This window comes from Globicephala melas, chromosome X (assembly GCF_963455315.2).
Source record: "Globicephala melas chromosome X, mGloMel1.2, whole genome shotgun sequence".
Lineage (NCBI taxonomy): Eukaryota > Metazoa > Chordata > Mammalia > Artiodactyla > Delphinidae > Globicephala > Globicephala melas.
In genome coordinates this window covers 4,709,893-4,989,859 of record NC_083335.1, presented here as the reverse complement: position 1 = coordinate 4,989,859, position 279,967 = coordinate 4,709,893, and the positions used below count along the sequence as shown (strand labels likewise).

The following is a 279,967-nucleotide window of genomic DNA, read 5'->3' as shown; positions in this document are numbered from 1 at the left end:
TGGATTAGACCTCATCCTAATGGCCTCATTTCAACCTAAGAACCACTAACTCCAGTCACAGTGACATTCTGAGGTTCTAGGGGATTGGGGCTTCAACATGCAAATTTTGGGGGGACGCAGTTCAGTCCATAACAATAGCCCAGGGAACGTACAAGACATCACAAGGGAAACTAGAAAATACTTTGAAATGAAGAAAACACATACCAAAGGCCCCAGGACTTATGGCACGCGGCCAAAGAGGCACTTGGGACCTAAAGCTGCAAACACCCGTGTTCCAATGGAGGCGACACCTCAGATCAACCGCCTCATCTTGAACGGGGACAAGCGAGAAGACGAGGAAGGCGAGCCCAAGCATTCTGACAACAAATGTTCACGAGAAAAGAAAAACTGCGCTAATCCACGTACGCGGGGATCCCAAGACGTGCACTGGTCGGGAATCCTCACAACATGGGGGAGGGCGCATCCTTCTTACACACTCAGTAACAAGAGCTACAGCCACCGACCACTTCATTTGCACAGGCTTTTTACAAGCAGGTCACATCATGGGGAAACCCTCACCAATGCTTTTGCCTGGTACTATTAGGAGGCCCATTTTACAGATGGAGAAATCGAGGCGTAGGGAGTCTCCATGATTTGATCAGCTTGTCACTAGAAGGACTCTTATTCAAGCTAAGCATCATATGCGTGCAAAGACCCATCCCCGCACTGGCCTGACCTGTCTCCCCAACAGTCAAGGGGGATTCAGCTGTCCTCCACGGGGTCCTACTACCTGACGCCTCAGGCCACATAATGGAGAAAACACAAGGAAGCCAGGCATTAGTGCCCCTGAGAGCCTGACACTGGATTCTGCCCACGTGGCCTCCCCAGCCCCATCAGGTCACCATCTCTCGTGAAAGGGACACGAGGGCCAGGGAGGAGGGTGAGGGTCTAGGACTGAGGGCGTGAGGATGGAGAAGGGTCCCGGACGTGGGGGTCCGAGGCACGGCCCTCTGAAGGCGGCTCCTATGCTCAGGCTTGGGCCCTGCTCTCTCCTTCCACTGCCCACTCTGCTCCCTTCTGTCCCAGCGGCGTGGTGGCCCCACGTTCTCCTGCAGGCTCACTTCCCCGGGCACACTGGCTGTCAGGCAGGCGGCAAGCCTGCATTCAAAGCACGGGGACCGCCGGGCTGGAGGACTCTCCGCATCCCCACGGGGCGTGAGTGTCTGTGCCCTTCAGGGCCCTGCGGATGCCCCTCCTCCTGGATGCTTGCTCACACGTGGCTTTACACCCTGCTGCTGTCTTGTGAATGTCACTTGGCTTCACACCCTGCATCCCGCCACCAACCCAGCCCTATCCCTGTGCCCAGCCCCAGCTCAGGGACCACGGACAGGCACAGGCCCGGGCCCCGCACTTGCTCACAAAGGCCCCTAAAGCAGCAGCCGGCGACATTTGCCACAGAGGAGGGTAGGCGAGAGCCAGGCAGGAGGTCAGCCCTTTGCCAAGGAGGCTGGAGCTCAGAGCAGACTTTAGCTGGGGCTGGGGAATGGGGGCTTCTCGGGAAACAGGGCCACGGCTGAGACAACTCACACCAGCCCCTCAGGGGGCAGGCTCAGCGCACGTAGAGAACGTCAGAGCTTCCCGCTGATGGCCAGCAGCTCCCGTGTGCCCTGCGCCGCCCTGGTCAGGACTGGCTGTGTGCCGGGGTGGTGTGTGCTCGTCCAGAGTCTACTGGGGAGGGCGCTGCTGCCCCCCTGAAAAGTGTCTCCCTGAATGTCCCTGGGGCGCTCTTGGCGTGTCCCGGCCGCTGCTGCGCTGCCTGCCACGGCCGTCCCTGGGCTAGCACTGCCCCCCATCAGTCAGTTCACTGCACGAACAGGCACTAGGAATCCCTGCTTTCCCCCGGGAGTGCTTACCATTTGTGATGACAAAATCCCCTTCTTTTCCGGCAGGAGTGTCTGAGCAGGTTCCATTGGCCCTGAAATTCTCCACCTTTTCCAAGTGCCCACCTGCTATATGGCAGGTGCTTCAAATCCAGGATCCCACGTAATGTTCACGTTGTCGTATGGCGCTCAGCAGGGAGGGCTGCCTCTTTAGCCCCCGGCGCCGTCTGCACCTCCCACTGCAGTGACCTCCCAATCCCATTAGGCCCAGGAGTTGCCTCTTCCTTTCGATGCCAGGTCACAGCCCAAACCTGTGGGTCTCTGATGCCGCCATATTTCTGCACCTGCCTGAACGCGGGGACACTGGCGGACGTTGCTTCTTAGTGGCTAGGACTTATTTCTAGAATTACTCTGATCCCAGACTCTGTCCTTCTCCCCTCTGGAAATTGCTTTCTTTTCATGACATCTCAGAGAATTTGCAGCTCCATAGGAAACGGAATAGAAAACCAGTCAAAATTGCTGTTCTGTGTGTTTTACTCCTGGAGGATATATTATTCAATTTGGATGTGTGTGTGTGTGTGTGTGTGTGTGTGTGTGTGTGTGTGTGTCTGTTGGCATGGAGGGAAGGGTGGTGATTTCCCCAGCTGGGTGCAGCTCACGCAAAGCTCCCAGGATTCCAGTCACACGGCGACTCCTTTCCACTTCGGCAGCCTCTCTTCTTTCAAACCCCCTATTTTCATTCATTTCATCCCACTGAAATCTAGACCTTGCTCACAAGTGGCCAAAGTAAACTCCAGGTGACTAAAATGGTCGTTTCCATACAGTTGGTAATTGGCTCTCCCAGGGCAGGGAGAGGAGGGCCAGCCCCGGGAATACCGAGCAGGGCTTCAAAGAGCAAGACCCTCATTTCTCTGGAAATCCTTGCAGATGGCGGCTATGAAACACCTACCTCTTCACTGTGGCCCACTGCCATGCAACAAGAGCCAGCACCCCTTCCTTTCTGCCCCAGGGCGAGATTTCTCTCGGCTTTATCCACGACCCAGAAGGACATCTCACAGCAATGTCCCATTTCAGACTTTCCCCTGCAACCCAAGACACACCCTCTGCATGTCTGGCTGCTGCCACCACCCAGCTTCATCACCATCACCTCCCACAGAAGGAACCCCCACTTCCCAAAGGCCCGAAGTGCCCTGGCTCGGGGCACTTAACACTCCAGGGCTCGCTCCTGGAGCCCCACCGCCTCGTCCCATGCTGTCTTATTCTGTGGGACTTAGGGGATGTCTCACCACCTTCCTCATGTGACAGTGGCTCCTAGACCATCACTCTAGGTGTGGGTGTGTCCTGCTTTTCCTAGCGTTCCCGCTACTAACACAGGCCCTTCCGGAGAGCAGAGGCTCCGTGGAGGTCTGCGGAATAAACAAGCCAGTGGGCAGGGGGCTTATTGACGCAGATGAACCTTCTCCTACTTTCTTAAAATACCCGTGCAAATCCAACTCAACAGAGATAGTTCGTTTTATTTACAGAATGACAGACAAGACAGGGAAGCAAGAATTGGAACAACAATGACTTTTATTTTTCTATTTCTTCCCCCATCTATATCACTGCTAAGGACTTCCACATTTCCAGAGCAGTTCTGATTCCAATTCCCTGTTATCTTGTACACGGTCACAAAACGAACTGGGAGATTTCCCAACCTCTCTTACAAAACAGCAAAACTCTTGTTCTTGAACTGAATTAGTGCAAATACCTGTAGGATTAACGTCATACACAAAGTTAGACACTGAAGCTTGTTTAGTCTTCTATTCAAAGAACCAACATTTGAAAAATTCCTAAAGAAAACAGACATGGAAGTCCATGTCAACATACACAACAGGAACCCAAAATGCTGCACACCGGCTTCCCCCAACTCGCCCGGCTCTCACTGCTTAGAAGGCTGACCGCTCCCTCTTCAAACTCAGAGTGAAGGAGCAGCCCCCCTTCCTGCCCCACGGGAGAAGCTGCTGGACGTGGGACTGGCTGCTGCACTGGCTCAGGCTCCCTCTTCCTCATCGCTCACACTCCCTGCAGACACGGATGGGAAGAACCTGGGAGCCATGCTATTGCTCCTGAGCAGATGCTGCAGGACCTGACACTCGCTGGCCTCCGCGTAGGCCCGGGGACCCCACAGGAACTCGTAGCGGGCAGGGTCGCTGTGGGGCACCTGCCGGTACTTCAGGTAGCCCGTCTGCACCCACACTTCGGTGAGCAGCTCCCTCCCGCCACAAAACCCCAGGGTGCCTAGCTTTCCCCACACCTCCTCCTCAGGGACGCGGTCACCGAACAGGGTGACCATGGTCAGGACCAGCAGAGGGAGGCTGGCCTCGGGCGTGCGCTGCCAGTCGCTCAGCACTGCATCCCAGGTGAGGCCCAGGGTGGGGACCAGGACGTAGGTGCGCTCGCGGGGGTCCACCACCTTCACGTCCACGCCAAACAGCAGCTGCAGGCACTCGCAAACGAGGCGGAGGACCACGGGGAAGTGGTCCCGATGCTCCCGGACGACCGTACTCAGCATCTCCGCCTCGGAGGTCGGCTCCCCGGTACGAAACTTGAGGAGCAGGAACCCCACCAGGTCAGCCATCAGCGCAACAAGTGCCTCGCGGGACAAGGGCTCGGCATAGGCGGAGAAGGAGGGGGCGCCAGGGGAGGCGGAGGACGAGGGGGATGCGGCCTCCTCCCCCGCAGCCCCCAGCAGCGGCGCCTCCACAGGACCCTGGGCCGGGACTGGGGCCTCAAGGTCGGCCTCAGGCTGGCGGAGCTCACTCATCTCGACCAGGGGCCTGATCACTGGGGTCGGGCCGCCCACGGGAGTGTGGGCAGGGGACCTCGTACCTGGGGTAGAGAGGGGGTGTGAGCGGCCTCGGCGGAGAAAGGCACCCTGGGCAGCCCTGACAAAGGCCACTTACAGGTCTCGTCTCAAGGGCTGCCCTCGGGCCTCACAGGGGCGCTCCTCCCGGGTGGCCTGTCCCCTGCCAACCTGAAGAAGGAAGTGAAGGGGCTCCTCAGGGTGCAGCCAGCACGGCCCCAGGTTCTGGGGCTGACAGGGCGGTGGGGTGACTTGGGTGTTGTGGGGTCCCCTCTGTTCTGGGAGGGGGAGCCCCTGGGTACACACTCAGGGCACGCACCTCCCCTTGGCTCCTGGCGCTGCCTGGGCCTCCTCTGCTCTGTGCCCTGAGGACACGGTCCTCAGACCTGGGCCTTCGCCTCCCGGGTCCTGGAGCCCCTGTAAGAGGAATGGAGGGCGCACCTCTTGTGTACACTGTGGCACAGCTCTGGGCCTCGGTGCTGGTAGGAGGATTGGGCCGGACTCTGTGAGGTCCCCCCAGTTCTGAGTTCTGGGGTGGGTGGTCCCCTCGGGGTCGCTCGTCGTGCTCACTGTTCCCCTTAAGGGCCTGGACCCTCCCCTTTGCAGGCCGGAAGGGAAACTCAGAACAGGACCCCGAATCTGAACAGAAAGCAGTGAGGGGGCCCCACAGGTGGCCGCACCTGCCCAGGGCCTCCCGAGGGTCCTAGGATGGGGAGATGCTGGGTCCTCACCTCCTCCTCACATCCTGCCTGGCCTCCCAGCGCTGACCACAGGGGCAGGTTTCTGTTGAGGCCCCTGTTCCAGGGCTGGGGGTCTGCTCAGTCCTCCCTCGGGGTCCTGGGAGTCCACCCTCTGCGGACCTGAAGGCTCACCCCTCACACCAAACACCTGATCTCCTGAGGACCCCGACCCAGAGGTCAGGAAACATCTCATCTGCTGACCGTGCTCTGGCGCCTCCAAGGCCCCCGTGGAAGGGCAAAGGATCCCTCCCTGTGTTGGGGTCTAACGTCCTCAGTCCTTCCTTCCTCGCGTGCAGGCTGGACTCTGGGCAGGACCTGGGATTGTCCCGTCTGCCAGTGTGAGTCCCTGCTCCTTATACCAGGTCTCCAGTCTCTCTGAGACCCTGACGTCAGGACGTCAGGACAGGCCTACCGTGCTCATCCCACCCCGGGGCCTCCCACGGCCACCTGCAAGGGCGGTGATATGGTGGGTCCCTTTTGTCCTCCCTCAGGGTCCCCTCAGTCCTGCCTAAGGGCCCTAATCTTAGTCCACCAGGGACCTGACATTTTACCCTCTGCCCTCATGAGACCCCGCCCCTTATCCCAGGTCCCCAGCTTCTCTGAGACCCGGATGTCAGGAAGTGCTGCACGTGACGGCCTCCCAGGGCCAACTCAGTTCTGGGATGCAGGCTGCCCTCAGTACTCCCTCAGGGACCTCACCTTGACTCCACACAGGACCTGGGATTCTCCGCAGTGCCCACCAGACACCCCGCCCCTTATACCCCCTCTGCAGCCTCTCTGATACCCCGCCCCGTGCTCCCCCTCTCCAGGGTGTCTGAGACCCGGATGTCAGGAAGTGCTGCACCTGTTCATCCCGCCCTATGGCTGGAAGGGCCAACTCGGTCCTGGGATCCAGGTTCCCCTCAGTCCACACTCAGGGCTCTCACCCTGACTCTACATAAGACCTGGGATTCTCTCCTGTGCCCGCCTAGGATCCCGCCCCTTATACCCCCTTCCCAGCCTCTCTGAGACTCCGCCCCGTACTACCCCTCCCCAGCGTCTCTGAGACCCGGATGTCAGGAAGTGCTGCACGTGCTCATTCTGCCCTATGGCCTCCCAGGGCCAACTCTGTTCTGGGGTCCAGGCTCCCCTCAGTCCTCCCTCAGGGCCCTCACCTTGACTCCACGGAGGACCTGGGATTCTCTCCCGTGCCCAACAGACACCCCGACCCTTATATCCCCTCCCGAGCCTCTCTGAGACCCCGCCCCGTACTCCCCCTCCGCAGAGTCTCTGAGACCCGGATGTCAGGAAGTGTTGTATGTGCTCATTCTGCCCTATGGCCTCCCAGGGCCAACTCTGTTCTGGGGTCCAGGCTCCCCTCAGTCCTGTCTCAGGGCCCTCACCTTGGCTCAACGAAGGACCTGGGATTCACTCCCGTGCTCACCAGACACCCCGACCCTTATACCCCCTCCCTAGCCTCTCTGAGACCCCGCCCCGTACTCCCCTCCCCAGCGTCTCTGAGACCCGGATGTCAGGAAGTGCTGCACGTGCTCATCCCGCCCTTTGGCCTCCCAGGGCCAACTCTGTTCTGGGGTCCAGGCTCCCCTCAGTCCTCCCTCAGGGCCCTCACCTTGACTCCACGGAGGACCTGGGATTCTCTCCCGTGCCCCCCAGACACCCCGACCCTTATTCCCCCTCCCTAGCCTCTCTGAGACCCCGCCCCGTGCTCCCCCTCCCCAGCGTCTCTGAGACCCGGATGTCAGGAAGTGCTGTACGTGCTCATTCTGCCCTATGGCCTCCCAGGGCCAACTCTGTTCTGGGGTCCAGGCTCCCCTCAGTCCTCCCTCAGGCCCTGGGAAGTGATTAGCCCATGAGGGGGGAGCCCTCATGAATGAGATTACCTCCCTTTTAAAAGAGGCCCCAGACGGCTGCCTCATCCTCTTGTGCCATGTGAGAAGATGGCTAGTTGATACAGCTAGACAAGAAACCAGTCCATATAAAGAAGAGCTTTATTACTATTATTTATTACTCAGCCGTACAAAGGAACGAAATTGGGTCATTTGTAGAGCTGTGGATGGATCTAGAGACTGTCATACAGAGTGAAGGAAGTCAGAAAGAGAGAAACAAATATCGTGTATTAATGCACATATGTGGAACCTAGATAAATGGTACAGATGAACCTGTTTGCAGGGCAGAAATAGAGACACAGATGTAGAGCACAAACATATGGGCACCAAGGTGAGAAAATGGTGGGGGCGGGCGGGGGGTGTGATGAATTGGGAGATTGGGATTGACATATGTACGCTAATATGTATAAAATGGGTAACTCATAAGAACCTGCTGTATAAAAAAATACATAAAATAAAATTCAAAACAAACCAAAGAAATAAGAATAGGTTTATGACATTATCAATCACAGTAGAAAACCACCTGTAAAGACAAATGGACGTACTTGCCACAACGGGCTCTGCATCGCCAAGTTCGCTCCCCCAACTCCGCAGCCTCGCAGGAGGCCTTCCTATTGGTGGAAGGCCAATGGGCGTGTCTTTTGCTTCCGGAGGCGCCAAGCCTTGGGACCTCAGGCCCTCAGTGCGCATGGCTACTGCTGCTTCCGTAGCAGAGCGCCTCCTCACGTGCTCTTCTGATCCAACCAGTTTCTCGGTAAAGAGACGTCTAGAACTTTCTCCCTCATCTTCCTGGGGCTTCCGGGAGCACCCGGAAGCCCACGTGGCGTTCGCACAGAGTGCCTGGGACAGTCGGCGGCACAGTTCCTGGCTGCTCTGCTGAGACGAGCTCTTCAGCCCCTCGTGAGCGGGACTCCGGAGCCATCCACAGAGTCAGAGCGAGTCAGGAGACAGGCGGGGGCTTTGCCGGGGGCTGGACTCCGCAGGTACCGGGGGCCCCGGGAAGGAGTGGAGGTCGGGGGAGGGCTACGGGCTGCTCGGTTGGGAGTGGGGGAGCGGCGGCGGAGGGTAGCGGGCTGAAGGGGGGCTGAGGGAAGGGTCCCCCAGTGAGCGGGTCAGAGGGGAGGACCGCTGGCTTCTGGGGTGGCTGGTGGGGGGCGTTCTGGAGTCGGGGTGCAGAGGGTGGGGCTAATGGCTAAGCGTGGGGGGGGCCTGAGCGGAGGGCTTCCTGCTGGTCGGGTGGGGCCGGCCTTGGGGGCCAGAGGAGAGGACGACTGGCTGCGGGGGTGGGGAGGACGGGACGAGACGGGACGGGCCCCACCCCCGGGGCCGAGACGGGAGGGGAGGGCTAACGGCTGCTGCGTGTGGCGGGAGGAAGGCTGAGGCGGGGGTCGATGGGGAGGACTCCCGGGCGCGGGTGCGGTAGGCGTTAGGGGAGCTCCCGGCGGGGCGGGGCGTGGGGGGGGGGGAGGACGCTCGTGGCAGTTAGGGGGCTCCGGCTCCCGGGTGGGCGGGGGCAAGACGGGTGGGCTCTGCGTCTGGGGTACGAGAAGCGAGAGCCCCTGGCGCTGAGTGTGCTCGGGGGAGGACTCCCCGGTGTGGGGAGGTGAGAGAGGCAGTCTGACCTCTACGCATGGCGGGGCGCCCGGCTTCCGGGGCCCAGAGCGGAGCGCCACCAGCTGGTGGGTGGGGGAGGGTGTATGGAGGGGATGTAGTGCGAGGGGTCGGGGAGGAGCCGCCTGGCCACGGGGGCGGGGGGGGGGGGGCGTAAGTGAAGCTGAGAGGGGGAGGCGCTGGGGCTGCTGTGATCTGGTGGAGGCTGTTGGCCATGGCAGATGGATTTGTGGGGGTTCAGGGAGGGGCTCTGGCCCACTGCATTAGGCATCGAGAGCTTCAGGTCGCCTCTGTCCGGGTGGCACAGGAATTGCAGAGGTGGGTGGGCAGGGCAAGACCCTGGCCTCCACACAGAGTACACAGATTCTTTACGAGGGTGCTTTGCACATTCACCCGGACACGCCATACCAGAGTTGTAAAACAGTCTCCATAAATTTAGCAGTATTGCAAGTTTCCATGATAAGTTTTCTCATCACGGGGGAATTTTATTTGATGGTACTAATGATAATATATCTTCAAATATTGGGAAACCCATGGATCAAAGAGAAAAATCACAGGGGGACTTAGAAAATATTTCCAAGTGAATACTAAAAAAGCACAACTTACCAAAATTAGTGGGAGGCAGCAAAAAGCGACAGGAGGAAACTGTATTCCTCTAAATGCTTCTGTTAGAAAAGAGTCAGGACATAAAATCAGTGAGCCAACAGTCCATTGAGAGATGCTAGAAGAAGAAGAGCAAAGGAAACATAAAATGAAGTAATAAGAGAGCTAAGAGAGGAAATCAGTGATAGAAAGCAAATTATGGACACGGTGAACGAAGCCACGCGCTTCTTTCAAAAGAGCAAGGAAACCGAGCAAGTCCTAGAACGATGAATCACGGAAACGTAGAAAGAACGCTGATCCCCAATATGAGGAATGAAAGAGGGCCAACGTTACGGATCAGATGTACATTAACAAAGAGGATATAGGGGAATATTATGGGACATTATGGAAATGTTTATGCTAACAAATTGGAAGACTTGAAAAATTCCTTGGGAAAAAGGCAGCTTCCTAAAACTGAGGCCAGAAATGTAGAAAAGGTGACGAGCCTTCTATCTGTCTTTTTTAAAAAAATTATTTTATTTTACTTTATTATTGTTTCTTGAGTCGTACGCAACAAGTGCTCTTTTGTTATTATTTTTAAATTTTATTTTTACTTTTGGCTGCGTTGGGTCTTTGTTGCTGCGCGCGGGCTTTCTCTAGGTGCAGCGAGCGGGGGCTACTCTTCGTTGCGGTGCGCAGGCCTCTCATTACGGTGGCTTCTCTTGTTGCAGAGCACGGGCTCCAGGCATGTGGGCTTCAGTAGTTGTGTCACGTGGACTCAGTAGTTGTGGCTCGTGGGCTCTAGAGCGCTGGGGTCAGTGGTTGTGGCGCGTGGGGTTAGTTGCTCCGCGGCTTGTGGGATCTTCCCGGACCGGGGATCGAACCTGTGTCCCCTGCACTGGCAGGTGGATTCTTAACCACTGAGCCACCAGGGAAGTCCCTAGCCTTCTATCTTGTAAATAAATGTAATTTATAAAAAAAGTTTCCTAAAGTCAAACAAACCAAACAGGGCAGGGAGGTGCTCCAGGCTGCTGCTGTGAGGGGCACTAGGGTGGGCTGTGTGGCACAAACATGATTCTCTCCTCTTTGCACCCACAGGCCGATTCCCACACTTCAACAGCCTGTGCACACCTGTTTGATCGCTTCCCCCCACCCTCAGGTCCTCGAAGATGGCGATGGCTCTGGCGGTATTGCGGGACTGGTGCAGGTCGATGGGCGTGAATGCTCAGCGATCTCTGCTCATCCTGGGAATCCCAGATGACTGCAAAGACCAGGAATTCCAGGAGGTTGTGCAGGCTGCCCTGCGTTCCCTGGGCAGGTACCGAGTGCTGGGCAAGGTCTACAGAAAGGAGCTGGGGTCGAGTGTTGCCCTGGTCGAGTTTGCTGAGTGTTTAAATCGAAGCTTGCTCCCCCGCCAAATACCAGGCAAGGGAGGGCCCTGGACTGTGGTCTGCCTGCCCCAGGCCCCTGATGCTGATTCACAGGATAGACCCAATTGCCCTGCGCAGCCCCAGGGACAAGCAGTGGTTGGCAGGGCGGGTGAGGCAGGAACTGCAGGTCACTCAGGAACTGCAGGGGAGGAGGAAGCTGCAGGGGAGGCGGGAGTCGCAGGTATGGAGGGAGACACAGGTGAGGAGGAAGCCTTAGGTGAGGAGGGAGCTGAAGGGGAGGAGGGAGCTGCAGGTGAGGAGGGAGCTGAAGGTGAGGCGGGAGCTGCAGGTGAGGAGGGAGCTGAAGGTGAGGCGGGAGCTTCAGGTGAGGAGGGAGCTGAAGGTGAGGAGGGAGCTGCAGGTGAGGAGGGAGCTGAAGGTGAGGAGGGAGGTACAGGTGAGAAGGGAGCTGCAGGTGAGGAGGGAGATGAAGGTGAGGAGGGAGCTGCAGGTGAGAAGGGAGCTGCAGGCGAGGAGGGAGCTGAAGGTGAGGAGGGAGCTGCAGGCGAGGAGGGAGCTGAAGGTGAGGAGGGAGCTGCAGGTGAGGAGGGAGCCTCAGGTGAGGCAGGAGCCGCAGGTGAGGAGGGAGCCTCAGATGAGGCGGGAGCTGCAGGCGAGGAAGGAGCTGCAGGTGAAGCAGGAGATGAAGGTGAAGCAGGAGCTGAGTCAGATGAGGAAGGAGCTGCAAGTGCGGAAGGAACTGAGGGTGAAGCAGGAGCTGAGGGTCAAGCAGGAGCTGAAGGTGAAGCAGGAGCTGAGTCAGATGAGGAAGGAGCTGCAGGTGACGACGGAACCTCAGGTGAGGCAGGAGCTGCAGGTGAGGCAGGAGCTGCAGGTGAGGAAGGAGCTGCAGGTGAAGCAGGAGATGAAGGTGAAGCAGGAGCTGAGTCAGATGAGGAAGGAGCTGCAGGTGAGGAGGGAGCTGAAGGTGAGGAGGGAGCTGAAGGTGAGGAGGGAGCTGCAGGTGAGGAGGGAGCTGCAGGTGCGGAAGGAGCTGAGGGTGAAGCAGGAGCTGAGGGTCAAGCAGGAGCTGAAGGTCAAGCAGGAGCTGAGTCAGATGAGGAAGGAGCTGCAGGTTACAGAAATGTTGCAGGCGTGGCAGGACTTCTGAGTATGGCAGGACCCACGGGCGGGGCAACGGCTGCGCCTGAGGAAGCAGTTGTGACAGCGGCAGGCGCCATGGGTGAGGCAGGGCCCGGGACCCAGCAGTGGAGGCAGGCCTCGCAGCCCGTGCTGGACAGCATGGGCTACCAGGAGCTGGGAACCTTCTCTGGGATGGAAGAGCCGGGCCACGGGGAAGGGTCCTCTGAGAGCTGGCTGGAGCAGGCCAGCCACACGCTGCACCTGTGGCGCCACGTGTCTGAGAGGGAGAGGAGGAGGAGGCTGGTGGAGAGCTTGCGCGGCCCCGCGCTGGACCTCCTGCGCGGCCTCCTGGCGGAAGATCCCGAGCTGGCTGCCCAGGACTGCCTGGCCGCGCTGGTGCAGGTGTTTGGGAACAAGGACCCCCGGGGGAGTGCTCGGCTGAAGTTCGTGACCTGTGCCCAGCGGCCCCAGGAGACTCTCTCTGCGTACGTGATGCGCCTGGAAGGCCTGCTGCAGTCGGCCCTGGAGAAGGGGGCCATCCACCCGGCCATGGCGGACCAGGCGCGCGCCCGGCAGGTGCTGATGCGGGCCCGGCTGAACGACACGCTCCGGGACACGCTGAGGAGGAGGCGGCTGATGAGGAGGCCTCCCGGCTTTGCGGAGATGCTGCGGCTCATCCAGAAGACCGAGGCCTGGGACGCCGACCCGGCTAGCAGGGAGCACTTCCCAGGGCAGGAAGAGGCCCGTGTGGACGTTGGAGTCCTGGCAGCAGCCGCCCAGGCCGCCCCGGCCCATGAGGCCATCACCGCAGGCACCACTGCACATGGCACCAAGGCCTCCCCGGCCGGTGAAGATAGCACCGCCCAGGCCGCCCGTTCCAAGGAAGGGCGCGCCGAGGACCACCCGGCACGTGAGGAGGCCAGTGCGGCAGTTGCCGGCACTGCCCAGGCTGGCGAGGCGGCCCCTGAAGACCATGGTGCCACCAGGGCAGCCCCTGAAGACCATGGTGCCGCCAGGGCAGCCCCTGGCCCTGGGGAGACCAGCAAGGCGTCCACGGCCACTCAGGAAGATGGAAGTGCTGCCGCCCCTGCGGGCCTAGGTCAGGCAGGACCCTCAGATGCCCCCGGGGTCCCCATGCCTGGCCGGATGGGCAGTGCTTCCCCGGTGGCCCCAGGAGGTCCTGGCTGGGAGCCAGAGGGCCTCGCCCAGGCAGGAGGCCAGGAGGCCGAGGAGGGGCTCAAGCCCATCCCAGAAGAGCCGGGAAATGAGGACGGGGCTGCAGAGATGAGCCCCCCGGGGTCCACCTCGGGCCAGTAGGCTCAGCAGGCCCCAGGGCCCCCACGCTTGGAGGCAGGGGGAGGCCAGGCCTGGCAGCCTACTGGCCCCATATTAGGGGCCACTCCAGGTGCCTGGGCCTCCCTCCTGAGAGGGGACCCCTATTCATCATCCCCTGGGGCAGGTTGCTCCCTGTACTGGCAAGCCCAAATGTGTCCCTGTAGGCCCCAGAGGGACCCAGGTGTCAAGGAACCCCCCAGCCCCCGCTCCCCTCCCACCAACACACACACCCTAGCCATCGTCCCCCCGCAGAGCCCTGAGGTGCGCCACGTGCCAGCCAAGGCTCTGGTCTCTGTGGGCCAGTGTCGTGAGCTCAACGTGTGCTTTCTGGGCATAGATTCAGGCCCAGCGCTGCCTGTTGTTGTGGAAATGTGCATGTGTTCTCCTCTGAGCAGTTCCCCCAAGCCCTGCGCGGCGTGGAGACCCCGAGCCCAGTCCCAGGAGCCGGCGGGAAGGACGGGATGGACGAGGTCACAGCCAGCGCCCACCCCAGGACCTGGGATCCCACCTGCGACCTTCGGAAGGAAGACCTTGACCGGGGCTGCAGGAGGTCTGCGGGAGGCCCCCCAGGGCTTGTGTTCTGCTGGGCCACCCCGTTGTTCCTCGGGACTCCACGTCCCCGGCTCGGTGGCGTGCGCCCTGCTGTGGGACTGTCCTGTGCCCGCCGTAGGGCAGGGCCAGGCCCCGGGCATGTGGGCCAGAAATGGAGGGTCTGCCCTGGGGGGAGCGGGCATGGCCGGCGCCCATCTTCCTGGCGAGAGGCCACCCGCGGGGCCCTCAGGAAGGGAGACTGTGGGGAGATGGAGGGCCGCCGGGTGGGGTGTAGCGGAGGCACCTTTTTGAGGACCCTGGGTGGGGCCGGGACCCGTGAGCTCCGGTGGCCGTTAGAAGTTCCTCTGTGTGTTGTTATGCCCTGTGTTCAATGGTTTCAGTCAATGTTTCTCTTTAATAAATTTCCCTGAACGTTTCATCTGAGTCTGGCCTCTGCTGTGGGTAATGGAGGGAAAGGGCTGCTGCGGGTGAGGGCGGGGGTCCAGAGTCCGATTCCTGCTCAGCACCCATGGGACACCTCTCCAGGGAGAGGGTAAGGTAGGCACTTTGCAGACCCAGACATCATGAGGGTTTTTCTTCCAGTTCATAGGTGAATTGTAATGTTTTAGCGCCCTTGACCGTGGGCCGCGTCTCGGGCGATGCTCGTGCTTGAAATCATGGGTGCTGTGCACGGCCCGGAAGGCCAGGGGACACACAGGAGGACTTCTGACCTCGTGGGTCACACGTGGGTCCATGCACGTCTGCCTGGCCCGGGGGCTCCGGGACCAGAAGGCCGTGGCCGGTTTGCACGAGCGCTCGGCCTGTGGCTCTGCACCCGTGCACGAGTGTCTTCGTGCCCCCTGCGATGACGGGCGTGAAGCAGGAGGCTGACATGCTGACGGGCCTGCCCTTTATGATGTCACTTCCTGGCTGGGCTGTGCTGTCACCCCCGAGCAACCGGAGCACTTCTGTGAGGGGCTGAGCGGGAGTGTGAGCCCAGGGTGCTGCCGGCAGCGCTGCACTGTCCCGTTTACGTGGCGGAGGGGCACGCCGCGCTCCGCATGGCTGCGGACGAGAAGGGCCCCGCCGCGGGCAGGGCGCCCGGCTTCGGCGAGGCGCCTCTTCCTCCCGACACAGCGGCTCCGGCCCTCGGCTCAGGGAGCTGCACCCCCCAGTCCCTCGCCCTGGACCAGCCCGTGCCCGCGGGGCACCCCGACCTCAGGCTGCTGCCTGGAGAAGCCGCTTTCCAGGATTTGACGGAAGAGCCTTTGTTGAAAAGGCCTCGCACCGCCTGCGAGGCCGTGTGGGAAGGCAGCCTGCTCTTCCACCCCTTTCCCAGGAAGTTGTGGACGAACGTCCACAGCAGTCGCTTTGCATCCATTGGGTGGAATGAAGACGGGACTTGCATAGGCGTCAACAGGCCGCTGTTTCAAAAGGAGGTTTTGGACAGGGGCGGCCTAGACAAGGTGTTCAAGACAGAACGTGTGGAGAGCTTCATCCGCCAGCTTAACCGCTATGGATTCAGCAAAGTGTACCAGGACATGCACACGTCCCTCTGCGTGACCAACCTGTCCACGAAGGAGCGGCCCGCCCACGTCCTGAGCGAGGTAAGGAGGGCGGGGGACGGCGGGGGAGGAGCCCTCTCCAGGGGCTGAGCCGCTGGGCCCGGGGGTGGGGGGCGGGTGCCAACCCCGGGGCCGCCTGGGACGGCGGCAGGCGTGTCGGGAGAGCTTCCTTTAAAGGTGGTACTTGGGCACCGGCGTGACGGCCGGAGCTGGCAGTGCCACGCGCTGTGTTGGGACGTTGTTATGGGGGGACCCGAAGCGTTCTCAGCACAAGGACGTCACTTCTCTCCTTCCTCCTTTTCCCTTTGGTGTGTCTGTGTGAGGTGATGCGTGTGAACTGGACCCCCTGTGGTGATCATTTCACAGCACACGCGGGCAAGGCGTCATCCTGTACTCCTGACACGTGGGCAGTGCCGCTCGTGCCTGACACGCAGTCACAGCGGGGGACAAGAGGACACTGCTGCAACGCTGGCCCTTCCCGTCCTCCTGCTCGGGGACAGTGGCCCGCCGGGGGGAGGGGGGAGGTCTGTGTGCCCCCTTGACTCCCATAGCTCCAGAGCATCACTTGAGTGGGGGCGCAGGTCCTTTCCTGGGAAGCAGTCAGCGTCCCCGGTCTGGCCCCTGGAGGTGCTGGCCAGGGAGCGATTCGGACACTTCCTTAGAAAGCTACCGAACCTTGTTGCAGTCTCGTACCTGCAAACGCCAAGTCCCCTTTCGTGGGCCTTGTACTCGTCCTAAGGGGCCATTTTCAGTCATTTTCCAAGGGCGAAAGGTGATGGTGAGTGAGCGAGTCTCGGGGATGTCAAAGCTGGGGCACAGCGTCCTGCTGGGACCGGGTCCCGCTTTCTCCAAAGAGGCCCTGGGTCGGCTGGGGGAGGGCGCCCAGGGGCCCAGCCAGGCGGCTGCTGCTTGCGAGCAACTCTTTTGTGACTCGGGGTTTCCTTTTCTCTCTCAACCGCGACCTCAGTTACACTTCTACCACAGTCCCCTGTTTCAGAGAGACTGCCCGCACCTCCTGGTGAGGATGAAGCCGAGAGTGCACACTAAACCAGCATCGGGGCAGGTGGACGGCGAGCCGGCAGCCCCGGGGCACCTCCCGGCGCCCAGCACCGCGGAGCCGCAGGACGGCCTCCCACCGTCTCCTGAGCACATCCAGGGGACCCCGAGCTACCCGCAACTCGACCATGCCTCCGCCCTGGCCGGGACTGACTCTGTCGCTCCGGCCCCTCCTTGGACAGCAGCGGAGCCCCCCGCGCCAGATCCCAACGTGCAGGTTCTGGTCCCTCTAGTCCCTGTCCTGGCAGGGGTGGCCCAGCCAGCCGAGGTCCCCTGGCTCTGCTGCGCCTGGCCTCCCGCCCAGATGAGTCCTCCCTGGCCCGTGCCGGGCCTGGCCGCCGCACCCCCCCAAGTCCTCAGCCTTCCCCACCCCGCGCAGCTCCCGGGGGCCGCGCTGCTGCCTCTTGCGCACCCTGGATGCCTGAAGTGGCCGCCAGGACTGCCGCCTCCCTGACCTTGATCCGTCGGCCGCTGAGCCACTTCTGCCATCGCTGCGTGGGCTCCCGCTCTTTCCTGGAATACCCGACCCCTCCAGGCAGACCCACAGAGGACCCTGACCAGGCAGACCCTGCAGACACAAGGAGGTGGTAACGCGGCCAGAACCTTGCAGGGCAGTAAAGAGCACGGGGACATGAGAGCGATGTTCCACCCAACACGTGTTTGGCGCCTCCGTCCTGGGCGTGGCTGAGCAGTTGAGTCCCCTCAGCAGGAAACAATGACAGGTGACAGCCCACCCCCGGCCCAGTGCGGGCACCTAGCAGACACCTGGAGAAGCCCCTCAGACGCCCTGTGCCCACCCACTAGAAAGACCCCTGAAGGTCTGGACAAGCACAAGGAAGGCCCTGGCACCCGCGGCTTCACAGTTGCGGGGGCATCGTGTCCAGCAGGGTCTCGATTTGACAGATGAGAAGAGCTCAGGCCTCCCCTGGTCAGAGGCCTGAAAAGAGCCCTTACTGTCCTGAGACGCACAGGTGTGGAGGTGACGGTCCCTGGCAGGGGCCTGCGGGTGTTCAGTTTGGGGGTGCTCTCTGGTGTCTGGACAGCAGGATTGAGGTTTGCTTTTCACTGTGGGTCCTGCGTCTGGAGACATTTTCCTGGTTCTCTTTTCCTTGCCTTTCGAGCTAAACACTTCAAGGGCGCCATGCTCCACCACCCTCTGGGCGCTGGGGTGTCGCGCTTATACCGCGAGTCCTTGTGGTCAGCGCCCAGTGATGTGTACAGAGCACTGAAGGCCAGGGCGCACCCCCAGCTCACAGTTGCTGCCTCCACGTGTGGGGGATGGGCCGGGGGACCTGGCCAGGACTCTGTGGCTGTCACAGCGATAGGGCGACATCCCCTCCCAAACACTGCTAAGGAGGGGGCGGGGAGCGGGAATTGCCTGGAGTTCCAGGGGTTAGGACTCTATGCTTTCACTGCGGTGGCCCGGGTTCAATCCCTGGTCGGGGATCTAAGATCCCCCAAGCCTTGTGGGGTGGCCAGAAACACAGAAAAGAAAAAAAAAGGTGGGTTGGGGGAGGAGGGGAAGTAGACCCAAGGTACCAGGAATGATCCAAGCACCAGCAGCCAGAGGAGCCCCGGGTCTGCCCGGGTGAGGGGTGGTCCCATCTGCCGCTCCCGTCTGTCACAATGCAACAGCTAGTGCACGTCAGGGGGGTCTCTTGAGCAGCCCAACAGCAGCGCCCCAAGTGAACGATGCAAAAATGGACAGAGGGGACGGAAGAAACCGGTCTACAGTAGAAGTGGGAGACTTCGGTCCCCCCTGTGATGGATTCAAATGGATCCCCCAGCTCCCACTCCAACCATTAAGTCCACCTGTTGCAGTGCTAATCCCAAGGTGCATATATTTGGAGATAGCACCCTTGGGGAAGTCAGTAAGGTTAAATGAGGTCACAAGGGTGGAACCCCAGTCCGACAAGAGCGGTGTCCTTTGGAAAAGAGGAAGAGACACCAAAGATCTCCCTCCCTCTCTCCCTCCCTCAGCCTCTCTTCCACCCTCCCACCCTCCCTCCCTCTCTCTCTCTCCCCCTACCTTTCTCCCCCTCTCTCTTTCCCTCCCTCGCCCCCCTCCCTTTCTCTCTCTCCCTCCCTCCCTCTCTCCCTTTCACTCTCTCCCTCCCTCCCCCTCTCTCCCTCCCTCCCTCTTTCTCTCTCTCTTTCTCCCTCCTCCCCTTCTATGGTCCTGTCCATCCCTCTCTCTCCCTCCCTCCCTCCTTTCCTCCCTTTGTCTCTGCCCCTTTCTCTCCCTCCCTCCCTCTTTCTCTCTCTCTCCCTCCCTCCCTCTCTCTCCCTTTCACTCTCTCCCTCCCTCCACCTCTCTCCCTCCTCCCTCCCTCTTTCCCTCCCTTTGTCTCTCCCCCTTTCCCTCCCTCCCTCCCTCTTTCTCTCTTGCTCTCTCTCTCTCTCTCTCCCCCTCCCTCCCTCTTTCTCTCTCTCCCTCCCTCCCTCTCTCTCCCTTTCACTCTCTCCCTCCCTCCACCTCTCTCCTACCCTCCCTCCTTCCCTCCCTTTGTCTCTCCCCCTTTCCCTCCCTCCCTCCCTCTTTCTCTCTCGCTCTCCCTCCCTCCCTCCCTACCCCCCCCCAACCTGTTCAGAGAAGCAGCCAAGTGAGGGACCAAGAGAAAACCAGCTGTCTGCGAGCCAGGAGGAGACGCCTTCCCTCACCTGAGACTGCACTTTCCAGCCAGTTGAGGTTGGACTTCTAGCCACCAGGACTGGCACCCAGTACATTTCTGTAGTTTTAGCCACCTCCTCTGTGGGACTTTGCTATGGCAGCTCTAAGCAGACTAACACAGCCTGCTTTCATTATGGGTACAGCGACCAGACAGCACCGCAGTACGGGAATCACAGATTTGAACAGCACTGTACAAAGACTAGGTCTCATGACATGTGTAGACTATTAGCCCCAAGAACAGAGTAGACACGTGCTCGTCAAGCGTACCTAGAACGTTCTCCAGGGTACTCGACGCGTCAGGCCACACAGCATCCCTCAGTAAACTTAAGGGGATACAAACAAAAGGGCTGAAATCATACAAAGTATGTCCTCTGGCCAAAATAGAGTGAAATTAGACCTCAATAACAGAAGGAAATGTGGGAAATCTGCAAAGAGAGGGAAATTGAGCCGTGCGTCCCCAAATAACCGCATTAGTCTGGGACGATGCCAAATCCCACAGCACAGGATGAGGGGCTGAAACAGCAGACACAGATTCTCACGGTGGTTCTGACCAGGAGGCCGAGAGGGAGGGTCCAGCAGGAGTGGCTTGTACTGCGGCCGGTCTCCTTGGTTGCAGGTGGCCGTGCTCTTACCGCCCCTCACGTGGTCACCCTCTGTGCACGCACCCCCAGCTCCTGCCTTCTCTCCTTGCGTGTGCTGATCCGCTCTTCCCTCAAGGGCACCAGCCATCTTGGATTAGACCTCATCCTAATGGCCTCATTTCAACCTAAGAACCACTAACTCCAGTCACAGTGACATTCTGAGGTTCTAGGGGATTGGGGCTTCAACATGCAAATTTTGGGGGGACGCAGTTCAGTCCATAACAATAGCCCAGGGAACGTACAAGACATCACAAGGGAAACTAGAAAATACTTTGAAATGAAGAAAACACATACCAAAGGCCCCAGGACTTATGGCACGCGGCCAAAGAGGCACTTGGGACCTAAAGCTGCAAACACCCGTGTTCCAATGGAGGCGACACCTCAGATCAACCGCCTCATCTTGAACGGGGACAAGCGAGAAGACGAGGAAGGCGAGCCCAAGCATTCTGACAACAAATGTTCACGAGAAAAGAAAAACTGCGCTAATCCACGTACGCGGGGATCCCAAGACGTGCACTGGTCGGGAATCCTCACAACATGGGGGAGGGCGCATCCTTCTTACACACTCAGTAACAAGAGCTACAGCCACCGACCACTTCATTTGCACAGGCTTTTTACAAGCAGGTCACATCATGGGGAAACCCTCACCAATGCTTTTGCCTGGTACTATTAGGAGGCCCATTTTACAGATGGAGAAATCGAGGCGTAGGGAGTCTCCATGATTTGATCAGCTTGTCACTAGAAGGACTCTTATTCAAGCTAAGCATCATATGCGTGCAAAGACCCATCCCCGCACTGGCCTGACCTGTCTCCCCAACAGTCAAGGGGGATTCAGCTGTCCTCCACGGGGTCCTACTACCTGACGCCTCAGGCCACATAATGGAGAAAACACAAGGAAGCCAGGCATTAGTGCCCCTGAGAGCCTGACACTGGATTCTGCCCACGTGGCCTCCCCAGCCCCATCAGGTCACCATCTCTCGTGAAAGGGACACGAGGGCCAGGGAGGAGGGTGAGGGTCTAGGACTGAGGGCGTGAGGATGGAGAAGGGTCCCGGACGTGGGGGTCCGAGGCACGGCCCTCTGAAGGCGGCTCCTATGCTCAGGCTTGGGCCCTGCTCTCTCCTTCCACTGCCCACTCTGCTCCCTTCTGTCCCAGCGGCGTGGTGGCCCCACGTTCTCCTGCAGGCTCACTTCCCCGGGCACACTGGCTGTCAGGCAGGCGGCAAGCCTGCATTCAAAGCACGGGGACCGCCGGGCTGGAGGACTCTCCGCATCCCCACGGGGCGTGAGTGTCTGTGCCCTTCAGGGCCCTGCGGATGCCCCTCCTCCTGGATGCTTGCTCACACGTGGCTTTACACCCTGCTGCTGTCTTGTGAATGTCACTTGGCTTCACACCCTGCATCCCGCCACCAACCCAGCCCTATCCCTGTGCCCAGCCCCAGCTCAGGGACCACGGACAGGCACAGGCCCGGGCCCCGCACTTGCTCACAAAGGCCCCTAAAGCAGCAGCCGGCGACATTTGCCACAGAGGAGGGTAGGCGAGAGCCAGGCAGGAGGTCAGCCCTTTGCCAAGGAGGCTGGAGCTCAGAGCAGACTTTAGCTGGGGCTGGGGAATGGGGGCTTCTCGGGAAACAGGGCCACGGCTGAGACAACTCACACCAGCCCCTCAGGGGGCAGGCTCAGCGCACGTAGAGAACGTCAGAGCTTCCCGCTGATGGCCAGCAGCTCCCGTGTGCCCTGCGCCGCCCTGGTCAGGACTGGCTGTGTGCCGGGGTGGTGTGTGCTCGTCCAGAGTCTACTGGGGAGGGCGCTGCTGCCCCCCTGAAAAGTGTCTCCCTGAATGTCCCTGGGGCGCTCTTGGCGTGTCCCGGCCGCTGCTGCGCTGCCTGCCACGGCCGTCCCTGGGCTAGCACTGCCCCCCATCAGTCAGTTCACTGCACGAACAGGCACTAGGAATCCCTGCTTTCCCCCGGGAGTGCTTACCATTTGTGATGACAAAATCCCCTTCTTTTCCGGCAGGAGTGTCTGAGCAGGTTCCATTGGCCCTGAAATTCTCCACCTTTTCCAAGTGCCCACCTGCTATATGGCAGGTGCTTCAAATCCAGGATCCCACGTAATGTTCACGTTGTCGTATGGCGCTCAGCAGGGAGGGCTGCCTCTTTAGCCCCCGGCGCCGTCTGCACCTCCCACTGCAGTGACCTCCCAATCCCATTAGGCCCAGGAGTTGCCTCTTCCTTTCGATGCCAGGTCACAGCCCAAACCTGTGGGTCTCTGATGCCGCCATATTTCTGCACCTGCCTGAACGCGGGGACACTGGCGGACGTTGCTTCTTAGTGGCTAGGACTTATTTCTAGAATTACTCTGATCCCAGACTCTGTCCTTCTCCCCTCTGGAAATTGCTTTCTTTTCATGACATCTCAGAGAATTTGCAGCTCCATAGGAAACGGAATAGAAAACCAGTCAAAATTGCTGTTCTGTGTGTTTTACTCCTGGAGGATATATTATTCAATTTGGATGTGTGTGTGTGTGTGTGTGTGTGTGTGTGTGTGTGTGTGTGTCTGTTGGCATGGAGGGAAGGGTGGTGATTTCCCCAGCTGGGTGCAGCTCACGCAAAGCTCCCAGGATTCCAGTCACACGGCGACTCCTTTCCACTTCGGCAGCCTCTCTTCTTTCAAACCCCCTATTTTCATTCATTTCATCCCACTGAAATCTAGACCTTGCTCACAAGTGGCCAAAGTAAACTCCAGGTGACTAAAATGGTCGTTTCCATACAGTTGGTAATTGGCTCTCCCAGGGCAGGGAGAGGAGGGCCAGCCCCGGGAATACCGAGCAGGGCTTCAAAGAGCAAGACCCTCATTTCTCTGGAAATCCTTGCAGATGGCGGCTATGAAACACCTACCTCTTCACTGTGGCCCACTGCCATGCAACAAGAGCCAGCACCCCTTCCTTTCTGCCCCAGGGCGAGATTTCTCTCGGCTTTATCCACGACCCAGAAGGACATCTCACAGCAATGTCCCATTTCAGACTTTCCCCTGCAACCCAAGACACACCCTCTGCATGTCTGGCTGCTGCCACCACCCAGCTTCATCACCATCACCTCCCACAGAAGGAACCCCCACTTCCCAAAGGCCCGAAGTGCCCTGGCTCGGGGCACTTAACACTCCAGGGCTCGCTCCTGGAGCCCCACCGCCTCGTCCCATGCTGTCTTATTCTGTGGGACTTAGGGGATGTCTCACCACCTTCCTCATGTGACAGTGGCTCCTAGACCATCACTCTAGGTGTGGGTGTGTCCTGCTTTTCCTAGCGTTCCCGCTACTAACACAGGCCCTTCCGGAGAGCAGAGGCTCCGTGGAGGTCTGCGGAATAAACAAGCCAGTGGGCAGGGGGCTTATTGACGCAGATGAACCTTCTCCTACTTTCTTAAAATACCCGTGCAAATCCAACTCAACAGAGATAGTTCGTTTTATTTACAGAATGACAGACAAGACAGGGAAGCAAGAATTGGAACAACAATGACTTTTATTTTTCTATTTCTTCCCCCATCTATATCACTGCTAAGGACTTCCACATTTCCAGAGCAGTTCTGATTCCAATTCCCTGTTATCTTGTACACGGTCACAAAACGAACTGGGAGATTTCCCAACCTCTCTTACAAAACAGCAAAACTCTTGTTCTTGAACTGAATTAGTGCAAATACCTGTAGGATTAACGTCATACACAAAGTTAGACACTGAAGCTTGTTTAGTCTTCTATTCAAAGAACCAACATTTGAAAAATTCCTAAAGAAAACAGACATGGAAGTCCATGTCAACATACACAACAGGAACCCAAAATGCTGCACACCGGCTTCCCCCAACTCGCCCGGCTCTCACTGCTTAGAAGGCTGACCGCTCCCTCTTCAAACTCAGAGTGAAGGAGCAGCCCCCCTTCCTGCCCCACGGGAGAAGCTGCTGGACGTGGGACTGGCTGCTGCACTGGCTCAGGCTCCCTCTTCCTCATCGCTCACACTCCCTGCAGACACGGATGGGAAGAACCTGGGAGCCATGCTATTGCTCCTGAGCAGATGCTGCAGGACCTGACACTCGCTGGCCTCCGCGTAGGCCCGGGGACCCCACAGGAACTCGTAGCGGGCAGGGTCGCTGTGGGGCACCTGCCGGTACTTCAGGTAGCCCGTCTGCACCCACACTTCGGTGAGCAGCTCCCTCCCGCCACAAAACCCCAGGGTGCCTAGCTTTCCCCACACCTCCTCCTCAGGGACGCGGTCACCGAACAGGGTGACCATGGTCAGGACCAGCAGAGGGAGGCTGGCCTCGGGCGTGCGCTGCCAGTCGCTCAGCACTGCATCCCAGGTGAGGCCCAGGGTGGGGACCAGGACGTAGGTGCGCTCGCGGGGGTCCACCACCTTCACGTCCACGCCAAACAGCAGCTGCAGGCACTCGCAAACGAGGCGGAGGACCACGGGGAAGTGGTCCCGATGCTCCCGGACGACCGTACTCAGCATCTCCGCCTCGGAGGTCGGCTCCCCGGTACGAAACTTGAGGAGCAGGAACCCCACCAGGTCAGCCATCAGCGCAACAAGTGCCTCGCGGGACAAGGGCTCGGCATAGGCGGAGAAGGAGGGGGCGCCAGGGGAGGCGGAGGACGAGGGGGATGCGGCCTCCTCCCCCGCAGCCCCCAGCAGCGGCGCCTCCACAGGACCCTGGGCCGGGACTGGGGCCTCAAGGTCGGCCTCAGGCTGGCGGAGCTCACTCATCTCGACCAGGGGCCTGATCACTGGGGTCGGGCCGCCCACGGGAGTGTGGGCAGGGGACCTCGTACCTGGGGTAGAGAGGGGGTGTGAGCGGCCTCGGCGGAGAAAGGCACCCTGGGCAGCCCTGACAAAGGCCACTTACAGGTCTCGTCTCAAGGGCTGCCCTCGGGCCTCACAGGGGCGCTCCTCCCGGGTGGCCTGTCCCCTGCCAACCTGAAGAAGGAAGTGAAGGGGCTCCTCAGGGTGCAGCCAGCACGGCCCCAGGTTCTGGGGCTGACAGGGCGGTGGGGTGACTTGGGTGTTGTGGGGTCCCCTCTGTTCTGGGAGGGGGAGCCCCTGGGTACACACTCAGGGCACGCACCTCCCCTTGGCTCCTGGCGCTGCCTGGGCCTCCTCTGCTCTGTGCCCTGAGGACACGGTCCTCAGACCTGGGCCTTCGCCTCCCGGGTCCTGGAGCCCCTGTAAGAGGAATGGAGGGCGCACCTCTTGTGTACACTGTGGCACAGCTCTGGGCCTCGGTGCTGGTAGGAGGATTGGGCCGGACTCTGTGAGGTCCCCCCAGTTCTGAGTTCTGGGGTGGGTGGTCCCCTCGGGGTCGCTCGTCGTGCTCACTGTTCCCCTTAAGGGCCTGGACCCTCCCCTTTGCAGGCCGGAAGGGAAACTCAGAACAGGACCCCGAATCTGAACAGAAAGCAGTGAGGGGGCCCCACAGGTGGCCGCACCTGCCCAGGGCCTCCCGAGGGTCCTAGGATGGGGAGATGCTGGGTCCTCACCTCCTCCTCACATCCTGCCTGGCCTCCCAGCGCTGACCACAGGGGCAGGTTTCTGTTGAGGCCCCTGTTCCAGGGCTGGGGGTCTGCTCAGTCCTCCCTCGGGGTCCTGGGAGTCCACCCTCTGCGGACCTGAAGGCTCACCCCTCACACCAAACACCTGATCTCCTGAGGACCCCGACCCAGAGGTCAGGAAACATCTCATCTGCTGACCGTGCTCTGGCGCCTCCAAGGCCCCCGTGGAAGGGCAAAGGATCCCTCCCTGTGTTGGGGTCTAACGTCCTCAGTCCTTCCTTCCTCGCGTGCAGGCTGGACTCTGGGCAGGACCTGGGATTGTCCCGTCTGCCAGTGTGAGTCCCTGCTCCTTATACCAGGTCTCCAGTCTCTCTGAGACCCTGACGTCAGGACGTCAGGACAGGCCTACCGTGCTCATCCCACCCCGGGGCCTCCCACGGCCACCTGCAAGGGCGGTGATATGGTGGGTCCCTTTTGTCCTCCCTCAGGGTCCCCTCAGTCCTGCCTAAGGGCCCTAATCTTAGTCCACCAGGGACCTGACATTTTACCCTCTGCCCTCATGAGACCCCGCCCCTTATCCCAGGTCCCCAGCTTCTCTGAGACCCGGATGTCAGGAAGTGCTGCACGTGACGGCCTCCCAGGGCCAACTCAGTTCTGGGATGCAGGCTGCCCTCAGTACTCCCTCAGGGACCTCACCTTGACTCCACACAGGACCTGGGATTCTCCGCAGTGCCCACCAGACACCCCGCCCCTTATACCCCCTCTGCAGCCTCTCTGATACCCCGCCCCGTGCTCCCCCTCTCCAGGGTGTCTGAGACCCGGATGTCAGGAAGTGCTGCACCTGTTCATCCCGCCCTATGGCTGGAAGGGCCAACTCGGTCCTGGGATCCAGGTTCCCCTCAGTCCACACTCAGGGCTCTCACCCTGACTCTACATAAGACCTGGGATTCTCTCCTGTGCCCGCCTAGGATCCCGCCCCTTATACCCCCTTCCCAGCCTCTCTGAGACTCCGCCCCGTACTACCCCTCCCCAGCGTCTCTGAGACCCGGATGTCAGGAAGTGCTGCACGTGCTCATTCTGCCCTATGGCCTCCCAGGGCCAACTCTGTTCTGGGGTCCAGGCTCCCCTCAGTCCTCCCTCAGGGCCCTCACCTTGACTCCACGGAGGACCTGGGATTCTCTCCCGTGCCCAACAGACACCCCGACCCTTATATCCCCTCCCGAGCCTCTCTGAGACCCCGCCCCGTACTCCCCCTCCGCAGAGTCTCTGAGACCCGGATGTCAGGAAGTGTTGTATGTGCTCATTCTGCCCTATGGCCTCCCAGGGCCAACTCTGTTCTGGGGTCCAGGCTCCCCTCAGTCCTGTCTCAGGGCCCTCACCTTGGCTCAACGAAGGACCTGGGATTCACTCCCGTGCTCACCAGACACCCCGACCCTTATACCCCCTCCCTAGCCTCTCTGAGACCCCGCCCCGTACTCCCCTCCCCAGCGTCTCTGAGACCCGGATGTCAGGAAGTGCTGCACGTGCTCATCCCGCCCTTTGGCCTCCCAGGGCCAACTCTGTTCTGGGGTCCAGGCTCCCCTCAGTCCTCCCTCAGGGCCCTCACCTTGACTCCACGGAGGACCTGGGATTCTCTCCCGTGCCCCCCAGACACCCCGACCCTTATTCCCCCTCCCTAGCCTCTCTGAGACCCCGCCCCGTGCTCCCCCTCCCCAGCGTCTCTGAGACCCGGATGTCAGGAAGTGCTGTACGTGCTCATTCTGCCCTATGGCCTCCCAGGGCCAACTCTGTTCTGGGGTCCAGGCTCCCCTCAGTCCTCCCTCAGGCCCTGGGAAGTGATTAGCCCATGAGGGGGGAGCCCTCATGAATGAGATTACCTCCCTTTTAAAAGAGGCCCCAGACGGCTGCCTCATCCTCTTGTGCCATGTGAGAAGATGGCTAGTTGATACAGCTAGACAAGAAACCAGTCCATATAAAGAAGAGCTTTATTACTATTATTTATTACTCAGCCGTACAAAGGAACGAAATTGGGTCATTTGTAGAGCTGTGGATGGATCTAGAGACTGTCATACAGAGTGAAGGAAGTCAGAAAGAGAGAAACAAATATCGTGTATTAATGCACATATGTGGAACCTAGATAAATGGTACAGATGAACCTGTTTGCAGGGCAGAAATAGAGACACAGATGTAGAGCACAAACATATGGGCACCAAGGTGAGAAAATGGTGGGGGCGGGCGGGGGGTGTGATGAATTGGGAGATTGGGATTGACATATGTACGCTAATATGTATAAAATGGGTAACTCATAAGAACCTGCTGTATAAAAAAATACATAAAATAAAATTCAAAACAAACCAAAGAAATAAGAATAGGTTTATGACATTATCAATCACAGTAGAAAACCACCTGTAAAGACAAATGGACGTACTTGCCACAACGGGCTCTGCATCGCCAAGTTCGCTCCCCCAACTCCGCAGCCTCGCAGGAGGCCTTCCTATTGGTGGAAGGCCAATGGGCGTGTCTTTTGCTTCCGGAGGCGCCAAGCCTTGGGACCTCAGGCCCTCAGTGCGCATGGCTACTGCTGCTTCCGTAGCAGAGCGCCTCCTCACGTGCTCTTCTGATCCAACCAGTTTCTCGGTAAAGAGACGTCTAGAACTTTCTCCCTCATCTTCCTGGGGCTTCCGGGAGCACCCGGAAGCCCACGTGGCGTTCGCACAGAGTGCTTGGGACAGTCGGCGGCACAGTTCCTGGCTGCTCTGCTGAGACGAGCTCTTCAGCCCCTCGTGAGCGGGACTCCGGAGCCATCCACAGAGTCAGAGCGAGTCAGGAGACAGGCGGGGGCTTTGCCGGGGGCTGGACTCCGCAGGTACCGGGGGCCCCGGGAAGGAGTGGAGGTCGGGGGAGGGCTACGGGCTGCTCGGTTGGGAGTGGGGGAGCGGCGGCGGAGGGTAGCGGGCTGAAGGGGGGCTGAGGGAAGGGTCCCCCAGTGAGCGGGTCAGAGGGGAGGACCGCTGGCTTCTGGGGTGGCTGGTGGGGGGCGTTCTGGAGTCGGGGTGCAGAGGGTGGGGCTAATGGCTAAGCGTGGGGGTGGGCCTGAGCGGAGGGCTTCCTGCTGGTCGGGTGGGGCCGGCCTTGGGGGGCCAGAGGAGAGGACGACTGGCTGCGGGGGTGGGGAGGACGGGACGGGACGGGACGGGCCCCACCCCCGGGGCCGAGACGGGAGGGGAGGGCTAACGGCTGCTGCGTGTGGCGGGAGGAAGGCTGAGGCGGGGGTCGATGGGGAGGACTCCCGGGCGCGGGTGCGGTAGGCGTTAGGGGAGCTCCCGGCGGGGCGGGGCGTGGGGGGGGGGGAGGACGCTCGTGGCAGTTAGGGGGCTCCGGCTCCCGGGTGGGCGGGGGCAAGACGGGTGGGCTCTGCGTCTGGGGTACGAGAAGCGAGAGCCCCTGGCGCTGAGTGTGCTCGGGGGAGGACTCCCCGGTGTGGGGAGGTGAGAGAGGCAGTCTGACCTCTACGCATGGCGGGGCGCCCGGCTTCCGGGGCCCAGAGCGGAGCGCCACCAGCTGGTGGGTGGGGGAGGGTGTATGGAGGGGATGTAGTGCGAGGGGTCGGGGAGGAGCCGCCTGGCCACGGGGGCGGGGGGGGGGGGCGTAAGTGAAGCTGAGAGGGGGAGGCGCTGGGGCTGCTGTGATCTGGTGGAGGCTGTTGGCCATGGCAGATGGATTTGTGGGGGTTCAGGGAGGGGCTCTGGCCCACTGCATTAGGCATCGAGAGCTTCAGGTCGCCTCTGTCCGGGTGGCACAGGAATTGCAGAGGTGGGTGGGCAGGGCAAGACCCTGGCCTCCACACAGAGTACACAGATTCTTTACGAGGGTGCTTTGCACATTCACCCGGACACGCCATACCAGAGTTGTAAAACAGTCTCCATAAATTTAGCAGTATTGCAAGTTTCCATGATAAGTTTTCTCATCACGGGGGAATTTTATTTGATGGTACTAATGATAATATATCTTCAAATATTGGGAAACCCATGGATCAAAGAGAAAAATCACAGGGGGACTTAGAAAATATTTCCAAGTGAATACTAAAAAAGCACAACTTACCAAAATTAGTGGGAGGCAGCAAAAAGCGACAGGAGGAAACTGTATTCCTCTAAATGCTTCTGTTAGAAAAGAGTCAGGACATAAAATCAGTGAGCCAACAGTCCATTGAGAGATGCTAGAAGAAGAAGAGCAAAGGAAACATAAAATGAAGTAATAAGAGAGCTAAGAGAGGAAATCAGTGATAGAAAGCAAATTATGGACACGGTGAACGAAGCCATGCGCTTCTTTCAAAAGAGCAAGGAAACCGAGCAAGTCCTAGAACGATGAATCACGGAAACGTAGAAAGAACGCTGATCCCCAATATGAGGAATGAAAGAGGGCCAACGTTACGGATCAGATGTACATTAACAAAGAGGATATAGGGGAATATTATGGGACATTATGGAAATGTTTATGCTAACAAATTGGAAGACTTGAAAAATTCCTTGGGAAAAAGGCAGCTTCCTAAAACTGAGGCCAGAAATGTAGAAAAGGTGACGAGCCTTCTATCTGTCTTTTTTAAAAAAATTATTTTATTTTACTTTATTATTGTTTCTTGAGTCGTACGCAACAAGTGCTCTTTTGTTATTATTTTTAAATTTTATTTTTACTTTTGGCTGCGTTGGGTCTTTGTTGCTGCGCGCGGGCTTTCTCTAGGTGCAGCGAGCGGGGGCTACTCTTCGTTGCGGTGCGCAGGCCTCTCATTACGGTGGCTTCTCTTGTTGCAGAGCACGGGCTCCAGGCATGTGGGCTTCAGTAGTTGTGTCACGTGGACTCAGTAGTTGTGGCTCGTGGGCTCTAGAGCGCTGGGGTCAGTGGTTGTGGCGCGTGGGGTTAGTTGCTCCGCGGCTTGTGGGATCTTCCCGGACCGGGGATCGAACCTGTGTCCCCTGCACTGGCAGGTGGATTCTTAACCACTGAGCCACCAGGGAAGTCCCTAGCCTTCTATCTTGTAAATAAATGTAATTTATAAAAAAAGTTTCCTAAAGTCAAACAAACCAAACAGGGCAGGGAGGTGCTCCAGGCTGCTGCTGTGAGGGGCACTAGGGTGGGCTGTGTGGCACAAACATGATTCTCTCCTCTTTGCACCCACAGGCCGATTCCCACACTTCAACAGCCTGTGCACACCTGTTTGATCGCTTCCCCCCACCCTCAGGTCCTCGAAGATGGCGATGGCTCTGGCGGTATTGCGGGACTGGTGCAGGTCGATGGGCGTGAATGCTCAGCGATCTCTGCTCATCCTGGGAATCCCAGATGACTGCAAAGACCAGGAATTCCAGGAGGTTGTGCAGGCTGCCCTGCGTTCCCTGGGCAGGTACCGAGTGCTGGGCAAGGTCTACAGAAAGGAGCTGGGGTCGAGTGTTGCCCTGGTCGAGTTTGCTGAGTGTTTAAATCTAAGCTTGCTCCCCCGCCAAATACCAGGCAAGGGAGGGCCCTGGACTGTGGTCTGCCTGCCCCAGGCCCCTGATGCTGATTCACAGGATAGACCCAATTGCCCTGCGCAGCCCCAGGGACAAGCAGTGGTTGGCAGGGCGGGTGAGGCAGGAACTGCAGGTCACTCAGGAACTGCAGGGGAGGAGGAAGCTGCAGGGGAGGCGGGAGTCGCAGGTATGGAGGGAGACACAGGTGAGGAGGAAGCCTTAGGTGAGGAGGGAGCTGAAGGGGAGGAGGGAGCTGCAGGTGAGGAGGGAGCTGAAGGTGAGGCGGGAGCTGCAGGTGAGGAGGGAGCTGAAGGTGAGGAGGGAGCTGAAGGTGAGGCGGGAGCTTCAGGTGAGGAGGGAGCTGAAGGTGAGGAGGGAGCTGCAGGTGAGGAGGGAGGTGCAGGTGAGAAGGGAGCTGCAGGTGAGGAGGGAGATGAAGGTGAGGAGGGAGCTGCAGGTGAGAAGGGAGCTGCAGGCGAGGAGGGAGCTGAAGGTGAGGAGGGAGCTGCAGGTGAGGAGGGAGCCTCAGGTGAGGCAGGAGCCGCAGGTGAGGAGGGAGCCTCAGATGAGGCGGGAGCTGCAGGCGAGGAAGGAGCTGCAGGTGAAGCAGGAGATGAAGGTGAAGCAGGAGCTGAGTCAGATGAGGAAGGAGCTGCAAGTGCGGAAGGAACTGAGGGTGAAGCAGGAGCTGAGGGTCAAGCAGGAGCTGAAGGTGAAGCAGGAGCTGAGTCAGATGAGGAAGGAGCTGCAGGTGACGACGGAACCTCAGGTGAGGCAGGAGCTGCAGGTGAGGCAGGAGCTGCAGGTGAGGAAGGAGCTGCAGGTGAAGCAGGAGATGAAGGTGAAGCAGGAGCTGAGTCAGATGAGGAAGGAGCTGCAGGTGAGGAGGGAGCTGAAGGTGAGGAGGGAGCTGAAGGTGAGGAGGGAGCTGCAGGTGAGGAGGGAGCTGCAGGTGCGGAAGGAGCTGAGGGTGAAGCAGGAGCTGAGGGTCAAGCAGGAGCTGAAGGTCAAGCAGGAGCTGAGTCAGATGAGGAAGGAGCTGCAGGTTACAGAAATGTTGCAGGCGTGGCAGGACTTCTGAGTATGGCAGGACCCACGGGCGGGGCAACGGCTGCGCCTGAGGAAGCAGTTGTGACAGCGGCAGGCGCCATGGGTGAGGCAGGGCCCGGGACCCAGCAGTGGAGGCAGGCCTCGCAGCCCGTGCTGGACAGCATGGGCTACCAGGAGCTGGGAACCTTCTCTGGGATGGAAGAGCCGGGCCACGGGGAAGGGTCCTCTGAGAGCTGGCTGGAGCAGGCCAGCCACACGCTGCACCTGTGGCGCCACGTGTCTGAGAGGGAGAGGAGGAGGAGGCTGGTGGAGAGCTTGCGCGGCCCCGCGCTGGACCTCCTGCGCGGCCTCCTGGCGGAAGATCCCGAGCTGGCTGCCCAGGACTGCCTGGCCGCGCTGGTGCAGGTGTTTGGGAACAAGGACCCCCGGGGGAGTGCTCGGCTGAAGTTCGTGACCTGTGCCCAGCGGCCCCAGGAGACTCTCTCTGCGTACGTGATGCGCCTGGAAGGCCTGCTGCAGTCGGCCCTGGAGAAGGGGGCCATCCACCCGGCCATGGCGGACCAGGCGCGCGCCCGGCAGGTGCTGATGCGGGCCCGGCTGAACGACACGCTCCGGGACACGCTGAGGAGGAGGCGGCTGATGAGGAGGCCTCCCGGCTTTGCGGAGATGCTGCGGCTCATCCAGAAGACCGAGGCCTGGGACGCCGACCCGGCTAGCAGGGAGCACTTCCCAGGGCAGGAAGAGGCCCGTGTGGACGTTGGAGTCCTGGCAGCAGCCGCCCAGGCCGCCCCGGCCCATGAGGCCATCACCGCAGGCACCACTGCACATGGCATCAAGGCCTCCCCGGCCGGTGAAGATAGCACCGCCCAGGCCGCCCGTTCCAAGGAAGGGCGCGCCGAGGACCACCCGGCACGTGAGGAGGCCAGTGCGGCAGTTGCCGGCACTGCCCAGGCTGGCGAGGCGGCCCCTGAAGACCATGGTGCCACCAGGGCAGCCCCTGAAGACCATGGTGCCGCCAGGGCAGCCCCTGGCCCTGGGGAGACCAGCAAGGCGTCCACGGCCACTCAGGAAGATGGAAGTGCTGCCGCCCCTGCGGGCCTAGGTCAGGCAGGACCCTCAGATGCCCCCGGGGTCCCCATGCCTGGCCGGATGGGCAGTGCTTCCCCGGTGGCCCCAGGAGGTCCTGGCTGGGAGCCAGAGGGCCTCGCCCAGGCAGGAGGCCAGGAGGCCGAGGAGGGGCTCAAGCCCATCCCAGAAGAGCCGGGAAATGAGGACGGGGCTGCAGAGATGAGCCCCCCGGGGTCCACCTCGGGCCAGTAGGCTCAGCAGGCCCCAGGGCCCCCACGCTTGGAGGCAGGGGGAGGCCAGGCCTGGCAGCCTACTGGCCCCATATTAGGGGCCACTCCAGGTGCCTGGGCCTCCCTCCTGAGAGGGGACCCCTATTCATCATCCCCTGGGGCAGGTTGCTCCCTGTACTGGCAAGCCCAAATGTGTCCCTGTAGGCCCCAGAGGGACCCAGGTGTCAAGGAACCCCCCAGCCCCCGCTCCCCTCCCACCAACACACACACCCTAGCCATCGTGCCCCCGCAGAGCCCTGAGGTGCGCCACGTGCCAGCCAAGGCTCTGGTCTCTGTGGGCCAGTGTCGTGAGCTCAACGTGTGCTTTCTGGGCATAGATTCAGGCCCAGCGCTGCCTGTTGTTGTGGAAATGTGCATGTGTTCTCCTCTGAGCAGTTCCCCCAAGCCCTGCGCGGCGTGGAGACCCCGAGCCCAGTCCCAGGAGCCGGCGGGAAGGACGGGATGGACGAGGTCACAGCCAGCGCCCACCCCAGGACCTGGGAGCCCACCTGCGACCTTCGAAGGAAGACCTTGACCGGGGCTGCAGGAGGTCTGCGGGAGGCCCCCCAGGGCTTGTGTTCTGCTGGGCCACCCCGTTGTTCCTCGGGACTCCACGTCCCCGGCTCGGTGGCGTGCGCCCTGCTGTGGGACTGTCCTGTGCCCGCCGTAGGGCAGGGCCAGGCCCCGGGCATGTGGGCCAGAAATGGAGGGTCTGCCCTGGGGGGAGCGGGCATGGCCGGCGCCCATCTTCCTGGCGAGAGGCCACCCGCGGGGCCCTCAGGAAGGGAGACTGTGGGGAGATGGAGGGCCGCCGGGTGGGGTGTAGCGGAGGCACCTTTTTGAGGACCCTGGGTGGGGCCGGGACCCGTGAGCTCCGGTGGCCGTTAGAAGTTCCTCTGTGTGTTGTTATGCCCTGTGTTCAATGGTTTCAGTCAATGTTTCTCTTTAATAAATTTCCCTGAACGTTTCATCTGAGTCTGGCCTCTGCTGTGGGTAATGGAGGGAAAGGGCTGCTGCGGGTGAGGGCGGGGGTCCAGAGTCCGATTCCTGCTCAGCACCCATGGGACACCTCTCCAGGGAGAGGGTAAGGTAGGCACTTTGCAGACCCAGACATCATGAGGGTTTTTCTTCCAGTTCATAGGTGAATTGTAATGTTTTAGCGCCCTTGACCGTGGGCCGCGTCTCGGGCGATGCTCGTGCTTGAAATCATGGGTGCTGTGCACGGCCCGGAAGGCCAGGGGACACACAGGAGGACTTCTGACCTCGTGGGTCACACGTGGGTCCATGCACGTCTGCCTGGCCCGGGGGCTCCGGGACCAGAAGGCCGTGGCCGGTTTGCACGAGCGCTCGGCCTGTGGCTCTGCACCCGTGCACGAGTGTCTTCGTGCCCCCTGCGATGACGGGCGTGAAGCAGGAGGCTGACATGCTGACGGGCCTGCCCTTTATGATGTCACTTCCTGGCTGGGCTGTGCTGTCACCCCCGAGCAACCGGAGCACTTCTGTGAGGGGCTGAGCGGGAGTGTGAGCCCAGGGTGCTGCCGGCAGCGCTGCACTGTCCCGTTTACGTGGCGGAGGGGCACGCCGCGCTCCGCATGGCTGCGGACGAGAAGGGCCCCGCCGCGGGCAGGGCGCCCGGCTTCGGCGAGGCGCCTCTTCCTCCCGACACAGCGGCTCCGGCCCTCGGCTCAGGGAGCTGCACCCCCCAGTCCCTCGCCCTGGACCAGCCCGTGCCCGCGGGGCACCCCGACCTCAGGCTGCTGCCTGGAGAAGCCGCTTTCCAGGATTTGACGGAAGAGCCTTTGTTGAAAAGGCCTCGCACCGCCTGCGAGGCCGTGTGGGAAGGCAGCCTGCTCTTCCACCCCTTTCCCAGGAAGTTGTGGACGAACGTCCACAGCAGTCGCTTTGCATCCATTGGGTGGAATGAAGACGGGACTTGCATAGGCGTCAACAGGCCGCTGTTTCAAAAGGAGGTTTTGGACAGGGGCGGCCTAGACAAGGTGTTCAAGACAGAACGTGTGGAGAGCTTCATCCGCCAGCTTAACCGCTATGGATTCAGCAAAGTGTACCAGGACATGCACACGTCCCTCTGCGTGACCAACCTGTCCACGAAGGAGCGGCCCGCCCACGTCCTGAGCGAGGTAAGGAGGGCGGGGGACGGCGGGGGAGGAGCCCTCTCCAGGGGCTGAGCCGCTGGGCCCGGGGGTGGGGGGCGGGTGCCAACCCCGGGGCCGCCTGGGACGGCGGCAGGCGTGTCGGGAGAGCTTCCTTTAAAGGTGGTACTTGGGCACCGGCGTGACGGCCGGAGCTGGCAGTGCCACGCGCTGTGTTGGGACGTTGTTATGGGGGGACCCGAAGCGTTCTCAGCACAAGGACGTCACTTCTCTCCTTCCTCCTTTTCCCTTTGGTGTGTCTGTGTGAGGTGATGCGTGTGAACTGGACCCCCTGTGGTGATCATTTCACAGCACACGCGGGCAAGGCGTCATCCTGTACTCCTGACACGTGGGCAGTGCCGCTCGTGCCTGACACGCAGTCACAGCGGGGGACAAGAGGACACTGCTGCAACGCTGGCCCTTCCCGTCCTCCTGCTCGGGGACAGTGGCCCGCCGGGGGGAGGGGGGAGGTCTGTGTGCCCCCTTGACTCCCATAGCTCCAGAGCATCACTTGAGTGGGGGCGCAGGTCCTTTCCTGGGAAGCAGTCAGCGTCCCCGGTCTGGCCCCTGGAGGTGCTGGCCAGGGAGCGATTCGGACACTTCCTTAGAAAGCTACCGAACCTTGTTGCAGTCTCGTACCTGCAAACGCCAAGTCCCCTTTCGTGGGCCTTGTACTCGTCCTAAGGGGCCATTTTCAGTCATTTTCCAAGGGCGAAAGGTGATGGTGAGTGAGCGAGTCTCGGGGATGTCAAAGCTGGGGCACAGCGTCCTGCTGGGACCGGGTCCCGCTTTCTCCAAAGAGGCCCTGGGTCGGCTGGGGGAGGGCGCCCAGGGGCCCAGCCAGGCGGCTGCTGCTTGCGAGCAACTCTTTTGTGACTCGGGGTTTCCTTTTCTCTCTCAACCGCGACCTCAGTTACACTTCTACCACAGTCCCCTGTTTCAGAGAGACTGCCCGCACCTCCTGGTGAGGATGAAGCCGAGAGTGCACACTAAACCAGCATCGGGGCAGGTGGACGGCGAGCCGGCAGCCCCGGGGCACCTCCCGGCGCCCAGCACCGCGGAGCCGCAGGACGGCCTCCCACCGTCTCCTGAGCACATCCAGGGGACCCCGAGCTACCCGCAACTCGACCATGCCTCCGCCCTGGCCGGGACTGACTCTGTCGCTCCGGCCCCTCCTTGGACAGCAGCGGAGCCCCCCGCGCCAGATCCCAACGTGCAGGTTCTGGTCCCTCTAGTCCCTGTCCTGGCAGGGGTGGCCCAGCCAGCCGAGGTCCCCTGGCTCTGCTGCGCCTGGCCTCCCGCCCAGATGAGTCCTCCCTGGCCCGTGCCGGGCCTGGCCGCCGCACCCCCCCAAGTCCTCAGCCTTCCCCACCCCGCGCAGCTCCCGGGGGCCGCGCTGCTGCCTCTTGCGCACCCTGGATGCCTGAAGTGGCCGCCAGGCCTGCCGCCTCCCTGACCTTGATCCGTCGGCCGCTGAGCCACTTCTGCCATCGCTGCGTGGGCTCCCGCTCTTTCCTGGAATACCCGACCCCTCCAGGCAGACCCACAGAGGACCCTGACCAGGCAGACCCTGCAGACACACGGAGGTGGTAACGCGGCCAGAACCTTGCAGGGCAGTAAAGAGCACGGGGACATGAGAGCGATGTTCCACCCAACACGTGTTTGGCGCCTCCGTCCTGGGCGTGGCTGAGCAGTTGAGTCCCCTCAGCAGGAAACAATGACAGGTGACAGCCCACCCCCGGCCCAGTGCGGGCACCTAGCAGACACCTGGAGAAGCCCCTCAGACGCCCTGTGCCCACCCACTAGAAAGACCCCTGAAGGTCTGGACAAGCACAAGGAAGGCCCTGGCACCCGCGGCTTCACAGTTGCGGGGGCATCGTGTCCAGCAGGGTCTTGATTTGACAGATGAGAAGAGCTCAGGCCTCCCCTGGTCAGAGGCCTGAAAAGAGCCCTTACTGTCCTGAGACGCACAGGTGTGGAGGTGACGGTCCCTGGCAGGGGCCTGCGGGTGTTCAGTTTGGGGGTGCTCTCTGGTGTCTGGACAGCAGGATTGAGGTTTGCTTTTCACTGTGGGTCCTGCGTCTGGAGACATTTTCCTGGTTCTCTTTTCCTTGCCTTTCGAGCTAAACACTTCAAGGGCGCCATGCTCCACCACCCTCTGGGCGCTGGGGTGTCGCGCTTATACCGCGAGTCCTTGTGGTCAGCGCCCAGTGATGTGTACAGAGCACTGAAGGCCAGGGCGCACCCCCAGCTTACAGTTGCTGCCTCCACGTGTGGGGGATGGGCCGGGGGACCTGGCCAGGACTCTGTGGCTGTCACAGCGATAGGGCGACATCCCCTCCCAAACACTGCTAAGGAGGGGGCGGGGAGCGGGAATTGCCTGGAGTTCCAGGGGTTAGGACTCTATGCTTTCACTGCGGTGGCCCGGGTTCAATCCCTGGTCGGGGATCTAAGATCCCCCAAGCCTTGTGGGGTGGCCAGAAACACAGAAAAGAAAAAAAAAGGTGGGTTGGGGGAGGAGGGGAAGTAGACCCAAGGTACCAGGAATGATCCAAGCACCAGCAGCCAGAGGAGCCCCGGGTCTGCCCGGGTGAGGGGTGGTCCCATCTGCCGCTCCCGTCTGTCACAATGCAACAGCTAGTGCACGTCAGGGGGGTCTCTTGAGCAGCCCAACAGCAGCGCCCCAAGTGAACGATGCAAAAATGGACAGAGGGGACGGAAGAAACCGGTCTACAGTAGAAGTGGGAGACTTCGGTCCCCCCTGTGATGGATTCAAATGGATCCCCCAGCTCCCACCCCAACCATTAAGTCCACCTGTTGCAGTGCTAATCCCAAGGTGCATATATTTGGAGATAGCACCCTTGGGGAAGTCAGTAAGGTTAAATGAGGTCACAAGGGTGGAACCCCAGTCCGACAAGAGCGGTGTCCTTTGGAAAAGAGGAAGAGACACCAAAGATCTCCCTCCCTCTCTCCCTCCCTCAGCCTCTCTTCCACCCTCCCACCCTCCCTCCCTCTCTCTCTCTCCCCCTACCTTTCTCCCCCTCTCTCTTTCCCTCCCTCGCCCCCCTCCCTTTCTCTCTCTCCCTCCCTCCCTCTCTCCCTTTCACTCTCTCCCTCCCTCCCCCTCTCTCCCTCCCTCCCTCTTTCTCTCTCTCTTTCTCCCTCCTCCCCTTCTATGGTCCTGTCCATCCCTCTCTCTCCCTCCCTCCCTCCTTTCCTCCCTTTGTCTCTGCCCCTTTCTCTCCCTCCCTCCCTCTTTCTCTCTCTCTCCCTCCCTCCCTCTCTCTCCCTTTCACTCTCTCCCTCCCTCCACCTCTCTCCCTCCTCCCTCCCTCCTTCCCTCCCTTTGTCTCTCCCCCTTTCCCTCCCTCCCTCCCTCTTTCTCTCTTGCTCTCTCTCTCTCTCTCTCCCTCCCTCCCTCTTTCTCTCTCTCCCTCCCTCCCTCTCTCTCCCTTTCACTCTCTCCCTCCCTCCACCTCTCTCCCTCCTCCCTCCCTCTTTCCCTCCCTTTGTCTCTCCCCCTTTCCCTCCCTCCCTCCCTCTTTCTCTCTTGCTCTCTCTCTCTCTCTCTCTCTCCCTCCCTCCCTCTCTCTCTCCCTCCCTCCCTCCCTCTCTCTCCCTTTCACTCTCTCCCTCCCTCCACCTCTCTCCTACCCTCCCTCCTTCCCTCCCTTTGTCTCTCCCCCTTTCCCTCCCTCCCTCCCTCGTTCTCTCTCGCTCTCCCTCCCTCCCTACCCCCCCCAACCTGTTCAGAGAAGCAGCCAAGTGAGGGACCAAGAGAAAACCAGCTGTCTGCGAGCCAGGAAGAGACGCCTTCCCTCACCTGAGACTGCACTTTCCAGCCAGTTGAGGTTGGACTTCTAGCCACCAGGACTGGCACCCAGTACATTTCTGTAGTTTTAGCCACCTCCTCTGTGGGACTTTGCTATGGCAGCTCTAAGCAGACTAACACAGCCTGCTTTCATTATGGGTACAGCGACCAGACAGCACCGCAGTAAGGGAATCACAGATTTGAACAGCACTGTACAAAGACTAGGTCTCATGACATGTGTAGACTATTAGCCCCAAGAACAGAGTAGACACGTGCTCGTCAAGCGTACCTAGAACGTTCTCCAGGGTACTCGACGCGTCAGGCCACACAGCATCCCTCAGTAAACTTAAGGGGATACAAACAAAAGGGCTGAAATCATACAAAGTATGTCCTCTGGCCAAAATAGAGTGAAATTAGACCTCAATAACAGAAGGAAATGTGGGAAATCTGCAAAGAGAGGGAAATTGAGCCGTGCGTCCCCAAATAACCGCATTAGTCTGGGACGATGCCAAATCCCACAGCACAGGATGAGGGGCTGAAACAGCAGACACAGATTCTCACGGTGGTTCCGACCAGGAGGCCGAGAGGGAGGGTCCAGCAGGAGTGGCTTGTACTGCGGCCGGTCTCCTTGGTTGCAGGTGGCCGTGCTCTTACCGCCCCTCACGTGGTCACCCTCTGTGCACGCACCCCCAGCCCCTGCCTTCTCTCCTTGCGTGTGCTGATCCGCTCTTCCCTCAAGGGCACCAGCCATCTTGGATTAGACCTCATCCTAATGGCCTCATTTCAACCTAAGAACCACTAACTCCAGTCACAGTGACATTCTGAGGTTCTAGGGGATTGGGGCTTCAACATGCAAATTTTGGGGGGACGCAGTTCAGTCCATAACAATAGCCCAGGGAACGTACAAGACATCACAAGGGAAACTAGAAAATACTTTGAAATGAAGAAAACACATACCAAAGGCCCCAGGACTTATGGCACGCGGCCAAAGAGGCACTTGGGACCTAAAGCTGCAAACACCCGTGTTCCAATGGAGGCGACACCTCAGATCAACCGCCTCATCTTGAACAGGGACAAGCGAGAAGACGAGGAAGGCGAGCCCAAGCATTCTGACAACAAATGTTCACGAGAAAAGAAAAACTGCGCTAATCCACGTACGCGGGGATCCCAAGACGTGCACTGGTCGGGAATCCTCACAACATGGGGGAGGGCGCATCCTTCTTACACACTCAGTAACAAGAGCTACAGCCACCGACCACTTCATTTGCACAGGCTTTTTACAAGCAGGTCACATCATGGGGAAACCCTCACCAATGCTTTTGCCTTGTACTGTTAGGAGGCCCATTTTACAGATGGAGAAATCGAGGCGTAGGGAGTCTCCATGATTTGATCAGCTTGTCACTAGAAGGACTCTTATTCAAGCTAAGCATCATATGCGTGCAAAGACCCATCCCCGCACTGGCCTGACCTGTCTCCCCAACAGTCAAGGGGGATTCAGCTGTCCTCCACGGGGTCCTACTACCTGACGCCTCAGGCCACATAATGGAGAAAACACAAGGAAGCCAGGCATTAGTGCCCCTGAGAGCCTGACACTGGATTCTGCCCACGTGGCCTCCCCAGCCCCATCAGGTCACCATCTCTCGTGAAAGGGACACGAGGGCCAGGGAGGAGGGTGAGGGTCTAGGACTGAGGGCGTGAGGATGGAGAAGGGTCCCGGACGTGGGGGTCCGAGGCACGGCCCTCTGAAGGCGGCTCCTATGCTCAGGCTTGGGCCCTGCTCTCTCCTTCCACTGCCCACTCTGCTCCCTTCTGTCCCAGCGGCGTGGTGGCCCCACGTTCTCCTGCAGGCTCACTTCCCCGGGCACACTGGCTGTCAGGCAGGCGGCAAGCCTGCATTCAAAGCACGGGGACCGCCGGGCTGGAGGACTCTCCGCATCCCCACGGGGCGTGAGTGTCTGTGCCCTTCAGGGCCCTGCGGATGCCCCTCCTCCTGGATGCTTGCTCACACGTGGCTTTACACCCTGCTGCTGTCTTGTGAATGTCACTTGGCTTCACACCCTGCATCCCGCCACCAACCCAGCCCTATCCCTGTGCCCAGCCCCAGCTCAGGGACCACGGACAGGCACAGGCCCGGGCCCCGCACTTGCTCACAAAGGCCCCTAAAGCAGCAGCCGGAGACATTTGCCACAGAGGAGGGTAGGCGAGAGCCAGGCAGGAGGTCAGCCCTTTGCCAAGGAGGCTGGAGCTCAGAGCAGACTTTAGCTGGGGCTGGGGAATGGGGGCTTCTCGGGAAACAGGGCCACGGCTGAGACAACTCACACCAGCCCCTCAGGGGGCAGGCTCAGCGCACGTAGAGAACGTCAGAGCTTCCCGCTGATGGCCAGCAGCTCCCGTGTGCCCTGCGCCGCCCTGGTCAGGACTGGCTGTGTGCCGGGGTGGTGTGTGCTCGTCCAGAGTCTACTGGGGAGGGCGCTGCTGCCCCCCTGAAAAGTGTCTCCCTGAATGTCCCTGGGGCGCTCTTGGCGTGTCCCGGCCGCTGCTGCGCTGCCTGCCACGGCCGTCCCTGGGCTAGCACTGCCCCCCATCAGTCAGTTCACTGCACGAACAGGCACTAGGAATCCCTGCTTTCCCCCGGGAGTGCTTACCATTTGTGATGACAAAATCCCCTTCTTTTCCGGCAGGAGTGTCTGAGCAGGTTCCATTGGCCCTGAAATTCTCCACCTTTTCCAAGTGCCCACCTGCTATATGGCAGGTGCTTCAAATCCAGGATCCCACGTAATGTTCACGTTGTCGTATGGCGCTCAGCAGGGAGGGCTGCCTCTTTAGCCCCCGGCGCCGTCTGCACCTCCCACTGCAGTGACCTCCCAATCCCATTAGGCCCAGGAGTTGCCTCTTCCTTTCGATGCCAGGTCACAGCCCAAACCTGTGGGTCTCTGATGCCGCCGTATTTCTGCACCTGCCTGAACGCGGGGACACTGGCGGACGTTGCTTCTTAGTGGCTAGGACTTATTTCTAGTATTACTCTGATCCCAGACTCTGTCCTTCTCCCCTCTGGAAATTGCTTTCTTTTCATGACATCTCAGAGAATTTGCAGCTCCATAGGAAACGGAATAGAAAACCAGTCAAAATTGCTGTTCTGTGTGTTTTACTCCTGGAGGATATATTATTCAATTTGGATGTGTGTGTGTGTGTGTGTCTGTCGGCATGGAGGGAAGGGTGGTGATTTCCCCAGCTGGGTGCAGCTCACGCAAAGCTCCCAGGATTCCAGTCACACGGCGACTCCTTTCCACTTCGGCAGCCTCTCTTCTTTCAAACCCCCTATTTTCATTCATTTCATCCCACTGAAATCTAGACCTTGCTCACAAGTGGCCAAAGTAAACTCCAGGTGACTAAAATGGTCGTTTCCATACAGTTGGTAATTGGCTCTCCCAGGGCAGGGAGAGGAGGGCCAGCCCCGGGAATACCGAGCAGGGCTTCAAAGAGCAAGACCCTCATTTCTCTGGAAATCCTTGCAGATGGCGGCTATGAAACACCTACCTCTTCACTGTGGCCCACTGCAATGCAACAAGAGCCAGCACCCCTTCCTTTCTGCCCCAGGGCGAGATTTCTCTCGGCTTTATCCACGACCCAGAAGGACATCTCACAGCAATGTCCCATTTCAGACTTTCCCCTGCAACCCAAGACACACCCTCTGCATGTCTGGCTGCTGCCACCACCCAGCTTCATCACCATCACCTCCCACAGAAGGAACCCCCACTTCCCAAAGGCCCGAAGTGCCCTGGCTCGGGGCACTTAACACTCCAGGGCTCGCTCCTGGAGCCCCACCGCCTCGTCCCATGCTGTCTTATTCTGTGGGACTTAGGGGATGTCTCACCACCTTCCTCATGTGACAGTGGCTCCTAGACCATCACTCTAGGTGTGGGTGTGTCCTGCTTTTCCTAGCGTTCCCGCTACTAACACAGGCCCTTCCGGAGAGCAGAGGCTCCGTGGAGGTCTGCGGAATAAACAAGCCAGTGGGCAGGGGGCTTATTGACGCAGATGAACCTTCTCCTACTTTCTTAAAATACCCGTGCAAATCCAACTCAACAGAGATAGTTCGTTTTATTTACAGAATGACAGACAAGACAGGGAAGCAAGAATTGGAACAACAATGACTTTTATTTTTCTATTTCTTCCCCCATCTATATCACTGCTAAGGACTTCCACATTTCCAGAGCAGTTCTGATTCCAATTCCCTGTTATCTTGTACACGGTCACAAAACGAACTGGGAGATTTCCCAACCTCTCTTACAAAACAGCAAAACTCTTGTTCTTGAACTGAATTAGTGCAAATACCTGTAGGATTAACGTCATACACAAAGTTAGACACTGAAGCTTGTTTAGTCTTCTATTCAAAGAACCAACATTTGAAAAATTCCTAAAGAAAACAGACATGGAAGTCCATGTCAACATACACAACAGGAACCCAAAATGCTGCACACCGGCTTCCCCCAACTCGCCCGGCTCTCACTGCTTAGAAGGCTGACCGCTCCCTCTTCAAACTCAGAGTGAAGGAGCAGCCCCCCTTCCTGCCCCACGGGAGAAGCTGCTGGACGTGGGACTGGCTGCTGCACTGGCTCAGGCTCCCTCTTCCTCATCGCTCACACTCCCTGCAGACACGGATGGGAAGAACCTGGGAGCCATGCTATTGCTCCTGAGCAGATGCTGCAGGACCTGACACTCGCTGGCCTCCGCGTAGGCCCGGGGACCCCACAGGAACTCGTAGCGGGCAGGGTCGCTGTGGGGCACCTGCCGGTACTTCAGGTAGCCCGTCTGCACCCACACTTCGGTGAGCAGCTCCCTCCCGCCACAAAACCCCAGGGTGCCTAGCTTTCCCCACACCTCCTCCTCAGGGACGCGGTCACCGAACAGGGTGACCATGGTCAGGACCAGCAGAGGGAGGCTGGCCTCGGGCGTGCGCTGCCAGTCGCTCAGCACTGCATCCCAGGTGAGGCCCAGGGTGGGGACCAGGACGTAGGTGCGCTCGCGGGGGTCCACCACCTTCACGTCCACGCCAAACAGCAGCTGCAGGCACTCGCAAACGAGGCGGAGGACCACGGGGAAGTGGTCCCGATGCTCCCGGACGACCGTACTCAGCATCTCCGCCTCGGAGGTCGGCTCCCCGGTACGAAACTTGAGGAGCAGGAACCCCACCAGGTCAGCCATCAGCGCAACAAGTGCCTCGCGGGACAAGGGCTCGGCATAGGCGGAGAAGGAGGGGGCGCCAGGGGAGGCGGAGGACGAGGGGGATGCGGCCTCCTCCCCCGCAGCCCCCAGCAGCGGCGCCTCCACAGGACCCTGGGCCGGGACTGGGGCCTCAAGGTCGGCCTCAGGCTGGCGGAGCTCACTCATCTCGACCAGGGGCCTGATCACTGGGGTCGGGCCGCCCACGGGAGTGTGGGCAGGGGACCTCGTACCTGGGGTAGAGAGGGGGTGTGAGCGGCCTCGGCGGAGAAAGGCACCCTGGGCAGCCCTGACAAAGGCCACTTACAGGTCTCGTCTCAAGGGCTGCCCTCGGGCCTCACAGGGGCGCTCCTCCCGGGTGGCCTGTCCCCTGCCAACCTGAAGAAGGAAGTGAAGGGGCTCCTCAGGGTGCAGCCAGCACGGCCCCAGGTTCTGGGGCTGACAGGGCGGTGGGGTGACTTGGGTGTTGTGGGGTCCCCTCTGTTCTGGGAGGGGGAGCCCCTGGGTACACACTCAGGGCACGCACCTCCCCTTGGCTCCTGGCGCTGCCTGGGCCTCCTCTGCTCTGTGCCCTGAGGACACGGTCCTCAGACCTGGGCCTTCGCCTCCCGGGTCCTGGAGCCCCTGTAAGAGGAATGGAGGGCGCACCTCTTGTGTACACTGTGGCACAGCTCTGGGCCTCGGTGCTGGTAGGAGGATTGGGCCGGACTCTGTGAGGTCCCCCCAGTTCTGAGTTCTGGGGTGGGTGGTCCCCTCGGGGTCGCTCGTCGTGCTCACTGTTCCCCTTAAGGGCCTGGACCCTCCCCTTTGCAGGCCGGAAGGGAAACTCAGAACAGGACCCCGAATCTGAACAGAAAGCAGTGAGGGGGCCCCACAGGTGGCCGCACCTGCCCAGGGCCTCCCGAGGGTCCTAGGATGGGGAGATGCTGGGTCCTCACCTCCTCCTCACATCCTGCCTGGCCTCCCAGCGCTGACCACAGGGGCAGGTTTCTGTTGAGGCCCCTGTTCCAGGGCTGGGGGTCTGCTCAGTCCTCCCTCGGGGTCCTGGGAGTCCACCCTCTGCGGACCTGAAGGCTCACCCCTCACACCAAACACCTGATCTCCTGAGGACCCCGACCCAGAGGTCAGGAAACATCTCATCTGCTGACCGTGCTCTGGCGCCTCCAAGGCCCCCGTGGAAGGGCAAAGGATCCCTCCCTGTGTTGGGGTCTAACGTCCTCAGTCCTTCCTTCCTCGCGTGCAGGCTGGACTCTGGGCAGGACCTGGGATTGTCCCGTCTGCCAGTGTGAGTCCCTGCTCCTTATACCAGGTCTCCAGTCTCTCTGAGACCCTGACGTCAGGACGTCAGGACAGGCCTACCGTGCTCATCCCACCCCGGGGCCTCCCACGGCCACCTGCAAGGGCGGTGATATGGTGGGTCCCTTTTGTCCTCCCTCAGGGTCCCCTCAGTCCTGCCTAAGGGCCCTAATCTTAGTCCACCAGGGACCTGACATTTTACCCTCTGCCCTCATGAGACCCCGCCCCTTATCCCAGGTCCCCAGCTTCTCTGACACCCGGATGTCAGGAAGTGCTGCACGTGACGGCCTCCCAGGGCCAACTCAGTTCTGGGATGCAGGCTGCCCTCAGTACTCCCTCAGGGACCTCACCTTGACTCCACACAGGACCTGGGATTCTCCGCAGTGCCCACCAGACACCCCGCCCCTTATACCCCCTCTGCAGCCTCTCTGATACCCCGCCCCGTGCTCCCCCTCTCCAGGGTGTCTGAGACCCGGATGTCAGGAAGTGCTGCACCTGTTCATCCCGCCCTATGGCTGGAAGGGCCAACTCGGTCCTGGGATCCAGGTTCCCCTCAGTCCACACTCAGGGCTCTCACCCTGACTCTACATAAGACCTGGGATTCTCTCCTGTGCCCGCCTAGGATCCCGCCTCTTATACCCCCTTCCCAGCCTCTCTGAGACTCCGCCCCGTACTACCCCTCCCCAGCGTCTCTGAGACCCGGATGTCAGGAAGTGCTGTACCTGCTCATTCTGCCCTATGGCCTCCCAGGGCCAACTCTGTTCTGGGGTCCAGGCTCCCCTCAGTCCTCCCTCAGGGCCCTCACCTTGACTCCACGGAGGACCTGGGATTCTCTCCCGTGCCCAACAGACACCCCGACCCTTATATACCCTCCCGAGCCTCTCTGAGACCCCGCCCCGTACTCCCCTCGCCACCGTCTCTGAGACCCGGATGTCAGGAAGTGCTGCACGTGCTCATCCCGCCCTATGGCCTCCCAGGGCCAACTCTGTTCTGGGGTCCAGCTCCCCTCAGTCCTCCCTCAGGGCACTCACCTTGACTCAACGAAGGACCTGGGATTCTCTCCCGTGCCCACGAGACACCCCGACCCTTATACTGCCTCCCCAGCCTCTCTGAGACCCCGCCCCGTACTCCCCTCGCCACCGTCTCTGAGACCCGGATGTCAGGAAGTGTTGTACGTGCTCATTCTGCCCTATGGCCTCCCAGGGCCAACTCTGTTCTGGGGTCCAGGCTCCCCTCAGTCCTGTCTCAGGGCCCTCACCTTGGCTCAACGAAGGACCTGGGATTCACTCCCGTGCTCACCAGACATCCCGACCCTTATACCCCCTCCCTAGCCTCTCTGAGACCCCGCCCCGTACTCCCCTCCCCAGCGTCTCTGAGACCCGGATGTCAGGAAGTGCTGCATGTGCTCATCCCGCCCTTTGGCCTCCCAGGGCCAACTCTGTTCTGGGGTCCAGGCTCCCCTCAGTCCTCCCTCAGGGCCCTCACCTTGACTCCACGGAGGACCTGGGATTCTCTCCCGTGCCCCCCAGACACCCCGACCCTTATTCCCCCTCCCTAGCCTCTCTGAGACCCCGCCCCGTGCTCCCTCTCCCCAGCGTCTCTGAGACCCGGATGTCAGGAAGTGCTGTACGTGCTCATTCTGCCCTATGGCCTCCCAGGGCCAACTCTGTTCTGGGGTCCAGGCTCCCCTCAGTCCTCCCTCAGGCCCTGGGAAGTGATTAGCCCATGAGGGGGGAGCCCTCATGAATGAGATTACCTCCCTTTTAAAAGAGGCCCCAGACGGCTGCCTCATCCTCTTGTGCCATGTGAGAAGATGGCTAGTTGATACAGCTAGACAAGAAACCAGTCCATATAAAGAAGAGCTTTATTACTATTATTTATTACTCAGCCGTACAAAGGAACGAAATTGGGTCATTTGTAGAGCTGTGGATGGATCTAGAGACTGTCATACAGAGTGAAGGAAGTCAGAAAGAGAGAAACAAATATCGTGTATTAATGCACATATGTGGAACCTAGATAAATGGTACAGAAATACCATTACCTGCCCTATTTTGCAGGGCAGAAATAGAGACACAGATGTAGAGCACAAACATATGGGCACCAAGGTGAGAAAATGGTGGGGGCGGGCGGGGGGTGTGATGAATTGGGAGATTGGGATTGACATATGTACGCTAATATGTATAAAATGGGTAACTCATAAGAACCTGCTGTATAAAAAAATACATAAAATAAAATTCAAAACAAACCAAAGAAATAAGAATAGGTTTATGACATTATCAATCACAGTAGAAAACCACCTGTAAAGACAAATGGACGTACTTGCCACAACGGGCTCTGCATCGCCAAGTTCGCTCCCCCAACTCCGCAGCCTCGCAGGAGGCCTTCCTATTGGTGGAAGGCCAATGGGCGTGTCTTTTGCTTCCGGAGGCGCCAAGCCTTGGGACCTCAGGCCCTCAGTGCGCATGGCTACTGCTGCTTCCGTAGCAGAGCGCCTCCTCACGTGCTCTTCTGATCCAACCAGTTTCTCGGTAAAGAGACGTCTAGAACTTTCTCCCTCATCTTCCTGGGGCTTCCGGGAGCACCCGGAAGCCCACGTGGCGTTCGCACAGAGTGCCTGGGACAGTCGGCGGCACAGTTCCTGGCTGCTCTGCTGAGACGAGCTCTTCAGCCCCTCGTGAGCGGGACTCCGGAGCCATCCACAGAGTCAGAGCGAGTCAGGAGACAGGCGGGGGCTTTGCCGGGGGCTGGACTCCGCAGGTACCGGGGGCCCCGGGAAGGAGTGGAGGTCGGGGGAGGGCTACGGGCTGCTCGGTTGGGAGTGGGGGAGCGGCGGCGGAGGGTAGCGGGCTGAAGGGGGGCTGAGGGAAGGGTCCCCCAGTGAGCGGGTCAGAGGGGAGGACCGCTGGCTTCTGGGGTGGCTGGTGGGGGGCGTTCTGGAGTCGGGTTGCAGAGGGTGGGGCTAATGGCTAAGCGTGGGGGTGGGCCTGAGCGGAGGGCTTCCTGCTGGTCGGGTGGGGCCGGCCTTGGGGGGCCAGAGGAGAGGACGACTGGCTGCGGGGGTGGGGAGGACGGGACGGGACGGGACGGGCCCCACCCCCGGGGCCGAGATGGGAGGGGAGGGCTAACGGCTGCTGCGTGTGGCGGGAGGAAGGGGGAGCTACTCCTGGCTGAGGCGGGGGTCGATGGGGAGGACTCCCGGGCGCGGGTGCGGTAGGCGTTAGGGGAGCTCCCGCCGGGGCGGGGCGTGGGGTGGGGGGGGAGGACGCTCGTGGCAGTTAGGGGGCTCCGGCTCCCGGGTGGGCGGGGGCAAGACGGGTGGGCTCTGCGTCTGGGGTACGAGAAGCGAGAGCCCCTGGCGCTGAGTGTGCTCGGGGGAGGACTCCCCGGTGTGGGGAGGTGAGAGAGGCAGTCTGACCTCTACGCATGGCGGGGCGCCCGGCTTCCGGGGCCCAGAGCGGAGCGCCACCAGCTGGTGGGTGGGGGAGGGTGTATGGAGGGGATGCAGTGCGAGGGGTCGGGGAGGAGCCGCCTGGCCACGGGGGCGGGGGGGGGGCGTAAGTGAAGCTGAGAGGGGGAGGCGCTGGGGCTGCTGTGATCTGGTGGAGGCTGTTGGCCATGGCAGATGGATTTGTGGGGGTTCAGGGAGGGGCTCTGGCCCACTGCATTAGGCATCGAGAGCTTCAGGTCGCCTCTGTCCGGGTGGCACAGGAATTGCAGAGGTGGGTGGGCTGGGCAAGGCCCTGGCCTCCACACAGAGTACACAGATTCTTTACGAGGGTGCTTTGCACATTCACCCGGACACGCCATACCAGAGTTGTAAAACAGTCTCCATAAATTTAGCAGTATTGCAAGTTTCCATGATAAGTTTTCTCATCACGGGGGAATTTTATTTGATGGTACTAATGATAATATATCTTCAAATATTGGGAAACCCATGGATCAAAGAGAAAAATCACAAGGGGACTTAGAAAATATTTCCAAGTGAATACTAAAAAAGCACAACTTACCAAAATTAGTGGGAGGCAGCAAAAAGCGACAGGAGGAAACTGTATTCCTCTAAATGCTTCTGTTAGAAAAGAGTCAGGACATAAAATCAGTGAGCCAACAGTCCATTGAGAGATGCTAGAAGAAGAAGAGCAAAGGAAACATAAAATGAAGTAATAAGAGAGCTAAGAGAGGAAATCAGTGATAGAAAGCAAATTATGGACACGGTGAACAAAGCCACGCGCTTCTTTCAAAAGAGCAAGGAAACCGAGCAAGTCCTAGAACGATGAATCACGGAAACGTAGAAAGAACGCTGATCCCCAATATGAGGAATGAAAGAGGGCCAACGTTATGGATCAGATGTACATTAACAAAGAGGATATAGGGGAATATTATGGGACATTATGGAAATGTTTATGCTAACAAATTGGAAGACTTGAAAAATTCCTTGGGAAAAAGGCAGCTTCCTAAAACTGAGGCCAGAAATGTAGAAAAGGTGACGAGCCTTCTATCTGTCTTTTTTAAAAAAATTATTTTATTTTACTTTATTATTGTTTCTTGAGTCGTACGCAACAAGTGCTCTTTTGTTATTATTTTTAAATTTTATTTTTACTTTTGGCTGCGTTGGGTCTTTGTTGCTGCGCGCGGGCTTTCTCTAGGTGCAGCGAGCGGGGGCTACTCTTCGTTGCGGTGCGCAGGCCTCTCATTACGGTGGCTTCTCTTGTTGCAGAGCACGGGCTCCAGGCATGTGGGCTTCAGTAGTTGTGTCACGTGGACTCAGTAGTTGTGGCTCGTGGGCTCTAGAGCGCTGGGGTCAGTGGTTGTGGCGCGTGGGGTTAGTTGCTCCGCGGCTTGTGGGATCTTCCCGGACCGGGGATCGAACCTGTGTCCCCTGCACTGGCAGGTGGATTCTTAACCACTGAGCCACCAGGGAAGTCCCTAGCCTTCTATCTTGTAAATAAATGTAATTTATAAAAAAAGTTTCCTAAAGTCAAACAAACCAAACAGGGCAGGGAGGTGCTCCAGGCTGCTGCTGTGAGGGGCACTAGGGTGGGCTGTGTGGCACAAACATGATTCTCTCCTCTTTGCACCCACAGGCCGATTCCCACACTTCAACAGCCTGTGCACACCTGTTTGATCGCTTCCCCCCACCCTCAGGTCCTCGAAGATGGCGATGGCTCTGGCGGTATTGCGGGACTGGTGCAGGTCGATGGGCGTGAATGCTCAGCGATCTCTGCTCATCCTGGGAATCCCAGATGACTGCAAAGACCAGGAATTCCAGGAGGTTGTGCAGGCTGCCCTGCGTTCCCTGGGCAGGTACCGAGTGCTGGGCAAGGTCTACAGAAAGGAGCTGGGGTCGAGTGTTGCCCTGGTCGAGTTTGCTGAGTGTTTAAATCGAAGCTTGCTCCCCCGCCAAATACCAGGCAAGGGAGGGCCCTGGACTGTGGTCTGCCTGCCCCAGGCCCCTGATGCTGATTCACAGGATAGACCCAATTGCCCTGCGCAGCCCCAGGGACAAGCAGTGGTTGGCAGGGCGGGTGAGGCAGGAACTGCAGGTCACTCAGGAACTGCAGGGGAGGAGGAAGCTGCAGGGGAGGCGGGAGTCGCAGGTATGGAGGGAGACACAGGTGAGGAGGAAGCCTTAGGTGAGGAGGGAGCTGAAGGGGAGGAGGGAGCTGCAGGTGAGGAGGGAGCTGAAGGTGAGGCGGGAGCTGCAGGTGAGGAGGGAGCTGAAGGTGAGGCGGGAGCTTCAGGTGAGGAGGGAGCTGAAGGTGAGGAGGGAGCTGAAGGTGAGGAGGGAGGTACAGGTGAGAAGGGAGCTGCAGGTGAGGAGGGAGATGAAGGTGAGGAGGGAGCTGCAGGTGAGAAGGGAGCTGCAGGCGAGGAGGGAGCTGAAGGTGAGGAGGGAGCTGCAGGCGAGGAGGGAGCTGAAGGTGAGGAGGGAGCTGCAGGTGAGGAGGGAGCCTCAGGTGAGGCAGGAGCCGCAGGTGAGGAGGGAGCCTCAGATGAGGCGGGAGCTGCAGGCGAGGAAGGAGCTGCAGGTGAAGCAGGAGATGAAGGTGAAGCAGGAGCTGAGTCAGATGAGGAAGGAGCTGCAAGTGCGGAAGGAACTGAGGGTGAAGCAGGAGCTGAGGGTCAAGCAGGAGCTGAAGGTGAAGCAGGAGCTGAGTCAGATGAGGAAGGAGCTGCAGGTGACGACGGAACCTCAGGTGAGGCAGGAGCTGCAGGTGAGGCAGGAGCTGCAGGTGAGGAAGGAGCTGCAGGTGAAGCAGGAGATGAAGGTGAAGCAGGAGCTGAGTCAGATGAGGAAGGAGCTGCAGGTGAGGAGGGAGCTGAAGGTGAGGAGGGAGCTGAAGGTGAGGAGGGAGCTGCAGGTGAGGAGGGAGCTGCAGGTGCGGAAGGAGCTGAGGGTGAAGCAGGAGCTGAGGGTCAAGCAGGAGCTGAAGGTCAAGCAGGAGCTGAGTCAGATGAGGAAGGAGCTGCAGGTTACAGAAATGTTGCAGGCGTGGCAGGACTTCTGAGTATGGCAGGACCCACGGGCGGGGCAACGGCTGCGCCTGAGGAAGCAGTTGTGACAGCGGCAGGCGCCATGGGTGAGGCAGGGCCCGGGACCCAGCAGTGGAGGCAGGCCTCGCAGCCCGTGCTGGACAGCATGGGCTACCAGGAGCTGGGAACCTTCTCTGGGATGGAAGAGCCGGGCCACGGGGAAGGGTCCTCTGAGAGCTGGCTGGAGCAGGCCAGCCACACGCTGCACCTGTGGCGCCACGTGTCTGAGAGGGAGAGGAGGAGGAGGCTGGTGGAGAGCTTGCGCGGCCCCGCGCTGGACCTCCTGCGCGGCCTCCTGGCGGAAGATCCCGAGCTGGCTGCCCAGGACTGCCTGGCCGCGCTGGTGCAGGTGTTTGGGAACAAGGACCCCCGGGGGAGTGCTCGGCTGAAGTTCGTGACCTGTGCCCAGCGGCCCCAGGAGACTCTCTCTGCGTACGTGATGCGCCTGGAAGGCCTGCTGCAGTCGGCCCTGGAGAAGGGGGCCATCCACCCGGCCATGGCGGACCAGGCGCGCGCCCGGCAGGTGCTGATGCGGGCCCGGCTGAACGACACGCTCCGGGACACGCTGAGGAGGAGGCGGCTGATGAGGAGGCCTCCCGGCTTTGCGGAGATGCTGCGGCTCATCCAGAAGACCGAGGCCTGGGACGCCGACCCGGCTAGCAGGGAGCACTTCCCAGGGCAGGAAGAGGCCCGTGTGGACGTTGGAGTCCTGGCAGCAGCCGCCCAGGCCGCCCCGGCCCATGAGGCCATCACCGCAGGCACCACTGCACATGGCACCAAGGCCTCCCCGGCCGGTGAAGATAGCACCGCCCAGGCCGCCCGTTCCAAGGAAGGGCGCGCCGAGGACCACCCGGCACGTGAGGAGGCCAGTGCGGCAGTTGCCGGCACTGCCCAGGCTGGCGAGGCGGCCCCTGAAGACCATGGTGCCACCAGGGCAGCCCCTGAAGACCATGGTGCCGCCAGGGCAGCCCCTGGCCCTGGGGAGACCAGCAAGGCGTCCACGGCCACTCAGGAAGATGGAAGTGCTGCCGCCCCTGCGGGCCTAGGTCAGGCAGGACCCTCAGATGCCCCCGGGGTCCCCATGCCTGGCCGGATGGGCAGTGCTTCCCCGGTGGCCCCAGGAGGTCCTGGCTGGGAGCCAGAGGGCCTCGCCCAGGCAGGAGGCCAGGAGGCCGAGGAGGGGCTCAAGCCCATCCCAGAAGAGCCGGGAAATGAGGACGGGGCTGCAGAGATGAGCCCCCCGGGGTCCACCTCGGGCCAGTAGGCTCAGCAGGCCCCAGGGCCCCCACGCTTGGAGGCAGGGGGAGGCCAGGCCTGGCAGCCTACTGGCCCCATATTAGGGGCCACTCCAGGTGCCTGGGCCTCCCTCCTGAGAGGGGACCCCTATTCATCATCCCCTGGGGCAGGTTGCTCCCTGTACTGGCAAGCCCAAATGTGTCCCTGTAGGCCCCAGAGGGACCCAGGTGTCAAGGAACCCCCCAGCCCCCGCTCCCCTCCCACCAACACACACACCCTAGCCATCGTGCCCCCGCAGAGCCCTGAGGTGCGCCACGTGCCAGCCAAGGCTCTGGTCTCTGTGGGCCAGTGTCGTGAGCTCAACGTGTGCTTTCTGGGCATAGATTCAGGCCCAGCGCTGCCTGTTGTTGTGGAAATGTGCATGTGTTCTCCTCTGAGCAGTTCCCCCAACCCCTGCGCGGCGTGGAGACCCCGAGCCCAGTCCCAGGAGCCGGCGGGAAGGACGGGATGGACGAGGTCACAGCCAGCGCCCACCCCAGGACCTGGGAGCCCACCTGCGACCTTCGAAGGAAGACCTTGACCGGGGCTGCAGGAGGTCTGCGGGAGGCCCCCCAGGGCTTGTGTTCTGCTGGGCCACCCCGTTGTTCCTCGGGACTCCACGTCCCCGGCTCGGTGGCGTGCGCCCTGCTGTGGGACTGTCCTGTGCCCGCCGTAGGGCAGGGCCAGGCCCCGGGCATGTGGGCCAGAAATGGAGGGTCTGCCCTGGGGGGAGCGGGCATGGCCGGCGCCCATCTTCCTGGCGAGAGGCCACCCGCGGGGCCCTCAGGAAGGGAGACTGTGGGGAGATGGAGGGCCGCCGGGTGGGGTGTAGCGGAGGCACCTTTTTGAGGACCCTGGGTGGGGCCGGGACCCGTGAGCTCCGGTGGCCGTTAGAAGTTCCTCTGTGTGTTGTTATGCCCTGTGTTCAATGGTTTCAGTCAATGTTTCTCTTTAATAAATTTCCCTGAACGTTTCATCTGAGTCTGGCCTCTGCTGTGGGTAATGGAGGGAAAGGGCTGCTGCGGGTGAGGGCGGGGGTCCAGAGTCCGATTCCTGCTCAGCACCCATGGGACACCTCTCCAGGGAGAGGGTAAGGTAGGCACTTTGCAGACCCAGACATCATGAGGGTTTTTCTTCCAGTTCATAGGTGAATTGTAATGTTTTAGCGCCCTTGACCGTGGGCCGCGTCTCGGGCGATGCTCGTGCTTGAAATCATGGGTGCTGTGCACGGCCCGGAAGGCCAGGGGACACACAGGAGGACTTCTGACCTCGTGGGTCACACGTGGGTCCATGCACGTCTGCCTGGCCCGGGGGCTCCGGGACCAGAAGGCCGTGGCCGGTTTGCACGAGCGCTCGGCCTGTGGCTCTGCACCCGTGCACGAGTGTCTTCGTGCCCCCTGCGATGACGGGCGTGAAGCAGGAGGCTGACATGCTGACGGGCCTGCCCTTTATGATGTCACTTCCTGGCTGGGCTGTGCTGTCACCCCCGAGCAACCGGAGCACTTCTGTGAGGGGCTGAGCGGGAGTGTGAGCCCAGGGTGCTGCCGGCAGCGCTGCACTGTCCCATTTACGTGGCGGAGGGGCACGCCGCGCTCCGCATGGCTGCGGACGAGAAGGGCCCCGCCGCGGGCAGGGCGCCCGGCTTCGGCGAGGCGCCTCTTCCTCCCGACACAGCGGCTCCGGCCCTCGGCTCAGGGAGCTGCACCCCCCAGTCCCTCGCCCTGGACCAGCCCGTGCCCGCGGGGCACCCCGACCTCAGGCTGCTGCCTGGAGAAGCCGCTTTCCAGGATTTGACGGAAGAGCCTTTGTTGAAAAGGCCTCGCACCGCCTGCGAGGCCGTGTGGGAAGGCAGCCTGCTCTTCCACCCCTTTCCCAGGAAGTTGTGGACGAACGTCCACAGCAGTCGCTTTGCATCCATTGGGTGGAATGAAGACGGGACTTGCATAGGCGTCAACAGGCCGCTGTTTCAAAAGGAGGTTTTGGACAGGGGCGGCCTAGACAAGGTGTTCAAGACAGAACGTGTGGAGAGCTTCATCCGCCAGCTTAACCGCTATGGATTCAGCAAAGTGTACCAGGACATGCACACGTCCCTCTGCGTGACCAACCTGTCCACGAAGGAGCGGCCCGCCCACGTCCTGAGCGAGGTAAGGAGGGCGGGGGACGGCGGGGGAGGAGCCCTCTCCAGGGGCTGAGCCGCTGGGCCCGGGGGTGGGGGGCGGGTGCCAACCCCGGGGCCGCCTGGGACGGCGGCAGGCGTGTCGGGAGAGCTTCCTTTAAAGGTGGTACTTGGGCACCGGCGTGACGGCCGGAGCTGGCAGTGCCACGCGCTGTGTTGGGACGTTGTTATGGGGGGACCCGAAGCGTTCTCAGCACAAGGACGTCACTTCTCTCCTTCCTCCTTTTCCCTTTGGTGTGTCTGTGTGAGGTGATGCGTGTGAACTGGACCCCCTGTGGTGATCATTTCACAGCACACGCGGGCAAGGCGTCATCCTGTACTCCTGACACGTGGGCAGTGCCGCTCGTGCCTGACACGCAGTCACAGCGGGGGACAAGAGGACACTGCTGCAACGCTGGCCCTTCCCGTCCTCCTGCTCGGGGACAGTGGCCCGCCGGGGGGAGGGGGGAGGTCTGTGTGCCCCCTTGACTCCCATAGCTCCAGAGCATCACTTGAGTGGGGGCGCAGGTCCTTTCCTGGGAAGCAGTCAGCGTCCCCGGTCTGGCCCCTGGAGGTGCTGGCCAGGGAGCGATTCGGACACTTCCTTAGAAAGCTACCGAACCTTGTTGCAGTCTCGTACCTGCAAACGCCAAGTCCCCTTTCGTGGGCCTTGTACTCGTCCTAAGGGGCCATTTTCAGTCATTTTCCAAGGGCGAAAGGTGATGGTGAGTGAGCGAGTCTCGGGGATGTCAAAGCTGGGGCACAGCGTCCTGCTGGGACCCGGTCCCGCTTTCTCCAAAGAGGCCCTGGGTCGGCTGGGGGAGGGCGCCCAGGGGCCCAGCCAGGCGGCTGCTGCTTGCGAGCAACTCTTTTGTGACTCGGGGTTTCCTTTTCTCTCTCAACCGCGACCTCAGTTACACTTCTACCACAGTCCCCTGTTTCAGAGAGACTGCCCGCACCTCCTGGTGAGGATGAAGCCGAGAGTGCACACTAAACCAGCATCGGGGCAGGTGGACGGTGAGCCGGCAGCCCCGGGGCACCTCCCGGCGCCCAGCGCCGCGGAGCCGCAGGACGGCCTCCCACCGTCTCCTGAGCACATCCAGGGGACCCCGAGCTACCCGCAACTCGACCATGCCTCCGCCCTGGCCGGGACTGACTCTGTCGCTCCGGCCCCTCCTTGGACAGCAGCGGAGCCCCCCGCGCCAGATCCCAACGTGCAGGTTCTGGTCCCTCTAGTCCCTGTCCTGGCAGGGGTGGCCCAGCCAGCCGAGGTCCCCTGGCTCTGCTGCGCCTGGCCTCCCGCCCAGATGAGTCCTCCCTGGCCCGTGCCGGGCCTGGCCGCCGCACCCCCCCAAGTCCTCAGCCTTCCCCACCCCGCGCAGCTCCCGGGGGACGCGCTGCTGCCTCTTGCGCATCCTGGATGCCCGAGGTGGCCGCCAGGCCTGCCGCCTCCCTGACCTTGATCCGTCGGCCGCTGAGCCACTTCTGCCATCGCTGCGTGGGCTCCCGCTCTTTCCTGGAATACCCGACCCCTCCAGGCAGACCCACAGAGGACCCTGACCAGGCAGACCCTGCAGACACACGGAGGTGGTAACGCGGCCAGAACCTTGCAGGGCAGTAAAGAGCACGGGGACATGAGAGCGATGTTCCACCCAACACGTGTTTGGCGCCTCCGTCCTGGGTGTGGCTGAGCAGTTGAGTCCCCTCAGCAGGAAACAATGACAGGTGACAGCCCACCCCCGGCCCAGTGCGGGCACCTAGCAGACACCTGGAGAAGCCCCTCAGACGCCCTGTGCCCACCCACTAGAAAGACCCCTGAAGGTCTGGACAAGCACAAGGAAGGCCCTGGCACCCGCGGCTTCACAGTTGCGGGGGCATCGTGTCCAGCAGGGTCTTGATTTGACAGATGAGAAGAGCTCAGGCCTCCCCTGGTCAGAGGCCTGAAAAGAGCCCTTACTGTCCTGAGACGCACAGGTGTGGAGGTGACGGTCCCTGGCAGGGGCCTGCGGGTGTTCAGTTTGGGGGTGCTCTCTGGTGTCTGGACAGCAGGATTGAGGTTTGCTTTTCACTGTGGGTCCTGCGTCTGGAGACATTTTCCTGGTTCTCTTTTCCTTGCCTTTCGAGCTAAACACTTCAAGGGCGCCATGCTCCACCACCCTCTGGGCGCTGGGGTGTCGCGCTTATACCGCGAGTCCTTGTGGTCAGCGCCCAGTGATGTGTACAGAGCACTGAAGGCCAGGGCGCACCCCCAGCTCACAGTTGCTGCCTCCACGTGTGGGGGATGGGCCGGGGGACCTGGCCAGGACTCTGTGGCTGTCACAGCGATAGGGCGACATCCCCTCCCAAACACTGCTAAGGAGGGGGCGGGGAGCGGGAATTGCCTGGAGTTCCAGGGGTTAGGACTCTATGCTTTCACTGCGGTGGCCCGGGTTCAATCCCTGGTCGGGGATCTAAGATCCCCCAAGCCTTGTGGGGTGGCCAGAAACACAGAAAAGAAAAAAAAAGGTGGGTTGGGGGAGGAGGGGAAGTAGACCCAAGGTACCAGGAATGATCCAAGCACCAGCAGCCAGAGGAGCCCCGGGTCTGCCCGGGTGAGGGGTGGTCCCATCTGCCGCTCCCGTCTGTCACAATGCAACAGCTAGTGCACGTCAGGGGGGTCTCTTGAGCAGCCCAACAGCAGCGCCCCAAGTGAACGATGCAAAAATGGACAGAGGGGACGGAAGAAACCGGTCTACAGTAGAAGTGGGAGACTTCGGTCCCCCCTGTGATGGATTCAAATGGATCCCCCAGCTCCCACCCCAACCATTAAGTCCACCTGTTGCAGTGCTAATCCCAAGGTGCATATATTTGGAGATAGCACCCTTGGGGAAGTCAGTAAGGTTAAATGAGGTCACAAGGGTGGAACCCCAGTCCGACAAGAGCGGTGTCCTTTGGAAAAGAGGAAGAGACACCAAAGATCTCCCTCCCTCTCTCCCTCCCTCAGCCTCTCTTCCACCCTCCCACCCTCCCTCCCTCTCTCTCTCTCCCCCTACCTTTCTCCCCCTCTCTCTTTCCCTCCCTCGCCCCCCTCCCTTTCTCTCTCTCCCTCCCTCCCTCTCTCCCTTTCACTCTCTCCCTCCCTCCCCCTCTCTCCCTCCCTCCCTCTTTCTCTCTCTCTTTCTCCCTCCTCCCCTTCTATGGTCCTGTCCATCCCTCTCTCTCCCTCCCTCCCTCCTTTCCTCCCTTTGTCTCTGCCCCTTTCTCTCCCTCCCTCCCTCTTTCTCTCTCTCTCCCTCCCTCCCTCTCTCTCCCTTTCACTCTCTCCCTCCCTCCACCTCTCTCCCTCCTCCCTCCCTCTTTCCCTCCCTTTGTCTCTCCCCCTTTCCCTCCCTCCCTCCCTCTTTCTCTCTTGCTCTCTCTCTCTCTCTCTCTCTCCCTCCCTCCCTCTCTCTCTCCCTCCCTCCCTCCCTCTCTCTCCCTTTCACTCTCTCCCTCCCTCCACCTCTCTCCTACCCTCCCTCCTTCCCTCCCTTTGTCTCTCCCCCTTTCCCTCCCTCCCTCCCTCGTTCTCTCTCGCTCTCCCTCCCTCCCTACCCCCCCCCAACCTGTTCAGAGAAGCAGCCAAGTGAGGGACCAAGAGAAAACCAGCTGTCTGCGAGCCAGGAAGAGACGCCTTCCCTCACCTGAGACTGCACTTTCCAGCCAGTTGAGGTTGGACTTCTAGCCACCAGGACTGGCACCCAGTACATTTCTGTAGTTTTAGCCACCTCCTCTGTGGGACTTTGCTATGGCAGCTCTAAGCAGACTAACACAGCCTGCTTTCATTATGGGTACAGCGACCAGACAGCACCGCAGTAAGGGAATCACAGATTTGAACAGCACTGTACAAAGACTAGGTCTCATGACATGTGTAGACTATTAGCCCCAAGAACAGAGTAGACACGTGCTCGTCAAGCGTACCTAGAACGTTCTCCAGGGTACTCGACGCGTCAGGCCACACAGCATCCCTCAGTAAACTTAAGGGGATACAAACAAAAGGGCTGAAATCATACAAAGTATGTCCTCTGGCCAAAATAGAGTGAAATTAGACCTCAATAACAGAAGGAAATGTGGGAAATCTGCAAAGAGAGGGAAATTGAGCCGTGCGTCCCCAAATAACCGCATTAGTCTGGGACGATGCCAAATCCCACAGCACAGGATGAGGGGCTGAAACAGCAGACACAGATTCTCACGGTGGTTCCGACCAGGAGGCCGAGAGGGAGGGTCCAGCAGGAGTGGCTTGTACTGCGGCCGGTCTCCTTGGTTGCAGGTGGCCGTGCTCTTACCGCCCCTCACGTGGTCACCCTCTGTGCACGCACCCCCAGCCCCTGCCTTCTCTCCTTGCGTGTGCTGATCCGCTCTTCCCTCAAGGGCACCAGCCATCTTGGATTAGACCTCATCCTAATGGCCTCATTTCAACCTAAGAACCACTAACTCCAGTCACAGTGACATTCTGAGGTTCTAGGGGATTGGGGCTTCAACATGCAAATTTTGGGGGGACGCAGTTCAGTCCATAACAATAGCCCAGGGAACGTACAAGACATCACAAGGGAAACTAGAAAATACTTTGAAATGAAGAAAACACATACCAAAGGCCCCAGGACTTATGGCACGCGGCCAAAGAGGCACTTGGGACCTAAAGCTGCAAACACCCGTGTTCCAATGGAGGCGACACCTCAGATCAACCGCCTCATCTTGAACAGGGACAAGCGAGAAGACGAGGAAGGCGAGCCCAAGCATTCTGACAACAAATGTTCACGAGAAAAGAAAAACTGCGCTAATCCACGTACGCGGGGATCCCAAGACGTGCACTGGTCGGGAATCCTCACAACATGGGGGAGGGCGCATCCTTCTTACACACTCAGTAACAAGAGCTACAGCCACCGACCACTTCATTTGCACAGGCTTTTTACAAGCAGGTCACATCATGGGGAAACCCTCACCAATGCTTTTGCCTTGTACTGTTAGGAGGCCCATTTTACAGATGGAGAAATCGAGGCGTAGGGAGTCTCCATGATTTGATCAGCTTGTCACTAGAAGGACTCTTATTCAAGCTAAGCATCATATGCGTGCAAAGACCCATCCCCGCACTGGCCTGACCTGTCTCCCCAACAGTCAAGGGGGATTCAGCTGTCCTCCACGGGGTCCTACTACCTGACGCCTCAGGCCACATAATGGAGAAAACACAAGGAAGCCAGGCATTAGTGCCCCTGAGAGCCTGACACTGGATTCTGCCCACGTGGCCTCCCCAGCCCCATCAGGTCACCATCTCTCGTGAAAGGGACACGAGGGCCAGGGAGGAGGGTGAGGGTCTAGGACTGAGGGCGTGAGGATGGAGAAGGGTCCCGGACGTGGGGGTCCGAGGCACGGCCCTCTGAAGGCGGCTCCTATGCTCAGGCTTGGGCCCTGCTCTCTCCTTCCACTGCCCACTCTGCTCCCTTCTGTCCCAGCGGCGTGGTGGCCCCACGTTCTCCTGCAGGCTCACTTCCCCGGGCACACTGGCTGTCAGGCAGGCGGCAAGCCTGCATTCAAAGCACGGGGACCGCCGGGCTGGAGGACTCTCCGCATCCCCACGGGGCGTGAGTGTCTGTGCCCTTCAGGGCCCTGCGGATGCCCCTCCTCCTGGATGCTTGCTCACACGTGGCTTTACACCCTGCTGCTGTCTTGTGAATGTCACTTGGCTTCACACCCTGCATCCCGCCACCAACCCAGCCCTATCCCTGTGCCCAGCCCCAGCTCAGGGACCACGGACAGGCACAGGCCCGGGCCCCGCACTTGCTCACAAAGGCCCCTAAAGCAGCAGCCGGAGACATTTGCCACAGAGGAGGGTAGGCGAGAGCCAGGCAGGAGGTCAGCCCTTTGCCAAGGAGGCTGGAGCTCAGAGCAGACTTTAGCTGGGGCTGGGGAATGGGGGCTTCTCGGGAAACAGGGCCACGGCTGAGACAACTCACACCAGCCCCTCAGGGGGCAGGCTCAGCGCACGTAGAGAACGTCAGAGCTTCCCGCTGATGGCCAGCAGCTCCCGTGTGCCCTGCGCCGCCCTGGTCAGGACTGGCTGTGTGCCGGGGTGGTGTGTGCTCGTCCAGAGTCTACTGGGGAGGGCGCTGCTGCCCCCCTGAAAAGTGTCTCCCTGAATGTCCCTGGGGCGCTCTTGGCGTGTCCCGGCCGCTGCTGCGCTGCCTGCCACGGCCGTCCCTGGGCTAGCACTGCCCCCCATCAGTCAGTTCACTGCACGAACAGGCACTAGGAATCCCTGCTTTCCCCCGGGAGTGCTTACCATTTGTGATGACAAAATCCCCTTCTTTTCCGGCAGGAGTGTCTGAGCAGGTTCCATTGGCCCTGAAATTCTCCACCTTTTCCAAGTGCCCACCTGCTATATGGCAGGTGCTTCAAATCCAGGATCCCACGTAATGTTCACGTTGTCGTACGGCGCTCAGCAGGGAGGGCTGCCTCTTTAGCCCCCGGCGCCGTCTGCACCTCCCACTGCAGTGACCTCCCAATCCCATTAGGCCCAGGAGTTGCCTCTTCCTTTCGATGCCAGGTCACAGCCCAAACCTGTGGGTCTCTGATGCCGCCATATTTCTGCACCTGCCTGAACGCGGGGACACTGGCGGACGTTGCTTCTTAGTGGCTAGGACTTATTTCTAGTATTACTCTGATCCCAGACTCTGTCCTTCTCCCCTCTGGAAATTGCTTTCTTTTCATGACATCTCAGAGAATTTGCAGCTCCATAGGAAACGGAATAGAAAACCAGTCAAAATTGCTGTTCTGTGTGTTTTACTCCTGGAGGATATATTATTCAATTTGGATGTGTGTGTGTGTGTGTGTGTGTGTGTGTGTGTGTGTGTGTGTGTCTGTCGGCATGGAGGGAAGGGTGGTGATTTCCCCAGCTGGGTGCAGCTCACGCAAAGCTCCCAGGATTCCAGTCACACGGCGACTCCTTTCCACTTCGGCAGCCTCTCTTCTTTCAAACCCCCTATTTTCATTCATTTCATCCCACTGAAATCTAGACCTTGCTCACAAGTGGCCAAAGTAAACTCCAGGTGACTAAAATGGTCGTTTCCATACAGTTGGTAATTGGCTCTCCCAGGGCAGGGAGAGGAGGGCCAGCCCCGGGAATACCGAGCAGGGCTTCAAAGAGCAAGACCCTCATTTCTCTGGAAATCCTTGCAGATGGCGGCTATGAAACACCTACCTCTTCACTGTGGCCCACTGCAATGCAACAAGAGCCAGCACCCCTTCCTTTCTGCCCCAGGGCGAGATTTCTCTCGGCTTTATCCACGACCCAGAAGGACATCTCACAGCAATGTCCCATTTCAGACTTTCCCCTGCAACCCAAGACACACCCTCTGCATGTCTGGCTGCTGCCACCACCCAGCTTCATCACCATCACCTCCCACAGAAGGAACCCCCACTTCCCAAAGGCCCGAAGTGCCCTGGCTCGGGGCACTTAACACTCCAGGGCTCGCTCCTGGAGCCCCACTGCCTCGTCCCATGCTGTCTTATTCTGTGGGACTTAGGGGATGTCTCACCACCTTCCTCATGTGACAGTGGCTCCTAGACCATCACTCTAGGTGTGGGTGTGTCCTGCTTTTCCTAGCGTTCCCGCTACTAACACAGGCCCTTCCGGAGAGCAGAGGCTCCGTGGAGGTCTGCGGAATAAACAAGCCAGTGGGCAGGGGGCTTATTGACGCAGATGAACCTTCTCCTACTTTCTTAAAATACCCGTGCAAATCCAACTCAACAGAGATAGTTCGTTTTATTTACAGAATGACAGACAAGACAGGGAAGCAAGAATTGGAACAACAATGACTTTTATTTTTCTATTTCTTCCCCCATCTATATCACTGCTAAGGACTTCCACATTTCCAGAGCAGTTCTGATTCCAATTCCCTGTTATCTTGTACACGGTCACAAAACGAACTGGGAGATTTCCCAACCTCTCTTACAAAACAGCAAAACTCTTGTTCTTGAACTGAATTAGTGCAAATACCTGTAGGATTAACGTCATACACAAAGTTAGACACTGAAGCTTGTTTAGTCTTCTATTCAAAGAACCAACATTTGAAAAATTCCTAAAGAAAACAGACATGGAAGTCCATGTCAACATACACAACAGGAACCCAAAATGCTGCACACCGGCTTCCCCCAACTCGCCCGGCTCTCACTGCTTAGAAGGCTGACCGCTCCCTCTTCAAACTCAGAGTGAAGGAGCAGCCCCCCTTCCTGCCCCACGGGAGAAGCTGCTGGACGTGGGACTGGCTGCTGCACTGGCTCAGGCTCCCTCTTCCTCATCGCTCACACTCCCTGCAGACACGGATGGGAAGAACCTGGGAGCCATGCTATTGCTCCTGAGCAGATGCTGCAGGACCTGACACTCGCTGGCCTCCGCGTAGGCCCGGGGACCCCACAGGAACTCGTAGCGGGCAGGGTCGCTGTGGGGCACCTGCCGGTACTTCAGGTAGCCCGTCTGCACCCACACTTCGGTGAGCAGCTCCCTCCCGCCACAAAACCCCAGGGTGCCTAGCTTTCCCCACACCTCCTCCTCAGGGACGCGGTCACCGAACAGGGTGACCATGGTCAGGACCAGCAGAGGGAGGCTGGCCTCGGGCGTGCGCTGCCAGTCGCTCAGCACTGCATCCCAGGTGAGGCCCAGGGTGGGGACCAGGACGTAGGTGCGCTCGCGGGGGTCCACCACCTTCACGTCCACGCCAAACAGCAGCTGCAGGCACTCGCAAACGAGGCGGAGGACCACGGGGAAGTGGTCCCGATGCTCCCGGACGACCGTACTCAGCATCTCCGCCTCGGAGGTCGGCTCCCCGGTACGAAACTTGAGGAGCAGGAACCCCACCAGGTCAGCCATCAGCGCAACAAGTGCCTCGCGGGACAAGGGCTCGGCATAGGCGGAGAAGGAGGGGGCGCCAGGGGAGGCGGAGGACGAGGGGGATGCGGCCTCCTCCCCCGCAGCCCCCAGCAGCGGCGCCTCCACAGGACCCTGGGCCGGGACTGGGGCCTCAAGGTCGGCCTCAGGCTGGCGGAGCTCACTCATCTCGACCAGGGGCCTGATCACTGGGGTCGGGCCGCCCACGGGAGTGTGGGCAGGGGACCTCGTACCTGGGGTAGAGAGGGGGTGTGAGCGGCCTCGGCGGAGAAAGGCACCCTGGGCAGCCCTGACAAAGGCCACTTACAGGTCTCGTCTCAAGGGCTGCCCTCGGGCCTCACAGGGGCGCTCCTCCCGGGTGGCCTGTCCCCTGCCAACCTGAAGAAGGAAGTGAAGGGGCTCCTCAGGGTGCAGCCAGCACGGCCCCAGGTTCTGGGGCTGACAGGGCGGTGGGGTGACTTGGGTGTTGTGGGGTCCCCTCTGTTCTGGGAGGGGGAGCCCCTGGGTACACACTCAGGGCACGCACCTCCCCTTGGCTCCTGGCGCTGCCTGGGCCTCCTCTGCTCTGTGCCCTGAGGACACGGTCCTCAGACCTGGGCCTTCGCCTCCCGGGTCCTGGAGCCCCTGTAAGAGGAATGGAGGGCGCACCTCTTGTGTACACTGTGGCACAGCTCTGGGCCTCGGTGCTGGTAGGAGGATTGGGCCGGACTCTGTGAGGTCCCCCCAGTTCTGAGTTCTGGGGTGGGTGGTCCCCTCGGGGTCGCTCGTCGTGCTCACTGTTCCCCTTAAGGGCCTGGACCCTCCCCTTTGCAGGCCGGAAGGGAAACTCAGAACAGGACCCCGAATCTGAACAGAAAGCAGTGAGGGGGCCCCACAGGTGGCCGCACCTGCCCAGGGCCTCCCGAGGGTCCTAGGATGGGGAGATGCTGGGTCCTCACCTCCTCCTCACATCCTGCCTGGCCTCCCAGCGCTGACCACAGGGGCAGGTTTCTGTTGAGGCCCCTGTTCCAGGGCTGGGGGTCTGCTCAGTCCTCCCTCGGGGTCCTGGGAGTCCACCCTCTGCGGACCTGAAGGCTCACCCCTCACACCAAACACCTGACCTCCTGAGGACCCCGACCCAGAGGTCAGGAAACATCTCATCTGCTGACCGTGCTCTGGCGCCTCCAAGGCCCCCGTGGAAGGGCAAAGGATCCCTCCCTGTGTTGGGGTCTAACGTCCTCAGTCCTTCCTTCCTCGCGTGCAGGCTGGACTCTGGGCAGGACCTGGGATTGTCCCGTCTGCCAGTGTGAGTCCCTGCTCCTTATACCAGGTCTCCAGTCTCTCTGAGACCCTGACGTCAGGACGTCAGGACAGGCCTACCGTGCTCATCCCACCCCGGGGCCTCCCACGGCCACCTGCAAGGGCGGTGATATGGTGGGTCCCTTTTGTCCTCCCTCAGGGTCCCCTCAGTCCTGCCTAAGGGCCCTAATCTTAGTCCACCAGGGACCTGACATTTTACCCTCTGCCCTCATGAGACCCCGCCCCTTATCCCAGGTCCCCAGCTTCTCTGAGACCCGGATGTCAGGAAGTGCTGCACGTGACGGCCTCCCAGGGCCAACTCAGTTCTGGGATGCAGGCTGCCCTCAGTACTCCCTCAGGGACCTCACCTTGACTCCACACAGGACCTGGGATTCTCCGCAGTGCCCACCAGACACCCCGCCCCTTATACCCCCTCTGCAGCCTCTCTGATACCCCGCCCCGTGCTCCCCCTCTCCAGGGTGTCTGAGACCCGGATGTCAGGAAGTGCTGCACCTGTTCATCCCGCCCTATGGCTGGAAGGGCCAACTCGGTCCTGGGATCCAGGTTCCCCTCAGTCCACACTCAGGGCTCTCACCCTGACTCTACATAAGACCTGGGATTCTCTCCTGTGCCCGCCTAGGATCCCGCCCCTTATACCCCCTTCCCAGCCTCTCTGAGACTCCGCCCCGTACTACCCCTCCCCAGCGTCTCTGAGACCCGGATGTCAGGAAGTGCTGTACCTGCTCATTCTGCCCTATGGCCTCCCAGGGCCAACTCTGTTCTGGGGTCCAGGCTCCCCTCAGTCCTCCCTCAGGGCCCTCACCTTGACTCCACGGAGGACCTGGGATTCTCTCCCGTGCCCAACAGACACCCCGACCCTTATACCCCCTCCCTAGCCTCTCTGAGACCCCGCCCCGTACTCCCCTCGCCACCGTCTCTGAGACCCGGATGTCAGGAAGTGCTGCACGTGCTCATCCCGCCCTATGGCCTCCCAGGGCCAACTCTGTTCTGGGGTCCAGGCTCCCCTCAGTCCTGTCTCAGGGCCCTCACCTTGGCTCAACGAAGGACCTGGGATTCACTCCCGTGCTCACCAGACACCCCGACCCTTATACCCCCTCCCTAGCCTCTCTGAGACCCCGCCCCGTACTCCCCTCCCCAGCGTCTCTGAGACCCGGATGTCAGGAAGTGCTGCACGTGCTCATCCCGCCCTTTGGCCTCCCAGGGCCAACTCTGTTCTGGGGTCCAGGCTCCCCTCAGTCCTCCCTCAGGGCCCTCACCTTGACTCCACGGAGGACCTGGGATTCTCTCCCGTGCCCCCCAGACACCCCGACCCTTATTCCCCCTCCCTAGCCTCTCTGAGACCCCGCCCCGTGCTCCCCCTCCCCAGCGTCTCTGAGACCCGGATGTCAGGAAGTGCTGTACGTGCTCATTCTGCCCTATGGCCTCCCAGGGCCAACTCTGTTCTGGGGTCCAGGCTCCCCTCAGTCCTCCCTCAGGCCCTGGGAAGTGATTAGCCCATGAGGGGGGAGCCCTCATGAATGAGATTACCTCCCTTTTAAAAGAGGCCCCAGACGGCTGCCTCATCCTCTTGTGCCATGTGAGAAGATGGCTAGTTGATACAGCTAGACAAGAAACCAGTCCATATAAAGAAGAGCTTTATTACTATTATTTATTACTCAGCCGTACAAAGGAACGAAATTGGGTCATTTGTAGAGCTGTGGATGGATCTAGAGACTGTCATACAGAGTGAAGGAAGTCAGAAAGAGAGAAACAAATATCGTGTATTAATGCACATATGTGGAACCTAGATAAATGGTACAGATGAACCTGTTTGCAGGGCAGAAATAGAGACACAGATGTAGAGCACAAACATATGGGCACCAAGGTGAGAAAATGGTGGGGGCGGGCGGGGGGTGTGATGAATTGGGAGATTGGGATTGACATATGTACGCTAATATGTATAAAATGGGTAACTCATAAGAACCTGCTGTATAAAAAAATACATAAAATAAAATTCAAAACAAACCAAAGAAATAAGAATAGGTTTATGACATTATCAATCACAGTAGAAAACCACCTGTAAAGACAAATGGACGTACTTGCCACAACGGGCTCTGCATCGCCAAGTTCGCTCCCCCAACTCCGCAGCCTCGCAGGAGGCCTTCCTATTGGTGGAAGGCCAATGGGCGTGTCTTTTGCTTCCGGAGGCGCCAAGCCTTGGGACCTCAGGCCCTCAGTGCGCATGGCTACTGCTGCTTCCGTAGCAGAGCGCCTCCTCACGTGCTCTTCTGATCCAACCAGTTTCTCGGTAAAGAGACGTCTAGAACTTTCTCCCTCATCTTCCTGGGGCTTCCGGGAGCACCCGGAAGCCCACGTGGCGTTCGCACAGAGTGCCTGGGACAGTCGGCGGCACAGTTCCTGGCTGCTCTGCTGAGACGAGCTCTTCAGCCCCTCGTGAGCGGGACTCCGGAGCCATCCACAGAGCCAGAGCGAGTCAGGAGACAGGCGGGGGCTTTGCCGGGGGCTGGACTCCGCAGGTACCGGGGGCCCCGGGAAGGAGTGGAGGTCGGGGGAGGGCTACGGGCTGCTCGGTTGGGAGTGGGGGAGCGGCGGCGGAGGGTAGCGGGCTGAAGGGGGGCTGAGGGAAGGGTCCCCCAGTGAGCGGGTCAGAGGGGAGGACCGCTGGCTTCTGGGGTGGCTGGTGGGGGGCGTTCTGGAGTCGGGGTGCAGAGGGTGGGGCTAATGGCTAAGCGTGGGGGGGGCCTGAGCGGAGGGCTTCCTGCTGGTCGGGTGGGGCCGGCCTTGGGGGCCAGAGGAGAGGACGACTGGCTGCGGGGGTGGGGAGGACGGGACGGGACGGGACGGGACGGGCCCCACCCCCGGGGCCGAGACGGGAGGGGAGGGCTAACGGCTGCTGCGTGTGGCGGGAGGAAGGCTGAGGCGGGGGTCGATGGGGAGGACTCCCGGGCGCGGGTGCGGTAGGCGTTAGGGGAGCTCCCGCCGGGGCGGGGCGTGGGGGGGGGGAGGACGCTCGTGGCAGTTAGGGGGCTCCGGCTCCCGGGTGGGCGGGGGCAAGACGGGTGGGCTCTGCGTCTGGGGTACGAGAAGCGAGAGCCCCTGGCGCTGAGTGTGCTCGGGGGAGGACTCCCCGGTGTGGGGAGGTGAGAGAGGCAGTCTGACCTCTACGCATGGCGGGGCGCCCGGCTTCCGGGGCCCAGAGCGGAGCGCCACCAGCTGGTGGGTGGGGGAGGGTGTATGGAGGGGATGCAGTGCGAGGGGTCGGGGAGGAGCCGCCTGGCCACGGGGGCGGGGGGGGGGCGTAAGTGAAGCTGAGAGGGGGAGGCGCTGGGGCTGCTGTGATCTGGTGGAGGCTGTTGGCCATGGCAGATGGATTTGTGGGGGTCCAGGGAGGGGCTCTGGCCCACTGCATTAGGCATCGAGAGCTTCAGGTCGCCTCTGTCCGGGTGGCACAGGAATTGCAGAGGTGGGTGGGCAGGGCAAGACCCTGGCCTCCACACAGAGTACACAGATTCTTTACGAGGGTGCTTTGCACATTCACCCGGACACGCCATACCAGAGTTGTAAAACAGTCTCCATAAATTTAGCAGTATTGCAAGTTTCCATGATAAGTTTTCTCATCACGGGGGAATTTTATTTGATGGTACTAATGATAATATATCTTCAAATATTGGGAAACCCATGGATCAAAGAGAAAAATCACAGGGGGACTTAGAAAATATTTCCAAGTGAATACTAAAAAAGCACAACTTACCAAAATTAGTGGGAGGCAGCAAAAAGCGACAGGAGGAAACTGTATTCCTCTAAATGCTTCTGTTAGAAAAGAGTCAGGACATAAAATCAGTGAGCCAACAGTCCATTGAGAGATGCTAGAAGAAGAAGAGCAAAGGAAACATAAAATGAAGTAATAAGAGAGCTAAGAGAGGAAATCAGTGATAGAAAGCAAATTATGGACACGGTGAACGAAGCCATGCGCTTCTTTCAAAAGAGCAAGGAAACCGAGCAAGTCCTAGAACGATGAATCACGGAAACGTAGAAAGAACGCTGATCCCCAATATGAGGAATGAAAGAGGGCCAACGTTACGGATCAGATGTACATTAACAAAGAGGATATAGGGGAATATTATGGGACATTATGGAAATGTTTATGCTAACAAATTGGAAGACTTGAAAAATTCCTTGGGAAAAAGGCAGCTTCCTAAAACTGAGGCCAGAAATGTAGAAAAGGTGACGAGCCTTCTATCTGTCTTTTTTAAAAAAATTATTTTATTTTACTTTATTATTGTTTCTTGAGTCGTACGCAACAAGTGCTCTTTTGTTATTATTTTTAAATTTTATTTTTACTTTTGGCTGCGTTGGGTCTTTGTTGCTGCGCGCGGGCTTTCTCTAGGTGCAGCGAGCGGGGGCTACTCTTCGTTGCGGTGCGCAGGCCTCTCATTACGGTGGCTTCTCTTGTTGCAGAGCACGGGCTCCAGGCATGTGGGCTTCAGTAGTTGTGTCACGTGGACTCAGTAGTTGTGGCTCGTGGGCTCTAGAGCGCTGGGGTCAGTGGTTGTGGCGCGTGGGGTTAGTTGCTCCGCGGCTTGTGGGATCTTCCCGGACCGGGGATCGAACCTGTGTCCCCTGCACTGGCAGGTGGATTCTTAACCACTGAGCCACCAGGGAAGTCCCTAGCCTTCTATCTTGTAAATAAATGTAATTTATAAAAAAAGTTTCCTAAAGTCAAACAAACCAAACAGGGCAGGGAGGTGCTCCAGGCTGCTGCTGTGAGGGGCACTAGGGTGGGCTGTGTGGCACAAACATGATTCTCTCCTCTTTGCACCCACAGGCCGATTCCCACACTTCAACAGCCTGTGCACACCTGTTTGATCGCTTCCCCCCACCCTCAGGTCCTCGAAGATGGCGATGGCTCTGGCGGTATTGCGGGACTGGTGCAGGTCGATGGGCGTGAATGCTCAGCGATCTCTGCTCATCCTGGGAATCCCAGATGACTGCAAAGACCAGGAATTCCAGGAGGTTGTGCAGGCTGCCCTGCGTTCCCTGGGCAGGTACCGAGTGCTGGGCAAGGTCTACAGAAAGGAGCTGGGGTCGAGTGTTGCCCTGGTCGAGTTTGCTGAGTGTTTAAATCGAAGCTTGCTCCCCCGCCAAATACCAGGCAAGGGAGGGCCCTGGACTGTGGTCTGCCTGCCCCAGGCCCCTGATGCTGATTCACAGGATAGACCCAATTGCCCTGCGCAGCCCCAGGGACAAGCAGTGGTTGGCAGGGCGGGTGAGGCAGGAACTGCAGGTCACTCAGGAACTGCAGGGGAGGAGGAAGCTGCAGGGGAGGCGGGAGTCGCAGGTATGGAGGGAGACACAGGTGAGGAGGAAGCCTTAGGTGAGGAGGGAGCTGAAGGGGAGGAGGGAGCTGAAGGTGAGGAGGGAGCTGAAGGTGAGGCGGGAGCTTCAGGTGAGGAGGGAGCTGAAGGTGAGGAGGGAGCTGCAGGTGAGGAGGGAGCTGAAGGTGAGGCGGGAGCTTCAGGTGAGGAGGGAGCTGAATGTGAGGAGGGAGCTGCAGGTGAGGAGGGAGCTGAAGGTGAGGAGGGAGGTGCAGGTGAGAAGGGAGCTGCAGGTGAGGAGGGAGATGAAGGTGAGGAGGGAGCTGCAGGTGAGAAGGGAGCTGCAGGCGAGGAGGGAGCTGAAGGTGAGGAGGGAGCTGCAGGTGAGGAGGGAGCCTCAGGTGAGGCAGGAGCCGCAGGTGAGGAGGGAGCCTCAGATGAGGCGGGAGCTGCAGGCGAGGAAGGAGCTGCAGGTGAAGCAGGAGATGAAGGTGAAGCAGGAGCTGAGTCAGATGAGGAAGGAGCTGCAAGTGCGGAAGGAACTGAGGGTGAAGCAGGAGCTGAGGGTCAAGCAGGAGCTGAAGGTGAAGCAGGAGCTGAGTCAGATGAGGAAGGAGCTGCAGGTGACGACGGAACCTCAGGTGAGGCAGGAGCTGCAGGTGAGGCAGGAGCTGCAGGTGAGGAAGGAGCTGCAGGTGAAGCAGGAGATGAAGGTGAAGCAGGAGCTGAGTCAGATGAGGAAGGAGCTGCAGGTGAGGAGGGAGCTGAAGGTGAGGAGGGAGCTGAAGGTGAGGAGGGAGCTGCAGGTGAGGAGGGAGCTGCAGGTGCGGAAGGAGCTGAGGGTGAAGCAGGAGCTGAGGGTCAAGCAGGAGCTGAAGGTCAAGCAGGAGCTGAGTCAGATGAGGAAGGAGCTGCAGGTTACAGAAATGTTGCAGGCGTGGCAGGACTTCTGAGTATGGCAGGACCCACGGGCGGGGCAACGGCTGCGCCTGAGGAAGCAGTTGTGACAGCGGCAGGCGCCATGGGTGAGGCAGGGCCCGGGACCCAGCAGTGGAGGCAGGCCTCGCAGCCCGTGCTGGACAGCATGGGCTACCAGGAGCTGGGAACCTTCTCTGGGATGGAAGAGCCGGGCCACGGGGAAGGGTCCTCTGAGAGCTGGCTGGAGCAGGCCAGCCACACGCTGCACCTGTGGCGCCACGTGTCTGAGAGGGAGAGGAGGAGGAGGCTGGTGGAGAGCTTGCGCGGCCCCGCGCTGGACCTCCTGCGCGGCCTCCTGGCGGAAGATCCCGAGCTGGCTGCCCAGGACTGCCTGGCCGCGCTGGTGCAGGTGTTTGGGAACAAGGACCCCCGGGGGAGTGCTCGGCTGAAGTTCGTGACCTGTGCCCAGCGGCCCCAGGAGACTCTCTCTGCGTACGTGATGCGCCTGGAAGGCCTGCTGCAGTCGGCCCTGGAGAAGGGGGCCATCCACCCGGCCATGGCGGACCAGGCGCGCGCCCGGCAGGTGCTGATGCGGGCCCGGCTGAACGACACGCTCCGGGACACGCTGAGGAGGAGGCGGCTGATGAGGAGGCCTCCCGGCTTTGCGGAGATGCTGCGGCTCATCCAGAAGACCGAGGCCTGGGACGCCGACCCGGCTAGCAGGGAGCACTTCCCAGGGCAGGAAGAGGCCCGTGTGGACGTTGGAGTCCTGGCAGCAGCCGCCCAGGCCGCCCCGGCCCATGAGGCCATCACCGCAGGCACCACTGCACATGGCACCAAGGCCTCCCCGGCCGGTGAAGATAGCACCGCCCAGGCCGCCCGTTCCAAGGAAGGGCGCGCCGAGGACCACCCGGCACGTGAGGAGGCCAGTGCGGCAGTTGCCGGCACTGCCCAGGCTGGCGAGGCGGCCCCTGAAGACCATGGTGCCACCAGGGCAGCCCCTGAAGACCATGGTGCCGCCAGGGCAGCCCCTGGCCCTGGGGAGACCAGCAAGGCGTCCACGGCCACTCAGGAAGATGGAAGTGCTGCCGCCCCTGCGGGCCTAGGTCAGGCAGGACCCTCAGATGCCCCCGGGGTCCCCATGCCTGGCCGGATGGGCAGTGCTTCCCCGGTGGCCCCAGGAGGTCCTGGCTGGGAGCCAGAGGGCCTCGCCCAGGCAGGAGGCCAGGAGGCCGAGGAGGGGCTCAAGCCCATCCCAGAAGAGCCGGGAAATGAGGACGGGGCTGCAGAGATGAGCCCCCCGGGGTCCACCTCGGGCCAGTAGGCTCAGCAGGCCCCAGGGCCCCCACGCTTGGAGGCAGGGGGAGGCCAGGCCTGGCAGCCTACTGGCCCCATATTAGGGGCCACTCCAGGTGCCTGGGCCTCCCTCCTGAGAGGGGACCCCTATTCATCATCCCCTGGGGCAGGTTGCTCCCTGTACTGGCAAGCCCAAATGTGTCCCTGTAGGCCCCAGAGGGACCCAGGTGTCAAGGAACCCCCCAGCCCCCGCTCCCCTCCCACCAACACACACACCCTAGCCATCGTGCCCCCGCAGAGCCCTGAGGTGCGCCACGTGCCAGCCAAGGCTCTGGTCTCTGTGGGCCAGTGTCGTGAGCTCAACGTGTGCTTTCTGGGCATAGATTCAGGCCCAGCGCTGCCTGTTGTTGTGGAAATGTGCATGTGTTCTCCTCTGAGCAGTTCCCCCAAGCCCTGCGCGGCGTGGAGACCCCGAGCCCAGTCCCAGGAGCCGGCGGGAAGGACGGGATGGACGAGGTCACAGCCAGCGCCCACCCCAGGACCTGGGATCCCACCTGCGACCTTCGGAAGGAAGACCTTGACCGGGGCTGCAGGAGGTCTGCGGGAGGCCCCCCAGGGCTTGTGTTCTGCTGGGCCACCCCGTTGTTCCTCGGGACTCCACGTCCCCGGCTCGGTGGCGTGCGCCCTGCTGTGGGACTGTCCTGTGCCCGCCGTAGGGCAGGGCCAGGCCCCGGGCATGTGGGCCAGAAATGGAGGGTCTGCCCTGGGGGGAGCGGGCATGGCCGGCGCCCATCTTCCTGGCGAGAGGCCACCCGCGGGGCCCTCAGGAAGGGAGACTGTGGGGAGATGGAGGGCCGCCGGGTGGGGTGTAGCGGAGGCACCTTTTTGAGGACCCTGGGTGGGGCCGGGACCCGTGAGCTCCGGTGGCCGTTAGAAGTTCCTCTGTGTGTTGTTATGCCCTGTGTTCAATGGTTTCAGTCAATGTTTCTCTTTAATAAATTTCCCTGAACGTTTCATCTGAGTCTGGCCTCTGCTGTGGGTAATGGAGGGAAAGGGCTGCTGCGGGTGAGGGCGGGGGTCCAGAGTCCGATTCCTGCTCAGCACCCATGGGACACCTCTCCAGGGAGAGGGTAAGGTAGGCACTTTGCAGACCCAGACATCATGAGGGTTTTTCTTCCAGTTCATAGGTGAATTGTAATGTTTTAGCGCCCTTGACCGTGGGCCGCGTCTCGGGCGATGCTCGTGCTTGAAATCATGGGTGCTGTGCACGGCCCGGAAGGCCAGGGGACACACAGGAGGACTTCTGACCTCGTGGGTCACACGTGGGTCCATGCACGTCTGCCTGGCCCGGGGGCTCCGGGACCAGAAGGCCGTGGCCGGTTTGCACGAGCGCTCGGCCTGTGGCTCTGCACCCGTGCACGAGTGTCTTCGTGCCCCCTGCGATGACGGGCGTGAAGCAGGAGGCTGACATGCTGACGGGCCTGCCCTTTATGATGTCACTTCCTGGCTGGGCTGTGCTGTCACCCCCGAGCAACCGGAGCACTTCTGTGAGGGGCTGAGCGGGAGTGTGAGCCCAGGGTGCTGCCGGCAGCGCTGCACTGTCCCATTTACGTGGCGGAGGGGCACGCCGCGCTCCGCATGGCTGCGGACGAGAAGGGCCCCGCCGCGGGCAGGGCGCCCGGCTTCGGCGAGGCGCCTCTTCCTCCCGACACAGCGGCTCCGGCCCTCGGCTCAGGGAGCTGCACCCCCCAGTCCCTCGCCCTGGACCAGCCCGTGCCCGCGGGGCACCCCGACCTCAGGCTGCTGCCTGGAGAAGCCGCTTTCCAGGATTTGACGGAAGAGCCTTTGTTGAAAAGGCCTCGCACCGCCTGCGAGGCCGTGTGGGAAGGCAGCCTGCTCTTCCACCCCTTTCCCAGGAAGTTGTGGACGAACGTCCACAGCAGTCGCTTTGCATCCATTGGGTGGAATGAAGACGGGACTTGCATAGGCGTCAACAGGCCGCTGTTTCAAAAGGAGGTTTTGGACAGGGGCGGCCTAGACAAGGTGTTCAAGACAGAACGTGTGGAGAGCTTCATCCGCCAGCTTAACCGCTATGGATTCAGCAAAGTGTACCAGGACATGCACACGTCCCTCTGCGTGACCAACCTGTCCACGAAGGAGCGGCCCGCCCACGTCCTGAGCGAGGTAAGGAGGGCGGGGGACGGCGGGGGAGGAGCCCTCTCCAGGGGCTGAGCCGCTGGGCCCGGGGGTGGGGGGCGGGTGCCAACCCCGGGGCCGCCTGGGACGGCGGCAGGCGTGTCGGGAGAGCTTCCTTTAAAGGTGGTACTTGGGCACCGGCGTGACGGCCGGAGCTGGCAGTGCCACGCGCTGTGTTGGGACGTTGTTATGGGGGGACCCGAAGCGTTCTCAGCACAAGGACGTCACTTCTCTCCTTCCTCCTTTTCCCTTTGGTGTGTCTGTGTGAGGTGATGCGTGTGAACTGGACCCCCTGTGGTGATCATTTCACAGCACACGCGGGCAAGGCGTCATCCTGTACTCCTGACACGTGGGCAGTGCCGCTCGTGCCTGACACGCAGTCACAGCGGGGGACAAGAGGACACTGCTGCAACGCTGGCCCTTCCCGTCCTCCTGCTCGGGGACAGTGGCCCGCCGGGGGGAGGGGGGAGGTCTGTGTGCCCCCTTGACTCCCATAGCTCCAGAGCATCACTTGAGTGGGGGCGCAGGTCCTTTCCTGGGAAGCAGTCAGCGTCCCCGGTCTGGCCCCTGGAGGTGCTGGCCAGGGAGCGATTCGGACACTTCCTCAGAAAGCTACCGAACCTTGTTGCAGTCTCGTACCTGCAAACGCCAAGTCCCCTTTCGTGGGCCTTGTACTCGTCCTAAGGGGCCATTTTCAGTCATTTTCCAAGGGCGAAAGGTGATGGTGAGTGAGCGAGTCTCGGGGATGTCAAAGCTGGGGCACAGCGTCCTGCTGGGACCGGGTCCCGCTTTCTCCAAAGAGGCCCTGGGTCGGCTGGGGGAGGGCGCCCAGGGGCCCAGCCAGGCGGCTGCTGCTTGCGAGCAACTCTTTTGTGACTCGGGGTTTCCTTTTCTCTCTCAACCGCGACCTCAGTTACACTTCTACCACAGTCCCCTGTTTCAGAGAGACTGCCCGCACCTCCTGGTGAGGATGAAGCCGAGAGTGCACACTAAACCAGCATCCGGGCAGGTGGACGGCGAGCCGGCAGCCCCGGGGCACCTCCCGGCGCCCAGCACCGCGGAGCCGCAGGACGGCCTCCCACCGTCTCCTGAGCACATCCAGGGGACCCCGAGCTACCCGCAACTCGACCATGCCTCCGCCCTGGCCAGGACTGACTGTGTCGCTCCGGCCCCTCCTTGGACAGCAGCGGAGCCCCCCGCGCCAGATCCCAACGTGCAGGTTCTGGTCCCTCTAGTCCCTGTCCTGGCAGGGGTGGCCCAGCCAGCCGAGGTCCCCTGGCTCTGCTGCGCCTGGCCTCCCGCCCAGATGAGTCCTCCCTGGCCCATGCCGGGCCTGGCCGCCGCACCCCCCCAAGTCCTCAGCCTTCCCCCCCACCGCGCAGCTCCCGGGGGCCGCGCTGCTGCCTCTTGCGCACCCTGGATGCCCGAGGTGGCCGCCAGGCCTGCCGCCTCCCTGACCTTGATCCGTCGGCCGCTGAGCCACTTCTGCCATCGCTGCGTGGGCTCCCGCTCTTTCCTGGAATACCCGACCCCTCCAGGCAGACCCACAGAGGACCCTGACCAGGCAGACCCTGCAGACACACGGAGGTGGTAACGCGGCCAGAACCTTGCAGGGCAGTAAAGAGCACGGGGACATGAGAGCGATGTTCCACCCAACACGTGTTTGGCGCCTCCGTCCTGGGTGTGGCTGAGCAGTTGAGTCCCCTCAGCAGGAAACAATGACAGGTGACAGCCCACCCCCGGCCCAGTGCGGGCACCTAGCAGACACCTGGAGAAGCCCCTCAGACGCCCTGTGCCCACCCACTAGAAAGACCCCTGAAGGTCTGGACAAGCACAAGGAAGGCCCTGGCACCCGCGGCTTCACAGTTGCGGGGGCATCGTGTCCAGCAGGGTCTTGATTTGACAGATGAGAAGAGCTCAGGCCTCCCCTGGTCAGAGGCCTGAAAAGAGCCCTTACTGTCCTGAGACGCACAGGTGTGGAGGTGACGGTCCCTGGCAGGGGCCTGCGGGTGTTCAGTTTGGGGGTGCTCTCTGGTGTCTGGACAGCAGGATTGAGGTTTGCTTTTCACTGTGGGTCCTGCGTCTGGAGACATTTTCCTGGTTCTCTTTTCCTTGCCTTTCGAGCTAAACACTTCAAGGGCGCCATGCTCCACCACCCTCTGGGCGCTGGGGTGTCGCGCTTATACCGCGAGTCCTTGTGGTCAGCGCCCAGTGATGTGTACAGAGCACTGAAGGCCAGGGCGCACCCCCAGCTCACAGTTGCTGCCTCCACGTGTGGGGGATGGGCCGGGGGACCTGGCCAGGACTCTGTGGCTGTCACAGCGATAGGGCGACATCCCCTCCCAAACACTGCTAAGGAGGGGGCGGGGAGCGGGAATTGCCTGGAGTTCCAGGGGTTAGGACTCTATGCTTTCACTGCGGTGGCCCGGGTTCAATCCCTGGTCGGGGATCTAAGATCCCCCAAGCCTTGTGGGGTGGCCAGAAACACAGAAAAGAAAAAAAAAGGTGGGTTGGGGGAGGAGGGGAAGTAGACCCAAGGTACCAGGAATGATCCAAGCACCAGCAGCCAGAGGAGCCCCGGGTCTGCCCGGGTGAGGGGTGGTCCCATCTGCCGCTCCCGTCTGTCACAATGCAACAGCTAGTGCACGTCAGGGGGGTCTCTTGAGCAGCCCAACAGCAGCGCCCCAAGTGAACGATGCAAAAATGGACAGAGGGGACGGAAGAAACCGGTCTACAGTAGAAGTGGGAGACTTCGGTCCCCCCTGTGATGGATTCAAATGGATCCCCCAGCTCCCACCCCAACCATTAAGTCCACCTGTTGCAGTGCTAATCCCAAGGTGCATGTATTTGGAGATAGCACCCTTGGGGAAGTCAGTAAGGTTAAATGAGGTCACAAGGGTGGAACCCCAGTCCGACAAGAGCGGTGTCCTTTGGAAAGGAGGAAGAGACACCAAAGATCTCCCTCCCTCTCTCCCTCCCTCGCCCTCTCTTCCTCCCTCCCATCCTCCCTCTCTCTCTCTCTCTCCCCCTACCTTTCTCCCCCTCTCTCTTTCCCTCCCTCGCCCCCCTCCCTTTCTCTCTCTCCCTCCCTCCCTCTCTCCCTTTCACTCTCTCCCTCCCTCCCCCTCTCTCCCTCCCTCCCTCTTCCTCTCTCTCTTTCTCCCTCCTCCCCTTCTATGGCCCTGTCCATCCCTCTCTCTCCCTCCCTCCCTCCTTTCCTCCCTTTGTCTCTGCCCCTTTCTCTCCCTCCCTCCCTCTTTCTCTCTCTCTCCCTCCCTCCCTCTCTCTCCCTTTCACTCTCTCCTCCCTCCACCTCTCTCCCTCCTCCCTCCCTCCTTCCCTCCCTTTGTCTCTCCCCCTTTCCCTCCCTCCCTCCCTCTTTCTCTCTTGCTCTCTCTCTCTCTCTCTCCCTCCCTCCCTCTTTCTCTCTCTCCCTCCCTCCCTCTCTCTCCCTTTCACTCTCTCCCTCCCTCCACCTCTCTCCTACCCTCCCTCCTTCCCTCCCTTTGTCTCTCCCCCTTTCCCTCCCTCCCTCCCTCTTTCTCTCTCGCTCTCCCTCCCTCCCTCCCTACCCCCCCCCAACCTGTTCAGAGAAGCAGCCAAGTGAGGGACCAAGAGAAAACCAGCTGTCTGCGAGCCAGGAAGAGACGCCTTCCCTCACCTGAGACTGCACTTTCCAGCCAGTTGAGGTTGGACTTCTAGCCACCAGGACTGGCACCCAGTACATTTCTGTAGTTTTAGCCACCTCCTCTGTGGGACTTTGCTATGGCAGCTCTAAGCAGACTAACACAGCCTGCTTTCATTATGGGTACAGCGACCAGACAGCACCGCAGTAAGGGAATCACAGATTTGAACAGCACTGTACAAAGACTAGGTCTCATGACATGTGTAGACTATTAGCCCCAAGAACAGAGTAGACACGTGCTCGTCAAGCGTACCTAGAACGTTCTCCAGGGTACTCCACGCGTCAGGCCACACAGCATCCCTCAGTAAACTTAAGGGGATACAAACAAAAGGGCTGAAATCATACAAAGTATGTCCTCTGGCCAAAATAGAGTGAAATTAGACCTCAATAACAGAAGGAAATGTGGGAAATCTGCAAAGAGAGGGAAATTGAGCCGTGCGTCCTCAAATAACCGCATTAGTCTGGGACGATGCCAAATCCCACAGCACAGGATGAGGGGCTGAAACAGCAGACACAGATTCTCACGGTGGTTCCGACCAGGAGGCCGAGAGGGAGGGTCCAGCAGGGGTGGCTTGTACTGCGGCCGGTCTCCTTGGTTGCAGGTGGCGGTGCTCTTACCGCCCCTCACGTGGTCACCCTCTGTGCACGCACCCCCAGCTCCTGCCTTCTCTCCTTGCGTGTGCTGATCCGCTCTTCCCTCAAGGGCACCAGCCATCTTGGATTAGACCTCATCCTAATGGCCTCATTTCAACCTAAGAACCACTAACTCCAGTCACAGTGACATTCTGAGGTTCTAGGGGATTGGGGCTTCAACATGCAAATTTTGGGGGGACGCAGTTCAGTCCATAACAATAGCCCAGGGAACGTACAAGACATCACAAGGGAAACTAGAAAATACTTTGAAATGAAGAAAACACATACCAAAGGCCCCAGGACTTATGGCACGCGGCCAAAGAGGCACTTGGGACCTAAAGCTGCAAACACCCGTGTTCCAATGGAGGCGACACCTCAGATCAACCGCCTCATCTTGAACGGGGACAAGCGAGAAGACGAGGAAGGCGAGCCCAAGCATTCTGACAACAAATGTTCACGAGAAAAGAAAAACTGCGCTAATCCACGTACGCGGGGATCCCAAGACGTGCACTGGTCGGGAATCCTCACAACATGGGGGAGGGCGCATCCTTCTTACACACTCAGTAACAAGAGCTACAGCCACCGACCACTTCATTTGCACAGGCTTTTTACAAGCAGGTCACATCATGGGGAAACCCTCACCAATGCTTTTGCCTTGTACTGTTAGGAGGCCCATTTTACAGATGGAGAAATCGAGGCGTAGGGAGTCTCCATGATTTGATCAGCTTGTCACTAGAAGGACTCTTATTCAAGCTAAGCATCATATGCGTGCAAAGACCCATCCCCGCACTGGCCTGACCTGTCTCCCCAACAGTCAAGGGGGATTCAGCTGTCCTCCACGGGGTCCTACTACCTGACGCCTCAGGCCACATAATGGAGAAAACACAAGGAAGCCAGGCATTAGTGCCCCTGAGAGCCTGACACTGGATTCTGCCCACGTGGCCTCCCCAGCCCCATCAGGTCACCATCTCTCGTGAAAGGGACACGAGGGCCAGGGAGGAGGGTGAGGGTCTAGGACTGAGGGCGTGAGGATGGAGAAGGGTCCCGGACGTGGGGGTCCGAGGCACGGCCCTCTGAAGGCGGCTCCTATGCTCAGGCTTGGGCCCTGCTCTCTCCTTCCACTGCCCACTCTGCTCCCTTCTGTCCCAGCGGCGTGGTGGCCCCACGTTCTCCTGCAGGCTCACTTCCCCGGGCACACTGGCTGTCAGGCAGGCGGCAAGCCTGCATTCAAAGCACGGGGACCGCCGGGCTGGAGGACTCTCCGCATCCCCACGGGGCGTGAGTGTCTGTGCCCTTCAGGGCCCTGCGGATGCCCCTCCTCCTGGATGCTTGCTCACACGTGGCTTTACACCCTGCTGCTGTCTTGTGAATGGCACTTGGCTTCACACCCTGCATCCCGCCACCAACCCAGCCCTATCCCTGTGCCCAGCCCCAGCTCAGGGACCACGGACAGGCACAGGCCCGGGCCCCGCACTTGCTCACAAAGGCCCCTAAAGCAGCAGCCGGCGACATTTGCCACAGAGGAGGGTAGGCGAGAGCCAGGCAGGAGGTCAGCCCTTTGCCAAGGAGGCTGGAGCTCAGAGCAGACTTTAGCTGGGGCTGGGGAATGGGGGCTTCTCGGGAAACAGGGCCACGGCTGAGACAACTCACACCAGCCCCTCAGGGGGCAGGCTCAGCGCACGTAGAGAACGTCAGAGCTTCCCGCTGATGGTCAGCAGCTCCTGTGTGCCCTGCGCCGCCCTGGTCAGGACTGGCTGTGTGCCGGGGTGGTGTGTGCTCGTCCAGAGTCTACTGGGGAGGGCGCTGCTGCCCCCCTGAAAAGTGTCTCCCTGAATGTACCTGGGGCGCTCTTGGCGTGTCCCGGCCGCTGCTGCGCTGCCTGCCACGGCCGTCCCTGGGCTAGCACTGCCCCCCATCAGTCAGTTCACTGCACGAACAGGCACTAGGAATCCCTGCTTTCCCCCGGGAGTGCTTACCATTTGTGATGACAAAATCCCCTTCTTTTCCGGCAGGAGTGTCTGAGCAGGTTCCATTGGCCCTGAAATTCTCCACCTTTTCCAAGTGCCCACCTGCTATATGGCAGGTGCTTCAAATCCAGGATCCCACGTAATGTTCACGTTGTCGTACGGCGCTCAGCAGGGAGGGCTGCCTCTTTAGCCCCCGGCGCCGTCTGCACCTCCCACTGCAGTGACCTCCCAATCCCATTAGGCCCAGGAGTTGCCTCTTCCTTTCGATGCCAGGTCACAGCCCAAACCTGTGGGTCTCTGATGCCGCCGTATTTCTGCACCTGCCTGAACGCGGGGACACTGGCGGACGTTGCTTCTTAGTGGCTAGGACTTATTTCTAGTATTACTCTGATCCCAGACTCTGTCCTTCTCCCCTCTGGAAATTGCTTTCTTTTCATGACATCTCAGAGAATTTGCAGCTCCATAGGAAACGGAATAGAAAACCAGTCAAAATTGCTGTTCTGTGTGTTTTACTCCTGGAGGATATATTATTCAATTTGGGGGTGTGTGTGTGTGTGTGTGTGTGTGTGTGTGTGTCTGTCGGCATGGAGGGAAGGGTGGTGATTTCCCCAGCTGGGTGCAGCTCACGCAAAGCTCCCAGGATTCCAGTCACATGGCGACTCCTTTCCACTTCGGCAGCCTCTCTTCTTTCAAACCCCCTATTTTCATTCATTTCATCCCACTGAAATCTAGACCTTGCTCACAAGTGGCCAAAGTAAACTCCAGGTGACTAAAATGGTCGTTTCCATACAGTTGGTAATTGGCTCTCCCAGGGCAGGGAGAGGAGGGCCAGCCCCGGGAATACCGAGCAGGGCTTCAAAGAGCAAGACCCTCATTTCTCTGGAAATCCTTGCAGATGGCGGCTATGAAACACCTACCTCTTCACTGTGGCCCACTGCAATGCAACAAGAGCCAGCACCCCTTCCTTTCTGCCCCAGGGCGAGATTTCTCTCGGCTTTATCCACGACCCAGAAGGACATCTCACAGCAATGTCCCATTTCAGACTTTCCCCTGCAACCCAAGACACACCCTCTGCATGTCTGGCTGCTGCCACCACCCAGCTTCATCACCATCACCTCCCACAGAAGGAACCCCCACTTCCCAAAGGCCCGAAGTGCCCTGGCTCGGGGCACTTAACACTCCAGGGCTCGCTCCTGGAGCCCCACCGCCTCGTCCCATGCTGTCTTATTCTGTGGGACTTAGGGGATGTCTCACCACCTTCCTCATGTGACAGTGGCTCCTAGACCATCACTCTAGGTGTGGGTGTGTCCTGCTTTTCCTAGCGTTCCCGCTACTAACACAGGCCCTTCCGGAGAGCAGAGGCTCCGTGGAGGTCTGCGGAATAAACAAGCCAGTGGGCAGGGGGCTTATTGACGCAGATGAACCTTCTCCTACTTTCTTAAAATACCCGTGCAAATCCAACTCAACAGAGATAGTTCGTTTTATTTACAGAATGACAGACAAGACAGGGAAGCAAGAATTGGAACAACAATGACTTTTATTTTTCTATTTCTTCCCCCATCTATATCACTGCTAAGGACTTCCACATTTCCAGAGCAGTTCTGATTCCAATTCCCTGTTATCTTGTACACGGTCACAAAACGAACTGGGAGATTTCCCAACCTCTCTTACAAAACAGCAAAACTCTTGTTCTTGAACTGAATTAGTGCAAATACCTATAGGATTAACGTCATACACAAAGTTAGACACTGAAGCTTGTTTAGTCTTCTATTCAAAGAACCAACATTTGAAAAATTCCTAAAGAAAACAGACATGGAAGTCCATGTCAACATACACAACAGGAACCCAAAATGCTGCACACCGGCTTCCCCCAACTCGCCCGGCTCTCACTGCTTAGAAGGCTGACCGCTCCCTCTTCAAACTCAGAGTGAAGGAGCAGCCCCCCTTCCTGCCCCACGGGAGAAGCTGCTGGACGTGGGACTGGCTGCTGCACTGGCTCAGGCTCCCTCTTCCTCATCGCTCACACTCCCTGCAGACACGGATGGGAAGAACCTGGGAGCCATGCTATTGCTCCTGAGCAGATGCTGCAGGACCTGACACTCGCTGGCCTCCGCGTAGGCCCGGGGACCCCACAGGAACTCGTAGCGGGCAGGGTCGCTGTGGGGCACCTGCCGGTACTTCAGGTAGCCCGTCTGCACCCACACTTCGGTGAGCAGCTCCCTCCCGCCACAAAACCCCAGGGTGCCTAGCTTTCCCCACACCTCCTCCTCAGGGACGCGGTCACCGAACAGGGTGACCATGGTCAGGACCAGCAGAGGGAGGCTGGCCTCGGGCGTGCGCTGCCAGTCGCTCAGCACTGCATCCCAGGTGAGGCCCAGGGTGGGGACCAGGACGTAGGTGCGCTCGCGGGGGTCCACCACCTTCACGTCCACGCCAAACAGCAGCTGCAGGCACTCGCAAACGAGGCGGAGGACCACGGGGAAGTGGTCCCGATGCTCCCGGACGACCGTACTCAGCATCTCCGCCTCGGAGGTCGGCTCCCCGGTACGAAACTTGAGGAGCAGGAACCCCACCAGGTCAGCCATCAGCGCAACAAGTGCCTCGCGGGACAAGGGCTCGGCATAGGCGGAGAAGGAGGGGGCGCCAGGGGAGGCGGAGGACGAGGGGGATGCGGCCTCCTCCCCCGCAGCCCCCAGCAGCGGCGCCTCCACAGGACCCTGGGCCGGGACTGGGGCCTCAAGGTCGGCCTCAGGCTGGCGGAGCTCACTCATCTCGACCAGGGGCCTGATCACTGGGGTCGGGCCGCCCACGGGAGTGTGGGCAGGGGACCTCGTACCTGGGGTAGAGAGGGGGTGTGAGCGGCCTCGGCGGAGAAAGGCACCCTGGGCAGCCCTGACAAAGGCCACTTACAGGTCTCGTCTCAAGGGCTGCCCTCGGGCCTCACAGGGGCGCTCCTCCCGGGTGGCCTGTCCCCTGCCAACCTGAAGAAGGAAGTGAAGGGGCTCCTCAGGGTGCAGCCAGCACGGCCCCAGGTTCTGGGGCTGACAGGGCGGTGGGGTGACTTGGGTGTTGTGGGGTCCCCTCTGTTCTGGGAGGGGGAGCCCCTGGGTACACACTCAGGGCACGCACCTCCCCTTGGCTCCTGGCGCTGCCTGGGCCTCCTCTGCTCTGTGCCCTGAGGACACGGTCCTCAGACCTGGGCCTTCGCCTCCCGGGTCCTGGAGCCCCTGTAAGAGGAATGGAGGGCGCACCTCTTGTGTACACTGTGGCACAGCTCTGGGCCTCGGTGCTGGTAGGAGGATTGGGCCGGACTCTGTGAGGTCCCCCCAGTTCTGAGTTCTGGGGTGGGTGGTCCCCTCGGGGTCGCTCGTCGTGCTCACTGTTCCCCTTAAGGGCCTGGACCCTCCCCTTTGCAGGCCAGAAGGGAAACTCAGAACAGGACCCCGAATCTGAACAGAAAGCAGTGAGGGGGCCCCACAGGTGGCCGCACCTGCCCAGGGCCTCCCGAGGGTCCTAGGATGGGGAGATGCTGGGTCCTCACCTCCTCCTCACATCCTGCCTGGCCTCCCAGCGCTGACCACAGGGGCAGGTTTCTGTTGAGGCCCCTGTTCCAGGGCTGGGGGTCTGCTCAGTCCTCCCTCGGGGTCCTGGGAGTCCACCCTCTGCGGACCTGAAGGCTCACCCCTCACACCAAACACCTGACGTCCTGAGGACCCCGACCCAGAGGTCAGGAAACATCTCATCTGCTGACCGTGCTCTGGCGCCTCCAAGGCCCCCGTGGAAGGGCAAAGGATCCCTCCCTGTGTCGGGATCTAACGTCCTCAGTCCTTCCTTCCTCGCGTGCAGGCTGGACTCTGGGCAGGACCTGGGATTGTCCCGTCTGCCAGTGTGAGTCCCTGCTCCTTATACCAGGTCTCCAGTCTCTCTGAGACCCTGACGTCAGGACGTCAGGACAGGCCTACCGTGCTCATCCCACCCCGGGGCCTCCCACGGCCACCTGCAAGGGCGGTGATCTGGTGGGTCCCTTTTGTCCTCCCTCAGGGTCCCCTCAGTCCTGCCTAAGGGCCCTAACCTTAGTCCACCAGGGACCTGAAATTTTACCCTCTGTGCTCATGAGACCCCATCCCTTATCCCAGGTCCCCAGCTTCTCTGAGACCCGGATGTCAGGAAGTGCTGCACGTGACGGCCTCCCAGGGCCAACTGAGTTCTGGGTTGCAGGCTGCCCTCAGTGCTCCCTCAGGGCCCTCACCTTGACTCCACACAGGACCTGCGATTCTCCGCAGTGCCCAGCAGACACCCCGCCCCTTATACCCCCTCTGCAGCCTCTCTGATACCCCGCCCCGTGCTCCCCCTCTCCAGGGTGTCTGAGACCCGGATGTCAGGAAGTGCTGCACGTGCTCATCCCGCCCTATGGCCTCCCAGGGCCAACTCTGTTCTGGGGTCCAGGCTCCCCTCAGTCCTCCCTCAGGGCACTCACCTTGACTCAACGAAGGACCTGGGATTCTACCCGTGCCCACGAGACACCCCGACCCTTATACTGCCTCCCTAGCCTCTCTGAGACCCCGCCCCGTGCTCCCCCTCCCCAGCGTCTCTGAGACCCGGATGTCAGGAAGTGCTGCACGTGCTCATCCCGTCCTATGGCCTCCCAGGGCCAACTCTGTTTTGGGGTCCAGGCTCCCCTCAGTCCTCCCTCAGGGCCCTCACCTTGACTCCACGGAGGACCTGGGATTCTCTCCCGTGCCCAACAGACACCCCGACCCTTATACCCCCTCCCTAGCCTCTCTGAGACCCCGCCCCGTACTCCCCTCCCCAGCGTCTCTGAGACCCGGATGTCAGGAAGTGCTGCACGTGCTCATTCTGCCCTATGGCCTCCCAGGGCCAACTCTGTTCTGGGGTCCAGGCTCCCCTCAGTCCTCCCTCAGGGCCCTCACCTTGACTCCACGGAGGACCTGGGATTCTCTCCCGTGCCCACCAGACACCCCGACACTTATACCCCCTCCCTAGCCTCTCTGAGACCCCGCCCCGTACTCCCCTCCCCAGCGTCTCTGAGACCCGGATGTCAGGAAGTGCTGCACGTGCTCATCCAGCCCTATGGCCTCCCAGGGCCAACTCTGTTCTGGGGTCCAAGCTCCCGTCAGTCCTCCCTCAGGGCGCTCACCTTGACTCAGCGCAAGACGTGGGATTCTCTTCCGTGCCCACCAGACACCCCGACCCTTATACGCCCTCCCCAGCGTCTCTAAAACCCGGATGTCTGGAAGTGCCACACTTGTTCATCCCGCCGTATGGCCTCCCAGGGCCAACTCTGTTCTGGGGTTCAGGCTCCCCTCAGTCCTCCCTTAGGGCTCTCACCTTGGCTCCACGCAGGACCTGGATTCTCTCCTGTGCCCGCCTGAGACCCCGCCCCTTATACCCGCTCCACAGTCTCTGTCAGACCCTCACCCTTATACCCTTCCCTGCCTTCAGCCCTGGGAGGCCCTGGGGCGGAATGAGCACTTGGCAGCGAGTCCTCACTTATGTATCCGGGTCTCAGAGAGGCTTCGGAACAGGTATAAGCGTCCGCTCTCAGGTGTGCTATGGCTAGAATCCCAGGTCCTGCGTGGAGTCAAGGTGAGGGCCCTGAGGGAGGACTGAGGAAAACGTGGACCCCAGAACAGAGTTGGCCCCTTGAGGTCATAGGACGGGATGAGCACATCAGCACTTCCTGACTTCCGGGTCTCAGAGAAGCTGGGGACCTGGGATAAGGGGTGGGGTCGCATGAGGGCAGAGGGTAAAATGTCAGGTCCCTGGTGGACTAAGGCCCCAGGGCGGGATGAGCATGGTAGGCCTGTCCTGACGTCCTGACGTCAGGGTCTCAGAGAGACTGGAGACCTGGTATAAGGAGCAGGGACTCACACTGGCAGACGGGACAATCCCAGGTCCTGCCCAGAGTCCAGCCTGCACGCGAGGAAGGAAGGACTGAGGACGTTAGACCCCAACACAGGGAGGGATCCTTTGCCCTTCCACGGGGGCCTTGGAGGCGCCAGAGCACGGTCAGCAGATGAGATGTTTCCTGACCTCTGGGTCGGGGTCCTCAGGACGTCAGGTGTTTGGTGTGAGGGGTGAGCCTTCAGGTCCGCAGAGGGTGGACTCCCAGGACCCCGAGGGAGGACTGAGCAGACCCCCAGCCCTGGAACAGGGGCCTCAACAGAAACCTGCCCCTGTGGTCAGCGCTGGGAGGCCAGGCAGGATGTGAGGAGGAGGTGAGGACCCAGCATCTCCCCATCCTAGGACCCTCGGGAGGCCCTGGGCAGGTGCGGCCACCTGTGGGGCCCCCTCACTGCTTTCTGTTCAGATTCGGGGTCCTGTTCTGAGTTTCCCTTCCGGCCTGCAAAGGGGAGGGTCCAGGCCCTTAAGGGGAACAGTGAGCACGACGAGCGACCCCGAGGGGACCACCCACCCCAGAACTCAGAACTGGGGGGACCTCACAGAGTCCGGCCCAATCCTCCTACCAGCACCGAGGCCCAGAGCTGTGCCACAGTGTACACAAGAGGTGCGCCCTCCATTCCTCTTACAGGGGCTCCAGGACCCGGGAGGCGAAGGCCCAGGTCTGAGGACCGTGTCCTCAGGGCACAGAGCAGAGGAGGCCCAGGCAGCGCCAGGAGCCAAGGGGAGGTGCGTGCCCTGAGTGTGTACCCAGGGGCTCCCCCTCCCAGAACAGAGGGGACCCCACAACACCCAAGTCACCCCACCGCCCTGTCAGCCCCAGAACCTGGGGCCGTGCTGGCTGCACCCTGAGGAGCCCCTTCACTTCCTTCTTCAGGTTGGCAGGGGACAGGCCACCCGGGAGGAGCGCCCCTGTGAGGCCCGAGGGCAGCCCTTGAGACGAGACCTGTAAGTGGCCTTTGTCAGGGCTGCCCAGGGTGCCTTTCTCCGCCGAGGCCGCTCACACCCCCTCTCTACCCCAGGTACGAGGTCCCCTGCCCACACTCCCGTGGGCGGCCCGACCCCAGTGATCAGGCCCCTGGTCGAGATGAGTGAGCTCCGCCAGCCTGAGGCCGACCTTGAGGCCCCAGTCCCGGCCCAGGGTCCTGTGGAGGCGCCGCTGCTGGGGGCTGCGGGGGAGGAGGCCGCATCCCCCTCGTCCTCCGCCTCCCCTGGCGCCCCCTCCTTCTCCGCCTATGCCGAGCCCTTGTCCCGCGAGGCACTTGTTGCGCTGATGGCTGACCTGGTGGGGTTCCTGCTCCTCAAGTTTCGTACCGGGGAGCCGACCTCCGAGGCGGAGATGCTGAGTACGGTCGTCCGGGAGCATCGGGACCACTTCCCCGTGGTCTTCCGCCTCGTTTGCGAGTGCCTGCAGCTGCTGTTTGGCGTGGACGTGAAGGTGGTGGACCCCCGCCAGCGCACCTACGTCCTGGTCCCCACCCTGGGCCTCACCTGGGATGCAGTGCTGAGGGCCGGGCAGCGCACGCCCAAGGCCGGCCTCCTGGTGCCGGTCCTGGGCGTGATCACCCTGTTCGGTGACCGCGCCCCTGAGGTGGAGGTGTGGGGAATGCTCGGCAACATGGGGGTGTGTGCCGGGAGGGAGTCCTGCATCTATGGGGAGCCCAGGGAGCTGCTCACTAAAGTGTGGGTGCAGGAGGGCTACCTGGAGTACCGGCAGGTGCCCCACAGCGACCCTGCCCGCTACGAGTTCCTGTGGGGTGCCCGGGCCTACGCGGAGACCAGCAAGTGGCAGGTCCTGGAGCATCTGCTCAGGGTCAGTAGCTTGGATCCCAGGTCCTTCCCATCCCTGTGTGCAGGGGGTGTGAGCGACGAGGAAGAGGGAGCCTGAGCCAGAGCAGCAGCCAGGCTCCTTCCAGGCCCAAGTTCACTGGTAGCAAGTGAGGCTGGTCCTTCACTCTGAGTTTGAAGAGAGAGCGGTCGAGTTTCCAAGTAGTGAGGGCCCCTGCGAGTGGGGGGAACATGGTGTGTAGCATCTTTGGGTTCCTCTTGTGTAAGATGACATGGAATATCATCTGTGTTTTCTTTAGGAGTTTTTTAAATGTTATTCCGTTTAATGGAAGACTAAACAAGCTTCAGTGTCTAACTTTGTGAATGACATTGATTAGAATGTGTTTATAATTACCCAGTTTAAGAACAAGAGTTTTGCTCTTTTGTAAAAGAGACTGGGAAATCTCCCATTTCATTTTGTGACCCTGAAGCAGATAACACGGAATTGGAATCAGAACTGCTCTGGACATGTGAAAGTACTTAGCAGTAATGTAGATGGGGGAAGAATTAGAAAAATAAAAGTAATCGTAGTGAGTTTTTGCTTCTTATCCTGCTTGTCTGTCATTCTGTAAAACTAAGCTATCTCTGTTTAGTTGGATTTGCACGGTGATTTACGAAAGTATGAAAAAACTGATTTGAGTAAGTAAGGCCCCTGCTCTCCGGCTTATTTATTCGGCAGACCTCCACGGAGCCTCTGCTCTCCGGAAGGCCCTGTGTTAGTAGCGGGAACGCTAGGAAAAGCAGGACACACTCACACGTGGAGTGATGGTCTAGGAGCCGCTGTCACATGAGGAAGGTGGTGAGACGTCCCCTAAGTCCCACAGAACAAGTCCACATGGGACGAGGCGGTGGGGCTCCAGGAGCGAGCCCTGGAGTGTTAAGTGCCCCGAGCCAGGGCAGTTTGGGGCTTTGGGAAGCGGGGCTTCCTTCTGTGGGGAGGTGATGGTGATGAAGCTGGGTGGTGGCAGCAGCCAGACCTGCAGGCGGTGTGACTGGGGTTTGGGGGGAAAGTCTGAAATGCGACATTACTGCGAGGTGTCCTTCTGGATCACGGATGAACCCGAGAGAAATCTCATACTCGGGCAGGAAGGAAGGGGTCCCGGCTCTTGTTGCATTGCAGTTGACCATAGTGAAGAAGTAGGTGTTATATATGCAACAGCTGGAGAAACGCGGTCATACTCCCTTGACGTGATGCCCAGAGTCCGTGGACAGGCCCTCTTTTCCCTGTTCTTGGGGGAACCAGAACCCAAGGTGCTAATTAGCTTTAATCATTATCGTGACTGTACTTTGGCAATTGTAATCAAGGACTCGATGTCTGGTGGGGCTGAAATGAAGCAAAGGAACGGTTTGGATGGAAGAGCATCTGGGAGGGATGCAAAGCCTTGTTCCTTGATTCTATTTCCTGGAGCTTCGTGTCGTATCTCGCTGGGAACACCCCTCCGCACCCGAATTTAACACACCCTCTAACTGGGAAAATTTCCTTAGTTTTATTGATGAAACATCTTGTTTGGCTAATTAGCTTTTCCACATCCTATTGAGCTGCATATTCTCTGACACGACCGGGACAAGAAACCGCCCAACCAAATGCCAGAGGAGAGAGGGGAAGGGTCTGAGGCCGAACAACATGAGAGATACCTGCCGACCATCGAAGTTCCAACAGACGCCAGGCCCTGTGAGCTGCCCTACGCAGCTCACACACATCCCCGCAGCCCGAGACAGGGCTCATCACACCCATTCGCTTCACGGGTGAGGAACCTGAGGCCACGGGGCTGGAGAATCTCCCCAGGATCACGTGCTGGTAAGTGACGGCGTGGGGACCAGAGCCCTGGTCTGAATTCCTCTCGAGCCCACGCTGTTCCCACCCACCCCAGCCCGTGGCTGACCTTCTGACTGGCGATTCACTGCTCTTCTCAGTGTCACACGGTGTCTTTCAGTTGACAAAAAGCAGGCCCAAGAAAGGAAGGTGCCAAGGAGAAGCAGAGACAGTGTGGGGCTCGTCTGTGGCTTGTTGAGAGCTGACACCGCCAGGGGCTGGCATTTCTGGCCAGTCCCGGCACCTTCCCGTGTGACGGCGCCCTGTCCCTGCTCCTGCCCTGGGGCCCTCCTGTCCAACGGGAACCTGGCCGGCTGAGCTGCTCATGGCTGAGCCACGGGGAGGGAGGGACTGAGACTGCCTGGGACTGACTGTAAGGCCCCAGTGCCTACTGGGATAAGGCCCCTGCAGGAGCCTCCTCAGATACTGGAGGGAAGTTAACGCTGGCAGACACCCCGAGACCCTGGCGGCAGCGAGGGAGGGGAGCGGCTGGGGGGCCTCTGGGCTGGGGGCATCAGGGCGTGGAAGCCAAGGGCAGGGGCTGGAGGGCGAGGCTGGCAAAGGCAGGCCTTGGACGTCGCCAGGGCTTGTGCCTGCCCAGCTGAAGGGTCCCGAGACCCGGCTGAGGAAGACCCCACGGTGCCACACAAACCCACTGCCGGGGCCCGGCTGGCACCTGGCAGGGAGGGGGACCAGGAAGGAGGCAGTTCCTACGGGACCCAGGGGGCGAGGGAGGGCCCGAGGAGGGGGGCAGCAGGCAAGGCCACACAGGCAGGCTGGGCCCAAGGAGGCCCCAGCCTTTGGGCCCCTTCTGAGGAGCCACCGACGGCCTCCACGACAATTCGCAGCCTCCGAGGTCATGTCCCTACAGGAGGAACTGACCTGAAGAATGCTTTGTAAACCAGTTTAGAAGCATAAAGACCAGGGAGCAGGCCCGAATCTAGGCCCGGGAGCTCCATCCAGGATGCCAGTCCTTAGGCTGAAAGGCACCTCGGGCGATCCTCCTGCACACCCTCTTAGCTCTCCCCTTTCAGAAATAGGGCAGTGGCGCTCACAGAGGGCAGATGACCCTGCTTAGTGGCAGAGCTGGGACAGGGACCTAGGATCCTCGCAGACGGGCCTTTCCAAGGTGCCACTCTGTCCGCTACACAGTGACTATGAAGGACAAAGTCGCCCACAACGGCCAGAGAACGCGCATCACCAAACCCACCGTCCTATCCTCCCACCTGCGGTGAAGACGGACGACTCTCACTCGCATTTCGGCCCGTCCGACACCCAGACCCTCATCTACTTCCAAATGCACGTGGACGGGGGCTTCCCCCGGTCACGTCTAGGTCGGCAAGTAGGAAATTTCCTTGGGACTGAGTCCGTGTCACGCAGGCCCGTTCAAAAGCGTCGAAGCTGAAAGCAAACAAAATCATTCTATGTATCCTCAAGGTAACAGCGGGGACAGGGCCCCGGGGGTGGGGGTGGGGGCAGGGGCGGGCGTGGGGAAGGAGAGCAGGGCTGGCCTGGGAGCGCACCAGTGAAATGCCTGCTTTCAATGGGACAGGCTACACGCCGAAGCCCCAGATCAAGTCCTTCAAAGGGCAAGTACCCACGGAGACCCAAGGTGGACGTGGGAGGCCAGGATCGGGGGGAGCAGAAGCCAAACCACCCCACTGCGGAAAGGAAACAGGGCTTTCGAGGCAGCTTCCAGGGAGGCTGAATCCGACGGTCTGGGAAGGCGATGGGAAAAGGACGCACGCAGGTGTTCCAAAAGTGAGCGCTCTTGGGCCATGAGAAGGGCTTCTACGGGAAGAAATGGACGCTGAAGACAAGCCCTCTGTGATCCGCACAGGGATGGGGTCTGGGGGCAGGCAGAGCCCAAAAGGAGGCTCGATGGCCAGCGGAGGGCACGTGGCTATGCCCTCCCACGCGGCATCGTGGGCAGGGCTGTGTCTGAGGTGCTTGGGGAACACTCGAGTTGAATGTGAGGTCGCGCACAGCCCTACTCTGGGGACAGCTTGACCTGGGAGGCAGGAAATCAGGACCCTTTGTTTGGGCCCATCTGAGCGGGACCGGCCAGCTGGCAGGAACAGCTGCAAGCGACCAGAGCCGGAAGGGGGATGGGGGTGGGGGGGGTGGGCACCGACTCAGGCTAGGCCAACCAGCCCGCTAGGGAGCCCCATCTTCTGGGAGGGACAGTCGCCAGGGGCCCACGTGATCCCTGTGGTCTCAGTGGCAGCCAAGCTACGCCTCGCCAGGGCCTGGCCCTTGAGCACATCGGAAGCCAGCATGAAGGGATGGGAGTGGAGACAGGATCACGTTTCTCAACCCATCCGGGGCCTGGCCCCTTGAAACAAGGTGCCTGGCGGCAGACGGAAGTCTTTCCCGGGAACTTGAACCACACTTTTCGAGGCTTTTAGAAAAAAAGACACTTGGCCAGGGCTCCCTCTCCAGACCGCCTCGGTGACATCACGTGACAATAAAGAAGACTGCGACTTGAGCGGCTGGCTGCCCCACTACCGAGATTCTAGAGTCTTGCGGACAGTATTTACTGGGCATCCCCGCTCTGGTCCAAGGCATTTCTGCCCTGAGAGTTCAGTCATACGGTCTCAGGTGGAGAATGCTCCCAATCCAGACTGGCTCCATGGCTAGTCAGAGCAGCGATGAGCTGTGTACAGCCATGCTGGGCCCATCGGCTGACGCAGAGGCAGCAACGTGGGTCCCCTCTCGTGCGTCCCCGCATCCCAACGTGGATTCACGGGAGAGTTCGGAGAAGCAGGGCGACCAAGCCGAGAGCCCAGATCCCGTCTCCCAAGACAACCCGCCACCACAGGGCGCAGACTACGGTGTGGCCAACCAGAGTATTCTTCAGCTCTCCCTCCCAAGAAAGCTCTGGACGATGGCGGAGGAGCCCGCCTTCACCTCTGTGCGCTGGAATGACAAGGGAGATATGGTGATCGTCGAGGAAGACCTCTTCCAGAGGGAGGTTCTTCACCGCAGAGGCGCAGACAGGATTTTCAACACAGACAGCTTGACGACTTTCATCCGCCAAATGAACCGGCACGGATTCAGCAAAATACGCCTGACCAGCCACTCTCCAGGGAAGAAGAGGCTGATGGTAAAGTAGAAAGCCCTTCCGCTGCCCACGTTCTCTTGTTATTCGAACACCTCCCGGGGAGGCCAGATGGGCCACGTGCTGAACGGGTTTCATTTCCGAGAATAAGTTTCCTCACGTGAGAAGGTAGTTAAGGAAAGATGAGAAAGTAGAGCCTGTGGTATTCAGCCACAGCCCCTTAGAGGGGACCTGCAGGTGCGCCTACAGACCCTCTCGAGAGGCCACGAGATGTCAGGTAGCGACAGTAACACCTCGACCGAGGCTCGCCTCGGGGAGCTCTAGGGAGCGCACACTCCAGGGCGGAATAACCTGCCAGGAACTTAAAGAGACCTTTTCTCCACAGTCAGATAAGACCATTATGAGGGACGGGGGTGGGCGGGGAGGAGTGGGTATTTTCTCCCAGAATGGCTAAAGTGATTCGTTTCATTTCAGATCTTCTGCAACTCCAACTTTCAGAGAGACAAGCCTCTGCTCATCGAGAACATTCAGAGAAAATGCAACCTGGGAGCAACTGATCAGCCCGGGACCAGCGCAACAGCCCCGAAGGGAAAGAAGCCGGTGGCTGCCACTAGACGCTCCCCACAAATCCCTTACAACGATTCCACCACCCAGAAGAAAGCCCCAGGTGCTCAGGGGCCCAGCGCTACCCAGCCTCTCCTGTCCTCTAGCACGTGCTCTACGAGCGGGATGGGCCAGGGGACACCACGCCCCCAGTGAGCAGGGCGGCCTGAGCGGGCAGGGCACTCCCTGGAATGTCACTTCTGTGCCCCCGCTATGGCGCCAGGGAACTGCCCGCCAGCCCCACGGTTTACCCGGCTTATGGCTCGGAGATGTCTCTGTACAACAGCTGTCTCTCCCTCCTGCCGGGGGCCCTTTTAGCTACGTCCCCAAACAAGGTCCCTGAGGTGGACGAGGAGTAGGGGGGCTCCTCAGACTGCAGGCGTGCTCTCCGCCAACAGTGCAAGGACCACTGTGATCCCTGAGCTCGCAGGCCCCTGGGGACACACAAAAAGCCCCATCTCATAACCAAGAACCTACTTTTGTCTCTAATAAAGAAAAGCCAAGGTCCACGGGAGCAAATGAAGAATCGAACGAGAAGTGCGAGTCTTGTGTCCTTTCTAACTGTCCGTACTAGTCACACATCTCAGTGGACGGGCCCGACGAGGCTGGAAACCCACAGCCCCGGCAGGCTTTGGTCCCCGCCGCCCCCTTTCGTTTAGAAGCCGCAGCATTTCCCACGCTCAGCCACGGACGTGGCTCGGGAGCGCTGAGGCCAGCCCAGGACAGGCTGGTCCCTGGGCCTTGCCTGCTAGTCAGGAGGCAGCACAGCCTGGCTCCTGACCTCAGGGGTGTCACCTTCCATTAGTCATGCATCCTGAAGCAGAAGGAGCCTCCTCCTGGGTCCCCCTACGATGCCAGAAGTTTCTGACCCGCAGCTGAGCGTGTGTCCAGCCCACCATCCGGGGGCCTCCCAAAGAGGCCCGCCGGAAAGGAGGGCCATCCCACCCACCAAGGTAGGCGTGCACACTGCCGTCTGCCTCAGAAGAGACGGGCCCTTCCCAGCCGACACCTGGGGGAAAGCCCAGCACCTTCAGAGGTGACAACCCCTAGAAAGCTTGCTGACAAATGGCCCCAAACCCCACAGAGAAGTAAGAGGTTTCCACAAAGCGAGCGCCAGCCCTTTTCACTTTGCCGTCAGAGCTGTATTTAGGAGCCTGTCTTCGGACGTGAAGTGGCCGGGCAGCACGTCTAACACACACGCTTCGTGAGCCAAGGGACGCTTTACAACAGGGCCAGGGTCACCTGCAAGGACAGACCGCGCCCTCTTTCTGGGCCTGCGGTCCTCTCCCGCGTGCACGAGGCCCGCCACCGGCCTTCCCCCATCGTTCGTTCCCCAGACGCGGTCCAAACATCTGGGAGTTCTGACCAGGCCAAAGAGGGGAAAACGCTAACTGGTCCCCTCAAAACACATCTCTCTCAACCACCCAGAACCAGTAGGGCCAAAACGAGTGGCACTGCCATCTTTTCCTAAAGGTCAAAGTCCTCGAGACTCTGTCGCTGAGCCCAGAGCGGCATCGCACGAGGAGAGTCCCAACCCCTGTCCCTGCACCAGGTGGGCACGTCTGCTTCCGTGAACAGCACGGAGCGGGCAGCGCTCCCCGGGGCAGGGCCGATTCAGACCGAACCAGACGTGCACGTCCAGGGCGTGAAGGCGAGTGGACGGTGGCACAATGAGCCGGTCTCTCGGTCACCTTCCTCTCGAGAGCGCAGTCTGGTCAGGCCTCCTGCCCAAAGGGGATCAGGTGCTCGGGGATGTCCACCTGGAAGACGTCCTTCCCGCCTCTCCCGGGGACAGGCTGCAGCAGCCAGCGGGGGTTGGCAAGCGCAGTCAGGTACTTCTGCTGCAGGTTGGGCAGCAGGGCTTGATTCTCCAGCTCCGCAACCTCGTTGGGACCTAAGTTTTCCGGGCACAGCGAAGTGTCCCCAATGTCAACCAGCCCTGTGCACAAAGACACAAGCACACAGATGGAGAACAAGGTGATTCAAAGTCACGACCGCTAGAGACCAAGGCCACGTCATCGAGGGGACCCGGGGTGAACTGGGTCCCTCTGGCCGAGCACTTCGCACCCGCCAACCTCGGTTCAGGGAATTGGGGGCGAGGCCGAGGGAGGGAGGGAGGGAGGGAGGGAGAGCAATGAAAAGGAGAGGCCTGGTCCCCCACGACCCCACCAAGGCCCGACCGCTGCAGGCAGCAGGTACAGGTCAGGAGGGCCCCGGGCCGCCGCTGCGGGGGGCCTACGGGCAATCAGGTCCCTGAGCGATCCACCGGGGGCCAGCGGTTGATGCGGGACCTGCCCCCGCCGGGGGCTTTAGGGGACTTCCTCAGGATGCGGCGGGCAGCGGGGGTGAGGCGGGTGCGTGAAGCCGGGCGGGCAGCCCGAGTCCCCAGGTCCCCCTCACACGCAGCTCTGGCTGCCGTGCTGCCTCCCGCGGGCTCTGCCACGGCGCGCACACGGACACACACGGAGGCGAGCGCCACGGGCAGAGCCGGACCCGCCTCTGCCTCTCAGAGCACAAAGGGGGACTGAGGCCCAGAGTGGCGGGGAGGGGACCTTCCCGGCCCCTCCGAAGGCGAGGTGCCTCAGGAAAACGAACCCTAACCCCACACCGACCGGTTCAAAAGAAAACGAGACGCCAAAGCCCCGGGTGAGACCCTGGGGGGCAGCCCCGGGAGGCGATCGTCACTTGCCGGCTATCACTCCGCGGCCGAACTTCTCCCCGTCCCGCAGCAAGGCCTGGATCTGCGCGGGGCTCATCCCCAGCCTCCCGGCCAGCAGCTCCCTCCAGGCCGCGTCCTCCCAGTCCCTGTGCGCGATGTGGACGGCCAGGGTGCGGTGCCGCTGGCCGCTCAGCACGGGCCGCCACCGCGTCTCCAGGGTCTTCACCCCATTTAAGACGAAACCCGCATAAGGCTGCCGGAAGGACAGGCAGCCGAACTTCATCTCCCAGAGCTCCCAGGGCCTCACGCGCCTGTGGAAACACAGAACCAGAACGGTCAAGCAGCCTGACGTGCCGGCCTCCGAGCTCATGACCCGTGGGCCTGACCTCAGCCCCGTGGGCCCCCCGGGCGCCAGCCCCTTCCATCCGTCTCCGCGCCCGTCAGCTGACAGGGGGTGCCGACCGGGGGGATCCGTCCATCAGATGGAGTCCGCGGGGACCTCACAAGGGAGGCCGGGACAGCGAGAGAGAGGCGTGTGGGCAATTCCACGACAGAGGGCACTGGGCCCCGGGCGGCAGAGAGGAGGGAGGGAGGGCCCCTTGGCTTCACAGCCCAGTGGCCGGGCTCTGGCCCTCTCCCGGCACAGACAGGGACAGTCCTGGGCCTGGCTTCTCCCCTGCCCCCGGCCCCGCAGCTCCCTGGCCCTGCCGCTGCCCATGCTCTGCGGATCCCCCATCTTACGCAGGGCTGCTGAGTGCAAATCCTTGGCAACCAACCTTGGCTCGGCCCTGGGGACGGCCTGGCTCTCACATGGCCCTGCCAGGTGTCTCTTCCCCGCGCGCCTTGGGAGCCACCCTCCTCCCACCCCTTCCCGCACCACCGCTTCCACCCCGGCCCGGAGCCCGAGAAAGGATACGTGACGGCAGGAACTACCGGCACTGGTGCGCGTTCCGTCTCCACGCCAGGACCTGGGACGGGCACCATCCAGGGACCATAGAATTCAATCCTCAAATAACCCGGGAGGTTACCGTCACCCCGCTCTGCAGCTGAGGAGGCGCCGAAGGACAGAGAGACAGCGCATGGTTCCAGGGGACCTGACTCCACGCGCCCCCGTCCTCGCCTGCTTTCCTTGTACCTGGGTGGTGGGGGGAGGGTCCCTGCTCGCTGAGGACAGAGGAGCAGGGGAGCCGCGGGCCTGAAAGTCAGCCGGGTCACGGCACCGCACGGAGCCTCCACTTCCACGTGGCTGTGAGGACGGGGGACAAGGCCGCAAAGGCAGCCAGTCCAGGACCTTCCAGGGCTTTCCTTCCCCGAGCAGAGCGGAGACACATTTCTCTCCAGGGCCCATGAGGCCCCACATGGTCTGGCTCCTCCCCCTGGCTGCCTGCTCTCCTCGCCCCTGGATTCACTCCCTGCAGCCATGAAGGCCTTCCTTCCATCCCTGGAACGTTCCACGTGTGCTCCTACCTCAGAGCCTTTGGAGAGTGGTAGGGGTCACACCGTGCCCCTGAAATTCACGTGCTGGAATCTCAACCCCAAGTTCCTCAGAGTGTCACCCTACCTACAAAGCAAAGGTCTTCACAGGGGTGATCAAGGTCCGATGAGCTCATTAGGGTCGACCCTCCTCTAACAGGACTGATGTCCCCACAAAAAGGGGCCAGTTAGAGACAGACCGGCACACAGGAGAGCCAGCAGAGCCCCGGGAGTGAGGGGGGCGGGATGGGACAGATTCCCTCCACAGCCCCCACAAGAGCCACCACCGGCGGCACCTAGATCTCGGGCTTCTGGCCTCCAGAACCGCAAGGCAATACGTTCTGTAGTTCAAGCCACCCAGACCGTGGGACTCTGACACGACTGCCCGGGCGAGCGATCACAGAGGGTCAGCCCTGTCCTGGACACCTCTCCACGCGGGGGTGGGGGATGACTTCTCCGCTCACAGCACCTCGGGAACACTGCTTCACGTCTGGACGTCTCCCTCTGTCCTATTTTCACCGCCCACACGGTACCCCGTCGTCGGCTGTCCCACAGGTTACTGACTCTTCCCCCGCCGATGGGGACTCCCAGACTGCTTGGCTCTTTCTGCCCCTCTAGACACTCAACACGACCACACACTCGCTAACGGAAGCCCCGGGCCGGAGGAGGCCCGCGTCACACGGCACACATCCCGAGATGCTGACACACGCCAGCAAACGGCCTTCCGCAGAGGCTCCCCCACGTACACTCTGCCAGCCACGGGCGAGGCTGCCGTGCCCTCACGCACTGGCGGGCCCCCGAGCATCATCACCCCGCTTAACCTCTGCCAACCTGATGGGTGACAAAGGGTCGCCCTCCTCACTGCGTTTGGGTTAGTTACGAGGGAGGCTGGCCAGTCCCTGGGGCCTGGCCGTTTCTCCGGCTCCTACTGGGGTGTGTGACTGGATCCCAGGCTCGCCCGCGGTTTCCGCCACTCAGCTTCTCAGCCAGCCCCTTCCTCACGGGCGCCACCAGATCACAACCACGGGACCCGAACCGTGCGGGCGGAATCCCTGGGGAGAGTCCCTCGGGAAGAAGGCGGCTGAGTGCCCGCCTACCTCTCGACGCAGAGGGTGCCTGCTTGGTGGCCAGAGGAGAAAACACTCTTCCACTTGTCTGGGTGTCTTCACCTGCACGAGAACCAGAGGGACAAGGAGAAAAGTCATCAGCCACAAGACAGCAATGCCGGCCAAGGAACCACAACGGTCTTCTTGTCGGCAGGGACCGGAGACCACCAGGACCCAGGAGGGCCCAACCGATGAGAAACACACGTGCCGCCTCCCTCAGGGTTGGTCCTGCTCATCAAGGCAACGGCTCCGTCCCCGCCCGGCTGGGTCGGGGACCCCACGATGCCTCAGCCCGCAGCACAGAAGCCCATCCCACAGGAGTGACGGTGACCTTACAGCCCAGCAGCTCCCGCATCCAACAGGAGAAAACGACACCTCTCCTCACAGTGCCACGCGGGAAGGATCTGGAGAGCCCCACAGTCCGTGACCCTCAATGGACTCCTGGCTGGGCCCCACCGAGAGGGGAGCCGTGGACAAGCAGCTGAGCACCGCAGGGCAGGGAGGTGGGTGGGGTGTGGGGTGGGGTGTGGGTTGTGGGGGGTGGGGTGTGGGTTGTGGGGGCTGGGGGGTGGGGGCGGTGCCCGCGGGAGGCGGGGGGGGGGGCAGGACTGCGGGCGGCTGGTGCGTGTGGACCAGCGCATCGCGGGACACACACGTGGAAGGATGGGGGGCGGGGACGGTGGCAGTGGAGGGGACAGGAAGGTGCAGCCTCGGCCGCCCCGCGCGCGCTCCCCGACGCAGATCCCGGGAAACTCCCGCCCGGAGGTACCGTCCGCGGGCGCGGCGGGTCCTGGCTCCTTGTGGGCGGGGCGAGTCGCGGGCGCGGTGGGACGGCCCGGCTGCGGCCACCGGGAAGGACGGTCGTCCGCCTCGGGGAACCGGGACCGGTGACAGGTAGCCGCGCCCGCAAGCGCTGACGCTCCTTATTTCCGGGGTGAACGCATGCACGTCCACACGTACGCACGCACGCACGCACGCAGGCACGCAGGCACGTAGACACGCACTTACGAACAATCGCGCATTTGCCGCAGGCTCCGGCCGCTAGGAGACACAGTAGGAGCCGCCAGGCCATGCGGCGCGCGGAAGGCCAGGCCGCTCGGAGGTTCGAGACCGGCGGCGTGGAGCGGCACCCAGAGGAGGACCAGGAAGTGGGCGGGGGAGCGGGTCGGAAGAGAAGGGGCGGGGCTGTGGCGAATAGCTGGGGAGGAGCTGGGGGAGGGGCAGGGCGGAGGTGGGAGGAACGGGGGGAGGAGTATTTGGGGCGGAAGTGTGGGAAAGAGCTGGGTGAGGAGGAGCTTCTGGCGAAGGAGGCAGAACTGAGGAGGAGTGGGGCCGAGCTGGGGAAAAAGCCGGGCAGGTGCGGGGCGGGGGCGGAGCTGACCGGGATGGAGCTTGGGCCCCTGGGAACCCGTGGAGGGTGGGTGAGGCCAGCTCAGTGGCGGAGGCCAGGCAGTGCCCTTTTGAGTCCCTTGCCTTAGGCGTCCAGTCCGCGCCGCAACAGTCGGCAAGGGTCAAAGTGGAAGCGACCCAGGGTCCTTAGCGACCGAATCCGAGCCTCAGAATGGACCCCAGGGGACAGGGATGCGGGGTGGGGGGGGGAGGGGGAGGGGGGTCAGAGGGGAGGGGGAGGGGAGGGAGGGGAGAGGGCGGGGCCTCTGGGCTGAGTCTTGCACCTCTGGGCTGAATGCCCAGGCCACCTCCCGTCCAAGCCACCCTGCGACTGCTGGCCGAGTCCTGAGGGACAGTCTTTATCTGGCCTTTTCTGAGGTGAGAAGAAAATTTCTCAGTCGGTTTCCTGTCGCGCCTGGGACCTGGCATGTCCCAAACAAAGCCAAGTTCCCCTTCAGAGCTGTTTCCTGTCCTCTTCCTCCCAGTGGGGGGACGGGGGGGCGGGGCCTCAGCCCACTCAGTGCCGCCCACCTGGCTCTGCTCCTCCTTGCTTTGCTTAGGCAGCCCTCCCTCCCATTTCCTTGGTGACCAAGTCCGGTGTCCCTGCCTCCCAAGTGCCTGATGAGAATAAATGCTCCTCTTTGTGTCCCCACTGCTACTGGCTGACTTCAGGCCTCATGACCTAGGGCCGGTGCTGCTGTCACCTGAGTCTCCCCAGCGGCCGGGACGCCTCCTGTCTGTCCTCCTCCAGTGGGTGCCCCACAGGCCATCGGTTCCGTGTCACACCGCACATCTGTCCTCATCGACCCCGGGCTGAAGACCCTGCCGAGCCCTCTCCTGTTTAAGCCCCAACACCTCCTTGGTGCCCTGGGAGGGCCTTCGGGCGGCCCCAGCTCTCCGTCCTTGTCGCCCAACACCCTGGGTGCCTGTGCTGTCCGTGCACGCTGCGCGCGCGCACGCGCTCTGCGGGTCTCTACACTTCGGCACGTGCGGTTCCCGCTCCTGGAGCCCTGGTTCCTCTTGTCCTGGCGAGCTCCTGTCCTCCTCCCAGGCACAGCTGTAACGTCCCCTTCTCCGCCCGCCGCGAGCGTCAGGAGCTCCCGTCTGGGGTTCTGGCAGCGCCCTGTGCCTTCCTGCTGCCTGCCTTCGCTGGGCTCTTCTTCCCGGGCTGGAGCTGCTCTCCAGGAGTCCCGGGAAGACAAGGACAAGCTCTTACTCGTTCCTGTAAGCCGGGCGCCTGCCACAGCTGCTGCTGAGGGGACGTTGGCTCAACAGAGCACTGCTTTCTCTTCCAGCGAGCTGGCCTCCTCTCTCCTTGCGGAAGCCTGAGGAAACAGGAATGCCGGCCCCGAGGTGAGGAGCAGAGGGTGCCTTCGTGGATGTGAGGCCTCGGGGCTGCGGGGCACCTGAGCGATCAGCAGGTCCAACTCCCTCCGTGCCGGTGTCCCCTCCTCGGCTCGTCGCCCCAGGAGTGGTTGCGAGCTGCGTCCAGACACCCCAGCACCTCGTCGGAGTGGTTTCAAATCATGAGGGAGGGTCCCGGGAATGGTGGGTGGGCTGCTGGCGTTGCTCCCGAATCCCGGTTTTGAAGAACTGGAACTTGCCCAGTGAGCTAGAGGCCCGTGATCGGTGGCTGCTGGTTGGGGGACAGCTGTGACGGCGCTCCGTAAGGACTCCCTTCTCTGACCCTCCCGTGTGTGCTGAGAGGCGGGGAGCCCCAGGTCCCCCGGGGCGGGGGAGGTCCGGGGTAGTGGCTGCCAGGCCAGTTCGCTGCCGGATGGGCGGGCGCAGGAGGAATGGCCTGGCCGTGTTGCAGGTGGGCGTGGGACGGTGTGTGGCTGCCCCCGGGAGAGGGACCCCTCTGCAGCTCAGCCTTGATCTTCAGTACAGCTAAGTCAGCGCCGAGCCTTCAAACCATCTGATTTCTGACTTCCCGGTGACGCTTTCTCCACCTGCTGCTTCCCACACCCTCCAGGAGCAAGGTCCCGGCAGGAACAGGCCTTCTCTCCCTCCTGTCTGCTCACTTGGGGGTCAGCCGGGCCTCCAGCCTGGCCGCTCCCGCCTTCCGCTGCTCGGGCTGCTGCTTCCTCCCAGCCCCTGTGACTGGGCCGCAGCCCACATCCCAGGAGGGAGTCTCCTCCCCAAGCTCCGCTTCCTCCCCCGACACGCTTCTGTCCCCGTGAGGCACCCCATCTTCCTTCTAGGAAGTCCTCGTCGTTTGCGCCACTGCTCTTTGGGGGGCGGTGCCCCCAGGACATCGTCTCCTCTCGGAGCCCAGGGCACCTGCTCTGAGTGCACTTCCCCTTCTGACCCCCGCCCGTGGCACCAGCAGACCTCACTGTCCCTGCGACCCATCTGGGCACTTGCCTCGGCGGCTGCGTCCCCTTCTCGGCCCCGGTGGCCTGGGTGCCTCCAGCCCCCCACCCCAACTGCGTCTTTGAGGCCCGGAGAGGGTTCCAGTTTGCTCCTGCCGCACGTTTGGGGGTACCACCGGTGTGGGACGGGCTCGACCCAAAGTCTCAGTTTCCCTAGTGTCCTCCTTGGTAGGGCTGGTTTCCTCTCTGCAACGCCTTTTGCCCATGTTTCCACTGAGCTGCGTGTCCTTTTTGTGCCGAGTCGTGGGAGCTCCTTTCGGGGTCCGGGTACTAGTCCCGCCCTGGTTGTTTGTGTTTCAGATGCCTCCTCCTGCCCCTTGGGGGCTGGTTTCCTCCTCTCTTTGAAGGGCAGCTTTGGACTCGGCATGCGCCCACACCCTCTCCGACCTGTAAGTGCCCCACACGTCAGGGCGTGTCCCGCCGGCCCACTCCCAGGCCCGCCCCCTGGGGCTGGTGGTCCCCGAGGAGCCAGTGCCCTGGCGTCCAGCGCTCTGCCCGTGAGAAAGGGCTCCTTCTTGACTGGGTAAGTCACTCGGTCAGTGCCTGGCTTTAGTCCCTGCCCTGGACTCACGCAGGGCAAGCCCCGGGGCAGCCGTGCAGCTGCAGGAAGACGGCCGGCCTTGTTTTCTCTGCCCCAGCTCCCGGTTTACCTCCTGCCGCCCCACATCTGGCCTGTTTCTAAGACGTGCTCCCCTGCCCCCTCCTTCCCCTCTGTCCCCTGGGCAGCTCCTGTTGGCCGTGTCCCTCTCCACACGGCCCAGATCGAGGGGTCCAGCCTGAGAACCGCAGGTGTTTCTGACTCTGTCTCAGTGACTGGCGCTGCAGGACCTCGGGAAGAAGCTGCACGCAGGGGACCTGCAGACGTGAGCAGCCACTTGGCCGCCGCTGCTCGGGTCGGTGCCTGCGCAGGGAACGTGGCGCAGCACAGGGGGCCTCCTGTGCGCTTCTGGCGATGCCCCCACTTGCATTCACGTTACAGACGGTTATATCGCCTTTGGCTGGGGGCGGGAGATGCTCGTCTCCAGGTCTGCGGCACTCCTGAGCTCTTGGGTCTACGTGCTCTTCAGCGTCCTCAGTCTCTGGGCAACGACCCGGGCCCCAGGCCCTCCGCAGCTGGAGGGGGCCTTCCCGACATCAGGCCGTGGCCCAGTGAATGGGGCCAGCTTCCTTGTTTGAGAGATTCAGGAGTGGGGCCGGGGTGCGGGGGTGGGAGTCTGGAGCGAGCGTTGCCATCCCGTAACCGTGGTCACAGGGCTTGGATGACAGGACTGCTGTGCTCTGTGCCTGTAGGGCCCGTTCAGCCGCCTCCTGAGTATCCCTGTGCTCTCCGTGGCGACTTTACAAAGGACAGAGAGGATGTGAAGAGTCAGGAGCAAGGGACGCCCATGAGGCATCGCCTGGAGGCAGGAAGGTTCGCGAGCGCACGACTGGGGCGTGTTTCCCCTGCTCTTTCTCTACACGTTTCTCCTTTACTCGCTGGAGTGCGTGCAGGGTTGCCATTGGGCCTTACATCCTCTCACTCCCGTTAAGGGTCATCCCAGGTTCTGAAGGATTCCTCGGCAGACATCTCACTAAGCCCTGCGCCTGGTTCCGGAGGATACTGGATTGCAGCCTCTCCCTGCTGAAGACCAACTGACAAACCCTCGGGAATGGCCCTGCGTACCTGGGACCAGTGACAGCCTCTGCTCAGAAACCCCAGCCCAGGGGTCCTCCTGAAGCGGCCGCAGAGACAGAGTTTATCGCGTCTTCCACATCGGGGTCAAGCTGGGCCCGGTGTCCACCAGCCTCCAGCTGTCTGGTTGTCCCGCTTCCCGGTGTTGGGTCACCCAGCGCGGAGCCCGAGGTCCCTTTGGGAGGGGCTGGGGGGTCATTCCAGTGCCTGCTTGCCGTGGTGCTGCAGCGTCCTTCCCGCTGGGGACCCGCCACGTCCCTGGTCCGCGGTTCCACGTCTGAGAACTGGCTCGGGGGCAGAACCTGGGCGAGGGATCGTGACTTGTTCACTGGGGCGGCTGCCCTCGGCCTCCTGCCGTCCGTCCTTGCTCTTTTGAGTGTCCGTCTTAGACTGTATCTTGGTTGGTTGCCCATCCATCGAGCCCCCGGGAAGCCGTATTGTAGTGACCACCTGCCCCGCTCGGTGGGTCAGGCCTCCTGGTCAGTGGCGGCCATCGTCATAGCCCCTGGTTTCTGGCCGCTCAGTGGCGCCCCACGACCTCTGCTGCGGTCCCTGGGCGGCGGGGGAGGGCAGGGGCTCGTCCCTTTCCTCCCTCACCTGGCCTGGCGCGCCCGGCCTGTGTTGTGAGGTGACTTCGCTCTGCTTGGGGGCCTGGCAGTGGGCTGACCACCTCTCCCCATTTTTCCTGCACTCTCCTGCTTGTAGCGCTTCAGGTCCCACAGCAAATCGGGGCGGCTGGCTACCCTGTCTCCTGGGACGGAGGGCACCTGTGGGGAAGGACACGGGTCATGTTTGCTCCCTCAGGGGTGAGTTGGGGACGCCAGCTCTTTAGGGGGAGGGGTGTGCCGCTGCCTCAGGCTCAGAAGCTCAGAGACATCTGGGGAGCCCCGCTCTTCTGGGGCTTCCTCCCAGTCTCCCTGGTCCTCGTGTCAAGGATGCAGGTTTGCCCAGGTGGGCTTCCGATGCTGGCGGGACGGGCGTGCCTTGGTTGAACATTCAGCGTCTTTGAGGTTCAGCCACTTCTGTCGAATCCTGGGTTGGACGATTGTCCGCTGCCTGAGATGGGGGCTCCTTTGTAAGGTACTGGGGAGACCCTGGGGCCCCCTTTTTTCTCACTTTGCTCTTCACCCTAAGCTGCTCATCCCCTATGGTCGGCAAAGCAAAGAAGTCACCTCCCCCTGTGCCCCCCGCGTTCCGCACGCTTGGATCTTCTCACCTGCCAGGACGTTCCTCTCCCCCTGCCAGCCCAGCGAAAATTCTAGCATGAAAGTTCTAGCAACTGGGCTGTGGCCTTGCGGCCGGGGCTGTCCGCCCGCACACCACCCATCCCCGGGGTGGGGTCCTCATTGCCAGTGAGGCGGGTGATGACAATCCCGTACCAAGACCCCATCTCATCACCTGCTCCTTGGACCACTCCAGGGCCGGCCGGCTCGGGTTGCGTCCCTCGGGAAGCTGATCCCGGGAGAGAGTTAGTGCCAAAGGCTGGCTGGGGACTCACACCCACTAAGGGGACAGGGAGCAAGCAGGGTTGGACAGGGTGTCCCTTCAACCTGCGATGTCGACCTGACAGTTTCTGCCAGCCCGTCGGGGAGCTGCAGAGCACGGACGGGCATTAGAGGTCCCCGCAGTGGGCCCCCGTGGTCAGGCCCTCGCAGCGCCCGAGGCCTTGCGATCCACATCGACTGACCGGGAGAACCAACACCCAGAAGTGGTGCCCGAGGGGTGGCTGCGTGCGCGCACGGGGCGCCAGCTGCCTTTGCCCGGGCAGCACCTTGCTCTGCCCTGCGGCCGGCCTGGTGGGAGGTGCTTTGGCTTCTTGTGCATCAGACGACCGCTGGGTTGGGCAGGGGACGTGCTTCCAGGGCGTTGGCTGACTGGCCATCTGTCAGCGTCATCGGTGTCAGCGCAGCTTGATGGGAGAGGGCAGATCTGGGTACCAGGCGTCAGAAGGCAAAGCCCATTTAAGTCCGCAGACGTCCGTCCTGTGAGAGGGTCCTGGACTGTGCAGGGACACAGGTGTCCACTCGCCCTTGGGTTACTCAGGGCTGGTGGGGGAGGGGCATCTTCCAGGCAGACCTGTAAAGCACAGAGTCTGAACCGAGGCGGAAGGAGGGCAACGTGAAGAGCGGGGAAGCCCTGACTCAGAGCCAGGGGCTGCGGAGGGCTTCAGGGAGGAGGGCCGTCTGGGCTGGGTCTTGAAGTGAGAAGGGTCTCCTTAGCTGGGAGATGGGGGACGGGCCCCCTGGAAGGGCCAGACACGTTCAGGGGACTGAGTCCAGGTGCTTGTGGAGCCAGTTCATGGGAGAGGAAGCTGGGAAACCAGACTGGGTTCAACTCGGAGGCCACCCTAAGGAGTCAGGCCTGTGCGCTGCGTACAGTAGATCAATGCCCTCACTTGCGCTTTTAAAGGCAAACCACTGTTTCTCTCCCTGAGAAGAATTCATCGATTCACTTATTTGGTTAGTCGGTGATCTGACAAACCTCTGTGTGCCTCCCAGGCCAGGCAGCAGTTAGAGAAGAGCGGCACGCGGGTGAGTAAGGTGTCGCTCCGCGTGCAGGTGCTTGTCCTTGCCGATCTGTACACGTGCGCCTTTCTCTGCAGGCGGCCTCCTTTTCCTGGCTTGTGATGAGGTTTCCAATTCTTGTTCCTGACTTCAGAAAGAAGATTAGAGAGACGCCGGTAGGTCTTTATGTTCTGAGGGTTATTGCTTGGGTGGGGGTGCAGGCTTTGGGGCCAGATTCTCCTGGCTCGCACCAGAAGGTTGATTTGCCCCATGTGGCACCCAGAGTTGCCCAGGCTGAGCGGAGTTGCTGCTGCTGATGACCCAGAGAAAGAAGACGTGGTGTGGGTTTGCCCAGAGCAGCTCACCGATGGCCTGAGCTGTGGCAGCCTCCAGTGCCAGGAGGAAGTAGCCATGTGGGCCCCTCGCTTACTGCCTCTGGACCTACTGCATTTGAAGGAGGAGGGCAGGCGGTGAAGACAAGACAATGTGGGAGGGTGGCCTTGGTGTGTTGCATCGCCCAACTAGAATGTTCCCAGAGGATACTCCGAGGAGGCTTTGGGAAAGGGGCCAGCTTTCTGGCTGAAATAACAGGAGGGTTTGACGCTAGTAATGTGCTGCTTGCTCATTGTGCCATCTGCTGGCCAGCTCTTCCAACTTCACCTTTTTTTTGAAGTATAGTTGATTTGCAATGTGTTAGTTTCTGGTGTACAGCAACTATTCTTTTTCAGAATCTTTTCCATTGTGGTTTACTACAAGATAATGAATATAGTTCCCTGTGCTATACGGTAGGACTTCGTTTATATATTTTATACATAGTAGTGTGTATCTGTTAATCCCAAGCTCCTAATTTATCCCTCCCCAAGCTTTTCCCCTTTGGTAACTGTAAGTTTGTTCTCTATGTCTGTGAGTCTGTTTCTGTTTTGTAAATAATTTCATTTGTATCATCTTTTAAGTGATATCTTAGAATATTTGTCTTTCTCTTTTTGACTTACTTCACTTAGTATGATAATCTCTAGGTCCATCCATGTTGCTGCAAATGGTATTATTTCATTATTTTCTCATGGCTGAGTAGTATTCCATTGTGTATATGTACTACATCTTCTTTATCCATCCATCTGTCGATGGACATTTAGGTTGCTTCCATATCTTGGCTATTGTAAATAGTGCTGCAGTGAACATTGGGGTGCATGTATCTTTTCAAAATAGAGTTTTTGTCTTTTACAGATATATACTCAGGAGTGGGATTGCTGGATCATATGGTAGTTCTATTTTTAGTTTTTTGAGGACCCTCCATACTGTTCTCCATAGCGGCTGCAGCAATTTACATTCCTACTAACAGTGCAAGAGGGTTCCCTTTTCTCCACACCCTCTCCAGCGTTTATTGTTTGTAGATTTTTTCATGATGGCCATTCTGACCTTTGTGAGGTGATACCTCATTGTAGTTTTGATTTGCATTTCTCTAATAATTAGCAACATTGAGCATCTTTTCATGTGCCTGTTGGCCATCTGTATGTCTCCTTTGGAGAAATGTCTATTCAGGTCTTCTGGCCATTTTTTGATTGGGTTGTTTGTTTTTTTTGCAACTTCAGTTTTAATTAAAGATGGTCGGTAATGAGAGCTTCCATGGCAGAAAGCTCTATGCAGTGCTTGGGGGGTATGAATGTAAAAACGAGGTGCTGAAACTAATATGTCAGTACGTTGTAAAGTATTTCTTCTCCTATTCCCCCTCTGACCATTTCTGCCTTCTTGATCTTTCTACCTTTCCCAAGGCATAGAGATGTCAGATACATAACAATGTATATTAAAACAGATTCTTAATGCTTGTTACCATGAAGATATAGCAACTGAGTTTGCATTTTCCGTATGTAGGGCTTATGCTGGGAGCCCAGGCATTGGCAAGGGAGCCCATTGTTTGTATCCTCTGGGTCCGTGAGGATGGATTGCCCTTTTTTTGAGTGGATGTGTGTCCATGTAGCTCATAGGCTGGGCCAGTGCATGGGGCACACAGAGGGGCTGCCAGTGTGTGCTCACAATGTGAATGATGCAATCCAGAGCCTGGGCTTTGGGGCCCGGGGACCTGCGTTGGGGTGTCAGCTCTTCTTTTCCTGTGTAGCCTTGGCACTTACTATCTCTGTGCGTCTCTCTCCTCTCCTGAAAACCAGGTGGCGCAAAATGCCACTAATGTCACAGGGCTTTTCCAGGGCACAGCCTTGGACGTCATGTCCTCTTCCACTGGGGCTTGGGGTCTGTCTTTGCTTCTACTTTTGCAGGTTAGAGGTTATTCCGGCAACAATGACTATGAAGATTTTGCTTGATTCCCAGGCTTGGTAAATTTCAGAGTTCTCTAACAGTGTTCAAGGGACTATGATGTGTCTTGGTAAAATTCCCTTATGCTCTTTGGAAGATCTCAGTTGTGCCATGTAGAAAATGAGATGATTGGTCTAGAATAGGGATTCTCCAACCTTTGTGCCCATGGAATATCTTAGTCTGGCTGGGGGTTCAACCTCCCAAAGAGATCAGAGACAGGCTGCTCAGCCGAAGTAAGGCCTGCTCCCCACACCCCTTCTTCTTCCCAATCTCTTCCTGGCCCACTCCTCTTAAAGGCCCATGAAGCATTCCACAGAACCGAGTTTGAAACCCAGTGATCTAGATCTCAAACTTCAGTGTGCTTTCAAATTCCTCGGTGATCTTGTCAAATGTGGCTTCTGATTCAGAAGTTCTGGCGTGGACCTGAGATTCTGCACTTCCTAGCAGATCCCAGCTGATGCCTAAGTTGTTGGTCCATGGATATCATTTTGAAAAGCAAGGCTCTGATCACAGAATGCCTTTGATGTTTCACATCCTTTGATTCTGAGTTCTTTACTTACTGATACTCTGATTATATTACAAATTGAAAATTTGTGTAGAATGAGTGGTTTCCGTTGAGGGCAAAATTCTCAATTATACAGATGTGGAAACTGACCTGGGATGGAGGAGGAGAAGGATGAAGCAGACAGAATGTATTTGTTTCCCAACTTTGAGTGCCGGCAGCCTCTGTAAAATATTTTGTAAAGAGCACCGTGTGGGTTAAGAAGCCGTCGCACTTTGTTGAGAAGAGTTGCACTTTGGTTTGGTTGCAGTCTAGATCATAAGGAAGTCTCATTCTGAGAATTAATGGACACTTGTCTAAGGGAACTTCTGGCAGAAACAAATGACCTGCTTTCAGACCCTGGCCGAGGCCTGTCTCCATGCTCCAGGTCTAAGTGAAGGTTTAGAACTGTGGACAGCTGTCGGTGTGTCTGGCATCCATGTGCTTTCTTGGTAATCTTAATGACGTGGCACGTAGAAAGAAGCCTTCGTGTAAACGGCCTCCATCCCTTCTATCCAGTGCTGTGTTGAGTGCCCCAGGTTCAGTGTTGGTAGAGTGCTCTGTCTTCTGCACTCCTTGCTGGGGCTCCTCCTGTGTGTGTCCAGTAGACCAGCTGCTTTACCAGACTATAGAGCTTTGCTTGTCAGCCTTTGTTTCAATTCAGTAATGTCATGGCTAAGGTGGGGAACCCACTTTAGCAAGGAGACGAAAGCTCAACTGCTAGAGTAGCCAGTGCGTTTAAATGTCACATGTCCTATGTGGAATATGGCAGAAGACCAGAATGTTCTTTGTGGCTTTGCCCAAGCCCTTCATTAAGAAGGATGAAAGCTTTCCCATGGGGGCAGAGGTGGCACGTGCACCGTCTGAGGAAGAGAGGGGAGACTGAACGCCAGGGAGGCTGGATCCCAACACAGAGGTGTTCTTTTTGTGCTCAGTTGGTGAGGTGAACAGTCTAGTAGATGTGTGTTCCAAGGGCTTGTCAAGGATCTTCTTTAGCATCAGGCGGGTGGGAAACAAAGAGGGAGTGTGCCCACCTTCCCCTCCTCCAGAAGCTGACCGTGTGGTGACTCGTCCATCAATAGCTCTGTCAGTGGCCATCGGACACCCTCATTCCTTCCTTCCTTCCTTCCTTGCTCCCCTCACTCTCTGGTGTGTGAGCACCTCCTTGGCGCCAGGCATTGGGTCTACAGAGATGGAGAAGACAGGGAACTTGCTGACAAGCCACAGACAGACAGGTGGAAAGCAGAAGGGGCCTTAAGAAAGGTGCATCTCATAGGTTCTGGAATCTCCGAGGAGGGAGGCATAACTTGTGGCCAGGCATGGTGAGGCTGGGGCTGTGGACTCTTCCCCAGAATATTCAGTTCACCATGGTTACCTCTGGAGGGTCTGTGCCTGAGCCTTCCTCGGACACCTTTTACAAAGCACAAGAACGTCTTTTCCCTGTCACCCCTCTCCCACTCAGTTTCCCACCCCTACCCCCGTTACAAAAGTAGCAGTGAGGAGTAGAGGAGCCGCAGATAGAATCCTCAAGGAGAAGAAGTTTCTGGAAGAACATCCTGTTCTTCTGGTGTTTCCTGAGCTCTCTTAAAGCTGGGGCCTTTGCTCACGTGACACAAGCAGATTTCTAATCCCTCTCCGGCCCCCTGTCACCCCAGCCTCCCCTGTAGCATAACCAGGCTTCCTAAAACACAGCTTTGCCCGGGGCAACCCCTGGCTCCCAGAGCTTGGCTTTCAAATGCCTGCACCTATCTGGCCTCAGCTTGCCATCTGTCAGATGAGGACAATAAAAATAGTCCGCAACTCGTGGGGTGACGATGAGCCCTCAGTGGGCCCGGGCTCAGCCATTGCTCTGTACACTTCACGAGGCTGTGACCCTAACGTGGCCTTCCTCACGGCGGCCCTCTCCTGCATCCTTGGTAGTGGCCGCACTGTCCACTCCCGCAGCCTGACTCTCCCGGTCCCCAGTCCTCCACGCTGCTCACTCACGGCAGGTGCCCTCCCTCCTCACTTTCTGTGTCCTCCTGAAGCCTCTGAGGCTGGCTTCAGGACCGTTCCTTCTCTACAACCTTCCAGAACCCTGTCTGTTGTACTCTTTTTGTTCAAGGTTACCTTGGGCGGTTTCTGTTTTGTGTGTGTGTGTGTGTGTGTGTGTGTGTGTGTGTGTGTGCGCGCCCTGTTACCCCAGCTGGACTGCAATCCCTCTGAGGATAATGATCCCACCCAGGTCACCTTGGTACCGTCCCCAGAGCCTGCCCCTGCCCGAGGAGACACTGACTAGATGCTGACAGATGGTGGCGATGAACAGTTCTGTTCATCGCCACGCGGCGCTCGTAGGCTTGATGCCACGACAAGCTGCTGTGCTGCTCTGGACTCAGCAGGTGATGAGATCGGCCCTGCCCTGGGGGTCAGCATGTGCGAGGTGGGTCAGCAAGGCGGGTGTGTCAGTAATCTCATTGCAGGCAGGACCAGACCCTCTCCACAGAACCATCTGAAGTGCTGTGAGGCCTCAGGAGAGTCCGGGATGAATCTCCCTGGCAGATGAGGAAGGCTCCAGAGGGAGGCGGGCTCTGAGCTGTGCACCGAGGAGTGGGCAGGGTTTGGAAGGCGGTGATATAGGAGTCCACTCCAGAGAGGTGAGCTTTCGGTTGGGAGGACAGGAGATCAGAGGCGGTGAGGAAGAAGAGCCCAGGCAGAGGAGTTGGGGCCAAGGTGCCGCCCACATCTCACCTCCTTCAGTCCTGGAATCAGCCTGGCAAGACCAGTGCTGTTAGACCCACCGGGCAGATGAGGAAACCGAGAGCGCAGACGCCGAGGGACTCGGCTGAGCTCTCCCAGTTGGCCCAGGGAGAGTTGGGATTCAAACACAGGTTCAGCCAACCCAGGGTCTGTGTGGCCACCAAGCAGGGTGGGGACACAGGATAGACACTCCGAGCCTGGTGCCCAGGCTGTTGGCTGCTGCCCTGAGTTATGCTTCTGAAGTGCGGGGCCATCCCTGTGCCCTGCATGTGTTCTTGGCCAAGCCCCTTTGCTACACATGTCCAAGGCAAGGGGCTCAGCCTCACTGCTTTGACCACTTCACCTCCTTCCAGCTCCCATGCAGTGTGGCTTAGGAACTTGGAATCGTGTTGTTTGTGAGCAGGTCCACAGCTTCCTTCAGGCTGCGGGGCGGGGAGCTGTTGCGCGTGAGTCAGGAGTATGCGTTTCACAGGGTATATATACTTCCTGATGGTACCCAAAGGGTCAGCTCACTCACCTGTGGCTGGTGCTCTCTTGAATGTAAGGGGAGGCCGACTCAGAGGGGAGGTTAAGGGCCTGCTGTGTGCCGCAGCTGTCCAGAAGCAGCATCCTTAAATTTTAATCCCTGGTACTGCAGTTGAGTGCTGCCAAATCCAGCGGCTATATGTGTCCTCACACTTGAGGGTCCCACTGATGGATTCTCCAGAATAACCAGGGTACCAGAGTTTTCGTCAAGTCTGTCACTTGTTCCTGTGTGTAGTCCAAAGCCGTGTGACTTCGAAAAAGGCATACTTTGCTGCCAATCCCTTCCATATACATCTTCCTGCCAGGATAGAGTAGGGCTTGGACCAGGGTTGGTGGGGACATAAGGGAGTGAAAGTGTCGTCTGCCATCACAGCAAATCTGCCCTTGCTTTCCTCCCTCTCTTTCAGACATTTCGATGCTTCTCCCTCCTTCTTTCTCCCTTCTTGGCAAAACTACTTCTCAGAATACATCCTATTTGGAAAATGACTGTTATTCATATCAAGTTAATCCCAAAGAAGTACTGTCAAGTTCCCACTAAATAGCACCAAGATCGCAGTTTTAAATTGCTTATCCGTTCAGGAGAGGGAAGGGTCAGCGAGAGTCGGCGTGTTCTGAGCCACCCAACTGTCTGCAGAGAGGTGGGCGGGCACAGCTCCTGTGCTGCTGTCTGCGCTGGGGTAATGGCGAAGCTAACGGTCCTGCAAAGCTCTGCACTGCACAGCAGGCTTGCCTGCCGGTCCTTGTGTTCCAGTTCAGGAAAATGCCTCCAGATCCTTTTCCTCATCCCAGTATCACACTGGATTCTCCCTGGGCTCCTGGGAAGGCGTTATCATTCTCTTCGTTTTAGAGATGAGGCAGCTGAGAATCAGAGAGGGGACGTGATTTACCTCAGCTGGCACAGTAAGCGACCGAGGCAGGACTCAACCAGTCCTTCTGACTCCTACACCGCTGGCCTGCTCCCTGTCCCCACGGGGGGGGGGGGGGGGGGCGGGGGATGGAACATGGGACCTAGAAGGCCCTTTCAAGCTCGGGAAACATTGGATGCTGTGACTGTTCCATCTGGAAATTCAGTCTTGACCTATTCACAAGGTTGTCTTTCTCAGCCATCTTGTTGGTTTCTGCGTTGCTCAATTCGACTGTGTGCTGGCCCAGCACAGTTTTTCTCTGCTGGTGGTTCAAGAAGCCTGCCTCCCCTGAACTGCTTCCTCGTCCTGCCCACTCGGTGTCTACCAAACCTCATGCTAGATTTCTTGCCTCAGCCGTGGAGGAAAGACAGCTCTGTAGTTTGGGTTCCTTGTGTTGTGTCCCAGTTCAGGCTGTCTTTCCATCCCTTAGGTCACATGCTAATCACTCGTTCCCAGGTGCTTTTGCACTCTGTTTATCTGGAATTCATCCTGATTGCCTTATCTTTGCCTCTGGTTAGGTACCCTCCTCTCTTCTGCCTTATTATCTGGGTCCCAAGCCTTTTCTCAGTGTTGGTTCCCCTTCTGTAACTCTCTGGACCAGAGATGCACAGTGAAGCTAATGAAGTTCAAGATCAAGCTTCAGAGTCACTGGCATTGACAGGCCTGGAAGGGGCCCTAGCATTGTGGTATGCGCTAGTCGTATGGTTTGTAAAATCTACAAAAGGTATTTTAGCCACAGTTGGTTCAGAGCATCTCTGTTTCCATTCTGCTGTCTCCATCACTCCTGCTCTTATGTTGGGTGACAATACAGTGGCCATGGGCATATTGGGAATCTGGCTAAGGGGACATTAAATTGGGATACACTTAGTTTGGATTTGGAGAGACATATTTAAGGGGCTCCCAACCAATTCTGTACATGTTCCAAGTTATTGCTAGCCGTCTTGTATTGAACTTGCTTCCAGGAATACTCCTGCTTACCGTGCCAATGCGCACGGTACCAGGACAAGAGGTGTGAGGCTGGAGGGAACGTTGTGATGTCACTGTGCTTTACAGCACTAGGTACCAGAAGTATGTTGACAGTGGAAGAGCATCAAGGTTCACAATATATGGAGCCAGAAGCTAGACTGTGGGAAAGTCTTCCAGTCATGAATCAGATATGTAAACTCAACGAACACAAGTTCTGTCCTGTCAGGAATATACGCAGTGTGCAGTGTATGCAGTTAGAAACACAAGATATGTTTATATTCCTGTTTGGATGGGGGTTGTGTGAAATGGCATTCTTCAGAATTCCTGAGGTTGTGAGCACAGACACGAAACAAGAGTCCAAACATTGAGTGGTGTGCAGAAGTTAATGTAGCAGGACTGAGACTGCTGTGCTTAGGAAGACCTGCTTGTGAGGGTGGCCTTCTGCTGGCCTCTGGCATCGTGGCTCTCAGAGTGTCCCCAGTTAATGGAGAACTGATGAGAATGGCTCACTGTGCTTAGACTGTTTATACATACAGAGTGCTTTACGCTGGACCCCTGCTTTCCTTCTGGCAGTCTGGAATTCTCCCAGAAGGTGCACGCTAGGCAGACGCTGTCTATGTGGACAGCCTCGAAGAAAAGCCGTGGGCACTGAATCTGGGCTGCCCTGGGCAGCAACATCACACACGTCGCCGTGTTTTCTCTGCTGAGGGAAGAGTGTCCTCTGTGTGGTTCCACGTGGGAAGGAGAGAGCATAAGGAAGTCTGCACGTGGCTTCTTCCAGGCTCTGCCTGCATCTTTCCCCCTTGTGATCCACCTTTGTGTCCTTGCTGCATTGCTGTACTAAATCTTAGCTGTGAGGAAAACTATGTGCTGAGTCCTGTGAGTCTCCGACTATAACAGAAAAGTGGGAATAATGTATTACAGAGGCTTATCAGGCAATTAATAAACATATGCTTCAGTTTATTGTCATTTTTCCTGAATTTTGAGATATGTCTAGCATTCGTCGACTGTTTCAAATGTGTACTCTATTGTATTTCTTTTCTCGTTTTAAATATTTACTTTTGTTCCTGATTTTGTATTGGTAATTTTGTATTCTTATCCTTAACGAGGGCCTCAAGTGTTATGAAGCTTCAGGTCCCACAAAACCTGGACCTACCTCTGTCATGGACCCAGGACTTGCTGCCTCTCGTTGATTTTGTATTGTCACCTTGTACTTCGCGGGTGGGGAAATTAAAACCCAAAGGGGAAAGTCAAGCTTACTTGGCAAAACTGGGATAGGATCCAGATCTTTCAACTCCCAATTTAATGCTTTTCTCCCTCCATTCCTTAAAGGGTTTTGATGATTTGTCTGTAAACGATGGCCATGATGCATTGGACATACACTGGATGGCGCTTAGGAGACTGAAGCTCTAGTCCCTTCTCTTTCAGTAGATGGATAACCTTGAATGACCCCTTTCTCTTCTGCAGCACATTTTCTCCTTTTGTAAAATAAAGAGGCTGGACTAGATGCTCTTTAGAGCCCTTTCTCTCTCTGATGTTCCCAAAGATCATCATTCTAGAAATGCTGAATCACAAATCATAGTTGAAACCACTCATCTTCTTGTCCTTGGGTCTTCTCCATCTCTAAAAATGGAAATAAAATTCCCACCTCTACTGGTTGTTGTGAAGCCCCTGGCACCATTCATGATAGAGCAAGTAATCAAAAGTTGCTTCCATCCTTCTGTCCAATCAGGAACAAAGGTTTTCTTGTTTGATTTTTGGTCCTTGCCTTTGGAATCAAAGAATGTTTGACCAGCAAACCTAAATTTTAAAAAGGAAAGAAAATGAAATATACATACTCTGCTTTTAAACCTTTTTAAATGGAAGTATAGTATACTTTGCAAACAGGGAAAATGCACAAATATTAAGTGAACAGATTAACGAATATTCACAAAATCAACACACCAATAAGCAGCATTTATATTAAGTAATAGAACATTGCTAGAACTCCCTTGTAATCCCTTCCAAGTCACTACTTCTGCCCAAGAGTAACCACTATTCTGACTTGTAACATCTTTGATTACATAGATGGAATCCTATATTACGTACTCTTATTATTGTCTGGATTCTCATACTTAATATTGCTTGAGATCCATTCAGGTTGTCACGTGAGCAGCCTTCCTTTCTTCTCATTGCCATACAGGATTCCATTTTATGACTGGACTATGATTGATGGATCTATTCCACTGTTTGCGGATATTGGCGTAGTGTCCAGGTTTTTGCTGATACAGATAAAGCTGCTATGAACAGCCAGCTATTTAGTTTCTTTGGTAAATATATGCCTCTGTTGCATATATGTCTAGAGGTGGAATTGAGGATTTGCAGGATGTACATGTTTAATTTTAGCAGATGGTGCCAAGTAGCTTTCTGTAGTGGCCGTAACAATTTACACTACCACCAGCAGTGTGTGAGTTCCCGTTACATCCTTGGTAGCACATGCTCTCACTTAGGTGGGTGTGCAGGGGGATCTTATTTTGGTTTATTTGGTTACATAGAGCAAACTTCTATGGTATACTTTTTTATGACTTCAGACTGAAGCACAGAGCCGTGTACCCATCACCACAATCAAGGTACAGAAAGTTCCATCACCCCCCCCAAATTGCCTGGTGCTGCCTCTTTGTATTCCACCCCCCCTCATTCCTAAACCCTGGCAGCCACTGGTCTGATATCTATCCCTATAGTTTTACCTTTTCCAGATTGTCAATTACATGGAATCATGTGGTATGTAGTCCTTTGGGTCTGGCTTCTGTCACTTAGCAAAATGCCTTTGAGATTCATCCATGTGGTTGTGTGTATCAGCAGGTCACTCCTTTTAATTGTTGGATAGTGGCCCACTGTATAGATGTACCGCATTTTGTTTATCCATTCACCAGTTGAGGGGCATTTGGTTTGTTTCCAGTTTTTGTCTCTTATGAATTAAGTTGTTATACATATTTGTGTACAGGTTTTTTGTTTTCATTTCTCTTGAGTAACTATCTAGGAGCAGGATTGCTGGGTTACATGGTAAGTGGATGTTTACCTTTATAAGAACCTGCCAAACTCTTGCAGAGTGGCTATACCATTTTGCATTCCCACCAGCAGGCTGTGAGAGTGCCAGTTGTTCCACATCCTGCTGATGCCAGTTGCTCCAGCAGTTGGTATTGCTAATTTCTTTTTTTTAGCCATTCTGAGGTGTGTAGTGGTATCTCATTGTAGGTTTTTTTTTCTTTTTTTTTTTGTGGGGTCCTCTCACTGTTGTGGCCTCTCCCGTTGTGGAGCACAGGCTCCAGACGCGGAGGCTCAGCGGCCATGGCTCACGGGCCTAGCTGCTCCGCGGCATATGGGATCTTCCCGGACCGGGGCACGAACCTGTGTCCCCTGCATCGGCAGGCAGCCTCTCAACCACTGTGCCACCAGGGAAGCCCTCATTGTGGTTTTTAATTTGCATTTCTCTGATGATTACTTATGTTGGACATCTTTCCATGTGCTTATTTGCCATCCATATGACTTTAGTGAATTTTCTGTTCAGATCTTTTGCCCATTTACAAAATAGTGGTCCTTTCCTTTCCTTTTTTCTTTTCAGCAGCCATGAATGGGCATGGCTGTGTTCCAATAATACTTTGCTTACAAAAGCAAGCCGTGGGTCATATTTGGTCTGCAGAAGAACATAGTTTCCTGTTCCCTGCTCTGCACCCAGTGCTTCTCAAACTTGAATCTAAAGGTGCTTATTTTCTTATTGTTAAATTTATAAACTTTATTGTGAAATAATTATAGATTTAGTGGAAGTTGCAAAGAAACCTACAGGGACGTTCCTTCACTCAGCCTCCCCCAGTGTGAACATCTTGCATAACTAGAATATAATGTTAGACCAGGAAATTGACATTGGTGTAGTTCACAGAGCTTATTCAGATTTTATGAGTTACACATGCAAGTGTGTGTTTCTATACAATTGTATCACACATGTGACTTTGTGTAACTTCCACCACAATCAAGGTACAAAACTGAGACATCATTACCATCACTATATGATCATCACACCTCATACGCACCCCTTTATAGCCTCCAGCACTTCCTACCTCACATCCCTTACCTTTGGAATCCACTGTTTTGTGCTCTATCTGTATAATTCTGTTTTTCCAAGAATGTTGTATACATGGAATCGTACTATAGTGTGCAACTTTTTGATATTAGATTTTTTTTTTTTACTCAGCATAATTCCCTGGAAGTTCATTCAAGTTGTTGCCTGTATCAATAGTTCATTCCTTTTTATTGCTAGATACTATTTCATAGTACGGATGTACCACAATTTAACCATTCACACATTTTAATAGTTTCTAGTTTTTGGCTATTACGAACAAAGTGGCTATGAACATTCATGTACAGGTTTCTGCACTAACGTAACTTTTGATTTCCCTGTGATAAATGCCCCAAAGTGCAATTGCTGGGACATCTGATAAGTTCATTTTTAGTTTTTAAAGAAACTGCCAAACTATTTTCCAGAGTGGCCGCACAATTTTGTATTTCAACCATCAGCGTATGTAAGTGATCCATTTTCCCGGCATCCTCGCGGGCATTTGGTGTTGCCACAATTCTTTATTTTAGCCACTTTGAGACTTGTAGTAATATCTCATTGTGGTTTTCATTTGCATTTTCTGGACGGCTAACAATGTTGAAGATCTTTTCATGTCCTTATTTGTCCTTTGTATATCCTCTTTGGTTAAATGTCTCTTCATGTCTTTTGCCCATGTTCTAATGGAATTGTTTTTTCGATGTTGAGTTTTGAGAGTTCTTTGTATAATCTGGATACAGATCTTTTGTGGGATATATAATCTGCAGAATTTTCTCCCAGTCTATAATTTGTCCTTACATCTCCTCTACAGGGTCTACAGAGCAAAATTTTCTAGATTTGATGAGGTATAATTTATCAATTTTTACTTTTTTGGGGGTAAAAAGTCAATTGAGCATCTTTGTGTGGATCTATTTCTATGTTCTCTATTCTGTTTTACTGATCTGTGTGTCTACACCTCCTCCACTGCCACACTGTCTTGATTATTGTATTGTTGATTTTTGAGAGTTCTTTATCTAGTTTGAATACAAGTCCTTCTTCAGGTATGTGATTTGCAGAGATTTTTACTCCCCCCCCGCCGCCTGTGTCTTTTCATTCTCTTAACAGTGACCTTTATTTTGTTTAATATCTTTATTGGAGTATAATTGCTTCACAACGCTGTGTTAGTTTCTGCTGTAAAACAAAGTGAATCAGCTATATGTATACATATATCCCCATATTCCCTCCTTCTTGCGTCTCCCTCCCACCCCTCTAGGTGGTCACAAAGCACCGAGCTGATCTTCCTGTGCTAAGCAGCAGCTTCCCACTAGCCATCCATTTTACATTTGGTAATGTACATATGTCAATGCTACTCTTTCACTTTGTCCCAGCTTCCCCTTACCCTGCTGTGTCCTCAAGTTTGTTCTCTACATCTGTGTCTTTATTCCTGCCCTGCCACTAGGTTCATCAGTACCGTTTTTTTAGATTCCATATATATGCGTTAGCATACGGTATTTGTTTTTCTCTTTCTGACTTACTTCACTCTCTATGACAGACTCTAGGTCCATCCACCTCATTACAAACAACTCAATTTCGTTCCTTTTTAATGGCTGAGTAATATTCCATTGTATATATATGCCACATCTTCTTATCCATTCATCTCTCAGTGGACACTTAGGTTGCTTCCATGTCTTGGCTATTGTAAATAGTGCTGCAATGAACATTGTGGTGCATGTATCTTTTTTTTAAATTTTATTTACTTTTTATACAGCAGGTTCTTATTAGTTATCTACTTTATACATATTAGTGTATATATGTCAATCCCAATCTCCCAATTCATCCCACCACCACCACCCACACCCCTGCTTTCCCCCCCTTGGTGTCCATACATTTGTTCTCTACATCTGCGTCTCTATTTCTGCCTTGCAAACCTGTTCATCTGTACCATTTTTCTAGGTTCCACATATGTGCATTAATATATGATATTTGTTTCTCTCTTTCTGACTTACTTGACTCTGTATGACAGTCTCTAGATCCACCCACGTCTCTACAAATGACCCAATTTCGTTCCTTTCTATGGCTGAGTAATATTCCATTGTATATATATGCCACATCTTCTTTATCCATTCATCTGTCGATGGACACTTAGGTTGCTTCCATGTCCTGGCTATTGTAAGTAGTGCTGCAGTGAACATTGTGGTGCATGTATCTTTTTAAAAAAAATAAATTTATTTATTTATTTTTGGCTGCGTTGGGTCTTCGTTGCTATGCCCGGGCTTTCTCTAGTTGAGGTGAGCGGGGGCTACTCTTCGTTGCCATGCACGGGCTTCTCATTGCGGTGGCTTCTCTTGTTGTGGAGCACAAGCTCTAGGCATGTGGGTTTCAGTAGTTGTGGCACACAGGCTCAGTAGTTGTGGCTCACAGGCTCTAGGGCGCAGGCCCAGTAGTTGTGGCGCACGGGCTTAGTTGCTCCGCGGCATGTGGGATCTTCCCAGACCAGGGCTCAAATCCGTGTCCCCTGCATTGGCAGGCGGATTCTTAACCACTGCGCCACCAGGGAAGCCCACATGTATCCTTTTGAATTACGGTTTTCTCAGGGTATATGCCCAGTAGTGGGATTGCTGGGTCATATGGTAGTTCTATTTTTAGCAGTATCCTTTATAGATATCTTTTATTGATTTCCAGTATGTTCTGAAAACATACTTTTAATGATCACTATTCTTTAAAATCCATTGAGGTTTTTTTCTTTTAGTGGCCCATGATATGATTGATCTTTATGAATGTTCCATGTGCAATTGAGAATAATGTGTTGAGTGGCGTTTACACACACACACACACACACACACCAATTAAGTCAGATTGGTTGATAGTGCTGTTCAGGTAACCTATAGCTTTACTAATCTTCTGCCTACATGTTCTGTCAGTTACCTAGAGAGGAGTGTTGAAGTCTCTGATTGTAATTGTGTATTTGTCCTTTTCTCCTTTCAGTAGTATCAGTTTTTGTCCAAATTTTTTTTTTGGCTGCGTTGGGTCTTCATTGCTGTACACAGGCTTTCTGTAGTTGCAGCGAGCGGGGGCTGCTCTTTGTTGAGGTGTGTGGGCTTCTCATTGTGGTGGGTTCTCTTGTTGCAGAGCACAGACTCTAGGCGCATGGGCTTCAGTAGTTGCAGCACGCGGGCTTCAGTAGTTGTGGTGCGCAGGCTCAGTAGGTGTGGCGCTCGGGCTTAGTTGCTCTGCAGCATGTGGGATCTTCCTGGACCAGGGATCGAATCCATGTCCCCTGCATTGGCAGGCGCGCCACCAGGGAAGTCCCTGTCCAATGTATTTTTAAGCTCTGTTATATATCTTATTTGAGAATTGACCTCTTTATTATGTAATGATCTTCTTTATTTCTAATAGTGTTCTTTGTCCTGAAGTTTTTGCTGGTGTTATTATAGCTACTCTGGCACAATATTTTACTATTTTTTCTTTAAACACCCAGTTATCTTTCTTTCTTTCTTTCTTTCTTTAATTTATTTATTTTTCACTGCATTTGGTCTTCATTGCTGCGCGCGGGCTTTCTCCATTTGCGGTGAGTGGGGGCTACTCTTTGTTGCGGTGCACGGGCTTCTCATTGTGGTGGCTTCTCTTGTTGTGGAGCACAGGCTCTAGGCCTGTGGGCTTCAGTGGTTGTGGCACACAGGCTCTAGAGCGCAGGCTCAGTAGTTGTGGCGCACAGGCTTAGTTGCTCTGTGGCATGTGGGATCTTCACGGACCAGGACTCGAACCCATGTCCCCTGCATTGGCAGGCAGATTCTTAACTACTGCGCTGCCAGGGAAGCCCCCAGTTATCTTTTAGGTCAATTAAATATAGGAAAAATCATGTATTTTACCTTCATTTATTTCTTTTTAGCATTCTTGATTTATTTGTGGAGATCCATGTTTCACCCTAATATATTTCTTCAGCCTGAGGAACTTCTTTAAGATTTCTTGTAGAGTAAGACTTCTGGCTATGATTTCCATCATTATTTTTGTTTTTCTGAGAAAGTCTTTATTTCTTTTTCATTTTAAAAGTTAGCCTTATGGAGATAAAATTTACATACTGTAAAATTGACCTTTTTTAAGTGTACACTTCAGTGATTTTTAGTGAATTTGCAGAATCATACAACCATCACCCAAATCCACTTTTAGAATTCTGTCATCACCCCCAAAGATCCCCATACCATAGGTCAGTCACCTTTCCGCCCCCAACCCCAGGCAACCAGTAATATTCTTTCTATGCCGATAGATTTGCCCTCTTTGGAATTTCACGTAAATTGAATTGTACAATATTGAGTGTTTTGCGTCTGGCTTCTCTCACTTAGCATAATGTTTTTGAGGTTCATCCATTTTGTAGCATGTATCGGTTTTTTGTTCCAGTATTCCACTGCATGGATATAGCATAGTTTATTTATCTGTTTGCTAGTTGATGAACACTTGAATTGTTTTCACTTTTTGGCTTTTATAAGTAATGCTTTTATGAACATTTGCTTACAAGTCTTTGTGTGGACATATGTTTTCTTTTTACTTCATACCTAGGAGTAAAATTTCTGGTTTGCATGATAAACTTATATGTAACATTTAAAAAATGTTTATTTCAGTAAATTAAACTATTTTTTGAAGAGATTGAATAAACTATTTAAGATACAATGTTTATGTAATACTAGTCATTCTCTATTTTGTTCCAGGTGATGGTTTTTTAAATGTGAAACCACTCCTGTGTCATCAGACTATTATACCTTTTACAGCAGAAGCAGAGTGCACTATGTTTTACCTTTTAAGGAGCTGACTGCCAAGCTGTTTTCCAAAGTGGCTGGACCAGTTTACATTGGCACCAGCAATGGCACCTTGCATTTTTTTAAAGATATTTTCTGGGTATAGACTTCTGAGTTGCATGGTTTCTGATGAGAAATTTGATGTAATTCTTATTTTTCTCTCTCTATGTAAAGTTTCTTTTTTCTCTGGCTGCTTTCAAGATTTTCTCTTTCGTTTTCAGTAGTTTGAATATATGCCAAGAGGTGGTTTACTGGGGGCTCTGAACCTCTTGCATTTGTGGTTTGGTGTGTGTCATTTAATTTTGGGAAATTCTCACCCATTATGTTGTCATAAAATAAAAAATAAAAATAAAATAATCTCTCATCCCTCTGTCTTCTGGGATTCCAATTGGACTCATACTAGACTGTTTTATATTATCTTGGATATTCTTCTAAATTTTCTTTGTGTTTCAATTTGGGTAATTTTTGTTGGCTGATCTTCAAGTTCACTGATTCTTTCTTTGGCTGTGTTGAGGTTACTGGTGAGCCCATTGAAGGTATTCTTTATCTCTGCTACTGTGCTTTTCATTTCTAGCATTTCTAGTTTGTTCTTTCTTAGTGTGTGTTTTTCTACTGCAGTTACCTGCTTATCTTGCATAATGTCCACCATTTCCATTTGAGCCTTTAACATGTTAACCATAATTATTTAAAATTCCTTGTCTGATAGCTCCAGTGTTTGTGTCATATCAGATTCTGGTTCTGATGATCACTTTGTTTCTTGGGAATGTGATTTTTCTTACCTTTTTGTGTGTTTTTATTTGTTTGTTTGAAGCCAAACATATCGTGTAGGCCAGTAGAGAATGAGGTATGAAGATTTTATGCCTGGAAATGGGCACATGTTTCCTTCTGCTGGGTCTTTAGAACAGAGTTTTGAGTTAACCTGGTTAGGAGTTGGATTGGGTTTGAGGTTGTTGTTGCTATGTCCACCCTCAGTGTACGACAGACTTCAAATTCCTATGGTGATTCCTTGTGCTTAACACGAGAGTTGGTTTTCCAGAGCAATGTCTTTTCGACACTGAACTTTAGGTCTTCCCTTTACACTGTGCCTCAGATGGTACCTTTGCATACTCTGTTTCCTCTTCTGTCCCTTTCCCAGTACTATTATGCTGTTACTAGTTACTTGACTTTATTTAGTTAGTGATGTGGGGAACTGGGACGTGGGCGTTTTCTGCTGTTCTGCCCAAACCTCCGTCTTAGGTGCTCAGCCCACGGTGTGGCCTCAGGAGTATGTGGCTCTGTGCCCAGTGTATATTTCTGCCTTCCCCCAGGAGTAGTATTTTTCCGCATTTGCTTCTCCCAGCTGCAGTGAATTTCCGCCATTGCCCTAGAGTGTGTTGTCCTTTCCCCACAGAGAAAGGCATTGTTTTCCCTGGGGGAGATAGAGGAAATGCATGGGGTTGAGATTCGTATTCCTCCTGCATGGCTAACGCTCCTCTCTTCAAGGACCGCATCACAGTGGTCCATTCTTAGGGCTCTTTCTGAGCTTTTCTGAAAGCCCCCAGCAGGATTCGTGGAGAAAGCGCTTGCAACAGAGTGCAGACCCCCCAGTCTCTGAGGCCCTCAGAGCCTTCCTCCTATCCTGCCAGTCCATAACCTGCCTTCACCGGTTCATTAGTGTTTGTTTCTAGCGGAACTCTTCTTACTGGTTTCTGGTAAGCTTACCCCAGATCAGTGAGTGCTCACGTCTCCTCTCCTCTGGTAGGGACTGTATCTCCTCAGATTTTGGGCAAGTGTGCTGCTCTGCAAACTCAGCTCTCCAATGCAGTAGAAAAATTCATGAATTTGAAGTTAATCTGGCTTATTTTTTGTCTTAACTATGGGAGTGACGTTTCTTCCACCTTACTTCATCCCAGAGTAGAAGATGAAGTTTTAGATTTTCTCAAGCCCACATTGCTCAGCCTCTCAAACGCCTTGTAGTTACTCCTCCATCGGCGTGTACAGAACCCTTCTTTCCTGTGACTTTTGTTCCTAAAATGTTCTGCTCTGCTTTGCAGTAAATACATGTTGACTATTTTGGGGTATTCCTATTTTCAGGTATTTCAGATGCCTTTTTTTTTTTTTTTTTTTTTTTTGCAGTACGCGGGCCTCTCACTGCTGTGGCCTCTCCCGTTGCGGAGCACAGGCTCCGGATGCGCAGGCTCAGCGGCCATGGCTCACGGGCCCAGCCGCTCCGCAGCATGTGGGATCCTCCCGGACCAGGGCACGAACCCGCGTCCCCCGCATCGGCAGGCGGACTCTCAACCACTGCGCCACCAGGGAAGCCCGCAGGTGCCATTTTTATCCCTTCCTCCTCTCAGCAGATGCTGACACTTTACTGTTTCATGGCTGTTAGTGGATGATCTCTACCTGGTCATATTTTGGGTTTCATTGGGGTATGTTTTACCTAGTTTTGTTGTAGATGTTGTTTATGGGTTTTTGTTCTATTATTCTAGCACTTTATCTGTTTTATGTGAGAGATTCAAATTTAGGGAGATTCAGACCCATGATGCCACGCTGCTTAAAATCTTGCCTTCGTTTTTGGAAAGACACTTTTCCTGGGTTTAAAATTCTAGTTTGACAGTCTCTTTTTTTTTTCTTTAGTTTTTCAGTTAATGCAGTTTCAGAGTTTGGTAAATATCTTGAGGGGAAAACTGGCAGAATATTGGGCTCAGTTTCCCCTCTTTCTTTCTACCAGTGCTCTGCTGGTTTCTCTCCTCTTAGTAGAGGTCCTCAGTTCATGTTCTCACTCATATCCCCACCCGTTTACCTCATGCCCAGAATCAGCAAACATTCTGAGGAAAAAAATGGCTGCAGAGTGTCATTGCCTCTCTTTTCCAAAGTCCTGGCTGCCTCGTCATGCTCTAGTGCCTTCAAACAGACATTTTAAAATTTTATCTGGATTTCTTGGTTATTCTCGGTGAAAGTATTAGTCTACTACAAGTTACTCCATCACATTCATAATCAGAAGTCCACCTGTTTTCTGAGTATTTGCAAACTAAATTTCTTCATGAACTGCAATAATTGCTGAAGGGAGACATTTTAGGAGATTCCTTTTCATATAGATTCATCACTGCTTTTCAAGAAGAAAGACTCTTAAAGATGAACAAATATGACTGAGACTGAGGGAGACTGTTACATTAGTACATCATTTCCCTGACCTCTGTTTTAGCATGAAAAAGGTAAGGAGTTATTTAAGTTAGTACCAGATTAATTAGGTTAGAAACTAGTTTTTCATAGATATCAGTCCTAACTTCCGTACTGTTGGGGTCTGAATGCATGAGGCAGTGCTACTTTCCGGTCATTAGAAGCCCACAGTAGTGCTTCTACTCAAAATTCTTTCCCCTTGGTGTATTAATTCTTCTAGTAAAACACAAATAATACTCGGTTTTCTTCTCAAGGACTCAGACATAGGCACTCGCAGTAAATCACAGGGGCCATGTCCTGCTTTGGAGATAGAGGGCTTCATGCTGAGGAATCTACCAGGGAAGAGGAACTCCCTCAAGAATAGAATTTACTCTGCTAATTATTATGCTTCCTGCCACAGTGCCACAGATACCCTTGACTGTATGTTCCACAGCTGTGAAGAATGTTTCAAGAGAAAATTAGATTGTGTCTTCTGCAAGGTCTTCATCCTGGAGGCTCTCCAGAAAGGGTGATAGGGCTTCAGAAAAACAGAAAAATATCTTCTGTTCACAGGTGTTGTGTTTCCATAAAAGGAGTGTTTGGATCTTAGCTCTACTATTCACCAGCTGCATGACCTTGCGCCACTGACTCACCTCTGCATAAATTTCCTCATCTCTGAAGTCATTCTAACTACATTGGCTTCATAAAGCTGTTGTGAAGATCAACTGTAATAGTGGGAGGGAAAGTCATCTGTAGATTTCAAAGTGCAGCATACCAGAGATTGGGGTGAGCCCTATTGTTTCACCCCCCCTTTAGTATTCCTCGAGTCCTGGGGCTGGAAGAGATCAATCCCACATTTCATCTAATACAGTAATCTTCTTTGCAATGTCCCAGACAGATAGCCTTTTAGCTTCTGCATTCAGAGCTCTTTCAGAGATGGGATAGCTTTCCCTTATGCTTGTCTGCTAGCCCATACGCTGAGTCCCGGGATACCTGGAACTTCTGATCTCCTGTGACTGAGGAGGGAAGAGCAATGAAGACTTCAGAAGCCCAGAGCTATGCTGTGTGTTGAGTTTTGCCCTGCTTCTGATCTGGGACACTTGCAGCTTCCTGTTGGGATGTCTAGTCAGCTCTGAAAATGGGTTTGGTTTAATCTAGACCCCCTTCTCTAAACACATGGCAATTCCTAAGGGAAGGCAAGGGCTCGTCCACCCCTCCACGGCTTCTGTGGGTCTTTGGGATGGTTCTTCCCCTGAAAGGTCAAAATCACTTGTGTTTCTGGTAAGAACTGGAAACATCTAGTGACCTAAGTAGTCACTCTACAGGATGGGGAAGAAGAACTACTTAAGAAGCAGGAGGAACTGTTTAGCACCTATCAGATGAGCTAACTGACTAATTTATGCTGGCCATTTTTTTTTTTTTTTTTTTTTTTTTTTGCGGTATGTGGGCCTCTCACTGTTGTGGCCTCTCCCGTTGTGGAGCACAGGCTCCGGAAGCGCAGGCTCAGTGGCCATGGCTCACGGGCCCAGCTGCTCCGCGGCATGTGGGATCCTCCCGGACCGGGGCACGAACCCGCGTCCCCTGCATTGGCAGGTGGACTCTTAACCACTGTGCCACCAGGGAAGCCCCATGTTGAGATTTTGATTAGTTTGTTTGGTTGGTGGCTTATTATTATTACCTGCAAAGAATGTTATTTACAAGTTTATTCATTACTTGGATATATCTGTGTTCCTAAACTATCATTTCTAACCTTCTCTCATCCCATTTGCATTTTCCTGAGAATGCCTTCAGTTAATCTTTTTTTTTTAACATCTTTATTGGAGTATAATTGCTTTACAGTGGTGTGTTAGTTTCTACTTTATAACAAAGTTAATCAGTTATACATATGCTCCCATATCTCTTCCCTGTTGCATCTCCCTCCCTCTCACCCTCCCAGCATCATTACTTCTCATTCTGTAGGTGGAAATAATAAAGCATGGAGAGGCAAACATATTTGCCGAGACAGTGATTCTCAACTCCATTTTGGGGGCATTCCAGGGTGTCTCATAGGATCTCACAAAATTGCTCTAAAATTCTCAAAACCAAATTCATCTTAATTGGCTTTAATTTTTTAGAAAAAATTTCCAGCATTTTAGGGTAGGGTCAGTGAGTTTTACAAAAAAAATTTTTTTAAGTAAGACCAATGAAACGTCAAAATTACAAAAACGTTTGGGAAGCAGTGGACTAGTGAGTACCAGAACAAGCATTAAAATAATCCAGGTCAGGTACTGAGTTGCATAAGCTCGTGACTCATCCTCCATGGATCTGTATTTCCAAAGGCAGTGCGTTATGTGATGGCACAGCTAAAGATGCTTCTCTTCTGGGCGAGCTTTGCACAGCACTTGGGAAGGATCCTAATGGCCTTTTGTGATGACCTGATTTTTTTCACTGCTAGAGAGGTGAGAAAATATATGTACACTTGAACAGTGAGAATTTTAATTTGGCTGGACCACAGGCTCATTATGGGGGAATTATGTCAAATATGCTTGGAAAGGTAGGTTGGGGCCACATTTTGAGGGACCTTGAATACTAAACTGAGGTGTTGCAACATTTTTGATAGGCACTTTGGAAGCAGTGAAGATTTTTAAGCACGGGTTGGAGGAGAAAAGGCCGTATGAAATGGCCAGAGTTAGACTCCAAGGCTATTAATATGGCTAGAATGTGTAGGTTTGGCCAAATTGAGACAGTGAAGATGGAGAGATCCCTCAGAAACTTGCAGTGATCTGGATGAAAGGTGTTATGGAGGTTGTCCACCTTTATTATGAGCTTTGTCACTGTGCTGGTGTTTAAAAGCAGGTGGTGGGAATTCCATGGTGGTCCAGTGGTTAGGACTCCACACTTTCACTGCCGGGCCCAGGTTCAATCCCTGGTCAGGGAACTAAGATCCTGTAAGCCCTGTGGCACGGCCTAAATAAATAAATAAAAACAGGTGAGGTGTCACCTCTTGAATTCCACAGACTTTCTTATTATGCTGGCTAAGATTTTGCCTAAAATCTTAAAAAAAAAAACTAAAAAAAAAAAAAAGCTTTGCCTTGCCTTTCAGAGGTTCAAAGGCACTTACTTGTTCAGAATGTGCTTCTCAAGCTGTGTATAGTACTCTTGGCATCATGAAGTGTATGTAGTTCCGTGGAGCTCCGCATCCAGTTTGACCATCTCCAGTTTACTGCATTGGAAGAGAGGGCATCACTTCACACAGACCAACTCTGATCAGTTTCACCCATGCATGCTCTCAGATGTGCTGTGTGTGAGCTTGAACAGCGGGGCCTCAGTCCGTTCTGACGCGGGCAATGGAGCATTTCCCTGTGATGTTTGACAGCCACTATTTGGCTTATATTTGAAGAGGAAAATAAAATAATTTTTTTGGAAAATATACTAATTTTGACCTCAGTTTTTCTACCCCTGAAAGCTTTTTTCTAAGAACATTAGTCAGTGGCTTGGGATACCCAGCAAATATTTACAGGATTAATTTGTTTCAATGAAAAAAAGTTATTTTTCCATACCTTTCATTATATGAACTTTTGGCAAAGGAAATTTCTCACTTTACATACTTCTTATAATAGACAAATTCCATCATCTCTCCACTAAGAGAAACAATGCTGAAAATAGTAGAATAATTCTAAAGTTATGGGAGTAACATAGTATCCACAGAAACCTTGAGTAAGTACCATGAACCTTGACCCTTATGATTAATTTGTAAGCCCTTGGCAGTGAGATGAGATGTGTTTTTTCGCTGTGAAGCAAAGGAAACCTATCGTGTAACAAGTAAGTTTGTATATTGATGCTATGTTGACTTTGTTGCTACCATGTCCTTACACAGACAGTTCATCTGGTCCCCACTGCTGCAGTTATTGTGATGAGTTGTGTATTTTTATTTCAGAGAAGATCTGTTTGAATTATTTTATTTCTATTTTGACCTACTTTAATCACTGCCCAGGTCTGCCCCATTCCACTAGGTGACACTCTTACCCATGAAACGACTTTAGTCATATCATCACCAGTAGTGGGCTGGGTTGTGCTTTTCTGTGAGGATGAAACACTTCTGGGTTGCTGGTATCCTTGCTCTCTACTCCTGAACTAGGCATCAAGATTCTGTTTCATACCTGCCTGCAAAGTCTCGTAAATGTTAATTGGTGCTATGGTAGGCACAGGGGCAAGATTTGAGCTAAACCACGGTCCCAGCCCTCCAGAAGCTCGCAGTGTAGTGCCAGGGGGCAGATTGCTGAAGAGCTAGAGAAGGGGGCCATGGCAGGGAAGGAAATGCTTTTGACTGGAAGCTCTGCATGACTAGAGGTTGTGAAGGCCTGGAGGTCCGAGACTCTGAATTGGGCGGCTGTTGGCATAGGGTGAGGGGCTCCCTGGCATGCAATGGAATGGAGAGACTAGCATCATTGCATTATTTCACTGGTAGTGCCTCTGGGTTCAACCCTGGAGGCCATAGAGGAAAGCAATGGCTGTGGCTGCTTCCTCCCATCCCAGAACTAACTAGGCTCTCCCACAGTCTCAGAGACAGACGATCAGAGGTTTCCCCACTGTTCCTGAACCAATGACTGGAAATATCTATAGCTCTCTCATTTGGTTTTATTTATCTTATTTTTTATTTTTGGAAAATTTTTTTAAAAATATAGAAAATCACACCCACGAAAGTAACCACCACCTATGTTCCTACCAACAAGAATTAATCATTCTTATCATCTTGATATATTGGTTTCCGAAGTTTTCTGTTTATCCGTGATATTAATATATTGCCCCTATTCTCACTTATTTTAATCTATATTCTTCCCATTCATAACAGGACCAGTTCTTGGATTCAGTTATGGAATGCCAACATGCTTAGATATAAATGCCTCACAGCATGATGGCAGCAGAGAGTTGCTCCTCAAATGCAAACTTAAATTTTTTCTGGAGTTTAAAATTACATTTAGAAAAAGTGCGAAATGCAGAAAGATGAAAATAAATTACCTGTAGCCCTACCACTTGGAGAGAACCAGAGTTGATGTTCATTTTGGTATATTTCCTTCCATTCTTTTTTCTATTTATACATAGTTTTAAAAAATTAGCTTTGCATTGTATTTAATATTTTATAATCTACCTTTTCACTGAATGTTTTATGATTTAAATGTTCTTCTACCTCATGATTTTTAATAGTTGCCCAGTATTCCATCCTATAGCTATAGCTAGAGTTATGTCATACTTTATAATTACTATTGCTAGACATTAAATTGGTCTCCCTTTTTGGTTATTATAGTAATGTATGTTCTTGTGTGAATGTATGACTATCAGAATAAATTTCTAGAAGTAGAACTTCTCAAAGAGTATGAACATTAAAAGGAACTCTTTTATTGAATTTTTCTTTATCAAAGTAATATATGTTTACTATAGACCATGTAGAAATCACAGATATACAAAAAAGAGAATGAAAAAGGATGTAAACGTCACCCATATTTTTACCACTCAGAGGTAATCACTATTAACATCTTATTATAATCCTTCAGTCTTCTTTTCTCTATATTCTGCGTCCTCTTTCATGAGCTTTTTACTTAATATATTCTGAACATTCTTTCAAGTTCATTATTCTACACTTTCAGTGGTTAACTAGCATTTCATTGTATGAAAGGACAATTTATTTGACCAACTCGCTACTGTTAGACATTTAGGTTATTTTTTTCCCTACAGCAAACAATGCAGAGATGAGTATTCTCTTGCTAAGTCTTTGCAAAAACCCCGATTGCTTCTTTTAAATAAATTCTTAGATGTGCAATTATTGGTTCCACATGTAGGCACATTTTTCAGGCTTTCAATGAGTATTGCTAAACCACCCTATAATAATTGTCATGTTAGAGGTAGAGTATGGGCATGCCCCTTTTGTCTGAATTCTTGAAATCACTGAATTTTTGGCCGATTTGACTGCAAAGAATTAATATACTATTTTTTTTTACTTTTATTTTTTTAACATCTTCATTGGAGTATAATTGCTTTACAATGGTGTGTTAGTTTCTGCTGTATAACAAACTGAATCAGCTATATGTATACATATATCCCCATATCCCCTCCCTCTTGCATCTCCCTCTCTCCCTCCCTATCCCACTCCTCTAGGCGGTCACAAAACACTGAGCTGACCTCCCTGTGCTATGCGACTGCTTCCTACTAGCTAGCTATTTTATATTTGGTAGTGTATATATGTCCATGCCACTCTCTCCCTTTCTCCCAGCTTACCCTTCCCCCTCCGCATATCCTGAAGTCCATTCTCTACGTCTGCCTCTTTCTTCCTGTCCTGCCCCCTAGGTTCTTCAGAACCTTTTTTTTTTTTTTTTTTTTTTTTACATTCCATATATATGTGTTAGTGTACGGTATTTGTTTTTCTCTTTCTGACTTACTTCACTCTGTATGGCAGACTCTATGTCCATCTACGTCACTACGAATAACTCAATTTCGTTTCTTTTTAAGGCTGAGTAATATTCCATTGTATGTATGTGCCACATCTTCTTTATCCATTCATCTGTTGATGGACACTTAGGTTGCTTCCATGTCCTGGCTCTTGTAAATACAGCTGCAATGAACATTGTGGTACATGACTCTTTTTGAATTATGGTTTTCTCAGTGTATATGCCCAGTAGTGGGATTGCTGGGTCATATGGTAGTTCTATTTTTAGTTTTTTAAGGAACCTCCATACTGTTCTCCATAGTGGCTGTATCAATTTACATTCCCACCAACAGTGCAAGAGGGTTCCCTTTTCTCCACACCCTCTCCAGCATTTATTGTTTGTAGATTTTTTGATGATGGCCATGCTGACGGTGTGAAGTGATACCTCATTGCAGTTTTGATTTGCATTTTTCTAATTATTAGGGATGTTGAGCATCCTTTCATGTGTTCGTTGGAAATCTGTATAATTTCATCGGAGAAATGTCTATTTAGGGCTATTGCCTATTTTTTGATTGGGTTGTTTGTTTTTTTGATATTGAGCTACATGAGCTGCTTGTATATTTTGGAGATCAATCCTTTGTCTGTTGTTTCATTTGCAAATATTTTCTCCCATTCTGAGGGTTGTCTTTTCGCCTTCTTTATAGTTTCCTTTGCTGTGCAAAAGCTTTTAAGTTTAATTAGGTTCCATTTGTTTATTTTTGTTTTTATTTCTATTTCTCTAGGAGGTGTGTCAAAAAGGATCTTGCTGTGGTTTATATCATAGAGTGTTCTGGCTAGGTTTTCCTCTGAGAGTTTTATAATGTCTTTAATCCATTTTGAGTTTATTTTTGTGTATGGTGTTAGGGAGTGTTCTAATTTCATTCTTTTACCTGTAGCTGTCCAGTTTTCCCAGCACCACTTATTGAAGAGGCTGTCTTTTCTCCATTGTATATTCTTGCCTCCTTTATCAAAGATACGTGCGTGGGTTTATCTCTGGGCTTTCTATCCTGTTCCATTGATCTATATTTCTGTTTTTGTGCCAGGACCATACTGTCTTGATTACTGTAGCTTTATAGTATAGTCTGAAGTCAGGGAGCCTGATTCCTCCAGCTCCGTTTTTCTTTCTCAAGACTGCTTTGGCTATTCGCGGTCTTTTGTGTTTCCATACGAACTGTGAAATTTTCTGTTCTAGTTCTGTGAAAAATTCCATTGGTAGTCTGATAGGGATTGTGTTGAATCTATAGATTGTTTTGGGTAGTATAGTCATTTTCACAATGTTGATTCTTCCAATCCAAGAACATGGTCTATCTCTCCATCTGTTTGTATCAACTTTAATTTCTTTCATCAGTGTCTCATAGTTTTCTGCATACAGATCTTTTGTTTCCTTGGGTAGGTTTATTCCTAGGTATTTTATTATTTTTGTTGCAGTGGTTAATGGGAGTGTTTTCTTAATTTCTCTTTCAGATTTTTCATCATTAGTTTATAGGAATGCGAGAGATTTCTGTGCATTAATTTTGTATCCTGCTACTTTACCAGATTCATTGATTAGCTCTTGTAGTTTTCTGGTGGCATCTTTAGGATTCTCTATGTATAGTATCATGTCATCTGCAAGCAGTGACAGTTTTACTTCTTCTTTTCCAATTTGGATTCCTTTTATTTTTTTTTTCTTCTCTGATTGCTGTGGCGAAAACTTCCAAAACTATGTTGAATAAGAGTGGTGAGGGCTTCCCTGGTGGCACAGTGGTTGAGAGTCCGCCTGCTGATGCAGGGGACACGGGTTTGTGCCCCGGTCTGGGAAGATCCCACATGCCGCAGAGCGGCTAGGCCCGTGAGCCATGGCCGCTGAGCCTGCGCATCTGGAGCCTGTGCTCTGCAACGGGAGAGGCCACAGCAGTGAGAGGCCCGTGTACCGCAAAAAAAAAAAAAAAAAAGGGTGGTGAGAGTGGGCAACCTTGTCTTGTTCCTGATCTTAGTGGAAATGGTTTCAGTTTTTCACCATTGAGAACGATGTTGGCTGTGGGTTTGTCATATATGGCCTTTATTATATTGAGGTAAGTTCCCTCTGTGCCTACTTTCTGTAGGGTTTTTATCATAAATGGGTGTTGAATTTTGTCAAAAGCTTTTTCTGCATCTATTATGATGATCATATGGTTTTTATCCTTCAATTTGTTAATATGGTGTATCACATTGATTGATTTGCATGTATTGAAGAATCCCTGCATTTCTGGGATGAACCCCACTTGATCATGGTGTATGATCCTTTTAATGTGCTGTTGGCTTCTGCTTGCTAGTATTTTTGTTGAGGATTTTTGCATCTATGTTCATCAGTGATATCGGCCTGTAGTTTTCTTTTTTTGTGACGTCTGGTTTTGGTATCAGGGTGATGGTGGCCTCGTAGAATGAGTTTGGGGGTGTTCATCCTTCTGCTATATTTTGGAAGAGTTTGAGAAGGATAGGTGTTAGCTCTTCTCTAAATGTTTGATACAATTCACCTGTGGAGCCATCTGGTCCTGGGCTTTTGTTTGTTGGAAGATTTTTAATCACAGTTTCAATTTCAGTGCTTGTGGTTGGTCTGTTTATATTTTCTATTTCTCCCTGGTTCAGTCTCGGAAGGTTGTGCTTTTCTAAGAATTTGTACACTTCTTCCAGGTTGTCCATTTTATTGGCATAGAGTTACTTGTAGTAATCTCTCATGATCCTTTGTATTTCTGCAGTGTCAATTGTTAACATCTCCTTTTTCATTTCTAATTCTATTGATTTGAGTCTTCTCCCTTCTTTTCTTGATGAGTCTGGCTAATGGTTTATCAATTTTGTTTATCTTCTCAAAGAACCAGTTTTTAGTTTTATTGATCTTTGGTATTGTTTCCTTCATTTCTTTTTCATTTATTTCTGATCTGATCTTTATGATTTCTCTCCTGCTAACTTTGGGGTATTTTTGTTTTGTTTTGTTCTTCTTTGTCTAATTGCTTTAGGTGTTAAGTTAGGTTGTTTATTTGAGAGTTTTTTGTTTCTTAAGGTGGGCTTGTATTGCTATAACCTTTCCTCTTAGAACTGCTTTTGCTGCATCCCATAGGTTTTGGGTCATTGTGTTTTCATTGTCATTTGTTTCTAGGTATTTTTTGATTTCCTCTTTGATTTCTTCAGTGATCTCTTGGTTATTTAGTAGCGTATTGTTTAGTCTCCATGTGTTTGTATTTTTTACAGATTTTTTCCTGTAATTGATATCTAGTCTCATAGGGTTGTGGTTGGAAAAGATACATGATATGATTTCTTAAATTTACCAAGGCTTCATTTGTGACCCAAGATATGATCTATCCTGGAAAATGTTTCATGAGCACCTGAGAAGAAAGTGTGTTCTGTTGATTTTGTCTGTTCTTCTGCCTCAGTTATTCTGCTATTGATTCCTTCTAGAGAATTTTTAATTTCATTTATTGTGTTGTTCATCACTGTTTGTTTGCTCTTTAGTTCTTCTAGGTCCTTGTTAAACCTTTCTTGTGTTTTCTCCATTCTGTTTCTAAGATTTTGGATCATCTTTACTATCATTATTCTGAATTCTTTTTCAGGTAGACTGCCTATTTCCTCCTCATTTGTTTGGTCTGGTGGGTTTTTACCTTGCTCCTTCATCTGCTGTGTCTTTCTCTGCCTTCTCATTTTGCTTAACTTATTGTGTTTGGGGTGTCCTTTTCACAGACTGCAGGTTCGTCGTTCCCGTTGTTATTGGCGTCTGCCCCCCATGGGTAAGGTTGGTTCAGTGCGTTGTGTAGGCTTCCTGGTGGAGGGGACTGGTGCCTGTGTTCTGGTAGATGAGGCTGGATCTTGTCTTTCTGGTGAGTAGGACCATGTCTGGTGGTGTGTTTTGGGGTGTCTGTGAACTTATTAGGATTGTAGGCAGCCTCTCTGCAAATGGGTGGGGTTATGTTCCTGTCTTGATAGTTGTTTGGCATGGGGTGTCCAGCACTGTGGCTTGCTGGTCGTTGTGTGGAGCTGGGTCTTAGCGTTGAGACGGAGATCTCTGGGAGAGCTTTCGCCGATTGATATTGCATGGTGCCGGGAGGTCTCTGGTGGAGCCATGTCCTGAACTCGGCTCTCCCACCTCAGAAGTTCAGGCCTGACACCCGGCCGGAGCACCAAGACCCTGTCAGCCACACGGCTCAGAAGAAAAGGGAGAAAAAAAAAGAAATGAAATAAAATACAAGTTATTAAAATAAAAAATTTAAATAATTATTAAAATGAAAATGATAAAAATAAGAAAGAAGAGAGCAACCAAACCAATAAACAAATCCACCCATGATAACATGCGCTAAAAATTATACTAAAAAAACCAAAAAAACGGACAGAGAGAACCCTATGACAAATGGTAAAAGCAAACCTATACAGACAAAATCACACAAAGAAGCATACACATACACACTCACAAAAAGAGAAAAAGGAAAAATATATATATAAAAAGGAAGAGCAACCAAATCAATAAACAAATCTACCAATGATAATAAGCTCTAAATACTAAACTAAGCTAAACATAAAACGGGAAACAAATTCAATCCAGAAAGCAAACCCCAAGTCTACAGTTGCTCCCAAAGCCCACCTCCTCAATTTGGGATGATTCGTTGTCTATTCAGGTATTCCACAGATGCAGGTACATCAAGTTGATTGTGGAGATTTAATCCGCTGCTCCTGGGGCCGCACAGAGGAATTTCCCTTTCTCTTCTTTATTCGCACAGTTCTTGGGGTTCAGCTTTGGATTTGGCCCAGCCTCTGCATGTAGGTCGCCCTCTGGTGTCTGTTCTTCGCCCAGACAGGAGGGGGTTAATGGAGCAGCTGATTAGGGGGCTCTGGCTCGCTCAGGCCGGGGGGAAGGGAGGGAGGGGTGTGGAAAGTGGAGTGAGCCTGCGGTGGCAGACACTGGCATGACGTTGCACCAGCTTGAGGGGCGCCATGTGTTCTCCTGGGGAAGTTGTCCCTGGATCATGGGACCCTGGCAGTGGCGGGCTGCACAGGCTCCCTGGAGGGGAGGTGTGGATAGTGACCTGTGCTCGCACACAGGCTTCTTGGTGGCTACAGAAGCATTTCATGCCCGTCTCTGGTGTCTGCGCTGATAGCCGTGGCTCGTGCTCGTCTCTGGAGCTTGTTTAGGCGGTGCTCTTAATCCCCTCTCCTCGCGCACCCAGAAACAACGGTCTCTTGCCTCTCAGGCAGGTCCAGACTTTTCCCCGGACTCCCTCCCAGCTAGCTGTGGCGCACTAGCCCCCTTCAGGCTGTGTTCACGCAGCCAACCCCAGTCCTCTCCCTGGGATATCACCTCCAAAGCCCGAGCCTCAGCCCCGGCGGGTGAGCAGACAAGCCTCTCGGGCTGGTGAGTGCCGGTCGGCACCGATCCTCTGTGCGGGAATCTCCCCGCTTTGCCCTCCGCACCCCTGTGGCTGTGCTCTCCTCCGCGGCTTCGAAGCTCCCCCCTCCGCCTCCCGCAGTCTCCGCCCGCGAAGGGGCTTCTAGTGTGTGGAAACCTTTCCTCCTTCACAGCTCCCTCCCACTGGTGCAGGTCCCATCTCTATTCCTTTGTCTCTGTTTTTTCTTTTTTGTTTTGCCCTACCCAGGTACGTGGGGAGTTTCTTGCCTTTTGGGAGGTCTGAGGTCTTCTGTCAGCGTTCAGTGGGTATTCTGTAAGAGTTGTTCCACGTGTAGATGTATTTTTGATGTATCTGTGGGGGGAAGGTAATCTCCACATTTTACTCCTCCGCCATCTTGAAGGTCCCCTAATATCCTATTTTAAAATTTACATTTATTTGGTTACCAGTGAAGCTGCTTTTTTTTTTTTTCTATTCTTTACTCTTTTGCCCAATTTTCTGTTCTGCTGTAGATATTTTTTCTTAAGAAATTTAAGAACTTCTTTGTTATTCATGCAGGTTTTCTCCTTTGGCTAGTTATTGTGATATACTGTGTGCCTAGATTTACTAATATTAAATTGTACTCCTGAAATAATTCCTCTTTCCTTATGGTGTAGTATTCTTTTTAAAAAATTAATTAATTTATTTTATTTATTTATTTTTGGCTGCGTTGGGTCTTCATTGCTGCACGTGGGCTTTCTCTAGCTGTGGCGAGTGGGGGCTACTCTTCGTTGCGGTGTGCGGGTTTCTCATTGTGGTGGCTTCTCTTGTTGCAGAGCGCGGGCTCTAGGCACGCAGGCTTCAGTAGTTATGGCACAAAGGCTCAGTAGTTGTGGCTCGCGGGCTCTAGAGCGCAGGCTCAGTAGTTGTGGCGAACGAGCTCTGTTGCTCCACGGCATGTGGGATCTTCCCAGACCAGGGTTCGAACCTGTGTCTCCTGCATTTGCAGGCGGACTCCTAACCACTGTGCCACCAGAGAAGTCCTGGTGTAGTATTCTTTTTGTCTTGCTGAGTTTGGTTTGCTGGTATTTTATTTAGGATTTTTGCATCTATGTTCGTAAGTGACATTAATCTTCAGTCTTCTCTCTCTCAGTGTTTTGCGCATGTGTTTACCAGGTTTTGTGGGTAGGATAACTTTAGTTTTATAACATAATGGGGCTTAGTTCCTTCTTTTCCTCTATACTGGAAGCTGTATTTAGAGGATGGAAATTATCTGTTCCTTGTAAATGATAAAGAACTTACTCATAAAACTGTCTGGACACTATTATATTCATTGGAGGAAATATTTTTAAACAGCACAGGTTTTTTTCCCCATATTTTGTACATCTTTGTGATTCTAATTGGCTAAGTTTCCTAGAAAATCATCCATTTTTGAGATTTTCAAATTCATTAGCAATATCAAGATTTATTGAGATATAATGCACATACCATACAATTCATCCATTTAAAGTGGTTTTTAGTGTATTCACAGAGCTGTAGATTCACAACCATCACCACAATCATCACAATAAATTTTATAACAGTTTTAAAACCCCCGAAAGAAACCCTATAGCCATTAGCACTCACTCTGTTTCCCCTTTATTCTCCCTAGCCCTAGGCAACTACTAATCTGCTTTCCGTCTCCATAGATTTGCCTCCTCTAGACCTTTCATATAAATGGAATCATATATTGGAATCTGTAGTCTTTTGTGTGACTGGATTCTCTCACTTAAGGTAATGTTTCCAAGGCTCACCCATGTATTAACATGGACTAGTACTTCGTTCTTTCTTTAATTTTTTTAAATTAATAGACTTTTATTTTTAGAAGTTTTAGTTTTACAGACAGTGAGCAGATATTACAGAGTTCCCACATACTCCCCTCTTCCCACTCCTCTGACCATAGTTTTTCCCACCAACATCTTGCATTGGTGTGGTTCATTTGTTACAAGTGATGAACCAATATTGAAACATTATTATTAACTAAAGTTCATAATTGACATTAGGGTTCGCTCTTTGTGTTGTACAGTTCTGTGGGTTTTGACAAATGCGTCATGTCACGTATCCGCCATTGCAGTATCGTATAGAATAGTTTTGATGAATAGTTGGAGCACAGGGGATTTTTGGTGCAGTGCAGTCCTTGCCTCCCCCAGAACCGCTAGCAAACCACTGCTTCTATGGCTTCATCTTTTCCAGAATGTCGTGTAGTTGGAATCATACAGTATGTAGCCTTTTCAGATTGTCTTCTCTTAGTAATATGCATTTGAGGTTCCTCCATGTCTCTTCAAGGTTTGATAGTTCATTTCTTTTTAGCACTGAATAATATTCCTTTGTCTGGATGGACAACAGTTTATTTATCCATACACTAACCAAAGGACATTTTGCTTGCTTCCAAGTCTTGGCAATTATGAATAAAGCTGCTGTACATGTCTGTATAGAGGTTTTTGTGTGGACATAAGTTTTCAACATGTTTGGGTAAATACCAAGGAGCATGATTGCTGGATCAAATAGTAGGAGTATGCTTGGTTTTGTAAGAAAGTGCCAAACTGTCCTCCAAATTGGCTGTACCATTTTGCATTCCCATCAGTGATGAACAAGAGCTCTAGCTGCTCTCCAGCCTTCCTAACATTTGGTGTTGTCAGCTGTTTAGATTTTAGCCATCCTAGTAGTGCATGGTAATATTTCATTATTGTTTTAATTTGTAATTCCTTAATTATATTTGATGTGGAGCATCTTTTCATATGCTTATTTGCCATCCATATGTCTTTTTTTGTGAAGTGTCCAGATCCTTTCCCCATTTTTAAATTGGATTGTTTGTTTTCTTACTGTTGAGTTTTAAGGATTCTTTGTATATTTTAGGTACAAGTCCTTTATCCTACATATTTTGCAAATATTTCTCCCAATCTGTGATTTCTCTTTTCATTCTTTTAACAATGTCCTTCACAAAGCATAATTTTTGTGTGTGTGTGTGTGTGTGTGGTACGTGAGCCTCTCACTGTTGTGGCCTCTCCCGTTGCGGAGCACAGGCTCCGGACGCACAGGCTCAGTAGTTGTGGCTCACGGGCCCAGCCGCTCCGCGGCATGTGGGATCTTCCCGGACCGGGGCACGAACCCGTGTCCCCTGCATCGGCAGGCGGACTCTCAACCACTGCACCACCAGGGAAGCCCCCAAAGCATAATTTTTTAAAATAAAGTATAATTCTTTTTTTACAGCTAAATGATATTCCATTGTATGGATATACCAGATTTTCTTTATGCATTTACTAGTTGGTGGACACTTGGGTTTTTCCCTTTTGGCTATTATAAATAGTGCTACTATGAATATTTGTGTACAAAATTTTGTTTGGGCATAACATTTTTCATTTCTCTTGGATAGATATCTAGGAGTGGAATTGCTGGATCATATGGCTACTCTATGTTTAGCTTTTTGAGGAACTGCCAGACTTTTCCATAGAAACTGCCTGACTTCTCCAAAGCAACTGCACCACTTTACATTCCCACTAGCAATGTAGGAGGGGTTCCATTTTCTCCATATCCTCACCAACACTTGTTATTGTCAGTCTTTTTGATTACAGCCATAGTAGTGGGTATGAAGTAGTATCTCTTTGTGTTTTGATTTGCATTTCCCTAATGACTCAATGCTGAGCATATTTTCATGTGCTTCTTGGCCATTTGCATACTTTCTTTTCCTCTTCACTTTGATATTCTCTTCCATGAGAATGTCCCTGATTCCACTGATACCTTCATACACGTGTTTTTCAAATATTAACTTCCAGGGCTTCCCTGGTGGCGCAGTGGTTGAGAGTCCGCCTGCCGATGCAGGGGACACGGGTTCGTGTCCCGGTCCGGGAAGCTCCCACATGCCGTGGAGCGGCTGGGCCCGTGAGCCATGGCCGCTGAGCCTGCGCGTCCAGAGCCTCTGCTCTGCACCGGGAGAGGCCACAACACTGAGAGGCCCGTGTACCGAAAAAAAAAAAAAATTAACTTCCACATCTGAGCTTTCTCCTGAGATTGTCTCGGATTCCCATCTGCTTACTAGAGATTAATGTCCCGATTGCATCTCAGAATTAGTATATCCCAACTGAAACTCATCAGCTTTCCTCCCAAGCTATTTATTCTTTCTGCGTTTCTAATTCTGTTATTTATACCATTATTCTTCTAATCACCCGAACTTGAAACTTGTCATCATATCTGGATGTAAGAGAAATGGGATAGGGAAGAGTCGATTCATTACCAAGTTCTATGTTACTTTCATAATGTTTTGCATCTGTTTTCTCTTTATTCTCTCCTTCTTGATCTCTAACCTCTTTTGACTTTCTCAGTCTCTTATTCTCCTGGTTCTCTTACGTCTGATTATTTTATCTCAGGTTATTTTTACCTTAAATGACCTTAATTTTTACCTTAAATGTTATTTTTACCTTAAATGATCTGCCCGTTTCTTGACCATCTTCTGTGATCATTATAAATCTTCTGCCTTGGTTATTTTTACGTAATCCCAAGATGTGAACTATCATTTACACACTTATAACTCCCAAATATATATTTCTAGCTCTGAAATATCTTGAGAACTTCAGACACATGTATCCAACCATCTGCAGGACATCTCTATTTCACAGACTTCTCAAACTCAGAACAGTAGTCCTTTGGTATCCACGGGGGATTGGTTCCTGCACTCCCGTGGATACCAAAATCTGAGGATGCTGAAGTACCTTATATAAAATGACACAGTATTTGCGTATAACCTACGCACATCCTCCTGTGTACTTTAATCTCTAGATTACTTATAATACCTAATACACTGTAAACGCTATGTAAATACTTGTAAATACCATGTAAATGCTATGTAAATGTTTACCGAAGCATGGAAAATTCAAGTTTTGCTTTGGGGAACTTTCTGAAATTTATTTTTCAAATATTGTTGACATGTACTTTGTTGAATCCGTGGCTGTGGAACCTGTGGCTCTGCCAGCTGTATGGTTAAACTGAACTAGTCCCATCCCAGCTGCCCCCAAACTTGCTCTGCCTCTCAGTCGATGGCAATGCCATTGATCTGGGGTCCTTTAGGATAGAAATCTGGCCATCATTCCTTTTCTCTCCCTCTCCCCAAAAGCCACACATTTACCAAATCTATTCTATTGGAAAATTGCCCTGAATCCGCTGTTTGTACCCCCATGCTGCTGCTTTGTTCTAGCTTTTATCGGCTCTCATGTAGACGGTTTCAGTGACCTGTAATCTGGTCTCTCACCATGCTCCACACCCCCTTCCACCAACGCGAAGTTATTTTCCAAACTGAAAATTTAGTCATGGCCATTTCACTGCAAAGAACAAACAGAAACAAGAACACCAATAGTAACAACAAAATAAAAACATGAAAATATTTAGAGTCGCCCTGGTGGCTCCTCAGCCTCCTGAAGCAGATCGTTCAAGCTCTCAGCCGGGCGCATTGATGTGCCTCCTGCCTACTTCTTTAGCTTCATTTCTCACGATGCCCCTCCCCCATCTTAGCTCAGGCTCCAGCAATATTCTTCTGGGATGTTTAACAAGTTCCCTCTGCTCAGACTCTTCTTCCTGCCTTGTCTGCCTTCTTCATCCTTCAAAAGCCCTGTCTGGGTGTCCCCTCTTCTGGAGAGCCTTTTCTGAGGCTTCCAGCTCTGGGATTCTTCTGGACTTCATACAGTGTCATATTGCAACTCTTTTGTTTATATGTCTGTCTTTCCTACTAGGCTGTGAGCTCTGCAGGGACAGATTTTGGCTGATTTTCCAGCTATGGAGTAGATGCTCAGTAAATATTTATTGAATGAGTGATTGAGACGGTCCATGGGCCGAATGTTATCCTGGAAGTCTAACTCCATATGTCTAGTGTGCAATAACATGATAGCACAGGTCTCATCTTTTATTTTCTCTTAGTCAAAGAGCTCAAAACTTGCACTTTCTTGGAGGTAGGCATGATCACCTGGCTGGTATCCAGAAGGAATGCTTGATAAGAACCTGCTTCAGTGAAAGTGGACTTATGCTTTCCAGGGGTCTGTACATAAAGGAAATGCTTCTGTCTCCTCTTTGCCTTATGCTCTTGGCATAACTTCTGGTAGCTCCCCCATGCTAGGAGTTACTTCTGAGCCAATGAGACATCAGATTGCATTAAGGGATTGGGCATTATATCACATGCTGTCATTGCTAGATGCCTGCAGAGTTTTGGGTTCTAAGAAGCAATTGTTGACTGGAATTTCCCCGTAGAGGATGAACAACTGTATGGGAGAGAGTGGGAGATTAGAACAGGTCCAAGAATCTTTAGTCCAAGGATTTTAGTGAGTTTGTGATCCCCTCTGGGCATGCAGGATACAAGCCCTCAAGAACAGCAGTGTAATTTGGTAGAGAATAGCCCAGAGCTGCTCTAGGATCAAATTCTTCAGGTCCAGCAAATCAATTTGGTTTCCCTGGGCTTTGTGGGACTGAACTTTAAGACTGTTGCCTCTGGCAGTGACATCGCCAGAAATATCTCAGGGGACCCAGTACTCATCTGAGTAGACAAGCTTCAGGAAGTCCTGGATAAGCCTCAGGAAGTCAGGTTGTTGAGCCCAGTGTAAACTGCTGCATCAGGCTCCACACCCTTTCCCATGGAAACCTGAGCACAGGTCAGGCAGAGGTCAGTAGGGAGAAGGATTGGGGCTCAGTGACCTTTCTTCAGTGGTGCTCAGCTGTGACTCCTGTGTCCCTGGAGGATTAGCACCGCCCCTGCCAGAGCAGGTTCTCTGTATGTTATGCTTTCCCGGGCTGCACCTCCAATCCCAGTTAGGCCAGTGCCCTTCCCTCTGGGCAGAGTGACTTTACCCTGACACGTTGGTGAGCCTAATGGAAACTACAGCTTAGTAGACTTTGGTTTTATGGAATGAAATTGTTATTTCTGGTCCAGAGAGACTAAGCAAAAGCTAAAATTGCAGAAAAATTTTTGCAATACTGTGTAACAGTTTACAAAAATCTAACTGATTGGTTCGACCTTCACATAACCCAGTACCTGGCACTTAGTGGACATTCACATGTTTGGCGTATGAATGAAACTGGGGATTTATTATCTTATTTTATGGATGTGGGAACTGAGGCCCAAGCAGGTGAACTGAGTTTCCCAAAATCCAAATCTCCGATTAGTCAGTGTAGAGCCTCGCTTGAAATCAAGTTCATTTCAGGTTGACATTTACTGAGTACCTCTCACATTACAGGCATTTGCCAGTGATGGATAAACGTGGTCCTTGGTTCTGAGGAGCTTTTAGGCTTGCCAGGGAGTCAGACACATAGGAAATAATTTCAACACAGTGTGCTAAGTGCTATGATAGAGAACTCTGTGCAGTGTGATGGGGGTTCCAGAGGAGGCACGGCTGATCCACTCTGATGCGGTCACGAAAGACTTCTTGAAGAATTGACACCTCAGTTCAGTTTTGAAGGTTCAGTAGAGGTTGGCCAAAGGTAGAAAGAACATCATAGGCTGAGAGATCAGTTTAATGGGGGACAGAGGTGTGAGCCAGCGTGGCAGGAATGGTGACTAGAGAGGTAGGCAGGAATCAGATCACTGAGGGTGTCAACTTTGCCTCTCACGCCATTACTTCCCAACTTCGCTGACTCATTCAAATCACCTGGGGAACTTAAAAAATATAAAGGTGTTCCATCTACATTCCCAGTGATCTTCTTGATCAGCTGGGTTTGACAGTCCCTTCTGGAAGCAACAGGAAGCCATTGGCAGGTTGGTAGCAGGGGAGGGACGTAGATCGTCATATTGGATCCCTCTGGTGGTGATCTACCTGGAGGCGGGTGGATTTGAGAGGGCTGCTACTGGAAGCACAGAGACCGTTAGGAGTCTGTTGAATTTGTCGAAGTGAAATTTCATGGTGAATGGAATAGGGCAGTAGCAGTGGGGATAGAGAGGAAGAGGCAGATCAAAAGAGATTTCAAAGTCTTGGAATCCTTATGATGTTGGGGCAAGGGTGCTGGCGAGGGAGAAAGAAGTGTCTAGTATGATTCTCCAGGTTTCTGGCATGGCTGCCTGGGTAGAGTGTGCTATTTCTGACCAAGATCAGGAGTGGAGGGTGGAGAGACAATGAGGAGCAATTGATCAGTTCAGCCTGGAACCTGCTGAATTTGAGGTACTGTGAGACATCCAGATGGGAGGGCCGCTACTGTGTCCTGGAACTCAGGGCTAGAAACAGATACGGGCCCCTCTGTATGGGGGATTTAAAGCCACGTGAGTAGCAGAGATCTCTCAGGGAGACTGCATGGAGAGTACACCTTCAATTATTCTACCCCTTTCTGCCTTCAAGGGTTGTTCTCATGGGGAAGCAGAAGCTTTTTCTTTTTTAACTGTTTCAGCAAGACAAGGCAGAGTAATAAAAGTGGCATAAAAGGTGGATTAAGGGAAGCTGAGTTGAAGCCCTGCCCCTGCCACTTCGCCACTTTGTGCAGAATTGAGTCTCTCTTAGCCTCTAGGTCTTCACCTATAAGACAAGAGTCGTAGGGACTTCCCTGATGGTCCAGTGGTTAAGACTCCATGCTCCCAGCACAGGGGGCCCAGGTTCGATCCCTGGTTGGGGAACTAGATCCCGCATGCCACAACGAAGATCCCGCACGCCGCAATGAAGACCCAGCGCAGCCAAAAAAATAAATGAATAAATATTTTTTAAAAAAACACGAAAAACAAACAAAAAAACCCAAAACACTGCTATGCATCACATAGTTTAGAAAAAAAGATAAAAGTCGTAGGAATGTCTGCCTCACAGGATTATTGAGAAGGTCCACTGAGAACATGTATGTGAAAAATGCCATGTAAAGAACCATAGAAAACATTAGTCGTCCCCCCCCCCAAGATATTTGGACCAATGTGTAGGAATTACAGGGAGGCAGGTTTTGGCCCCATGTAAAGAAAGGCGGTCTAATGCCTTGAGCCTTTGGCTGATGGGAAGAGCTTTGGGAGGTGGGAAGCTCTGAGGCTCTGGAGGTCTTTAAAGAGAAGCTGGGTTCCTAGGGCTTCCCTTGAGAGTTTTGTCGCCAGGGGTGCTGTTGCTCAGATAGTGTTTGAGTTACGAATGTACTTCTTTATCCTTCCTCTGAAAACTTTTACACGACTAGATTGTTTTCTAATTGTAAGAGTAACACAGGTACATGGTTGTTTCTTTTTCTTTAAAATCTCTTAAAGCCCTGGATGTTTTGGCTCCTAAGTGGAGTCTTGGTTTATATACCCCTAATAACCAGGTAAACTGCTTCAGGTCTTATCGCATGGGGGCATTTATAGGCATTTTTATTCTAATGCTCTTTAATGAGGGTTTGGTGGACGCTGAAGTGTGTCTGTGTAGTGTAGCTGGGCCTCCCTAACATAGACAGGGCGGGCGAGGGGCGGAGGGAGGAGGGGGGAGGGGTGGGCATTCTGATGTCGAGACAATTCCGAATTAGACGTTCCTTTAAAATGATTGATCTTTATTACTTGCAAGCAGAAATGATCTTATAAACAGCAAGCCAAATATTGCCAAGTAGAGGTCTTGATGGAGTATGTTCCAATGAATAGGTAAAGATCATTTGAAATCAGCACACTAATTATTTCTATGCAAATGAATGTTGTCAGAGAGCTTGGAAACAAGTTGTTCTCTGAACCGGGTTAAACATCCCCTAAGAGCTCATGTTTATACTCCTAATTTACTCAGAAACCCATTGCTGCTGTTTTTTTTAATAGATAGAGGAAAGGTAAAATATGCCAACCCATGATTAGATTATCACAAGTTTAGTAGTAGTTTGAATTGAATTATAGTTTTATGTATTTATTTTATTGCCAGTCACTAGTGTAACGCACATTTGCTAATGAGGCCGAATTTTCTTGCTAACTTTCTCTACACAGCGATTATTGCTCTAAATGAAAGGTCTCCACCCAAGCTGTTTGATGAGGAGTTATCTTTCTGATAGTTTAGGTGACTTCCTGGCTCTTTTAAAAACATCACCAAAACAATTGTCCCAAATAATAGTCATTTCATACCTAGCAAATATTCTAGCTAGGAAAATGCTACTATAAACCATATAGAGGTGAACAATTTAAAAAAGCCAAGAATGTAAGAAAATGCATTCAGTCCTAATTGTGGGTGGATCCTAATTTCATCTTTTCATTCGGCAGGGCCTTCATGACCTTTGCAAGGCCCTGGGTCAGCTTTCGATTATCCTTTTTCGTTGCCCTGTAGCTATGCCAAGGGGTGGTGGAGAGAAGCTTCTAGCTGATCTTTTGAAAAAGCGAGTGTTCAAATAACCCTTGCCTCCGCCACCTCACCCCCTGCCCCCACTGCTCATCCATGGGGACTGGTGGGCCAAGAGGGAGGGAGGACTCTGTCTACGATGGCCTGGACTTCAAATCCTGATAGGGCCAGGTGGGGCAGCAGTAGGGGTGGAAGACTGAGGAACGGAATATGGTGGGATGGAAGTTGGGGGAAGGCAGTATTAGGTCACAAGCCAAGCCACAAGAAGATGGGTCAGAGTTAGGGGTAACAGATACGAGGAACGGTGGAGCATAGTTCAAGTCTAAGCCAGTCAAACCCTGCTTGGGCCATGGTGACCCAGCAAGGTGTTAAGCTTTGGCCTGACCACAGATGGAAGCTGGGCAGCTCAATAACCAGGCTGTTCTGTAAGAGGCTTAGAGTTTACATTCGCTTACCCCTCACAGATAGCCCTCTATACCAGTAAATTACTCCACATGACACACTGCCTGGACATTTTCTAGCAGGCTGGCTTTAGCGGGTGATGAAGTGTGTTGGAAAGAGGCCCGCCGGGAGAGGACAAAACTCAGGTTTTAGCCAGTCCTCTGCCACTAACTGGCCAGGAAACCTTAGGCGAGTCATCTAATCGTTCAGAGCCTCAGTTTCCCTGTGTATAAAGTGAGGCTCGAGGAGGTAGAGACGTACAGTTCATCCGTCACTTGTGAGTTCTGAAGCACGGAGGACAATTCTGTGGCCTTTGGCATTCAGCTTGTTTGACTTGAGGGAAAGAAACACACCCTCAGCACTACATTTGAGCTGAACCTCTGGAAACCCCAAGAGTCAAAATTGAACTCTATATAGTCAAATCCTTTCCCCAGCTTGTTTGCCGGAGCCAGGAGTGTTGAAGAAAGTCTGTGTTCTGTTGGGCTATTTAGCATTTGTGGAAATAGCACAAAGCAAGCTGCACAGAGTTCTGCAGATGCAATAGCTTATGTACTGTGTTACAGCAGAGGGCCGCTGTGTTCCAGGGACTCCGATGGGGCTGATAGCCCCCTAGTGACGCAAACACCACCAGCAAGCTGGAGCCCTTTAGTCCTTTGCCAGAATCACACATGGCTCCTTTGCTGAGGGCTGGGGTTAGATTGAGGGCTTTTCTGAATGGCCCACCCTGTCGGTTCCACCCTCGTGAGACAAAAGACAGAAGGGCTGCCAGTGGACTTTAACATGTAAATTTAAAAATAGCCCTTAATTACAAAGAATAGCTTTAGTTATAGCTTGCTGCAGGCAGACCACACATTCCGGAACGGTTTTACAAACGAGGGAATGGTGAGTAGTTGACCAGCACCGGTGAGTTCTTCACTGGCTGCTGGTCCGCACCTAAATTGTAATACTGAAGCACCGCGGTTTTCAGCCAAATCACAAGCAAAACACATTAAGACAATTCGTTTCCCTTTTAATTGCGCTACAAAGAGGAGTCTGTCTTTTGCCTTTTTTGACGTCTCATCTTAAAAGCAAAAAGACTTGAGCTAAATCTGTGTCTATACCCAATAAAGCTTGTTTTCATTTTCTTACCCAGCCAGCTAAGATTTATACATTAGTTATTCAACTGATGCATCTTAAACATCCTAGTTAAAACACACACTGCTGGCCAGGCACTGTTCACCCCCCAGCAGACTTTTGCTTGCCTGCAAGGAATGAATACTTGAACTGTAAATGGGTAAACTCAGACTTTCCATATGGCGAGGTCAACAGAACTCACGGTGAACATACAAAGGATAGAAAACTAATTATTACTGAGGTTCAGGTAAGCGATTTCTTAGGCATTTTAGCTGTCATGCTGTGGAATAATTGTAAACCCACCAGGAAGGAATTGCAAAACACAACCTACTTATCCCTTCCCCAGTGGCTATATCGAATCTTTTTTTTTTTTTCTGTTCTGTAGTTTGTGCCAACCCTCTATTTAATCATTAAAAGGAACGTTATTTTAAGTGTTGCTTCCTCAATGACAGCGTTTGACTGAAATCGTACAGAATGGTGACTTTGCCCAGAGCGCGACTTCCACATTCTGGCATGATTTGAGGCAATCAGAGCTATTAGTAATGGAATGCAGAGTTCCGTGGCAATTTTATTTAAAGTTCTGTTTAAGTTAATATTACATCTGACTAATGTAACCATCTGTGTCCAGCCAGTCCCATCAGTGACAACATAAAATCGTTAACCACCATGTCACAGGCATCAAGTGCTTTGGCTTTGCTATCATTTTATGAGCCTTCTTCTACTACTTTATTGCTACCACTGAGACATCAGTAACAGCAGCAACTTTTCCAGGCACAGCACAGAACCCAAGCTAGGGCTGTCCTAGCTTTGTGACTAAATTCTTGCTGCTTCTAGGTCTTGGCATGTGCTATTACCTTGGCCAGGAATGTCCTTCAAGTGTTGGTTTAAAGGCCTTCTCGAGAGGTCCCCCCTCTTCCCTCTGGTACTCTTGATCACTGTACCCATTTGTTTCCTTCGTAATATTTATCATAACTTAAAATGATAACTATATATTTTTTCTTGTCAATTGTCTCTACTGCGAGACTACAAGCTAGATGAGAGCAGAGAGCACGTCTGTTTTTGTTCACCCATATGTCCCCTTGCCTAGCGCAGTAAGGAGGGACTCCGGACATTTGGGGGAGGGGACTCTAAACGGTTTAATGAATAAACGAGACAATGTGGCAAAATTACAAGGAGGCAGGGACCCCGTATGCTGAGGACTTCCAGAACAATCTCGTGGTTGCGTTCGGTCCTGCGGAGACCTGTAGGACTTTACAACAGTATACTCACGGGCATACTGGACGTTTCCACCTGATGATCCACAGACATTTCACAGTCAACGTTCCAACCTTTAACTCATCAGCTTGCGTCTCAAATCTCTTTTTCCTTCTCAGCGTCGTAGCTTGGATAATGGCACTGTCATGCGTGTCATCACCCAAGTAAAATGCTTGGCATTCATTCTCCCTCTCTCTCCTCAACCCCAGCACCCAGTCCTGTGAGTGTATCCTCCTGAATGCCACTTGGACCTGTCCTGTCCTTTCCACCTCCATTGACATGACTTTTTGGTTCGGGTCCTCTCTATCGCTTATTTAGACTCCTGCAAATGCTTCCTGATGGGCTCGCTGCCTCCCTGGTCTTATACCCTAAAGACCACCTCCCTCCCTGCAAAGACTCAAACACTATCTTCTGTCCCTCTTTCCAGAATTCAGTAAGGACTGGCAACGTGCAGAAGTAGCTGGAGCCTTACTAAGAGATAGTAAAAGATTGCAGATATATGATTTCTTCAAGATTAATTTCCTTTTTGTTTTTCTGCTATGGTTCCAACAGAATAAGCTATTAAAATGCTTTGAGCTTCTGAACGAAAGCACAGAACTGTGCCAGCAGAACACCATAGAGGCTTCCTTTATTTTCTGCTAGCATCTATCTGTGATGGATGATATGACCGTGAATCTTCACTTAAATATGGAATGCTGAAATAATCATAAAATCCCAGAGTGTCAGAGCTGGACAAAGGCCATCTGCGTCCTATGTCTTGAGGCTCAGAGAAGGGAAGGGCCTTATTTAAGGTCACAAAGTGATTTAACTGCAGAATTAGGACTCAAACCCAGCTCTCTGTATTCCTCAAGTGAGCATGAGGCTTCATTTGGATGTGTTATCAAAACATTTCGCAGCTCTGTGATCCACTCCCCGGACCACTGTACTGTGCTGTAACTTTTTCATCTGAACTTTTTTTTTTTTTTTTTGCTTCTCTTGTGCCTGAGTGCTAATCGGTGAGATTAGAAAGTCTGATCTGATCTTAATAAAGTGACTTACGCTTCAGTGATCATTTCCAAAGGGAGCACTTGGGAGCACTAGAGGTTTCTAGGAGCTGCCCTGGGTGCCTCCATGTGTATCAGTCAATGGGTCCCAAGTAAACAGGGCTCTGGGCTGCCCATCCCCATTTCATACTCCATATGAAGTTTTGTTTTCATCTGTTTTGTACGGGCTACCGCTACCCTTGGATTGGAGTGACTTCGCGTTGAAGAAGTTTTGAAAACTGCCTCAGGAATGCATTGGTGGTTTGCTCCCCCATTTGCGTATTCCAATTAAACAATATTTCTGTGGTTTTGTGTTTATTTTTGTTTTTACCTATCTCTTTACAATGATAAAGGACAGGAAAAACTCCAGGCTTGCTCATGTGGGTGCGGTAATGTGAGTATAGATTGTCTGTAACTTGCTGGTGGACCAGTGCCTGAGGCTGGGGTTTTATGATGTCTTGGCTACGTGTTAGTGTGGATGGGTCCGGTCTACCTAAAGGGTCCTGCCCTTCCTCTCAGGCCAGGGAGTACGTGGGACTGCTTGGTAGAAGATGTGTTGTCTTTAAGAGTCTAGTATTTTTTTTCCAGCTTACTTGAATTCCACATCTTCAGTCTTTGACACCGACCACTGGTAAGCAAAGTGGAAGGTCGGACTTCTGAGAGCCAGACATTATGGTGGCATAGTAAAACACTACGTGGCCATCCATGGAAGGGGGAGGTTGATATTGAAAATTGATGGAATGTGTTCACTGTGACAGGTCCCAGGAGATGGCCTCCCAGTTTCTGGCATGGGAGGGGATGGTGGGAAGGATGTAGGGGCTTTGGAGGAGGGACAAATGGTATGTCTCACTTCACTGTTTTCCTTTGGTGCTCAGAGATGTTGACATACTCTTGATACTTCTTGACATGATGAAAGGCAAGGCCACCCCTAACTTTGGTGGGCCTGGGGCAAGGGCGCAAAATACAGACTCACTGCAAACTCCCCTTTCTCTCCAAGCTCTTGGCTCTGTCCCTTACCCTGAGGGGCCCTCCACACAAGCCTATAGACACCAACCTTGCTCCTCAAATTGTGGACCCCAGCCCAGAGCATCAGCATTACCCAAGCACTCATTGGAACTGTCAACTCTCAGGGCCTACTCTAGGCCTACTTAACCAAGGTGTGGACTTTAATAAGATCCCAGATGATTCACAAGCACATTAAAGTTTGAGAGGTACTGTTGTAGCCCACATGGTCAAGCTTCATCATCACCGGGTAGAAGGGTAACAGCTGCTCAGTGGACACCCGTCGTTCACCACTCAGGCCTAGGGTTGTGTCCATCTGTGGTTTGGTCCATCCTCAGGAAAGCAAAACTAGGGCAGAGGATTGCCAGGCCATGAACACAGGCTTGGGGCACATGGGCAGGGAATTTCAAGGTCTTGGGTAGTTTGAGAGTGGCATAGAAGAGGGAAGCATAGACGTTGGGTGGGCAAGTCCCCTTGGCCCCATAGATTCCTTGCTCTATGGGCAGTGGTGAGGCTGGAGTGGGGCCAGAGCAAGGCCCTGTAAAGTGTGAGGTCGCGGGCAGGGACCTTGTTGCCCCAGTGTAAGAGCGATGCTGTTGAAGGTTTTCCTAAATGTCCATGTGGATGGGGGTAGGGTGGGAGCGGTTCATGAGTCCTCAGGGTACTGAGCCGCTGCCGTGCCTTGCTGGCTCTTTGTGGTGTGGCGGAGTAGTAGTGGTGGGGCCATTATTGCTTTAAAAGGGAATCAAAGCGAACTGTTCCAAGCACACTCTTGAGTAGCTAGGGAGATACATCTGTTGACTTCTCTGTCGAAGGTAAACCGTGGAGGTGCTGCCTCTAGTGCCTAATGACAATTCAATTAGACCAGCTGTCGGCCTCTAGTGGGAGCCAGTTGGATGTGGGTGTAAAGGGCTTTGAACAGCTGCCTCCACACCTAGGATGCAGGCAGTTTCCTCAGTGAATTAAGAGCAGTAGCTGGTGTGGTTGGGGTGAGGTGGCCAGTGGAGGGATGAGGATGCCATTTTGTATCCACTGCCACCTAGGTGATGCCACGGTTGTGGGACAGAAGCAGGTCTGAATGAAGTCCATTAAATCGCTATCACATCTCAGCTTCTTCATCTGTAAAATGGGTCTAACAGTCCTTTCCCTGCCTGCCTTGCAGAGATGTTGGGTGCCTCTAGTGAGATAATGAACGCGAAAATGATCTTTTGTCTGTCAAGTGGAGTCCACGTGAAAAAAATGATGCTCATCCTGGGGGCTTCCCTGGTGGCGCAGTGGCTGGGAGTCCGCCTGCCGATGCAGGGGACGCGGGTTCGTGCCCTGGTCCGCCGGGAAGATCCCACATGCCGCGGAGCGGCTGGGCCCGTGAGCCATGGCCGCTGAGCCTGCGCGTCCGGAGCCTGCGCGTCCGGAGCCTGTGCTCCGCAACGGGAGAGGCCACAGCAGTGAGAGGCCCGCGTACCGCAAAAACAAAACAAACAAAAATGGTGGTCACCCTACCATTTGCTATCTTTCCTTTGTGAGTGTGCTTTCCATTGCATATGAGTTTTAGATTTAAGTTGTGTTCCCCTTAGCAATGCACAAGGCTCCGTACAAAGCCATCTCTGCCCCTCTGCCCAATGCCTTCCAGCCCCTTCCAGTGGTGAAGATGCCCTTCTGTGGTTCTTGTCTTTGCAGTTCCACAGGCGGGGGAGGAGGGTTTTGTATTGGCAAACATTTCTGAAAAGACAAATAATTGCTCTGGAAAGAGAATTCTTTTCCCTTCCAAATATTCATATTTACTGGTTTAAATTGATGTCACTTTATTTGTTGGCTAGCGCTGTACAGTATTCCACTGAGCAGTAATTATTCCTTTGCTGTTGCAGGAGTTTGCCGAGAGAAGGGAACTAAATCTAAAAGAGTGAATCCATCTGGTACGTATGTTGAAGCTCTCTCTGAGGCCACTGACACTGAAATGCTAATGCTAGATTTTTATCTACTGGTATCACTTAGACATTGATATAATGCGAGCTAGTGCCTTGGATTGCTGAATCAAAGGCTGAATTCCATTCCCTTACATGGCACTGGATGCCCTGCACAGTGGATTGATGACCTTGGCAGAGCACAGGGGTGAAATAGACCTTGCATTCCAAACCTGCCATCTGATTGTCAGACTCTAGTTGCCCCGGCCCCCCGATCACGGATAGGTGCTAAAGGTCTCAGCCGGAAGACTCAGTGACGTTCAGTGCCTGAAGCATTAAGGACTGACCTTGGCAGGCGAGTAGTAATCCACCCCACCCCCGCTGCTGCTCAGGAGATAACATCTGGAAGTAGTCTGATGACTCAGTACTAAGTGCCCCTGGGAAGAGCCCCTGAGGCCCGTGGGCGCTAATTAGTCTGCAGTCACCCTTTTTTTTTTTTTTTTTTTTTTTGCGTTACACGGGCCTCTCACTGTTGTGGCCTCTCCCGTTGCGGGGCACAGGCTCCGGACGCGCAGGCTCAGCGGCCATGGCTCACGGGCCCAGCCGCTCCACGGCATGTGGGATCTTCCCGGACCAGGGCACGAACCCGTGTCTCCTGCATTGGCAGGCAGGCTCTCAACCCCTGCGCCACCAGGGAAGCCCTGCAGTCACCCTTTTTACATTAGGGTGTGGGTGAAGCTGGGACAAGCTCCCGGAACCCACTGAAGGCTGTCCTGCTTCGTTGGGGCTCTGACATCCCTCCTAGGCTTTGCTAGGCCTTTTTCTGGGGTGCTGGGCTCTGTCTCGCTACCTGGCTGCCAGCTAGGGTCCAGTTCAAGTAAACTCTTGTGGGAACACAGTGTTTCTACCTGCCTGATGACTAGTACTGCCACTGCTGCCCAGTCTTTCCTAACCGGATTGCCATCTGAAATAGCTAGCTTGCATTTGTCGTAGTTTTCTGATCTTTGTAACTTGGAGGGCCGGTCAGCCCCCTTGGGGACAACTCTGTGGCTCTCCAAGTTCTGCCTCCATTTGACCTGTGCTTGTCCTTTTCCTGCTCTCCTGGCATTGAAATCTTTGCAGTCCCCACTATTGCTATAAAAGCTTTGCTGCAAAATATGGGCAGTAGTCTATCTTATCCCATAGTCCGGTTATACATCCATGGGACACTCTGGGCATCTCACAGTTCACTTGGGGTGAACCCACTCACAGTTCTTGCCTCTTCTCTCCAGGAAGCATTAACCGAAGAAGCCACAGGGGGATCTGCCAGCCTCCTATGAAATAAAATGCTATGCGATACCAAACAGCTAACTGTCCAGATTTATTAGAAAAATCTGGCTGCCCTAGCTTTTTGACAACTTTCTCTTTCCTCTGTGGTCCAGCGTGAAATAGACTCTCCAGGGTGCCTTGTCATTGGGAGGAATTTGAAACTGCCGTGTGTCACTGGTGCATGGCTGAAGAGAAGGCAACGAAAGGATGACCACCATTTCCCCCCGAAAAAACTATTAGGGAAGGTTATTGATTATTTTCCAAATACCTTCCACCTTCATCAGAGGACATTATGATCATTAAAGAGGTACTGTCATGTAGCTTTTTAAAAATAATTTTCTCTTTTTTGTTTTCTTAATAGCGACTGTGCCCAAGTCCCTCTTTACAGCCCAAAGGTGATGTTTTTGCTTTGCCCATAGAATTTCTGGCAAATGGACTCAAATTGCTACTGCTTCTGTCAGCTGGTGCCTGGGTTTACGTCAAGGTCTTTAGGAAGGCCAGACAAGTTCAATTACACAAACCGTTGTCGACTGCTACCAACACGCTGCCCCTCTCTCCTGTACGTCTTTTTCTACCCCTGCCTCCCGCCGCTTTCCATATAGGCTTGGAGGTGTCATTTTTCTTTCAGAACTCCAGGTTTTTGGTTAAAAATTATGCTACATGTACATGTTAGCAAACTTTTTGGTGACGTCTGAAATCGGGTGGCATTTGCTCTATACAGTAACCAGATCTCCATCATATGCAGATTATCCACAGCATATCTACTTTAAAAGTCCTTAATGACATGCATTGTGCTTAAGCCCTCAAACCAGTTCATGGGGTTAAGAGGGAACCGTTGTAGCATTTCTGCCTCGTGCATGTAGTGAATGTTGGTGTTTGGTCTTTTAGTTGTGGCTCCTGGACTAACCTTCGCTGTTGTCATGGACCACCTGGACCTCTGGGCTGCTCTTTTGTGTTGAGGCGAGAGGGGATGTTTTGTTTCCTCTTGTTCTGCATTTGTTTCAACACCATGAGCATCAGAGATCTATTAACTAAGAAAACTGTGGCTCTGTTCTCCTGCCAGACTTCTGATTTCTCAGTGCCCAGGTGAGAAACAGAATCCTATCTGGAGTAGTCATTTGCTGCAAGCTCAGAGCACACGGAGGGCCCAGGAACATACACTGCACCTGTTTTTTTTTTTTTTTTTGGAGTTGAAAGGCTTCCATGAGGCTCCTCCCGTCTTCTGGCCACACTGAAGTAGTATTTTGAGAAGTGAGGTTTTCCTTTTTTTTTTTTCTCTTGAGATCTGAGATCACTGTTTGTTTGTTAGTTTGTTTAGGCTCTTTAGCTATGTAAGCCTTGATATCGGCTGTTCGGAAGCATCATGTGGAGTAGTATGCTTCAGTTGGTACATTTGTTACTTTAAGAAATCAGCGAATGGTTTGTGGTGCCTTTTAAGATTTGTTTAACACATATTTATCGAGTACCTCTTATGGGCTGCGTGCTATGCTGGGTGCCAGGAATGCACAGATGAGAAGGGCGCAGTCCCTACTCTCAGGTTGTCTCATAGTCTAGTGGGAGAGAAAAACATACATCAACAAATGGCTGTAGCACTCTGAGTGGGGTAGAAAATTCCTGGTCAAGGCACTGGCATGAGCAGAGGTTGACAGCAGGGAAATACATGGGTTGTTCACCGAGCCACAAGTAATCTAGCATAGTGGAATGAGGTGTGGATGTTGCAGGAAGCTACTGGAGAAAAGACTGGAAGGTAAGGTAGATTTGGGTCAGCTTTTGAAGAGTTGAGATTTTTAGCGTTCAGAACATGTTAGAATCCCTTGAACTCAAGATGTTGGATCAAAGTGACAATTTGGTCGACATTCTTAGAACTTTTGTTAGTTTAGCAGGAGGTGGAAGAGAAAGCTATTAACACTGAAAAACTGGTCCTAGGCCCTAGGGACCATGTGAGTCAGAGGTTAGAGCATCCAGTATGGCTTGGAGCTATAGCTCTGCATCAGTCAGAGATGTATGTGATGTGTCTTTAGTTTAGGGAGGGGAGAGAAGATTTGGTCTTGGAAGAAGGATTGGGAAGGAAGGATAGTAGAGCTGCACCTACTCCCCAGTCAGAAATTTATAGTTTGATTTCATTATCATCTTGAAATATTGTCATGTCCCAGAACATATGGAAGTCCATACTTAAAAGTCAGTGTGAACACCTCACATCCAATTCAGATATAAAAGACCAATTTGGTTCATTTATGTGATTCCAGTTCACAAGCAGCCATGACATGATCAAATGACTAGGCTTGCAAGAGCAGCCAAAGATGGAGCCATTTAGGAATGCATTGGGCATATGATGGGAGCTGTTGTTGACAGTGCACCCTGATCCAGGCATATATAACTTACTCTGTGGTCCAAAGCTACAAGTACTATCCCCGTTCCCAACACACCATCTTCCAAATGGGTGCCGTGTTATAACAGGCAGTATGGTTGGATTGATGTGGCAGTACACACAGAAACACAGCTTTCACTAGAGGCTTCTCTCTCCTGATGTTTTGGATGAGTTGGATATTTTGGGTGAGTCTCCTGACTCTTCTGGGTGATGAAATGGGCTTCACCATAAGCCATCATTCATCTTGCTTCATCTCTGTGTTACTTTGCTGTGAGATGCACAGGTCTTTCCTAGGCTGCTCTGCCTTATTCACTATTGGAGTGTAAGAGGTATTGCTCCTTTACAGAAGCACAGTACAAATTCCTCTAAACGTGAGCAGAGAAACTCTCTGAGGAAGAAATATCTCTAGAACGAGGTATCAGGGTCCACTTGGGCAGGTGTCCTATTGTGACAGAGATGCTCCTAGGGAGCCCTTTTCTCCTCAGCCCTTGGAGAAACATGTACTTTCATGAGGATTTTATAATACAATCTCCAAGTCCTTCTGACGACTTATTCTAAGTATCCCTGATTACTTAGAATCAAAACTCTTCATTCATCCATATCTACTGTTTTTATCATTGCTTCTTTTGGAATTATGATCCTGGATATAAAAGTCCTACAAATATCTGGAGTCAGTGTTCAATCTAGAGGGACCTGTCTTAAAGGTCTCATGGTAATTGAGTTTCTCTATTAAAAACAATGTAGGCTAGACCCTCTTTTCTTCGTTAGGAATTCTAAGCACTGGAGAGGAAATTCACATACAACCCTGCTGCTACCAGCATCTTGTTCCTTATACTGGATCCCCACTAGAGTGTGCACATATAGGATGGTTTAAAATTATTTTTATCAAGGTAATAGTACAAATATTCTTTTAAAACATCAGGCTTGTAACAACACAGACAACAAAAACAGGCCAGCACTGCTCCCTCTTAAGCCTGCTCCTTTGGAACAACCACCTTTTAACCATTTTAGTTATTGCCTGTGGTATTTACCTTCATATTTTACATGTTTTTACTGCTATTCCTTGGTTCATTATTTTAGATGTTGCTTGTTGACTTCCTGTAATGGTAGATGAGACTCTAGCTGTCTCGTAGTCATGCTTGGCTAGTGTATGCTGCAAACAAACCGCTCCTCATTACTGGTGGCTTGATACAACAAAAGTTTATTTCTTGCTCCTGCTACATGTTCACCCTAGGTGGTTAGGGAACCTCTGGCTTATGCTGGTCCTCTAGGCTGATGGAGTCTCCATCACAACACCTGATTCCATGATCTCTGCAAATAACAGGGTGACTACATACTGGCTCTCAAAGCTTCTGCCCAGTTATGTCACAAGGCAGTTTCCCTCATGTTTTATTGATTGAAGGAAACCATAGGGCCACAGTTAATTTTAAAGAAGGCCAGAAAAGGGCAGTCCTACCACATGCCTGGAAGGAGATGCCCTGGAATATTTGTGAACAGAATCCCTCCATCTTCCCTCCCCTATTGCCCTAATATACGTAAATTGCATATTTCTTCAAAATCGGTATTCAATGTTTATATTATTATAGCTTTGTAAATATTGGCCACTGGTAAGCCAATGCATTAAGCTTACATGTCCTTTTTTAAATAATATTTTATTTTCCCTGGGGTCAATAATTGCTTAATTTTTATTTGCCTGGTTTTCTTTGTATTTATTCCTTAGTTTCTCTACAACATCCACCAGATTTGTCAAATAGTTCTCAGTATTATTTTCTAAATACTAAAAACTATCAGATAATATATCAATTTTATTTTTTCCTGGAGTGTTCCAGCCTCCTGCTTCAGTCTGGGCTAGTTGCTCTCTAGGCTTGCTGCACAGGTATCATCCTAGGACTTTCTGTCACCAGTTTCATGTGTTAGAGTCCTAGTTTTCTGGGTCCAAAGTCTCCCTCTGTTTTGGTTTACTCACTGGTTCTGTTGAGGCACATGCTCTAGTAGATTCCTAAATAAAGGCGTATGGGAAGTGTATTAGTCAGCTTTTTACTGACTAATGGTTATGCTGTGGTGGTAAATTATTCTAAAACCTCAATGGTTTACACAACAAGTTCTTTCTTACTCATGTCTTCTGTTCTTCATGGGTCAGCCACAGCTCTCTCTTGGTATTTTTCATTCTTGGACCCAGGCTGAGGAAGAAACCCCTTTCTGGGAAAAGCAGTTCTCACAGCAAAAGAAAAGGAGCACTGACAAAACCAGTGATGACTCTCAGTGCTGCTGCTCAGAATTGGCACATGTCACTTCTGTTCACATTTCATTGGCCAAAGCAAATCTTATGGCCAAGCCAGGTGTCAATGAGCATGGAAATGCAACTCTCCTAAAGGCAAAATTATATAACTCATCATATGAAGTAGATAGTTTAGCTACATATAAAATTATAGGTTGATTTTTTTCTCCCAGAATTTTAAAGACATTGTCTCCTAGTTTTCAATGTTGTTACTTAAAAGTCTGCTGCCAGTCTGTCTCCTAATCTTCTGTATAGGATTTTTTTTTCTTATACAGCTCTAGAAGCTTTTAGGATTTTCTTTTAACTCATATTATTCAGAAATTTTATGATGATGTGAATTGGTGTAGATCTTTATGCATTCATCTTTTCTGGCCCTTCCTTTTGCCCTTTCAATGTGGAAATTCATGTCCTTAGTATCTGAGAAATTTTCCTGTATTATTACTTTAATAATTTTCTTCCCTCTTTCTTCTTTCTGAAAGTTCAATTATTTGGATGTTAGACCTCTGTGATTATTCCTCTACTTTTCTTATCTTTTACTCTCTTGGTCTTTATTATGTTCTACTTTTGGAGAGATTTCCCTATTTTAATCTTCCTACTCTTTTTTTCATTTTGATTATCATATTTTCAATATCCATCAATGCCTTGTTTTCTATCTTTCTCATAGCGTCCTTTCATGGTTGTGTGTGTGTGTATATATATATATATATATATATATGTATATATATATATATGAAATACATAAAAATCCACATTTATATATATAAATATATATAAATACATATAAACTTTTCTTCTATTCTCTCATTTTAGAGGCTCTCCTTAAATGTCTTGTGATCCTTGGCTGTCAATTCGTATTTAAGAGTTGAGCCCTCAAAGGCTGAGTGGAAGTGTTGGATGGAAAGGCAGAGCTTGCCAACTAGTGGCTTCACTGTAGAGTGATTGGGCAGCGACTGCCTTTTTGTGGGAGGACATCCAAATGTCAGTATACAGGGGAATTTCCTCTAGTGACCTTTACTTATTCAAGGATAGAATCCCTTAGCCCGCCTGCACGTATTTTGGGATTGGGGGTAGGCTGGCTGGGTTCCTGCCATTCCATATATAGACTTTCACTTGATCCCTCCATTTTCTGTCATGTGCCTCATCCCACCCTCTACTATACCCAGTGTTTCTAGTGCCCTGAGTGTGTCTGATCCAGTGTCTTCAGAGACTACAGCTTTTGTTTCCTGGGCACAGAAAGGGTGGATGGAACGGTTGCCTGGCTAGCTGCATGGGATGAAGGAAATGTGGGAACCTACTCCTCCACGTACATACTTTCAATTCCTGTTTTCCTGTATCTTACCCCTAACGCCTGTGGTACCTGGTATTTTTAAGTCCTAAGCCTTCCCAGAATTCTCTTGGGGCTAACTGGCTCACTTTTCTTTGGCATTTCCTTCACTCTTCTAAATTGACACACACTCCTCCACTGACTTCCCATCTTCAAAAAATGTGTTGACAGCTCTCATCCACTAAGGTCTCCTTTCCTATTTTCTTAGTTTGTGTGGACTTGTACACTTCTCTCTCTTCTCTTTTCTCTCTCTCTCATTGTTTTGTTTTAATTTCTTTACTGTTGTTTTAATGGGGCTTCGACAGAGAGAGAGAGAGAGAGAGAGAGAGAGATAATCACATGTGGTCAATCTGCCATGTTTAACGAGAAGTCAAGCTGTGGTTAAAATGTAGTTTTCTTTACCTCATGCTGAACTAAACATGACCTTAAAATATACCCTTGATCTTCTAAATAAAAATAGCATTATACTTGGATAGGTGACATGCTTTCACTACCAGATTTCAAAGGCAAACTTGAATTTTGATGGGAATTAAAATGTATTTAGCACTTTCTGACACTGAACATGGTAAATAAGTAAACAACTGAATCGATAAATAAAAAGAAAAGTTGCTATAATGTATAGTCTCAGTTTAACACTTCAGATCCCCTTTTTACCCTTTCTCCCCTGCTCTGGGCCCCTGGAAATAGACTTCTATGGACTGTATCACCCAGGCTTCCTTGACCCTTGGCTTCCAGTGGATTTGGCCAATGGGAGGTATCAGTGGGGGAGGGAGGAGGATTAGAGAGTTGGGAGGAAAGAGAGGTCTGGATATTTATTTCTCCAGCTCCCTCTCTGCCAGGTCACATTTGGCAATGATGGTGTTCCTCTATTTTGTGCCACACCTTCTGTTGGGTTGTCCCTTTCCAACAGCCTCAGTTTTTACCAGACTCTGTTCTCCTTCCCACTTCAGGACTAGGATGGTAACAGCTTTTCCCTGCTGCTGGTTCAGCCTGCTGCCCAATCCCCTGGTCCCCTTTACCCTGCCCACACCTTCAGTTATACTTTGTGAATGTGTCCTCTGGTTGCTGCCAGGACCCTGGCTGACACAAATGCTATAGTAGAGCTATCTCATTATAGTCCAGGTACTTTTGGACAAAGTACTTCACTTGATGGGTCACAGTTTCTGTGTGTGAAAAAGTGCTGATGTGGCGAAAGGTGGTGTGGTCTCTTGCCTGAGAGCCCCTTCCAGTGCTGACATCTGCACTTCTGTATGATGCAGTGGTGGTCCATAGCCAGCTTGAGCTCCAGTTCTCTCTCCTGACTTTGTGGACCACTGTGGATAACCCTGAGTGGTAGATGATCACGAAACATTTTCTTTCTTCCTTTGTGAGGCAGTTTGCTGGAGTAAAAACAATACAGACTTTTGGAGTCAAACCAGGGTTCAAATTCAGGCTGTTACTTCCTTGTTGAATGACCTTGTGTACATTACTAAACGTCTCTAAGTCTTGGGTTCTTCATCTTAAGATGAGGGTGTATGATGAACACTGTTGGTTACCTGTCCAATAGCCGTTTTCTTCTTCTCTGTTATAAGAATGCTGGTCTCCATAAGGAACTTTTAGTTGGGTGTTGTGATACTTGCCGCTTGTGGTGGACACTACTAGTGTTTACTAACATCTGTTTCTTCCCTTCTGGGAGTGTGAAAGACTAACTTCCAAGTCCTCTTGTAGTTAGGTGGGACTGTGTGAGTACCTTCCCTGCTTAATTAAGGCCTTGCTGCCATTTCAATATCTTCTTTACCTTGTATTCAGAAATGTCCTTTGAAATCCACGTACTTAATGACCATGAGGGAAAACGACCTGTGTCACTTCTCGGCTGAAGCAGAGAAGAGCACGTGTGCCATCTCTGTGTGCTCTCTTCTCCCTGCTGTGGCAGCTGGCGGCACTACTTGTGGTAGAGCCTTCATCAGTCAGAGTCCCTAAGTGACCATGAAGAGCATAGAGCCTCGTCAACTTGCAATGAACATGTAGCATTAGTGAGAACGAACTGTTGTGATGTTAAGCCAGTGGAGTTTTGAGGTTAATTTGTCAGTTAATGGACAGCTGAAAGCCTCCCTATGGGCATAGGACATTATCTTCCTTGAAGGGTTGTATGAATTAGACTTTCTGGATTTGGTTCCTAGCTCTGTTATTTATTAACTTCTGTGACCTTGGTCAAGTTACTTAAACTTTCTGTGCCTTGGTTTCCTCATCTGTAGCACAAGGTTAAGCATAGCTCCTCCCGTGTGGAGTTGGTGTGTGTATTGAAGAAATTAATATACATGGAGGACTTAGAACAGGGCCTGGCAGGCAGTACGTGCTATGTAGTGTTTGCTGTCAGAAAGTATATATTTCAGAGTGTCCAGCACAGCATGTGGCCCTCATCAACAACTGTCGCTGGAACCTTCATTGCTGTTGTAAGCATTAGAATGCTCCATGTAAAGTCTTGGCACATAGTGGCCATTTTAATATGCAGTCCCTATTATTTGGTGATTGTGCTTACATTTTTTTAAAAAATTTATTTATTTATTTATTATTTTTGGCTGTGTTGGGTCTTCGTTTCTGTGCGAGGGCTTTCTCTAGTTGCGGCGAGCGGGGGCCACTCTTCATCGCGGTGCGTGGGCCTCTCACTATCGCGGCCTCTCTTGTTGTGGAGCACAGGCTCCAGACGCGCAGGCTCAGCAGTTGTGGCTCACGGGCCTAGTTGCTCCGCGGCATGTGGGATCTTCCCAGACCAGGGTTCAAACCCGTGTCCCCTGCATTGGCAGGCAAGTTCTCAACCACTGCACCACCAGGGAAGCCCCCTTGTGCTTACATTTGAATATATGCTCCTCATCTGTTAGGTCTCTTAGAATGAGATAAGCATTGCTCTCTAAGACTTCCTTTACAACATAGGAGTCATTAAGTGTGGGGATTTCAAAGGACATTTCCGAATACAAAGTAAAGAAGATATTGAAATGGCAGCAGAGCCTTAATTATGCGGGGAAGGTACTCATCAGAAGTGGCACTACCCATAAGGTTGAAGGCAAAGTGACCCACAGAGAATCTGCTCTTGGATAACGAACATTTGACTGCATTTGTCACTTCCAGTCCTTAAACACTGTCTGTCCATGCTCTTTGTTTTGCAGCTGAGGGAACTCACGCCCCCGGAGAGGGGAAGGGGCTGGTCTGGAAAAACAGAGTCTGTCAACAGCATAGGCAGGACTAGAGCCCAGGTTTCTTAACTCCGAGTTCACTGGTAGGTAGAAAAGGCCAGGTTTGATCTTTTAACATGTGTGCTGTTTGGAAACTAACGCTGAGCAGGCAAAACTCTGGACTTGATGAGAAAATTAAAATAAGGCTGCTTTCTAGTCTGCGCTTTGCACAGCTCCTCATCTGTTTTGTTGGTGCCGGATAGCCCATGCCTTTGACTACATCAGAAGAAGCTTAATATTCTATCTTAATGTGTCGTCATTGGCTGTAAGAGTGTCCTGTCCATTCTGGCTTTTGGGTGGCCTGACCAGAATCACCACGGGCTTCGCTTCTTAGCCAACTAGAGGAAGGCAGAAATGAAAGCGGCCTGCCAGTGTGTTTTCTTTGTGTGCCTCTCCTTGGACACAAACACAGGAGGGGGGTTTCTATGGAGCAGCTAGTCTCCCCCCCATTTCGGATTTTGCTGAAGCAGGTAGTTGAACTCTTTGAGGAAGTCTGGGTTTTCTCTGTCTCGGGAAATTACTGATAACATCAGAGCCAGAAAGAGGTGAGTAAAATGGGCAAGAAAGAAAATTCATAAAAGTCACGCCAAGATTCAGATTTATAACCCCACCCAGTTCTCCCCCAGCAGTCCTTTCAGCTGTGACTTGCTTCCCAGGAAGCAGAAAACAATAGTCTACTGATTGAATTTCAGGCTAAACTTCAGGCAATTAAAAGTAAGGGAAGTAAAACCTAGTTACATTTAGAATCAAAGTCCAGATATCTCCATTGGGAGGCATAGTCTGTGTGTATACTTTGCAAGGTGGGCCTAGTTCTGAAGCCAAACTTGGAAGTGCATTCGTTTCGGTAATTAATCTCTCGCTCCAAGTTTCTAGCTTGTCTTTTTGGAGTTAATCACTTCCAGGAAAGTGCAAAGGTCTTATAAGTGAAGAGAAGGAAAAGCATATTAATTGTAACTGGACTAGGTCCGTATCATGAGAACTGGAAAAACCTGAGATCTTGGGATGAAGGGAAAGCCACTGGACAGCTGGATTTTAAGGTAGGGAACATGGGGTAAAGACTCCGTTGTTACTTCATGATCCCCCCTGCCACCCCAGGAGAATTTAACTGTCTCTTTTGCTTAGCTTCCCAGAGTAGGTACCATATTATTTAGAAAAGTATACTCATTTATCTGAAGTTCTCTAAACGCATAACAACTGCCACTTGTAAGTCATTTTTATCTTTCTCTGGTAGCCCTTTCTCTTATTCTTCTCTCTAGCACTCATTCCTTTGGTCAACGAATATATACCAGAGGGCTAGGGGTCGACTATGTGCCAGACGCAGTGCCAGCACCATGGATATCATGGTGACTGAGACGGTGTCCCTCTTGTGTATTGCTATGCAATAAACCAACCTCAAAACTTAGTGGCTCGATGCAACAACCATTTTACAATATTCCATAATTCAGGAATTCATTCAGGGCTTAGCTGGGTGATTCTTGTCATTGACAGAGATCACTCAACGGTATTTAGCTGGAAGATGGGCTGGTCTCGTGAGCCCATCACCATAGCTTTGCTCATGTCTGGTGCCTTGGCGGATGGCTGGAAGGCTAGGCTCAGCTGGCCCTCTCAGCCAGAGCACCTACACCCAGCGTGGGGTGTCAGTGCGATTGGTGTTCTTTTTTTTTTTTTTCAAAGTACTAAATTCATTAACTTGAGATGTCGGGTTTTCTTTCATTAATAGTAATCTTTTATTTATTTATTTATTTATTTATTTATTTATTTTTATATTTATTTTTGGCTGTGTTGGGTCTTCGTTTCTGTGCGAGGGCTTTCTGTAGTTGCGGCGAGCGGGGGCCACTCTTCATCGCGGTGCGTGGGCCTCTTCACTATCGCAGCCTCTCTTGTTGTGGAGCACAGGCTCCAGACGCGCAGGCTCAGTAGTTGTGGCTCACGGGCCTAGTTGCTCTGCGGCATGTGGGATCTTCCCAGCCCAGGGCTCAAACCCGTGTCCCCTGCATTAGCAGGCAGATTCTCAACCACTGCACCACCAGGGAAGCCCAACGATTGGTGTTCTTATGTGGAAGCTCTGGGCTCTAAGAGCTAGTGTTCTAGTGATCCAGGTGGAAGATTCATGGCTTTTTATGACCCAGCCTCTGATGTCCCAGAAAGTCATTTCCACTGCATTCTCTTGGCCAAGTAAGACACTAAGGGCCAACCCAGATTCAATCGGAGGTGATTACATTCCACTTCTCAGTGAAAGAAATAGCAATGACTTGGCAGATGTCTTTAACACCACAGACAGAGCTGCTCTCCTTGAGAAGATTGTACGCCATTGGAGCAGGGAGCAAACTGGTCAACAAACAATCCAGGCCACCTTGAAGAAATGACTAGAAAGCCTGTTGAGTTGTACAGGACTGCTGTTTCATGACTAAGCGGCAGAGAGCGTAGGGTTGTTCCCCTGTGTTCTCCTGGAGGGTTCCTGTGACGCCCCCTACCCCTTGCTCAGTGTTCCATATTGCACCCGAAAAACCAGCCAACTCTGCTGGCTAGCGCATGCTCACAGGGCATGGTGCACAGCCTCGTGTCCACCGCAGCGGCCTCCATCATTCTGATTGGCTAAAATCCAATTGTTTGACTGAGATGAGGGTTTGCTAAGTGATTACTAATTATTAGTCTTGTTCAGTCAGAATACTGGCATTGCTGTCCCATCCACTGGGACAGTTCCCCCTCTTCTTTATTTTGCTAACTTCTACTTATTCTTCAGAATTCAGTGTGAGGAGCCCCTCCTTCCTGGAAAACTTTTCTTGACCGTCCTTATCCCAGTTGGATTTAGATGTCTTCCTCTGAACTCCCTTAGCCACCCCTACCCCTGGCTTATCTCCATCATTATTATACTTATCATATTTTACTGTAATCTTTGATTTTCCAACTGCCTTCCCGCTCCCAGATACATGTCTCTCCCGACATACACGGCTCTCCCAGGTGAAGGCAGATATTGAAAGAATCATTCCAAATGCACTGAGTGTTCCCAAAATGCCCAACTCTGAACCACACAGGTGGTGATAGGGACTGTGTCATTGTCCCTGTTGTTGCCATGGTGCCTAGTATATAATAGCACCTCCATAAATGTTTATTAAGTACATGAATGAATGGTGGTGGTGTATTAGTTGAACATGTAGGTAAACTTACGTCACCCGAATGTCATTTTTTTTTACTGTTAGAGCCCTCCCTAAGACTTCACCAAGCTGGGCCATGATCCAGTTCCATAAGGAACAATGGGGGCAGAGCCAACATCTGGGCCCAGCCCAACCCCTTTCTTGCCAGCCAGATTATGCGTGCCTCTGTTTATCCCTGGGTCAGTCTGATGTCTGGAGCTGCAAGGTGGTACCTCTCACGTCAAGGTTTGGTCTTCTCCCTTGTTAACCCTTGACTTCAGCCATCATGACCCTGTTGATGGATGAACTTCAGTGTCCTGCTGCCCATGTCCTGTCCTTCGGAATAATTTTAGGCAGCCCTTGACTGGGGACCGTGTCCTAGACCTGTCCTGAGCAGACATGCCTTGCCCTCTACCACCTTCTGGTGGACCTAGCTGACAGCTCTATTGATCGGTTCTGGTAGATTCTCCTTCCAGTATTGGCTTTTCCTGCACAGAATGTGATTTCTAGATCCTAGTTTCTTAGAACAAAAAAGGCATAGTCTTTGGAATCAGACATAATTGGCTTTGAAGGGACTCTTCTACTTGCTAGTTTTATCTCTCTGAGCCTAATTTTCTCAGCTGTAAAAATGGGGGTAATAATCACAACTTGGTAGAGTGTTTTAACTGTAGTGCCTGCCATGTAATTGCTAAGAAAAAGGCAGTTCCCTCACATGTTCCATAATGGTGTATTGACTTTTGTATTCAAAGCAGACATTGATGCCTTTCCCTTCGGTACGTCATTTTCTTTTAGGGTGTTTTCGTAGATGGTGATGGTGATTTCCTTCTGGGGCTGGCCTTGACCACACCATTACCAGAGCTTCTGGACTCTGGTCACATGGCATGTGTTGTATCTGTCACTAAGATGGGATTGAGTCAACATATAGGGCACAAGTAGCCATCATTGTTTAAGTGACCATTGTCGCAATAGATTTTTAGAAAATTTTATCAGACCTTTTTCAAGAGCATATGCAAGAACATAATGTACACTGAAGAACCCAATTATCAAAGCAGTCTGTAGTACGGTTTTCCAGAGAAACAGAACCAATGGGAGAAATTCCACAATCTGGCATGTTCAAGCTGGAGACCTGGATAAAGCCGGAGGTGTAGTTTGAAGGCCTGAGAACCAGGAGAACCAAAGGCAGGAGAAGACCGATGCCCCAGCTCAATCAGTCAGACAGAGATTGAATTCAACCTCCCTCTGCCTTTTTGTTCTATTCAGGCCCTCATTGGCTTGGATGATGTCCACCCACATTGGGGAGGGCCGTCTTCTTTACTCAGTCTACCCATTCAAATGCTAATACCTTCCAAAAACACCCTCACAGATACACTCAGAAATCATGTTTAATCACATATCTGGTCATCTGATAGCCCAGTCAATTTGACACATAAAATTAACCATCACACTGCCAGGAAACTCCATTTGCTCCCTCCCTCATGTTCTGCCCAGCAAGGTATTTTCAGCTAGACCTGTAGGCATCTAGATCAAACTTGCTCGGAATTAATTTGCAGCAAGGTAGGAAGGGAATAGATACAGGTACCTGCAATTTGGGCAGCACTGCCCTTAGGGTCAGGGTCAAGGGCAGGGGCCTTGACTTGTTCTCTGGCCTGCCTTGTTTGCTTAGGTAGGACAGCCTTGCTGGTCTATCTGGCCTGTGAGTATCTTGTGCTGTTCCTTCAACATTTTCACTATTCACAGTCGCTGACGTCTATCCTTATTATACGCTTTCTTGTTGTAAAAGAAGACACGTGATAAAAATGCAAATAAAATAATCATATTAAGTGAAATGTAAGTCCCCTTCTCCTAGTGATCCTATGTCCCCTAGTTCCCTCCTCCAGAGGCAACTGGTACAGCCACCTTCTTGGGGTTCCCTCCAGAGTGAGTCTTACACACATAAGCATAAATGCAGATATTTGCAAGGTCTTGGGGCTTATCATCTGACTCTGCTCACCAGTTTGCATCCTTTGGCTTTCTGTTCATTTCTCTGGAATCATCTCTCTCTGCTACCCTGTTGTGGCTTCATCATTCTCTACTTCTCACCTGCTCTCAACCTGCTGCCCTGACCTAGTAAGACCTTTATCTGGAACAGGAAGAAGTAGAATTCATCGTTTAGAAAGAAAAAAGCATTTCTAGTTTCTATTTCCATTCTGTGTTGTCTAACCCTGCAAAATTAAATTACGCCTGTTCATCTGCCACTGACTCACTGCATTCCATGAGCAAAGCCATTTGCATTTTTCTTCACAACAACATCTTTCTCCTCAGGATGCTCTGGCAACTAATATTTTAAAATTCTCAGAAAAAGTCATAATAATAAAGCCTTTCCATCCTCAGCGTCTAGAAATTGAATTGAAACCAAAGCATAAAGAAGTATTATTGAAGAAGCTAAATAGTTTACAAACTCAGCAATGCCACGTAGAAGATTAAATCCAGTCGATTGGGAATTCATTTAGGGCACATCTGCATTCTTTGTTTCTAGACGTGGCCACATGCACAGTTCACCAAATGCATCTTCAGAGAGTAAGATATGTTGAGGTATTTAGAAAATGGTAGCATCGTACTGATAAAGGAGCAATTAGTTCTATCTGGGGAGGTGATAAATCCCTACAGAACACTGGGCTAGACTTTGAAGGTTGTGTGGGAGTTTCTCAGATAGGCAAGAGAGGGAAGGGCATTCAAAGCAGAGGGAAAAAATATCAGAAGAGTGCAGAATTGCAAAAGTGCCCTGGCGTATTCTGACAAAGGTGAAGAGTCCATTTTGACTAAGGCATGAAGTGGAAAAGTAGGCGAAAGACAGGCTTTGAAAGACACATTCTCTGCTAAGAAATTTGGATTTTTTTTCCTGTAAGATAACAGGAGGGCCCTGGAGAGCTTTAAGTATGGAAGTGATGTTGCCAATTTAAAAAATTTTAGATTATCATGGCAGCAGTGTGGAAATCTGACGGAGGGAGAGGGACTGCAAGCTGGGTACCAGTTACCAGCTGTTTCTTTTGTTAGTCCCAAGTGAGAAAGGATGGGAGCTTGAGCCTGGGCAGGGACAGTGGGGATAGAGAGGAGGAGTGCATTTAGATGACCTGACGGACTACCTGTGGTGGCTGGGGAGGGAAGTGGAGGAAATGAGAGGATGGAAGATGGAGGACGGGAGTGAGGGTGGAAATGAGCCCACAGAATTTCAGAGTTGGAAGGGGCCGCGAAGATCAGCTATGCTAGGCTAACTAAGTCCTTTCGGTTTCATCCCTACGTGTGAGGGTCTTCTTTGAATATGTCCAGTGACAGGGTGCCCATTATACCTCATGGCAGCTTACTTCATCTACAGGTTGTTCTATTAAAAGTTCTTTAGGCCGCACCAAAATCCATCAACTAGTATCTTCTACTGCTTGGTCCTAGATTAAATTCCCTGGGGCCACCCGGGCCAAGGCTAATCCTTTGCCAATGTGAAAGCTCTTCACATACTTAAAAACAGCTTTCATATACTTCTGTGTCTGCTCTTGTCTAGAGTAAACATTTAAAGTTCCTTCAGCTGGTCATCAAATGACATTGTTTTCTACCCATCTGTCATCCGAGAGGGCACAAAAGGCTTCCTGTGGAGTAAAGTGTGTCAGTTTCTTCCCTTGTGATGTTTTACTGGTCCAGATAAACTCAATGAAAGGAACCTCATATTAAAGTCAACTTGGAAAGGAATAATATGGAAGTATTTGAGAAAGAGGTAATAAAGGCCAGTCTGGTAACACGATTTCAGCAGCTTAAGCCTTGAATCGGTTAGGGTTGGTAGTGATACCATTAACACGGATATCAGAAAACAGGAGATGACTCTCACTATGACTTGCAGAATGAAAATGTTAGGAAACCACAGACTCTGGAGTAGGAAAGGCCTTTAGAGATGAGCCGTTCCAAGTCCATCATTTTACAGATGGGAAGAGTGAGGTTTGAAGGGGCAAGAGACATGCGCAATGTCCCACAGCTGGTCATTGGCAGAGCAAAGACTAACCTAGGACTTCTGATTTCTAATTCAGTGCTTTTCTCCTATACCATGTGTTCCCTTAATTTGGAAGGCAAGCAAGGGCCAGCTAATAAAGGATACTCTTTTACTATCTTCCCTCTAATCACTGTCAGCCAATTATATTTCACTCTGAAATATATTTCAAAGGGTATGTAATTATATAAGAAAGTTTCTGAGATTCTTGTATTGCTCTCCAAAGCACCCCTGCCGCATTCACCAAAGACTTAGCAGTTCACGTCACTTTGAGTTTTGAATTGATGTGAACATCAGTGAGGATAAGTCCCCATTAGGGCAAGAATTTGTACACTGAATGTTTTAATCACATGGGAATGTTGGTAAGACATTTAGAAATAGGAATGGAAAAACTGGCCAATAATGCATATTATTGTGTGATGAAACTACTGATGCCCTGTAATCATACTGTTGCAATATCAGTATAAATAGAAATTCAAAATGGTAGAATGCCTCCTGACATGTGAGCAGTGTACGTGAGTTTTCAAGTGTTGAAAATCGGGAGCTATTGCTAAGATTCTGGGGTATCAGAGACATGGCACACACTCTGAAGGCATTCCGTGGATACTTTTTATTTGAAAAAAAAGGGTGCCAATCTCCAGATTTCATATTTATGTAGTCCCCCAAAAGTTCACAGTAGCAGACCTCCCATGAATCTAGGTCCCTCTCAAGCTGAGGGCTTCCAGGTGGAAATTACAGTAACTGAGACGAGCCACTGGCCTTGTGTGAAGATGTCCTGCCCCGGTTCTGTCTCTGTGACGGACTTTCAGAGCTAAGTGAGGACTTAGCAGCGTGACCAGATGATAATCTTCAATCTCAAAGGCAGAGTCATTTATCATAGTTGTGTCTGCCAGCCCAGACGAAGTGAATGTAGCACAGTGCAAAAGCTCTATAGTCATTTTACCAGAAACCAGTGCATGTTGGTCCATCAAGAGGGCATCCCAGGGCTTCCCTGGTGGCACAGTGGTTGAGAGTCCGCCTGCCGAGGCAGGGGACACGGGTTCGTGCCCCGGTCCGGGAGGATCCCGCGTGCCGCGGAGCGGCTGGGCCCGTTAGCCATGGCTGCTGAGCCTGCGCGTCCGGAGCCTGTGCTCCGCAATGGGAGAGGCCACAGCAGTGAGAGGCCCGCGTACAGCAAAGAAAAAAAAAGAGGGCATCCCACTCCAAGATAGAGAAAGGAGGGACCATTTTGAAAACATGCTTCTGTAGGGTTATTCAAGAGTCTGCTATCAGAACTTCTTCACAAGTATCCATCGCCAATATGTTTAGACATCAGTAGAATAATCTCAGTATCTGTGTATGAATGATTTTTTGAAAAGTCCATTTAAACTCAGATACAGATTATAATTTCCAGAAAATGTGTACCCGTGAAACGTTCACGGGAAAATTACCATCTGAGAGAAAGGATTATAAAAACCTGCTAAATGCCCTTTTAAAAAATGGGCCTAACTCTATGTTTCAATCCTAAAGGATGGCCTGCCATTTCAAATCCATGCCATAATTTATATGGTATTGATTTTATTGTCACACTTTGAAAATACTCTGTCCTGTGTGTTTATGATGGCCGTAAATGTTCGGAATAACATTTGGAGACCAAGTCACTATTCAGAGTAAGGGAAATAGAGGCCTATGTAGAGAGGTTAGAGCCCATTAATGGGCCCAGTGTTTAGACCTATTAAACCTACGTAAGACAACTTGTCTTGAAAAGCAAGCAAAAGAAGCTCTCAAAGTGACTCTATTTAAAAGTCCACATTTTGTCCTGTCCAGGAATCCTTAAATGGTATATGTTTGTAAACGGAATTGACACTCAAACATCCAGCCACAGCCCGCCCTCCGTGTATGCTGAGGATGTGGAACCCATGGATACAAGTGGCAGGCTGTACTTCGCCATTTTATATAAGGGACTTGCGCATCCCCGGATTTGGGTATCTGCGGGTGGGGGTGGGTACCGGGGGACAACCGTATACTAGGCATCAAAACTCTCTGGGTGAGCAGATTATAGCTTTGGCACGTTAGCACGTCCAGAGCACAGTAACTCCCCACTATAGACCTGGAGCTGTTTGCATCATCAAGTCAGTGCCTGGGGACTCACTGGTTCCCGTTGTATTGGTGCGAGCTGGGGAGTCAATATGTTGCTTCACCCAGACTAGCTAAGGGGCTTTGCTCCTGGGGAGGGGTAGGAGGGAAAGTGAGTGTTTTGCTCCCATTTTCCTCGTATTACATTAGAAACAAAGCACAAAGTTGGCTGGAATCAGTGTTAGCATTGCCCAAAGCAGCTGAACTCTGATTTAACCAGATGCCATAACTATAGCAACAGGGAAATACTGGAATTTTGAGATTAACCATGCTACTGAAATTTACTAAATATAGCACACTTTGTGGTGAGGTGCATATTATAGGTATTTCCTTTATTTTTCAAATGACAGTGTAAGTCAGGCTATGGAAGGAAAGTTAATTTATTATATATAATGGCTGCTGAAGTCTCCCTACTCCCTATTGATCTATATCTATAAATGTGTGTTTTGAAACCAAGTGAGATAAATCAGCTTGATTGTCCAAGGCATGGATGGAAATTGGGCTACCATAAAGGCTATCTTCAGATTTGTACCGGTGTTGGAATATTCATCTTTGGGATTTAATGGAAATAACTTCGGGCTGAGTTAGGAGCCCTGAGTCCCAGCCTCCGTTATTAAATTACTGTGCGATCTTGGGCAGGTCTCTAAAGGGATTCTGGGTCTCAGGTCCCGCATATTTCTAATGCTGGAAGCTGAGCTGTTCCAGCTCTCCCATTCTAGGCTTCTGGAATATTTAGGGTTAAGTTTCCCCCTGCTTTGGCTCTGGAGGGTACTTACTGACACCCTGTGGAATGAGAAGGAGAGATTCACATCACGAGATCCCTGGATCAGGGAGGTGGTGACATGTACGACTGGGGGTTTTCTTACAGGTTTTCCTCTGGTCAGGGAAGTGCTGTCTCCACTCCGCAAGCCCTATAAAGAGATTGGTTATTGGCTTCGTGCTCCTTCAGTTCTCCTTTACCTCCTTTACCAACAGCTGGGCCTATGTGGCCTCCAGAGGTAGGCCATCGCCGCACTCAGCAAGGCTCTGAGCCCCATCCTGTCTGTATTCAAGGGAGACATAAAGGGTCCAGGGTCATTGAGGCAGCGTAGCTGTAAGTTCTTCTCAGACTCTGTGCCTCAGTCCTAATAAATCGATTCTTGATATCTTCCCGTGACCAACCCCTTGCCTTCTCCTCCACACCCAGGAGCTCACTGCTTGTCTGTTACCCACTCTTCTTTTACCAGAGAGCCTAGGTCCCTGCCTTGGCTTCATACTAGGTGTCCTTGTCCTTGGAAAACTGGAACTCTGCTGCTCTTTTCGGTCTTCAGGTCTGAGCCTGGCCACTGCCAGACCTCTCTGGATTTGCCCATCAGCCTGCAGAGATCTTTGTCTATAGCTTGTGTCTGAGACTCCACAATGCCTCCTCCTTCCGGTCCAGCATAGCCCCTTGTTGCTTGCTACTGGCTCTCACTGAAGCTGCTGCCTGCCTTGCCTGGACCTCTGTCTACTGCTTATTACAAGACCCTCTTAGGGTGTCTCCATCTGCTCTGTGGGGACATTGCCCTGTTACTCACTTCCAGGCCTTCCTGATGCTGCCTATTAGCCTCTACTTCTCGTATGTCATTGGAGATCCTACCCTTAGAGCCTTCCTGGGCCTATCTGGTCTCTGGGTCCTGGATCTCCCCAGCTTGGTCTATCCCAACCCCAGCCAATTTCCAGTTAGAGCCTACAAAGTCTTTGTGGACATTTCTTGGGCCAGGTTTTCCTACCTGGGCCCATCCCTCAGGATGGAAACTACTGTGTCCAGACTCACCCACTGTGTGCCAGTTAAAAAACAGCCTCATAAAACTTTGCAGTCAATGACTTTGTAGGATAAATTCAAGTTAAAAGTATGAGATGGACGGTGAGGGAGAATTTCTGTATCTCTGTAGCCTATGGTAGGGAGAAGAGATGCTGTTGCGAATTTTTGAGCCAGAAAGAGAGAATTAGGTGAAAGGTGAAAAATGTCCTTGAGATCTTTTGAGAAGCAAAGTTGCATGTGAATCTAAGGTGAGATTGTTACTGTTGTTAGTAGTCAGCCTAGTAGTATTCAGTTCCTTGCAAAGGTGCATCTGACTTAATGAAATAACCCAGGATCCCAGCCCCCATAGCAGGGGCACGCGTAGTGGCTATAGCTATACGCCCTTGTGCTGAGGGCTTATTCTTTCTGAACCTCAGTTTCCTCATCTGCCAAATGAGGCTTTGTGGAGATAATATCTTTGCTCATTTATAAGCTCTCAGGGTGGTGTCAAGAATGCCAGTTAGTGGGCAGTGAACGTGAAAGTGTTTTAAGAACTGTAATGCATCCTACAGACAATTCGGTCTTCCTTGCCAGTTGGGTGAGAGCCATAGACATGGAACCTCTTGCCCGGTGTTGGTGGACAGCAAAGATTGGGATCAGTGAGGGAATAGCAGGTCAGAAATAAGGCAAGTGGTGTGACACGGAGCCAGAGAAGACTGGGGAGATAGAATACAAAGCCAAGTGCTTTAGGGAGCCAGCAGAGCCGGCGCACAGGGACGTTTGAAGGAGAGGAATTTCCTGAGTGGAGAGGAATTTCCTGAGCTAGAGCGCAGGGGCTACTGCCTTCTTTTTGTTTGCCACTTGCTGTTGCTGCTCTAGCAGCTCAGACTGAAGCTATTTTGGAGGCAGTTAATAGCAGTTAGAAGAAGAGTGGAATGAAGGTGAGGGATTATTCTTATAAGGTCTGGCAGGATTTAGGGACCAGGGAAAGGGTACAAGGCCAGTATCAGCTAGCCCAAGGTAAACCCAATTCAAAGGAGAGTGGTAAGTGGCCTAGGTGAGCAGCAAAGGCAGGCTGCATTTGGATACTGTGATGATTAACTTTATGTGTCAACTTGGCTAGGCCATGGTGCCCAGTTGTTTGGTCAAACACTAATCTGGATGTTGCTGTGAAAATCTTTTTTTATATGTGATTAACATTTAAATCAGTTGACTTTGAGTAAAGCAAATTGCCCTCCATGATGTGGGTGGGCCTCGTCCAATCAGTTGAAGGCCTTAGGATGAAAGACCGAGGTTTCCCAAAGAAGGAGGAATTTGGCTTCAAGACTGTAACATAGAAACCCTTCCTGAGTTTCCAGCCTGCCTGGCCTGCCCCCGCAGATTTTGAACTCAAGACCGCAGCATGAATTCTTACCTGAATTTCTTACCTGTCAGCCTGCACTACGAACTTCAGGCTTGTTAGCCCCTACGGCTATGTGAAACAAGTCCTTCAAATACTGCCCTGCTCTCCCTCTCTCCATATATATATATGTGTGTGCATGTGTGTGTGTATTTATATATACATGTGTATGTGTATATATGTATTTATATGTGTATATTTATATATTATCGGTATGTGTATATACACATCTGTATCTATCTATCCTATTGGTCTGTTTCTCTGGAGAACCCTGACTGAGACAGACACATAAAGATGGCAGTGTAGCTTAGGGCAGAGACAGTTGCAGGATCATTGAGAGCCTTAAGTGTGTGGTCATTGTGAGTTCTTTTACTGAAGTTGTCAGTCAGTCGCAAAGTATTAATTGAGTTTCTGCTCTGTCTACCAAGTGAGTATCTATTGTGCCACAGAAGCTGGTTGGTACAACCTCTATCGACGCAGATCCCTGAGAGGTCAACCCAGAGCCTCAGCGGAAGGCTCTCACTTTTACACCAGAGAAGTTTTACTCCCCTGGGAGAACATTGAAGGCTGGGTGTCCTCCACCGGGGGTTGGGGATCTGACTAGAGAGGGCTTCCAGCTCTTTCCGGCTGATAATGGGGTCAAGAAGGACTTCTGAGAGTCCTCTCACTCAGGCTTAATAGAGTCAACGCCATCGAAAGTGACTGCTCGTTTGGTCTAGCTCCTTATTGTACAGATGGGCCCTGGAGAGGAGAAGCCGCTTCTCCAGGCCACACAGCAAGTTGGTGGTGCAGCCAGGCTGATCGTTCAGATGGCCAGACAATAAGTAAGGAAGAAAAGAAAGGAGAAGGAAATAGAAGTCTGAATTCCCCTTGTGGTTTTACTATAGGTCATTTGTTGAGTAATTGTCCCAAAGTTAGGAAACATTCCTATTTTTCCCAGCTGGATCACAAGGAAGGAAAAGAGAAGAATCTGAAAAGTAAAGTAAAAGAAAATTTAAAAACATATTTATAAGGGCCCTCACTGCTAAATCACAGAGTTGAAGATGATCAGTGTAAGTGAGTTTCATTGGAGAGCTAATTAGCTTTCCTAGGGAATTCTCTAATGGCAAGAAAGCCACAGCACTGTCCAGCCACCTTACCTCCTTGACCAAAGAGTATTTGCCCTTGTTGAAATAAAGGCGCACTTGGATTGCTGTTCACCAGATCTCCCTGTTTCTCCCCATATTTGCTGAGGAATTTAGTTGTCTGCCATGAGCATACTAAATGGAATTGATCAATGAAAATGCCACATGTGTTCATTTGTTTTAACTTGACTCTGATAGCTCCATCCATTAAACCTACAATGAAGTTGTAACTCTTTGAAAAAATATAAATTAAAAAACATCCTGGCAGTTCAGAGTTCGGGATGAATCAGTAAAGGTAACTCTCTTTCCGCTTTGTGCCCGTGTTTTCCATTTAGGATTTGTTAGTGTAAATCCTCCTCATACATCACTGGAAGCGTTAAGATTTATATGGCAGAACATAGTCTGCATTAGGCCTTTAGGAGAAAGTGGATGACCTAATAGGGTTTTCTACCTTTAATTTGTACTGTTCTTTGTGGGAGGACATTTTAAAATAAACTCTCATATTTGGGAACGTAGTGTTCTGCAAATGGCATATATCATTACCAATATGGGATGTTTTACTGCACTTTCCATGGAGTCCCTGGGCTCCTTACTGAGATGCATCCTCATGGCAAAGCATCTTTTGTGGGCAGGAGGAGGACATTAACTTCTGATCCGCTTCTTCCCTGTTTGGAGCACAGCCCAGCTTTGATCAGCTCCTTAAAGAGCCTTCTGTTTACACCCTCTCACAGGTCTGCGGACAGTATTTGCCAAGTACATTGGAATCTTGGCCAACAGGTGCCACTGGGGCGGGGAAGGTATTCATCAGCTCCTTCCTTTGGTAGCTTTCCTTCTAGTTTTCCTCTTTTGAGGTAGTGAAAACTGCTCCAGGCTGCTTCTGTGATCTCTATATTCTCCCCCTTTTATTTCTTTTCTTTTTATATCCTTTTCTCCCTTCTCATATACCAACTGATGGGACAATTGAGTGACTTTCATCCATTCATTCAAGCATTTACTGGGTTCTACTTCATGCAAAGTGCCGTACAATAGTCTGAGGTTTTAGTTATTCTCTTCTGTCTTGTTCCTTCTTAAATTATAAATGTAATACATATTCATAGTAAAAATGCAAACAGTACAAAAGGATATGAAGTGAAGAGCCCCTTCACGTCCCTAGTCTCACTCCTTAGGCATAATCGTCAGTAACAATTTCTTGTGTATCCTTCCAGAACTTTTCTATGCATACAAAAGTGTATGTATGTATACATTGATGCAACTATATACATATAGGTTCATACATACACATATATGCTTTTTCAGGAAACACTGGCTAGAGCTAGAAACAGTTTTGTAAATTCACTTCTACGTATATATATCTTGGCATGCTTTCCACGTCAGTACATGCAGTCCTGCTGATTCCCTTTAAGGCTGCATGGTTAAACGTGACTTTAGGAAAGCCTGAGGTTTTGATGAGTTTTCTATAGAGGGCACTAAAGATGGCCAATTTTTTGAATGTATAAACTCAATTTTCATTCACTGTCCTCAGGTTTCTTTTACCTTTTCTGTATATTGAGGGTGTTACCCAGCTATGCATTCCAGCACTTGAAGGATTCCAACGGCTTGCAGATGCTTCAGGGAAATCAAAATTAGCTTGATCGGTTTCCCTACCTGCACACCATTTATCCACTCTGGCCTTGGACCACTTTCAAGGGAGCTGCCAATCCAGTCTCCAGGGCTTGTCTCAACCTTGATGACAGTTTCTTTCCTCCTTTTCGTAAGAGTTTCTCCTTCAGCTTCAGCCTATATTTTCTGGTCCAGCCTCATTGACTATAAAGTTCTTGCTTATTTGGACATGTTCTGTCCTTACTAGTTTTCATTTGGCCATGTACAATTTGAGTCCTCCCTCAAGGAACTGCTAATTCTAGCACACCCTTATTTGAACACTTATTGTACATCAGACTTGTACGTGGCATTTCCTTTAATCCTCCCAACAAACTCATGAGGGATGTGCAATAATTATTCCCAAATGATAGATGAGGCACAGAAAAGTTAAGGACATTGTCCAAGGTCACACAGCTAGTAGGTGGAAGAGCTGGTATTTGAACCCAGGTTCATCTGACCCTAGAAGCTGTGCTTTTAACCAGCACATGTACTGTCTCCCTAAGTCAGCAAGTACTTCTTGGCTAGCCAGTCATTACAGAGCAACCCTAGTTTATCTGTGAGCCTGTGCTTCTCTAAGGACAGGCCACAACATCCACTTCCTGAGTATGTGCTGCATGCTAGGCTCAAGAGGGTGGCGCTGAATTCTCACATGCTGGAATAGCATATTCTTGGGAGCTAAACCATGGAGGGGATCTTGGGTGGGAGGAAGCACTTCCTGCTTACAATTCAAGCTGGAAAGGGATTCCCACATTACGAAGCCCCACAGTCCTTCCTGTGTAATACTGTTAGAAGACCTCAGGCAGAATCAGCAGCTATTGGGCATTTTTGTTTAATCTCTTCATGTTCCACCTCAGTTAAAGACACAGGCTTACAACCTCTACTTTGACCAAAACCACCAATCTACAAGAGGGAAGTGGTCTTTAATTTTATTTTCCAGATCAGAGTTCTCCACTTTCCCTACCAATGCTGCCTTCCCTGGGTGTTGCCTCTTGGAATTCAGATTGATCTGAATGAGGTGTCCAAGATAAAGTACATGGTAACTAGGAGATGATTTCTATTCTGGTCTCTCTCTCTCTCTCTCTTTTTTTTTTGTCTCCAGTCCTGATTCTCCAACTGCCTTGCCTTCTTGTTTTGGGGATTCAGAATCTGGACGTCATGGCCCAGTCACTGAATTGGGAATTTCTAAGTCCCTTGGAGTCCAAAAGAAAGACCATTCTAGATGTCAGGTAAATGCCTTTCATTTCTTAACTGTCTGATAGAAATTGAATAGTTGGAAGAGTATTTACTTACTTATTTTCAGGTTTTCAGTCTTATTTACTTACTTATTTTCAGGTTTTCAGTTTTATTTTATTCCAAGCATGGGAAAATAAACCTGAAAATCTGGAAAGGGAAACGTCGAACCAATAGCAGTTGCCCTGGAACTGTGGGACTTTCGCAATAATAAATGTCTAGATGATGTGTTTATTCCAGTCCCAATCCAATTCAATTCAACAAATACTTGTCGAATACCTGCTGTGAAAAAGATAAAGAATGACTAAGACATGGCTCTCACCTTCCAGGAGTTCACAGTCTAACAGGGAAGTACACTGTTCATTCTCATACAAGGAAGATAATAATAAAGGTATATACAGAAGTTTAAACAAGGTGCTGTGGGAGTATTGGAGGGGTGAAAAATTAAATTTAATTAGGGAATCTGGAAATATTATGTTTGAAAGAAGATTTTGAGCTTGGTTTTAAAGGGTTGATGAGACTATTATAGGAAGACATTTTAATGGCACTTTAAAAAAGATGATAGTTTAGGCTGAGGAACCACACAGCCTTCAGGTGTGAAAACCTAGGGGAATGGCGATCGGTCTGGAAATACAACTGGAGAGGTAAGTCTGACCGTTTATGGACTTGCTCTGCAGACAAAAGAAGCCTTGGATTACCACCCTTCCCTAAACAAAGAGGAATCTCTTCCGTATCATCACAGTCTCTGTGTGCTTCTCAGTGGCCTCTTTGTACAGACGGATGCCTTCCAGTTACATTCGTATTCATTTGATGAAGATTCTCTATGTGGGGAATACTTGACTTTATAATACACAACACATGCGATTGATTTAAACAGCTCCAATGTATCAATAATGCATTTAATTTATTTCTCTCCCCAACAGTGTATGTAGCTATATGTACTTTGATTATATTGACTAAGATTACAATCCACGTTGATATAACCTGAGAGTAGTTGTTCATGATCTGGGTGGTATTGCGTTTGAAATTTATCCTACCCTGTCATTGGTTCCACTCACTTTGAGTTTATACTAAACCAGTTCTAGCTGTTACGTTAGGTTTCTCTTTTACTAGCTCTATTTATTGCCTTTCTCTGGTATTCCTATAAGAATGTCAGATGAAATTACATCAGATGCTTCTCTCTCTAAGATATGTTAACTTTGTTCCATCCTCTTTCACCATTCAGCTTGTCATCCTATCATGAACAGGAGTTAGCTTTGTTTGGTATGATTTGTGTTTGAAGAATCCATATTGACTACTGTTTATCACTTGGGTTTCCCCTAGGTACTCATAAATGACTGCCTTAATAATTGTCCCCACCGCTTACCAGATATTGAAATTAAATTTATGAGTTTAATTCCCTGAGTTCCCTGGGGATTTTTTTTTTTAAAGAAAAAGGAACAAGGCAGTCTCATGACTCACAGCAACTCTTCCATAATAAACCGGTGTGATAAAGAAAAACATTTTGCAGGAAAACAAATTTTAGTTTTAGCCTTCCAAATGATTATTGTAAAAACTAACAAAATACGAGTTTTTGGAAATACTAAAGCACATCCTGTGTCCTTGAAAACTATTTATTTATTGTGCTCACACGTATTTTTAAGGGCCATAACAGATGCCTAGGCAATTGGGAATTTGGTCTTTTTATATTCAAATTGTTGTATGCTTGGAAAATAGCCCAATAATGGCACTTTTTAAAAGGTTATTTTGTAAGTACTGTCCGTCAGACATATGCTAAAGTACTGTTTCAGGTTGCTGGGGCAACCTGCCTGCCACAATTGTGGTTACTATTTATGATTTAATGATAATGCATTGACCTGAAACCCGAGTCTTACCTTCACTGAATGCAGTGCAGGCGCACTGTAGGTAGGCTGTAGGTAGACCATAGCTACCTCTGAATCTCAGTGAATGACTAGCAAGGGATTGATGCACATGTGTTAGCAAACAGTAGGATCCCTTGAAAGGGATGGATGTGTAGAACATTGGACAACACCAAGAGCTCTGGTAGAGCTTAGATTTCTATACTTCCCCAGCTAAGACTCTGTTAACTGAAGCTAGGAATATGTGGAATGACTAGTTTACATCAGTCTTGGTAGAGAAGTAACCAATTTTCTCCGACGAAAGCAGTTTGGACCCAGTAAATGAACAACATGCTGACGCTATAGTCCCTTTTCTTAGTGTTCCTTTGAAAAGTGGTAAGGCACATTTCTTTTCCGAGCCAGTACCAGCCTCCTTCCAATGGCTTGGTCTAGAGGCAAATGATGTTCAAGGGCACTTTTTCTGTGTAATCTTTTTCAATAGGTGTGACAGGTATTCCGAAATTTGTATCACAGTGCCTTATGCTTTGGTGCCTGTTAAAACTATAATGCATAGGTTTTTGTTGTTTTTACTTGTTTGTGTGAATGTTTTCATTTCAAAGACTGCCATCCAGGGCTGTGCAGCAACTGAGTGATGAGAAAATACCCCACTATGCGATCCTGGCGTGCGCTAATATTGAGGGTGAGAGAACATGCTTAAATCGTCTTACCAATTTGACAGGAATGATTTCAAATCTGGCACACTGTGGCCTCACTCCTCGCCAGTGTGCCCCTGGAAGAGCAAGCCCATGGTGAGCTCCTCAGAGTTTGTTAATGGGAGGAAAGCCTTGGGTTTAGGGAGAAAGTATTTGGATAGCATTTTAAGAAGCCCTTCCATTTTTAGTAGAGTAGAAAAATCTACCTCTGAGTCTGCACTACGGTCTTTTCTCTGGATGAGTACAATGACTGTCTCTCTCACATTTTTCTGATATTTATTCTGCAAATCAGCTACATGAGTCCCTGCCACTCTCCTGAATAAGCTTCCAGGCATTACCTACATGTTGTGTTCCTGTGGAGGGATGGCAGTAATCTCAGCTAAGATAAACCGGAGCTTCTGTGGATAAAGCGTAAAGGCAGTGAAGTGTGTGCTGTAAGATTTAACGCCTCTACAGGTAATTTTTTTTGGAGCGGGGATCTGGCATTTAATCAAATCCAGAGGCATTATGTAAATTTAATCACCTTGTAACACACTAGTAATTTTATTATCTCCTTTTCATTTGACAGTGCTTAGATGCAAGTTGAGCTTGGAATTCCAGAGGTAGAGCATTGCTGATTGGAGGCATATTAAGAGAAAAGTACTGTGGAAATGAGATAAAACTTTTATTCTTGCTATTGACTGTTGTCTTCGTATGTGTACAGGTATCCGACAAAGGGTTTTTAGAATAAAGTGTGCCTGTTTAAAGTTTTCCACCTTTCTTAAAGCCCCCAGTGAATTGCAATGAGACTGTTTTGAATGGACTATGTTAAATCTATTTCTGTCAAATGGAAAACCTTCACACAAATGCGATGTGACTCAAACTCTCCCTAATACGGGGGCCGCCTTTATACTTGTGTAGCCCATTTGGCTTGGCCTCTGCTTACTAGAATCATGTCTAGTGTTAGATTATTTATGCCATAAGGTCTATTTAAAATTGAAGACAGTATTTACGTTCGTCAACACCAGTTTTGATAGGTTTTTAAAAGGTGCAATGGGGTCGATGATCTTGGATAGACAAATTATCCATCACCACATCACTGTTCATATTATGAGACTGAGGAAGAAAAAATCTGGTTAAGTTGAATTTCCCAAAAGGCACTTGGGCTTTTTGATCTATGATTCACACTAATGATTGTGTCTAATGAAAGTAATGAAGCTAAATACTTTATCTGTGATTTAAAGAATGAAATTAGAAAGGAGGCAAGAGGGAAGGCATGATAACCTGTTGAACTGACCTTGCTAAGGCAGGAGAAATGGCATTTTGGGTACATTTTCTTTCTTTGACTTCTCTGTTTTACTTTCCCCGTTCTCCTTCATCTCTTAACCTGAAAGAAACTCTTGAGAACATCTCTTCTCCTGAAGACAAAGATTCTATGAGCTCACCCATCCATATATTGGAACATGGAAGCCCCTGGTCAGCCAGGAAGTCTTTCCTTTAATCACCTGATGTCTCTCCTGCTGTATCTTGCAGGCATGAAAGCCAACAACTTGGGCAAATGCCCCTAATTTGGGTTCAGTTTAGATGACCGGGTTTCTCCTACCTAGAGTGCTACTTACTTCAGTGAAAACTCTTCTTCTTTCTAAAAACCCTTACTAGCTCTATGAATCATAACATGTCCTCAGTATGGGAAATCAAAATGGTATAATCTGAGATTAAGATTGAAGTGCCTTACTATCCAGTTTCCCATCAATCTTATTATCTTTTCTCTGTTTATCACTGATGCCTCAGTTTTTTCATCCTAAAATGGCGATAATGATCACTACCTAAATTGTGATTGGTATAAGGAATCAGTGAGACACTGTATGTGAAAGTATCCAGCACTAGGTCTGGCCTAGAGCACATGCTCAGTGAGGGCAGGTTGAATTAGAATGATCTTATGGTTAGGAGGATAAAGAGTTGACTTTTGAAAGATCTTTATATATTAAATACAAGTCCTTTGTCAGATATGTGGTTGGAAAATATTTCCTCCCAGCCTGTGGCTCGTCTTTTCATTCTCTTAACAGTGTCTTTCACAGAGCAAAACTTTAAAATTTTGAAGTCCAGTTTATCATGCTTTTGGCATCATATCTAAGAACTCTTTACCTAACCCAAGGTCATGAAGAGTTTCTTCTATGTTCTTTTTTTCTAAAAGTTTTATAGCTTTATTTTCTACATTTGGATCAATTATCCACCTTGAGTTAATTTTTGTGTAAAGTGTGAAGTTTAGGTCAAGGTTATATTTTTGCATATGGGTGTAAAATTGTTTCAGCACCATTTGTTGAAAATACTTTTTTCCCATTGAATTGCTTTTGCAACTTTGTCAAAAATCAATTGGCCATATTTATGTGAGTCTATTTCTGGACTCTCTGTCTGTTCCATTGATCTATGGCTCCTTCCCTTTGCCAGTACCACACTGTCTTGATTAGTGTGGATTTACAGTAAGTCTAGAAGTCAGATAGTGTTATTCTTTCAATTTATTCTTCTTTTTCAAAATTATTTTAGCTCTTTTAGTTCCTTTGCTTTTCAAATAAATTTTACTTATCTAAAAAAATGTTATGTTGGAATATTGACTGGAATTGCATTAAATGTATAGATCAGTTTGGCATGAATTAACATTTTTACTATGTTGTTTCTTTAAATCCATTAACACAGTATATCTATCTGTATATTTAGATCTTTTAAAAATTTCTTCTCTCAGTGTTCTATAGTTTTTAGCATACAGAGTCTTTGCATATTCTGTTAGATTTACACATAAGTATATTTCATTTTGTTCGAGCTACAGTAAATGGTGTGTGTGTGTATATTTTTAAATTTTAGTTTCCAATGGTAACATTGGGAGTATATAGAAATATGATTTATTTTTGTATGTTGACCTTATATCCTACCACCTTAGTAAGCTCACTTATTATTTCTAGAAAATTTTTTGGTCAATTCCTTGGGATATTCTGTCTAGACGGTTATGTTCCCTGCAAATAGAATTTTATTTATTTCCAATATTTATGCTTCTTGTTTATTTTTCTTGCTTTGTTGCATTGGCTAAGACTTCCAGTGTGATGTTGAATTGGTGGCAAGAGACAATGTTTTGCATTGTTCCAGGTCATAAGGAGAAAACATTCAGTCTTTTTACCATGAAGTATGATGTTATCTGTAGATTTTTTGGAGACACTTTATTAGGTTGAGGAACTTTTCTTCTATTCCTATTTGCTGAGAATTTATATTACTAATATATATTGACTTTTTTCCAAATGCTTTTGCTGCATTGATTGACATACAGGCATATCTCATTTTATTGCTCTTTGCTTTACTGTGCTTTGCAGATATTGCATTTTTTTTACAAACTGAAGATTTGTGGCAATCCTGCATTGAGCATGTCTATCAGTGCCATTTTTCCAACAGCACTTGGGACGCTTGTGTCTCTGTGTCACATTTTGGCAATTTTTGTGATATTTCAATCTTTTTCTTTATTATTATATTTTTTATGATGATCTGTGATCAGTGATTGGTGTTATTATTATAAAAAGATTAGAACTCGCTGAAGGTTCAGATGATGGTTAGTATTTTTTAGCAATAAAGTATTTTTAAATTAAGGTATGTACATTTTTTTAAACATAATGCTATTGCACACTTAATAGACTACAGTATAGTATAAATACCACTTTTATATGCACTGGGAAACCAAACAAGTCATGTGACTTGCTTTACTGTGATATTTGCTTTATTGCAGTGGTCTGGAACCAAACCCACAATATCTCCAAGGTGTGCCTCTAATCATGTAGTTTTTCTTCTTTAGACTGCTAATATGGTGGATTACATTGACTGATTTTTCTGTTATTGAACCAACCTTGTAATTTTGTGATAAACCCCACTTGATTGTGGTGTATTATTTCTTTATATATTGCTAGGTTTGATATGATAATATTTGTTGAGGATGTCTATGTCTATATTCATGAGGGATATTGGTCTGTAGCTTGCTTTTTTGGAACTGTTTTTGTCTGATTTTGGTATCAGTATTAGGCTTGCCTCATTAAATCAGTTGGGAAACATTTCCTCCTTTTCTATTTTTTGGAAGATTGTATAGAACTGGTGTTATTTCTGCTTTAAATTTTGTATAGAATTTGCTAGTGAAATCATCTGAGCCTGAAGATTTCTTTTTCAGAAGGTTTCAACTACAGATTCAATTTCTTTAATGATAATAGGACTGTTTATTTCATCTTGGGTGAGTTTTGGAAGTTTGTGGTATTTAAGGACTCATTGCTGTTTTGATCTTTACAATAATTCTGTGACATAGGCAAGACGGATAGTCTTAAATCACTGCTCAGAACAGTTCCTGGTACATAGTAGAAGCTTTGTTAATTTTAGTAGGATGAATTTGTTAAATGAACTCCATTTTACAAATGTGGAAACTAAGGTTCAGATTGGTGAAAGCACTTGTTGAAAATTATTTAGCTCATAAGTCACACTGTTAGGACTCAAACCCAAAAATAAAAAACAGCTTTTGAAGAAGAAAGAAAAAACGAGGAGGGAGCTAATTCAGCATCTATTTTGTGCCAGACATTGCTGGATACTTTTATTTAACTTGTCTCATTTAAATTCTGACAGCAATCCTGTGATATAGGTGTTGCTATCTCCATTTTAAAGGCAATGGAAATAAGGCTCTGCATTAGTCAGGGTCCTAACAGGAAATATGGCACACTTCAGTCAGGATAGTTTGAGAAGGGTTTACTAAAGCGACTATTTACAAGACATAGGCAGGGTGTAGGGAAGCCATAAGGGCTAGCGAAATACCCTATGGCTAGTATAGTGGGGCTGTTACTCCACCACTATCACCCAGGCCCAAAGGCATGAAGGAGAGGAGAGGCTAGAAAGAGTGTCTGGAAGGAGAGACCTCTAGAGCAGGTAGCCTTCGGATGAGCAGTGGTATTTGGTCAAGGGACATAGCTAACTCCCCACAGGGTGACTTCAGAGGCAGGAAGCTAGGAGGAAACTACACTCTTCTCCCAATCTTTGATCAATGGCCAGAGTTCCTTTCTGACCAAATCCAACCAGAAGCCAGGGACCAGTCAAACCTGTTGATATAATCCATACCAGTTTCCTGGGGAGGAAAGCAGGACAGAGAGTGAATCCAGAGGACAAAGATGTTAAGTAACTTGTCCAGGGTCACACGGCAACCTGGTAAGAGGCAGATTTAGGATTCAAATTCCAGAGCTCTGGTTCTTGACACTGCGCTTGTCCATCTTCCCCAGGGGACTGACTTTCAGGACCAAGGTGGCAGAAAGGGCCTGTGATTAGTCCCCCAGTGTGTATATTTTCTCATTTTATTTCTCTTTGCCCTGTAATGTAAATACAGATACTTTGGTATTATAAAGCACCATTAGGGTACCAGAGAGAGGTTAGAAAGAGAACGCTAGGAGGTGGAAGGAGTTTTGCCTGAGTGAGGAACCAAGAAAGGCGATGGAAGTTAAGGGAAAGACTCTAAGAACTGGACTATGAGCAGGCCAGAAGCAAGCAAATTAGGCTACAAATATTAAGTGAGTGTTTGCTATGCTAGCTACAGAAGGTGACAGAGGCTAAAATGTTCTAAAAAGAATCAAGGTTGAGCAGAGTTCCCTGTGCTATATAGTAGGTCCTTGTTGGTTATCTATTTTAAATATAGCAATAGATACATATATATGTATAACTGAATCACTTTGCTGTACACCTGAAACTAACACAATGTTGTTAATCAACTATACTCCAATATAAATAAAAATAAAAAAATAATATTTTTAATTTAAAAAAAGAATCAAGGTTGAATGAAAAGGAAAGAAACCCTTTGAGGAGCTTATGTCATGCTAGGGGCTAGAGGTGAGAGAATTTGTATATTCTGACTCTGGAATTCAGCTGATAAGCTGTGGACCCAGGCTAAGATGGCTGCCTGGAGCAGCCTCAGGGTTCCTTGCTAAGAGCCTAACCTGCTGGTGGGTAAAATAGGTAAGAAAATAAGTTGCTGAGAAAGGTGGCCTCCATGACTTCGCTGGTACCTGCACTTTGCTTAGATGTATATAACCTGTACCTTAAAACCCCTCACATTGGACAAGGCAGGCCAACATGCAACCAGCAGGTACTGAGGTAAGGCTGTGGGCTCTGAGAGAGAGAGAGGAATGAGAGCCTCTCTTTAAAACTGAGTGTTTGACCTCCCTGCTTCCTTACTGTGATCTCTGTAATGACAGCCTCAGGCAGTGATACACAGTCTGGTCTCCTCCTCTCAGCTACTGTTGGGTCAGTCTCTCCATTCATGGTTTTCTGAGGGGCTCTGGTAGCCTGGGAGCTGGTTTGAGCAAGACCATCTTGACCACCAACCCTTGCAGTATCTGGCTCAGTAGTTCTCAACCTTGACTGAACATAAGAATCACAGCAGGTGGAGGGGGAGAGGGGACATGGACATCTTCAGAGTCATATGAGCAGCACAGTTATACAGGGCCCCATGCTCAGAAGGGGGCTCCATGCCGTGGGTTTAATGCCTTGCGGTTGCCATTTGAAATTCTTAATAATTTTATTTTTGAGCCTGTGTTTTGTAAGTAAAGTCCAGTGGGACAGTAGAGAATGTACTGGGGGCTTAGAAGCTCAATTCACATATGGTTCCACCTCCCATTACCTCCCCATATCTTCAAGATGGGTTCTTGACTGCCACTCCCTTCGTTCCAGGTGCCCGAGTCTCCCTTACCCTCCCCCACCCGCATCCATGTCCATCCATCTCCAGCGGGAGCCTCGATGTGGGGAGGGTCAAGTCAGGTGCATGCACCCTGCAGCCCCTCAAGGTGGAGCATGGCAGTGACCATCCTTGCACTTGGTTCACAGCACCACGCACATTCAGTGGGGGTGAATCTCTTGCCCATCCCTGATCCAGATACCTAGTGCATCCTTGTGAGGAGGTGGTAATACCCTTGAGAGGTGCCTATATGCTGTCGGATGGGGTGGCAGGCATCTGCCTCAGGAAGGGAGATGCCTGGGTCAACTTCCCTGCCCTCTGATAAGGCACAGCATGTCAGGCCAGCAGCTAGAAGAAGGATGAAACCAAACAGTTGTCAGGCCCGAGCACACACATGTGACACAAGTCATGGGGTAGGGTTCTCAGGTGCCTGTAAGGGTCTACACTTGCCTCATGAGTGCCTTCCCATGCCCTAGAGAGTGTCCTTTGGGCCTACTCCACATGTAGGTGACCCTCTCTTCCTCCATTATAACTAACTTTCTTGAGTCTGGCTTTGTGTTCATCTCTTCTGGCCAGCTCAAGTCACCTTCCAGGGCTGGGGCATGCAGTACAAATTGTGCAATTTTGGTGATTCTGCATATGAATTAAATGCTCTGGTATTTTTATTTAAAACTGGTATTGTACAATGTAAAGATGAACGGTAAGATACATGTTAATAATTGAGATTTTTACTTTTTCTTGACTTAGAATAATATTGAGTAGCAAATAGAAAATATCATGACAAGTTGAATGAAAGGCTGCAGAAGAAAGGAAAAATCTGTACATTGTAGTACCTTAGTGACACTTTTACCCCGCTTTTTGAACAAGGAGCCCCACGTTTGCATTTTTCACTGGGCCCCACAAATGATGTATTTGATCTTGCCTGGGTGTATATTTAAAACATGGAGGGAAGGCTGGAATAAACTCTGTGGTACTGGATTAGAATCAGAGATATCCATATAAAAATGTAAGCTTATCTATATCCATATATAAATATATACATGTAAAGGTAAGTAGATTCAGGCATTAATATTTATATGTGTGTATACATGGATTATTTTACATGCCTGTGTTCCCTCGCTCTCTCTACTGGCAGGGCCTAAAAGCAGCAACATTCAAATGGAATTGAGCTTACCTAGAACCACATCTTGTTTTCTAAATACCATTCTCAAAAAAAAGAACTAGGCCTAGTAATAATTTTAGAGGGCAAGATATTTGCATAGCTTCAAATTGTCACCCCCAAAATATTTAATAATTGCTCTGGTGGTTTCAACATGTGTCCACAAACTCTTTGATACTCCTCCCTACAGGTGGTGGAGATTAATTCCCTTCCATTGAGTGTGGGCTGGACCTAGTAATTCAGTTCTAATAAAGTATGGAAAGGGACAGATAGTAGTTTTACTATTTACTATTTATATTTTCTAGTTAATATATAAGTAAGTTGAAAGTGAAAGCAGAAAAAGATATGCTATGCAAATATTATTCAAAGGAAAGTGGGAATGGCTATATTACTATCAGATAAAGTAGACTTCAGAGCAAAGAAAATTACTCCCTTGCTCTTTTTCCCGCCTTCTCTGGTTTTAACTGAGATTTTCTGTGATTCCATTTCATCTCCTCTCTTAGAATATCAATTATACTTTAAAACTTTTTAGTGGTTGCGCTAGAGTTTGCAATATACATTTTTAACTGAGTTCATCTTCAAATAACACTTTATTTTATTTTATTTTACATCTTTATTGGAGTATAATTGCTTTACAATGGTGTGTTAGTTTCTGCTTTATAACAAAGTGAATCAGTTATACATATACATATGTTCCCATATCTCTTCACTCTTGCATCTCCCTCCCTCCCACCCTCCCTATCCCACCCCTCTAGGTGGTCACAAAGCACCGAGCTGATCTCTCTGTGCTATGCGGCTGCTTCCCACTAGCTATCTGTTTTACATTTGGTAGTGTATATATGTCCATGCCACTCTCTCGCTTTGTCCCAGCTTACCCTTCCCCCTCCCCATCCATGCAAATGGAAACCAAAAGAAAGCTGGAGTAGCAATTCTCATATCAGACAAAATAGACTTTAAAATAAAGACTATTAGAAGAGACAAAGAAGGACACTACATAATGATCAAGGGATCGATCCAAGAAGAAGATATAGCAATTGTAAATATTTATGCACCCAACATAGGAGCACCTCAATACATAAGGCAAATACTAACAGATGTAAAAGGGGAAATCGACAGTAACACATTCATAGTAGGGGACTTTAACACCCCACTTTCACCAAGGGACAGATCATCCAAAATGAAAATAAATAAGGAAACACAACCTTTAAATGATACATTAAACAAGAGGAACTTAATTGATATTTATAGGACATTCCATCCAAAAACAACAGAATACACATTTATCTCAAGTGCTCATGGAACATTCTCCAGGATAGATCATATCTTGGGTCACAAATCAAGCCTTGGTAAATTTAAGAAAATTGAAATTTTATCAAGTATCTTTTCCGACCACAATGGTATGAGACTAGATATCAATTACAGGAAAAGATCTGTAAAAAATACAAACACATGGAGGCTAAACAATACACTACTTAATAACGAAGTGATCACTGAAGAAATCAAAGAGGAAATCAAAAAATACCTAGAAACAAATGACAATGGAGACACGACGACCCAAAACCTATGGGATGCAGCAAAAGCAGTTCTAAGAGGGAAGGTTATAGCAATACAATCCTACCTTAAGAAACAGGAAACATCTCGAATAAACAACCTAACCTTGCACCTAAAGCAATTAGAGAAAGAAGAACAAAAAACCCCAAAGGTAGCAGAAGGAAAGAAATCATAAAAATCAGATCAGAAATAAATGAAATAGAAACAAAGAAAACAACAGCAAAGATCAATAAAACTAAAAGCTGGTTCTTTGAGAAGATAAACAAAACTAATAAACCATTAGCCAGACTCATCAAGAAAAAAAGGGAGAAGACTCAAATCAATAGAATTAGAAATGAAAAAGGAGAAGTAACAACTGACACTGCAGAAGTACAAAAGATTATGAGAGATTACTACAAGCAACTCTATGCCAATAAAATGGACAACCTGGAAGAAATGGACAAATTCTTAGTAATGCACAACCTGCCAAGACTGAATCAGGAAGAAATAGAAAATATGAACAGACCAATCACAAGCACTGAAATTGAGACTGTGATTAAAAATCTTCCAACAAACAAAAGCCCAGGACCAGATGGCTTCGCAGGCAAATTCTATCAAAGATTTAGAGAAGAGCTAACACCTATCCTTCTCAAACTCTTCCAAAATATAGCAGAGGGAGGGACACTCCCAAACTCATTCTACGAGGCCACCATCACCTTGATACCAAAACCAGACAAGGATGTCACAAAGAAAGAAAACTATAGGCCAATATCACTGATGAACATAGATGCAAAAATCCTCAACAAAATACTAGCAAACAGAATCCAACAGCACATTAAAAGGATCATACACCATGATCAAGTGGGGTTTATTCCAGGAATGCAAAGATTCTTCAATATATGCAAATCAATCAATGTGATACACCATATTAACAAACTGAATGAGAAAAACCATATGATCATCTCAATAGATGCAGAGAAAACTTTCAACAAAATTCAACACCCATTTATGATAAAAACCCTGCAGAAAGTAGGCCTAGAGGGAACTTTTCTCAACATAATAAAGGCCATATATGACAAACCCACAGCCAACATTGTCCTCAACGGTGAAAAACTGAAAGCATTTCCACTAAGATCAGGAACAAGACAAGGTTGCCCACTCTCGCCACTCTTATTCAACATAGTTTTGGAAGTTTTAGCCACAGCAATCAGAGAAGAAAAGGAAATAAAAGGAATCCAAATCGGAAAAGAAGTAAAGCTGTCACTGTTTGCAGATGACACGATACTATACATAGAGAATCCTAAAGATGCTACCAGAAAACTACTAGAGCTAATCAGTGAATTTGGCAAAGTAGCAGGATACAAAATTAATGCACAGAAATCTCTGGCATTCCTATACACTAATGATGAAAAATCTGAAAGTGAAATCAAGAAAACACTCCCATTTACCATTGCAACCAAAAGAATAAAATATCTAGGAATAAACCTACCTAAGGAGACAAAAGACCTGTATGCAGAAAATTATAAGACACTGATGAAAGAAATTAAAGATGATACAAATAGATGGAGAGAGATACCATGTTCTTGGATTGGAAGAATCAACATTGCGAAAATGACTCTACTACCCAAAGCAATCTACAGATTCAATGCAATCCCTATCAAATAACACTTTAAATGTAGTGCAGGTACCTTATAACAGAGTATTATTAAATCTTCCTTTCCATCTCTTGTGACATTGTTGTAATTTACTTCACTTATTCATATGCTATAATCAGTCAGTATATTGTTACTATTTTTACTTTAAACAGTTATCTTTAAACCAATTAAGAATCAGAAAAATAAAAGATTTTACCATACCTTCATTTATTCCTTCTCTGACACTCTTCCTTTATGAAGATCCAAGTTTCTGACCTCTATCATCATTTTCCTTCCCCTTGAAGAACTTCTTTTAACATTTTGTGCAGGACAAGTCTTCTTTTATTTCCCTCCATTTTTGTTTTTTTTCTGAGAAAGACTTCGTTTCATTTCTATAGGATAATTTTGCCAGATATAGAATCTGGATTGGTGTTTTTATTCTTTCAACACTTTAAATATTTCATTCCAGTCTCTTCTTGTTTGCATGGTTTCTGACAAGAAGTCTGATATAATTCTTATGCTTGTTCCCTTGTAAGGTGTTCCCCCTACTCTGTCTTCCTTAAAGATGTTGTCTTTGTATGTGGTTTTCTAAAGTTGGCTAGAGAGAGGCTGGAGCGGGAGGAATGCCATTCCCCAGTTAGGATAAGGTGTGGCAAAGTCTTTTTCCTTGTAGAGTTATGGAGAAGGCTCTAGGCATACTTCACAATGATTTTTTCTTTCCCTCCCCCGCCAGATTCACAAGAGGATCTTATTCACATCTTTATTGTGAGAATTTGGTGGATTTCCTGAAATTTGGGGGGTGCCCCTGTGCCTTCAGTCCTCAGAAGTTTCTCACTCTTACAGTAGTCCACATTCTTCCTCCAGCAATTTGTCAAAATTACCAGTTTTGGTGTTCCTACCAGTTTATATTCCAGAGCCTTCTTTTCCAGGTAAGTAAATTACAGCTGTATCTCTCTGGATCTTCCTAAATCTTTAGATTTTGGGGTGGTGGTTTGCCCTGCAACCTCGGTTCTCTAATGGGTCCAAGAAAAGTCATTGATTTTTTTTGGTTTGCCCAGTTTTCTTGAAAGGATGGGAGTGATCACTTCCAAGTTCTTTTCAGAAGACTATTTCAAAATGTATATGAAAAGGCACAGGTCCTAGAATAGCTAAACAATTTTGAAAAAGAAGAAGGAAGTAGAAGGAATCAGTCTACCTGGTTTCAAGACATTATATGGTTACATTAATCAAGACAGTGGGGTTTCGCAGAGGGATAAACACACACATCAGTGGAACAGAAAAGAGAACCCAGAAGTACACCCACACAAATATGTTCAACTGATTTTTGACAAAGTTGCAAAAACAAGTCAATGGAGGAAGGATAGCCTTTTTAATAAATGGTATGGGAGCAACTGAACATCCATAGGCAAAAAAAAAGAAACTTAACCTAAACTTCACACCTTATGCAGACACTATCCAAAAATGGACCATGTAAGTTTGCAAAATGTAAACTATAAATCTTTCAGAAAACAGACATAGGAGAAAATCTTTTGGATCTAGGGCCAGGCAAAGAGTTCTTAGACTTGACACCAAAAGCATGATCCATATAAAGAAAAAAAAAGGTAAATTGGAACTCACCAAAGTTAAACACTTCTGCTCTGTGAAAGACCCTCTTAAAGAGGATGAAAATACAAGCTATAGACTGGGACAGAATATCGGTAAGCCACATATTCGACAAAGAATAAAGAACTCTCAAAACTAAACAGAATAAAGAATAATCCAATTAGAAAATAAGCAAAAAATGGCAATGGGCATTTAACTGAAGAAGATATGTAGATGACAGATAGACACTTGAAAAGATGTTTAACATCACTAGCCATTACAGAAATGCAAATTAATACCATTATTTGATATCACTATATGTCTATTCAAACAGCTAAAATTAAAATAGCGATAATACCAAATGCTGGTGAGGATATGAAGAAACTAGATCTCTTATACACTGCTGGTGGGAAAGTAAAAATAATACAGCCACTCTGGGAAATAGTTTAGTGGTTTCTTAAAAGGCTAAGCATAAACTTACCATACAACTCAGCAGTCGCACTCCTGGTCATGTATCCCAGAGAAATGAAAACTTCCATTCATACAAAAACCTGTACATGAATGTTCATAGCAGAGCTATGTGCAATAATGAAAAGGTGAAAATAACCCAAATGTCCCTCAAAATGTGAGTGGTTAAACAAACTATGGTACATCCATTCCATGGAATACTACTCAGCAATAGAAAGAGTAAACTTCAGATACACACAACAACTTGGATGGATATCATGGGCATTATGCTGAGTAGAAAAAGTCAGTCTCAAAAGGTCACATACTGATTGATTACATTTATATAATATTCTCTAAAATGATAAAATTTAAAAACTGGAGAACAGATCTGTGGTGTCCATGGGTTAGGTATGTTGGGAGGAGGGTTGTGACTATAAAGAGGTAGCATGAGGAAGATCTTTGTGGTAATAGAATTGTTCTGTTTCTGATTGTAGAAATTGTTCTGATTGTAGTGGTATTTACAAGAATATACACATGTACTATTGAGGGAAACCGGGTAAAGGGTACACAGAACTTCTCTGTATCACCTTTTCAACTTCATGTGAATCTACAACTATATCAACATAATATTTTTTTTAAATAGTAGCTTTACAGTGGAGAAAACTGGAAGAAATCTCCTTAACCAAGTCATCAAGGCTGACATCACCAGTATGTCATATTGATACCATGTACTTCCTGATACTATGTGATGAGAAAGGTACTTCACTTCTGTGCTATCCTTTCCCAAGATACATAATCCCAATTTAATCATGAGAAAACATCAGACAAACCCAAACTGGGGGACATTCTACAAAGTACGTGACGATCTTTAAAATTGTGAAGGTCGTGAAACACAAGGAAACATTGAGAAATTGCCATAAATTGGAGGCAACTAGGAAGATAGGATGACTAAATGCAGCATAATATTCTGGATTCAATCCTGGAACAGAAAAAGGACATTAGTGGAAAGATTTGTGAGGCACATTATACAAAATAACTGCTCAGTGCTCTTCAAGATCATGAAAGATGTGGAAGGACTGATAAACTGTCATACGTTGGAGGAAACTAAAGAGATATGACAACTAAATGCAACATGGTATCCTGAATTTGATCCTGGAACAGAAAGTGGACATTACTGGAAAAATTAGTGAAATCCAAATAAAATTTATAGTTTAGTTAATAGTATTGTACCTAGGTTAATTTCTTAGTTTTGATAACTGCACTATGGTTATGTAAAATTTTGATGTGAGAAATGCTAAATGAAATGTGTGTGGCAGCTGTCTGTGCTGTTTTTACAACTTTTCTGTAATTTTAAAATTATTTCAAGATCAACTTAAAAGCTAACACCCCCCCTCCCCCCCAGAGATTCTAATGTGTAGTCAGGGCTGAGAACTGCTGCTATCTCATCCATTAGGTCCTGCCTCATGGGTTTCCACTGTGTTCTCCTACTCTCCTCCATCAAAATTGCCCTGCTCTGGAGGGATTTGTTCTCAACTGGCTGCTGGTCTAAATAGAATGAGGGAAAAATATTTCTACCACTATCCCAGTGGGAAACTCATTTCAAAGTTACTAGTATGGGTACTATCCCATCTGCTCTAGCCAGGTGCCATTGTATAGTAAGAATTTCCACCTGAGAGATTCATTCCTTTGTGTAAAGCATCATTACATCATCATTTTTCAAGCAGCGCTTATGGATACTGGAACATAAATTCAATAAGAATTATGAGTCATGTGAATTGGTATATCAGGGCATTTTCTACAACACCACAAAACACTGGGCATCTGTGGAGGAGAGAGCTAAATTTGTCTAGAGTTCGCCACAATCCATTTTAACTCTCTAAACAGAGAAGGCCAGTCCTTGGTGGGAGGCAGGAGGCTGGCACTGTGGGTAGTTAGAGCCAGGTAATTCAAGACAGCACTCAGAGCGTGATTCTCAGGTCTTAGAGAACTGCCTAAGGTAGAGAGATGGTCGACATCTTGGATAGCGAACTCCTGTTGCTATGACAGCTTCCGGGAGCACACTTGTCTCATCGGAGTCTGGGGCTTATTCAGTTGGCTCCGCCCTCTCCTGGAGTGCTCTGTTTCTTAAAAGGGACTTGCCCTTTATTTTGCTAGGATTAGTCATTATGGGTTGGTGAATTGCCCTTTCCCCGCCTCCACCCCAGCTTTTCATCTGCACCCTAGAAGGGAGGCTTGTGTCTTTGGGCCTGCTGAGAGTCCTCCAAGAGAGCTGAGCTGAGAGAAAATTAAGAACAGCTGGGGGTAGACACAATGACATCATGTGCCTCTAGCATAAAAAGCAGCTCACAAACTCTGATTCAAGGAGAGAAAAATAATGGGAACTGGAGAAAGGGGCTGAGACTTGGGAACTATGCAAAGGCTGATTACCGGGGAAGACAAGAGAGATTAAGCTGGGAGCACAAGAGCTAGCTGAGCTATTGGAACTCTTAGTAAGGACCTATTAATCTAGTATTTAGCACTTGGAGTCTATAGATTTAGCAGCTAAAACTAAATGGGAACAGATTGGTGAAAGCTGTGAAAATGCCCTGAGGTAGTCTATAGCTAGGATTAATAAAGGAAATGGTTAGAAACTGAGCTTTATTGCAGAGTAACTTGCAAATTGGACTCTTTGCATATACTTTCCTCTTTTCTCAATTATTCTATAGGAAGTTGCATGGTTTACACATAAAAGTAAATTTATTGGTGTGCATGTATCTTTTCAAATTAGTGTTTTTGTTTTGTTCGAATAAATACCCAGGAGTGGAATTGCTGAGTCATATGGTAACTCTATTTTTAGTTTTTTGGAGAAACTTCCATACTGTTTTCCACAGTGGCTGCACCAATTTACAGTCCCACCAACAGTGTACAAGGGTTCCCTTTTCTCCATATCCTCACCAACATTTGTTATTTGTGTTCTTTTTGATAATAGCCATCCTGACAGGTGTGAGGTGGTATCTCATCATGGTTTTGATTTGCATTTCCCTGATGATTAACGATATTGAGCATCTTTTTATGTGCCTGTTGGCCATCTGCATATAGCAGTATTATTTACAATAGCCAGGACATGGAAGCAACCTAAGTGTCCATCAACAGATGAATGAATAAAGAAGATGTGGCACATATATACAATGGAATATTACTCAGCCATAAAAAGAGTGGAATTTTGCCATTTGCAACAACATGGATGGACTTGGAGGGTATTATGGTAAGTGAAATAAGTTAGAGAAAGACAAATACTGTATGGTATCTCTTATATGTGGAATCTAAAAAATACAACAAACTAGTGAATATAACAAAAATGAAGCAGAGTCACAGATATAGAGAGCAAACTTGTAGTTACCAGTGGGGAGGGGAGACAGGCAATGGATGGGGGAGTGAGAGGTACAAACTATTAGGTGTAAGATGGGCTCAAGGATGTATTGTACACCACGGGGAATATAGCCAATATTTTGTAATAACTGTAAATGGAAAGTAACCTGTAAAATTGTATAAAAAGTAAAAAAAAATTCTTTTAAATAGCTTCACAACTGATTATTATAGTGTTTCTAATTCTCATATTTACATGATTCAAACATTTCCAAACACAGATTTAAGGGCACAAGGTGGGTGTGGAGAGTTGGATCAATAGTTTGAAATAAAAAGAACTGTTTTTTGGTTGTCTTTTTACAAAAGTAAATTTATGTATTTTTTTTTCTAAAGCAGTAGATTCCTCTACATAAAATACTGATGTTTCTTTGGAATGGTATATCCGTATGAGACTGAATGATAGACTTGTACAGCTTGAAGGGACCTTAGAGATGATGCAGTTCAACCCTAATTCTACAAATGAAGAAATTGAAGCCTAGAGAGTTAGGTGATGTGTCCAAGATCACACAACTATTATGTGACAGAATTGTGGTTGGAGCTTAGTTCTACTAATTCCCAGGAAAGTGCTATTTTCACCCCACTTTTTTAATTTAGTGCAGCCATGCCCAAAGAGAGTCCAAACTTCTGTCAGTGGTTATCATAGGTGAAAAGCAGAGCCCCTCAGGTGAATTCTGCCTCTACTGAATTTTCTCAGAAACCTTAATGTATTAAGCATGATGTGGAAAAGTTTGTTTCTTTGGATGGGTGAATAAACCCCTGGAAGGATGAATGTATAACCTAAACCTAACAGAATGAGAGTGGAGTCACTAACATTAATCTGAGAAATCTGATTGAAACTTATAACAAAGGTGGTCTGCCCAATCAAAAAAGAAAACTGCTGTGGTAACCTTAGGAGTTACTGAGCATTGATCCTCTTAAATAACATAACTTATGAGTGCAACTATTCCAAAACAAAGACAACAAACTTAACAGACTTTACCAGACAAAGCAAACTTAATAAACTAGTCAAAACAATAATTGAAAACAAACTAATACCATTGAAGAGCTAAGGGAGCATATTGGTAACATGAAGCAAAAATAAACAGTTACAAAGAAGAATCATCTAGAAATATCAGCTATGAAAAATATGAGTTGAAATAAAGAACTTGATGGTGGGGGGAGGTTAATAACAAGATGGGTACAAATGAAGAAGACATTAATGAGCTAAAATAATAATTGAAAAATACGAAAAAAATCCTTCAGAAACATGGAAGATGTAGAAGATGGAAAGAGAAGTGTCACATCAGTTTAATAAGAACCCAAGAATGAGAGAAAAAAGAACTGGAGAGGAGTTAAGCATTTGAAGAAATAAAGACCAAGAATTCCCCAGTCTTAGTGGAATATGGATGACTTCAGTTTGAAAAGATTCAGAGTTTGCTAAACAGGATATATAAGGTAAACCTATATCTAGATACATTCTAGTACATTTTTTTAAATATCAAAGACAGAGAGAAGGGACTTCCCTGGTGGTGCAGTGGTTGAGAATCCTCCTGCCAGTGCAGGGGACATGGGTTCAATCCCTGGTCTAGGAAGATCCCACATGCTGCAGAGCAATTAAGCCCGAGCGCCACAACTACTGAGCCTGCGCTCTAGAGCCCATGAGCCACAACTACTGAGCCCACGTACCACAACTACTGAAGCCTGTGTGCCTAGAGCCCGTGCTCCGCAACAAGAGAAGCCACTGCAATAAGCCCGCACACCGCAACTAGAGAAAGCCTGCACATAGCAACAAAGACCCAACACAGCCAAAAATAAATAAATAAGTAAATTTATTTAAAAAAAAAAAGACAAAGAGAAGACTTCCTAGCAAGAAAAAGCAGATCATCTACAAAGGAACAAAATCATACTGATGTCTCAGTACTCAAAATACAAGAAGACAGGGGAGTGTTAATTTTCAGTGTTGAGGGGAAAGAACTTGGAACCTAGAATTTTATACCCAGCTAAATATTATTTAAATGTAAGAATGAAATATTGTCAGGCATTCAGGGCCTCAGAAAGTTTACCCCACAAAGACTCTCTTTGAAATAAGTCCAATAAGACAGTACCTATAATAAATATAAATGGGCAGACTTCCCCAGAACCCTCTCACAAAGTTCCCTTTAATTTCTCAGATCTATCAACACTCCTCTTACTTTGGTCACATCTCCAGGATTGAGTTTATTTGGAGGGAGCCAGTGTCTGAGGTTTGTGGGCTATTTTGTACGATCCTCAAGTGGCTCATTTCTGCTTTTGTTACAGTCTTTTCTTCCCTGTTAAACTTGCAAATTACCGAGGACACAACATTATTCATTTCTGTATTTCCAGTAGTACTTGTCACAGGGCTCTGTATATGGTAGGTATTCATTAAATGTCTATGCCAGGAAGGAAGGGAGAAGAGAGGGAGGGAGAGAATTTTGAGGCTGGAACATGAAGCTAGGGTTGTTTCTATTCAAGAGAATAGCTGTTCTGTCCCATTTTTGTGGCATCCTAATGTGTGTCAATATATTGCACTGCTGTGGACCATGTTTCCCGTGTTAAGTCTGACTGTGAAAGACTCAAAGATAATTGAGCATTATTAATTTCACTAACATAATATTAAAGGCAACCTGCTTACTTTAACTCCACTTGAATTGACCACTTACTTGGTTTTCCATGGCCCTCAAACTCCCTCTGAGTCATTAACGATGGAGAGTGATATACTCGCACGCCAGTAAACATTCCCAAGTCAGGAGTAAGAAGGGAAAATAACCCACAAAGCTTTGTTTGGTCTGGAATCTGTCAGTGCATCTCCACAGAGCTGGTGGAGATCTCTCTTCCTCCCTCTTCAGGGAGGCAGTTCTTTTTGCTCATCTGTGACTGTATGACGAGTGCCCATTGAGGCCATATGGGTAATGCACACCTGTCGGCATCCAAACCCTAAGAACTCAGCATTGACTCAGATACCTTTAACTTTCAGGGAAGAGTTGGGTGAGTGTTGTTCACACTTTTCTTTCCCTTGGCATTACTTGCTGGTGTTTCGAGGCAGGCAGAGCAAGAGATACCAGGGCTGAGAGGGGCATCAGAGTTATTCCTTTATTCCTTCCAATAGGCAAATGTCATCTTTCCCATCTACCTAAAAAGCATTTGCATATGTTTGCTTGTGAACTGTTTTTCAAGCTCTCCATGGTTAACAAACACCAAAGAAAGGGATCTGGACAGACAGAAAATGACAGTAGCAGGCCCCCAAAACACATATATGACACATGCACATCTTGGAGGCCCACATTGTCATAGGCAGCAAATGTCAACAGAGTTCCTCCCCACCATCCTCTGCTCTGTGCTTTCTTACCCCTGATTCAGTTATCGGTCATGTTGAGTTGAGGTTGTTAGCAGAAACTTGGCACCTGGAATTAATCGAGTTATTGCTCAGATACTTGGAATTCTTACTAAAAATTCTAGAAAATCATGTAACATTTGGGCATTACGTGGATTTAATTCAGTAAATAGTCACGGAGCACCTGCTCAGTTCAGGCTCAGTGTGAAGGAGGTGCCAGCGGAGGAGTGCAAATGAACTGGACATTCAGAGCAGGGATAGAATATGTCCTAGTGGAACAAAAGGAAAGACTTCCTGAGAAGGTGGCTTTGGGGACTGGCCTTAAAGAACAGATAGAATTTCTACAGGCGGAGGCATTCTAGGAGGCAGGAACACCTTGAGTAAAAGTAACAAGGTGAGAATCACAGGATCCATTTAGGACTTGTAGTAGTCTCCATGTATTGAGTCATTAGTTTGTGCCATGCGTAACGTTAAGTGCTTTGCATGCATTCTCTTGTTTAATTGCCACTCACGGCAATCACATTAGTTACAGACAGTATCATCCCTACTGTACAAATCAGGAGACTTAGGCTCACAGCAATTAAGTAACTTGGTCACCAGCTAAGAGATGGCAGAACAGGAATTCAGACCAGGTCTGTTGGGCTCCAAAGCCTAAGTTCTTTTTTCCTTTCCTCCCTCCCTCCCTCCTTTCCTTCCTTCCTTCCTTTTTCAAGTTTTATTGAGATATAATTGGTATATAACATTGTATTGATTTAAGGTGTACAACATGGTGATTCAATATATGTGTATACTGCAACATGATTACCAGAATAAGTTTAGTTAACATCCATCACTTTACCACTAAGCTCTATGCCTCAGAAATAAACATGTGACTGGAGAGAAAGGTTAGGGCCATGCTGTGGAGAGCTTTAGATGTTAAGTGAAGGATCCTGAACTTAAGATGGCAGATTGTAAAGTTAAAGGGAAAGGGATTTGTCGGTAACAAGAAATGGTCAGTAAGGGGTCAACAGATAAGAGACCAATGAACAGCTTCAAAACCTCACTTCTTTCCTCATTTGTTCTTTCCCTTCCTGGGAGGGGAATGGGCTAAGTAGGAGAGGAACCTCTCTGTTCCTCTTAGGGCTCTTGTGTAGAATTTCCTTTTGAAAAAATTTTTATTTTTGGTCCTTTTTGTTCTGCCCAAATTTTTGCCACTGTATATAGTCTTATTGCTGAGAAAGGAGGGTCAGAATTTGAACTTCTGTGTCTAACTGGAAAACTGGACTGCTTAAATTTCATTTATTTTTTGTTTCTTTGGCTGCACCACGTGGCTTGTGGGATCTTAGTTCCCCGACCAGGGATCAAACCTGGGCCCTTGGCGGTGAAAGCATGGAGTCCTAACCACTGGACCACCAAGGAATTCCTTGGACTGCTTAAGTTTCAGTTCCAATTGTGTTACATTGGATAACTGAAGCCCCTCTTATCTTTTATAAATTAATTCTTAAGATTAGTTTGGATGTTTTATGTAATTTATCCTCAGTCATAAAAAGAGGATTCATTAATTTCCCATGGATATAATCTTCCTTTTCACTCTCATCCAGAAACTAGAAGGGCCTCCTGCCCTCACTTGGTTACTAGTTACCTCTTTTACCCACCTTGACTTGGGATCCTAAAGGAGCAAGGTCTTGAGGTCTTTAGACCTTCCAAGCTGCAGTCCAATTCTTGACCTTCCACATGAAAGATAACCTGAGGAACCCTTAATGAATTTGGTGCTGGTTCAGGCAGAAACTTAAAAAAAGATTTTATTTTGAAATAATTTTAGACTTCCAAAAACTTCCAAAAATAGTACATAGAGTTCACTTCATCCAGCTTCACCATATGTTAACACCTTATATAATCATAGTAAAACTTCAAAACCAGGAAATTAACATTAATAAAATATTATTAACTAACTTACAGACCTTATTCAAATTTCACCAGTCCTTTTTCTGTTTGGGGATCTAATCCATGATCCCACTCTAATCTGGGAAGAGTTCCTCAGTCTTTCTTTGTCTTTCATGCCCTTGACACTTTTGAAAAGTACTCATCACTTATTTCATAGATTGTTCTTCAGTTTGGGTTTGTCTGATGTTATCTTATGATTATATTGAGTTTATGCTTTTCTGGCCAGAATACCACAGAAGTATGTGTGCCCTTCTCAGTGCATCGTATCTGGAGGTTCATGATATCTATGGTATTGGTGATATTAACTTTGATCATTTGGTTAATGGGGTGTCTGCTGGTTTCTCCACCCTAAAGTTACTGTTTTTCCCTTTGTAACTAATAAGAATCTTGTGGAGAGATACTTTGAGACTATGAAGATATCCTATTTATCATTATGCTTTTGCCCACTAATTTTTGCATCTCTCCTCTTTCTTAAACACCATGAGTTCACACTGATATCTCTAATTCCAACCTAACAGCACAGGGCTCATCCTAACCTCCCTCCTTCCCTTATTTTTTTTAAAATTTTTATTGAAGTATAGTTGCTTTACAATGTTGTGTTAGTTTCTGCTGTACAGCAAAGTGAATCAGTTATACGTATACATATATCCCCTCTTTTTTAGACTCTTTTCCCATATAGGTCACCACAGAGTACTGAGTAGAGTTCCCTGTGCTATACAGTAGGTTCTCATTAGTTATCTATTTTATACATAGTAGTGTATATATATCAATCCCAATCTCCCAATTCATCCCACCCCACCCTTCCCCCTTGGTATCCATACATTTGTTCTCTACATCTGTGTCTCTATTTCTACTTTGCAAATAAGTTCATCTGTACCATTTTTCTAGATTCCACATATAAGCCATATTATAAAATATTTATTTTTCTCTTTCTGAGTTACTTCACTCTGTATGACAGTCTCTAGGTCCATCCACGTCTCTGCAAATGGCACTATTTCATTCCTTTTTATGGCTGAGTAGTATTCCATTGTATATACATACCACATCTTCTTTATCTATTCCTCTGTCAATGGACATTTAGGTTGCTTCCATGACCTGGCTATTGTGAATAGAGCTGCAATCAACATTGGGGTGCATGCATCTTTGTGAATTATGGTTTTCTCCGCGTATATGCCCAGGAGTGGGATTGCTGGGTCATATGGTAGTTCTATTTTTAGTTTTTTGAGGAACCTCCATACTGTTCTCCATAGTGACTGCACCAATTTACATTCCCACGGACAGTGTAGGAGGGTTCTCTTTTCTCCACATCCTCTCGAGCATTTATTGTTTATAGATTTTTTGATGATGGCCATTCTGACCGGTGTGAGGTGATACCTCATTGTAGTTTTGATTTTCATTTCTCTAATAATTAGTGACGTTGAACATCTTTTCATGTGTTTTTTGGCCAACTGTATGTCTTCTTTGGAGAAATGTCTATTTAGGTCATCCACCCACTTTTTCATTGGGTTATTTATAGTAAAAAACTACAGTAATCAAGACAGTATGGTACTGGCACAAAAACAGAAATACAGATCAGTGGAACAGGATAGAAAGCCCAGAGATAAACTCACACACCTATGGTCACCTAATCTATGACAGAGGAGGCAAGAATATACAGTGGAGAAAAGACAGTCTCTTCAGTAAGTGGTGCTGGGAACACTGGACAGCTACATGTAAAAGAATGAAATTAGAACACTCCCTAACACCATACACAAAAATAAACTCAAAATGGATTAAAGACCTAAATGTAAGGCCAGACACTATAAAACTCTTAGCGGAAAACATAGGCAGAACACTCTATGACATAAATCACAGCAAGATCCTTTTTGACCCATCTCCTAGAGTAATGAAAATAAAAATAAAAATAAACAAACGGGACCTAATTAAACCTAAAAGCTTTTGCACAGCAAAGGAAACCATTAAAAAAATGAAAAGACAACCCTCAGAATGGGAGAAAATATTTGCAAACAAAGCAACCGACAAGGGATTAATCTCCAAAATATACAAACAGCTCGTGTAGCTCAATATCCTTCCCTTATTTTTTAACTCCTCTCTCCAACAGTGAGAAAGCTGACACTCATTATCTAAAATACATTCACATATTTGATCAACCCTAATATATAGTGTTCTCACCTCCCTTCTTTTCACCCTGTTCCTGCCTACGCCCCATAGGTAAGCAAGCTCATTCACTTCTGGTTTACCATTTCTGTATTTCTTTTTGTGCAAATGAGCAGATACCTGTAAATTTTCTTATATCCCATACTTTCCTACATGAAGGATAACGTACTATAGAAACTCTTTTACAATTTGCTTTTTTCTCACTTATCCTGGAAATCACTCCATTTCAGTTCATAGAAATCCTTCTTATTCTTTTATTACAGTTGCATTGGAACTCCCTTATGTGGATATAGCATAGCTTATTCAAACATTCTTCTATGTATGGGCATTAGGGTTTTTTCAACATTTTGAAATCACAAACAATGCTGCAATAAAAAACCTGGTATGTATGTATTTTTGTATTGTCAGAGGTGTAGCTTCATGGGTAATTCTTAGAAGTAGGATTGCTGGGTCAAAAGGTAGATGCATGTTAGTTTTGTTTGTTAGCTATTGGCAAATTCTCCTCCACGAGAATTGTACCAATGCGCATTCCCATCAGCAATGGTTGAAAGTGCCTGTTTCTCTGCCGTCTCACAAATAAAATTGTTCTCATACTTTTAAATTTTCATCAATCTGATAGGTGAGAAATGGTACCTTGGTGTTGTTTTAATTTGCATTTCTCTAATTTTGAGTGAGTTGAAACATCTTTTCATATGTTAAGGGATATATATTTGTGAATTATCTGTTCATGCCACACCCCCTTTTACTGCCAGGTTTTTGGTCCTTTGTCCCTCAATTGTTGAATATTTTTCGTATTTTAGGAAACTAGCCTTTTGTGATATATGCTACAAATATTTTCTCCCAGTTTATCAACTTTCCTTTTACTTCATTTTTAGTGCTTTCTGTTGTGCAAAGATTATTTGCTTTTATGCAGTCCAATTTGTCAGTCTTTTGTTTTCACTGGATTTTTAGTCATAGTTATAAAACCTTTCCCTGCCTCATAGATAAAGAGGAATTTACACGTTTTCTTCTAGTACTTGTATGGTTTCAGTTTTTACATTTAGATCCCCCCTTTTTTTTCTAGTTTATTCTCATGTATGGTGTGAGGTATGGATCTTATTTTATAGTTTTCCAATGGTCCCTGCACTGTTTATTTAAAAAGTGACTTGAAATGCCATCTTCATCATTGAGATTGATGATTTGAGATGCCAGTTTCATACTAAATTTCCATATATGCTTGAGTCTATTTCTCAATATCTCTTAAATAAGGTGATGTTTATACCCAGCCTCTCTCTTTGCCTGGCATGTAGCAAGTGTCCTGCAACTAGTAATTTCCATAAGAAGCAGAATATGTAAGAACTGGAAAGCCAGAATATGGGGAAGTGACAGTCATTGTTAAATCTGATAGTCTGATGGTGGGAGCTTCAATACCATGCAGTTCAGGGCTTAATCCAGAATCTCTCTAGTCAGGAGACTGGGCCAGAAGCAGATGGTACTTTGGAGACTTTTGGGATATTGAGGAAAGCTCACTTTTGGTATGCTTGGCCTGAGATTCCTGTAGTCTGCCCAACTACTGTTGTTGGTTGGCTTTCTTTTCCTTTAAAAACGCTGTCTTTTGGTACATTGGGATCAGTAAATCCTACAAATGGACCACTATGGGAGGATATTCAGTTCTGTATTTATTGTCTTCTGGAAAACTCATGATGCAGTAACTGCAAAGACATATACTAGTCACTCCATTACGAAAACTCCCACCTCCACAACACCATGTGTATCTCATGTATTTTATTTTCTATATTTATGATGCTTTGATATTGTGGACCCTTGTGGACCCAGGGCAGGACTGACCCTACCAGAATTAGCTAATCTGGGATAAACAACTTACATACAGCACATCTTTGATATGCAAACCAACTAATCTTGAGTCCATACCCCATCCTCCTCCTTTTATCAGGCTTCCACAGTCCAGGACACTATCTCTCTGCCCTAAATCATCCCAGAGCCAGGCGCTAGACAACTAAGAACCACCCCTATAGCCCAGAGCCTGCCAAAATTACTCAAACTATCCAATCCTAAAGCTGCCCTTCTTGCTTGACCTGTTTCTCCCATCCATCTCTTGGGAAACCACAGTAAAGTCTTTTGCCCATACTTTCCCCTCACTTCTTTTGCCTGATGGCTGACCTTGGTGGTTCCCTGTGTGGCCCTGTGTGGTGTGCCATGTCCCCTTCTTGAGAACTGTGAGTAACAAACTATCTTTTCAATGGCAGTTGTCTCCTGATCTGTTTGCCTAGCTATACCTGAATAATAATAAAACCTACATTTTAAAACACCATAACAATGTAATCAACAAAACCCAGAGTGTGGGGAATTCTTCAGCACAAATTGCTTAAATTTTTACTAATTTAATTAGTTTAAAATATGTTTTGTTATTGTTGCAATTTTGCATTCTTTGGTTACTAGTGAGACTGAATTTCGCATACTTGTTTAGTAGTTCTGGTTCTTCCTGTGAAGAAGTAAATTGTCTCTTCTTGTCCTTTGACCGTTTTATTTAGAATGTGTTTTAAAGCAAACTGGATCAAAATGATTCACAGATTTAAATGTAAAATATTAAACTTTTAGAGGAAAAAAATATACAGATCTGGGATTTGGTGAAAAATTCTGAGACTTGATACCAAAACCATGATCCCTAAAACGAAATATTTATAAATTGTAACCCATCAAAATTAAACTTAAAAAATTAAAACAAAACAAAATTTAAAACGTTTGCTCTGTGAAAAACAATGCTAAGAAAACAAAAGACAAGCTACAGACTGGGAGAAAATATTTGCAAACTACGTATCCAATAGAGGACTAGAATCTAGGATATATAAAGACCTCTCAGAATTCAACAGGAATAAAACAAATAATCCAATTAGAAAATGGGCAAAATATATGAAGAGACATTTCACTGAAGAGGATCCACAGATGACAGATAATCACATGAAAATACATTAAACATCGTTAGGTATCAGGGAATGCAAATTAAAACCATAATGAGATAACACACTCTTACCATTTGCTCATGCCAGGTTCCTACTATATTATATTATGTTATATTACATTATATTATATCATATCATATTATATATTCACTCATTAAAAAAACCATAATGAGATATCACTACCTACCTATTAGTATGGCTATAATAAAAAATAGTGATAACACCAAATGCTGATGAGGATATAGAGAAACTAGAATTCTCATACATTGCTTGTGGGAATGTAAAATGATAGTCATTCTAGAAAAAATGTATGACAATTTCTTATAAAACTAAATATGTAAGTACTATATAACCTGGCAATTGTACTTGAGTATTTATCCCAGATAAATGAAAACTCATGCTCATGTAAAAACATGTACACAAATATTCATAGTAGCTTTATTCATAATAACCCCAAACTGGAAACAACCCAAATGCCCTGCAGTGGGTGATAAGTAAGCAAGCCATGGTACATCCATGCCATGGGATACTACTCAGCAATAAAAAAAAATGATTTACTGCTATACACAAAATCCTTGATTGATACTGAGGACTTGATGGTTGTGAAGAAACCCAAGCTCAGAAGGTCAATACTGTATGATTCCAAGTATGTAAGCTTCTTGAAATGACAGAATATACAGATGGAGGATAGATTAGTGGTTGCCAAGGGACAGGGTCAGGGATGAGGGGTATAAAGGAGTAGCATCAATGAGTACCTCTGTGGTGATGCAACAATCTTTTATCTTAATTATGAATATGATTGCATGAGTCTGCACATGCGATTATATTACATAGAACCTCTCACACATGTGAGCACATATGAAAACTGGTAACAACTGAATAGCTCTGTGGTCTAGTTAACTGTATTTTACTACAATCATACAAGGTGTCACTACTGCGGAAAACTGGGGGAAACAGTCAGTGGACTCTATGAACTATATTGCAGCCTCCTGCAAATCTAATTATTTCAAAAAAAATTTTTTAAAGCCACGCTAGATTTTTAATTGGAATAGCATTGAATTACACATTAATCTGGGAGTCACTGACACCTTTACAATACTAAGTATTCCCATGTTCACTTATTCATTGCCTTTAAAAACTGTTTAAGTCATTTATCACTTTTATCAACCAAAATAGGACAAGGGAGTTTAATGTTAGCTTATTTCAAGTTTAGGGCAAACAAACTTACTTTATTTTTAAGCATTTTACTCCAAATATTCTGCATGACATAAGAGTTTCTGGAGTTTTACAATCTTGAGAAAGAAAAATGGAGCTGGAGGAATCAGGCTTCCTGACTTCAGACTATACTACAAAGCTACAGTCATCAAAACAGTGTGGTACTGGCACAAAAACAGAAATATAGATCAATGGAACAGCATAGAAAGCCCAGAAATAAACACACGCCTATGGTCAATTAATCTATGACAAAGGAGGCAAGAATATACAATGGAGAAAAGATGGTCTCTTCAGTAAATGGTGCTGGGAAAACTGAACAGCTACATGTAAAAAAATGAAATTAGAACATTCTTAAACACCATGCACAAAAGTAAACTCAAAATGGATTAAAGACCTAAATGTAAGACCGGATATGTACAACTCTTAGAGGAAAACATAGGCAGGACACTCTTTGACATAAATCACAGGAAAATCTTTTTTGATCTGTCCCCTAGAGTATTGGAAATAAAACAAAAATAAACAAATGGGACCTAATTAAGCTCAAAAGCTTTTGCACAGCAAAGGAAAACATAAACAAAACAAAAAGACAACCCATAGAATTATTTGCAAATGATGTGACCAACAAGGGATTAATCTCCAAAATTTACAAACAGCTCATGTGGCTCAATATCAGAAGAACAAATAACCCAATCAAAAAAATGGGCAGAAGACCTAAATAGACATTTCTCCAAAAAAGACATACAGATGGCCAACAGGCGCATGGAAAAATGCTCAACATCTCTAATTATTAGAGAAATGCAAATCTAAACTACAAAGAGGTATCACCTCACACTGGTCAGAATGGCCATCATTAAAAAGTCTACAAATAACAAATGCTGGAGAGGGTGTGGAGAAAAGGGAACCCTCCTGCACTGTTGGTGGGAATGTAAATTGGTGCAGCCACTATGGAGAACAGTGTGTGGAGGTTCCTTAAAAAACTGAAGATAGAGCTACCCTATGATCCTGCAATCCCACTCCTGGGTATATATCTGGAGAAAAGCATAATTTGAAAAGATACATGTACCCCTATCATTGCAGCACTATTTACAATAGACAAGACATGGAAGCAACCTGAATGTCCATCGACAGATGAATGGATAAAGAAGATGTGGCACATGTATACAATGGACTATTTCTCAGCCATTAAGAAGAATGAGATAATGCCATTTGCAGCAACATGGATGGACCTGGAGATTATCATACTAAGTGAAGTAAGTCAGACAGAGAAAGGCAAATATCATATGATATCACTTATATGTGGAATCTTAAAAAAATGATACAAATGAACTTAGTTACAAAACAGAAACAGACTCACTGACTTAGAGAATGAACTTATGGTTACCAGGTGGGGAGGGGTTCGGGGGAAGGATAGATTGGGAGTTTGGAATTGACACGTACACACTGCTATATTTAAAATAGATAACCAACAAGGACCTACTGTAGAGCACAGGGAACTCTGCTCAATATTCTGTAATAACCTAAATGGGAAAAGATTTTGAAAAAGAATAGATACATGTATATGTATAATGAATCACTTTGCAGTACACCTGAAACTAACACAGCATTGTAAATCAACTATACTTCAATATAAAATTAAAATTTTAAATAAATAAATAAATAGAAGGAAAAAGCGTACTGGCTTTTTAGATATTCCTCTTTATAGTAATTTTTAGAGTGTGCTCTCCAGATTACTACCTATATCTCTAACTTTACACAGTCTAAGTAAAGATAATACTTTATATAAAATATAGAAACCTTCCAACATTAGAGGTCAATTTAACCCTTCTCTGTCCTTTATTCTGTAGTTGTCATATGTATTACATCTGCATATAGAGCCTACGAGACAACATCATCATTTTTGCTTTAAATAGTTGTATGTATTTTAAGAAATTAAGAGGAACGCAAATAGCTTTCGGTATTTAGCAAGATATTTGTCACTTCCATTTTTTAAAGGAGTAACTCATTTCCATCTGGTTAATTTCCCTTCAGTCTGATAAAGAACTTCCTCTTGTCAAGAGGTCAAGTAGTATCTAGGCAGCTGCTCAGTTGGCTTGTCACACTTACATAGATTCAGCTGGTAAAGAGACAACAAGTCCAAATGGATTCAGTTTATTACTTAGGCAACAAGAGCAAGATCAGTCTGGCACTAGTACCCGATATCTCTAGTCCCACAGGATGATACTGAGCCAGAGGGGCCAGGTGACAGGTGGCATGAACAATGGATTGCTCTGCCACTGAGGAGTCAACTTTAAACAACAGCAGGTATTTTTATAGCATGCAGCTAGCTGTACCCTGAGGAGGGGGTGGGGCATGGTGGAAAGTCCTGTGGTCAACTGACATTAGGGAGATGGATGAGAACAGCCCTGTGATAGATCCTCACCAGGCTGCTTATTTCCTTTGCTCCAGGAGGAATTGCAGAGTGTTCTTCCAAGACCCAGGTTAGACTGTGGTCACGCCTTGACTAAGTGGTCCATAGAGAGCCAAAAATGTCATTGGGGCACCGTGTTGTGGAGCTGTTCTCCTTCCTACACCTTTAGTGCTTCTTGTAGTTCAGGTCTGCTGGCAAAGTTTTTTTTTTTTTTTATACTTTTGTTTTATCTGAAAATGTCCTTGTTTTGCCTTTATTCTTGAAGAATATGTTTGCTGAGTATAGAATTCTGGGTTGGCTTTTTTTCCATCACTTTAAAGACGTTGCTCTTTTCTGGCCTCCATTGTTTCAGATGTCATCCATATTTGAAACTTTTCCCCCTCTGTATATAAAGCATTGTTTTTCTCTGGATGCTTTTATGATTTTCTAATTATGTTTGGTTTTCAGTGGTTTGACTGTGATATTCCCAGAGTTTTCTTTTCTACCTTCTTGGGGTTTGCTGAGCTTCTTGAATCTTTAAAGTTATGTCTTTCTCTAAATTGGGGGAAACAAGCCATTACACATTCATTGTATTTTTCTACCTCATTCTCACCCACCTCTCCCTCTAGAACTGTAATTTCATGTATGTTAGACCTTTGGATATTGTTCCATATGTGCTAGAGGCTCTGTTTGTGTTTTTGTTGCCTAAAATATTTTTCTCTCTGTTCTTAAGATTGGCTATTTCTATTGTTCTACCTTAAGATTACTGAAACTTTGCCTCTTCCATTTCCATTCTGTTGTTAAGCCCATCCTATGATGTTTCTAAATTTGTTTTCGGGTATTATATTTTTCCAGTTTTGGAACTTTTATTTGGTTCTTTTTTTTTAATGGTCCCTATTTCTCTGATGTGATTTTCTATCTTTTCATTCATTGTGAGCATATTTTCTCTTACTCCCTTGAGCATAGTTATAATAATCACTTTAAAATTCTTTTTTGCTAATTCCAGCATCTGGGTCATTTCAGGTTTGTTTTCTGTTGGTTGTTTTAGCGCTTGCAAATGGATCACAATTTCCTGGTTCTTTATATGTTGAATAACTTTGGATATTTTCAGTGTTATCTTATGGGTACTCTGGATTCCGATTTATTCCTTCAAAAAATATTGATTTTATTGTTTTGGTGGACAGTTGATGTGGTTAGATTTTAAACTCTAAACTTTGCTTCTTGGTGGTAGTTGAAATCTTAGTTCAGGGCTTTGATCTTTAGCTAAATCCTTTCCCACTTATGTGTGGTTCAGGAGTCAGCTGAGTTTGGGAGGGTCTATAGACAGAAATTGGAGCTCCCTCTGTCTCTGGCTCTCTTCTTTCCAGGATTCGCCCCTTACTTTCCAATGGTTGTGGTCCTGAACTCTGTCCTATAGTTCTTCATACCAGCAAGATTGTTAATTTACTGTTGGTGTCTTATTCTTGGTGTCCTAGCCGCTTAGCAGTTTTAGTTTGCCCTCAGTCTAAAAGCGGTAAAAATGGGTAACTCACCTTGTGTCAACTCCCCTTCAGAATATACCTGCTTCTGTTCATCCTCCAGTCTCTTCATATTGTGGTTTCTTTATAGTTTTCCCAGAGTATATAGTTACTCTCTACAGGAGGATCAGCAGAAGAAACTATGGTGCTCCATTTTGATTTCACTCTTGCCAATTTGTCCTTAATGTGGGATTCTGTCACAGAAGGGAGTCTTGGCACGTCAGCTTTGAGAATGCATAGGGGCTAGATTCCTTCCGCTGCTTCAGTCCTTTTTGCCACAGGCCCCTTGCACTCACTTGGTATTAGAGAATGTACAACCCATCCCAGTTTCATCTGCTATTCTCAGTTGTCCCACCATACTTTCCAGGGAATACCCATTGGCTGTTTTTCCTAGTGAGATTCTATTCCACTAGAGTTGTTGGCTATCCTGGGTTGTAATATGTAACTCTGAGGAGAAACTAAACCTTAAGCCTTGGCTGGTGCCCCTCAGTGAGTTTGATAGGGAAGAGATGCCTCCGGGGAGAAAACCTCTAGTGTTACAAATGGTGACTGGGCCTCCGCATTCCTTTCTTTCGAGAGAAGCCTCTCCCAGTTGTAGTCCTGGAGCTTTCAGGGTTACTGTTGTGTGGATGCAGGTAGGGAAGAACTCTTAAGGGACAGCCAATCCATATGCACATGTTATCTAGGACCCATCATTCCAGCCAGCCCTGAATTCCATCCCGAAGTTACCCTGCCACCCCTGGTGGGTACAGGTCTATGGCTAACATGCCTTCCGGTGGCAAAGGGGCAGAAAATGGTCTTCTCAGGGCAAAGATAAGGAGAGAAAAAGGAGCACATTAAAAAAAAGTTTCCCACCTTAACCTCTGTCCATTGTTCCTGTCCTTCTTTTGCAGGCTGCCTTCCCACCCTCTACCTCCCGCCCCAAGTCCTACCCAACTCAGCTCCCTGACCCAGCCACCCTTTGTTTTCCTAGAGGTTTCCTCCCTGCTTCTATGCTACTTTTATAGAACCATTCATCTCTGGATTCTGTGATGTGTCCTGGGTTGGGTTCTGGCCAGTTTGTAATTTTGCAAGTTTAATAAGAACTGGGATAAATACCTCTTTTTATTTAAAACAATGAAAATACCTAGAATTCTTTAGGTATATATTTCAGGACGTTGGAACGTAACAATGAGAGATTCCTTCTGAACCGTAGAAGACCTTCGAGAATTTCAAACAATGAAGAATAATTGATCCTCAGCTTTGGGTGCTTCCCCAGTTAATGACATAGACATAATATTACCATCCATGGTATAGATGTAAAATGTACCTTTACAGATGTATGTTCTAACAGTATAGGAGACGATTTTTATTTTCATAAAATGTCTCACCAATAGGCTAGAAAGTAATGAATGACTTTTCCTGTGGCGTTATTGACCAGACATAGGACTCTGGTTGCAATATCTGTTATCTAATAAAACTAACAATATCTGATTAATTTTTTTCCTGTACTTATGGGCTTTGTTTATAATCTTATGAGGGTAAGTTATAATTTATAGCTTCTAAAGAGATGAGGATTATAGAAAGTTTGAATGAAAAACAGGCCATATAAAATTCCTCTAGCTCTTAATTTTGTCTGAACTATTAAAACCCAATTAGACAAGACCAAATTCCTGTTTATTAGAAGCTTCAGAAATCTTATAAATGAATACTAACATAGTTATGGGAGTCCATTGCTTTCTACTCCATGCAGTCTTTTGCAAAAAGGCATTGTGTCCTATTAATAACAAGTGTGTGTTCCATGAATATACTCATTCACTTTGAGAAGACAGCCCCAACCATTTACAATCCAGTGATTCCAACTGTTTAAGCAAATGAGTGCATGAGCCATTAGCCAGCTTCTTTCCTTCTTACATCTTCTCTCATTAGTACTCCATCCCCATCCCCATGTCTGTCAAAGCTCTGTTCATGTCCTACATGACCAGCTCAAAAAATATCGAGCCCAATCCCTGCTCCATAAGACAGAATTGATTGTTTCCTCCTTTCTTCTTCTCTAACACCTAGCCCAGAACCTGACCTGCAGTAAGTGGTAGGTGAATGCAGTAAGAGTAAAACCAACTGCAGAATGTTATCATTTTTAGATTGTCCACAAAGATGGTGCTTTCCAAAGGCCTTTCTCCTTTACTGCCAAGACCCACGCAAGTGTGCTAACCAAGACAGACCGCTTGTCTAAGATTTGCTGTGGCTATTTATATCGGAAGCGGAGGGAACCAAGAAGCATGGCATTTACTGAGCCTGTGGATGCCTGCACTAGCTTGCCTGTGCTCGAGGATGTAGGGCAAGGTACTCCTGATTTGTGTGCTTGGCCGGGGCACGCCGTGAGCACGGAGACGGGCCTCTTCCATCAATCACAGGCTTCTGCACTCACCGTGGCCCAACTACAAGGAAGTGTGCAACAGATGTGTTTGGTGATATTTTCAAGGGGAAAAAAGTACTATTAGAATACAAGGTGTTGACTTTCTTCTACAGAAAACATCCCCTCGTGTTTCAGCTGAAACCCTTTGAATTTGGAAGCCTTTCAAAGAGCAGTGGCTATCCCTTTTCTGTTGCGTTGATGAATGAGTTATTCACCTCTGCCCCCTCCTCATGTGTTCCTCATTTGAGGCAAGCATGATGCTCGTTTGACGTTTGCATCCTCAGATTAATTCCAAGTGGAACAACCTAATACATCTCCCCGGGGTCGGAGCTTAATTCTGAGGACATCATTTTTTGTTTTCAAATGAAGCTGACTTCGAGAAAGAACAGCCGACCAAGAAGCATTGCTGGCCTTCTCTGCTTTGCCAAGCATCTCTCGCGAGAGAAGAGCTTGTGGAATTTGGCTCCATTTCCCACAGCCCTGGGATAAGGGTCGCATGTAAACAATAATATCCTGTGCTACTTGGGCCTCATTTATCCGTCTTTGTTGCTTTAGAGGACCTGCCAAGGAGGGTGTTTCTCAGAGCTCATGCTTGACATTCCAGAAACTCTGTAGGGTCCACTTCCAACATGGAACTCCATACCACCGAGCTTGTGACTGTTGGTGCACTCCTGATGGCCACCGAGCTTCGCGTTGACACGTTTTTTCAAATCACATGGGAAGTGTACCCTCTGTGAAGAATGAATCTGGTCCTCTGAGGGTGGGCCTGTCATTGCAGGAGGCCTCTGCACTTACCACTTGGGTGTTTCCTTAGAAAGCTGCGGTAGCCTGGAGCCTAGGATGACCACGTTTGCTGATCTAGGAACGGTGAGGTGATTTTTGCAAGCTAAGCTGTTGTGTTGTTGGTAGATCAGTAAGCTGGCAGTCAGAGACCTGGGCTCTACTCCCCAGCTGACTAGCTCTTTGGTCTTGTGAAACGTCCTTGGTCTCTCTGGCCTCAGTTTTCACATTCTGAGATGATAGGATATGCTAGGTAATCTCTACATACCTTTCTGGCCCTAAATTTGATCAGGTGACATAAAATAGTAAACAGCAAATTGGGAGTCAGGAAAGAGAAGCTCCCAGTCCAGGCTCTTCTGCTTACTAACTCTGACTTGGGACAAGTCACTTAGCCACCCAGCCTCAGCTCTCCATCCCTGGAGAGGCCAGGGTCTCCTCTACCTGCCTCACCTGGTGGTTGGGCTGATCAGGCCAGGAAACATCTTTCACTCAGCACTTACTGAGCAACTGCCCTGGGGCACCAGCTTGATGGATGGCGAAGATGTAAAGGTTATTACATCATCTGTTAGTTAGAATTTAGTGAGCTCTTCCTACTGCCAGGCACTCAGGTACGGTATCCCGTGTAGTTTCCATTTTATGGATAAAGGAACTGATGTTCGAAGAGGTTGAATAACTTGCTCAGGATCGTGTAGCTAAGCAGAGCTGAAACTGAGATTTGTACTAGTATTCTGTTCTTTATTTATTTATTTATTTTTTGTGGTACGCGGGCCTCTCACTGCTGTGGCCTCTCCCGTTGCGGAGCACAGGCTCCGGACGCGCAGGCTCAGCGGCCATGGCTCACGGGCCCAGCCGCTCCGCGGCATGTGGGATCCTCCCAGACCGGGGCACGAACCCCTGTCCCCTGCATTGGCAGGCGGACTCTCAACCACTGCGCCACCAGGGAAGCCCCTGTTCTTTATTTTAAAAGTTAAAAACATCTCACCTGCTGCCAAGGAGCTTGTGTTGCTATTATTATTGCTTTTCTGGGCCACAGTGCCCGAATCCCATGACCTGGAAGCTGCATGCATGTGAGGCAAAGGAGGGGACCAGTCTGGCTGGGGCTGAAGGAGAGGTTCTCTGTGCAGACACTGCCTGGAGCAGCACAGTCAGTGAAAAGCCCTGAGGTGCAGCCCAAGTCTATAAAGTGCATTGCTCAGGCTGAGGGACCAAATGGACCAGGCATTAAGGTGGTAGATGGGGAAGATGTGGAACACAGCAGTGAGGATAAGAGCGACGCTGTGGGTCATAGGCCAGCAAGAAGTGCTTGGGTCCAATTGCCAAGACAAGCCATTCTTTGAGGCTAGTTTTGAAGTGTCCTTACCTGTAGGAGAAAGGCAAGGGGCTAAACGAGTTCTAAGGGCACCCCCGTGTCAGACGTTCCCCACGTCAGCAGGTCTGCAGAGCCTCCAGGGCTCTGAGCAGCAAAGAAGTGATCTTGCTGGGTGGGCCACTGTCCTCTCTCAGAGTGTGACCCTGAGTCCCTGAGATGCTAGGATTCTCTTTTGATTATGTCAGGAGCTGCACTGGCAGGACCCCTACCCCCCACGAAGCAAACAGCCCAGCTGCCTTCCTGCTTTGTGACAAACTCTTCCCAGGGTGGCTCCGCCATCGGGGGAAGTGGTCTTTCCGGCTTGCAGAGGGTTGTCCAGCCACACCTAGTTCCCAGGGACGTGGCCCAGCTTTTTGTGCTGCTGCTTTACCCCTCTAACCCCACTGCTTTCTCCCACCTCTGCTCGCCCTAGGGTTGGCCCGGCCCCGAGAGAACAGTTGTTAGAAGGATGGTGTTCAGCCTGCTAAGACTTGTGCGTCTGGAACGATGGGCTTAATGGCAGAAGCAGGCCAGGCAGTGGGGGAGAGGTAATCGAGCCCTGGTGCTGGATACAGACACTGGGCCAGAACACATGCTTGGGGAAGTGGCCTTGGTACAGGCAGAGGCAGGCAAGTGGGTGCGGAGCAAGGGAGCAGGCCCAGGGGCCGCAGTGACATTCTGGGAAATGGTCAACATTGAAGGGTCCACAGTAACTAACTCAACAGTAATAGCAATGGCAGGAGCAGATACTTATATGGATGGGCGCTGTACCAAGCACTTAACATAGCTTTACTCTTCTGATCTTCACACCAATCCCATTAGGTAGCAATGCTCTTTCCCCACTTTACGAATGAGGAAACCGAGACGCCGAGAGGCTCAGTAACCTGCTCAAAATCACACAGCTAAAGAGTGGGTATGTGAGTATTGCTTGGATCTTCAGCCAGTTGGGGAATCATCATCTAGAAGTCCCCTCCTTAGTGGCCAGACCCATCAGTGGGCCAAGGTTCCAGCTCCAGAGAAAAGGGTGGGCAAGGCCAAGGCCGGGCGGAAGGGCTCATCCACCCAGCAGGCATGCATTGAGGACCATCCTCCGTGCCACGTGTTGGGGGAAGAGACAAGTAAGATATTCTCATCTGCCAGGGCGCTAGTTCTAAAGGGGGCAGAGATAGTTGGTAGGACAACACATAGAACTTCGGGATAGGAATCGAGGCAAGAGGCTAGTTGTTAAGACTGTGTCAGTGTAAGAGGTGGGCTTGGGGAGAGTTCTGGTCCGGGAGCATCACGGCTTCTCAGGCCGCTGTTCTGGGGGTACCAGATCCAGGAGAGCAGCCTCAGGGCTAAGGCCAGGCATTGGCCCCTATGCCTGTGAATGGGTTGGTCTGGGAACTGGGTTGGGCTTGAGCCTCTAGGCGTAAGGATAAGTGGGTCTAGCTGTGGGGATCTGAGTAGAGTGGGGGAATTGAATTGGGGGCTAATGGAACAGAAACCAGGAATGACACCTCAGCTCCTGTGGAGCCTGTTTCCCTGCTACTATTCCTGTGGAAGCATTGGCCCCAGCTGGGGTAGAAAGCGAAATTAATTTGACACCAGGAGATCTGGGCTCCATATGTTAGTAGAAACTGTGATGTCTGAACATTCTTGCTGGGATCGCTGAAATTCTTAATAGAAATTCCAGGAAGACCAGAGACATCTGGGAAATATATGTGGATTGAAGTGGAGAGGAATACACAATCTTTTGGGGAAAGTTTCCAGGATCAAGAACCAGCTTTTTTTTTTTTTTCCAATTGTTTTCTCCAAAGTGACACGTTAAGTAATGTATGTGAAAGGCTTTGTAAACTACAGGGCAGGACCCCGGTGCAAGGCCTTGTTAACATCTTCATTGTTCCAGATCAAGGGATTGGCGACCTGAGGAGTTCACAGGAGGAGATGGAAGCATTTCCGCTCCCCGCCCCAGCACCTTCTCTATGCAATTCAAAAGAAATATTTGGAGCAGATTGTTAATTCTCTGCTGTGCTGACTGGTCACATGTACATCATCGACCAGGGCCACTGCTACCTGCCGGCAGGGCTCGGATAGGTGCAGGAAGAGGCGGGCAGAGCCCCTTGCCCCTAGCAAGCTTAGCCCATCTCAGTAAGACCGTGAGACCCAGGAAAGTTCAGTGGATTAGAACCCTGCCTGGGGGTCAGGCTGCGGGAGTTCAAATCCTGGCTTTGTGGCGTCAAGTAGGTTACTTAATGCCTCGTCTATAAAATGGAGAGTTAAATGTTAGTTTCTGCCTCACGGGATGGTTGGGTTGCTGACTGCCTGTAAAGTACTCAGCCCGGCACCTGGCCCACCCTCAGCACAGGGTAAACGTCAGCTGCCATTATTCTCCTTTCCCTCTCCTCCACCCTCCTCTTCTTCGGCCTTCTCGGCCTCCTCCCCCTTCGATTTCCCCTCTTTTTCCTCCTCCTTCACCATCAGAGGGCTTTCTCGTGGCTTGGTGGACTAGGGACCAGGTCAGCCCGGCAGGCTGTCGCCTCTCTGTGCTGCTGGCCTAGTTTGGGTAACTAGATCTGGGTCCCCGAGCCCCTGCATTCAGAGCACGAGTCCTCCAGGGCTGTGACTGTGCCTAGCCCTTGCCCCTTCCCGTCCCAGTCCCTGTGACTGAGGTCCTGCCCCCCAGTCTCAAAGCTCCCCGATGCCTATCACTAGCTGTCCAGACACACTGGTTACCTGACTGCTCTTTTTGGTAATAGTGGCCCACCCAGCAGAGATCCTCTGGGTGTGGGGTCTTTATATCCTCACCTGCCACCCTACACTGTGACCTCAGATGACCTGGTACTTATCTCAGTGAACCTTTCCAACAGCCCTGTGAGGTTGCACACTTCCCTTGTTCATTCGGCAGACACTCATTGATCACCCGCTCTGTGCCCTTGGAGGTGTGACCAGCGTGGCACAGTGGAAAGGGAATAGGGGTATTGGAAGAGGCCCTCAGGCAGGATGACAGAGTGGGTAACCTGAACTCCTGAGTCTCACAGACCCACACTTGAACCCTGGCTCTGCCACGCACAGCTGTAACCCCACTTCCCTATACCTCAGTTTCCTTGTGTGTGAAATGGACGTATGAATAGTCGCTATTTCACAGACTGCCTTACAAGCTTCATTTTCTGCTCTGCGCTCTCACATAATTTGTACATTCCTCATATTTCTAGTCCGCATTGCAACGTATTCTAATTCCGTCTGCCTTCCCAGCTGTTTTTCTGAGCCCCGGAGGCAGGAACCTCTTGTTTGTGTTTGTATATCTAGTGCCTCCCCTAGTGCCTGGCCCAGAATATACATACGTTCAATAAGTTGATGCTGAAATGTTAGCACCATGTGGTCATTATTTTTCCAGGTCTGTCTTCCTCGTTAAGCTGGAGGGCAGATATGTATTTGTTTCAGTGTCTGCAGAACGCGGCAGGGCTCTGGCTTGGGGCAGGAACTCAGTAATGCTGATGAAATGAGTGGCTGGACGAGTGGGCGCGTGAGGGAAGGAATGAATGAAGGAACAGGTGGAGGCTGTTGATTAAGACGGTTTCTTAGAGGCTCACTATTACTAGCGAGGTCACTGTCAGCCTGAAATTGATTTGGATGGATAGTAGCAATGTAAGGTAAGGGATACTCTACTTTCTGAGGCCTGATCCTCCTCAGTCTTGTTCGAGGATTCAACACCATTGACCACCATTTCCCTGAAATCCTTTCCTTGTTTAGTGTCCGTGAGATTGAACTATTTGGGGTTTTCTCCCGCTTTTCTGACCCCTTCCTCGTTCCTCGTTTTGTTTTGTTGGTGTTGAGTCTTCCTTTTGCTCTTCCACCTCCACTACCCACCTCACTGTGATCTAAGTATTCTCTAGGTTTTGGACTGGGCCCTTTCTTCTTTCCCAGTGAAATTAACCGAATCCCAAGGTTTCACTCCTTAGAGGCGTCTATATGAACGACTCCCAAATCTCTCTCCAGCCCTGACATTTCTTCTGAGCTTCAAGTGTGCATTTTTAAGCTCCTGCTGCACATCTATACTTGGTTCTTTGGCTGTCTTCCTGAACTTCATGTTTAAAATTCTCATCCCGGGACTTCCCTGGTGGCGCAGTCGTTAGGAATCCTCCTGCCAATGCAGGTGACGCGGGTTCGAGCCCTGGTCTGGGAAGATCCCACATGCCGCGGAGCAACTAAGCCCGCGTTCCACAACTACTGAGCTCGCGTGCTGCAACTACTGAAGCCCATGCGCCTAGAGCCCGTGCTCCGCGGCACCGCAATGAGGAGCCCGCACACCACAACAAAGAGCAGCCCCGCTCACTGCAACTAGAGAAAGCCCGCGCGCAGCAACGAAGACCCAACACAGCCAAAAATAAATAAAATTAAAAAAAAATAGCATCAAAAATGTGTTATTAAAAAAGTGAAGCACAGAGAGGTTAGGGAACTTGCCCAGAGTCACACAACTAGCAACTGGCAGAAAAAGGACTTAAAAATATAAATAAATAAAAATAAAAATGAAATTCTCATCCCTTTTTCCCTAAACTTACCTCTTTCCCCATCTTCTCTTTTCTCATTTCCTCCATCTTCTCTTTTCTCATTAGCGGTAGTGCCTTTCAGTTTTTTTAGCTCATATATATATATATATACATATATATGGCATAGTCGTTATAATACATCATCATATATATTATATGTAGTTATAATACATTACATATGTTATATGTAATGTAATAACTACTATGCTATTATTACATCTAACAAAATTAACAATAATTCATTAATATCATTTAATACCCAATCCATATTCAACTTTCCCTGATTTCCCCAAGGATATCATTTTATAGTTAATTTGTTGGAGTTCGCACCCAAACAAAGCCCACACATTGCACTTGGTTATGTCTCGTTAAGTCTTTTATTGCTTTTGAGTTGTTGGAGAAACCCGGTCATTTGCCCTGAAGAATGTCTCACATTCTCAATTGGCTTGATTGTTTCCTGGTATTGTCCCTTGAACTCGTTTCTCTATCCTCTGTAAACTGGTAGTTATGTCTAGAGGCTTTGATTAGATCGAGGTTGAAATTCTGGGGAAAGAATACTTCACAGTCAAGGCTGTGTACCTTCTATCCCGTTATTTCATGAGGCAAATAATGTCTGATTGCCCCCACTTTTTAGCTATACTAACATTGATCAGTGGGCTCAGATAGTATCACCTGGAGTCCTCCATCATAAAGATCCCATCACCCCTTCCCCTAATGGCTTTAACAACCAGGGATGATTACTGCTTAGGTCCATTATTTCATTAAGAGTTGCAAAATGGCATTTTTCTAATTGTTATTCCTTCTTCATTTATTAGTTGGGGCTTTTCTATAAAGAAGAATTTTACTTATCAGCCATTTAGTTACCTTGAATTACGGTGTAAACAAAAAAAGAAAGGCAGGATAAATGTTCGATACCTTCCTTTTAAAAACATCAATTTTCGGAATGAGTTGGTATCCTAGCAACCTCCAATGGTGACCAACCAAGTCTTTTAAGTATTGCTATGAACCAATGGATTTTTAATGTGTTTCGATCCATTTTAGTCGTTCATTTGGTTGCTAAAGTTGTCTCATCTTAGGTCAGTGAGGGTCCTTTCAAGTTGGCTTCTGTTTCCTTTTGTCATGATAGATTTCTTGATTTTTGGTTTGATGAGATGTTTCAGGCTCATCTTGTACAAAATTCCAAACCCAGTCCTGGAGTCAGCCATTTCTCCAAGGAGCTCTAGTTCCTCTTGATGTAAAATGGTATTAAGAGAGCACAGTCTGGGAATTCCCTGGCGGTCCAGTGGTTAAGACTTGGAACTTTCACTGCGGTGTGCAGGTTAAGTCCCTTCTGAGGGCTGGGTTTCCTCACCGCTGCTAGGTTGTCAGGTCTTTTTAGTTAAAAGAGTTTAGAAAATGCGTATTTTTTTAAAAGGGAAAGTGATGAGTTCCTACTGATAGTTCAAAGTTGAATTTAAGAGTATAGGCTTTTACTTAACATCTTTGATTTTGTAACTGTCTCTTCTCTCCCACTCTGAAAGTCCTGGTTCCTAATGATATTAATATAATTACTTGCATTCCCCTATATTATATCTGTAACAATTTCAAAGGAACAATTCCAGTGTTACTACCAAGACTACCGAATGCAAGTTAAGATGTCTTTGCTCTTCCTTTTGCCTTTAGAATAAATTCTGCTAGGGAGGTAGTCAAAGTACTGTGTTTTAAAGTCACTTGAAGTAATTTTTCTCTGTGTGGTTATGTTACCAAGTTGATACACAGTTTGATTCATTTGCTTCTTTTTTTTTTTCTGGGTTTTGGGGATTGTTTTTCCTTCCCCTGTTAAATTTAATTTGTATAAAACATTTACATAGTTCCAAAGTCAAAACGATATAACAGGAGATATTCTAAAAGTCCTGCTTCCATCCTGCCTCCATTCTTTATCCTCCCTCCCTCTACAGCAATCATGTTTATTAGGTTTTGGTTTATGCATCCATTGTATATTTGAATATTAAACAAGTGAGAATAAGTAGTTTTCCATCCCCTATTTCTTACACAAATGTAACATGTACTACAAACATCGCTCTGCTCCCCCTTTTCCACTTAACATGTCCTAGAGATTGTTCCATGTCACCGTATGGGGAACTTCCTTGCTCCTTTTTTTTTTTTTTTTTTTTTTTTTTACGGTACGCGGGCCTCTCACTGTTGTGGCCTCTCCCGTTGTGGAGCACAGGCTCCGGATGCGCAGTCTCAGAGGCCATGGCTCACGGGCCCAGCCGCTCCGCGGCACGTGGGATCTTCCCAGACCGGGGCATGAACCCGTGTCCCCTGCAGCAGCAGGCGGACTCTCAACCACTGCACCACCAGGGAAGCCCTCCTTTTTTTTTTTAACTGTATAGCATGCCATCCCAAAGAGGAACCATAGTTTGTTCAACCAGTCAGTCCATATTGACAGATATTTGGGTTGGTTCTAGTCTTTTGTTATTACAAAGGATGCCGCCACATGTGGTAGAGGTGTCTGTCCCATGGTTCTCCGGGCTCCAAGCCTCAGTGGCATTCTCAGCTCTCCCTTCTGCCTCCTTCTGTACATCTAATCACTTCTGAACCCTGGTGATTATTCCTTTGTACTCTTCTTGTTTCTGCCTTTCCGTCTCTGTTGCTCTCTCCCAACTTCAGGCACTAGTTGTCTTTGCCTGGATAATAGCAATAGCAGTACAATCTCTACTTATTTTCTTCCCCAAGCCAGTCTGTGCTGCACACCACAGCCAGATTCATCTCCTGAAATAATTCTTTTGTCGTGATCTCTTCTCAGCCTACTCAAAAATCTTCAATAATTGCATAAAATCTAAATTCCTTTGTTTGGCATTCAAGGCCTTGTGAACTGACCCAAATTTCCTTTCCTGATATTCATTCCCTCTACTTTGGTCTGTAGGCATATTGCTCTGCATATGTGATTTACCAAATATCTTTATACCTTTATTATACCTTTATACCTTTATACCTTTTTACCTTATTACCTTTTTACCTTATCTATTTTTCAAAGTTCCATTCGAATTCCAGATCTTTGGAAACCCTACTGGGACCTCAGCCCAGGCTCTCTTTCTCCCTTGAGCTGCTATTCTTTGTGATATCCATTTGAAACTGAGCATAGACTTAGCCCCGAGCCAAATGGAAAGCTCTTATTAAGACCATCTGGTCACTACTGTGAGATCTAAGAAATTCATTGATACATTCACGAAGCATTAACTGAACATCAGAGCAGCATCCCAAGGTGAGGAAAGTGGACCTCTGGATTGGCTAGGGTTCATTCTGACAGTGACCAGGAAGGATGTGGGATTCGATCTGCCTGGAAGCACAGCTAGGAAGATGTTCCAAGGGGGCAATACTTGAGTGAGAAATGTGGTAGTAGAGTGTGTGTCCCTCCAAATGTGGATTTAATTCCAGTTCAAGGAGAAGAAATTGGACTTTTGTCTGGGGAGAGGGTCTTGTCCAAAGGCTATTGAGACAAAAATTCCCAAATCCTGGGAGAGCACTGCTTTTGCCACCTTTCTCCCATCAAGATAAAACACAGCATTTTGTTTGGTGAGAACCTAGGACTCATCCAAGCCTGACATTGCCTAGGCCACCAGCCATGTGACCAGGTGATTGACCAATCACAAATTACAGAACACTGCATTCTATACTGCTTCTTTTCTGTACTTTTCTTGTTGGGGTTGCATTAGCCTTAGTTTCCTAAATTTTGTTTTAAAACTTCACCGTCTGGGACTAGAACTATTTTTGCTTTATTTATTTACAATTTAACCTTTCCCCTTTATTTCCAAAAGGATTTGCAGAAGCTTACCAGTTTAAACATAATGCAAAGTAAGACATAGAACAGAATTGTCTATTTGAAAAAGAAAGAGTCGATATCACCAAATACTCTGGATGAGTGGAATGCTATAGCTGTTGAACACTGACATTAACTCCGGATTTCTTGGCAGTCAAGGTTAAGGGTTACAGTGGTGTGTATTATCTGAGAACCAGAAAGCAGCTATATTCCTCTTTTAAGATCATCTTCTCCCTGACATGAAACTCAAATGAGGATTTGTCACAAGAACCTTGCATAAGCACATGTGGTAACATAGTGACCCATGTCTTTAACTTCTACAAGTGAAACAGAATATAACACAGAAATACCAATCAAATCAACAATGCTTATATGAATTGAATTAGGGTTTTGTTTTTGTTCTTGTTCTTGTTTGTTTGAAAAGTTAATTCAACTTGCATACACTGCTAGCTGAAGGCTGAACTGATACAACCACTTTGGAAAGCTAAACAAACATCGACCCTATGACCCAGCAATCTACCCCGTAATTCCACTGCATGTATTCACCAAAAGACACATACGAGGATGTCCATTAGAACATTATTTAGTGCCAGCCAAATAACAGAAACACCCCAAATGTCCATCAACAGTGAATATATAAATAAATTGTGGTGCATGTATACAATGGAATACGGTACAAATTAACAAGAACATGGGAAACTCTGACAAACATGTCAATCAAAATAAGTCAGACCCTAAAGAGTGCATGCGCTGTGTGACTCAAGTTCTATAAAATTTGGAAAGAGACAAAATTAAACGATTGTATTAGAAATCAGGAATAGTGCTAACTTTCAGGAGGAAGGGGAGGAAGATGATGGGCCTGACTGGGCTTCTGGAGACTGGTAACGTTCTATCTGGGGGCCCGGGTAGTGGTTACTTGGGTGTGTTCACTTTATGCTCATTCATTGAGCTGTACAGGTATGAACTATGCACTTTTCTATACGTGTGTTATACTTCAGCAAAAGTTTCAGTATTGATACATGAACATGATAAGATTTCAAACTATATAGAAGAGTGTACAGTGCAAGGGAAGTAACTCTCCCACTCTAAACTCCCATCCCCTCTCATCAGAGTCTATTACTATTGCCAGCTTCCTGTGTATTCTTGAAATGTCCTGTAATAAACAATGGTGTGTACATGTCCATAGGTACATCTTTATTCCTTTTGTTATTTACAAAAATGGAAGCACACCACATGCATCGTCCTGCCACGTGCTTTTTCCATGTAACACTATGTCTTGGACATCTTTTCCTATCAGTGGTTGGGAAATATCTACCTTCTTCTCTGTCAAGGCTCCGTAAAGTATTCCATTGTGGGGATGCACTGTGTTTAACCAATCCTCTATTAGTGAACATTTGGGATTTCTCCAGTTTTTAAAATATGACAATGGTATATTAAATATTAAAAATATTTTACACATATCCTTGCACACCCGTGTGGGGTAGAGTGGACTTTGGCATCTTTTGTTAGATTATTTAACTACCACACACAGTGAAAATCCCATATAGTCAAAAACACCCTTAAAATTCCCTTAGGAAGGCCGACATACCATATCTTTATCATTCCAGCAGAGTTTGTTTGCCTGTTTGTCCTCCAGTATTGAAGTAGATCTCTGGGTCTTTGGCTCAGCACCTGTTGAGATGAGCTTGTAGTTATGAGCCATGTTGAATGACATGTATGCATCTTTAAATACCAGCATCACAACGAGATGCTCACTCTGTGAGAGGCACATGGGGATGGAGACTTACTGAGGGATTAACAGAATCACAGCATCTACTTTACATTGTCTCTAGGGCAGAGCAGGGTCATTGAGAAGAATGGTAGGCACAACTGCTACACCATTTCAATTGTTGTCTTCTGTCTCTCTCAGCTCTCTTTCCTCTATCTTTCTGTCTCTGTCTCTTTCTGTCTCTCTCACACCTTTCTCCCCTCTCCCTCTCTGTATGCTGAGTGCCTACTTTTGAATCTGTATGACTCGCATATGCATATGGTGTGATTCCACTGTATATCTGTAGGATCAATTCCAAGATGTGGGATTTTGTATGTATGTCTCTTCAAATCATATATATGTTTTATATCATTTCGTTATGAAAAAGACATACAAAAGCAGATAGAATTATATAAGGATACCCCTAATCCCATCACCAAACCTCAAAAATGATCAACCCATGGCCACTCTTTCAGCTATACCACATTCACTTTCCCTCTTTCTGTAATATCTTGAAGCAAATTGCAGACCTCAGCTGTAAATAGTTCAGGATGTATTTCTAAAGTGTTAGGACTCTTAAAAATATCCACTATGCAATGATCACAGCTCAAAATGAACAAAACTTCACTAAAATCAACAAATATCCAGCCAGTGTTCCAGTTTCCAATTATCTTACAATTGGGGTAAAAGGATTCTTGTTTGTTTGAATAAAGCCCTAAATAAGAAGAGATACTGTAATTGATTGATATAGCCTTTTAGTCTCCTTTAACCTACAGGTTCCCCCTGATCTTTCTTCATCTTGCAATTTATTTTGTGAAGAACATGTATTCTTTTCCCTGTAGCATTTCCCACAGTCTGAATTTTGCTGATTGCATCCCCATCGTTACATTGAATAGGTATGCTAAGTACCCTCGGACTCCGTGTTTTCTCTAAATTAGTAGTTGATTTTAGAGGCTTAATCGGATTCATGTTGAAGCTTTTTGCTTTGGTTTTGGTGAGACTATGTCAGACATATTATCTGGTTGTCTCTTTTGATGTCAGCCACTGATGATCACGTCTAGATTCATTCATTCATGAAGGATTGCAAAATTGTTATATTCTTAGTTTATATTTCCTTCTTTATTTGTTAGCTGGAATATGTCTGTTTATCTACTACTTGGTTATCTGAGGGCACAGCTTCTATAAGAAGGTAAGATAAATGCCTGATTCAAAATACTGAGCTAGTTCGCCAGCATCTGCAAGTAAAGTCAGTGAGTGATTTTTTTTAAAAGTATAATGATGAATTTATGGATTTAAACATATTTGATGTATTTTAATCCATTGTTCTTATTCATATTGAGGCTTGCATTGGCCATTGGGAGCCTCTTTAAACTGGCTCCTTAAGTCCTTTTTACATGACTTTAGTAGTCTTTGCTTCCTTGCTAGGTATGGTAAGATAATCCAGGATCATCATGGACATTTCCTGCCCCAGATCTGAAGAACCATATTTTTAGATATCAACGCAGTATAGTAAAAAGAACACAGTCATTGGAGTCAGATAGACTGGGATTGAATCCTGCCTGTATCTCATACTGCTTGTATGGCCATGTATAACCTGCTTAATATCTACCCACTTCAACTTTCTTCATTATTAAAAGGAGCTAATAACACCTATTTTCTATGGTTCTTAAGAAAATTAAAATTATAGACATGTAACTATAAATGTGTGTGTGTGTGTGTGTGTGTGTGTGTGTGTGTGTGTGTGTGTGTGTGTGTATATATATATAGAGAGAGAGAGAGAACCTAGCATAGAGCTTGGCACATAGTAGGTACACAGAAATTCAAGTTCCCTCTCCATTTCTTGTACTCTTCTTACTCAGGTGACAGCATCACGTCTTCTATGATTACTTAAGCTTCTGTGTTTAAAGTGTGGAATGTTCTCTTTCACATATGGCAGATACTCAATACATACTTACAAATTGATTTTAAGGATAGATGCCATCAAACAGATGATGGCAACACGTGTTAAGCTCTGTGAAAGTAGGCATTGTCTCAATGCAGTTATTTTTTTTAAAAGCATTTCCTTTATTTTTAGAGTACCCATTCACAGATATTAATAAAAATTCCTTCTAACTATCTCTGCCCAACTCCCCAGAATGAGGTGTGATGGTGATGCCAGCCTTCCGTTGTGTTAAAGGAAGGAGCATGGATAATTCAAAAGGGTAATCCAAGACAGTGTCACTCCAAAGACACTCATTTCAGTTTGAAAGACATCATTTAATAGATGTAGAGCAGATCCCCCTTCTTAAGTGAGCTATACTTACACTACAATTCAGATGGCTTTTCCTCAAGGTCACAGCAGCTAAAGAGGATAATAAATCCAGAATGTACTGAGCAAGCCACAGAAGTCAACGTGGCATGACACGGTTACCCTAGATATTCTGCCACTCCTGTGTTGCTCTGGCAGTGTCCTCAACTTAGGATCAGAATTAGGAAATTGTCAGGCAGCCTCAAAGTCCCAGCTGTAGCAGCCACTGGAACAGCAGGTGCTGCAAAGAGCACAACCTTTTGACAATTAACTAAAAGATACCGGATGAAGGTGGAAAGAGTGGTGAGGAGAAGAGTCACCTCAATTAAGCAGTACCCTGCAGTGGCCTTGCATAGCATCTATTCTAGGTTGAATTGGGGTTTTGAGAGGACTTGCTGGATGATTCTTTTGCCCGGCAGCTGCTTCCCCCAAAGTACCCAGTGAACATGTTGTCATATGGTCCTGTGCACTCAGAAGATGCTGACTTTCAACTAGGGCAAGCTGTGTGACCACCCATCCATGGGGCCCGTTCTCCAAGCTGTCGTCCTGTGTGGCGTGGAGGAAGCTGTGCTGACTGAGGGCTCAGCTCTGGAGCTATTTCCCGTCTTGGGATGGCTACCCAGGATCCCCTTCCCATAAGCCCCAGGGGTCGACTCTTAATCAGCATAAGGGCTGGCTCTGTGCCAGAGGCTTTAGGGGCTCTTTCTGTGCATTCTGACACTGAATCCTCATATCCGGTGTGGCAGGGTGGGTATGAGATGCACATTTGATAGACGAGGAATTGAAGGTTCAGAGAGACTCAGTGGCATGTCACAGATGCTTGACCTCCCCGGCTTTGTCCTGGCTACTCCCAGACTCCACTTCCTAGCCGACTTTTCTTTCATCTTAGGGACTTCACCGCCAATCAGCCCCTGATGGGAAGTAGGCAGGGGAGAGCAAGTATACCAAATAAGGAAAGGTGATTCTGGCTGTATCTGAGATCTCCTAGCCCTGAAGTTACAATTCTAGACCATAGTCTGATAAGAACAGATGTATTTAGAGCCGGGTCAATGAAGCCAACTATTGGAAGTGCTCCTGTCCTGGGAAATCTGGTGTTCTTGGTTAACACAGCTTTGAGTCCTCACTGACTCCTTTCCTGCTCTCTTGTCATTTACTCCACTGGCCTTCCAGGAATGGTGAGGTGACCCCCGGGACTCACAGGTACAGTGTGGTTGGGCTGCTAGCTGAGCCCTGGACAGACTGCATCTGCAGTCCACATTGCTCTAACCAGATGGGCCACCGTATTTTTCAGGATTGATGCTGGAACAAAAAGCTGTGTCACCATGTAAGGCTGTGGTCAAATAGAGAAGGAAGCCAAATTTGGGTATGAAATATTTAATCTGAGCCAATCAGACCCATGGAAGCATCATGTCAATGCCAAGTAACTGTCAGGAGTCGAAATTATTTGAACATGTGCTCAGTATATTTAGTATTTTTCTTGTTTGTTTTACTTTGTGATAAAGGATTGCAGATAAATGAGAAAAAAAATGAGGAGAGATACTATTGAGGTTTTTACCTCATCTCAAAAGATTATTTTTGTCACAGGGCATCTGTATAATAGGTGATAAGCATTATTAAATAGAACAATTTTGTTTGACAGGAGAGTTCAGTTAGGAAACATTTTCTTTGGGAATAACATTAAACATTGTATTTTTTTGTTTGTCTTTTTATTGTTGAGTTGTAAGAGTTCTTTATGAGAAGATGTGGTATATATGTACAATGGAATATTACTCAGCCATTAGAAGAAGGAAATAATGCCTTTTGCAGCAACATGGATGGACCTAGAGATTATCATACTAAGTGAAGTAAGTCAGACAGAGAAAGACAAATACCATAGGATATCACTTAAATGTGGAATCTAAAATACAACACAAGTGAGCCTATCTACAAAACAGAAACAGACTCACAGATATAGAGAGCAGACTTGTGGTTGCCAATGGGGAGGGAGGGTGGGGGAGGGATGTAGTGGGAGTTTGGGATTAGCAGATGCAAACTATTATATATAGAAGTGATAACCAACAAGGTCCTACTGTATAGCACAGGAAACTCTATTCAATATCCTGTGATAAACCATAATGGAAAAGAATATGAATGGAATATATATGTATATATATATATATATTTGTATAACTGAGTCACTTTGCTGTACAGCAGAAATTAGATACAACATTGTAAATCGACTATACTTCAATAACATTTTTTTAAAGAATTCTTTATATATATCTAGATACAAGTCCCTTATCAGGTGTATGGTTTGCAAATATTTTCTCCCATTCTGTGGGTCATCTTCTCACTTTCTTGGTTATTTCAATATATGGTTATTAAACGACACATTTCTAAATAACCCATTTCAAGATAAATGAGAAGATGTTTTGAACTAAATGGAAATGAAGACATGACATTACAAAATTTGTGGAGTGCAGCCAAAATAGTGCTTATAGAGAAATGTTTAGTGTTCAGTACTTAATTTAGAAAAGAGCAAAGGTCTAAAGTGAGCTATCTGAGCTCCACTGTAAGTAATCGTTTAAGCAACTGTCTACGAAGCATCATCAGAGGGGTCTCCAAAGCAGTCAGGCAGGCCAAGCCTGTGCTTGCAGCAACAGTGTATGTCCACATCGTCAACAACATTCCTGATACTGTTAGACTTTACTCTTTTGCCAAATAGATGGGCATGAAAGGTGTCTTCTTGCTTTAGTTTGTATTTCCCTGATAAGTAGGGAGTTGACTAGCTTTTCATACCTTGAATGGTCTTTCAGGTCTCATCCTCTATGCAGTGCCTGATCATGGTTTTTGTTTGTTTGTTTGTTTTGTTTTTCTCCATTTTAGTTGGGTTGTTTGTCTTTTACTTTTTGACCTGAGAATGTTTTACGATGTTATAAATGCGAATATTTGCCACTTATATCTGTTGCAAATATCTTCTCGCAGTCTGTAGGTATCTTTGAACTTCATGTTGCCTTTGTTCTATAAATGTTTTAATTAAAAGAAGTCAAATTTGTTAATATTTTATGGTATGGCTTGTGTTTTTCTCTTAAGGAGTCCTACCTTATCATAAATATAGTCTCCTTTATTTTCTTTTAGTGTTTTAATGTTTTATTTTTACATATTGCTTTATAATTCACCTGGAACTTATTTTTGTATAGGGATTTCCTTGTTTTTCACATGGCTCTCCAATCATCTAAGCACTATTTATTAAATAGTCTATCCATTCCCTGCCTCTCTGCTGTTCTATCATTGTCATATACGAAGGTTCCCTACATCTGAGCTTTCTGTTCTGTTTCAGTGGTCTGATTTACTTTGCCCCTATGCTCATACCACATAGTTTTATTACTGTAGGCTCATAAGAAATGTTGCTGTCTGGTAGCATGATCCCCTGCTCATTCTTTTCTTCTTCTTCGTGAGTGTTTTTTTCATATCCTTGCCCCTTTGCTCTTCCATGTAAATTTTATTGTCAGCTTGTCAAATTTGATGAAAAAATCCATTAGAATTTTTATTGAAATTGAAATGAATTTATGGATCAATTTTGGAAGAATTGCCGTCTCTGTAATACCAAGTCCTCTCTCTTGTGAAAAGAATGTGTTTTAGAGGGACCTCTTGAACTACCTGAAAGTGGTCCCACCTCCAGGGATCTCACTCAACAAAAGCCAGAGTTAATGATACTTATGCTGAAGTAGCTTGAACTGTGTGTAGAATTCAGTCTAAGTGCTATGTTCCATAATTGTCAATTGTACATATAAGGTCAACCCAGTAGTGTTTGTCTCCTGCGTTCTTTTATGTTTTTGTTGCCATATCTGTTTATTTGCTCCAGGTCTTAGGCACTCAAAGACTTAGCACAAAAACCAAGGCTGGAGAAGAACAATGAGAGGCTAAAGAGTTCCACTTCTTGGTATGTAACCACATTCTCTGTCTTCAGTGAGAAAATCGTAGGATGTAATGCAGTTGGTCTAGATTGAAAGGGAAAATTTTGAAGTCTTTTGATATAAAAAATGACAACTATCCTCTGAGTTTCTAGTTTGTTTTGCTTTTTCCATTTTCATATGCTCTGGGGCTATTGTTCAGCTACATACAGCATTATCACCAAAACCATGACTACATAATGCCTATAAAAAGTTATTCCTAAGTACTTAGATACAGGACCAAATTGTCCAGTGTTTACCCTCATGTGTTGGTGAAGACTTTTAGCCACGGTTTCAGAGTCTATTTGTCTGCTATGGAACAGAATCTTTCCAGCCCTGCGCTGTTTCCTCCCATATCTGGACACTTAGGCCTATTCTATCAATGTTTATTTTTATTAATTAATAGACTTTTGGGGGAGTTTTAGGTTTACAGAGAAATGGAGCAGAAAGTACAGAGGGTTCCCATATACTCCCTCAGTTTCCCCTATTATTAACATCTTGCATTGGTGTGGTGCATTTGTTGCAATTGATGAACCAATATTGATATGGTGTCATTAACTCAAATCCATAGTTTACATTCGGGTCACCGTTTGTGTTGTACAATTTTATGGTTTTCAGTAAGTGCATAACGTCATGCATCCACCATTACATTACCACATGGAGTAGTTTCGCTGCCCTAAATATCCCCTGCGTTCCACCCCTGTCACTCCCCACTTACCCTCAAACTCCTGGCAACCTCGGATCTTTCTCTTTTTTTTTTGTCTTCATAGTTTTACCTTTTCCAGAATGTCATATATATTGAACCATACAACATGTAGCCTTTTCAGACTGGCTTCTTTCACTTAGCAATATGCATTTAAGGTTCCTCCATGTCTTTCCATGGCTTGATAGCTCATTTCTTTTTATTCCTGAATAGTATTCCGTTGTCTGGATGGACCAGTGAGGCCTATTCTTAATCCGTTGCTCTTTGATGTACCGTTAACTGTGACAGACAACCCCGGACTCTAAATTACAAAGCCCTCTATGCCCAACCGTCGCCAAGGACCTATTTGAACAACCAGTCCATTTAAACTCATTTCCTGGCCAATGCAAACAAGTAATCATTGGGATCGGAAAAGAAATTAGCCAAATTAATTGTCATTGACTTGACCAGACAATTCTATCACGATGGTCAGACTGGTGGGACTTGTGGGTCTAGCCTGAGAAGTAGGCCGGATGGTCCAGTGCAAGGAGCCTGGGCCCAGGAGTCAAGCTCTCTGCGTTTTACTCGCAGCCCTACCACCAACCTGTGCTAACCACTCCCCGCTGTGGACCCCAGTCTTTGAAGGTCTTGGCAGCTTTACTGAGGACAAATTCCAGAAGAGCTGCAAGTCCTCTCTTACTGATCGGCCATCTCACCTGTGGCATGGGATGTCATTTGTATGTCAGAGTATATATACCCAGGCAGCAGGCCCAAGGACTCACAGACAAGCCCTTTGTTCTTCCCAGGGGATGGGGCTGTCCTGCATGCCCCTGAGGGCTTTGCAGAACTTTCACAGAAAGGAGCTCGGAGATAAACAAAGGGTGACACTGAACACAGCATTTTCTTTGACCCTGGAAAGACCTTTTCTTCCTGTATTGTTAGACCAAAACAGATGCAAAGGCATCATCGATGATTAATGCTGCTGGATGGAGCTGGTTCACTGTAGATCTGGACTCTCCTCTTCTGCATGTCTGTGGAAATCACAGAGGGCTACTGCCCTTTGGAAGTTGCAGCACCCCTTTGCTCTCAGGAACTGACTTCCGTGAGTACCTCTGAAGTTTCGAGTTTAAATATTAGCTGGTTTTCACAATGAAGTCTCCCCACTTTTCATTCCCTGCATCTTTTGGGGGGCGGAAGGTCGTTCTACAGGGTTACAACAGAAACTTAGCATTCGTTCCTTCTTCTGCAAATTAATTTGGTCCACAAACCTCTCCTGAGAGACTCTTGATTCTATGCTGGGCCCTCGGATTGAGCTTGGCAGTGGACTCTGTGGAGACAATGGAAGTTCCTCTGACCTTGGGGAGCACAAGGGCTGGACAGTTTCAGGTCATGGCCAGGAAGCCTACCATAGCCCCAGCTGCCCAGTTAGAAACGCCTCACTCCCTCAGCCATCACTCACCATTTGGCTTCTGGGGTTCAGACTACTTACATCGCACGTGGGTGCTGGCAAAGCCCACTCTCTTGTCTCCCTTGCTCCAGGCTATCCCCACTGTGAAGGACATTCCTCCCGCTGTGAAGTCATGCCTCCCGCTCCGAAGGCCTGGCTCTCCCCTGGCTTCAGAACGAAGTCCCAGCCGAGGCCTGGTGTTCAGGGCCCTCCTCACCCTAACGTTCTACTTCCTACTTAACTTCCAAGATCTCGACCACCCCTTTCCCCAAATCGTCATGCTTCAGACATCCCAGACTTACGGGTACACGGGACGCTCAGGTACCAGAACCTGATTGTCAAGGCGCAGAGTATTTCCCAGAGCAACCTGGAGCCTCCAGGAGCACGGGCTACCAGGCTCCTTGCTGCAGATGCTCACACCCTCTTCCATGAAGGAGACCCCCTCTGACTGCCAAAGATCGAGGGAGGGAGGCGCAGCAGGCAGGCCCCCCAGACCTGTCCTGAGAGGAATGGGGAGCCTGCCTCCCAGTCTGATATGCTCCCCCAGGCAACGTTGCCTTCAGCGACTCTTTATTTATTTATTATTTATTTTTGGCTGCACTGGGTCTTTGTTGCTGTGCGTGGGCTTTCTTTAGCTGCGGCGAGCGGGGGCTACTCTTCGTTGTGGTGCGCGGGCTTCTCATTGCGGTGGCTTCTCTTGCTGTGGAGCACGGGCTCTAGGTGCACGGGCTCAGTAGTTGTGGCTCGCGGGTTCTAGAGTGCAGGCTCAGTAGTTGTGTCGTACGGGCTTAGTTCCTCCGTGGCATGTGGGATCCTCCCAGACCAGGGCTTGAACCCGTGTCCCCTGCATCGGCAGGCGGGTTCTTAAGCACTGCACCACCAGGGAAGCCCCTTCAGTGACTCTTAACTGACCATCCACTGGGCACCAGGCACTGGGCTGGTGCTGGGCTCCTGGCTTCAAGGAGCTCATGATCCAGCAGGGAGGATAGAGCTCTATAAGTGGGTACATTCATTTGCTAGGATTGCCGTAATAAGGTACCACAGACTGGGTGGCTTGAACAACAGAAACTTATTGTCTCCTACTTCTGGAGGCTGGAAGTCCAAAATCAAGGTGCTTGCAGAGTTGGTTCCTTCTGAGGCCTGTCAGGAAAAGATCTGTTCTAGCCCTCTCTCCTTGTCTCATAGATGGCCTTCTCCCCATGTCTTCACGTGACCTTTCCTCTACACGTCTGTGTCTTAATCTCTTCTTTTTATAAGGACACCAGTCATATTGGATTAGGGCTCCCCCTAATGACTTCATTTTGACCTAATTGCCCTTTTAAACACCCTATCTCCAAATCCAGTCACATTCTGAGGTATTGGACTTCAACGTAGGGAAAGTGGGGGCCTCAGTTCAGCCCATGACAATGGGTAATGGGAGTTTAGGATAGTAAGGGCCATAAGGGGATGGAGTTCTGGGGCATGCTCTCTTGACCACATGCACACTGCCAGCCAGGACTACCGCTGCCAAGGCCTGCCTTGAACTGAGCAGACTGCTAGTAAGAGGCAGTCATGGATTTAACCTCACAGCCACGTGGTTCCATGTAGCTCTTTCGTCAGCTCAGCCACGGAGTCTTCCAGTTGAGAAGCCCAGGCCCCTTGCTTCCTCTGGTCTGGCCCAGATCCCCTTTGGGAGAAAAAGAGTTCCTTATAAACCTCTTCCTGTCCAGCCCCTGGAGAGCCAAAGGAACATAGGCTTAGGGCACAGAGAGACCTGAATTCAAATCCCAGCTGGGCTACTTACGGCCCTGTGAGTATGGACAGACAAATTGTATCCCTCCAAGAGCCTCCTTTCCTTCTTCTATAAAATGGGGTGATAACTCTTGCCGGGCATGATTAGGGAACTAAAATGAGAATATCCAGGGGAAAGCTGTGGGGCCAGCCAAGCCGGGAAGGTCTTGCTCTCCGTGTCCTGACAGAGCCTGGTGTTGGGGCTCGCCTGCAATCACAGTCACTCGATGAGGGTGGACCGAATGTGACCGAGTACATGGGCGGGGTGGGGGCAGTGTCCCTCCACTGCAAGTGCTTCTGTCCTCTGTGCCCACAAACCCAGAGGGAGGGTCCGGGTGTTCTTTTTACACCCAGGGCTGAGGGGAGGGGGGAGAGTTCCCTCCATTATGGAAGGGACAGAAAAGAAAAACAAAAGGTTGGATGCGGATGGTGAGTAGAGAGGCCCAGGAAATGTCATTGATCTGCTTCTTACCAGTGTACACGTGGACTGGCCCAAGCAGGGTCAGGCAAAGGTGCCGAGAGCTATGCCGCCCATCCCCCCAGCTCGTGGTCTAGCACAGAGTAGCCAGACTTCCTGTTGCCTTTCTAGGTGAGAAAGGTCTTTTGGGACTTGTGTTAAGCATGGAGTGTGACCATATATTGGTTCATTTAATGGTCACAGTCACCATATCAGGTAAGTAAAGTAGTAGAACTGGGATTTGAACCCAGGTCTCTGATTCTAGGGCCGGCCTCCTAGCCCCTAGGCTACACTGTTTATAATGAAAAGACTGGGGGATAAGAGAGGCTGAAGACCTGGTTTTGAGTCCTAGCTCTGCCACATGCTGGCTGTGTGACCGTGGGCAGCCCTCTGAGCCCCGGTTTCCTCATCAGTTAGATGGGGGGTGGCAGGAGTGATAGCCCTGTGCGCGCGCGCGTGCGCGCGCGCGCACACACACACACACACACACACACCGGGATGATAGGCCCAGTTTGTCAGTCACTCACTCAAAAACCACATTCTAAGTGCAACTTGTCTGCCCCGTCCTCTAGAAGGCTGCTGCTTTCTATGCCCATCAGACCCACAGAAAAGCCTGGCTGAGCTAGGCCCCAGGAGTCACGTGCAGAGTTGGTGAACTTTGAATGGAGCATATCTGAGAAGGAAGGTCCAGTCCAGTGGGAAAGGGCTTGTCGGGAGGTGGCGCTTCTCCTGTTTCTATTGCAAACAGGTCCTAGATCTACTCAGAGCTCCTCTTTGCTGGGGACATTGTCATCTGTGCCACCACTTTCTTTCTCCTAAGCTCTGGGAGGGGGCTCCCCTCGGGACAAGCAGCAAGAGAGAAAGAAGGTAGCTTGTCCACCCCTGAGCTCTGTGGCCCACATGGTGGGGGATGGCCTGGAGCACAAGAAGCACCGTGGCCCCGGGTCTGGAAGCCTGAGCTCTGGCCCCAGCTTTGCTCTTGGTTTTGCACAAGTCCCTCCCCTCTCTGGCCTCAGATTGAGGGCGTTGACTCATCCCATCCCTGAGCTCCCTTCTCACGCAAAACCTCCCTGCCTCCAGGTCTGTGTTCCAGCTCTGTGATCAGGGAGCTGACAGGCCTTCTGGTCAGGGTAGGAGGTGGCCTCCTGCCAGCCCAGTTGAGGGTTTCATGCGGGTCCTGCCCGCGCCTGCCTCACGCGTACTGCTGGTCAGCCTTTCCACAATTCCTAAGCAGACACCCGTTCACTGTCCTTCGAGACAAATTCCACGTAGGAAAAGTAACACGCTTTTAAGCAGCCAAGCAGCAACTAGGCACAAACCTATTTCTTCACAAAGCGTGTCCACCTCTTGGCCCATCTGCCTCTGAGTAGCCTGAAGCACAGCAAAGATGGTACGTGTCCCGGCCGTGGATTTGGGACTAAGCCTGCCTTGAACATCGCGCCTACATTTCCCCTCCAGTGATACCTCGATCCCGAACGACCCCAACTCCTTCCCACATATACTTGGCCCAGTGAAAGCAAATATTTCAACAGTTAACTCTCTGACCCCAGTCCTTCTCTCTTCATGCTAAATGCCGGTTTAGGAAGGAAAAAATATTTATCGCATTCTTGCATGGCCCTTTTACACCAGATTGAATGGGTGACAGGCAGGAAAACTGGAAAGGAAATGCCTGGAATATTTAGTGGATGTGGTCATCATGTTTGATTTGATCTCCTCCAATGCAAATACGAATGTCCCACTTCATTTGCATGTGAGTCTTTTCTGCCACAGAGGGAGGGGTGGAAGGGCCAGCTCAAGTCCCCAGGTGATCTCGGATGGAGTGAGGCCTTGGCTGGGACTTAGAGCGGTTGTGCTGGGCCCCAGGTGGCTGGGGGTGTGATCTCTAGGGGCTGCGGAGGGGACAAGGTCACATGCAAATACTTTATCTCAACTGAGCGCAGCTTGGGAAAGACCACGATTTGCTTTTGCAGAAAACCGCTTCGCTGGTACCGCTCCCGGAGAAGGCCATGGGAGGGGAAAGAGTGCTGGGCTTGGAATAGAATTACTCGATTCAAGTTTCAGCTCCACCACTTGCTTGACTTGGATGAGTTTCTCATCTCCTTGGAGCCCCAGTTTTCTCCTTGGTATAAACGGGCTTAAAAATCTCCGCTCCATCAACCTCATAGGGCTGTTGTGAAGAGTCCAGGGGAAAATGCATATGCAAGCTGCTGTCAACTGTCTTACTATTATTGTTTATGTTATTAGGTGAGGAAGCCAAAGAAAGTCAAAAGAGCGAATAGGCGGCAGTTCCGTCCTGAGGTGATTTGAACTCAAAACAACTCATCCAAAAGAAGTCTTTTGGAACTTGTCAAATCGTTCTTAAGACCTTCTGAGCCCCGGGCTTTAGGCCAGAGAGCAGCTTGAACACACTCTGAGGCCTGTGGGAGCCTGCTGCCCTGCCCAGATGCTCTCACTTTCCGCATCTGTACCATGTGGCCTAGACACCCTCTGCAGCCCCTTCTAGTGTGAGGCAGCCTGCTGTCTGGTGCACATTGGTCATGCGTTCCAGAGGTTTCTCACACGGCACTGGGCCTTTGCCGGTAGGAACTTTGGCGTTGCTGTAGGCCCAGCCTTTTGAACAGCAGGCCCATCTGCAGCTCAGGTCTACTCTAGCCTAGCCTTTGCTAGAGAACAGGCCAGTGTAGTGGTCAAATAGCATGAGTTCTGGAGGGAGAGCCACGGGCTCCTATGCAACAGTCCGCTAGGCCTCGGCGGAGACAATTCTAGGGTGAGTCTCCCCAGCCCAGCCAGCCCGGAGATCAAATAAACAGAAGGCCACAGACTCAGGACAGTTTCTCAAAGAACCTCCCAATCGGAAGGATCAACGTATTTAGATGAAAATTTACATATTTCCAATGGGCCTGATTTAAATACACAGGAAACTCATTGTTGACCATTGCAAACCATTTATGAAGGGCTTATGTTTTTTCTTCCATTTGGCTGCTACCAGACCATGAAAGAAACAGGTCTACAGAAACTTCACCTTGACTCCTGTTAGCCTTGCTGCAGGGTTTGACTTCTAGAAGGCTTCCTCATATCCTCTTCATCCTCATGAAACCCAGGATCCAAGATGCTGCCCGAGTGATAGAGCAGTTAGAATAGTTGCTACCACGAAAAGCTGAGAGTCTTTCCCTTCTCAGATTTCACTCTTTCAACCTACTGCCCTGCCTTCCATCACCTCCCAGGAGCAGGCCCTCCTCCACCTGACATTCAAAGCCTTCCCTAGTTCATCTGTTCAGTGGAGAACAGGGGAGAAGATGCTGGGCTTTAGATCTAAGCAGATCTGACTTCGAATGCCAGCTCTATCTTATACGTGACCTTACTATACTTTTCCTTCTGAGCCTCTGTTTTTTCATATGTCTAATAATGCATCATGGAGCTGTTGTGAGGATCGAAGAGAATCTAAAACAGAGTGGATATATGTGTATGTATAACTGATACACTTTGCTGTACAGCAGAAAGTAACTCAACATTGTAGATCAACTGTTCTCTAATAAAAATTTAAATAATAATAATAAATACAGAGCATCTGGCCCAGCACGTGACCCATCGCAGCTGCTCCGCCGTCAGTAGCTGTGAACACTGTGACTCTGTCGTGCGCAATTTGGCCCCAACCTGCCCTCCAACTTTTCATCTCATCCCTTCCACACTCCCTGTGCTCCAGCCAGATTTAGTCTTTGCTGTTACCCTAAGACTCTCTGAGCCTCTGCTTTGACTTCATGACTTAGCTTATGCCCATCCCTTTACCTGGCACATCTTCCCCCTTAGATTCACCTGTCTAAAATCAAACATTTATTTCAATAGACTCACCAACCATAGAAAACAAACTTACGGTTACCAAAGGGGAAAGGGGGGAGGGGTAAATTACGAGTTAGGGATTAACAGATACACACTCCTATATATTAAATAGATAAATGACAAGGTCCTACTGTATAGCACAGGACTATATTCAGTATCTTGTAATAACCTATAAGGGAAAGGAATCTGAAAAAAAAATCTATATCTGTATCTATCAATATGTCTGAATCTATCTATAGAGAGATTACATAGATTCAGATACAGATATAGATACCTGAGTCACTTTGCTCTACACATGAAACTATCACAATATTGTAAATAAACTATACCTCAATTTAAAACAAACAAACCTATATTTCAAGTCCCAGCTCTGGACCCTCAGCTTGATAGGATCGTTTTACCTCTGCGTCCCTGTAGCCCTTCAGCCCTCTCATGGTGCCGATCATGGATCCCGCCCAAAACACCACTATCTCAAGCCTCGTACTCGGTGCTGCAGTGTATCGTGGCTCAGACTCTGTAGCTACCTTCAAGGAGCTCAGTCTGTTGAGGAAGCAGAGAAACGGGGCCCCTGCTAGCAGCGTATCTAGGCTTGGATCCTAAGTAGCTGCCTCATGCTCGCCTACCTACAGACAGACCCACAGGTTGCTCATCAAGGACCCCATCTTCCCGTGTTGCTTTGAAGCTTCTGATTCAGACAGGTCGAGCCGGACCAAGGACGGGGGGATAATCGAGGTGGCGATGAGAGCTAAGACTTCTGAGTGAGAGAGACCTGGGTCATAACCCTGCTTCTTCCCCCCTTACTAGTGACTTGTGACCCTGGGCCAATCACTTCACCCTTCCGTGGAGTGTTTCCGGGGCGTGAATGGGAAGGGCCAGGCCCGGGGTGGAACACATGGTGGGTACTCCATAAAGGCTCATTAGCGAGCTAGTGGTACTTGTCCTACCACCATAGAAAGTACTGCGGCACAGATGGGCTTTTCGTGGGTCCCAGTCAAGGGAACTTGTATCTAGAAGTGCCAAAGTACGCTTTCGCAGTGAAGCCTGCCCACGAGGCTACCCTGAGACGCGGGCCCTGAGGAAAGCAGTTCAGAGAGGCCCCAGTGGCTAGACGTAGAGGCTGTTCCTAAGGATGTGTTGACATGAGGTCAGTTTGTGATGATCTCACTTAGTGCTCTGGTGAAAGCTGGCCACTGGGATGTCATTGGTGTGTAAGGAAAACTGTGTCTCTTCCAGGAAGAGCTGCCTGTGACCAATGTGATTGGGTGGTGGTGGGGGCCAATGAGGAAGGTTTGGTGACAGGTGCCCTGTTGCATCTGACACAGGGATGAACTCGGCACAGCTCCCACTTAACACTTAGTGCTTTGTCCTCTGTGTGTCCCTGGGCAGAATCCTGGGTGGGACTCAGTGGCGGGCTAGGCCGTGTCCTTAGCAGGGTAGCCTGCTGGAGACAAGGAGACAGCTGGGACTGAGAAGGCCCGGCCGTCAGAGTGGTGAGGCAATGTGGGTATGGCTTCCGCAGGTACTGGCCTCTGAGGTGGGGCTCATCTTGCGGGTCAGCGTGGCAGTGGGAGCCTGGCGACCCTCGAAGTCTGGGCTTGGAGGTATATTGCCAGACGCGGAAACTTTTGCAGCAAAAGTCGGCCGGCAGCTGGTGGGGAGAGGGGCTGTCTGTCACCTCTGTGGAGGGACCAGACAGAAGCCAGGCAGGGAGACAGGACCCGATCCCAGCACACTGGGGCTCAGTGCAGGGCTCCAGGTCCAGCGAGGGCTGACGTACTCAGCAGGGAACCTGAGGCAGAAGCTCGTCTGTGTGGACTGGGCCAGTGTGGTTGGGATGGGGACAGGCCGGGGCTGTGCGGAGAGGCCCAGGGCCTGGCTGTGCGGGCCACGTGCTGGCAGAGACTGATAGATCGGCTGACCCAATTCCCTCTTAGCTCTTTGTTTATTTTCACTTGGACACCCTTTTAAATGTTACTTGGCTACATTTTTCCTCATTCGTTCAACCAATATTTGCTTACTGGGCAGCTGCTCCCATGAGGCCCTCTCCTGTATTCTGAGCAGACTAGCGACACTGAGACCGTGGCTGTCCCCTCAGAGGCCTCCCTCTGTCCACCGGGGTTGGCAAGGACGATGAGAGTCTGCACAGGGCAACACGGGAGTCCAGCAGTCTTCTCAAATGCAAAGTGTAGGAAATTCTAGACTCCTCACAAGGACTGGTTTGATTTGATTCTCACAGCTGAGACCAGAGCCTCGGGGGAAATAGAGCAGAAATGGCCAACTTCATTTGGGGCCCAGGAGTTTTCTCCAAGTTAGCAGCAAAGCCTCATGGGAAAATGAAACTCCCAGGGAGGCTTAGGCACCTTCTCCCTCTGGGATGAGGTGGAGTTTTCCTGCAGAGAAGGATATGTGAAGGCCCTAGATCCTCCTGGGACCAAAGATTTCCCTTCTGATGATCCAGGGACTCGGATTTTATTTTGAAATGGGATGAAGAATGGCAAGCATGGCTTGCCGGGGAGTGAGAACTTCAGGCCCTGGAAATTCAGGAGAGGACAGTAATGCCCTGCGGCTGGGGCCCCGTGGAGGAAAGGCACCACCATCCCCTCCCAGAGAGGATGATTCCAGCGCAGGAAATTCACCAAAGGCAATAATAGGAGTCACTAGTGGGAACGGCTGTTTTGCTTTTAAAAATGTTTCGACAGGTGTCGGGAGGAAAATGACACTGTGCCAGAGCTCAGGGCTCAGAAAAGAGGAGGCAGCTCTCAGTGCGCTTTCTGGCCTCCTTCCATCCTAAAATGGCCTATTTTCTACATAGAATAAGAAAATGCCCTTGTCCCCCACTTGCTCCCTCCCTCTCTCATTTTGTTCCAGTTTCATACAGCCATTGTGACGAGCAGCCGTGGTACAGCCTCGGGAATCACATGTCCACCTCTACAGCCACCTGCTCTTAGCGTCTTCCGCTAGCGACCCACCCAGGCCCATTTACTTGGCTGGAAGGACTGTGAGTGCCACCTCATTCCTGGGCCAGTGCTGTTATTTGTACACTTCCAATCGCTAATCCTAGGAAAGACCGGGATTCACAAAATCCCTCTGAGGCCAACGTTCTCTCTTCTGTTATCACTATGGTTTTTTTTCTTTTTTTGCAAAACGGATTTTTTTTTTTCAAAATGTAACAGTAATTCTTTAATACTAAGTTGTTTTGTTTGTTTTTTTTGTTGTTGTTTACACATGAACAGAGGGGCACCTGGGACCGCAAAGACTAGGACGTCTTAAAGGCCAGTGGCACCAGACTGCGCCAGCGTCTCGACATGTGCACACACAGTTGTTGATTGCAAAGCAAAGTGCCAGGCTCAGCCCGCAGCACAGAGCAGACCGATCCCCATTTTCCCCCAATTCAGACTGGGAATAAGGACAAAGTAGACAATTAGAAAATTATTTTAAACATGTAAGAAATTCCTCTAAAGTAATGTGACTCATTTGTGTTCATCCTGGGGTGATGGAAAGATTGACAAATTTGGAGGCAGAAAGTCTATGTTCAACTCTCCCCTTTGCCATGGACTAGCTGTGTGACCTTGGGAAAGCTGGTCACCCTCTCCAGTCCTTTATTACGTCATTAGTAAAGGGATGGTAAAGCATCTAGCCACAGGCTTGTTCAGGATAAAATGAGGTAAGGGATGTGGCAGTACTAGAAAGTGGCCACAGGCTCACCATCATCAAAACCCCCATGAGGAGCTGTAAGTGGGTACTCCGTGCTCATAGCATCTGTGGGACTTGTCTTGAGAGTCTGCCTTTAGAGCTGACCAGCCAGTCCCAGAACACCTCTGTATCACTGGAGCCAGTCCTAGAACACCTCTGTATCACACCTCTGTATCACTGGAGGATAATTACTGATTATCAGTAACCCAGAAGACTTTCTGAGAGAATATGGAGAAAGGTGGATGGTTAAACCAGGAAAGGCTGGATTGGGCTACAAAGGGTGGTATACTTCACAGTCTCCAAGGGCCACCTCTACAGCCCCACAGGGTCTGAACAACAGCAGCTACGAGAAAGCGTGTAGAGCCTCTCGAGGGACGACTGTGAAGGGAGACATTTCCTCGATGGCCTAAATTCTGGCTCCTCTGCTTTAAAAAAAAAGTCTCATTATCATGATTTCCAGTATAAAAGAGCGTCCATGTAAATGTCGAGTCAGTTGCATCCTGGGAGCCTCCCTTTTTCAATTGACTGAGGCTACTGGAGAACCCATAGTCTGTAGGACTGCTTCCAGTTCTATGTTCCGGTTATGATTCTGCTTCTGGGAACATGGGTGTGATGATAGGAGCTTGCCTCGGTAGTGCTCACAGCAGGATACTGGAAATAAGAGGAAACACTTATAGAGCCTTACTCTTCCCACGAGGTAGGCACTGTCAATTATCCCTATTTTACAGATGAGGAAACTAAGGAACAGAGAGGTAAAGTGATTTGCCTAGGGTCACACAGCAGCTAGGAAGTGGTAGAGCCAGGATGCAAACTCAGGGAGACTGACGCTAGAGTCCATGGAAGGGGACTCTATTGGAAGGGGTCTTGTGAGCTGAGTCTTCCAGAATGCTCTTATCCAACAGAACTGATGAGAGCATCAGTTGCCCAGGGCAGGATCTCTCTTTGTCTGAGTGCTGCCACTTGGCTCTCAAAAATACAAGAGCTCTGAGGGGGGTATAGTGCATTGAGTGCTGTCCCCCCACAAAAAGATACGTCTGCCCAGAACCTGTGACTGTGATCTCATTTGCAAAAAGTGTCTTTGCAGATGTAATTAGTTTAAGGATCTCAACATGAGACCATCCTGGATTTAGGATGGGGCCTACGTCCAATGACAAGGGTCTTTATGAGACAGCAGAGGAGAGACACACAGAGAAGAAGGCAATGTGAAAACGGAGGCAGAAACTGGAGCAATGCGACTACAGACAAGGAAAGCCAAGGACTGCTGACAGCTGCCCAAAGCTAGGAGAGTGCCATGGGGCAGATTCTACCCCAGAGTGTGGTCCCGCTGACACCTCGATTTGGGACTTTTGCCTCCGTAACATGAGAGAATACATTTCTGTCGCTTTAAGGCACCTGGTTTGCAGCGATTTGTATGGCAGCCCTAGGAAATGAATACAGGGAGTGAGCCCCCAGGAGGAGTCTCGAGGCACCATTGCTCCTCAAATTGAGGTCAGTATGGGGGTGGGTAGCAATACTACCGACCCTTTGGAAGTGTCCACAGGAGTGGTAGAAGGTGAACTCGGCTCTTTCCGGGTCCACAGCCCTCTCCACTCAGAGGCTTCCAGCCCAGTGCACAGAGCTGCTCAAGAGGGGCCTTGGTTCCCGGTGGTATCCAGGAAACCCCAAGAGTGGCCAGTCATAATGGCCCTCAAGAGGGCTCCTGCATTCCGCTTAATTTACCTTTCAGCTCGCTTGAGCTGTATTTCATCCCTTCTGGCGTATTTTGTTTTGTACCTTGTAAAGGGGATGGGAAGGGAGAGAGGACGGAAGAGAAGTGTTTGTTTGCTGGACATTTTGACATTACTGGCATTGGTATTGCTCTTGCCTGGAGACAGTTTGGGAACACGGGTCTTCCATTAATATTCTCAGGATCTGAGGACAACAGAAAGTAGAATGGCCACCTAGTAAGTTCAGCCATCCTTCCCAGGCTCCATGGTTCCCACTCAAAGACTGAGCAGGTGGGAGCTGCTGGGTGGTTGGAAATAACAAAAAGATGGCGGAAGGGCCAGGGATTGAAGCCCAGACGTCTGGGTCTCAGCTCGGGCTCCTCTCCCTGGACGCGCGTATAGGTTCTTATGAGGTCCAAAGCTCTTAGGTCACACTTGAGAAAACCGGCCCAGAGGGAAGCAGGGACTCGCCCCAGGCTGCACGCCGTGCTGTCTGCCAAGCTGAGGCTGAGAAGCAGGCGCTTTCCGGCCTGTGTTGCCAGGCAGGCTTAGATCCACTTCCTGGTCATCATAGAATCCAGGAGTGCGGCAAGCCTCCTAAATGATTTTTCTAGCTGTAAGTTCTCTGTCCCTCTCCAGATCCTCCGGCCTAGTGCCCTGCTGTTCCCGGGGCACTGTGACCACATTCCACTTAATTATTTAGGTCCCTGCCTTGTCTCCTCTGCTAGACCACAAGGCTCAAGGTCGGGTCCTGAGCCTGGTGTGTGTCTGTTTTCTTCCGGCTCCTTCGGGGGCCCAGCCAGGGCCTGGCATAGAATAGGAGTTCAGCGCACGTTTATTGAATGAATGAAAGAATGAGTGAATGAATAAATGAATGAAAATGGATATGGTAACAGTAGAAAGTCTTCTGTGCTAAACTACATACTAAGAGTGAATTAGAATGGATTCACTTTTATATTAAATTACATTAGCATTTCAGATTTTAGCAGAGAAGAAATTGTAGACAAATTCCTGCATCCTCATTCCCCAGTGATGGCTAACCCCCGAAGATTTAAAGGAGAAACAGTAACCGAATGTCACTCTCTTTTTCTCTCCTTCTCCTTCGCTGCTTAACGGAGCTGTGATACTACGCATGCTATGAAATGCATTTTCTATCATTTCAAACCTCATACACGAATCCATAAAATTAACTGCTAACCTTCTCCCCTTCTTTCTTCCTTGCTCTGGCATCGTGTGGTTAATGCACCCTTGACCACATTTGAAAAGCAAAGTGCGCTCAGTGACATGAACCCACCCGGGGCTACCTAGCTGGCTTCATGGATGTGTGTTAGACAGCTCTACTGCGGGCAGGGTGCGCAGGGCCCGGGGCGGACCTGGGCTCCGGGCCTGGCAGCTGTGGGTGTGGCAGGCTGGACGTGGGAGGCCCTCAGTGAGGCCTCAGAGCAGGAAGAGGTGGTGACCGTGGGGGAGTGGCTTGCCTCATGAAAAGGCCTCTCTCAGGGAGGCCAGGCAGGAGCGAGGACCCCGTCCCGGAAGCTTCACTGGGGCCGGGCCAGTGGGGGCCACGTACGGGGACTCATCCTTGGGTTTCTGCGTGACCATGGTCTTTGGTAAAGCAGGTTCAAGGCAAGCCTGCTGTTGGAGAAGTGGTAGTGGGGAGCCCTGGGCTCCCCCCATTGCATCGCTCTGAGATCTTGGGCAGGTTACTCCATGTCTCTGAGTTCAGTTGCCTCTTCTGTAAAGGCAGGCGGTAGCATCCCGTCCCACAGGAGGCTGAGCTCTGTGTACTTGCCACAGACCGTGGCCCACGCGAGGCGCCCTACATGTGAGTCCTGGGGTGCGGACAGTGGAAGACGGTGGAGGTGTCTTCGTAGTGTGTTGACAACAGCTTCGTGTGGATGACTGCCCTTCTCTCGGCCTGGAAACGGGCTCTGAGAGGTGAGGGGCCTTGCTCAGGGTCCAGTGAAGTGACAGAGGCCACGGAAGCCAGGTCCCCAACGCTTCCTCACTTGCCCCTGCCCCGTCCAGGCCATTGAGAAGAGCAGAAGTGAAGCCAGGGCTGCAGCCCGCTGTGGAGGGCAGGTTTTCCTCAGAAGGGGCTCTCTGCAGGCTGTCAGTGAACTACGTGGACCGTCAGCCAGCAAGATGTCATGGCTGGGACTGGAAATTGTGTTTGCTCGAAGAAGGGGAAAAAGAAAGGGAAAATTATACCTCGCAGACCTTCGATGTCAGATTGACTTAAACCAGCCAAGCAGCTGGCTTATCACGTTTTTCGGCCGTGCTGGCCTTCCTAGGGAAGGGGGTTTGGAAGCATTTTCTAGGTGAGAAGAAACCAGGAGGGGGGTCTAGAGCGGGGAGGGGAGGCACGCAGCCCTCGGGCGAGGAGACGCGGGGTTTTGTGACTTCCAAATATCCAGCAGGTTATCGTGCATCTTCCAGAAGCGCGCCAGGCTTTGTCTGGTATTCAAGGCGGGGTTCTTCTAAGGAGATCAGTCAGGGCAGGTTGAAAGTGGGGGAGGGAAAGGCCAAGCAGGAGGGAAGCCATGCTGTCAGCCCGGTGAGAGAGACTTAGCCTGTGCGCCCAGAGGGCAAGGGCTGGCCCCTCCCAGGCCCCTCCTCTCTCAGGAGGCGTGATTTCGTGGGCTGTTCAAGGAACCGAGGCAAGTCAGGTCTGAGCAGCCTAGTCGCCTCCTTTTGACTCTGGTACGTTCTCCAGCCTCCCTGCCTCAGTTTCCTCATCTGCACAGGCGTCTAAATCAAGTGCCTGTGGTTCTCAGTAAAGCAACTAGACAGAGGCGTGGGAGCACAAGGAAGGCCCTGGCCTCAGGCTGACCCTCTCGGCTGTGAACTTAACTTGGGGAAAAGGAGGTGACCCTGGCTGGTGACCCAAATATGTTGAAATGAGGGGGAAGCCGGCCCAGGGCTGGCATCTGGCTTGTCCCACTGGCGCAGCAGCCTTGAAGTTCCCTGGTCCTCCATCCTCACCACAGGGAAGCTCCTCTGGCCTTGGCGTTCACCTGCCCTCCCAGAATGCGGTGGCCAATCCATTTGTCATGGTGCCACAGCCTTTAAGGCACATGGTTAACCTTTGCTTTTAATTCCCCTGAGCGCTGAGGAATGGGTTGGGAGTGAGACCCATGGACACACTTCAGGCTTCGTGCGTTCTGTGTGTCCTCTCTGATGCTGCAGGTGTCGGGGAGCTGAGAGGTCCCTGGACGGACGCTACTTTCTGTCTTTCTGTCAAATCCAGACAGAAGAGCACTGACTGCCCTGACTTTCAGAAAGCTGCAGAAGGCACCTGACACCGCCAGGATCACGGAGGGGCCCATCAGTTCCCAAGTCCTCTGCCCGGCGCGGTGCAGGACTCCCCTCTCCAGGTTGGGTTTCTATCGGAATACCTCTAAGGACATGCTCCCCCGGCTTCCAGTGGCAGCCTGCTCCAGGCTCAGGCAGTGCCAGTTGTGTGGAAGTTTCCCTTTGAGCTGCACTTCTCTCTGAAATGTCTACCCACCAGCCCCGGTTCTGTCCTCTGCGTGCACTTGCCCGTGACAGCTCTGGCCTAAGCTGTGGACTCTCATCTTCTTTTCTCCAGGTTGATCGATCGTCCATTCCTCTTCCGTCATGATTCCAGGACCCTTCACCAGCCTGTTCTCCCTTCTGTTCACTTCTTGTTTCTCTCCACACAGCTAATTCTGTAACCTGTTTGGAATAAATTGGGTTGTTCAAGGAGAGGTAAAGATCTGAGTGGATTTCCCCTTGTATTCGCATCCGGGTTCCCCTGGAGCACTTGCTAAATAAACTTTCATTTCCCCGAGGTTCTCTTTCACCTGGTTTGGTGCTCTTTCTAAAATAGTTTCATCCATGGCTTTACTTTCCCTTTTTTCCTTCAGACTCTGTAGCACTTTCCTATTGCTACTGTAACTAAGTACCACACACTTTGTGGCTTAAAACCAAACACGTTTATTATCTAACCATTTCCGAGGCCAGAGTCCAAAATGGGTCTCACTTGGTTAAAATCACGGCGTGGGCAGGGCTGCTTTCCTCCAGAAGGTTCTAGGGGAGAGCTGGCCTCCTGGCCTTTTCCAGTTTCTAGAGGCCTCTCCCATCCCTTGGCTCACGGCCCCTTCCTCTGTCTTCAAGGCCAGCGACAGAGCATCTTCAAATTTCAATCTCTCCCAGCCCTCACTCCCTGACTCTGCTTCCATTATGACATCTTACTCTGACCCATTTTCCTTACTCCCTCTTTCACTTACTAAGAACCTTGTGATTCCATTGAACACACCCAGATAATCCAGAAACATCTCCCCATCCAAAGATCTTTTTTTTTTTTTGGCTGCGTTGGGTCTTCGTTGCTGCGCGCAGCTTTCTCTAGTTGTGGCGAGCGGGGGCTGCTCTTCGTTGCGGTGCGTGGGCTTCTCACTGCGGTGGCTTCTCTTGTTGCGGAGCACGGGCTCTAGGCGCATGGGCTTCAGTAGTTGTGGCACGTGGGCTCAGTAGTTGTGGCGCACGGGTTTAGTTGCTCCGCAGCATGTGGGATCTTCCTGGACCAGGGCTCGAACCCGTGTCCCCTGCATTGGCAGGCGGATTCTCAACCACTGCGCCACCAGGGAAGCCCCAAAGATCTTTAATTTAATCACATCTGCAAAGTACATTTTTCCATTTAAGGTAACATATTCGCAGGTTCCAGGGATTGGGGCATGGACAACTTTGGGGGGTGGTCATCATTCTGCTACCACAGACTCCTGCTGCAAAGCCATGGCGTCAGCAGTTAGCAGGATGAGTTTCGTTGAGTGTGGATAGAGTCATGTGGGGCTCCCATCCCTTTGTGCCCACCCGGGGCCCTGGCCTCCACTCACAGAGGGGCGCTGCACTACCGGGGGGAGGGGCGGAGTGCACGCAGCTCCACCGCACAGAACAGCCCCACGTGCGGTATTCGAAGCATCTAGTTCCCAGGAACTCTTCTTTTAGGTCCCTTATGGGCCTGGCATGAATAAGAATTTGGTGAATGAATGACTGGCTGAAGAATGACCTGCTGCTCCGCCCACCGTGTTCACAGGACCTTCATACGGCATCCGTCAGCACATGGCAGTGGCGCCCCGGAGTGCACGTATTCAAGCCCAGGCTCCTCAGGCCGGCCTGTGTGAGCCCCGCTTACAGGAGTCTCACCGGACTTATCCACGAGCCCTGCCCTCTGGCCCCACTAGACTGACAGGAATAACGGCCAGTTCTGAGGGCTTTCCCTGTCTGAGCTCAGTCCGCACAACAGCCCTGCACGCAGCTACTCTGACTGTCTCCATTTTACGAGGAAGGAAACAGGCGTGGAGCAGGGCGGTAAGTTACCAGGCCCACGGTGAGTGAGCAGCGAGCAAGGCCCACGGTTTGCACCACTGTGTTACACCACCTCTCAAAATCCCCTGTGCTGCTGTCCTGTGTCCTCTGGGCCTTCGTCCTTGCTGCTCTGACCTGAGCCGGTTTCTCGTTCAAGCCTGGCTCCTGCCCTCGCCACCCCTCCTCCACCCCGACTCTTCTCACGTCTTACCTCCGCAGTCAGTGCACCTTGCGGGGTTTCGGACGGCAGCGTGGGCCGCTCCCGTGCCGGGATGTCTGGGCTCAGCTCAGGGGCCCCATGGATGCTGCAGTTCTTACATCTCAGAGCCCCATGACCTGCTGGGCTGACTCAGTGCAGGCCCCACATGATGGGGGGCAGCTGATTCTCGACTGAGCTCCACGCACTCCGCACCCGAGAGGGGACACTCTAGATGAGAGGTTCTTAACCTTTGGTGTGTCACGGGACCGCTTTGAGGCTCCGATGAAAGCCATGGGAGCTTCTCCCCAGAAAAAGACTCATGCACACACATGTGGGTCTTCTATGGGGGTCCCTGGCACTCCTGGAAATCCTTCTGGGGCCCCTGGTTAAGAAGCCCTCCCCGTGGAAGGAAAGCCGGCCTCACAGAGCCGCTCGTGGGTACCAGTCGTATTGCCAGGGCCTTGCAAATCCATTGTCTCGTTGACCCCTCCCAGCTGCCTGGGAAGCAGGCCTTCCACCACCTACCCTAAGCCACACAGCTGGGAAGGGGGTGTGGGCACGGTCAGCCTGGCCCCCAGTCTCTAGAACCCTTGGTTCCCCCAGGCTTTGCGTCAGAAGCTGACAGGCCATGGGCACAGGCCCTTCAGGTGAGGAATTGGCTACAACAGGCCGGTAGCGACCCCCGGCTGTCTCCTCAGAGCTCTGGGACGGAATCTGGGAAGCAACTCTGGTTGCTGACCGCATCCTGGGGACCGTGAGCCTGAGCTCTGGCCTGAGGGTAGAGCGGCTGGGGGATGGGCTGGCGTCAAGCCTGTCAGAGCAGAGGGGCCCGGATGCTGGGAGGAAGCAGATAGTGGCCAGAATGGGATTTCCTGAGGTGCCTGCAAGGTCAGGGGGAGGGCTTGAAGCCAGGGCGGACCCTGGGGCCTCACTGGGAGGCAGCTCTCTCGAGGACACACGACTGCCGGAGGGATGCTGCAGTCCGGCCCGCCAGGGCCTGTGGACTCTGGAGGTAGTGGAGCCAGCTTGGCGGCATCGGAGGAGGTCAGAGGACTGGACAGGCTGCAGGGTCCCCCAGGCTCAAGCGCTGTGAGGTCTGGGTCAGGCTCTGTCGCCAGCTTCTTGCCGACTTGGGGTCATCCCTTCCTGGCACTGGCTGCGGGCCTCTATCTGTCCAATAACTAGGCCATCTCCTGGGGCCCCTCCCTAGTTGTGACGTCTGAAATTCTCGGATCTCTGTCCTTGCTTCTGCCGGGGACCTGGGACCATCCTAAGTTTCCTGAGCCACCAATGAAGTTATCTGTGACGGAGCGAGGGTACATCATTGTCAGTTCGGCGGTCCGTGTGCCGGCCCTGGGCTGGGCGCTGAGGCTGCAGTGGGGAGGCCCTGCCCCTGTCTTGGGGGCTCCCAGTGGGGCTGGGACAGCTGGTCTGTGAAACAAGCATTGAGCAGCTGCCTGCGCACCTTGATCATCTCTGTAACGTGCCCAGGAGCTGGCCGTTCCTGATCTGAGTGGGGAGACAGCCTGTCCCTCCATCGGGAGTGGCACGGACAAGCAGCCCGAGCAGACAGGGTGAGGAGGCGCCGCGTGACCGTCATTCCCGCTAGGGGCTCTCGGGCCGTGAGGCTGGTGTGAGATCAGTGTTCAAGCAGTGTAACTTGCAAAGCTCTTGTGGGGCTGGAATGAGAATTTCTTCCCATGCCCGGAGCCTGGCCAAGGCAGACGCTCCACAAATGGTAGCTCTTACAGCTCCATTTTACAGACAGGACAACAGAGGCCCAGTGAGGTTTACAATTACTTGTCTAAGATCGCAAAGGCACTTACCGGCAGAACTTGGATTCTCAGCCAGGGTGGACCGGCTGCCAACCCACACACGTTTCCTCATGCCACTTGACTCTGCATTAGTTTTGGCTGGTTCTGAAATCAAAAATCTCTCGTTTGAATGAAAAATTTGCCAGAACCATTAATTGTCACGAATATATGTGGGTCGTGAGCAGTTCCCCAAGAGACACTTTCTGCCAGCCCTGGCCTCTGAAAGCCCTTGTCTATGCCCAGCTTGAAGCTGGTGCCAGACTGCTGGGTAGGATGGACTTCCACTGCACGCGTACGTGTGCGCACGCGCACACACACACGTCACCCTGCTCCCTACCTTCTCTCCTTAGCAGAGTGAGATGCTTATTAGCTGCAGTGCTCTGCCCACAGCCAAGGTGGCTGGCTCGGGATGGGGACACCAATTCCCATCTGGCTCCTTCCTTTCTGTCCTCTGTGGTACCCGAGGCCCATGGGCTCCCTCATTTCTTAGGGACATCACTGATGGCCCTAACCCCAGCCACAGCGCTTGTCAGGCAGCCACAGCTGAGGGTTGGGAGAAGCCTCTGCGGAGCATGGAGGGGAGGAGTAAGGGCCCAGCCCTCTGCCCCAGCTCTGTTCCCAACTCATGGCCTGAGCTTGGGCAAGGCCTTTCTCTATCCTGGGCCTTGGAGTGTGCCTGTGTAAACCCAGGGGCTTGGACGGGAGCAGTGGCACCCAAACCGTGTTCTCTGGCATTCCCAGGGTGGCAGCTTGGGGGAACAGGGATGAGGCCAAGAATGGGGCTTCTCCAAAGAAGACTCTCCTTTAAAAGATTGGAAGCCACTGGACTGTATGACCTCCGAGGGCCTTTCCATCCCTGACATCCCATGATCATGTGTGTGTGTGTGTGTGTGTGTAAGAGGGAGAGGGCGTGACTTGTTCTGGCATGTTTGTAGATTACCCGTGTGCTGGGGATGTGTCTTCTCCCCTGAACCTCCTGACTAGGATTGCCAGTCCCCAAACCCCCCACGGTCACCAGCACATTACCGTGGATCTGATCTTCATAACCCTTATTATGAAACTATCGTTCATAACATTTATTATGAAATCATTATGTATTCATGGACTTTTTTTCTCTTCCCACCTAGAATACCTGTTCTCAGAGCACAGGGCCTGTGGCTGCCTTGCCCGCCAATTTGTCCCTGGTGCCCTGCAGGCTGGCTACTCCATAGTTGCTGTTGAGTCAATGACTGTATGAGTCAGGTGTGCCTCTCTGAGTTTGGGAGGGATGGAGGGATCCTGGGTAAAAGGGAAATCAGGGGACTGCTCTCAACCTACTGAACCTGACCTTGGCCTCAGTCTGAATCCCGAGCCAGTCCCTAGTCCTGTTGCTGCCTGCTCCCTCAGGGGAAGTTTCCATTGGCTGAGAGAGCAACAGGCAGAGGTAGCAAGCAGGAAGGCAGAGGAGGGAGGTAAAGGGGAGAAACTTTGCCCACGCACCATTACTTAGCTAGGAGTCCGCCATTGGACTTTCTTCTTTAGCCAGTCTCAAAAGCTGTGATGAGTTTGGGGGTCCTGTGGCTTCAGCTTGTGGGGGGGGCACACCCAGCCTGTCTGGGCACCAGCTCCCGGGCCACTGTCCCAAGAGGTGGCCTTCCTGCTTTAGAAGAGCCTTCATCGTGCTGCCTGGGTGGGCACCGTGAGGCCAGCACTGCCGAGTTGAGATCCCGTTAACGAATGCAACACGGGCTTCTGACTTGCCGCTGTTTCCGTTCAGACTAACACGGCCTCCACAAATAACTGATCAGACTGCTAGACGTGTGCAGGGCCTAGGGAAGGTTCCAGACAAGCGTCCTTTCCAAGCTTCCTGCCGGCAGCCCTGGAAAGGGCAGGAGAACACTGTGCTTCCAGTGCTTTCTCTAAAGATGCTATCAGTGAGTCAGTGGGTAGAATTTGGGCCCTTTCGGTCACAAGCTGTGAGGCCAGCCAAGCTCATCATGTTTGCCTTCCCCAGAGCGTATTCGTGGAGGCTGCCTTGTGTAGGAGAAGGTGCACTGGCTCTACACTCCAGAGAGAGAGCAGGATGGGCATGCAAGTTCAAGTCCCGGCCCCGACACTGGCCAGCCCTGTGAACTTGGGCCACTCCCTTCACCTCCCCAAGCCTCCATTTCTTCATTTTATGAGTGAGAATAACAAGGCCTGCCTCTTGGGGCTGTGTTTGAGGAGTGACTCATACATATGAGATGCACGTGACCCAGTGTAGTCCTGGACTAGGCCGGAGTTGATATGTTGGGCCAGTCTGATTACAGCAACAGGTCCCAAACTCAGAGATGGCACTAGTGCAGCTGTGCCAGCTGTTGTTACAGTCAGGTGTTAATGAGTGTCACAAGCACAAGGAAGTGTCTTCAAGGAAGATGCTCCCAACCCCGGTCAGAGAACAGAATTGGACAATTTGGGGAGCTCACCTGCCACCTGGTGGGGTGATAGAGACTCCTTCATAATATGGCCATGAGCTTTGTGTATATCAAATCACTTGTATATGTGTCTATCAAGCCCTTCTAGAGTCACCCATCAATAAAGCCATGTGAGGACTTCTAGCTTACCAATCTCTCATTGCCTACAATTTTCACTCTGTGTACATGACAGTACACAGCATCATTACATCATATGTCATTACATAATGACAGCATCATTACCTGGGGGTGGGAGGAGCTGGTAACAGTTTTTTGTTGATGACATAATTTTCATTGTTAAGAAAGCAGAGTGAGTGACTTTACGTTTGATCATCACAATGGCTTCTCTAAGTAGATGGCATTCCATTTTAGCAGCCACTGGGAGCTAAACCAGAGGACCTCCTCCGAGGGCAGTGGTGCTACAGAGGGTGTTAGAGTCTTGGGCTTGAGTCCCAGTTCTGTCATTTGCTGCTTTTTTTTTTTTTCATTGCATTTCACTGTTGCCTGGCCATAACCCGAGCATCAATTACAGCAGAAGAATGAGGGTCTGCAGTGCCAGTGCTGAAATGTGGCCAATTCCTGGGCACCAACCTAGGAGAGCAGTTGGAAAAAAAATTATTTTGATTGAGATATAGTTGATGTACAATAATATTGACCATATTCCCTGTTCTGTACATTACATCCCTGTGATTCCCTTATTTTGTAACTGGTGGTTGGTACCTCATAATCCCCTTCACCTACTTCACCCACACATCCACGCCCCCTCCCCTCTGGCAACCACCTGTTTGTCCTCTGTATCTATGAGTCTGGTTTCATTTTATTTTGTTTTTCTGGTTGTTTTGACTTTTAGATTCCACATGTAAGTGAGATCATGTGGTATTTGTCTTTCTCTGTCTGACTTACGTCACTTAGCATAATGCCCTCTGGGTCCATCCATGTTGTCACAAATGGCTAGATTTCCTTTTTCATTATGGCTGAGTGATACTCCACTGTATATATGTACCGCATCTTCTTTATCCATTCATCTGTTGATGGACACTTAGGTGGCTTCCATGTCTTGGCTATTGTAAATAGTGCTGCAGTGAACATGGGGGTGCATGTATCTTTTCAAATTATGGTTTTCTCCAGATATATACCCAGGAGTGGGATTCCTGGATCATACAGTAATTCTGTCTTTAGTTTTTTAAGGAACCTCCACACTGTTCTCCATAGTGGCTGCACCAATTTACATTCCCACCAACAGTGCAGGAGGGTTCCCTTTTCTCCACACCCTCTCCAGCATTTATTGTTTGTAGACTTTTTAATGATGGCCATTCTGACCGGTGTGAGGTGATACCTCATTGTAGTTTGGATTTGCATTACTCTAATGATTAGTGATGTTGAGCATTTTTCCATGCGCCTGTTGGCCACCTGTGTCTTTTTTGGAGAAATGTCTATTTAGGTCTTCTGCCCATTTTGCGACTGGGTTGGTTGTTCTTCTGATATTGAGCCGCATGAGCTGTTTGTAAGTTTCGGAGATTAATCCCTTGTTGGTCGCATCATTTGCAAATATTTTCTCCCATTCTGTAGGTTGTCTTTTTGTTTTGTTTATGGTTTCCTTTGCTGTGCAAAAGCTTTGAAGTTTAATTAGGCTCCATTTGTTTATTTTTGTTTTTATTTCCATTACACTGAGAAATGGATCTGAAAAGATATTGCTGTGATTTATGTCAAAGAGTGTTCTGCCTATGTTTTCCTCTAAGAGTTTTATAGTCTGGCCTTACATTTAGGTCTTTAATCCATTTTGCGTTTATTTTTGTGTATGGTGTTAGGGAGTGTTCTAATTTCATTCTTTTACATGTAGCTGTCCAGTTTTCCCAGCACCTCTTATTGAAGAGGCTGTGTTTTCTCCATTGTATAGTCTTGCCTCCTTTGTCAAAGATAAGGTGACCATAGGTGCGGACGTTTCTCTCTGGGCTTTCTATCCTGTTCCATTGATCTATATTTCTGTTTTTGTGCCAAGTGGTGTTAGAGAATTGAATTCATTGTTTAGGAAAGACACCATATTTGGTGTCAGAAAAAACACACGCTAGACTTCTTGAAGTCTATCCCGTACACGCATGATTTGAGGTCAGCAGAGAGTTGGGTGTAGTTTACACATAGGATTTGAGGCTCTTTCTTTCTGGCTCTCATTTGGGGGGACTTTCTCCCTACTATTCAGCTGCTGTGGTTGCTCTGAACTCCATGCTGAAGTTCTTCAATCTCAAAAGGCTGCAAGTTCTCCAGCAGAGTTTTAGTTGCCCTGCCTTGTGCCGAGTAGGTCCTGTCCTCAAAGCTAAACATCATAAAAAATGGGGAAGTGACCTAGTGTCATCTTCTTCTTCTTCCAAGTGTTTGCTCCCCTCTAGTATCTGCCTGCTTTCAATCTCTCCCTACTGTCTTCAGGTAATGTGTTTTTATTTTTTTGTTTATTCTCCACGTTTTTGGTTTTATCTGCAGCAGGACTGGTTCAACAAGAATTTACTGGTCCATTGGTGGAAGTAGAATCCGTGGCTTTTTTCTTTACTCTTTTAGTCACGTTTTTGGTGAATTAAATCCCCTCAGCACCTTGTATTTCTGTTCTGGGCGCATTCCTTGCCTGCAGGAGGTGCAATGTGAGAGGAACGTCAGGGAAGGGTAAGGTCGAGATGGTGAGCTCTTCGGAGACTCCCTGAGGCCCCGGCCCATTGCCTTTCCTCCCTCTACAGGTTCTCCCTGGGCCATTTCTTCCATTCTTGTGCTTTAACTTCCATCTCTCTGCAGTTATCTCCCTGATGGAGGTCTCTAGCCTGAACCTCTCCCCACAAAGCCAAATGCTTGTTGGATGTCCACACTGAGCATTCCACAGCCACTGGGATGAAATCTCTAACACCCTCTAATGCCAGGCAGTCAGCTCTTTCTCCAGCACGTGGCACCAACATCTACCCGGTCACCCAGGCAAGACTTCTCAGCAGCACCCTTAACTCCTCCCTCTCCCCCAACTAGTCAGCCACCAAGTCCTGCCAATTTACTTTCTAATTGTTTCTAGAATGTAGCTCCTCCTGGAAAGCACTCCCACCACTGCTCTACTTTAGGTCTTCAGCACGTCTCACCTGTATTACTATAATCGTCATCTCACTGGCACCCTGTGCATATCCTCCTCTATGCATCAGTCAGAGCGATTTGCCTAAAATGCTCATTCAACCATACCAACCCCACGCTTAAAACCCTCTAATGGCTCCGCCCTCTGAAAAACGGGGGGTGGAGGGTAGAGACAGCCAGACCTCTTGAAGGTGCTACAAGCTGAACTAGTTCGGACCCCCGGCTGGGCTCAGGCAAGCCCCTTGTCTTCTCTGGGCCTTAGTCTCTTCATCGAACAAATAAGGCACTGGGAATAGTTCCGTGTGTCCCAGCGGGTGTTGGCTGGCTGCGAATCTCCTGCAGTGCTTTTTCCACGTGGGCCTGGAGTCCAATATGCTTGGGTGAAGCTGTGTTCTGCATGGGAGAGTCACCGTGCACCCTGGCCTATCACAGGCCCTGGGAAGTTGGGCAATCAAGAAAGCTCGCTGGGGCTTCCCTGGTGGCGCAGTGGTTGAGAGTCCGCCTGCCGATGCAGGGGACACGGGTTCGTGCCCCGGTCCGGGAGGATCCCACGTGCCGTGGAGTGGCTGGACCCGTGAGCTGTGGCCGCTGAGCCTGCGCGTCCGGAGCCTGTGCTCCACAACAGGAGAGGCTGCAACAGTGAGAGACCCGTGTACCGCAAAAAAAAAAAAAAAAGCTCGCTGACTTTCCTCCACTCAGCTTTACTCAAACTTTTGTCACCACGCCACCTTTTTGGAGCTGAGCGTCTATTAGAATATAGTAAAGCCCCTAAGTGTGGCACATGCTTTGGGAAAGGCTGGAGGGGATGATTACCCGGGGCCTGCGCTGCTTTGCTAGGTGGTGATTCCGCTGAAGTTAACTGTCTGAGGGAAGAGGATGACGTCTGTCTCAGGCCTGCATCTGCCACGGCAGGTGCTCAGATAATGGGCGTTAAAGACGGGGTATAATAAGAAATGGATGAATTGGATTGAAAGAGAGGCTACTTTGGATGCAGACAATAGATTCCCAGCCACAAGAGGAGAGCAGATTGTTCCCAGAAAGAAGTGAGTACGAGGCTTGATGGGAAGAGGACGCTAACCACGGTGACGACGGGGACTTCTGTGGTCTACGTGCCTGCGCGGCCAGCTGTGTCTGTTCAAGGCCATTCCCAATTGACAGCTCCTCTGGGAAACTTTACCCTGGGACTCAGGAGTGGTGGGGAGAGAAGCTGCCCCACTCATGTCCCTTTCATTGCATATACGGCATTGCTGGTACTTGTAAATGTCGACTCTAAGTAGCTCTGCTATTAAATCAGCTCTTTTATATCTCTGGACCATGTCCTGGACAAGGCAAAAGGCTTCGTGGCACTGGGCGTGGGCCTGGCCGGCTGTATTCCTCAGCTGGGCCTTGCATTAACACAGATGGCTGGCCAGGCGGTCCGCCCAGGGCTGTGTTTTTCTAATCAAGTAGGCCAATTTAGCGCATGGGAAAGACCAGTCAGCTGGGCCAAGTTGCTCTCCCCTCCTGGTAGAAATCACATAGGCAGAGACAGGGGAAGCTTCCGTGAATGGCTTTTCAGGCAGCCCCAAGTCACTGAGGTCCTCTCCTCTCCAGCCACTGCAGGGATGCTCACTGGGGTTCACCTGCATGCCTTCCGGTCCTGGGGCTGGTGGCAGTGACCGGACCCTCTGGCCTGTTGGGGGTCTCCCAGCACCTCTCACTTCCGGGGCTGGGACGAGGGCAAAAAGCATTTCCTCATCCCCCAGGCAGGAAGAATGGGGTTTCGTCTACTCCATCAGTCCCTCTCAGGAAATATTTCACTTACTGGACTACGCGGCAGGCGCAGTGCTGCAGGCTTTCCATGCCCTGACTCACTAACTCCTCATAACAACCCCACAGCGCTCAGTACTGACATTTGTAGACGGAGAAACCAAGGCCAAAAAGAGTATGTAAATTAATTTGCTCGGGGCCATGCAACAAGGGGGTGGCAAAGGTGGGCTCCCGACGCAAGTCGGCCTGGTTTGCAAAGCACCTGCTCTTGACCGTGACACCACATTGCATCCCTGTCAGTTGTTCACTCGTTTGGCTCCACCAGAGGTGGCGGGCTCTTTGAGGGCAAGGGCCATTTCTGGTTCATGGCAGGACCTGGCACACAGTGGGTGCTGAGGGGAGCCTGGTAGTCAGCACGAGGCTGCCTGTGTCAGAGCACTGTGGTTCACTCGTCAGGGTGCGGGGGAAAGTCCTCTGCCATGTAGGCTCAGAGAAGCAAACGCATCTGCTCCTTACTTCCCAAGGCTGGCATCCCCCAAAGATAATTAATGTGGAGTCTCAGCTGTCGAAGCTCAGAGCGTATTCCACATCGGCTCACTCTGTTTCCCCAAACAAGTTTGCATTGTTTTGAAACCATGGTGCAGGGCACCCAGAGAGCAAATCGAAGTTTATCCCCACACAACAGGCAGTAACCAAGGCACCGAGAGTGCGTGGGACAGCTTTGGGGGTCTGAAGGGGTAAGGCCGGCTAGTATGGAGGGTATGTGCATTTCAGAAAGGGGCCCAGCCCGGTGGAAGGCAGCCCAGGCAACTGAAGCAGGGGCCCTGGGGCTGTTCCTACCCTTTAACCCGATAACTCTCCCTCCTGAGATTTGATTCCTCAGGAAGCATTTCAACAGAATTGAGAAGATATGCGCATGAAGATGTTCATGCCGAGAGTGGCTGTAGCCCTATAACACTGGGAACAAACGAATCGCCCAACAATAACGGGTGGCTAATTAAATTACGGCATGTCCATTCCATTGCATATTATGAGGCCATTTAATATGCTCATTCTGAAACTTGCAGCAGGCTGAGGAATACGTGAGACAGAAGAAGGTTTTGTAAAGAAGGTGCCATTGTATTCACATTGCGATCTTGCAACTTACAAACACTGTCTGCACAGTAAACCCTTAAATACACAGAGCTCTGTTAGGGTGATGGGATTCGAGTGATTTCTTTTTTAAAAAATGTCTTAATCATAGTTATATTGTTTTCACATTTCCAAATGGAATAGTGTGTGTTGGGGGGCAGGGGGAATCAGCAACTAATTTCTCCCCAAAGTTAAATCTATTTGCAGTGGATTTCTACATCTACTTGAGAATAAAAGTATATATATGAGGAACAGGAGCAAGAAGAAAACAGGTGCTGGCCACCACTTGACGCCTGACCAGGACCATGTCACGTTAGAAGCCTGGATCCTTCCATGGTACGGCTGGCTATTCATGAACCTTTGAAATGGATAAGGCTGTAGCATCTGGTCCATTGTTGCCATTCCTACATCGCCAGCCAGCCCTCATCTTAAGTCTTTAATTGGCAAAACGTTCCTGCCTATCAGTGAACAGGGGTGAACCCAGAGCTTCTCTCGCAGATGAACCAAAGGAAGTGGGCATTCCTTCCCCAACAGGATAAGGAAGCGTGTCCCAAGTTCCCAGCTTGAATGTCTCGTCGGGACCAGAGCGGTCTTTGGAGGCAACAGTGGTGATCCCCACCTCGTGCACCCACCTTGGGTGCAGTGAACTCGGCCGAGGTTCAGAGCGTTTGGCTTTCCTACCTTCCCACGTCCCCATTCCTGCTACCCCTTTCAGAATTGGCGCCTTTTGAGATATTCAGCTCGGAATAGCTGGCGCGCAGTCCCTCACGTCGCCATGCTAACTCACACCCAGCGGCGACGAGATGTGGGGGACCAGTTGGCTGCCTTGGGTTGAGGCTTTTGGTGTTCCTGCTTCAAGGCACTGCATTGGCCATCCCTAAAGGCTGGATTTGGGTGAAGAAGGATACAGATATATAGATATATACTGACCCTCATAGCCAGGACTAGTAATAAGGAAACTAATACTAAGGTGAAATGACCTGTCCAAGGTCATGTAGCTAGAAGTGCCATTGCTGGTGCCTTAGCCCAGGTCCCTTGCCTTCAAGTCCGGTGCTTTATGGTAGGTGGCCCCTGGGGAATGTGCTCTGACTTAGGCGTGTCTTAATGGTACACCCTAATACCACCAAGGTATGCACAAGCCTCGGGTGAGTGTACTGTATGCCCATCCCTGTGCTGAGTATGCGATGGGACAGCAGTTCAAAAGATGCCTTGTCCATCTGCCCCCAGCAAGTTCAAGGGTAGCCCTAGAAATACCTCACAGGCTTAGTCCCACAGCCCTTGCTGCTTGTTCTGTGCGGCTTTCAACTCTCGTGACCTCATCCCCTGTACCAGCCTCGGCTTGCCTCTCAGTTACCATTTGTGCTCTTCTTTTTATTTTAATGTCTTTATTTGTAAAATATAATGGACAAGCAAAAAGGTACATAGTCAAAACAATACAGATTAACAAATTGCTCTAGAGTAAACACTCATGAACTGCCATCCAGATCAGAAAGATAACATTGCTAGCATCCCGGACGCTGTGCACATGTCTTCCCAAGCGTGACACCTCCGATCCCTACTGTAGGAAACCATTAGCCTGACTTTTCCCACAGTCACTTCCTCACTTACCTTCTTAGTTTGGTTAAGTGGTAACTGATCCCTAAGCACTCTACTTTAGCATTGCCTATTTTTTTGAACTTAATATACATGAAATCATGCAATATGTATTCTTCCTTCTGTTGTTTGCAAGATTGATCCATGTTGTTGGTATAGAACATTTCTATTACCTCAGAAAGCTCCCTGGTGCCCTCTTGCAGTTGAATCCCTCCTGCCCCAGCCCCAGGCAAGAACTCATCTGCTTCCTGTCACTATAGATTAGTCTTGCCTTTTGTAGAATTTCATATAAATGGAACAATGTAGTACATATTCTTTTTGTCCTATGTTTCTTTTGCTCACCACAATTTTTTTGAGCACACTCATGCTGTTGCGTGTATAGGAAGTTTGGTTTTCTCCAAAGCTGTGTAATATTCCATATTGTGCATACACTACAACTTGTTTATCCATTCATCTGTCAATGGCATTTGGGTTGTTTCCAGTTTTTGTCTACTAAAAATGAAGCTGTTGTGAGCATTTGTATACAAATATGTGTGAACATATGTTTTCGTTTCTCTTGGCTAATATTTAGTAATGGAATTTCTGAGCTGTATGGTTACTATATGTTAAACTTTACAAGAAACTGCCAAAGCTTAAGAGATCCAGTTGCTCCATGTCCTTGCCAACACTTGTTGTTGTCCAGCTTTTAAAGTTTTGCCATTCAAGTGAGTGTGAAGTGATCTCTCTTTGTGTTTTAATTTGTATTTCCTTGTTAACAAATGATAGTGAGTATATTCTCCTGTATTTTTTGGACATTCGTATGTCTTCTTTTGTGAAGTGTCCTATTTAAATTGTTCGCCCATTTTTAAATTGTGTTCCTTGTCTCGTTATTAAATTGTAAGTGTAATTTGTATATTCTCTGTACAAGTCTTTTTTCAGATATATAGTTGGCAAATTTATCATTTAACTTTCTTAGTGGTTCTTTCACAGAGCAAACTTTGATGAGACCCAACGTATCATTTTTTTAATATGGTAAATCCTTTTTGTGTCCTATCAAGAAAATGTTTGCCTATCCCATATTTGCAAATATTTTTCTATTTTTCTTCTGAATTTTTAAATAGATTTAGCTTTCATATTTAGATTTATGACCCGTTACAAGTTAATTTTTATATATGGTATATGATAAGGGTTCAGGTTCATTTTTCCCCATATGAATATTCAGTTGTAATTGCACCATTTTTTTTGAAGTTTGTGTTATCGTCCATTGAACTACCTTGGCACCTTTGTTGAAAATCAATTGGCCAAATGTGCATGAAGCTATTTCTGGACCTTCTATTCTTTTCCATTGATTTATTTGTCTATTCTTACACCAAAACCACACTTTTCTGATTATTCAGTCTTTATAATGAGTCTTTAAAAGTCTGTCAATATAACTCCTACAATTTTGCTGTTCATTCTTAAATTTTTATTTGTAAATTGACATCTTCATATATATTTCTGTGAATTTTACACAAAGATAGATTGATGTATTGATAACTACCACGACAATAAAAATACAGAACAACTCAATCTAGGGGCAGCCTAGAGGAAGATGCAGAGAAACTGGATCACTCATATGTTGTTGCTGAGAACATAAAATGGTACAGACATTCTGGAAAGTAGTTTGGAAGTTTCCTAAAGAGCTAAACATGCAACTACCATGCAATCTAGCAAATGCACTCTTGGCATTTATCCCAGAGAAATAAAAACTTATGTCCACACAAAACCTGTACACAAATGTTACAGCAGCTTTATTCATAATAGCCTAACATTGGAAATGATCCAGATGTCCTTCAACAAGCGAGTGGTTAAACAAACTGTGATGCATCTATACCATGAAATACTATTCAGCAATAAAAGAAAAGTACCATCAATGTATGCAACAACCTGAACAAATCTCCAGATATTCTGCTAAATGGAAATTGCCAACCCCATTTATGATTGGCTTTTTTATATGTATGATTTCATTTATATAACATTCTTGAAATGACAAAATTATGGAAATAGAGAACAGATTTCTGGGTAATAGGGTGAAGGACGGGTAGGGGAAGGAAAGGCTATAAAAGGGCAACATGAGAGATCCATGTGGTGATTTTTTCTTTTTTATTTATTTTTTTGCTGGTGGCTATCCAATCGCTCCAGCACAGTGTGTATCATTGTTCCCTTGTGTGTGATGTATATGTTTTTCTCCTGACTTCTTTTGTGACTTTCTCAATGGTTTGACTATGATATGGCTAGGCATGGTTTTCTTTGTATCTATGCTGCTTGAGGTTCACTTCACTCCTTGGTTCTATAAAAGTCATAATTTTCCTCAAACTTTAGGACAACCTTGTCCATGATTTCTTAACATATTTCTTCTGCCTCATTCTCACTCTCTTCTCCTTCTGAGACTACAATTTGCATGCATATTATACTATTTGATTTCTCAAGGTCCCTGAGGTTCTGTTCATTTTTTTCAATTTTTTTCTCTGTCCTTCACATTGGATAAATTCTGTTCATTTGTCTTCAAAGTTACTGAGTCTGTCTTCTGTCTTTTTCAAACTAATACTAATCCCACCCAGTGAATTATTCATTTCAGTTATTGTCCTTTTTCAATTCTAGACTTTCATTTGGTTATTTTGGGTAGTTCATTCATCAATACTATATTTGCCTTTTATTCTTAGAACATATTTTTTTTCATGGTTGCTTTAAAGTCTTTGCTAAATCCAACATCTGGACCGTCTCAATGTTGATTTCAATTGACTGCTCTTTTCACAATTTCATGGTTCCTTGTAGGTTTAGTAAGTTTTTATTGTATACTTAACATCAGGGATGATATCTTCTTCTGCCTATTTATAGCCCAGACTCAGCCAAAGACTTTCAGGGGATCCCACATGGACTCTTTTTTTTTTTTTTTTTTTTTGCAGTACGCGGGCCTCTCACCATTGTGGCCTCTCCCGTCGCGGAGCACAGGCTCCGGACGTGCAGGCTCAGCGGCCATGGCTCATGGGCCCAGCCGCTCCACGGCACGTGGGATCCTCCTGGACCGGGGCACGAACCCGTGTCCCCTGCATCGTCAGGCAGACTCTCAACCACTGCACCACCAGGGAAGCCCCCACATGGACTCTTATATGTTGAATTATGTTCCTTCCAAATTCATATGTTGAAGTCCTAACAACCAGTACCTCAGAGTGTGACCATATTTGGAGAGAAGGTCTTTATGGAAGTAATCAAATTAAAGTGAGGTCATGAAGGTGGGCCCTCATCCGATATGACTGGTGTCCTTATAAGAAGAGGAAATTTGGACACAGAGATACTTATAGGTGGAAGGTGATGTGAAGAGATATAAGGATGAGATGGCCGTCTACAAGCCCAGGAGAGAGGCCTGGAACGTATCCTTCCCTCATAGCCCTCAGAAGGAACCAACTCTGCCCACACCTTCATTTTGGACTTCTCGCCTCCAGAACTGTGAAACAATATATTTGTTTAAGCCACCCAGTTTGTGGTAGTTTATTATGACATCTCTAGAAAACTGACACATGGACTTTTTGTGCTTATTCCCACTTGTAGCTCTCTCCTCTCCAGTACCCTATCCCAAAGATCACAACCATTTTAGCTTCCACTAACTCTGATCGCTGCTTTCTCACCTCAGTAGGACCACCATTCTCTGCTGGGATTCCAGATTGCCTCCCTGCAGTTAGGGAATTTTCCCCATGCAGAGAACTGGAGCAATTGTGGAGCTCGTCCTTTGCTTTCAGGGATTGAAGTCTTGTGCTATCTTTTGCCTAAGGTCAAATGTCAAATTTATATGCCTGAAAGCAATTGCTTCATATATTTTGTCCAGTTTTACCATTGTTTACTGTGGGAGGATTCCTCTGCTACATAATTGGTAACACTTCTGGAAGTGAAAGTTCCCCATATATTTTTATCTATAACCCTGCCCACTTCTTCCAGTACTGTTGCATCATTTCAAAGTAAATCCCAAACATCATTTAATTTAATTATGGCTGTGTTTGATATTTTCTTTTTGTCTTTTATTTCAGCAGTTTTACTGTGATATGCCTCAGTATATGATTCTTGTTTAGGTCTGTGGGCCTCTTGAGTCTGTGGTTTGATGCCTTTTATCACTTTTGGAAAGTCTTTAACCACTAACTCTTCAAATACTTCTTCTGCTCCTATTTTCTCTTTCCTTTCCTTTCTCTTCCTTGGATACCAATTACACATAGGTTAGATCTTCTCATGCTATCCTCTCTGTCCCTTTCTGTTCAGTTGTTTCTCTGTGCATCTTCTATTTTTTTTCCAGTTCATTAATTCTTTCTTCAGAAAATCATCCAGAGTCAGTTTCTGTTGCTTACAGCGAAGAACCCTGATTGATAGAGGACCCATAAATCCTTGTTGAGAACTTGGAATATATCCTTCCCTATTCTCTCCACAACCTAGCCATCCTTTGAGGTCCAACACAAATCTCTCTTCTAAGAACCACAGCCTAAGTACTCCATTCATCCTAACAGCATTTCCTGCATATTTGTTTTGAGCCAGGCTCTGTGCTAAGTGCCGAGGATGTATAAATAAATTGGACCTTGTTCATTTACTCAAAGAGTCCCCGTTATGATGATAAATGGATGATCAAAAAAAATGTGATAAGGGTGGTACTAGAGGCTTAGTGAATCCCTGGCTCATGGCTGCCTGACCCTGATGGGGAAATCAGATTTGAAACGTTGAGGCTTCCGGTTTTGATAGTGGAGGATTAGCCCTCCCACTGAAGAGAAATAAAAATTCTAGTTAAAACATTAAAAAGAGTCTCTCCAAAATATTAAAGATCTAATAAAATACTAGGAATTAGGGAGGTAAGATCTGAAAGAACAGAGAATCAGAAAACTTAATGAACATGTGGAGCGTTTAGATAAAGGAATTTATAGGAAGGATATTGGGTAGCTCACAGAATTGCCGGGAGAATTAGAGAATCAGGCTTGTTGGCCATGTGGCTAGATCCACAGACAAAATCATGGCACAGAATTAGTCTGATAAGGACACCTGTGTTGGCACCACTGAGCAGTAGACCTTGTAGCTTGTCCACTAGTATCACCATGGATGGCCTCTGGCATCCCTGGTACAGCTGCTCCAGGAAATTGGATGCTGTGGCAGATTCTCTGCTGGCCCTGCTTGTCTTCAGTATTAGCACTGACCCCAAATCTAATGGCCTAAGCCTCAGTCATACACCCCACTCTAGCTTCAACAGGAAACTAGGAGAGTAACAGGTGCTTTCAGCTTCCTCAAACCTGCAAATGGAGTTAAGATGCTTGGCAGGCAAAAAGAGATAGATATCTACCTCAGGCCCACATCAGGATTGTGTGGCCTCAGTGCAACTGGCGCATCTATGGCTATCTGTCCAGCAGGCCAAAGCTGGGCACAGGCGTGGATGGGAGCAGCCACTCACGCCTATGTCCTCCCATGCTGTACACAAGGACCTGTCCTCTTGTGTGTGCAGCTCATGTGGAGAGGCTGTCCTCTTCAGGTCCCCTCTCCCCACCAATGTCCTACCACATCTGAAGGTCTGTGTGCCCCTTGGGGTTAGGAAAGCCAACTTGCCTCAAGACTTAAATACAGAGCTCCTTGCCCATAATATGAATCCCAGCTCACATCCTTGCTGTTGTGCATTTAGTGCTTGCAGCGCCTTCCTAGGGCTTCTCCCCAGTGTCAAGGGCTGAGGCCAGGAGCTTCTCATATAGAGCGTCAAGTCCCAGGGCAGTTGTCTTTTGTGAAGGTTTGGAAGACTGCTGAGCAGGGCAGACAGTCAAAATCCTCTATTCCTTCCATAGCAAATGATTGCAGCCAACTCTGGGGCTTTGGTGTTTACGTGATGTTTATGTCATTATTTGATTTCTTGGCGTTCAGAATCCTTATTAATATACATTTGTGTCTCCCTGTGGAAATAAAGAAACGTGTTCTCTGTGTATGGCCTGAACATGTCTTTATTTAGCCTGGCACCTGCCTGCCTCCCCAGCATGTTAGTTTAACATCCGCGCTGTTCCCTTGCAAATCTCCAGAGCTTACAATTCTTAGAGGAAATGATTTCTCTCTCTCTAGGAAGATTTCCCTTTGTCCCCTTAACTATCCTCTGGGGCTAATTTCTTACATCACAGGCGGGTGAGCTGTGCCAACAGCTCCAGCAGGTGGGGCCACTGAGCACCCCGCCCCTCGGCAGAGGGAATGTCCCAGGCCAGAGGGACTGCTGCTTCCAGGGACCCTCTAGCCCAGAGAGGTTCCGAGGATAACTCACTTGCCAGGGTTCCTGTCACCTGCACTGGGCCATGGTTTCTGCCAGCTGGGCTCCAGGCGAGCTCTGGGCGAGAGGGAACGTGTCACCGGAGCAGTCCTGGGTGGTTGCCGCTCACTAGCACCAAAGAGAGCTGGCCCTCGGGTTTCAAGAGTTAACAAGGAGGGAATGAGACTGTCTCTAAACAGCCCTTGAGAGCTGGGCCCCCAGCCAGAGGACTTCCTGCGTGGCTTACTGGTCTACCAGCTGGGTGCTGGGCATTTGGGGCCACAGGCGTCTCCTGGGGCCTGGGAACAAGTTGTCAGCCTGGCCACTTGTTCAAGTGTTCCTCTCTGGAGGTCGCCCAGAGGGGACAGCGTTGGGGGATTGTGTCCAGCCAGGCCACAGAGTCAAGGAGACCTGCAGATGCCTCCCGGCTTCCCCAGGAGAGCGTCCACAAAGCCCCTGGGGCAGGGCCTGGCTCATAGTAGTTGCTCAATAATCCATACTCATTGTTATAAAAATAACACTGAACTTGAAGACTGGAGTCTGAGTCCCGGCTACCTCAGGAATGAACGACAAATCGCTCCTCCTTTCTCTGCCTCCCTCTTTAGAACTGAGTTGACAATGAGGGAAACAACCTGAAAGAGCTTTGATTCCTGTCAACTGCTGCCCCAGAGGGAGAGGGGACTGTCCCAGTGGAAAGGAAGCCGCATCACAATGAGCAGAGCGCACCGTGCGCCATGCTGGCCGGGTGGACACTCGGGGAAACGTGCAAAGAAGTCAAGTGGTCTTTTCTTTTTCAAATTATTTATTTATTTATTTATTTATTATTTTTGGCTGCGTTGGGGCTTCATTGCTGTGCGTGGGCTTTCTCTAGGTGCAGCGAGCAGTGGCTACTCTTCGTTGCGGTGCGCGGGCTTCTCATTGCGGTGGCTTCTCTTGTTGCGAAGCACGGGCTCTAGGCTTGCAGGCTTCAGTAGTTGTGGCACGCGGGCTCAGTAGTTGCGGCTCACGGGCTCTAGGGCACAGGCTCAGTAGTTGTGGCGCACGGGCTTAATTGCTCCACGGCATGTGGGATCTTCCCAGATCTGGGCTCAAACTCGTGTCCCCTGCATTGGCAGGCGGATTCTTAACCACTGAGCCACCAGGGAAGCCTCAAGTGGTCTTTTCTTAAACAACGGCCCTGTGCTCTCCCAGTCACTGCCACTACCTCTGCACCCACATGCACCGGGGCAGGAATATTCACACGCTAGGCTGCCCCACCCTCCCCACGCAGGCGGCGCCCACCTTTCAGGCTCAGGCTTTCTTCATCTGCACCCGCTCTGTGTTGATGGGGCTTAAGTGATGTTGTGAATATAGAAGTGCCCTTGCATCTAGAGAGCAGCATGGAAAGGACGGGTTTGCTTTCATCCTGCATCTGCGTCAGTGTCTACTAGAAATGGGAAGTTGATTTAAACCTGATGTTTTGCACACACATGGCCCTGTTTGGGCCCTGCTTCTCCGGGAAATGTGCCTCCCTGTGTCACAGGCCTGGAAAAGCGCATTTGTACCTGCAGGGAGGGGGTGGTGTGTGTATGTGTGCGCACACACACGTGCATTAGTTTGCTGGGGCTGCTGTAATTAAGCGCCACAAGCTGGGAGGGTTAAACAACAGAAACGTATTGTCTCCCAGTTCTGGGAGCTGAAGGTGTGGGCAGGGTTGGTTCCTTCTAAGGGCCATGAGGGAGAACGTGTTCCAGGCCTCTCTCCCAGCTTCTAATTGCTTACCGGCCATCTTGAGTGTTCCTGGGCTTGTAGAAGCAACACCCTGATCTCTGTCTTCATCTTCACATGTTCTCTCTCTGTATGTCTGTGCTCTAATTTCCTCTTTGTATAAGGACACAGTCATAGTTGATGAGGGCCTGCCTACCCCAGTACGACCTCAGCTTAACTAATTACATCTGCAATGACTCTATTTCCAGATAAGGTTGCATTCTGAGGTCCTGGGGGTCAGGACTTTACCATATGAAGTTTAGGGGGATACAATTCAACACCAAACAGTATATATGTATGTTTTGATGAAGCAGTGTCTTTAAAGGGTACCTGAGTTCCAAGCCACTGGGGCCTGTCCACTCTCCCAGCTCTTCAGCGTTTCCTCATTCCTGGTACCCCAGCCCTGACACAGGTGGAAAGAAGCCTGGGCTCCATCCAGGGGCCAGGTGGCTGACAGAAGGGGTGTGTGGAGGGCCAGAGAACTGCCGAGCCCTGTAGCCCTGCATGCCCGCCCGCCTGGACCAGGACGGAGCTCCTGACACTCTTTTTGTTTTTGTTTTTGTTTTGCGGTACGTGGGCCTCTCACTGTTGCGGCCTCTCCCGTTGCGGAGCACAGGCTCCGGACGCGCAGGCTCAGTGGCCATAGCTCACAGGCCCAGCCGCTCCATGGCATGTGGTATCCTCCCGGACCGGGGCACGAACCCACGTCCCCCGCATCAGCAGGCGGACTCTCAACCAGTGTGCCACCAGGGAAGCCCCTCCCGACACTCTTTGAACTAACTCCATTCTCTTCCCTGCTGGGGCTGATAGCCTCCTTCTCTGCACTGCTGCGGCCTGACCATCTCCTGAAGGAGCACTTTTCAGCTCCTAGACCTCTGCAGCCCTCCTGGACCTGGCCTGTCACATGCCTCCCCTAAAAAGTGTTCCTGCCGGGGACAGCTGGTGTGACCAAGTTGCCTCTGAGGTCTGCAGCCTGGACCTGCATGCCCGTGGCATCCCTGCTTCCCTTTTCCTTGTGTCTGTACAGCCCAGCCATGGGGCAGGCTTAGCAATGATGCAGCACGGCCTTCCCACCCGCTGCCATCGCTGGTCACTTCTTAACCCAGAAACTTTCCTATTGACAATACTGGTCAGAATCTGGCCCCATCATTCCTGTTCTCGGGAGGCCAAGAAGCTCGGAGCCAAGTGGATTTTGGTCCCAGTGATCTCAGCCCCAGGTCTCAGTGAAATGACTTCTCTCTTTTCTCTGAACGTTTCTGACTTCTCTCTCAAAGGTTTAGTCCCACTGCCCTTTTTAATCCGTGTCTTCGTTGTGGGCCACCTCAGATCTTTAGAGAAGTATTAAAAAAAAAAAAAAGATGTTTTCTTGACTTATTTATAAGTTAGGTGGGCAGGATTTGGCTGGTCTGGTGGAAAGGGCCCCAGTGTGTCGAGTCTAGAGATCTGGGATCGATTCCTGGCTTGCCCACTGACTAGCTATATAAAATCAAGCAAATCAGTGTATCTCCCTGAGCCTCAATTTCACGATCTGTCAAATAGAATAGTAATCTAGCTCTTCCCACTTCAGGAGGCTTTTGTGGATCCTGATAAGATTTTTTTTAAAAAAGCAGTAGCTGGGGGCTTCCCTGGTGACGCAGTGGTTGAGAGTCCGCCTGCTGATGCAGGGGACACGGGTTCGTGCCCCGGTCCGGGAAGATCCCACGTGCTGCGGAGCGGCTGGGCCCGTGAGCCATGGCCGCTGAGCTTGCGCGTCCGGAGCCTGTGCTCCG

The 279,967-nt window shown here is 50.5% G+C and overlaps 16 protein-coding genes across 18 annotated transcripts; 10 read left to right on the top strand and 6 right to left on the bottom strand.

Moving 5' to 3' along the window:
* Nucleotides 1-3,888: 3,888 nt before the first annotated feature.
* Nucleotides 3,889-4,662, bottom strand: LOC132594495 (melanoma-associated antigen 8-like). Its single transcript, XM_060292206.1, has one exon. The coding sequence runs from the start codon at nt 4,660-4,662 to the stop codon at nt 3,889-3,891; it is 774 nt and encodes a 257-aa protein (XP_060148189.1).
* A 6,027-nt stretch (nt 4,663-10,689) lies between these two features.
* LOC115850477 (paraneoplastic antigen Ma6E-like) lies at nt 10,690-13,350 on the top strand. The gene is made up of 3 exons (XM_060291844.1): nt 10,690-11,221; nt 11,402-11,656; nt 11,861-13,350. The coding sequence occupies exons 1-3, from the start codon at nt 10,690-10,692 to the stop codon at nt 13,348-13,350; spliced, it is 2,277 nt and encodes a 758-aa protein (XP_060147827.1).
* Nucleotides 13,351-14,652: 1,302 nt separating this feature from the next.
* On the top strand, nt 14,653-16,974 carry LOC132594593 (heat shock transcription factor, X-linked-like). The gene is made up of 3 exons (XM_060293002.1): nt 14,653-14,773; nt 14,914-15,506; nt 16,462-16,974. Exons 1-3 carry the CDS (start codon nt 14,653-14,655, stop codon nt 16,972-16,974), a joined length of 1,227 nt encoding a protein of 408 aa, XP_060148985.1.
* Nucleotides 16,975-23,810: 6,836 nt separating this feature from the next.
* Nucleotides 23,811-24,584, bottom strand: LOC132594494 (melanoma-associated antigen 8-like). The gene has a single exon (XM_060292205.1). The coding sequence runs from the start codon at nt 24,582-24,584 to the stop codon at nt 23,811-23,813; it is 774 nt and encodes a 257-aa protein (XP_060148188.1).
* A 6,028-nt stretch (nt 24,585-30,612) lies between these two features.
* Nucleotides 30,613-33,237, top strand: LOC132594429 (paraneoplastic antigen Ma6E-like). Its single transcript, XM_060291836.1, has 3 exons — nt 30,613-31,162; nt 31,307-31,543; nt 31,748-33,237. Exons 1-3 carry the CDS (start codon nt 30,613-30,615, stop codon nt 33,235-33,237), a joined length of 2,277 nt encoding a protein of 758 aa, XP_060147819.1.
* A 1,301-nt stretch (nt 33,238-34,538) lies between these two features.
* Nucleotides 34,539-36,860, top strand: LOC132594592 (heat shock transcription factor, X-linked-like). Its single transcript, XM_060293001.1, has 3 exons — nt 34,539-34,659; nt 34,800-35,392; nt 36,348-36,860. The coding sequence occupies exons 1-3, from the start codon at nt 34,539-34,541 to the stop codon at nt 36,858-36,860; spliced, it is 1,227 nt and encodes a 408-aa protein (XP_060148984.1).
* Nucleotides 36,861-43,832: 6,972 nt separating this feature from the next.
* Nucleotides 43,833-44,606, bottom strand: LOC132594493 (melanoma-associated antigen 8-like). Its single transcript, XM_060292204.1, has one exon. The coding sequence runs from the start codon at nt 44,604-44,606 to the stop codon at nt 43,833-43,835; it is 774 nt and encodes a 257-aa protein (XP_060148187.1).
* A 6,280-nt stretch (nt 44,607-50,886) lies between these two features.
* Nucleotides 50,887-53,529, top strand: LOC132594427 (paraneoplastic antigen Ma6E-like). Its single transcript, XM_060291834.1, has 3 exons — nt 50,887-51,418; nt 51,581-51,835; nt 52,040-53,529. Exons 1-3 carry the CDS (start codon nt 50,887-50,889, stop codon nt 53,527-53,529), a joined length of 2,277 nt encoding a protein of 758 aa, XP_060147817.1.
* Nucleotides 53,530-63,988: 10,459 nt separating this feature from the next.
* Nucleotides 63,989-64,762, bottom strand: LOC132594492 (melanoma-associated antigen 8-like). The gene has a single exon (XM_060292203.1). It carries the CDS (start codon nt 64,760-64,762, stop codon nt 63,989-63,991), a length of 774 nt encoding a protein of 257 aa, XP_060148186.1.
* A 6,027-nt stretch (nt 64,763-70,789) lies between these two features.
* On the top strand, nt 70,790-73,450 carry LOC115850811 (paraneoplastic antigen Ma6E-like). The gene is made up of 3 exons (XM_060293082.1): nt 70,790-71,339; nt 71,520-71,756; nt 71,961-73,450. The coding sequence occupies exons 1-3, from the start codon at nt 70,790-70,792 to the stop codon at nt 73,448-73,450; spliced, it is 2,277 nt and encodes a 758-aa protein (XP_060149065.1).
* Nucleotides 73,451-74,752: 1,302 nt separating this feature from the next.
* On the top strand, nt 74,753-77,212 carry LOC132594591 (heat shock transcription factor, X-linked-like). Its single transcript, XM_060293000.1, has 3 exons — nt 74,753-74,873; nt 75,014-75,606; nt 76,562-77,212. Exons 1-3 carry the CDS (start codon nt 74,753-74,755, stop codon nt 77,210-77,212), a joined length of 1,365 nt encoding a protein of 454 aa, XP_060148983.1.
* A 6,688-nt stretch (nt 77,213-83,900) lies between these two features.
* Nucleotides 83,901-84,674, bottom strand: LOC132594491 (melanoma-associated antigen 8-like). The gene has a single exon (XM_060292202.1). The coding sequence runs from the start codon at nt 84,672-84,674 to the stop codon at nt 83,901-83,903; it is 774 nt and encodes a 257-aa protein (XP_060148185.1).
* A 4,238-nt stretch (nt 84,675-88,912) lies between these two features.
* On the top strand, nt 88,913-89,713 carry LOC132594432 (melanoma-associated antigen 8-like). The gene has a single exon (XM_060291845.1). The coding sequence runs from the start codon at nt 88,913-88,915 to the stop codon at nt 89,711-89,713; it is 801 nt and encodes a 266-aa protein (XP_060147828.1).
* Nucleotides 89,714-91,158: 1,445 nt separating this feature from the next.
* Nucleotides 91,159-101,527, bottom strand: EOLA2 (endothelium and lymphocyte associated ASCH domain 2). 3 transcript variants are annotated; one of them, XM_060292530.1, is made up of 4 exons: nt 101,376-101,527; nt 100,359-100,430; nt 97,819-98,099; nt 91,159-97,068 (listed from the first exon to the last, which is right to left on the bottom strand). In XM_060292530.1, exons 3-4 carry the CDS (start codon nt 98,069-98,071, stop codon nt 96,845-96,847), a joined length of 477 nt encoding a protein of 158 aa, XP_060148513.1. In that variant the 5' UTR covers nt 98,072-98,099; nt 100,359-100,430; nt 101,376-101,527; the 3' UTR covers nt 91,159-96,844. The 3 variants fall into 3 exon arrangements, with proteins under 3 accessions (XP_060148513.1, XP_060148512.1, XP_069900809.1); XM_060292529.1 differs by lacking the exon at nt 101,376-101,527 and adding an exon at nt 101,137-101,205; XM_070044708.1 differs by lacking the exons at nt 100,359-100,430; nt 101,376-101,527 and adding an exon at nt 98,722-99,317.
* Nucleotides 94,098-95,551, top strand: LOC115847290 (heat shock transcription factor, X-linked member 3). The gene is given in 4 exon segments (XM_060292999.1): nt 94,098-94,571; nt 95,001-95,193; nt 95,237-95,342; nt 95,344-95,551. Coding segments are annotated over 4 exon segments (981 nt in total).
* LOC115847291 (uncharacterized) lies at nt 101,438-202,347 on the top strand. The gene is made up of 14 exons (XM_060292998.1): nt 101,438-101,724; nt 102,808-102,980; nt 105,111-105,280; nt 106,306-106,609; nt 106,738-106,883; nt 107,374-108,483; nt 156,295-156,651; nt 156,998-157,045; nt 183,801-183,927; nt 186,390-186,578; nt 186,775-186,938; nt 187,051-187,185; nt 198,248-198,443; nt 200,186-202,347. Exons 1-6 carry the CDS (start codon nt 101,438-101,440, stop codon nt 107,923-107,925), a joined length of 1,632 nt encoding a protein of 543 aa, XP_060148981.1. The 3' UTR covers nt 107,926-108,483; nt 156,295-156,651; nt 156,998-157,045; nt 183,801-183,927; nt 186,390-186,578; nt 186,775-186,938; nt 187,051-187,185; nt 198,248-198,443; nt 200,186-202,347.
* The last annotated feature ends 77,620 nt before the right edge of the window (nt 202,348-279,967 follow it).

What these genes read in the sequence shown, in the direction of transcription:
- LOC132594495 (XM_060292206.1), bottom strand. Translation starts at nt 4,662, where the DNA reads ATGAGTGAGCTCCGCCAGCCTGAGGCCGACCTTGAGGCCCCAGTCCCG.
- LOC115850477 (XM_060291844.1), top strand. Translation starts at nt 10,690, where the DNA reads ATGGCGATGGCTCTGGCGGTATTGCGGGACTGGTGCAGGTCGATGGGC. An exon ending in AGGTGAGGAGGGAGCTGAAG is followed by an intron (nt 11,222 to 11,401) that starts GTGAGGCGGGAG and finishes AGGGAGCTGCAG; the next exon opens with GTGAGAAGGGAGCTGCAGGC. An exon ending in AAGTGCGGAAGGAACTGAGG is followed by an intron (nt 11,657 to 11,860) that starts GTGAAGCAGGAG and finishes AAGGAGCTGCAG; the next exon opens with GTGAGGAGGGAGCTGAAGGT.
- LOC132594593 (XM_060293002.1), top strand. Translation starts at nt 14,653, where the DNA reads ATGCACGTCTGCCTGGCCCGGGGGCTCCGGGACCAGAAGGCCGTGGCC. An exon ending in TGCCCCCTGCGATGACGGGC is followed by an intron (nt 14,774 to 14,913) that starts GTGAAGCAGGAG and finishes TGCTGCCGGCAG; the next exon opens with CGCTGCACTGTCCCGTTTAC. An exon ending in CCGCCCACGTCCTGAGCGAG is followed by an intron (nt 15,507 to 16,461) that starts GTAAGGAGGGCG and finishes CCCCTGTTTCAG; the next exon opens with AGAGACTGCCCGCACCTCCT.
- LOC132594494 (XM_060292205.1), bottom strand. Translation starts at nt 24,584, where the DNA reads ATGAGTGAGCTCCGCCAGCCTGAGGCCGACCTTGAGGCCCCAGTCCCG.
- LOC132594429 (XM_060291836.1), top strand. Translation starts at nt 30,613, where the DNA reads ATGGCGATGGCTCTGGCGGTATTGCGGGACTGGTGCAGGTCGATGGGC. An exon ending in AGGTGAGGCGGGAGCTGCAG is followed by an intron (nt 31,163 to 31,306) that starts GTGAGGAGGGAG and finishes AGGGAGATGAAG; the next exon opens with GTGAGGAGGGAGCTGCAGGT. An exon ending in AAGTGCGGAAGGAACTGAGG is followed by an intron (nt 31,544 to 31,747) that starts GTGAAGCAGGAG and finishes AAGGAGCTGCAG; the next exon opens with GTGAGGAGGGAGCTGAAGGT.
- LOC132594592 (XM_060293001.1), top strand. Translation starts at nt 34,539, where the DNA reads ATGCACGTCTGCCTGGCCCGGGGGCTCCGGGACCAGAAGGCCGTGGCC. An exon ending in TGCCCCCTGCGATGACGGGC is followed by an intron (nt 34,660 to 34,799) that starts GTGAAGCAGGAG and finishes TGCTGCCGGCAG; the next exon opens with CGCTGCACTGTCCCGTTTAC. An exon ending in CCGCCCACGTCCTGAGCGAG is followed by an intron (nt 35,393 to 36,347) that starts GTAAGGAGGGCG and finishes CCCCTGTTTCAG; the next exon opens with AGAGACTGCCCGCACCTCCT.
- LOC132594493 (XM_060292204.1), bottom strand. Translation starts at nt 44,606, where the DNA reads ATGAGTGAGCTCCGCCAGCCTGAGGCCGACCTTGAGGCCCCAGTCCCG.
- LOC132594427 (XM_060291834.1), top strand. Translation starts at nt 50,887, where the DNA reads ATGGCGATGGCTCTGGCGGTATTGCGGGACTGGTGCAGGTCGATGGGC. An exon ending in AGGTGAGGAGGGAGCTGAAG is followed by an intron (nt 51,419 to 51,580) that starts GTGAGGCGGGAG and finishes AGGGAGCTGCAG; the next exon opens with GTGAGAAGGGAGCTGCAGGC. An exon ending in AAGTGCGGAAGGAACTGAGG is followed by an intron (nt 51,836 to 52,039) that starts GTGAAGCAGGAG and finishes AAGGAGCTGCAG; the next exon opens with GTGAGGAGGGAGCTGAAGGT.
- LOC132594492 (XM_060292203.1), bottom strand. Translation starts at nt 64,762, where the DNA reads ATGAGTGAGCTCCGCCAGCCTGAGGCCGACCTTGAGGCCCCAGTCCCG.
- LOC115850811 (XM_060293082.1), top strand. Translation starts at nt 70,790, where the DNA reads ATGGCGATGGCTCTGGCGGTATTGCGGGACTGGTGCAGGTCGATGGGC. An exon ending in AGGTGAGGCGGGAGCTTCAG is followed by an intron (nt 71,340 to 71,519) that starts GTGAGGAGGGAG and finishes AGGGAGATGAAG; the next exon opens with GTGAGGAGGGAGCTGCAGGT. An exon ending in AAGTGCGGAAGGAACTGAGG is followed by an intron (nt 71,757 to 71,960) that starts GTGAAGCAGGAG and finishes AAGGAGCTGCAG; the next exon opens with GTGAGGAGGGAGCTGAAGGT.
- LOC132594591 (XM_060293000.1), top strand. Translation starts at nt 74,753, where the DNA reads ATGCACGTCTGCCTGGCCCGGGGGCTCCGGGACCAGAAGGCCGTGGCC. An exon ending in TGCCCCCTGCGATGACGGGC is followed by an intron (nt 74,874 to 75,013) that starts GTGAAGCAGGAG and finishes TGCTGCCGGCAG; the next exon opens with CGCTGCACTGTCCCATTTAC. An exon ending in CCGCCCACGTCCTGAGCGAG is followed by an intron (nt 75,607 to 76,561) that starts GTAAGGAGGGCG and finishes CCCCTGTTTCAG; the next exon opens with AGAGACTGCCCGCACCTCCT.
- LOC132594491 (XM_060292202.1), bottom strand. Translation starts at nt 84,674, where the DNA reads ATGAGTGAGCTCCGCCAGCCTGAGGCCGACCTTGAGGCCCCAGTCCCG.
- LOC132594432 (XM_060291845.1), top strand. Translation starts at nt 88,913, where the DNA reads ATGAGTGAGCTCCGCCAGCCTGAGGCCGACCTTGAGGCCCCAGTCCCG.
- EOLA2 (XM_070044708.1), bottom strand. Translation starts at nt 98,783, where the DNA reads ATGGTCCCTGGATGGTGCCCGTCCCAGGTCCTGGCGTGGAGACGGAAC. An exon ending in CGGAACGCGCACCAGTGCCG is followed by an intron (nt 98,100 to 98,721) that starts GTAGTTCCTGCC and finishes GTGTTTCCACAG; the next exon opens with GCGCGTGAGGCCCTGGGAGC. An exon ending in CGGCCGCGGAGTGATAGCCG is followed by an intron (nt 97,069 to 97,818) that starts GCAAGTGACGAT and finishes CTTTGTGCACAG; the next exon opens with GGCTGGTTGACATTGGGGAC.
- LOC115847291 (XM_060292998.1), top strand. Translation starts at nt 101,438, where the DNA reads ATGCGGCGCGCGGAAGGCCAGGCCGCTCGGAGGTTCGAGACCGGCGGC. An exon ending in CTGGGGAAAAAGCCGGGCAG is followed by an intron (nt 101,725 to 102,807) that starts GTGCGGGGCGGG and finishes TCCTCCTCCCAG; the next exon opens with GCACAGCTGTAACGTCCCCT. An exon ending in TCATGTTTGCTCCCTCAGGG is followed by an intron (nt 106,610 to 106,737) that starts GTGAGTTGGGGA and finishes CCTCGTGTCAAG; the next exon opens with GATGCAGGTTTGCCCAGGTG.